This window comes from Trichosurus vulpecula, chromosome 3, assembly GCF_011100635.1.
Source record: "Trichosurus vulpecula isolate mTriVul1 chromosome 3, mTriVul1.pri, whole genome shotgun sequence".
NCBI classification, from domain to species: domain Eukaryota; kingdom Metazoa; phylum Chordata; class Mammalia; order Diprotodontia; family Phalangeridae; genus Trichosurus; species Trichosurus vulpecula.
In genome coordinates this window covers 378,016,753-378,278,355 of record NC_050575.1, presented here as the reverse complement: position 1 = coordinate 378,278,355, position 261,603 = coordinate 378,016,753, and the positions used below count along the sequence as shown (strand labels likewise).

The 261,603-nt window shown below is 41.4% G+C and overlaps 4 protein-coding genes and 2 pseudogenes across 5 annotated transcripts; 1 reads left to right on the top strand and 5 right to left on the bottom strand.

Moving 5' to 3' along the window:
- Window positions 1–25,122: 25,122 nt before the first annotated feature.
- Window positions 25,123–62,997, bottom strand: LOC118840821 (pyrethroid hydrolase Ces2e-like). Of its 2 annotated transcripts, none has more exons than XM_036748171.1 (13): window positions 62,890–62,997; window positions 55,949–56,153; window positions 54,548–54,686; window positions 51,361–51,494; window positions 41,131–41,284; window positions 39,779–39,883; window positions 38,775–38,873; window positions 34,910–35,050; window positions 31,900–31,974; window positions 30,572–30,719; window positions 28,598–28,720; window positions 26,262–26,340; window positions 25,123–25,368 (listed from the first exon to the last, which is right to left on the bottom strand). In XM_036748171.1, the coding sequence occupies exons 1-13, from the start codon at window positions 62,957–62,959 to the stop codon at window positions 25,185–25,187; spliced, it is 1,656 nt and encodes a 551-aa protein (XP_036604066.1). In that variant the 5' UTR covers window positions 62,960–62,997; the 3' UTR covers window positions 25,123–25,184. The 2 variants fall into 2 exon arrangements, with proteins under 2 accessions (XP_036604066.1, XP_036604067.1); XM_036748172.1 differs by having other exon boundaries at window positions 28,631–28,720.
- Window positions 62,998–80,683: 17,686 nt separating this feature from the next.
- On the bottom strand, window positions 80,684–137,047 carry LOC118840818 (cocaine esterase-like). Its single transcript, XM_036748169.1, has 13 exons — window positions 136,940–137,047; window positions 134,401–134,605; window positions 132,278–132,416; window positions 128,415–128,548; window positions 120,217–120,370; window positions 118,978–119,082; window positions 117,995–118,093; window positions 111,390–111,530; window positions 102,477–102,542; window positions 101,038–101,185; window positions 90,427–90,549; window positions 81,838–81,916; window positions 80,684–80,976 (listed from the first exon to the last, which is right to left on the bottom strand). The coding sequence occupies exons 1-13, from the start codon at window positions 137,007–137,009 to the stop codon at window positions 80,712–80,714; spliced, it is 1,728 nt and encodes a 575-aa protein (XP_036604064.1). The 5' UTR covers window positions 137,010–137,047; the 3' UTR covers window positions 80,684–80,711.
- A 1,471-nt stretch (window positions 137,048–138,518) lies between these two features.
- LOC118842642 lies at window positions 138,519–139,728 on the bottom strand (annotated as a pseudogene).
- A 19,456-nt stretch (window positions 139,729–159,184) lies between these two features.
- LOC118840820 (cocaine esterase-like) lies at window positions 159,185–185,534 on the bottom strand. The gene is made up of 13 exons (XM_036748170.1): window positions 185,453–185,534; window positions 181,201–181,405; window positions 180,891–181,029; window positions 176,157–176,290; window positions 171,551–171,704; window positions 170,322–170,426; window positions 169,294–169,395; window positions 167,879–168,019; window positions 165,362–165,436; window positions 164,265–164,412; window positions 162,771–162,893; window positions 160,334–160,412; window positions 159,185–159,498 (listed from the first exon to the last, which is right to left on the bottom strand). The coding sequence occupies exons 1-13, from the start codon at window positions 185,520–185,522 to the stop codon at window positions 159,315–159,317; spliced, it is 1,659 nt and encodes a 552-aa protein (XP_036604065.1). The 5' UTR covers window positions 185,523–185,534; the 3' UTR covers window positions 159,185–159,314.
- A 31,736-nt stretch (window positions 185,535–217,270) lies between these two features.
- LOC118840816 lies at window positions 217,271–260,954 on the bottom strand (annotated as a pseudogene).
- On the top strand, window positions 243,117–243,583 carry LOC118840817 (60S ribosomal protein L39). Its single transcript, XM_036748167.1, has one exon. It carries the CDS (start codon window positions 243,157–243,159, stop codon window positions 243,310–243,312), a length of 156 nt encoding a protein of 51 aa, XP_036604062.1. The 5' UTR covers window positions 243,117–243,156; the 3' UTR covers window positions 243,313–243,583.
- Window positions 260,955–261,603: the final 649 nt, after the last annotated feature.

The following is a 261,603-nucleotide window of genomic DNA, read 5'->3' as shown; positions in this document are numbered from 1 at the left end:
TGCAAAAACTGGAGCCTCTCAGCTAATCAAACTTTATGTCTATTACAATCTGCTCCTTCACTTCATGTTTGCCACACAGGTCATTTGCATAACTGCAGCTAGATTGTACAGTGGATAGAGCAATCAGCCTGGAGTCAACAAGACCTGAGTTCAAATCTGGCCTTAGACACCTACAAGCTGTGTGATCCTTTTCCTCCTCACCTTCCAGTTTGTCTTTTGCATCTGTGGGATGAGAGGTTTGGAAACTGCTGCTACCACCAATGCTCAGTCCCCTGAGGCCTGCTCTGACTCTGCTGGGGCTGGGGCTAGGGCTGTGCCAGCACAGGCAGTGGTGGACTGTGCTCTTCTCTCAGACTGGTGCCACAGACCTTTTCTGTCGATGTTCCAGGCTTTCTTTGCCTGGGCATTTGTCTCCCTCTGTCTTTTTGTGGATTCTGCTCTTCTACAATTTCATTACAGTCATTTTTACAGGTATTTGGAGGGTTGGGGGAAGAACTCAGGTGAGTCCTTGGCTTTACTTTACCATCTTGGCCCCATCTGTTGCAATGCTATCTTATTTGATCCTCACAACAACCCTGGCAGGGAGTTACTTGTATAACCCATGTTACAGATGAGAAAACTGAGGCGCCCTGTGGTTAAGTGACTTGCCCATAGTCACACAGCTAGTGAGTGTTTGAAGCAGGATTTGAATAGTGCTAAACTCTGGGAATACAAATACCAGTAGAAAGTCATCCCATGTCCTCTGGGAGCTTACTTTCTGATGGAGGGAAACAACATATAAAGGATGGAGGGAGAAGGAATCTGGGGAGAGAAGAAGGTACCATTCAGAAAGAACTGGGAGAGTAAGGTGTGTGGGATAGGGAGGAATGAAGACATGGTTGGCTAGGGCCTGCTTCTTCAAATGGAGGTTTGAAGGGTTCCCATCAGGCAGAACCCAGCACCTCACTAGGCCACCCATTCTGCTTTTGAACAATTCTGATCCTTAGCATATCTTTTCTGGCAGCAAGTTTCATTTTGCTTCTTTGCAGCTTCCCCACAATGTTGCTGGTCCTGCCCTTTGGGAACCAAATAGACAATTCTTAATGGGTATGAGGCAAGATATCCATTTTGATCATTCTGCACTAGACCAGGCATGAGCAATTCTCAGGTATGTTGTAGAGGGTGGTTCTTGTCCAGGTAGAAGTGGGTCTAGATGGCTTCTCAGGTCTCTATCCTGAGACTGTCATTAAGCCAGTCTCCTATGGAGAACGTGGAGCTGCCAATGAGGCAGTAAAGTAAAGTAAAAAGACACTTTGGCTCCAAGAACCTTACCCAGGGAAGTGGGAAGTGGGAATCTGTTTCAATGACTCTATTAGGGGCTAACTCCCTTCAAGGTAGATTGTGGTTAGAACTACAAGTGGAAAGAAAAGGGAAAAGAAGAGGGCCTTCTAGCCTCAGCTTTCACATCTGTAAAATCACGGGGCTGGAAAGAAGGAAAACACCATTTTAAAGCACCTACTATGTGCTAAGCACCAAGTTAGCACTTTACAAATATCTCATTTGATCCTCACAGCAACCCTGGATGAGACCTGGCTGAAAAAAGTGTAAAACTGACTTGCCACTATGAATTTCGATACGCACACCCTCCACCCCCCTCATGTTTTATGGGTTTAATAAGTGAAAGAATGCTCCAAATAACATATAACAAGAGAAATACAAATGAAAACAACCCTGAAGTTTCACTCACAACCAGAAAAGTGACAGAGATGACAAAATATGAGAATGTTGAAGTAGTTGTATAAAGACAGACACATTAATGCATTGCTGATGGAGCTGTGAATTGGGTCAATAATTCTGTGAAATGATTTGAAATTAATAGTAATATTAGCTAATAATACTAAGCATTCATTTAATGAGTTAAGATTCACAAAGTGCTTTACAAATATTATCTGTCTCATTTGATCCTCACAAGAAGTCTGGCTGGTAGGTGCTGTTATTACATCCATTTACAAATGAGGAAATTGAGGCAAAAAGAAGTTAATTCACTTGCCTATGGTCACACAGTTAATAAGTGTCTGGAGGGTGGATTTGAATTCTCTACTTCCTGACTCCAGGTCCAGCATTCTATCCATTGCACTACTTAATTGCTTAATTATGCAAAACCAAGGGGCTTAAAGGTCAAATCTGTACTAGGAGGCTGAAGGAAGGGAGTCAGGAAGTAGCTCTAGGACTGTGGTTGGATTGTAGAGTGGTTAGAGACTGAGCTGATTGTCTGCAGTTAGAGTGACTAACCATGGGCAAAGAGAGAAAGAACAGAACTGGGTAGAGATTGTGCATTCAGTATGGGAGGATTTAATAAATAATGGTGGCTAGCATTTGTATAGTTCTTTAAGGTGTGTAAGGAACTTTACAAATATGATCTCATTTGAACCTTGCAACAATGCTGGGAGGTATAAAGTATTATTATTATTATTATTAATCCCATTATTCAGATGAGGAAAGACAGAGGTTGCATGCCTTCCCAGGGTCACACCACCACTGGCTGAGGAGTTCATGTCTTCCAGCACTTTATCTGCTGTGCCACCAGCTTCCTTTTATTTTTTTTTATTATTTTTTAAAATTAATTTATTTAACATATTTTGTTTTCAGCATTGATTTTCACAAGAGTTTCAATTACAAATTTTCTCCCCATTTCTACCCTCCCACCCACTTAAGTTGGCATGTATTCTGATTGCCCCGTTCCCCAGTCAGCCCACCCTTCTGTGACCCCACTCCCTCCCATCCCCTTTTCCCTTACTTTCTTGTAGGGCAAGATGGATGTTTATGCCCTATTGCCTGTATATCTTATTTCCTAGTTGCATGCAAAAACTTTTTTTGAGCATCTTCTTTTAAAACTTTGAGTTCCAAATTCTCTCCCCTCTTCCCTCCCCACCCACCCTCCCTAAGAAGGCAAGCAATTCAACATAGGCCACATGCGTATCATTATGCAAAACCCTTCCACAATACACATGTTGTGAAAGACTAACTATATTTTTGCTCCTTCCTATCCTATCCACCTTTATCCAATTTCCTCCCTTGACCCTGTCCCTTTGCAAAAGTGTTTGCATTTGATTACCTCCTCCCCCATCTGCCCCCTTTCTATCATCCCCCCTTTTTATCTCATTCCTCCTTCTTTCCTGTGGGATAAGATACCCAATTGGGTGTGTATGGTATTCCCTCCTCAGGTCATATCTGATGAGAGTAAGATTCACTCATTCTCCCTCACCTGCCCCCTCTTCCCTTCCAACAGAACTGCTTTTTCTTGCCACTTTTATGTGAGATAAATTACCCCATTCCATCTTTCCCTTTCTCATTCTCTCAATATATTCCTCTCTCATCCCTTAATTTGATTTTATTTTTTTAGATATCATCCCTTCATATTCAACTCACCCTGTGCCCTCTGTGTGTATGTATATATCTATATGTATATATACATATATATGTATATATGTATGTATACATATATATACATACATACATACATATTATATATATATATATATTCCCTTCAGCTACCTTAATACTGAGGTCTCATGAATTATATACATCATCTTTGCATGTATGAATGTGAACAAAATAGTTCAAATTTAGTAAGTCCCTTGTGATTTCTCTTTCTTGTTTACCTTTTCATGCTTCTCTTGATTCTTGTGTTTGAAAGTCAAATTTTCTATTCAGCTCTGGTCTTTTCACTGAGAAAGCTTGAAAGTCCTCTATTTTATTGAAAATCTGTATTTTGCCTTGGAGCATGATACTCAGTTTTGCTGGGTAGGTGATTCTAGGTTTTAATCCTAGCTCCATTGACCTTCGGAATATCGCATTCCAAGCCCTTTGATCCTTTAATGTAGAAGCTGCTAGATCTTGTGTTATTCTGACTGTGTGTCCACAATACTCAAATTGTTTCTTTCTGGCTGCTTGTAGTATGTTCTCCTTCATCTGGGAGCTCTGGAATGTGGTGACAATATTCCTAGGAGTTTTCTTTTTGGGATCATTCTGAGGAGGTGATCGGTGGATTCTTTCAATTTCTATTTTACCCTGTGGCTATAGAATATCAGGGCAGTTCTCCCTGATAATTTCTTGAAAGATGATATCTAGGCTCTTTTTTTGATCATGGCTTTCAGGTAGTCCGATAATTTTTAAATTTTCTCTCTTGTATCTGTTTTCCAGGTCAGTGGTTTTTCCAATGAGATATTTCACATTGTCTTCAATTTTTTCATTCCTTAGGCTCTGCTTTATAATATCTTGATTTCTCATAAAGTCATTAGCTTCCACTTGCTCCAATCTAATTTTTTTTAATTTAATTTAAATTTATTTATTTAACATATTTGGTTTTCAGCATTGATTTTCACAACAGTTTGATTTACAAATTTTCTCCCCATTTCTACACTCCCCCCCACTCCAAGATGGCTTCTTTCTAGTTGCCCTGTTCCCCAGTCAGTCCTCCCCTCTATCACCCCCCTCCCCTCTCATCCTCTTTTCCCTTCCTTTCTTGTAGGGCAAGATATACTTCTACGCCCCATTGCCTCTGTATCTTATTTTTTAGTTGCATGCAATAACTTTTTTTTTGAACATCTGATTTTAAAACTTTGAGTTCCAAATTCTCTCCCCTCTTCCCTTCCCACGCACCCTCCCTAAGAAGTTGAGCAATTCAACCTAGGCCACACATGTATCATTATGTATAACCCTTCCACAAAACTCATGTTGTGAAAGGCTAACTACATTTTGCTCCTTTTCAACCCATCCCGCTTTATTGAATTTTCTCCCTTGACCCTGTCCCCTTTCCAAAGTGTTTGTTTTGATTACCTCCACCCCCATCTGCCCTCCCCTCCATCATCCCTGCCCCCTTTTATTTTTTTTTATCTTCCTCCCTCTTCTTTCCTGTGGGGTAAGATACCCAACTGAGTATGTATGGTATTCCCCCTCAGGCCAAATCTGATGAGAGCAAGGTTCACTCATTCCCCCCTCACCTGCCCTCTCCCCTCCTCCCACAGAACTGCTTCCTCTTGCCACCTTTATGCGAGATAATCCACCCCATTCTATCTCTCCCTATCTCCCTCTCTCAGTATGTTGCTCTCTCATCCCTTAATTTCATTTTATTTCTTTTAGATATCTTCCCTTCATCTTCAACTCACCCTGTGTCTGCTCTCTCTCTTTTACATATATATATATATATATATATATATATATATATATATACACACACATATATATATAAAAACACACACACACACATATATATATATACACATACATACACATACATACATATACACATAGATATATACATACATACACATTCACTTTTATATATATATATATATATATATACATAAACATATACATATATATGCATATTCCCTTCAACTACCCTAATACTGAGGTCTCATGAATCATAAACAAAACAGTTCAACTTTAGTAAGTCCCTTGCAATTTCCGTTTCTTGATTACCTTTTCATGCTTCTCTTGATTCTTGTGTTTGAAAGTCAAATTTTCTATTCAGTTCTGGTCTTTTCACTGAGAAAGCTTGAAAGTCCTCTACTTTATTGAAAATCCATATTTTGCCTTGGAACATGATACTTAGTTTTGCTGGGTAGGTGATTCTAGGTTTTAATCCTAGCTCCATTGACCTCTGGAATATTACATTCCAAGCCCTTCGATCTCTTAATGTAGAAGCTGCCAGATCTTGGGTTATTCTGATTGGGTTTCCACAATACTCAAATTGTTTCTTTCTGGCTGCTTGCAATATTTTCTCCTTGATCTGGGAGCTCTGGAATTGGGTGACAATATTCCTAGGAGATTTCTTTTTGGGATCTATTTGAGGAGGCGATTGATGGATTCTTTCAATTATTATTTTGCCCTGTGGCTCTAGAATATCAGGGCAGTTCTCCTTGATAATTTCTTGAAAGATGGTATCTAGGCTCTTTTTTTGATCATGGCTTTCAGGTAGTCCAATAATTTTTAAATTATCTCTCCTGGATCTATTTTCCAGGTCATTGGTTTTTCCAAGGAGATATTTCACATTGTCTTCCATTTTTTCATTCCTTTGGTTCTGTTTTATAATATCCTGATTTCTCATAAAGTCACTAGCTTCCACTTGCTCCAATCTAATTTTTAAAGTAGTATTTTCTTCAGTGGTCTTTTGGACCTCCTTTTCCATTTGGCTAATTCTGCCTTTCAAGGCATTCTTCTCCTCATTGTCTTTTTGGAGCTCTTTTGCCATTTGAGTTAGTGTGTTTTTTAAGGTGTTGTTTTCTTCAGTGTATTTTTCAGTATTTTTTTGGGTCTCCTTTAGCAAGTCATTGACTTGTTTTTCATGGTTTCTCGCATCCTTCTCATTTCTCTTCCCAATTTTTCCTCTACTTCTCTAACTTGCTTTTCCAAATCCTTTTTGAGTTCTTCTATGGCCTGGGGCCAGTTCATGTTTTTCTTGGAGGCTTTGGTTGTCGGCTCTATGACTTTGTTGTCTTCTTTAGGCTGTATGTTTTGGTCTTCTTTGTCACCAAAGAAAGAATCCAAAGTCTGAGACTGAATCTGGGAGCGTTTTCGCTGCCTGGCCACATTCCCAACCAACTAACTTGACCCTTGAGTTTTTCAGTGGGGTATGACTGCTTTTAGACTAACGAGTTCTATGTTCCACGTTTGGGGGGAGGTGCCAGCTCTGTCAGACCCACACTGCTCCTTCCCCAAGAACCCCCAACCCGAACTGGGCTTAGATCTTCGGCAGGCTGTGCACCCCTGCTCTGATCCGCCACTTAATTCCTCCCATCAGGTGGGTCTGGAGCCGGAAGTAACAACAGCTGTAGCTGCCCCACCTCCGCTGCCCCCGGGGCTGGAAGCGGAACCTCGAACTCCTTCCACTCCCGCAGCTTTTCCCACTAACCTTCTCCGCAGTCTTTGGTGTTTGTGGGTCGAGGGTTCTGGTTACTGCCACAGCTCACATATTCAGGGTGCTAGGGGCCCCATCCTCCCGACTCCAAGTTTGGTTGTTCCACGCCGCTCAGGCTGGGCTCCGTTCCCAGCTCCCAGCTCCCAGCTCCCAGCTCTGTGTGGAATAGACCTCACCCAGAGACCATCCAGGCTGTTCTGGGCTGGAGCCATGCTTCCCTCTGCTGTTCTGTGGGTTTGGCTGTTCTAGAATTGGTTCAGAGCCATTTTTTATAGGTTTTTGGAAGGACTCGGGTACGTAGCTCACTCTAGTCCCTGCTTACCAGCCGCCATCTTGGCTCCGCCCCCCTCCAATCTAATTTTTAAGGTAGTATCTTCTTCAGTGGTGTTTTGGACCTCCTTTTCCATTTGGCTAATTCTGCCTTTCAAGGCATTCTTCTCCTCATTGGCTTTTTGGAGCTTTTTTGCCATTTGAGATAGCCTATTTTTAAAGGTTTTGTTTTCTTCAGTATTTTTTTTGGGTCTCCTTCAGCATTGACTTGTTTTTCATGGTTTTCATGCATCATTCTCATTTATCTTCCCAATTTGTCCTCTATGTCTCTAACTTGCTTTTCCAAATGCTTTTTGAGCTCTTCCACAGCCTGAGACCAGTTCATGTTTTTCTTGGAGGCTTTTGATGTAGGTTCTCTGACTTTGTTGACTTCTTCTGTCTGTATGTTTTGGTCTTCTTTGTCACCAAAGAAAGATTCCAAAGTCTGAGTCTGAATCTGAGTCCGTTTTTGCTGCCTGGCCATGTTCCCAGCCACCTACTTGACCCTTGAGTTTTTCGTGGGGGTATGACTGCTTGCATAATAGAGAATAATTTGTTCCAAGATTGAGGGGCTGCACTGCTGTTTTCAGAGCTATTTCTACATAGCAAGCTCTGCCACATCAGTGCTCCTCCTCCCCCAAGAACCACCAACACGGACTTGACTCAGATCTTAAGCAGGCTCTGCATTCCCGCTCTGATCCACCACTTAATTCCTCCCACCAGGTGGGCCTGGGGCCAGAATCAATTGCAGCTGTAGTTCTGTAGCTGCACCACCTCTGCTGCCAGCTGGGGCAGTAGCTGAACCTCGAACTCCTTTCACTCTATCCCCACAGCTTTTCCCACTAACCTTCTCTGTTGTCTTTGGTGTTTGTGGGTTGAGAAGTCTGGTAACTGCTGCAGCTCACTGGTTCAGGGTACTAGGGCCTGTTCTGCCCGGCTCTCTGTCTGGTTGGTCCATGGGCAGTCCATGCTTGGCTCTGCCCGACTCTGCCCCAAGCTCCATGGGATAGACCTTACCCAGCGACCATCCAGGCTGTCCTGGATTGGAGCCCTGTTTCCCTCTGCTATTTCGTGGGTTCTGCAGTTCTAGAATTTGTTCAGAGCCATTTTTATCAATGTTTGGAGGGTCCTGGGGGATAGCCCTAGGCAAGTCACTGCTCTCCAGCCTCCATCGTGGCTCCACCCCCTCAATACAATTTTCTTAAAGGGAGGTAACTTGTGCAATACTTTTGCACTGATGGAAAAGATAACTTCCTTCAAAGTTTGTTACCATTGTGAAGATAATATTTTTATAGTGTGTTTTCTGTAGAACCCAAGGGTTTTATGGTGAGAGATAGGAGATTTTTGGATAGGATTCAGATGCAGTGAGAGGTGTTGAAAAGAGGAGTCCAGAGCTAAGTAGTATGAAAGATATAGAAAATTCGGTCTGAAAAGATGTTTGGGACTTGAACAGTAAGAAGAAAAGTGGTTCCGGAAAACAGTACAGCAAAGCAGTAAGAGAAATTAGTGTGGAGTAGGGGTCTAGGTTTAGATGAATAAATGTGACACGCACTCCAAGAAGGTTGGTTATAAAAGATGGAAGAGTCTTTTTAGGTGTTAGAGAAAACACTGGACAAGGAGGTTATAGAGGGATGGACACAGTCTATGTATATAGCCCAATTGTTGGAGAGAAGAAAGTTCATAGTTTTTGATGTTTGGAAAGCTCCCGGGGGAATTCTTATTTGGTGAAGAGATGGTGAAAATTATGCAAGATCTAGTTGTTTGACATATGGTATTGGGGTACCAACAATGAGGAAATTGACTCTTAGAACCTTTTTTGGGTAGAAGAAGAGGAATAGTATCATTCTCTAACATTCATTTTTTCTGTATTTGGGTCACAAAATAGGAGAAATAGTATAGACTTGTATACGAATAATAAGGGCATAAAGGTTCTATGGTAATTAAAATTGTGTCAATATCGATTTTGTAGGAGAGTGGACACAAGAAAGAAGATGAGAAGATGATGCTCTGCTAAAGATGGCTTGAATGAATATCCAGACCAGAAAACTGTATCAGATGATGTTCTGCCACCCAGACTGCTGTATGAGATGAGACTTCTAAATGGTCAATTCATTGATTTACCCTTTTCTTTTGGGTCTCTGTATCTCTAATTACTAAGGGGACTGCCCCTTTTGATTTGTCAATGCATTGATCAACCTCTCCCCTTTCCTCCTTCTTATATTTGTTCAGCATATTCTATACTCACTTAAAGGGGAGATGGATGAAGGGAAGAATTCATATGGGAAAGGGAGTGAGGAACATTAATTAAATTTAAGAAAGATGTGGAAACAAAAATTTGAATAAAAAAGAGGAGGGATTGGGAAGAATGATTAAAACTTTTGTTTCCACAGAAATTATGTATTATATGAATTACAAAACCTAGGGAATCCATATTTACCAGACAGTCTTTTGACTTGCAGCAAATGGAGGAAAATAAATGGATTGTAGCAGACACCATAAACATAGATTAGTACTAGATTATCTTCTAGCAAAAGAAGAGGGAAATTGAGAGATAAAATGGAAAAATGATTCCATAAATTCAGAATAACACTCAGCAGAATGGGAGACATAATGAAGGAATTATTTCTCACACAGAAGATAACAGGCAAAGCAAGTATCCAACTGGTTTGTATCTTGTTTTGAGTTTGGAACTTGGCTTAGTAAAGGTTAAGTATTGCTTAGAATGCTCATGTGCAATAAGCTTATGAATATTAACTTCTCCTCTGGAAGGGCTAAAGGTTCATTTTAATGGTCATACAATGTATGTAGCAGGAGGGGTAAACATGTTAAGAGGAACTATGTACTAGGTGTATCAGAAAGTTATACCCCCTGTGTTACCGAGTCAATGGGGAGACAGGGGAGGGACTTTGCTGTGGGTATAGGTATTTAGGCTTGTTTTTTTTTTCTATAGGTGTGTGACTGTTTTAATGAGACACCTGCCACTGCAGTCATGGATAATAATTTTTTTTAATCTTCACCCGTCCCGAGCCTAAAAAAGTTATTTCTCACACTATCATCCAGGGTAATTGTGAGGAACAAATGAGATAATATGTATTATGTAGTCTGCAAACCCTGAAGTACTCAAGAAATGCTAGCTATTGTTATTGATCTCAACATCACCCATGTTCAACCTCCATGACTTAGAACTCTGAAATTCACTTTTCTAGAACACAATTTCTTATCCTGCCATCACCGCTCCCCCTACTCCACCTCATTTCTCTTAAAACTCTTCCTCTGGTGACCTCCATTTATGCCACCATCACCCTGTTTTCCTAGTTCATCACTTTGGTTTGGCTTCCTTTTTCTCATTTCTCAAACTTGATCTGACTGATGACTGGTACAACTTTAACTGCCCTCTGCCTGTGAATCCTTTGTTTTATCAGCTAAAGAGCTTTCTCTGGCCATCCTGCCATTGTATGGGAAGCTATGGTCAGTCCATTGGTTATCTCTGATATATATATATATATATATATATATATATATATATATATATATATATATATATGTGTGTGTGTGTGTGTGTGTGTGTGTGTGTGTGTATGTGTATGTATATATATATATATACATGTGTGCATGTATATATAATATTTTCCCCAATTACATGTTAAAGCAATTTTTAAGCATTTCTTTAAAGTTTTAAATTCCATAGTCTATCTCTCCTTCCCCTCCCCCTTCCAAGAAATGGTAAGTAATCTGATATAGGTTATATATGTGCAATCATGTTTCCATGTTAGTCATTTATCCCTGTTTCTTGCAGCATGACCAGCCCACCTCCTTTTTCCAGTCATATGTTTCTTTGGATTAAATAAAAATATTAATATATGAATCTCCATGTCAGGCAAAAGTCTGACAGAAACAATTTTATTTTCTTTCAGATTTATCTAAAAGTCAAGTATTTTGAGAAAGAGAGAGAGGGGGCGAGGGGGGGAGGGGAAGGTAGAAGAGGAGAGGAGAATAGAAGAGAAAAGAAGAGAAAAGGAAGGGGGGAGGGGAGAGGAGAGAGAGTTACAGAGAGAAAGATAGAGAAAGAAGGGAAGAGAAGAGAAAAGAAAAGAAGAGGAAGGAAGGGGAAGGGCAAGTGAGTCAGAGGGGAAAATGGACATTGAGAGAGAGAGGAGAGAGAAAGAGAGAGAGTTGGTAAGCAAAATGGGCTCTTAGCACTCAGTTCAACCAAGTGCCCTTGAAGAGTTTGGCTTTTGTTTCCTTTGATTAATTCAGTGTATTTCATTGAGTCTTACTTCATGCTAAGCCCCAGGCCCAAACCCCTATTAGGTGCTAAGCCTATGTGGGTGTGAAGCTCCCAGGGTACTAAGGGGAGGTGCTAACTCAAGAACCAATCATAGGAGCCTAAGTTCTGGTCATTCAGATGATGTTTGATGACATCTGAAATGGTAGAAGAAGAGAAGACAGAGTCATTTGCGCAGGGCTCTCACTCTTGGTGGCATGCGGAGACTCCGGGCAGCTGTAGCTAAGAAGCCCTCCAGCTTGTAAACCCGGATGTTGGGACTTTGTTAAACTCTGGTAACTATGTATTGGGATTAGAATCAGACAAGGTTTGTCTGTAGATGTTTGTACTTTGTTTGTATTTTGCTCTGTTGTTCAAGGTGCTGTCTTTTTCCCCTGAACTAAGTGAGTGATATTTGTATGCTGGATTAAAATAAGCTTGATAACCCCTTAACGTTGTTTTCCTTAGTAAAGCAAATCAAAAGAACCTGGGCTTTGGCAGCATCCTTGTTGTTGGGCTTGTGTTGGTCTTTCACTCCCACAACAGCTGCTAGCCGGATTGTTGAAACAGGTAATGAGCCAAGGGGATGTACAGAACAGGGACTGATACCAGTTCTCAGAGTTTTCCAGCTCCATCTGTCTATTAGCAATATTTTGACGTACCAACCTCAGGCTTTCCCGAACCACCCCAGAGTTGTTAGCATAGAAGCAACAAGCCTCTCTGAGGGCTGCGCATAGGCCACCCTCCTTGAGAAAAAGAAGGTCAAGGCCTCCACAGTTCTGGAGGACCACCTCTGCCAAAGAGTCCACTTGTTTCTCTAGGACTGAGATGGACTGCTCCATGTGGGAGAGGTCAACGTTTGCCTGTGCACTTAAGGCCTTACAGTTGAGATCCCCTTTGACTAGGGCTGCCATCCCAGTGGCAGCAGAGCCCACAAGCCCCAGGCCCACTAAGATGAGGATAAGGAGTGGTACTGTTTGCCTTTGACGATAACTCGGTTGCCCTTTGGGGGAAAAATGGCACCAGCCTTCCTCACCCAGGAGGAGGGAGACTCAGGGAATTATGGCCACCAAGATGCACAAGGGGCCCTCCAGGGGTTGTTGGGTGCCTGAGGAACACAGTAGCAGAGACACACTGGGTAAGGCCGTTGTGACACACCCTCCAGGCTCCTGGAGCGACCGGGAAGTAGTCTGAGCTGGAGGCCTGAATCTCCTGAGTTTGTTTGCAAATGGAGCCATACTGAGAACTAGATAAAGTGGTGCTAGATGATGTGAGGCAAAGGCCTGTTCCCTGCACATCCCCAAGGATGAGCCGTGGTTGGTCCCACTCACAGTTCTCTGTATTGGAGGTAGGGGTGACAGAGGAATTTAGTGCCACCCCTATATAGTAAGAAGGTTGGGGCTTAACACAGATCCAACAATTTTTGCCCAGCATGTGGTTAGAACTGTTAAGTGTTTTATGAACAGCCGACAAAAGGGCAAGCAAGGGGACCTGATAGGTGTGGTTCCTGAGTAATAGGTATTGGGGCAGGGATGGCTAAGTTCCCTAATGAGGCAGGGATGGCCAGGTCCCCTGTTGGACCAATGGGATGGGGACCTGCTAAAGGCATCCTGGTCACAGTCAGGGTCACCATCTCTCCCACATACGCAGGACTGTCCATTCCCTGTAGTGATTAACCAAGTAGAGCTTAGCTTGGGGGGCATGGGGATTGCGAGGGACCATGCAATGGGTTAATAGGAAAATCAAGAAGAGGGTCAGCACAGTCTTAGCCTTTGAGGGTCCTCAAGGGGCTCTGCCTTCCATTGTGTGGATGCAGCTGCCTTCACACGGCTGTGGTAGAGCCAGACAGGAATGGAGTCAACCTTGATCACAGATGCCATGGTCATTATAACAGTATAAGGGCCCTTCCACCTAGGCTTGAGACCAGAGGTTGTATGTTTCCGGATTAGGACAGAGTCCCCAGGCTGGAAGCGGTGGAAGTGGTCAGAAGTTGGAATAGGTGGGGCTTCCCGGATAGATTTATGAAACTGAGACTGGGTATGTTGCAGACCCTGTAGGAACTTAATGAGGGAAGTGTTAATAGGAGGGGGCCACCCAAAAAGAATTTCAAAAGGAGTCAAACCAAGTTTATTAGGGGTGCATTGGCTGCAGAGCAAGGCCAGAGTGGGCAGAGTGACCCAGGTCTCCTGGGTTTCCAGGATAAGTTTAGACAGAAACTCTTTAAGGGTGCAGTTTGCTCTTTCAACCTGACTCGAGCTCTGGCACCTGTAGGCACAATGCAATTTCCATCCTGCCCCTAAAGCTCTGGCCACACCCTGAGAAACTTTGGCAACAAAGCTAGGGCCATTATTTGAGCCAATGCTAAGGAGAAGGCTGAAACAAGGGATCAATTCATTCAAGAGTTTCTTTGCAACCACTGGGGCTGCCTCTTTCTTAGAAGGAAAGGCTTCCACCCAACCCGAGAAGTTATCAACAAAGACCAAGAGACATTTGAAACCCACTGCTGGTGGTTTGACTTCAGTAAAATCTACTTCCCAGTGTTCCCCAGGTTGTGTTCCTTGCAGCCTTACCCCCAGTGGGAGCTGTCTTTGCCTGTTTTGCATTCACTTGGGCGCAGGATGCGCATCTGGTGACTGTACTGGTAAGAATGTTATCTAGGTAGGGGATGTAATACCTGTCCCTGAGTAGCTACCCAAGATTTTGCGAGCCCAGGTGAATGATCTGATGGAGTCTTCCCACCCAATCCCTCCCCAAGGCCTCAGGCACAAAAATCCAGCCATCTCCCAAAACCCACCACCCAAACTCCTTCTTCCCCCCTTTTTTGGCCGTAAAGGAATCATCTGAGGGTGAATAGGAGGGAGGAGGCATGCCAGAGGGGAGGGGGTCTGAAACAAAAAGAAGTGGGGCAGCGTCAGAGAAGGATGCTGCCCAGGCCGCGGCATTGGCTACCTGGTTGCCAACTGCCTCAGGGGAGTTTCACATGACTATACAAGAGTACCAATTTACCCAATTATTTGACTAAAAATTTTTTCCATTTTCCTCCATAAAACCTTCTAGGTCTTTGGGTATCACAACTTGACAATAATAGCATTTTCTGACAAATATCTTTCCTTTTTAAAGCTTTCTACCAGGACTCACAATCAAATTTTAATTTTTAAATTTTTAAAAGAATGTCCTAAGAGCCAATTATTAAAAATTAGTCCTACTGACTTTAAAAGCCAGGTTGAGAGGTCAGCTAGTTTCTGACCCCACTGTTCTTTCTCTTTCAGTAAAACTTACACTTCCAGGCTTTCCCAACTTATTGTACAAATAGGGATCCCAGTACTGCTGCTACAAAACCTGGAAGTTTATAATTCCTTAAATTAAACTTCTTTAGAAGACATGGTCACATAAAATAACTCAACAGTTTCCTGATACCTTCATTATTTTAACAGTACAATTGTCAATCTAACAACACTTAGAGAAATTGCCTAGTAACACAGATGAACTTAACAGTTGTTCACCAAACAATATAACAAAATTTTTAGAAATACAACAATACCATAAACAGATGTCATGTGTTTAAACCTTTTAAACCATAATTAATTAATTACCAGTCTGGCTGGATGTGTTTCCACCTTCATCTTATCACCATTGACATAAACTTCAAATCTGAGAAAATTCACATATGAAGCAATTATATTTAACTTAGCCATTTATTTTTGCCAATCAATATGCCAAATACTTTTACAATTATGTGATTCCCATATTGGTTTTACAAACAATTTTGAATCACCTGTTATAACCAGGTCAGTTTTAAGTGACATACTGGACCAATATTCATATTAAATTTAATAGAACCCACTCACAAGTCTAGTCCAAAGGGTGGGTGGACATAATAATCCCTTCCATCTCTCTATAATTTCATCTATTGGGTTTTTAACTCAGGCTATCAGGCTTTTTACTCTAAGCTGCTTGCGCAAGATTTTTTTACAATTTAAATTTATTTATTTAACATATTTGGTTTTCAGCATTGATTTTCACAACAGGTTGAATTACAAATTTTCTCCCCATTTCTACCCTCCCTCCCACTCCAAGATGGCTTATATTCTGGTTGCCCTGTTCCCCAGCCAGCCCTCCCCTCTATCACCCCCCTCCCCTCTCATCCCCTTTTCCCTTCCTTTCTTGTAGGGCAAGACAAATTTCTACGCCCCATTGCCTGTGTATCTTATTTTTTAGTTGCATGCAAAAACATTTTTTGTTTTTGAACATGTGATTTTAAAACTTTGAGCTCCAAATTCTCTCCCCTCTTCCCTTCCCACCCACCCTCCCTAAGAAGTCTAGCAATTCAACCTAGGCCACACATGTATCATTATGTATAACCCTTCCACAATACTCATGTTGTGAAAGGCTAACTACATTTGGCTCCTTCCCAACTCATCCCACTTTATTGAATTTTCTCCCTTGACCCTGTCCCCTTTCCAAAGTGTTTGTTTTGATTACCTCCACCCCCATCTGCCCTCCCCTCCATCATCCCTGCCCCCTTTTATTTTTTTTATCTTCCTCCCTCTTCTTTCCTGTGGGGTAAGATACCCAACTGAGTATGTATGGTATTCCCCCTCAGGCCGAATCTGATGAGAGCAAGGTTCACTCATTCCCCCCTCACCTGCCCTCTCCCCTCCTCCCACAGAACTGTTTCCTCTTGCCACCTTTATGCGAGATAATCCACCCCATTCTATCTCTCCCTATCTCCCTCTCTCAGTATGTTGCTCTCTCATCCCTTAATTTCATTTTATTTCTTTTAGATATCTTCCCTTCATCTTCAACTCACCCTGTGTCTGCTCTCTCACTTTTACATATATATATATATATATATACACATATATATATATATATATACACATATATATAAACACATTTATATACATATACACATACATACACATACATACATATACACATAGATATATACATACATACACATTCACTTATATATATACATTAACATATATATATATATGCATATTCCCTTCAACTACCCTAATACTGAGGTCTCATGAATCATACACATCATCTTTCCATGTAAACAAAACAGTTCAACTTTAGTAAGTCCCTTGCAATTTCTGTTTCTTGATTACCTTTTCATGCTTCCCTTGATTCTTGTGTTTCAAAGTCAAATTTTCTATTCAGTTCTGGTCTTTTCACTGAGAAAGCTTGAAAGTCCTCTATTTTATTGAAAATCCATATTTTGCCTTGGAACATGATACTCAGTTTTGCTGGGTAGGTGATTCTAGGTTTTAATCCTAGCTCCATTGACCTCCGGAATATCGCATTCCAAGCCCTTCGATCTCTTAATGTAGAAGCTGCCAGATCTTGGGTTATTCTGATTGGGTTTCCACAATACTCAAATTGTTTCTTTCTGGCTGCTTGCAATATTTTCTCCTTGATCTGGGAGCTCTGGAATTTGGCAACAATATTCCTAGGAGATTTCTTTTTGGGATCTATTTGAGGAGGCGATCGATGGATTCTTTCAATTTCTATTTTGCCCTGTGGCTCTTGAATATCAGGGCAGTTCTCCTTGATAATTTCCTGAAAGATGGTATCTAGGCTCTTTTTTTGATCATGGCTTTCAGGTAGTCCAATAATTTTTAAATTATCTCTCCTGGATCTATTTTCCAGGTCATTGGTTTTTCCAAGGAGATATTTCACATTGTCTTCCATTTTTTTCATTCCTTTGGTTCTGTTTTCTAATATCCTGATTTCTCATAAAGTCACTAGCTTCCACTTGCTCCAATTTAATTTTTAAAGTAGTATTTTCTTCAGTGGTCTTTTGGACCTCCTTTTCCATTTGGCTAATTCTGCCTTTCAAGGCATTCTTCTCCTCATTGGCTTTTTGGAGCTCTTTTGACATTTGAGTTAGTCTGTTTTTAAAGGTGTTGTTTTCTTCAGTGTAGTTTTCAGTATTTTTTGGGTCTCCTTTAGCAAGTCATTGACTTGTTTTTCATGGTTTTCTCGCATCCTTCTCATTTCTCTTCTCAATTTTTCCTCTACTTCTCTAACTTGCTTTTCCAAATCCTTTTTGAGTTCTTCTATGGCCTGGGGCCAGTTCATGTTTTTCTTGGAGGCTTTGGTTGTAGACTCTATGTAAAGTTTGCACTTTACAAATATCTCCGTTGGTCTTCACAGCAACCCTGGGTATGATCTGGCTGAAAACCAATGGAAAACCTACTTTCCATTTTGAATTTAGATAAAGGCACCCTCCACCTTCCCTTGCCCAGTGCCTTATGGGTTACAGCAATGAAAGGATGCTCCAAATAATGTATAATAAGAGAAATACAAACCAAAACAACCCTGAGGTTTCACTCACAACCAGAAAACTGACAGATGACAAAACATGAGAATTTTCCATGTTGAAGTAGTTGTATAGAGATACATTAATGCATTGTTGATAGAGCTGTGAATTGGGCCAATAATTCTGGGAAATTATTTCAAATTAATAGTAATATTAGCTAATAATAACTAGTATTTGTTTAATGATTCAACATTTATGAAGTGCTTCACAAATACTATCTCATTTGATCCTTACAGGTCTGGGAGATAGATGATCTTATGTCCATTTGATATATAAGGAAACTGAGGTAAACAAAAGTTAAGCCACTTTCCTCAGGACACACAGCTAATAAGTATCTGGAGACTGGATTTGAATTCTGTACTTCCTGACTCCAGGTCCAGCTTTCTATCCATTGCACTACCTAGTTGCTTAATTATGCAAACAAAGGGACTTAAACATCCACACCTTCTGAACCAAAGGCCAAAACTGTACTAGGAGGCTGAAGGTTAGCAGGGAATTAGAAAGTAGCTCTAGGACTGTGGTTGGATTGTAGAGTGGTTAGAACCTGTCTGGGTATAGACTGAGCTGTTTATCCATAGTTAGAGTGACTGATGTTGGGTGAAGAGAGAAAAAACAGAACTGGGGAGGAGATTGTGCATTCAGTATGAGAAGATGGAATAAATAATGATGATGGCTGGCATTTATATGGTACTTTAAGGTGTGCAAGGCACTTTACAAATATGATCTCATTTGAGCCACACAACAACGCTAGGAGGTATAAGGTATTATTATTAATCCCATTTTGAAGATGAGCAAAGTAAGACAGTGTGTCAGTGTCAGTAAGCCAATAATAATAATGTAGATGGTAATTGTCAAAATGCCTATGTAGTTCTGTATTTCAGAGTGTATGAGACTCTCCACATAGAAGGTAGAAGAAGTAAACCATTTATTCAGATGCCAGAGAACTGTAACTCACAAGCCATTTATCCGGTCTATCAGAGTGGTAAAACATTCAGTATAAAATATAACAACATGGAGCCTCACCATCCCAAAACCTCTCCAACGCCCTGCTGGGGTCTTCCCCAAAAACAAACTCACAGTACAGCTAAGCAGCCTGTTCAGTTCTATCACGAGGGTCACCATTAGCAGCCATTAACAGCCATAACTTCTCTCCTTCTCTCTCTGTCTCTCTCTCTGTCTCTCTCTCTGTCTCTCTCTCTCTCTCTCTCTCTCTCTCTCTCTCTCTCTCTCAGCATTTCCTGTGGCATAATTTCCTTTTCCTGTCAGGAAGCTCCTCCCACCACATGTAATGTAGGCTTCTTGTGATGTAAGCAGTTCACATGGCCTATTGGTGGGAAAGATCTACAAATCTAAATTACTACTACAGACAGACACAGGTCACATGCCTTCCCAGGGTCACACAGCTACTGGCTGAGGACCAGATATGAGTTCAGGTCTTCCTGACTCCAAGCCCAGAACTTTACCCACTGCTCCCCCAGCTGCCTTTTAATGAGTGTGTAAGAGAGAGTGTGGAAGAAACGGTTCTAGTTGTCTGCAGCAGCGTGGAGAACAGATTGATTCCACCCAATTACAAAACCCTCCATGATCCTGCTGCCCTATGGAACTTTCCAGCCCAGCTGCTTGTTAGAATTTCCTATTATATGACTCTCTGTCTCCTGCCTGGGAGATTTTCACAGTTGTTTCTCCATGCTGGTAGGGCGTTCGCTTCTCACCCTTCTTGGCAGAGACTTTAATTTTTTAAAAAAAAGTACAACTCAGGTTCTACCTTGTACCTGGGACCATATCTGCTCCCCAACCTGTTTATGCTCTGTCTCTGCCTCTACTTCTTTATCTGTCTGTTTGTCTGTTTGAATATGTCTCTATCTCTCTTTCTGATTGCTTCTGTTTCAGTCAATCTTACTTTGCATATATTTTGTATTAACTTTCATATATACTGTATCCTCCCAATCCCTAGAGAACAGGGCATCTTTCATTCTTTTCCTTCATTCCTTTCTGTCTTCCTTCTTTTTATCCTTTCTTGTTTCTCCTTCTTTCTTTCTTTCTTTCTTTCTTTCTTTCTTTCTTTCTTTCTTTCTCCCTTCCTTCTTCCTTCCTTCCTTCCTTCCTTCCTTCCTTCCTTCCTTCCTCCCTCCCTCCCTTCCTTCTTTCCTTCGTTCCTTTCCCTCTTCTTTCTTTCCTTGCTTGCATACTTCCTTCCTTGCTTCTTTAATTCTCTTCGTCTTCTCTATCTTCCTTCTTTCCTCTCTTCCTTCCTCTTCTTATTTCTTTTTTCTTGCTTCCTTCATCTGTACTCTCTTTTTCTTCTTCCTTCCTTCTTTCCTTTCTTTCTTTTTCTTTCTCTTTCTTTCTCTCTTTTTTCTTCCTTTCTATCTCTTTCTTTATTCTTTCTGTCCCTTTCCCCTCTTTCTTTATTCCTCTCTCTTTTTTCTTTTCTTGTTTCCCCCTTCTATCCTTTTCCTCTCCTTTCCTCCTTTCTTCTTTCTTCTCTCTCTCTCTCTCTCTCTCTCTCTCTCTCTCTCTCTCTCTCTCTCTCATTGTATCCCCAGCTCCTAGCTCAATGCCCTACATGCAGTGGATATCTAATAAATATTTGGTGCAGTGAATTAATTGCATTAAATTAAATGTATGAGGGAAAATGACAAAATCCCTGGCTGGGATTTGAGGACTTGGTATTGAACAGGTCAAAGAAGAGGGAGGCAACTTCCCTGAATGTGGAAAAGTTGGCCCGAACCATCTAGCCCCATCTAATAGCATCTGTTATAGTGAGCTCAGCTGGTATTGTATTTATTCTCTTCACACACATATTTAATTTCTCCACTAGGATACAAACTTCAGGAAAGTCAGAATTGCTTCATTCTTTATATTTGCATCTTATCTCCTGGCACAGTATTTAGCACATAGTGGGTATTTAATAAATGTTTTTTTATTTGTTGATTATCTATAATGGCAGCGATACTGGCATACCCAGCATGGCTGCTAATGCAGGTTCTTTTATCTGCTTTACTAAGGAAAGCTACTTGAAAGGGGTCAATGATCTTCTTTAATTACATGGAAAAAATACAAAGAGAAATAAGGGTACCAGACAGGGCTCTACTGCATGAATCAGAGCTTTACATTCACCACTGAATTGAGAGAGCCTTTACTTCTGAGGAGTTGGGGAGCTCTGAACATATGGCCCCTCAGAGTATCAACCAAGGAATCACAACATCTTTCTCATGAGCAAGCCCCCAAAGCAAAAGCTCACCTCTCACAAGTTCTCTTTCAGATAATAGGCTCAGAGCCAGAAGGCATTACAACTTGACTCAGTGCCTAATGCAAGCCTTTCTACAAGCAAGCTTCCCTTAATAGGCTCCACATGAGGTGTATTGATGGGCATGGAAGATCTTACAACCCCCCATTAACATTACAGTACCTGACTCCTCCCCTTCCCCCATTAGAACGTAAGCTCCTTGAGGGAAAATGCACCTCACCTAAATTTCGTGTGCCTTCCACCATCCATTATAATCTTCTGCACGTAGTTGACATGATACACCTTTGGAACATTGTGCCATACCACTGAGAAGGAACAGTCAGTCCCATAGAAAGTCTTGAAGTCAAGGTAGACCTGGATTTATAACCCTGCTCTATCATATACTAGGCGGGGGGACATCTCCAGTCATCCTGTTCTATATCTTGACACTGGACCCAGATGGCTTTGGAGGAGAGAGTGACGCTGGTGACTTTGCAAAGTTCTCTCTCACTTAAATCCAACATACTTGCAAGTCATGGCATCACCTTCCTTATTTCATGGTCCTCTTTGAGGAATGAAGGAAAAATAGCAACAGGACAGGATTCTTGTTTAGGTGTAGATTAGACTCATGGTCTCTGTGGACCCTTCCAATTCTGCATTTCTATGACCTTGCCACTCTTGGGAGCCGCCAACATCATGTCTTAAGCAAACAAATGACATGACTCTCAGAACCTTCCCTGGGTTGTTTGCTTTCCATTGATATCAGGTCACGAATTGGCCCCAGGGCAGTGAGAGCCTGTTTCAATAGCTATTCCAGGAGGTGGAACTGGATGCTCTTAAATGAATGCAGTTTAACCAGCTTCCTACAAGCTGGGATGCAGCTAGAACTACATCTGGATGGAAAGAGAAAAGGGGTCCTTCCAGGAAACTTCAAGTTCTATGGTACAGTAGGTGAATGAGCACTGGACGTAGAATGAAGAAGACCTGAGTTCAAATCCTGACTCAGACACTTGGTTGGTTGGTTAGTTGCTGTCTTTGTTCTCAGAAAGGACCAAAATGACATTACTACGTTGGAGTCAAGGTACAGTGTGTCTGTCTGTGGTTGAGCAGACCAACATGAGCTCAGAAGGCTCTACCACAGGTCAGGCACAAGTAGTCTATGTTAACATTTGAAGTGGAGATGTCTCTAAATCTGTGTATTTCACATTTCTTTTGAACTACTGCAATTCTGCTTCACTCATAGAGCATAGGATCTTCTTTGATGTGTCATGCCATGATGGGAAGTCCTTTGTCAGTGTCTATCTGGTCATGCAATCAATTCCAAAGTTCTTAAGAGAGAACATTAGAGTGTCCTTCTATCATTTTTTCTGACCCCCATGTCAGCACTTACGTTGCATGAGAACTCCAAAAAATAGTCTTAGGCAGACAAACATTTGGCATTTGAACTATGTAGCCAGCTAGCTGTATGACTCTGGAAATGTCACTTAATCTCTCTCTACCTCAGTTTCTTCATCTCTAAAATGGGGATAAGAATAGCACCTCCCTCACAGGGTTAGTATGATGATCAAATGAGATAATAGAAGTAAAGCACCTAGTACAGTAGTTGGCACTTAGTAGGCACAATGCAAATGTTAGTTATTATTATGATTAACCACAGTTAATAAACGTCCATCAAAACAGGATACAAAACATAGAGGCTTCTTCACAGGTAAGCATTGTTATTCTATTTTCCCAGCTAACTACAATAGTCTTCTAATGATGATGTTGCTTAAGTGAGAAAAGAGGCTTGTTTCAGATGATGTATTCAAGAGTGAAGGACTTGGAGCTTAAAGACCTGAGTTGGAACCTCAGAACAACCTCTACTCAGCTGTATGACTTAGGGGGAAGCACACTTTCTGGGCCTTTGAGTCCTTCTGGTACAATGAGTGGGGTGGACCAGACATGCATTTTTAAGCAATCAAGTTAAGTGACTTGCCTAGGGTCACACAGCTAGTCAGTGTCTGAGGTTGGATTTGAACTCAGGTCCTCCTGACTCTATGGCTGGTGCCTATCCACTGTACCACCTAGCTGCCCCTGAATCAGCTATTCTTTAAGCTCTTGCCCAGCTTAGATACTCTCCAGTGCTCACAATAACTCCAGGAGGTCAGTGGTGCATTTACATTATTCCCACTGAGTTCATAAGGAAAAAGACATGCCAACAGACAAAGGAACTTGCCTGAAACCATATAGCTGATGGGTGACAAGTCAAGTATTTATGAAGGACACACCATGCACCAGGCATTCAAGCACTGAGGATGCAAAGAGAGGTAAAAACCTGTCCTTGTGGAGCTTATAATCTAATGAAGGGAGACAAGATACCGATGGATAAACAACATACATACAAGGCAAATTAAGGATGATAAATAGCAAGAAGGCACCAGCATTGAGGGGCCCTTAGCAAAGGGGATATTTTAGCTGAGACGTGAAGGAAGCCAGGAGGTACAGATGAGGAGGGAGAGGGTTCCAGTTGTGGGGGCGGCCAGAGAAAATGCCCAGATTCTAGAGATGGAGTTCCTTGTTCCAGGAACTCCAAGGAGGCCAGTGTCACCAGATCAAAGAGAGATGGAATGGAGAAAAAGGTGGGGATGGTCCAAATTCTGAAGGTCTTTAAAAGCCAGACAAAGGGTTTAATATTTGATCCTAGAAGTAAAGGAAATCACTAGAGTTTATTACATAAGGGGTGAAATGGTCAGATATGAGTGGAGGATGGGCTAGAGTGGGAAGAAACTGAGACAAGGGAAACCAGGCCACAGGCTATTTTAAAGGTCCTGATGTGAGGTGACCCAGCCCCCAAGCTACCCTTACACTCTATGTCACCTCTATCCTGTCTTAATTGTCTGAACCTTATATCAACTATACCAACTTCATAATCAGAAACTTCTTAGTGACAAAAATGTTTTAAAAACTCAGTATTGATTTTTCTTAATGAAGAGAAAGCTTTATTACCATATATCCTTGTATCCCAAGGATGTGCTAGAGCCAACTTATACTACAGCTGGTTGTTAAATTTTCAGCAGGAGCATTCACACCTCACAATTGACATCCATTACAAATTAGGGTTTGCACCATTATTGTGTTGATTTCTAAACTTAAGAAAGTGATGGGGAAACTGTGAAAGATATACAGTAAGTTAAAAGTATGTCTTGTGGGTTGTTCAGAGAGCTCATTGTTAAACATTCACCAGCATACTCCTGCATCTATCATGTTAGTAACGTGTATTGTTATCATGAAATATCTTCTTCGCATAACCAATCAGAATAGAGGAAGCATTTCCTTTGATTTTGCAATTTTTTCCATATAAAAGAAACCCTATAGAAGAACCATAGTGAGTTCAGGCTCAGAGATACTAATTGTCTCTGTGCTGATCCTTTGCAAGTAAAGAATCACTTGACTTGCTGGATTTTTGTGAAGTTTTGTTTTTGGGACCCTCAGTTTACTACATGGTCTCCTCAGAGGAATGTTGTCTGGAAAATGCTTGCTAACTGAAGAAGCAGGATACAGACATCTGGCATTTTCCCCAGTCCCTGGCAGCAGCTCAGTGTACTAAGAAAAGCATTAGATTAAGAGTCAGAGGATCTGGCCGCTTAGTGTCTGCATCACCTTGGACAAGTCCTTCCTCTTCTCTGGGCCTCGGTGTTCATTCCTGATCAATGGTTTTTAATATCCCTTCCAGCTCTAAATTAATCATTAAACCAATCCACAAGCATTAATTTTTTCCCCTAATAAATGACCTAGAGATACAATGACAGAAAATCAAGCTACCTCTGCTACAACCCTATGAAGTGGCCTAGGGATTTTTTCCTCTAGATGCAGGGTGGACTGGCTGCTATCATCAGATTCCCACTGTCTCAGAATTGGAAGGTTCCTTTCAAATGAAATGGTGTTGGTAAAAGTGTTTCCTCAGCACGGTGGCCAGTACACGGTAGACACTATATTAAGGGATTTTTCCTTCTGGATATCATTTAAATGCTACTCCCATAGCAGTAATGAGTGAGAATTGAAGTATTACACTCAAAACTGCACTATATTTTAGCTGAGACCAAGGAACCACTCAAAGCAAATGATTATTTATTGGTCTGTAACAACTTCAAAAAACAGTTGTACTTAGAGATCACAACTCCACCCGGGCTTTTACAGTCTGTGATTCCTTCATCTTCTGAGGCACAGTCTTGGTCCAGAACTCAAACTTATCCCTCTTCAGGCTCTTTCCCACAGACAACTCCAAATTCAGCTGCAGGTACTCTTCCTTCTGGTCATAGACTGGCCAGTGAGTAAGGTCTGGGACATTTGGGTCCCTGGCAGGAAAAACCAAACATTTAGAACCTGAAAAGGGCCACGGCATTGACAAGTTTAGCAAACCACCCTCATCTCAGCCTGAGAGTCAAGGATGGGTCCCAAGGTAGGGGTCAGCTGACAGTGGTAGCACCCATAGGGAGACTTGTTCACCCATTCTTAAGAAATTTGGTCTTCATCTTTCCTGTTGCACCTTTCTCATGCAACCGACATGGAAGGTCCAAAGACTGAAAGGATTCACATAGGGAATAAGCAACCAAATCAGTATTTGAACTCATAACACTGGTCTCCATTTCATTGGTGCAGCTTTACAGTGCTGTGGATAAAGTCAGGCCTCAAGTCAGGAAGATCTGAGTTCAAATCCAGCCTCAGACAATTACTAGCTCTGTGATCCTGGGCAAATCACTTAACCATGTTTGCTTTTGTTTCCTCATCTGTAGAATGAGCTGGAGAAGGAAATGGCAAATGATTCTGGCATCTCTGCCAAGAAAACTCCAGATGAGGTCACAAAGAATCAAACACAACAACACAGGACTTCAAAGCCAAGGCTCTTGCCACTACCACCTGTCCTAATGCTTCCCATGGGGAAGAGAAGTCACTGACACTCGAGGGTGGTGGTGAGGGCCAAGAGAGTTCCTGATTTTTCTTGTTTTCCTTTCAAGATGCCCATGTGTAGGGTAAGTCTGCCAGAACAATGCCTCTCCCAACCCTGGCCATGAACTTGGGGAAGGGCTACAATGTCTACCAGACCTTGCATCTAGGTTGTAATAACTTATTTTTTACTGAACAAGTTTCAATCAGAGAACTTCTATGTAAGTGAGAAACCTTTATGTGCCTAGGAATAAGCACTACCCCACAGGGAAAACATTGGGAACTGAAGGGGCAGCTTTCTCACCCGTGACGGGCAAAGTTTGCCCAGTAGCTCATTATCCTGTGGCTCAAGAGTTTTTCCTCTTCTGTTGCTTCTCCTAAAACTAGGAACAGAAAAAGGAAGACTTGGTTAAGGTCAAAATGCAGACCCAAAGGCCTCCTTTCCTCTATTCACCAGCCCACACCACCCAGTCAGTCCTGTTCTGGCCACTGACCTTATCTTCCTCCAATAGGTTCCTTCCTTTTGCTCCCCTCTCAGAGCACCTCCTGGGGTTTCTGTTGGCCTACGCTGTCTGAATCCCTAACCGAATCTCTCCCTAAAAAACAAAGTGGTAGAACTGGACTGAAAATCAGGAAGACCTGAGTTCTAATTTAGCCTCAGACACTGATTAGATGAGTGAAACTGGGCAAGTCACTGAACCTCTGTCTGCCTTTGTTTCTTTGTTTGAAAAATGGGGATAATAACAGCGCCTGCACCCCAGAGTTGTTGGGAGGGTTAAAAAAGGGAGATCATATTTAGAGATTGCTTTACAAAACTAATAAAAATGTTACATAAATGCTAGATATCATTATTATATTATATTTATATTATTATATTCTCAATATAATAATACATGACACAATAATAAAGTAAAATAACGAAATTACATGTATCATATCATCATATAATAGCATATTTTATTATATGTAATTATAATAATGACATGATTGTTATAAATGTCATTTATAAGAATAATTATTATTATTCTAAGCTACAACAGCCTATCACAAGCTCTGGTAGCTGTAAAGCCTTTGCCTATGGTCCCTGCCCCAGAGAGCGCCTGCCATTCAAGCCCCCTGCCTGGGGCAGTGCAGACAGGCTCAGCAGCAGCAGCTGGCCCATAAGGTCATGAATTCACTGGCCATGGCAAGTCATGACACAGATAAATGGATAAACTGGCCTTCCAGTTCTGCCAGGACAGGAGCAAGGTGATAAAAATAGGGAGAGAAGACTTCCAAAAACCCAGATTTTGGACCGTCTATAAACATTAACTCAAATGAATGTCCAATGTGAGACTTTTGTCCAACAATTAACAAATGGATGCACTGGTGGAGAAAATCAAGAAAAACTGGAGACAAAGGAGGGAGGGAGAAAGGAAGTGGCGGGGGGGGGGGCAGAGGAAGGAAGTAAGGAAGGAAAGAAGGGAGGGAAGAAAGGGAGGAGGGAAGGTTTCCAGCACATTGGACAGACACTCTCTTCAGGATTTATGGAAGCATAAGGACAAGAATCACCCAGGACAAGATAGTGTGACAGGTTAGGGTCTACATCAGAGGAGAGGTGTGGGCATGGCTGAGGTCACTGATCCACTGACATATGGAAATGTGTTTTTTGCATTTGTGCCTCATTTTCACTTCTGAGGAGTAAACGCCAGGAAGTCAGAGACTGTGTCTTAATTATCTTTGTGTCTTGCCCAGAGTAGAACAGAGGGCTCTGTGTGTTGGATGTGCTTCAACATGTAAACTGAATCGAACAGAGTAGCTGATTCAATCTCTTGATTCAGTTCACCTGAACAATCAAAGGGACATCCAAGGCTCATACCTTAATCTCCAATCAGTCAATCAGGCAACTATTAATTGCCTCCTCTATCCCCAGCACAGTGCCAAAGGTTGGAGATACAAACACAAAGAATAAAAAATGAAAACAAAAGCTCTTCTCAGGCAGTTGGGCCCCTCTTCAGTGCCCCCTAAGGGAACCTAGCAGGGCAGAAGGAACATTGGATTTGGGCTTAGACCTGCTAACTCTGTGATATTAGATAGGGCCATTCCTCTCTCTGAACTTCCGTTTCCTCTTCTATATAACAGACATGATCCCTCCCTTCCCCACATTGAGACCTCATAAGGTATTTATTTGGGAAGATCAAATAGCAGCTAGATGAGAAGTAGAATCAGTGCTGAACATGGAGCCAAGAAAACAGGAGTTCAGATCCTGACTCAGACCCTTAACTAGCTCTCTGACTCTTGAATAGCTGAGTCACCTTTCTCAGTCTCAGATTTTTCATCTGTAAAATGGGGATAGCACCAGCACCTACTTCACAGGGCTATTGTGAGGCTATCAAAAGAGAATGGCATACACAAAGCTCTTTGTAACCCTTCAAGCAGTATATAAATGCTGGCAACTTTTAACTATTGGTATTATCATTATTAAATGAGCTGATGCATGGGAAGGTGCTCTGTGGAAAGGTAAGGCATTATCATACCTTTTGATGTCAGAGAGAGTAAGGAAGATGATGGAGATGGCAGGCCGGAGACCCCAGGATTCTGCTCCCTCTGCCCCCCACCCCAAGCCACAGCTTCCCACTCCATCCCATCTGCACTGCTTACGAGCTCCTCCAAAGAGAAAACGCAGCTCATCACCGTGGTCTGCTTTCACAAAATCCGGTGTGACATCCTTAAGTATGCTTGGGTGGTGCTGAAATTCGTAAAAGTAAACTGGAGAGCTGGGACCTAGGCAAACATAAGAAATAGCCATGGTTATTGACACATTGTACACAGGGTAGGGCCACGTGTCAGGGGCCCCACCTTGATTCCCTCCTTTGGGGTGGGGGTGATGGTAGCTGGCCATTAACAGGCAAGCTCCTGAAGGGCAGTCTTTTAAGGATTACTCTCTGATTCATGTTGGAAAATGCTATCTACTTCCAGAGAAAGAACTATGCAGTCTGAATGCAGGTTGAAGCATACTATTTATTTTCTTTTTTTTTTGTTTCTTCTTTCCTGTGTTTTCTTTCCTTTGGTTCTAATTCTTCCTTATATTATGACTAATGTGGAAATAGGTTTAATATGATTGCATATATAGAGCCTGTATCAGATGAAATGACAGATTGGGGAGGAGAGAGTGGAGGGAGGGGGAGAAAATTTAGAAGTCAAATCTTGAAAACTAAAACTAACTAATAAATAATTAAAAACCCCATTACTGTCTGAGAATGATGCTGTGAGGCAGGACAAGTTTTGGGGCCTGAAGTAACAAGACCTAGGTTGGAATCCTGGCCCCGCTGCTGACTGACTACAAAACCTTAAGGGAATCCTTTTACTTTTCTGAGGCTGAGTTTTCAACTGTGAGGTGGAGATAATAATGTCCGGCCTATTTACCTTACAGGAAGGGGAGAGGAAGAAAATAAACATTTATTATTCAGTTGTTTGTCAGTCATATTTGACTCTGTGTGATTTCATTTAGGATTTTCTTGGAAAAGATACTGGAGTGGCCTGTCATTTCCTTCTCCAGCTCATTTTACATTTGAGGAAACTGAGGCAAAGAGTGAAGTGACTTGCCCAGGGTCACATAGCTAGTAAGTGTCTTAAAGCCAAATTTGAACTCATGAAGAAGAGTCTTCCTGATTCCAGGCCTAGCACTCTATCCATCATGGCACCCAGCTGCTCTGTGAATAAGCATTTATAGAGCACCTAATTTGTGCCAGGCATTTGCTAAGTGCTTTACAAATATTATCTCATTGTAGCCCTGCAACAACCCTGTGACAGAGGTGCCAATATTATTGCCATTTTATAGTTGAGGAAACTGAGACAAATAGAGGTTAAATGACTTCCTCAGGATCACACAGCTAGAAGGTGTCTGAGCCTAGATTTGAACTCAGGTCTTCATGACTCCAGGTCTGATGTTCTGTCCACTGGGATGATGTTGTTGTGAGGATCTAGAAGAATAATGGATGCAAAGTGTTTTATACCAATAAAAGACTCTAGCAGGGTTCTTTGATTTATTTTTAGTTGAGCACTTTCATCATTTGATTTCAATGTAATAGGTTTTATCTCATATGTATTTTTATACACTTAAAAACATTACTTTAGGGGTGGTTAGGTGGTGCAGTGAGTAGAGCACTGGCCCTGGAGTCAGGAGGACCTGGGTTCAAATCTGGCCTTGGACTTTTGACACATGTACTAGCTGTGTGACCTTGGTCAGGTCACTTAACCCCAGTTCCCCTGCCTTCCCCCATCCAAAAAAACCCATTACTCTGGAAGGAATCTGTGAATTTCCCTGAACTGTCAAAAGGGTCCATAATGCATACCCACAAAATAGTTAAGAGCTTCTGCTTACAGAAATGTGGGTTATTATTATTGTTATTATTATTATTATTATTAGTTGTTGTAAAGAATAGTCACTAAGGTCACCCCTTCTGGGGGTAGGCAAGGATAGGAGGGAAGAAGAAGGAAGGTAACCAAGGGGGTTTGACCAATCTGGAAGCAGGAGCCTCATTTTGCATAAGTGTGTGTGGGTAACATAGACACATTGTCCCAGAGATGAGACATCCTTACACTGATTCTGAAAAGGGTCCATTCCATACTCACTGTGTTGGTATTTGGCAACTTTGAGGGCCGGAATTACAAACATCATATCCCCCATCATTTCCTGGTATTGAGCTCGACATTCTCCAGGGTCCTCAGTATCTCTTAAATACTCTTCCATCATCAAACGCACAAGCTCAGGAGACGGACCCTATAGGAGACCCAGGAAGAGGCAGAGTCATAGAAAAATGAACTTACTTGGCAGTTGATTGTTTGGGGATATTTGTTGGTTGATTGTTAGGAATAAAGAAGGGAGATAGGTGGCACAGTGGACAAAGCTCTGGTCTTATAGTCAGGAGGACCGGTGTTCAAATCTGACCTCTGACATGTATTAGTTATGTGATGCTGGGCAAGTCACTGAATTTTGTTTGCCTCAGTTCCTCCTCTGAAAAATGAGCTGGAGAAGGAAATGGCAAACCACTCCAGTACCTTTGTTAAGAAAACCCCCCAAAGTAGTCACAAACAGTCAGACATGATTCATCAACTAAACAACCACAAGGACTAAGCCCATCCAAGTTTGCTTGCTATTCATAGGTCCTGGGTCTCATTAGATTCCTTTACCCCCTCCCCACCAGGGCCTGCTCTTTCTAGTCAAGAAGATACTAGACAACTAGTTGTTGGGCCTGGGGTAGAAGGGATGTGGTGCTCAAGGAAAGGATAGAGCTACATGAGATATCAAAGGTCCCTTCCACCACTGTGACCATGAAAGTAGAAATCAGAAGGTGGAAGAAACTTCATTGGTTCCCCTCAAGACTATTTCAATGGCATCCTGATTGGTTTCTGGGCCTCAGATCTCTCTCCACTTGAATATATACTCCACTCATTTTCCAAAGTGATTTTCCAAGCACAGATCTGACCATTTTACTCCCATGTCCCAACTAAGTCAATTTTAGTGGATGCCCATTGCCTCTAGGATTAAATATAAACTCTTCTGTTTGCTATTTAGAGCTTTGAACAACATGGCCCTTTCTAGTCTTCTTCTGCATTGTCACCTTCTCACACTCTGTGGTCAAGGTGCCAACCTTCTGGCTCCTCCAACTTCCCATTACATCTCTCATCTCCCATGCTTTTGTATTGGCAAGACTCGCTCAAATGGTCCCTTCTATAGAGCACCTTTTTTGGCTCCTCCCTCCTCCAGCTGCAGTGCCTTACCCCTCCCCCAAGATGTCCTTTGTGTATATTTTCCATCTGTCTCTGGATGTTCAGCATATCTCCCTCATAGAATATAAGATAATTGAGGGCAGGGACTCTTTCACTTTGTCCTTGTGCCTAACCCAGTGTCTGCTACATAGTGGGTACTTATAAAAAAGCTTGATTAACTGGTATCTCACCAAAGGTGCTGTTAGCAATATTGATTGGATACTTTCTTTATCCATTTTCTCCTTAAATGCAGGACCGTTCATTCCCTGTGTAGAGAAAAATGGTGCACTGTGAATGGTCTTTAGAACTTTATGAAATTTATGTATTTTTTAAACAAATCTATTCCAAGGAAGTAATTTTATCCTTTAAGGAAGAACTAGTAACACAGATTTTTTCAGCATTTATTGAATAATGCCCAATACACAGTGAACAATTCTCAAGATATTTTGCAAAATGGCCAGCAAAATGTTGGGTAATGTCCAGTAAATAATAAACCAAGTGCCCTTGAAGAGTTTGGCCTTTGTTTCCTTTGATTAATTCAGTGTCTTTGATAGAGTCTTACTAGGTGCTAAACCCCAGGCCCAAAATCCATTAGGTGCTAAGCCTATGTGGGTGTGAATTGGTAACTAAGGTGGGGCTCCAGGGAGGTGCTAACACCAGAGCCAATAGAAGGAGCCTATGTTCTGGTCCCTCAGATGACATTTGATGACATCCGAAACTGCATAAAAAGGGAAGACAGAGCTATTTGCTTAGGGCTCTCACTCTTGGTGGCATACTAAAATGGAGACTCTGGGCAGCTGTAGTCAAGAGCCCTCCAGCTTGCCTGGATGTTCGGACTTGGTTAAAGTCTGGTAACTATGAATTGAGATTTGAATCAGACAAGGTCTGTCTGTTCATGCTTGTAATTTGTTTGTATTTGCTATGAAGTTCAGGGTGCTGGTTTTTTCCCCCTGAACTAATTGAATGTTATTTGTATGCCGGATTAAAGTAAGATTGTTAACCCCTTAATGTTGCTTTCCTTAGTAAAGCTGGGTTTGCAGTGTTCTGTGAGACAGTTGTTGTTGGTTTTACACCCCCAAAGCAGCTGCTAGGTAGATTGTTAAAACAAATGCCCAGTACATAATAAACAGTGGCCATGTTTTCTTCATAATGACCAGTGGCCTTAGAAAATAATTGAGGCATATTATGATATATTCTTCTAGAAATGATGCAGGTAGAACTCTATTTTTCTGACTACTGTGAATAGACTGTGTGCATATGCTTAAGGAGGTAGCTGACAAATGGTTGTTGATATTGTGTCATAATTAAAATTAATATCGATCCAATGGCCTTTAGATATGATGACCTGAAGACCATAGGACAGAGGCCTGGTCTCACGTCAGGAGGCCCAGGTTCTATTCCTAGCTGTGACTGGAGTTAAATCATTTCCTTAATGGGAGCCTCAGTTCTCTACTTTACAAAACAGGGATAAACAGTAGTGTCATCATCATCACAGCATGTACTGTGGAAGCAGTTTTTTTGTAGACAATAAAATAGTCTGCTAATGTCAGCTGGTATTATTCACTATTAATTTAAAATAAAGAGACTGGGGGCAGTTAGGTGACAAAGTATATAGAGCCCAGGACTTGGAGTCAGGAGGACCTGAGTTCAAATCTGTCCACATACTTACTAGCTCTGTGACCCTGTTCAAATAACTGAACACTGATTGCCTTCAAATATTAAAAATTTTTAAAAGTTAAAAACAAAACCAAAAACAAAATAGACAGTCTTTTAGGGGATATTTTAACCATTGGGAAACAAAGCTGGCCTGGGATTCTGTTCCAAGACTTCTGAACAGATTTGCAAATGAAATGAGTCATCCATAGAGAAAATAACTAAAGACTGAATCATTTCTGATTCTTCCAGGGAAGCCTGTTCAGCGTAACTTTTCTGATTTTGGAAAAGGCAAGTTTACAGATGATACAAAATCAGGAGGGTGAGCTAACATATTAGATCATGGAGTCAATCCAAAATAAGGATTTGACAGGATAGAATAATGGACTGACCAGAGCCACTGTAATCGAATTTAATGGGGACAAGGTCTTACACTTGGAATTTCTTAAAATTGACTTCACAATCTCAACTTGAGGGAGGCATGGTTACATGACAATTTATTTGAAAAAGATCTAGGGATTTTGTTGAACCACAAGCCCATAAGGAGAAAAGATGGTAATATGACAACCTAAAAATGCAATGTGATATTGAGTATGTTGAGAGGCACAGCTTCCCAGATTAAGGACGTGATAGTCCCTTTGGACTCTGCCCCTGGGGAGGTTATAGTTTTCCCTTCCACTTCATGACTTTCCCCATCATGATTTCAAAATATTTCAGATAGGAGTAAGAAATTCAGTGGGATTTTTGCAGAGTTTTGTGAAAGCCACAGATGACAGTAGAAGAGCAGCATATGACATAGAAAAATTTTAGAAACTCAAAGATACATAAAATATATGTATAGTATTGCATAGTATCAACATATGTTATCTTTTAATTCCATAGTAATTCAGTCTTCTTCTCTGGTACAAAGGGTAAAAGTGGGGGGCAAAAAATTTTACACAGATTTTCAAGATCCTGGAGGTTGTCCATCCCTAATATGTCACTGTGTTGAAGGGATAACTGTATATCTGGAATCTTTTGTTCAGTTCTGGGTATCACATTTGGGGCAGAAAGTAGAGAAGCTGAGAAGGGACTCATGGTCTTGCCATACAGGGATTGGTTGAAGACACTTGCTTTGATGGTCAAAGAAAAAATTTGGGACAGGGGCAGACCTGATAGTTGTCTTTAATTGTTTGGTGGATGGTCACCTGGGAGTCATTTAACTGGTGCCATTTTCCCTAAAGACAGAGCTGGGAATAACAAGTAGAAGTGAAAAAGAAGAAAAATTCCACTTGATGTCATGATGCTCTGTCCAGCCATGAGAGTTGCTTAAAAGTGGAAGGAGCTGCCTCAGGGGGCAGTAGGTTTGCCCCCCCTGGAGATCTTCAAGCAGAGGCGGCATGTCCATTTGTCCAGTAAGTTATAAACGGGATTCTCCTCCAACTCTGGTTTGGACTCCATGGCCACCACAGACCCAACCAACTGGGAAAGTCTGTGATTCTTTAGAGAAGCATAAACTGTCAAGATAAGAAAGAAGCTGGCATAGAACAGAACATGGTAGAATCTTACCACAGGAATACTCCAGCCGTATTCATGGTTGTTGACACCAATGATGGAAGGGACATGGTGGAACTCTCCTGCAGCCAGCAACTCTTCAGGATGTTTGGGGAGGAATTTCCCATCAACTACACCAGAGATTATCTTGAGATGCTAAAGAAAGAAGCAAAAAAAGAAAAGGCAAGTCTGTTTCCACAATCTCCCTTCAAAGTATCACTTTTTCATCATTTCCACTATTATCATCCTGTTTCAGACACTTTCTATTACTTACCTGGACTCTTTTTTCCCTTTTTTTGGAGGCAATGAGAATTAAGTGACTTGCCCAGGGTCGTACAGCTAGTAAGTATCTGAGGCAGGATTTGAATTAAGGCTTTCTTGACTCCAGGGCTAATGCTGTATCCACTGTACCACCTAGCTATCCCGACTTATCAGGACTCTTGCGATAGTCTCCAAAATGGCCTTCCTGTATACCCTTCTAACACACACACACACATACACACACACACACACACACACACATGCGCACACACTCCTTCCTCATCTCAGAACTGCTTATGAAACTCCAGTGCATTAAAAAAGCTCCATTGCTTGTCATTACACAAAAAATAAAAAAAAAAAAAAACAAGAAACCCCCAACACTTCAGTCTGGCATTCAGAGCCTTCTGTTCTACCTTTCCAATCTTATCTCATACCATGTGGACTCTGTCCTCTGCTAATCACATTATGTTTCACCTATGATGGATTCCCAACTCTCCACTGAAAGTCAACCACTTTTTCCTACCTTTCTGCCTTTTCTCACTTCACTCCACATGACTAGATCGACCTGTTCCCCATTGCTTCCAGTTGAAATTCTTCACTTTATTCAACTTTAACTGCCAAGACTTCCATTCCCCTCTGAAATAGCAGCCAGAAGGACCCTTTCCTTCCTCTGAGTTTTCACTGCATGTGCTTGTGACTTCCCCTATGGACTTAGGTTCTGTTACCTATGTATGGCACAAAGCCCTCTCCCCTAGGAAGGGGAGTTCCATCATGGACCCGTCCCTTATCTAAACTTTGTGTCCCCTCTGGCTGGACACAGAAGCTGCTCTAGAAATGCTTCTGGAATAAACAGCAGGAGAGCACTGGCCTCAAAGGCAATAGATCAGGGTTATAGTTCTGGTTCAGCTTTAGGCAATTTACATCTCTCTGCATTCAATTTCCTCCCCTACAAAATGAGTGCATTGGACTAAATCATTGTCAAGATTTTTTTTCCCACATTGGAATTGGGCTTTAATGGGTGTGGAAGAATTCAACTGACGAAGGGGGCTGTGAGGGGCAGCAGGGAGTGGGAGGATGGAAGAATGGGTTGGAAACTGGGAGACTTGTTCTTGAATCCCAGGTCTTATGTTTATTGACTGTGATGTTGGAGAAGTGGATACGTTACCACCTCAAGCCTCCTCCGAGGTTTGTTGTTGTTCAGTTCTATCCAATTCATGACCCCATAGACCATTGCACCCCAATATTGTCCATCGGGTTTTCTTGGCAAAGATAATGGAGTGGTTTCCCATTGCCTTCTTCAGTAGATTAAGGCAAACAGAGGTTAAGTGACTTGCCCAGGATCACAGAGCTAATAGTGTCCCTGGCTAGATATGAAGTCAGGTTTTTCTGGCTCCATGCCCAGCCTCTATTCACTGAGACCTTCTCAGAGGTTTACCCATCTACAAAATGGGAATAATAATTCTTGTACTCCCTACCTCAGGGATTGTTATGAGAAATGTACTTCATAAATGAGCATGATAATGAGAAGGGTAGACTTTGTAGACATAAGACACAGCCTGAGCAAAGGCACAGAAGTAAGAGAATACAGGGAACATTTAGAAGATTGAGGACAGATGAGTTTGGCTGGAGTACAGAGTGCCTGCAGGGAAATAATAGGAAATAAGTCAGGAAAGTCCTGGAGGCCTCAAAGTGTTCAGTCTCTGAATTCTGGGCTTGGGTTTGCGTGAAAGTCAGGAATCCTTTCTTCTCCCATCCCCTTGGCATCTGCATGGCCAAAATGAAACTCAACACAGGTGCGTTGGCAAAAGATATTCCTAAGGCTGGAGATTTAGAGCTGGAAGGTACTTTAGAAGAACATCTGGTCCAGCCTCATCATTTTCCAGAAGAAGAAACTATTGCCAAATAGGGATAAAAACAGAATAGTTTTCAGAATGAAGGAAGCAAATTCAACATCGCTAATAGAGAGAGTAATTAGATGTAGGGGGAGCTGGTTAGCACAGTGGACAGAGCACAGGACCTGGAGTCAGAAAGACTCACCTTGCTAAGTTCAAATCTGGCCTCAGACACTTACTAGTTGTGAGATCCTGGGCAAGACCCTGTTTGCCTCAGTTTCTTAATGAGCTGGAGAAGGAAAAGGCAAACCACTCCAGTATCCTCACCAAGAAAACCCAAAAAGGGGTCACCAAGAATTGAAAATGACTGAACTATTAGATGCCATTAGATCTGGTTTAACCCTTCCTCTGGGTCTAACAGAGTATTAAATGGGTATGGGCAAAAAACCCCAATTCTCTGAGGAAGCAACGTGATGCCTGGAATAAAGATCTTGGTTCTGAAGGCCTGGGGTCAGTCATCCATCTTGATACTTGTGAACTGTGTGACATTTGGCAAAGTCACTTAAAACTTCTGGGATTCAGTTTCCTCCTTTTTAAAACATTCAGCTAATCAGCAAACTCCCCTAGGCTCTGGGGATCCAAACATAAAAGCAAATAGCTCCCTGCCCTCTAGTTTCTTCCATTCAATGGTTCTAATTTCTAAGCTGATAATTTGGGAATGACATCATAATTGTACCATCAACAGTACATGATTGTTGCAAAATTATTGAAATGACACAATATATAGATAAAATGTATTTTTTAATGAAAGGAATATTTAGATCAGAGCTATCAATCCCAGGGAATAGAGAGAGCCCTTGCACAACTGTCATTTTTTCTTCCAAAGATCCACAGGGTATTAGGTCTGGAAGGTGACAAAGAACAGAATATTTGATCTGGAAGGGACCACCACCACCACCATCATTGTCATCATCATCATCATAATGTTTATTTAGTGCTAACTCTGTGCCAGGTACTGTACTAATAATCACTTTGCCATTATTATTAGCTGATCCTCACAAGAACTCTGGGAGGTAGGTGTTAATAAATTATTATGCCAATTTTGTGAGTAAAGAAACTGAGGCAAACAGGTTAAATGACAACTATTGCCTGAGGCTAGATTTGAACTTAGGTCAGTTTTTCCAGCACTCTAACCACTGCCTTACCTAGCTGCATTCTCCATGCTTAACTGATAGAATGCCAGAGCATAGAATGTTACAGCAGGAAAAAATCTTGTAAGGAAGAATAACAGAAATGGAAGGAAACTTGGAACATATAACGTTGGAACCTGGAATGTTAGAATCAGATTACAATGGATTCTTCCATCTCTAAAGCTATGATTCTATAAACAGAGAATGTTTGAGTGGGAAAGGTTGCAAGACTAGAAAATGAAAAACTTAGAACCTGATATGTTTAGAACACAGAATGATGGAAGGACACTTAGGACAAACTGTGTCCAGAATGGAAGGGATGGAACCTTGCACAAAAATGTTTAAAGCACAGAATGTTTGGAGGCAGGAGAGATCCAAGGAAACAGAATACCAGAGCTAGAAGATTCCTTCAGACATAAAATATGGGAGGTGAACATATCCTTGAAGATCATCTAGTCTAAGATCTTCATGTTATTAAGGGGACATTCCCAAGATCTTCACCTCAATCCCATCTAATGAAGGCTGGGTGTCCAGCCCTCCCCAAGCTGTCTTGACAGCTCTTCTTGGTATTAGAACCTTGCTTCTCAGCCTACATACCTTGGTAATGGCCAGCATCTCATCCTCAGATTTGCTTCTAAGGCATTGAACCATAGAGACAGAATTGTGTCTCTCACAAGCAGACACATTGGCAATCACCTGCAAAGAGACACCCACAAAAAATTTATATTGTCATAGAGGAACCCCTAGCCTTTATCACAATAGAGGAATCCCTTCATACTCATCAGTAAGCTAGCAAAGGATATTTCTATAGGTGATGATGCAGTAATGGTAAAAAGGTGACCAAGGTGAAATCTATCTGACTGTCTAAGGGTCAGAGTCCCCCAACCATGAGCCTGCTCTGTACAGGGCTCAGTGCAAGCCAACAGGTGTGGGGATGGGCAGAGCTAGGTTACAAAGATACAGTCCCTGCTCCTAAAGAGTTTACCATTAACTTAGGTAGAAAAGACCTAAATATCCCTAAAGGACTTATGGTGGGGTCCAGAAGGTTGAAAAAACCCTGACAGTGGCTCAGCGAGCTCAGTTCTGGTCCCAGCTCAGTCACCAGCTTATTGTGTGGCCTTGGACCAGTCACAGAATGACAAACCCAGAGAGACAGAAGGGACCTCATGGATCATTCCGTCTCACCTATACCTGGGCCCCCTTGGGGAGTGCTTCCTGGTCTTCTGTGGGTGTTAGAAAATAGAATTTGGAGCCAGAAGGGACTTTACAAACCATCTAACAGAACCCACTTTTACAGAGGAAGAAACTAAGGCCCAAAGAAGGAAATTCCTGACCTACATTCACAGGCAGAGGAAGAAGCAGAGGCAGGAATGGAATCCTCCCTCTCTGTGCCTCAGTTTCTACCCCTGTAAAGCGAGGGAGTTGCAATAGGTGATCTCCATGGTAACTGTCAGGTTGAACATTCAATGGCATTCTAGTACACCTTCTTATAGCCCAGGTGAACCGGAATGTCAATGGGACACTGAGTCATGGGGTTGGGAGGGCAATAAGCCTAAGGAAAGATACCAGTGATTGCAAAGACCAAAGAAAAAGGAACTTACATTGGTAGCCATTTCTGAGCTGGAAGAAAAGAAGCCAGGGAGGGTAGCCACACCACTCTGCATGATTGCTCTGTGGAACAAGCCTTTGGACATGGGGGACAGGACCTGGGGGAGCAAAGCACAGCAGAGGGGAGGAGGTTGCAGTCATGAGGAGGCCCAGACACTACTGGCTTAGCAGAGACAGAGGAGACTGTGAGTCTGAAAGCCAGGACTGTTACTTAACATGCCATACTCCTAAGCTAACTATGTGGGAAAGTCTGAAACAAGGGCCTCTCTATGGGACCCTGGCAGTCAGGCCCTTTGGCGTAGCCAGGCCCATATGATAGACAGAAAAGAGGGTTAAGTAGCCTTGGCCATGATCCTGAATTCTCTGGGTTGTTCAGTAACAGGGTAGGATGTCATGCCTGTGCTCTGTAACCCAGTAATGCTGTTCCTATGCCCTGCCTCCTTATAAGGTCACATTGTTTATTGATTATTGTTTCTTTCTTGATTATGAGAAAGCCCAAGGTTGTTATTAAGATCAAGTGAGTTCAAATCCAATAGGTTTTCCCACTATAACATGGGAATCTACCACTTTCTCATTGGCTATTTTTTTCTTAGCATTTTTTTCCACTGAAGTCTTCTTCCCATGCCTTATCACAGCCTGGGGACTATGTCAGTGATGTGCAAACTCCTGGGGGAGGAGGGCTACCAAGGCAGAAGATCTTTGCCTCTAAGCCCCATGATGGATTTTATGTCTGTCATATGAGGGCCAGCCATGCTAAGCTCTTAGAGGCTCATTGGCAAAGACAGGAGAGAGCAGATTTGCAGCCACAGATGGTCACAAAGGCCACCTGGGAAGGTGCAGAGAGTCTCTGAGCAGCATTGGGAAGAGTTACATTTCAGTGGTGAAATCGAGGATGCATTGGGCTTTGAATTATTTCATCATTATCCTGTTTTTTTATTTTGCTCTTACTTGAATTTGTTAGTAAGCCCTTAAAAAGGATTCACTCATCTTCTATTTCTAACTCTATCATGAAGAGGAAGGAGGGCCTAGATGATTCATTGGGATTAGGGTAGGGGAGTGTAGTGACATCTTTAAATGAAAGGCAAGGGTCTTGGGGAGGGAGGGGAGAAAATCTGGAACTCAAAACTATGTAGAACCGTGTGTGGTAAACTAAAAATAAATAAAGAAATTAATAAAAAAATGAAAGGCAAGGGCAGGTGCAAGCCTTAGGGTAACAAGTCAGAAGTTCCAATGGTTCTGAGAGAGGGGGAAGGATAAGAGAAGAAGAAGAAAAACCCAGGTCTGTAGGACTACTTTTGGCTACAAGAAGATCACTTCAGTCTGGGGTCGTGTCTTTACCACTTACATGTGAGGAAACACTCATTCCCCCAGCAGACTCGCCAAAGATGGTCACACGGCCAGGATCTCCTCCAAAGTGGGCAATGTTCTTCTGGATCCACCTCAAGGCAGCCACCTGATCCAGGTAACCCCAGTTGCCAGGTGCATGCTCATCCCCAGTGCTGAAAGCCAGATATTAGACAAGGTTGGAGATTCTGAAATAGAGCACCAGGTTCACTAGATTATGAGATTTAAATACCATCTCATCCAGCTGGATAATGCAGTGGATGGAGTGCTGGACCTAGACCTGACATTACCAGTGTTCATCTACTATCTGTGTGACCATGGGTTAGTCACTCAGTCACAACTGCCTCAGTTACCTCATCTGGAGAATTGGGATAATAAGGGCATGTATCTCTCAGAGTTGTTGCAGGGATAAAATGAGACACTCTTTATAAAGTGCTTTGTAAACCTTAGAGGACCATGCAAATGCTAGTTGTTGCTCTTATTTTACAGATGTAAACTGGTGAGATAGATCTTGAATCCCCCCACCTGAAGGACTCCCAGTGCCGGCCTCTTTAGTGGCTCCCTGGGCCTTCCAGGGGGAGCCTCCATCATGCTGGTTCTTCCCTTCCAGCTTACTCCCTGATCTCTTCCACCTCCCCACCAGCTGCTTTGCCCCAATCTCCCTTCCCCCTCCTTTTTTAGCTCTCCTTTCTGTTTTGTCTTCCTCTATTAGAATGCCACGTCAAGTCTAGAAACATTTACTGAGAACCTACTATGTGCCAGGCACTGTACCAAGCTCTAAGCATACAGAGAAAGGTAAACATAGTTCCTGCCTTCAAGGAGTTTACAGTTTGATGGAGGAGACAGCATGCCCACAGCTGTGCCCAAACCAGATGTATACAGGATAGACTGGGGATGATCCTGGAGGGAAGGCCCTAGCAGTAATGGAGACAGCAAGAGGCTTCTTCCAGAAAGCAGGATTAGCACTGAGTCCTGAAGGAAGTCAGAATGAGGAGGAGTGAAAATGAACAGATTCGATCTTGGGAGCCAAGATGGTTGCATGAAAACAGCATCTTACTGGAGCTCTCTCACAAGTTCTGTCAGATACCTATAAAAAAGTGAATCTGAGAAGATTTGAGAGAGTTAGAAGCCACTAGTAGACTGAGTGGGGCAAATTTCTAAGCCAGGAGGGTCTGAAAGGTGGACAGGATGGACCTGTAGACTGTGAGAGCCCCCGGTACAGAGGTGCACCAGACAACCCAAAGCAGAAGCAGCTGCAGAAACCAGCCAGCGATCCAGGCTGGGAGAGAGATAGGTGCCTGAAACTGGTGGAGATCCCCAGGCCTCCCGGTACAGGACAGGAGTCTGTTGAAGTGACAGAAGGCATCAGTGCAGCAGTTGTAGCTGTGAGAGATCCACTCTCTGAGGCTTGCAGCCCAAAAGTTCGAAACCCACCTTCTAGAACTTCCCAGAGACATAATGTCCAGGTAAATGGCTCTCTTCCTTCCCTCCTTCCCTCCCTCCCTCCCTCCCTCACTGACCCAGAGAATTCCTCAGGGAAAAACACTGGAACAGAGGAGACAGAAGTGGGGCTTCAGTAGCCAAACAGTGGGAATCCTGAATCCCAGAAGGGGGGAGCCAGCAAGGGTCAACATCAGGAAACCAGAAGTGCCTTTGCCCAACCAGGGGAAGTGGCAGATACCAGCACAGACAACAGCTGAGACCACTGCTGCTGGAGAGCACCCCCAGGGGAAGAAGAGACTTCCAGCAGCCAGACAACCCCTCCCCCACACATCAGGAAACCAAGGCCATAATACACAAAGCCAGTAACTAGGCTCACAATTCCCAGAACAAGAAATCTTGGACAGAGATCCTTGAGCCCCAAAAGCAAAAACCCACCGTAAAGCCAGGAAAAAGCTAACCAGCATGAAGAACATGAAAAAACCAAGGACCATTGATTATTTTTATGGAGACAGGGAAGATCAAAATACCAATTCAGAAGAGGACAGCATTGACACTATACCCACACCTGATACTTCAAAAAGGAATGTGAACTGGTCTCAAACCCAAAAAGCTTTTCTGGAAGAGCTAAAGGAGGATTGTAAAAACCAAATTAGGGAGATAAAAGAACAAATGAAAAAAAAAACCCACGGATGAGATCAAATCTTTAAGAAGTAAAATTGGTGAATTGGCTAGGGAGATTCAGAATCTAAATAGAGAAAATGACACCCTGAAAGGTAAAATCATCCAACTGGAAAAGGAGACTCAAAATAAAATGAAGACAACAACTCATTAAAAATTAGAATTGAGCAAGTAGAAGCTAATGACTCTATGAGGCATCAAGAAATAGTCAAACAAAATGTAAAGAATGAAAAAATAGAAGAAAACATGAAATATCTGATTGGAAAAAGAACTGACCTGGAAAATAGATCCAGCAGAGACAATTTAAGAATTATTGGTCTACTGGAAAGCCATGGTGAAAAAAAGAGCCTGGACAGTATCTTCCAAGGAATTAGCAAAGACAACTGTCCAGAGGTCCTAGAACCAGAAGGGGAAATAATCATTGAAAGAATCCACGATAGCCCCCTGAAAGAGATCCCAAATTGAAAACTCCAAGAAATGTTGTAGCCAAATTTCAGAATTACAAAGTCAAGGAGAAAATACTGCAAGCAGTCAAAAAGAAGCAATTAAAAAATCATGGAACTATGGTCAGGATCACAGAGGATCTTTCAGCTTCTACATTAAATGGCAGGAGAAATTGGAGTATGATATTCTGAAGGGCAAAGGAGTTTGGACTACAACCAAGGATCAACTGCCCAGCAAAATTGAGCATAATTTTTTTCAGGCAAGAAGATGGATATTCAATGAAATAAGGGACCTTTCTGATGAAAAGGCCAGAACTCAATGGAAAATTTGATCTTCAAATACAAAACTCAAGAGAGACATAAAATGGTAAACAGGGGGAGAAACCCCCCAAACCCTTGGTAATCAACAAGGCAAATTGTTTACATCCTTATATAGGATTATATTGTTTTACATATACTATACACACACACACATGCACACATGCACACACACACACACACACATATATATATATATATGTTAATCTTGAGACTAGTATAGTTATTATGACAATTGAAAGAGATACACACAGACTGTGAGTGTCAGTTTAAAATAACTGATATAAGAATAAAAAACATAATAGATGTAAAGGGAGGGTTCTGGGAGAAGAGGTAAGGAGGTAGTAGAAAAGGGTAAATTACAACAAATGAAGAGGCGCAAAGACACATTATGGTAGAGGGAAAGACAGGAGGGAGAAATAGGGTAAAAATAGGGTAAAAATAAAGGTCTGGAATAGAATATATTGTGCTTCAGCTAAAGTAAAAAAAAAGCAGGAGTAGCAATCCTAATCTCAGAAAAAAAGCAAAAGCAAAGATCTAATTAAAAGAGATAAGGAAGAACACTATATCCTGCTAAAAGGCACCATAGACAATGAAGCAATATCATTATTTAACATATATGCAAATAGTGGTATAGCATGCAAATTCTTAGAGGAGAAGTTAAGGGAGTTACAGGAAACCATAGTAGTGGGGAAGCTCAACCTCCTCCTCTCTGAACTTGATAAATCTAACCTCAAAACAAATAGGAAAGAAGTTAAGGAGGTGAATAGAATTTTAGAAAAGGCAGATATGATAGACCTCTGGAGAAAAATGAATGGGGATAAAAAGGAATGTACTTTTCTCTCAGAGGTACATGGCACATACTCAAAAATTGATCATGTATTAGGGCATAAAAACCTCTCAATCCAGTACAGAAAGGCTGAAATAGTAAATGCATCCTTCCCAGATCATGATGCAATAAAAATTATTGGTAATAAAGTACAATGGAAAGATAAACTAAAAATTAATTGGAAACTAAATAATCTAATCCTAAAGAATGAGTGGGCAAAAGAACAAATCATAGAAACAATTAATAATTTCATTCAAGAGAATGACAATAATGAGACAACATACCAAAACTTATGGGATGCAGCAAAAGCAGTTCTTAGGGGAAGTTTTGTATCTATAAATGCTTACATGAATAAAATAAATAGGAGATCAATGAAATAGGCCTGCACCTGAAAAAGCTAGAAAAAGAACAAATTGAAAATCCCCAATTAGATACCGAACCAGAAATACTGAAAATCAAAGGAGAGATTAATAAAATTGAAATGAAGAAAACTATTGAACTAATAAATAAAACTAAGAGCTGGTTTTATGAAAAAACCAATAAAATTGATAATCAAAATGAATCAAAAATGAAAAGGGTGAATTCACCTCCAATGAAGAGAAAATTAAAACAATAATTAGGAATTATTTTGCCCAATTGTATGCCCATGAATTTGATAACCTCAGGGAAATGGATGAATATTTACAAAAATACGAATTGCCCAGGGTAGCAGAAGAGAAAGGAAATTACCTAAATAACCCCCTCTCAGAAAAAGACATTGAGCAAGCCATCAATGAACTCCCTAGGAAAAAGTTTTCAGGGCCAAATGGTTTTACATGTGAATTCTATCAAACATTTAAAGAACAATTAATTCCCATACTTTATAAACTATTTGGGAAAATAGGTGAAGAAGGAGTCCTACCAAATTATTTTTATGACACAAATATGGTACTAATACCTAAATCAGGAAGAATCAAAACAGAGAAAGAAAAATATAGACCAATTTCCCTAATGAATATTGATGCAAAAATTTTAAATAAAATATCAGCAAAAATACTGGAGCAACTTATCATGAGAATAATACACTATGACTGGGTAGGATCTAGTCAGATCTAGTTAAATGGAATAACATCAGTTGCTCATGGTTAGGCCAAGCTAATATAATAAAAATGACAATTTTACCTAAATTAACTTACTTATTCAGTGCCATACTAATTGAACTACAAAAAATTATTTTACAGAGCTGGAAAAATAATAACAAAATTTATCTGGAAGAACAAAATGTCCAGAATATCAAGGGAATTAATGAAAAGAAATGCTAGGGAAGGTGGCCTAGCCATACCAGATATCAAACTGTACTACAAAGCAGCAGTCCTGAAAACTATCTGGTACTGGCTAAGAAACAGAGTGGTAGATCAGTGGAATAGGTTAGGTACAGAAGATGCAGAAGTCACTAACTACAGCAAGTTACTCTTTGATAAACCCAAAGGATCCAGCTTGTGGGTTAAGAATTCCCTATTTCATAACAACTGCTAGGAAAATTGGAAAATAGTATGTCAGAAACTGGGCATAGACCCATATTTAATACCATATACCAGAATAAAATCAACATGGGTATATGATTTAGGAATGAAGGCTAATACTCTAAGCAATTTGGGAGAGCAGGGAATAGTTTACCTGTCAGATTTATGGGAAAAGGAAGAATTCATGACCCAACAAGAGATAGAGAGCATTAAAAATGTGAAATGGATAATTTTGATTATGTTAAATTGAAATGTTTTTGTACAAAAAAGCCAATTCAACAAAGATTAGGAAGGAAGCAGAAAATTGGGAGTAAATCTTTACAACTACTGTTGCTGATAAAGGCCTCATTTCTAAAATATACAGGGAACTGAGCCCAATTTATAGGAATACAAGTCATTCCCCAATTGAGAAATGGTCAAAGAATATGAACAGGCAGTTTTCAGAGGAAGAAATGTAAGATATCTATAGGTATATGAAAAAATGCTCTAAATCACTATTGATTAGAGAAATGCAAGTCAAAACAACTCTTAGGTACCACATCTCTCCTGTCGGATTGGCTAACATGACAAAACAGGAAAATGATAAATGCTGGAGGGGATGTGGGAAAACTGGAACATTAATACATTGTTGGTGAAGTTGTGAACAGATCCAGCCATTTTGGAGAGCAGTTTGGAACTATGCCCAAAGGGCTATAAAAATGTGCCTACCCTTTGACCCAGCAATACCACTCCTGGGGCTATATCCCAAAAAGATCACACAAATGGGAAAGGGACCTGTATGTACTAAAATATTTATAGCTGCTCTTTTTGACCTGGCAAATCAAGGGGATGCCCATCAATTCAGGAATGGCTGAACAAGTTATGGTATATGAATGTAATGGAATACTCTTGTGCTATAAGAAATGGGGAAGATATGGACTTCATAATAACTTGGAAAGACCTACATAATATGATGCTGAGTGAAGAGGAGCAGAACCAGGAGAACATTATACACAACCACAGACATATGGATTCTGTGATGACTAACTTTGATAGACTTGCCTCTCCTCAGCAACACAAGGTGCAAAGACAACTCCAAAGGACTCACGATGGAGAATGCCATCTACATCCAGAGAAAGAACTATGGAGTCTGAATGTAGATTGAGGTAAACTATTTGCTCTCTCTTTTTTTTCTCTTTTTTTTGGTTTTGTTTCTTCTCTCTCATGATTCATTGCATTGGTCATAAATCTTTGCAACTTGACTATTGTGCGAATAAGTTTAATGCAAAGGTTAATGTAGAATCTATATCGGACTGCATGCTGTCTTGAGGGGGAGGGGGATGGGAGGGAAGGGAAGAAAATTTGAAACTCAAGAACATGTAAAACTCTGTGTTGTAAACTACAAATAAAAAATCTAATTAAAAAAACCAAAATGAACAGATTCAATGGAGTATCTTATTCAAGGATCAGGAAGGAGGCAGAGAATATGGAGGAGCCTGAGCAGACTAGAGATAGGAGGAAGTCAGGCTCCTCTCCATGAACTCCGCCATCTAGCAACATCACCTTCCTTGCTGTCCTCACCCACAACTCTCTACATCTGAAGTCTGACTTTCACTGGAATTCCTTGAGATAACTTTAATCCCGCCTTCGTCAAGAGATCTCACTTTTCTTCCTCCCCTTTCCCCCCATACTCCCTTTGCTGCCAGGGCCTTCTAGAGCAAGGACCCCAGTTTAAGACTTTATAGAAAATTGGTCCTAGGGAAACTAGCAGAAGTGTGAGCTTTATTAAGAGAGAAACACAACACTATATGATAACCTGTCTTGACAGACAGAAATTCAGGGCACTCATGCAGCTGAATTGTACAATGGTAAGGTGGTGGTAGTATGCACTCGGAGTGGGGTATGAGCACCTCAGTCTTAACCCGTGAAGGGTGGTTTGTTTGGGATAATTAGCACTACATGTGAGAGAGGGGAGTCTTAATCAGACCCTGATGTGGTGGAGAAATTCCCCAGAATCCTTTATTGATGGGGGAATCATGTACTCCAAGAGTGGGTGCCAGCTCACAGCCACGCAGTCAACTGGGAGTCCATTCAGGAGCTGAGGTTGTTCTAAGGATCAGAATAAGTCAGGGCATGTGAAAGTACTGGCTGTCTTTTATTGGTTTAAAGTTTTACGGTCCTGAGGACCATTTATCCTGTGAATCCATGTTGGAGTCCTATCACATATAACAACAACATGACACAATGTATTTCAAAAATCACAATTGTCACACTTTCCTTCTGAGATTACTTCTCCTTTACATTGTCTATATTTCTTATCTGGTTATTTACATGCCATCTCTCATTAGAATTGAACTCCCTATGTGGAGAATTGACTTTCTTTTGTATCCCAAGCACTTAACACAGTAGTTGGCATATAATAAGTGCTTAGAAATGCTTGTTAACTGACTGACTGACTAAGGAGGTGATAGTCTGAACTGTACTGTTGGAAAATCACTGACAGCTGAGTGGGGGATGAACTGGAATAAGGAGAGAAGGGGCAGAGAGGTCAACCAAGGAGTCATTCATTGTTAGTTCAAGTGTAAGGTGGTGAGAGCTTGCACTAGAGTGGTGACAGTGTGAGAGGAGAGAAGTGGGTGTATATGGGAGGTATAACAAGGGTAGAATCAACAAGATTTGGAAAGAGATTGGATATAGGGGAAAAGAGAGTGAGTAGTGACCATGACCCCCAGATGATTAGCCCAGGTGACTGAGAGGATGGTGGTGCCTTTAACAAATAATCGGGATGTTATGCAGAGGAGAGGGCTTGGTAGGAAAGAGAAGTCATTTTGGAAATGTTGAGTTTATAATGTATTTAGGACACACATTTGAGATAGTTGAGATGGGATACTGTAGGTCTGGTCTGGAGACTGGAAGCCAGACTGGAGAGAGTGAAGAGAGTAAGAAAAAAGAATCAAGATATCTAGCAATAAAAGAGGGGAGAGATATATGAGATGATAGCTAGTGGGGATAGATGGATGGACAGATGGATGGATGGATGGTTGGATGGATGTTAGGTATTACGGAAGTAGTCGTGATGAGGAGAGATAGAAAGAGAGAGAGGGAGAAGGAGAGAGAGAGAAGGAGAGAGAAAGAGAGAGAGAGAGAGAGAGAGAGAGAGAGAGAGAGAGAGAGAGAGAGAGAGAGATTCAAGAATAATGAAAAGAGAATCACAGAAAAGGCAATCGTCTAGAGAAGACTGGATGCAATGGGATCATTTATGCCTGTAGAAAGCTTTGCCTCAGTGAAGAAAAGGTCTGCTTCATGCAAGTAAGCAGTAAAAGAGGAGATATAACAGAGGGCATCTGATCAATGTGAGATAAGGAGGAAGCAACATGAGGGAGCTCAGTGAATGGCCCCATTTTTCCCCAGCAAAATATAAAGCAAGGTTCTGAGTTGAGATGGCGAGAGGAAGAGGAGCCATTAGAATTTGGGGGAGGGATGCAAAGGTTTAGCAAAGTCACTCTGATGAATGAGATAGTAACTTGATTAAAGAGGTGCAGAAAGACTGGCTTACCAGAGTGACGACTCACTTAAGATTATGTACCATTAATTTGAATGGACCCAGGCAACACAGTTTCATGATTTTCTCTGGCTTCATTCAGCAGTTTGCAAAGAAGAGCAAAAGGAGTGGATGATGGGTGTCATACAAGGCTGAGGTTTGGCAGGGAAAGATTTGTCATAGGAGAAGGAGTCAGTGCAGAGATGAAGTGGTTCACTAAAGGGTTAAGATGGAGAGGGGAAGATAGTATAACCAGGCAGGGGTGATGGCCTGGGAAAGAACTGAAGGGTAGGGGGATTCAAGGTCAAGGCAAGGATGAAGAACAGGGTTAGGGGTTACAAGGCAGAGAGACTAGTGGAATGATAAGAGATTATTACTAGATAGAGGAATTTCAGAATTAATGAACATAGAAATGGAACACTCATGAGTCAGGGTAAAATCAAGGGTGCTACTATCTCTGAATATATCTGAGGTGGTGTGTTGGAGTGGGTTATGAGCAATGAATAACCTGAGGAAGGAGTTAGAATGTTTAGGAGAATATCAAGAAGAATGTTGAAGTCCCTCAGTATGAAGTTGGGAGTTGGGAGAGAAAGACTGTAAAAAAGGCACTGAACTCATTGAGAAAGGAAGGAAAGTGTCCCAGAGGGTGGTAAATAACAGCTTCTAGAATCTTGATTGGGTGATAAACATGAATTGGACGAACCTCAAAGGAGGAAAAGTTGCTGAGTGATTGTGGTAGATGGAGAGTCTGGAAGTGGTAGTAGGAAACAAGAGTATTTTGGCTTCCGTGTGGTGGAGGCATGAATGAAAATGCGAATTGTGCTGCAAATGCAAACCAAGAAAGCTGAGTCATCAGAAAAAAGTCAGGGCTGGGTGAGTACAAGCAGAGAGAATGACTAACAATGGAAAGAAGAAAACACCTTTGTTACTTGTGGATCAAGCATTTCAGAGAGCACAATGAAAAAGGTAGGTGGTTTTAGAGTAAGACATTACAGAAAATTGGGACTTCTAAAACTAATGTCATCATGAGCTTTATCACAGTGCAGTACAGCAAGCTGGGGTTAAGTTAACACAGTAGGACCATCTTGTTTTCTATCCTCAGCACTTGGTACAGTACCTGGTGATTAATAAATGGTTTATCTACCTGCCTGTTTGTCTGCTAGTCTATTTATCCATCCATCATCTATCCATCCATCCATCTATCTATCTATCTATCTATCTATCTATCTATCTATCCAGAATCTGAGGCCAAGGGAGAAATGAATTTATTCCTTAAGAATCAGGGTCATAATTTTAAAGTGGGTCCTCAATCCACACATTTAGTGCTTTTTCCTACTATATCATGATTAGCTAGTGGGGAAGGCAAGAGAAGGCAAGAGATAATGTTGTCTAGTCATAAATTATGTGTGTCGTCTGTCGTCATTCAACCACCGAGAGATCTGGAAGCTGATTAAGGGAAAAGCACTTGTACTTACATTTTACTGGGGTCACATCTCACCTGAAGAACCCAAGGACACCCAGCCTGTACTGGATGGCAACCACTACCACATTCTGGGAGGCAGACAATAGGGAAACATCAATCATGGAAGCACCGCCAAAAACAAGAGCACCACCATGGATCCACACCATTACCTGTACAAGTTAGACATGGTTTTCCTTACAGCAACAAATCCCACCAAGCATGGCTCTGCTGCTCCCTTGCTCAATAGGAAAATACTGTATCCTCTTATCTTATGACCCAGGATAAAGTAGCTCTAAATGTGAGTGAATTAACTTGTCAAGAGTTGGCAAGATATGCATCAAAGGTACTCTCAGGTAATAGCCCTCTTGGCTTGACTAAGGCAGTTCAGATCTTCCTTGGAATCTTCCTGGCAGAAACAGCTCCCTGAGGTCCTCCTGCTGCCAAAGATATACATGGAACAAAAGAGCATCTCTTAAAGGATCCTAGTTCCCGCTAGAAGAGGGAAAGGAGGCAGGACTCCCTTCTAAAGGACACAGAACCAGACAATAGAGAAGCCACCCTGGGCAACAAACTCTTCATGTCACATCATGTTGTGAGTGTTTCAACTGTGGCCCAGGAAGCCTTTCTGTGTAACAGTAAGTGCTCTCTGAAATCCAAGATGAGCTGCTAGAAAAGATTACCAGCACTAGGTTAGACCTTCTATTGGTTCTTTTAAAAATTATTTTATTTTTAATTTATGGAATAAAACAATCAATTCTATAACATAGAGCAATAAAGACGATTGGACATCAAAGTGCAAGTCTACTATGTACAACTTGCTATTCCTGTTAAATACACAAGCAAGTTTGTGACCCAGTATGGGGTTTTCTTAGCAAGGCTGCTGGAGTGGTTTGCCATTTCCTTCTTCAGTGGATTAAGACAAACAGAGGTTCAGTGATTTGCCCAGGCTGACACAGCTAGTGAGTCCCTGAGGCCAGATCTGAAGTCAGGTCTTCCTGACTCCAGGCCCAGTGCTCTCTCCAGCTCTAAGTGTAAAATGCTGGTCTATCAACAGATCTTATAATCTCTGTTTTTAAAGTTGCAAAAGGAGACCTCCTGGTGCTATTCAATAAACACCGTGGTGTTTTGAAAGCATGGTTCCTTTTGTCAATGCATTTTCATGATGCGTGCCTAGGAAGTGCAGAGAGTTGAATGGGGCTTTTGCTCACATTGGAAGATTTTTTCCCTTCTATGGAATGTAGTAAGTGATTGGTTGGAATTCTGTGGGCATGTTTGGGCATCAGGAAGTAGACAGATTGCTGCTCCATGAGCAAATGCAATGGACCAAATCCCGGGCACTAAGAAAACCAGAGCATGGACAAGGGCACATTTTGCTATGAGTACCTGGGTGCATGGAGACAACAGGGAGTCCTTTATACAAGCAGACTTGCCTTGGACCTCCTTCCCTTCTGTGATTATCTTGGTGGGTATGACTGTGTACCCAGAATTCTGGCTCAGGCAGGTTAATTGGATCATAGGTTTTAGATCTGGAAGGGATTTTAGGGTCTGCCTAGTTCAACATCCCCACCTGACAGATGAGAAAACTGAGTCAAGTGACTTGCAGAATATCATACAGCTAATAAGTGGCAGAACTGGGCATTGCCCTTAGGAAATCTCACTCTAATCTTAGATTCTCTTACTTACACTCTGTGGTTTGACTGCTACTACAGGCACCTCCCCTCCCACTCCCCATACAAAACCTAAACCCTTTGGGTAGAAACATTGAAGAATAGCGTAATACCAGATTCTCTCTGGTATAGCAGTCTGAATCTAGTCTTACAGAGCTTTGCCTGAGCAAGCTCAGTTTCTTTTGAACAAAAGTTCTGTGTCCCATGGAACCAGGCAGCCTCACCTCTCCCCTAGCTCACTCCTTCCTTCCTGGTGCCCCTTAGCCTCCTGGCAGCAATGGAAATTCATTCCTTGTTTCCCTTTGCAGGGCCAGCATAGGTGGCATTTCCTCCAGTTTTCTCATCCTCCAAGCCCTAGAGTATTCTGAACTCCAAACTCCTTTTATGAAAATGAGAGAGATGACTTTCAGAGAAGTTTCCTAATTGCTGATGAACCACACCCTGCTAGACTGGTTTAATATTGCTTGTGCAGGCAGTAATTGCAAACAACATTGGTCCTCTCCTGATTGAGTGTCCCCAAATTGGGTAAAAGGATATGGAGGATTGAAATATCCCTCTCTGATAGGTTAAGGCTCTTTTGCTAATTAAGATTGAAGCCCTGCTTTTTGATAGGTTAGAATTCTCAAGCTATGAATAATTATGCTATTAAACGATTGTAGGCTGCAAATTTCCTATAGGACAAAACCCGGGTGGGATTGAAATGCTTTTTGCTGATTAGCTAATGCTAGAAGGAAGATTGTGAGCTCACTCTGCTAACCAATGGTAGAGTGAGACAGAGATCCAGGGGCTGGGTTAGGAGAAGGATAAAAGAAGCTTGCTAGCTTCTACAATTTGCACTCCCTGGCTGATCCGCTTGAGCTGCTCATGAGAAAGAATAATGACCTTTTCTGATCTCCGACTTAGACTCCAGGCTCCTGAATTTGACTCCAGCGATGGCTCATCCAATTTTGGAGCTGTAACACACAAAAACAACTCTGATAATCCTAAATTTAGGAACTTGCTCTGACTGTGGTATATTTATTCATTCAATACATTTATTGAACACCTACCATGTGCAAGGCTCTGTGATGGGTATTTTGAATAAGACTAGGTTTCTGCCCTCAAAGAACTTTCAGTCAACCAGAGGGCAAGGGTAGGATACAGATGCAAAAACTATAATACAAACTGATATAGTCTGTGCTGGGTGAGCTAGGTGGCACAGTGGGTAGAGTGCTGAGCCTGGAGTCAGAAGATTTATCTTGCTAAGTTGAAATTTGGCATCAGACACTTACAAGTGGTGTGACCCTGGGCAATTCACTTAATCCTGGTTGCCTCAGTTTTTTCATCTGTCAAATGATCTGGAAAAGGAAGTGACAAACCACTCTAGTATCTTTGACAAGAAAACCCCAAATGGGGTCATGAAGAGACAGACACAACTGAAAAATGACTGAACCACAACAACATAGAGGATGACTGTTCCCATGCTGGTGGGAAGAGGTGACCTCCAAGGTCCCACCTAGTTCCGATGCCCTGGAATTCTCATCCCCTGCTGTGGAAGTTACAGATGTCTGGCTTACCGGCAATCTGGCCCCCTCCTTTGTGTGGACAGGAACGTAGATATTGAGGTACAAACAGTCTTCAGAAATGCCAGTAATGGAGAGGTTTGCTTTTGCTGCCCTTATCATTTGTTCTAGGGCAGCAACATCCTGCAAACACCTGGAAAACACAAGGGATAGCCAATCTGAATGGAATCCTGTGGGGAAAATAGTAATAATAATAACTAAGTCCTTTGAGCTTTGCAAAGCACGTTACAAACATGACCTCATTTGACCCTCACAGTACCCTTGGGAAGCAAGTGCTGTTATTATCCCCATTTTACAGGTGAAGAAACTGAGGCAGCAGAGCTGCAGTGTCTTGCCACCATTTCACCACTTCTTATACAGTCTTTTTTCTTGTTGATTGTTTATTGAAATGTTTGGGTTTGTTGGTGATTTTTAGGTTGAAAACAAAGTCTTTTTTAAATTAAAAAATCCTGGAAACTAAATGGATATACCAACAGGTGAATAGCTGAACACATCACAGAGTGTGAACGTCATGGAATGTGGTTGCATTGTAAGAGGATGAATGTGAGGAATGAGACAACCTGCTGCAGTTCGATGAAGGTTGAGCCAGACCAGGACAGACCATACTAGAAGCATTTTACCAAGAGCAGCACTGGGGGCCACTTTGTCAGGGGCATTGTCTTTGTTAGAGGAGCATTAGCTTGGAGGGTAGGAGACAGGCTAGGGTATGGTATGGGGAATATGTGTGGTCTTCAAAGCGAAAGGCATAAAACTACTTAAAAATACAAAGGGAAGGGTCAGATTCAATGACCTCCAACTTTCTGAGCCTATGAGTCTGTGAATTCTGGCTTTATTATTTACTACCTTTTTGACCTTGGTTGAATCACTTAATCTCTGTAGTTGTTCAGTTGCATCTGACTCTTCATGACCTTTTATGGGTTTTTTTGGCAGAGATACTGGAACAGCGTGTCATTTCCTTCTCTAGCTCATTTTACACTTGAGAAAACTGAGGCAAACAGGGTGAAGTGACTTGCCCTGGGTCACACAGCTAGTAAGTGTCTGAGGCCAGATTTGTACTCAGGATTTTCTGACTCCAGGTCCAGTATTCTATCCTCTGAGCCACCTAGGTTCCTCTCATCTCTATTAGCATTTGTTTTCCTACCTGTAGCAATATGTATGCCAACTACCTCATAGTATTTCTCTGAAGTATTCTCTATAGTCCAAATAACACAAATTATTACCATTAATCAATCATTTGAGGCTTTACAGTGCAGGGGTAGATTCAGAACATTCATTCCTTCAACAAATACTTAACACATGTCTACTGTGTGCAGAGCACATGGAGTCAAAATTTAGGTAAGGCATGATGGTGTGCTTTGCTTGTCTGGTAAGAAAGGGATAGAAGAAGGTGCTTACATGGGTGGATGAGCAGTGGCATCTCTCACATTGCTCCATGAATCTGGTGGTTGTGGAGGAGAAAACCTTAGGGCCCCCACAGGGGGTTTGGCAAACGGGATTCCCAGGAAAGCACTGACAACTTTATCAGTCCCCTTGATACGGATTTGAGTCCCTTGGATCTGTCCAGACTCAGTGGTCCTGATGAGGTCATCTGCATGATGCCCTGTGAACAAAGGGGAGAGAAAACTTTAGGGACATAGGGTTGAACTGATGTTCAAATACCCCATCTACCTGTGCCCTCCCAATGTTTTTTCATTAGATCGGAATGTAATTATCCTATTTATGCCATGATTCTATTCATTTTCCTTAAAGGTTTCCAGCGATGGGGAACTTACTTCAGAGAAGGGATATTTTTACTTTTAGACAGCTCTGGCACTGACTCAGGAGCTGTCCAGCTTTGGGGATCCAAAATCTTAAGATCAAAGCAACTGCTCCCCAACAATCTGACCCCCAGCCCAGCTTAGGAAACCCCAGAGCTAAAAATCTGTGCCATATATTTTATCAACGTCATCCAACTAAACAAAGCCTTAACAAGCACCTACTATGGGCAATGCCCTCAGCTCTGAATTGAGGATAAAATGGCAGGAATTTACATCCTCCTAGAGAACAAGACCTGCTTTCCAATGACTAGGAATGTAATTGAGAACGCTAAAGGAGAGACCTTGGCAAAGAGCTAGGAAAAGATATTGGGAGGTTCAGGAAAAGTTCTGCATCAAGTAGCAGGGCCCAAGTTGAGTCTTTAATGAAGAGTCTTCAACAGAACTAGACTGGGGAAAGTGCTTACTGGGCATGGGAAGGACAGCAGACAAAGAAGTGAGACACAGGAGGCCAGGACAAGAAAGATGAAAAGTGGTTACATTGGGCTACAGTATGTGCCAGGAAGACTCATCTTCCTGTGTTCCAGTCCAGCCTCAGACACTTACTAGCTGTGTGACCCTAGGCAAGTCACTTCACAAATGTCCCCTCCGTTTCTCCCCAGTTTCTTCATCTGTCAAATGAGCTGGAGAAGGAAGTGGCAAACTAACTCCAGTTTCTTTCCAAAGAAAACTCCAAATGGAGTCACTAAGAATAAGACATGACTGAAAAATTATAGACCAACAACACAACAAATGTGAATAGAGTAGTAGGTGATAAGACTGGATGCACATAGTGCTGAATTTGGGTTCAGAGGACAGGGGGTCTAATCCCAGCTCTCCCATTTACTGCCTCTGTGAACTTGCTACAATTCCTTTCCCTTACCTAAGCCTTTTTCTCCTCTTTGATTAAATGGGAAAAGGGCATTGAATTCAATGGTCTTTAAGACCACAGACATGTGCATTCCGTGAGGGCCAACCCGGACATACCGCACTTCTCTCAGCAATCTAAAGGGGCAAGGACAACTCCAGGGGACTCATGATGGAGAATGCTATCTTCATTCAGAGAAAGAACTGCGAAGTTTGAATACAGACTGAGGCACACTACATGCTCGCCTTTTCTGCTTCTCTTTTGTTTTTGTTTTTGGGGTTTTTTTTTGTTTTTGTTTTTGTTTTTTTTTGGTTCTGTTTCTTCTTTCTCATGATTCATTCCATTGGTCAAAATCCTTCTCCACGACTTGACTAGAGCATAAATTAATTCAATGCGAAGTTATACATGACAGTTATATGAGACTTCATGCCGTCTTGGGGAGGGAGAGGGGAGGGAGGGGAGAAAAACTGGAACTCAAAACTATGTAGAACCGTGTGTGGTAAACTAAAAATAAATAAATTAAAAAAAAAGAGTTGGAAAAAAAAAAGATTTCTCCCAGTTGGGGGGCGGAGCCAAGATGGCAGCTGGTAAGCAGGGAATAGTGTGAGCTCCATACTGAGACCCTCCAAAAACTTATAAAAAATGGCTCTGAACCAATTCTAGAACGGCAGAACCCACAAAACAGCAGAGGGAAGCAGGGCTCCAGCCCAGGACAGCCTGGATGGTCTCTGGGTGAGGTCTATCCCACACGGAGCTTGGAGCTGGGAGCTGGGAGCTGGGAATGGAGTGGAGCAGAGCCCAGCCTGAGCGGCGTGGACCAACAAGACCAGAAGCTGGGAGGAGGGAGCCCTAGCGCCCTGATTCAGTGAGCTGCGGCAGTTACGAGACTTCTCAACCCACAAACACCAAAGACTGCGGAGAAGGTTAGTGGGAAAAGCTGCGGGAGTGGAAGAAGGTCACAGTTCGACTTCCAGCCCCAGGGGCAGCGGAGGTGGGGCAGCTACAGCTGTTGTTACCTCCGGCTCCAGGCCCACCTGGTGGGAGGAATTAAGTGGCGGATCAGAGCAGGGGTGCACAGACTGCCGAAGATCTAAGCCCAGTTCGGTTTGGGGGTTCTTGGGGAAGGAGCAGTGCTGGTGTGGCAGAGCTGGCACCTCCCCCCCAAATGTGGAACATAGAACTCTGTAATCTACAAGCAGTCATACCCCACTGAAAAACTCAAGGGTCAAGTTAATTGGCTGGGAATATGGCCAGGCAGCGAAAACACACCCAGATTCACTCTCAGACTTTGCATTCTTTCTTTGGTGACAAAGAAGACCAAAACATACAGCCTGAAGAAGACAACAAAGTCATAGAGATTACAACAAAAGCCTCCAAGAAAAACATGAACTGGCCCCAGGCCATAGAAGAAATCAAAAAGGATTTGGAAAAGCAAGTTAGAGAAGTAGAGGAAAAATTGGGAAGAGAAATGAGAAGGATGCAAGAAAACCATGAAAAACAAGTCAATGACTTGCTAAAGGAGACCCAAAAAAATACTGAAAAATACACTGAAGAAAACAACACCTTAGAAAACAGACTAACTCAAATGGCAAAAGAGCTCCAAAAAGACAATGAGGAGAAGAATGCCTTGAAAGGCAGAATTAGCCAAATGGAAAAGGAGGTCCAAAAGACCACTGAAGAAAATACTACTTTAAAAATTAAATTGGAGCAAGTGGAAGCTAGTGACTTTATGAGAAATCAGGATATTATAAAACAGAAACAAAGGAATGAAAAAATGGAAGACAATGTGAAATATCTCCTTGGAAAAACCAATGACCTGGAAAATAGATCCAGGAGAGATAATTTAAAAATGATTGGACTACCTGAAAGCCATGATCAAAAAAAGAGCCTAGATATCATCTTTCAAGAAATTATCAAGGAGAACTGCCTTGATATTCTAGAGCCACAGGGCAAAATAGAAATTGAAAGAATCCATTGATCACCTCCTCAAATAGATCCCAAAAAGAAATCTCCTAGGAATATTGTCGCCAAATTCCAGAGCTCCCAGATCAAGGAGAAAATACTGCAAGCAGCCAGAAAGAAACAATTTGAGTATTGTGGAAACCCAATCAGAATAACCCAAGATCTGGCAGCTTCTACATTAAGAGATCGAAGGGCTTGGAATGCGATATTCCGGAGGTCAATGGAGCTAGGATTAAAACCTAGAATCACCTACCCAGCAAAACTGAGTATCATGTTCCAAGGCAAAATATGGATTTTCAATAAAATAGAGGACTTTCAAGCTTTCTCAGTGAAAAGACCAGAGCTGAATAGAAAATTTGACTTTCAAACACAAGAATCAAGAGAAGTATGAAAAGGTAATCAAGAAACAGAAATTGCAAGGCACTTACTAAACTTGAACTGTTTTGTTTACATTCCTACATGGAAAGATGATGTGTATGATTCATGAGACCTCAGTATTAGGGTAGTTGAAGGGAATATGCATATATATGTGAATGTGTATGTATGTATGTATCTATGTGTATATGTATGCATGTGTATGTATGTATATATATATATATGTGTTTATATATATATGTATATATATAATATATATGTAAAAGAGAGAGAGCAGACACAGGGTGAGTTGAAGATGAAGGGAAGATATCTAAAAGAAATAAAATGAAATTAAGGGATGAGAGAGGAACATACTGAGAGAGGGAGATAGGGAGAGATAGAATGGGGTGGATTATCTCGCATAAAGGTGGCAAGAGGAAGCAGTTCTGTGCGAGGAGGGAAGAGGGCAGGTGAGGGGGGAATGAGTGAACCTTGCTCTCATAAGATTTGGCCTGAGGAGGGAATACCATACGTACTCAGTTGGGTATCTTACCCCACAGGAAAGAAGAGGGAGGAAGATAAAAAAAAAAATAAAAGGGGGGAGGATGATGGAGGGGAGGGCAGATGGGGGTGGAGGTAATCAAAACAAACACTTTGGAAAGGGGACAGGGTCAAGGGAGAAAATTCAATAAAGCGGGATAGGTTGGGAAGGAGCCAAATGTAGTTAGCTTTTCACAACATGAGTATTGTGGAAGGGTTATACATAATGATACACGCGTGGCCTAGGTTGAAGTGTTCGAGTTCTTAGGGAGGGTGGGTGGGAAGGGAAGAGGGGAGAGAATTTGGAACTCAAAGTTTTAAAAACAGATGTTCAAAAACAAAAAAAAAAGTTTTTGCATGGAACTAAAATATAAGATACACAGGCAATGGGGCGTAGAAATTTATCTTGCCCTACAAGAAAAGAAAGGAAAAGGGGATGAGAGGGGAGGGGGGTGATAGAGGGGAGGGCTGACTGGGGAACAGGGCAACCAGAATATATGCCATCTTGGAGTGGGGGGGAGGGTAGAAATGGGGAGAAAATTTGTAATTCAAACTGTTGTGAAAATCAATGCTGAAAACCAAATATGTTAAATAAATAAATTTAAATAAAAAAAACAAACAAACAAAGAAAAAAGATTTCTCCCAGCTTGCCATCCTTGAGTCCAAGAGCTAGAGAATGCTCAACGGTCAGGGCACATGGCCAAACTCTGCCTGGATCAGAAGTAGAAGAGACAGGTGTGCCTCTGAAAGATTAGCATTCCCTTTTGATCAAAAGGGATCAAAATACAAAGCAATATAAAATGCACAGGAGTGACTTTGACATAAATCAAATGGGCTTCCATTTCTTTTCTATAAAAATGGTGATTTGGGAGGATTAAAATAAAGGAATTAACCAAAACTCCATTTTCTGGGATAAGAACTCACTATTTGACAAAAAAACTGCTGGGAAAACTGGAAAATAGTATGGCAGAAACTAGCCATAGATCAACATCTCATGCCATGTACTAAGATAAGGTCAAAATGAATTCATGATTTAGACATAAAGAGTAATACCATAATAAAATTAGGAGAGCAAGGAATAATTTACCTGTCAGATCTATGGAGAAGGGAACAATTTATGACCAAACAAGAGCTAGAGAACATTATGAAATGCAAATTGGATCATTTGGATTACTTTAAATTGAAAAGGTTTTGGACAAACAAACCCAACACAGCTAAGGTTAGAAGGAAAGTAGAAGGAAGGGAAACAATTTTTAGAGCAAGTGCTTCAGATAAACTCATCTCTCAAATATATAGAAAACTGCAACAAATTTATATCAATATAAATTGTTCCCAATTGATAAAAGGTCAAAGGACATGAACAAGCTGTTTTCAGATAAATAAATGAAAGGTGTCTATAATCATAGAAAAATGCTCTAAATCACTATTAGACAAATTAAAACAACTCTGAGGTACCACCTCACACCTATCAGATCGGCTAATATGATAGAAAAGGAAAATGAGAAATGTTGGAGATATGGGATAACTGGGACACTAATGCACTATTGAGTTGTGAACTGATCCAACCATTCTGGAAATCAGTTTGTAATTTGGCCCAAAGGGCAATCAAACTGTTCATACCCTGCGATTCAGCAATACCACCACTAGGTCTGTATCTCAAGGAGATCATAAAAAAGGGAAAATGTCTGGTATGCACAAACATGTTTATAGCAGCTTTTTTGTGGTGGCAAAGAATTGGAAATTGTGGGTATGCCCATCAGTTGGGGAATGGCTGAACAAGTCATGGCATGTGAATGTAACGGAGTACAATTGTGCTATTGGAAATGAAGTACAGGTGAATTTCAGAAAAACATGGAAAGACTTACATGAAATTATGCTGAAGTGCTAAGTACTAATTATGCTAAGTGAACAACACCAGGAGAACATTGTGCACAGTAACAGCAACATTTTGCAATGATCAACGATAACTGACTCAGCTCTTCTCAGTGACACAATGATCCAAAGCAATTCCAAAAGTCTCATCCAGAGAAAGAACTATGGAGTCTGAAGGCAGATCAAAACATACAATTTTCACTCTGTGTGTGTGTTTGTGTGTGTGTTGTGTGTGTGTCTGTGTTTGTGTCTGTGTCCTTTGCCTTTTCTTCTGTTTCTTCTTTCCCAACATGGCTAATGTAGGTATATGTTTACATGATTGCACACATACAACTCATATCAAATTGCTTACCATCTTGAGAAGAAGAGATGGGAGAAAGGGGAGGGGGTGAGAAAACATTTGAAACTCAAAATCTTATAAAAATGAATGTTGAAAACTATCTTTATGTGTAATTGGAAAAAATAAAATACTATTTTCTGAAAGAAAGAAAGGAAGAAGGAAAGAAAGGAAGGAAGGAAGGAAGAAAGAAAGAAAGACAGAAAGAAAATAAATAAATAATCTGTGCCACATTTTCTCATGCAAACAGTGAGGTGCTGTTTCCAGTCTGTAAAATGATCCTCCTCCCATTCTCACTCTCATCTATGTCCTTGAGAATGACTCAACTTTTCCTCTCTCCTACCCCCACACCAGTGGCTAATAGAAGCATTTCTATACACAATAAAGGGAGAGGGCATCAATTTCTCGGGAGGAAACCAAGTTTCACCCCCTGCGATCAAACTAGTAATAATCTTTCACCCCCTCCTCACCCACCCAATCACTCAGTGAGGCCAACAAGAGAAAAATCAATGCACAAGCCCCATATTTCCAAGGGGAAAACCAAGGGACTCCTCCCATGTCCCCTGAGAAATCATCCCCTACTCTGGGTCAGCCTGGCAGAGCTGCTCACCTTGGGCTGGAATCAGGAGGCCCAGGACCCCCAAAGTCAGGACCTTGGGCAGCAGGGAAGTCTTCCACATCTTTCCCCCTGCGCAGCCTTCTGCTTATGCCTAATCAGATCCCAGGCACAGCCTTTAATACTAAAAGAACTGGATCAAAGGGTGTAGCCAGAATGGACTTTGTTTTCTTTGAATGACTCAGCTCGCCTCGTTGAGCTTCCCTGCACGCTGGGGCTTGCTCTTCCGGGGCAGGACCAGAGCTTCCTGTGTGATGAGTCGTGGCGCTGGCTGAGGGGAGGTGTGTTAACGTGGTCTATGCTGGGGGAGGGGCCAAGTCAAGAACCAATCGGCCCTGGTCGTTCAGGCGGCGCTTGATGATGTCAAAAACTCTATAAGAGGGGAGAGGACAGCTTGAAGATCCTCCTTTCCTTTTCCGGTTGGAGCCAGAGACACCTACAGCCGAAGCTGAGCTGCCGGTAGCAGAGCTGACTAGAGGCTAGTGGGTAATCTTCTTACCGTAGAGGGGAAGCATGTATACGATTTTGCCTTATACCATCTCGCTTCTCTGTGGCCTTCTGATTACCCTTGTAAGGCGGACTTATTGGGCCTGGAAGCTTTTGATGAAAATATCAAAATGGGGACGCTGGTTTGTGGGCTTGTTATTGTGGAGTGTAAATACATGCTTTAGTTCTCCTGCCTTCTGCCTAGAGAATTCCTTATATCCTGCGGTTCTGGACCTTTTAGGCACATATGAGGTTCTCTTTGAAATCATAAATTTTGCCTTCCTAATATAAAGGGCATTCCAGGGCAACTGGGACTAAGAGCGACTTAGAGGAGTTTTTCCTCAGAACTTGTCTTAGGCTTATTTGAAAAAATAAAAATTAGGTTGAATCCCTAAAGGCTAAAGATAGTTCTGAACATCCAGCCAGCCAGCAAGGATATGTTGGCAAATGTATAATAACAAGCTCTCTGGAAAACAAAAACAAACAAGTATATTGATAACAATTCTTAAATTTAAAAATCTATTACTAACATTTTTTCCAACACTTTCTCAGGTTTAGACAATCAACAAAATGATAAAATAAGCCCTGAATTGTAGGATTTTCTGATTTCTCAGGTGCAAATTGGACAATGGTTCACAAGAGCCAGTTTGAGCTGTCTCCACCACTTTAACTGAAGTGTCAAAGGTCAAAATTCAAATTACACAACCTAACCTCTCCCTCCTAGTTTCTGGAGACTTCTATGACCTTTCCCTCCTTGAAGTCCTTTGGTGGTTTTTAAGTTGTGTCTGACCCTCCATGACCCCATTTGGGGTTTTCATGGCAAAGATACTAGAGTACTTAGCCATTTCCATCTCCAGTTCATTTTAGAAATAAAGAAACTGATGCCAACAGGGTTAAGTGACTTGTCCAGGATCACACAGCTAGGAAGTATCTGAGGCCAGATTTGAACTCAGGAAGATGAGTTTTCCTGACTGCAGTCCTGGCACTCTATCTTCTGTGCCACTGAACTGGTTCCTGGAACATCTTAGAATCCTACATTCTTGCTCTCACAGAAGCCTAAATTCCCTCAGAATAAGCTGTCTCCCCAGGACTGTATGGGGTACTCTAAGCACCTTACTCCATATCATGCCTATTTTGAACTAAGAAGATTATTATTATTATTATAAAAATAATTATGATGATCTTGGCTAACATTTATGTAGCCCTTTGAAATTTGCAAAACACTTTTCATACATTAACTTATTAAATCCCCACATCAGTCCTGGGAGGTAGAGCAATTAATATATCCATTTTACGGTTGAGAATATCGAGGTAGGCAGAGGTGAAATGACTTGCCCAAGGTCACATAGCTAATTAATTATCTGAGGAGAGAGGAGAAGAGAGGAGAAGAGAAGAGAGGAGAGGAGAAGAGTTGCCCAACTGGAACTGACCAGCTAAGTCTAAGTGTTCTGCCAAAAGGAAGGAAGATTTTTATGTCTGAAAGTCTTATACTCAATTCGCTCTCTATCTTAGGGATTGGACAACAATAGGTCCCTGTCCAAGCACTACTTAATGGTTATTTTTGGGCCCTCCTGTCTCTGAGTGAATTTAAACAGTAATTGTTTATCTTTCAGCCAGCAATCCTGAAGGTCTTCTGCTCCCAGCTTGATTTTTTTCTTTTCTTTTTCTTTTTTTTATTAAAGGGGCCATCCCTTGACTCACTTCACTAAATATGTGTTGCCTCACTCAAAGTGAGAAGATGGAAAGATCTTAGTTTAAAAGGGTTAAGGTCTCCTACTGCATCCTTGGTGGCCTCCAGTTCTCCTGGTCAAAATCTGGCCACTGGACCCAGATGGCTCTGGAGGAGAGAGTGAGGCTGGTGGGCTTGCACAGCCTTCGATAGCTCAGATCAAAGTCAGTTGCAAGTCATGTCATCAGATATCATGGTCCTCTTCAAGAACATAGAACAAATCACACACAGAATCTCTCCAGGGAAATCATCCCGTCCAGGAGGGGGTGGGGGCAGAGCCAAGATGGCGGCTGGAAAACAAGGACTCACTTAAGCTCTGCCCCGAATTCCTCCAAACATCTGTAAAAATGACTCTGAACAAATTCTAGAGCTACAGAACCCATGAAATAAAAGAGGGAAGCAGGTCTCCAGCCTAGGACTACCTGGATGGTTTCTGGGAAAGGTCTATCACATCATACTAGGAATGGTGCACAGCTCGGTGTGGACCATACCAGGAATGAGCAGGCCCGGAAATAGATTGGGCAGAGCAGGCCTTAGGGCCATGAATCACTAATCTGTAGCAGTTACCAGACTTCTCAACTCACAAACACCAAAGACGACTTAGCAGGTCAGTGGGAAAACTGCTGGATCTGGGTGAGAGAAGTGTGTGATCCATCACCAGCCCTGGGGTGGCAGAGGTAGTGTGGCTGTAGCAGCAGGAAGCTCCTGTGACTGCTTCCAGAGTTTCAGCTGAGGCTGCTTCTGGCCCCAGGCACACCTGGTGGGAGGAATCAAGTAGCAGATCAGAGCAGGAGCACAGGGAGTGCTTTGCTGGTGCACAGGCGGGGTCATCTTGCTTTGCCCTGCTTGGATCTGGGTCAAAGTCCTGGTTGGCAGTTCTTGTAGGCGAAGGAGTGCTGGCATGGCCAAGCTTGCTGTGTATAAATAGCTCTGAAAACAGCAGTGCAAGACTCCTGAAGCTTGGGACAAAGCACATGCCACTCTGAAGACAGTCATACCCTGACAAAAAGCTCAAGGGTCAAGTAGTTGGCTGGGAACAAGAACAAACAGCATAAAAGGACTGAGACTATGGAATCTTTTTTGGTGACAAAGAAGATCAAAACATATAGCCAGAATAAGTCAACAAAGTCAAAGAGCTGGCATCAAAAGCCTCCAAGAAAAATATGAATTGGTCTCAGGACACAGAAGAGCTCAAAAAGGATTTGGAAAAGCAAGTTAGAAGAGCAGAGGAAAAATTGGGAAGAGAAATGAGAGTGATCCAAATCAACAACTTGCTAAAGAAGACCCAAAAATACTGAAGAAAGCACCTTAAAGTAGAGTAACCCAAATCTCAAAGAGATCCAAAATGCCAATGAGGAGAAGAATGCCTTGAAAGGCAGAATTAGCCAAATGGAAAAGGAGGTCCAAAAGACCACTGAAGAAAATACCACTTTAAAAAATTAGATTCAAGCAATTGGAAGGTAGTACTTATGAGAAATCAAGAAATTATAAAACAGAACCTAAAGAACGAAATATGCAAGACAATGTGAAATATCTCATTGGAAAAAACACTGACCTGGAGAACAGATCCAGGAAAGAAAATTTTAGAATTATTGGACTACCTGAAAGCCATGATCAAAAAAAGAGCCTAGACATCATCTTTCAAGAAATTATCAAGGAAAACTGCCCTGATATTCTAGAACCAGAGGGTAAGATAAAAATTGAAAGAATCCACCCATTGCCTCTTGAAAAAGATCCCCAAAATAAAATTCCTAGGAATATTGTAGTCAAATTCCAAAGTTCCCAGGTCAAGGAGAAAATATTGCAAGTAGCCAGAAAGAAATAATTTGAGTATTGTGTAAACCCAATCATTATAACACAAGATCTAGCAGCTTCTACATTAAGAGACAGAAGGGCTTGGAATATGATATTCTGGAGGTCAAAGGAGTGAGCATTAAAACCAAGAATCACCTACCCAGCAAAACTGAGTATAATACTCCAGGGCAAAATATGGATTTTCAATAAAATTGAGGACTTTCAAGCTTTCTCAATGAAAGGACAAGAGCTGAATACAAAATTTGACTTTCAATTACAAGAATTAAGAGAATTAAATCATGAAAAAGAAAAGAGAAATCATAAGGGACTTACTAAAGTTGAACTGTTTTGTTTACATTCCTACATGGAAAGATGATATTTGTAACTCATGAAACCTTTCTCAGTATTAGGGTAGTTGAAGGGAATATACGTCCTTGTGTGTGTGTGTGTGTGTGTATACATACATACATATATATACATACATATGTATATATACATACATATATATGTATATGGCACAGGGTGAGTTGAATATGAAGGGATGATATCCAAAAATAAATAAGTAAATACAATTAACGGGTGAGAGAGGAATATATCAGGAGAAAGAAAAAGGGAGAAATAGAATGGGGTAAATTATCTCCATAAAAGTGGCAAGAAAAAGCAGTTCCATTGGAAGGGAAGAGGGGGCAGGTGAAAGGCAATGAGTGAATCTTGTTCTCTTCAGATTTGACTTAAGGAGGGAATAACATACACATTCAATTGGGTATATTACCCCACAGGAAATAAGGGGGGAAGGCGATAACAAGAAGGGATAATAGGAAGGAGGAAAGATTGAGGGAGGAGGTAGTCAAAAGCAAACACTTTGAAAAGGAACAGGGTCAAGGGAGAAAATTGAAAAAAGGAGGATAGCATAGGTTGGAGAAAAATGTAGTTAGTCTTTTACAACGTGACCATTATGGAAGTATTTTGCATAATGATACATGTGTGGCCTATGTTGAATTGCCTGCCTTCTCAAGAAGGGTGTGTAGGAAGGGAAGAAGGGAGAGAATTTGGAACTCAAATTTCTAAAAACAAATGCTCAAAAAATTGTTTTACATACAACTGGGAAATAAGATATACAAGCAATGGGGTATAAAAATCTATCGTGCCCTACAAGAAAGTAAGGGGAAAGGTGATAAGGTGTGTGGGGGGAGTGGGTTGACAGAAGAGAGGGAAGACTGGGGAAAGGTGCAGTCAGAATATATGCCATCTTGGGGTGGGGGGGAAGGTAGAAATGGGGAGAAAATTTGTAACTCAAAATCTTGTGGAAATCAATATTGGAAACCAAAAATATTAAATAATAAAACAAAAAGAAGAGTCTAGTCAGCTCCGAAGGACTTATGATGGAAAGTGCTATTTCTGATTGAAGCATACTTTTTTTACTTTATTTTTCTTGAGTTTTTTTGTCTATGTTTTCTTTCACAACATGACGATTATGGAAATGTTTTGCATGACTACACATGTATAATCTTCTCAATGGGAGGGAGTAGAGAGGAAAAGAGAGAATTTGGAACTCAAGGTTTTAAAAATGAATGTTAAAAATTATTTTTGCATATAACTGAGGGAAAATAAAATACTAAGTAAATTTAATTTAAAAAAAATCACCCCATCCAGATGCCAGTGGTGGCTGTCTACTCTATTTTCTGGCACCTACATCGCTCTTCCTCTTTTCTCAAACAGACCAATACCTGACTCACAGACTTCCTCTCTATCCCAATCTTTGCTCTTATACTGGAAAGCTTTTACATAGATATTGCTGTTGCTACAAAAACTCAAACCTCTCAGCCAACCAAACTTTACAACTATGACAATCTGCACCTTCACTTTACCTCTGCCACACAGGTCATATCCATGACTGCAGCTATATTGCACAGTAGAGAGAACACTAGGCCTGGAGTCAAGAACACCCAAGTTCAAATCTGTCCTCAAACACCTACAATCTGTGTGATCCTGGGAAAGGCACTTAACCTCTGTCTGCCTCAGTTTCCTCATCTGTAAAGTGAGGATAATATTAGTGCCTACCTTAAGGGGGTATTGTGAGCAACAAATGAGATAATATGTGTTATGTACTTGGCAAACCCTAAAGCATTCTATAAATACTAGCTTTTATTGATCTCGACATCACCCATGTTTAACCTCCATGACTTAGAACTCTGAAATTCATCTTTCTAGAACATAGTTTCTTACCTCCTGATTACCACTCCCCCACTCTACCTCATTTCTCTTAAAACTTTTCTTCTGGTGACCTCTGTTCATGCCACATCACCCTGTTTTCCTAGTTCATCACCTTGGTCTGGCTTCCTTTTTCTCCTTTTCAGGCTTGGTCCCACTAGTGATTGGTACAATTTTAAGTCTCCTCTGCATGTGCATCCTTTGATTTCTTAGATGAGGCACTTCCTCTGGACTTGTTGCCATTGTATGAGAACTAATGGTCAGTCCATTGGTCATCTCTGCTTTATGTATATACACACAAATACACATATGTATATGTATGTATGTATATGTATATACATATACATTGTATATACACATACATTATATATAATATATATGTATAAGTACATATAATATTTTCTCCAATTACATGTTAAATCAATTTATAAACATTTATTTGAAGTTTTGAGTTCCAGATTCTTTCTCCCCTTCCCCTCTCCCCTGCCTGAAATGGTAAGCAATCTGATTTAGGTTATATATGCATAATCATGTAAAACATTTCTGTATTAGTCATTTACCCCTGGTTCTTGCAGCATGACCATTCCACTTCTGTTTTCCACATATATATATATACATTCCTTTAGTTTGAAGAAAAAATGGTAATATTTGACTCTCCATTTTAGGCTCAAGTCTTACAGAAGCAATTTAATTTTATTTAACATTTGTCTAAGAACCAAACCTTTTCTGAGAGAGAGAGAGAAAGAGAGAGAGAAAGAGAGAGAGAGAGAGAGAGAGAGAGAGAGAGAGAGGGAGGGGGGGAGGAGAGATGAGAAGAGAAGAAAAAAGAAAGGAGGGAAGGAGAGATGGAGTCACAGAGAGAAAGAGACACAGACAGAGAGAGAGGAGATGGAGAGAGAAAGAAAAGAAAAGAAGACAGAAGAGAAAAGAAAAAGAAGGGAGGGGAGAGGGAGTCACAGAAAGAGAGAGAGAGGAGAAAGACAGGGAGAGAGAAAGAAGCGAGGAGAAGAGCAAGGAAGGGGAGGGGAGGGAGAGTCAGAGAGAGGAAGAGACACAGAGAGAGGAAAGAGGGAGAGAGAGAGAGAGAGAGAGAGAGAGAGAGAGAGAGAGAGAGAGAGAACAGAGAGAGACACACAGAGACAGAGAGACAGAGACTGAAAGAGACAGAGAGGAGAGGAGAGGAAAGGAGAGGAGAGGAGAGGAGAAGAGAGGAGAGGAGAGGGAGATGGAGAAAGAGACAGAGATGCACACAGAGATTCAAAGGCAGAGGGGAGAGAAAGAGAGATGTCCAAGCATAGCTCTTCCATGTCCTCTAATGGGTCTCTCTATCCAAAATGACTTGAGGTAACATTTGTAGGAATCTTGAAAAATGAAAAGATCATAGGATGTAAAAATGCAGTTTGGAGCTTAACATTCCAAAACCCATAGTCCCTGGCCAGTTTCTTGAATGACTACTTCCCTCAAGAGTTCTCCTGGGGTAAACAAGGGGACCTCCTCTCTTTGGCTCCATTTCCTAATCCTTTCTCAATGGAGAAGTGTGAATTCTAGTCCCTATCACTTCATGGGATGGACAAAGAGGAGACTGCATCGTCTAATAACAAAAATAACAGGTGGTAATTATATAGCACCTTAAGATTTGTAAAGCAGTTTCTAGATGCTATCTTATTTGATCCTCACAACAACCCTGGGAGGTAAGTACTAGTATGATCCCCTGTTTCAGACAAGAAAGTGAGGCAGCCAGAGGTTAAGTGACTTGTCCAGGGTCACACAGCTAGTGAGTGTTTGAGGCAGAATTTGAACATACAGTGCTGAACTCTGGGAACACAAATATCCGCAGAAAGACAGCCCATGCTCTATGGGAGCTTATATTCTGATGAAGGGCAACGAAATAAAGGATGGGGGTGGGAAGAGAGGAAGGTGCCATTCAGAAAGTACTGGGAGAGTAAGGTGTGTGGTATGGAAGAATGAAGACATGGCTGGCTAGGGCCTGCTTCTTAAAACGGAGGTTTGACTGGCTCCCATCAGGCAGAACCCAGCACCTCACCAGGCTGCCCATTCTACATTTGAACAGTGCTAATCCTTAGAGCATCTTTCTTGGCATCAAGCCTAATTTTGCCTCTTTGCAACATCCCCCCAATCTTGCTGGCCCTGCCTTTTGGGAATCAGACAGCCCAAGTCTAATCCCCCCTTCTCATTATGATATCTCAAGTGTTAAAAGCAAGGGTTTTACCCTCATCGAACCACTGTGATTTAAATTCTTAAAGGATATAAGGCAAGATCTCCATGGTGCTCGTTCTACACTAGCCCCTACATGACTGCCTCTCAAGTATGTTGTAGAGGATTGTTCTTATCCAGGTAGAAGTGGGTCTAGATGGCTTCTCAGGTTTCTTTTGCTTCTGAGACTCTGTTGTTTGGCTAGTCTCCATCCATCTCCTAATGAGGACTTGGAGCTGCCAATGAGGCTCCAAGCAAATAGATATTATGGCTCCAAGGGTCACTCAGCTAAGAAGTATCTTGTGGCTGAATTTGAATTCAATACTTCCTGACTCCAGGTCCAGCATTCTAACCATTGCCCCACCTAGCAGCTTAATTATGCAAAAGAGTGACCTAAACCAAAGGTCAAAGCTGTACTAGGAGGCTGAAGGTTGGCAGGGAATCAGGAAGTAGCTCTAGGACTGAGTATCTGGGTATAGACTGAGCTGTTTGTTGATAGAGTGGCTGACCATGGATGAAGAGAGAAAGAACAGCACTGGGAGGAGATTGTGCATTCAGTATGAGAGGATTTAATGAATAATGATGGAATAATGATAGCTAGCACTTACATGGTGCTTTAAGATGTGCAAGGCACTTTACAAAATGATCTCATTTGAGCCTCACAACAATGCTGGGAAGTAGAAGTTTTTATTAAGGTATTATTATTTACTCCATTTTACAGATGAGTGAAGACAAAGTTCACATGCCTTCCCAGGGTCACACAGCTGCTGACTGAGGACCAGAAATGAGTTCAGGTCTTCCTGACTCCAAGCCTAGCACTTTATCCACTGCTCCCCCAGCTCCCTTTCAGTGAGTGTATGGGAGAGGGTGTGGAAAGAGCAGTTCTGGTTCTGGTTGTTTGTAGCCGCATGGAGAGCTCAGATTGATTCAGTCTGATCACCAAAGCCCTCCAGGATCCAGCTGCCCCGTGGCACTTTCCAGCCCAGCTGCCTGCTAGAATTTCCTGTTACAAGACTCTCAGTCTCCTGCTGAGAGATTTTGACAAGTGTTTATCCATGCTGCAGGGGCATCTCCTTCTCACCCTTCTTGTCAGAGATTTTACCACTTTTTTTAAAGTACAGCTCGGGTTCTACCTTGTTCCTGGGACCATCCCTGTTCCCCCTACCTGCTGATGCTCTGTCTCTCTGCCTCCATCTCTTTGTCTCTGTCTCTGTCTGTCTGTATCTCTCTTTCTGTATCTGTCTGTCTCTTACATTACATATGTTTTATATTTACTTTCATACTTACTGTGTTCTCCTAATTCCTAGAGGACAAGGAGTCTTTCCTCCCTTCCCTCCTCCTTCTCTCCCTCCCTCCTTCCCTTCCATCCTTCCTTCCTTCCTTCCATCCTTCCTTCCTTCCTTCCTTCCTTCCTTCCTTCCTTCCTTCCTTCCTTCCTTCCTTTATTCCTTCCTCTTTCCCTCCCTCTCTTTCTTTCTTTCTTTTATTCTTCTTTCCTTCTTTTTCTCTTTCTTTTCTTGTTTCTCTCTTCCTTCCTTGATTTCTCTTCCTGTTTCTTTTTCTTTTTTCTTCCTTCATCTTTCTTTTGCTTCTTCCTTCTTTGCTTTCTTTTTCTTTCTTATTTCTCTTTCTTTCTCCATTTTTTCTTCCTCTCTCTTTCTTTATTCTTCCTTCCTCTTTTCCTCTCTTTCTCACTTTATTCCTCCTTTTTCTCTTCTTGTTTCCACCTTTCTTCCTTTCTCCCTCCATCCTTCTCTTTTTTTCTTTCTTTCTCCCTCCCTCTTTCCCTCTCTTCTTTCTTTTTCTACTTCTCCTTTCTTTCTTTCCTTCCTTCCTTCCTTCCTTCTTTCTTTCTTTCTTTCTTTCTTTCTTTCTTTCTTTCTTTCTTTCTTTCTTTCTTTCCTTCTTTCCTTCTCATTGTATCCCCAGCTCCCATAGGGCTCAATGCCCTACATGCAGTCTATTGCTTAGCAAATATTTATTCCAGTAAATTGAATTGAATTCAATTGTATGGGGGCAGATGACAATTGCAGCTTCTTCATGGCTTGGATTTCAAGACTTAGTATTGAGCAGGTCAAAGGGAATGAAGGGAATTTCCCTGAAGGTCATTGAGTTCCAACATACGGGTGCCCAAAACCAGCATGGAAAAGTTGATCAAAACCATCTAGCCTCATCTAGTAGCACACATTATAGTGAGCTCTGCTGGTTGTGTATTTATTCCCTTCATATACTTATATAGATACTTATTAATGTCTCCATTAGGATGTAAACTCCTGGAAAGTCAGGGTTGTTTCATTCTTTGCATTGTATCCCAGCTCCTGGCCTAGCAGCTAGTACATGGCAGGTGCTTAATAAATGCTTGTTGTTTATTCAGTATCATAACCCTACCCACACACCTCCCCCCATTAGACTGTAAGCTTCTTTTTTTCAAATTATTTTATTTTTAATTTTTTTTATTTTTAGTTTTCAACACATGGTTCTACATATTTTTGGGTTCCAGATTTCTTCCCTCCCTCCCTCCCCAAGATGGCATGGAATCCCATATAACTTCCACGTATAAGTTTGCATTGAACTAATTTACACACTAGTCAAGTTGTGGAAAAGAATTATGACCAATGGAATGAATCATGAGAAAGATGAAATGGAACCAAAAAAAAAAAAACACAACCCAAAAACAAAAAGCAAGAAAAAAAGGGGGAGAAAAAGGGAAGCATGAAGTGTGCCCCAATCTGCATTTATACTTCACAGTTCTTTCTCTGGATGTAGATAGCATTCTCCATTGTGAGTCCTTTGGAGTTGTCTTTGTGCCTTGTGTTGCTGAGACAAGGAAAGTCTGTCAGGGTTAGTCCTCACAGAATCCATATATCTGTGGTTGTGTATAATGTTCTCCTGGCTCTGCTCTGCTCACTCAGCATTATGTCATGTAGGTTTTTCCAGGTTGTTATGAAGTCTGTATCATCCCCATTTCCTATAGCACAATAGTATTCCATTACCTTCATATACCACAGCTTGTTCAGCCATTCCCCAATTGATGGGCATCTCTTTGATTTCCAATTCTTAGCTACCACAAAAAGAGCCGCTATAAATATTTTTGTACATATGGGTCATTTTCCCACTTGTGTGATCTCTTTGGGATACAACCCTAGAAGTGGTATTGCTGGGTCAAAGGGTATGAACATTTCTATAGCCCTTTGGGCATAGTTCCAAATTGTTCTCCAAAATGGCTGGATCAGTTCACAGCTCCACCAGCAATGTAACAATGTTCCAATTTTCCCACATCTTCTCCAGCATTTATCATTTTCTTGTTTTGTTATTTTAGCCAATCTGACAGGAGAGAAATGGTATCTAAGAGTTGTTTTGATTTGCATTTCTCTAATCAGTAGTGATCCAGAGCATTTTATCATATGCCTATAGATAGCTTTAATTTCTTCCTCTGAAAACTGCCTGTTCATATCCTTTGACCATTTCTCAATTGGGGAATGACTTGTATTCCTATATATTTGGTTCAGTTCCTTGTATATTTTGGAAATGAGGCCTTTATCAGTGACATTAGTTGTAAAGATTTTCTCCCAATTTTCTGATTCCCTCCTAATTTTTGTTGTATTGACTTTTTTGTACAAAAACATTTCAATTTAACATAATCAAAATTATCCATTTGTGTTGGTAAGCAAAATGGGCTCCTTAGCATTTAGTTCAACCAAGTGCCTTTGAATAGTTTGGCTTTTGCTTCCTTTGAGTAATTCAATGTATTTCATTGAGCCTTACCAGGTTCTAAGCCCCAGGCCCAAACCCCTATTAAGTGTATAACCTATGTGGGTGTGGATTGGTGACTGGGGTGGGGCCCAAGGTGGGGCTGGTTAAGGGGAGGTGCTAACTCCAGAGCCATGCCCTCTTGAGTCTTACTAAGTGCTAAGCCCCACGCTCTAACCCTTATTAGGTGTTAACCTAACCTATGTGGATGTGGACCTCCCAGGGTCCTAAGGGGAGAGGCTAAATCAAGAGCCAATCATAGCAGCCTAAGTTCTGGTAATTCAGATGATGTTCGATGACATCTGAAACCCTATAAGAAGGGAGGACAGAGTCATTTGCGCAGGGTTCTCACTGGAGATGGTGTTGATGCGGAGACTTCGGGAAGCTGTAGCTAAGGGCCCTCCAGCTTATAACCAGGATGCTGAGACTTTGTTAAACTCTGGTAGCTATGTATTGGGATTTGAATCAGACAAGGTCTGTCTGTTGATGTTTGTACTTTGTATTTTGCTCTGATGTTCAGTGTGCTGGTCTTTTTCCATTGAACTAAGTGAATAATATTTGAATGCTGAATTAAAGTAAGCTTGTCAACCCCTTCATGTAGCTTTCCTTAGTTAAGCAGATCAAAAGAACCTGTGCTTTTGCAGCCTGCTGGTAGCATTCTTGTTGTTGGGGTTGTGTTGGTTTTTCACCCCCACAGCAGCTGCTAGCCTGATTGTTAAAACACCATTTTGCATTTTGTAATACTCTCTATCTCTTGTTGGGTCATGAATTCTTTTCTTTTCCATAAATCTGATAAATAAACTATTCCTTGCTCTCCCAAATTGCTTATAGTTTCAGCCTTTATTCCTAAATCATGGAACCATTTTGACTTTATTTTGGTATATGGTGTAAGATATTGGTCTATGCCCAGTTTCTGCCCTACCATTTTCCAATTTTCCCAGCAGTTTTTGTGAAATAGTGAATTCTTAGCCCAGAAGCTGGCCTCTTTGGGTTTATCAAAGAGTAGATTGCTATAGTCATTGACTTCTCCATCTTGTGTTCCTATCCTATTCCACTGATCCACACCTCTGTTTCTTAGCCAGTACCAGGTAGTTTTGGTGACTGCTGCTCTATAATACAGTTTAATATCTGGTATGGCTAGGCCACCTACTCTAGCATTTCTTTTCATTAATACCTCTTGTTCTTCCAGATGAATTTTGTTATTATTTTATCCAGCTCTGTAAAATAATTTTTTGGTAGTTCAATTGGTATGGCACTGAATAGATAGATTAATTTAGGTAAAATAGACTGTAATCTTCTTGATGGAAAATGCTTCTCAAACAAATTTTGTATGCCTCCCACCATTCATCATAATGCTCCACATGTAGTTGATAGAATAAATCTTTGGAATATTGTACCAAACCACTGAAATACACAGTGTTGTAGAAAGAGTATAGAAAGAGTCAAGGGAGACCACGGTTTATGAACCTTCTCTATCATATACTAGGAGGACCATTCTCTGGTCATCCTGATCTCTGTCTGGCCACTGGACTCAGATGACTCTGGAGGAGAAAGTGAGGCTGGTGACTTGCACAGTCCTCCCTCTCTTAAATCTCCTCCCTTCCCCTCCCCTCCCCTCCGCTCCTCTCCCTTCCTGGAGAAATGCATATATAAGAACACACACTTGTGCATGCACACATACACACATTCAAACACAGACACAGACACAGACACAAACATAGACACACAGACACAGACACAGACACACACACTCACTTGGTCACTGTTTGGGCCCTGAAGACTCAGAGTGAATGTAAATACCAACTGTTTCTCTTTTCTCCAGAAATCCTGTGAGTCTTCCTCTTCCAGGCTGACTTTTTTCCTGGGTAAAAAGGCAATTCTTTACCTAATTTCTTACCTAGCCATCATCAAACTGAGGCATGAGAAAGACCTTAGCTTAAAAAGGCCAAGGTCCCAACTACATCTGGGAGCATATCCAGTCATCCTGATCTATATCTTGCCACTGGATTCAGATGACTCTGGAGCAGAAAGTGAGGCTGGTGACTTTGCACAGCCCTCCCTCACTTAAATTCAATTCACTTGCAAGTCATGGAATCACCTTCCTGATGTCAGGGTCCTTTTTGAGAAAGAAGGACAAACAACAACAACAGAACAGGATTCTTATTTAGGTAGAGGATGGGCTAGTGGTCTCTGTGGTCCCTTCTAGTTCTTCAATTCTTTTACTTTGCCAGCCTTCACCCAATGGAGAATAGGAGCTGCCAATGTGAGGTCTTGAGAAAACAAATGACATGACTCTCCCAACCTTCTTGGGGTTGTTTGCTTTGCATTGACATCATGCAAAGAATTGGCCCCAGGGCAGTGAGAACCTGTTTCAATACCTGGGACTGGATGTCCTTAAATGGATTCAGCTCAATCAGCTTCCTCCAATGTGCAATGTATCTGAAAACCACCTCTGGATGGAAAGAGAAAAGGGACCCTTCCAAGAGACTTCAAATTCTATGGTATGGTGGGTGAATGAGCACTGGACTTGGAATCAGGAACACCTGAGTTCAAATTCTGACTCAGACACTTGGTTGGTTGGTTACTGTCTTTGTTCTCAAGGAGGACCTAAAATGACATTACTATGTTGGAGTAAAGTGTGTCTGTCTGTGGCTGAGAACACCAATATGAGCTCAAAAGCTCTACCGCAGGTCAGACACAAAGAGTCCATATGAACATCTGGAGTGGAGATGTGTCCAAATTTGAGCATTTCATGTCTCTTTTGAGCTAGTGTAATTCTGCATCACTTAGAGCACAGCATCTTCTTTGACATGGGCACACCATGCTGGGGGGTGTTTTTCCAACATCCGTCATGTCATGCAATCAATTCCAAAGTTCTTAAGAGAGATGATGAGAGTGTCCTTGTATCAGTTTTTCTAACCTCCATGTGAGCACCTTCCTTGCACGGATTCCTCGAAAAATAGTCTCTTAGGCAAACATACATTTGGCATTTGAACAATGTTGCCAGCTCTGGGCATGTCACTGAACCTCTGTCTACCTTAGTATGTGAAATCAGGATAAGAATAGTGCACCCCTCACAGTGTTAGTGTGATGATCAAATGAGATAATAGCATTAAAGCACATAGTATAATGGTTGGCACATAGTAGGCACTATATAAATGTTAACTATTATTCTTATTAACTATAGCTAATAAACATCCATCCAAACAGCATACAAAATTTAGAGCCTTCTTCACAGATAAGTTTGTTATTCTATTTTCCCAGATAACTACAATAGTCTTCTAATGACGATGTTGCTTAAGTGAGAAAAGAGGTAGGCATGATTCAGATGACATATTCAAGAATGAAGGTCTTGGAGCCTAAAGACCTGAGATGGAGCCTCAGAACAATCTCTTCTTAGCTGTGTGACTTAGGGTGAAGTACACTTTCTGGGCCCTTGAGTCCTTTCTAGGACAATGAGTGGGGTGGACTAGACATGTTTTTTAAGCATTCAAGTTAAATAACTTGCCCAGGGTCACACAGCTAGTAAGTGTCTGAGGTTGAATTTGAACTCAGGTCCTCCTGACTCTATGCCTGGTGCTTATCCACTGTGCCACCTAGCTACCCATGGATCAGATATTCTTTAAACTCTTGCCCAGGTTGGATACTCTCCAGTGCTCACAATAGGTCTAGGAGGTCAGTGGTACATTTATATTATTCCCACTGAGTTCATAAGGAAAAATACATGCCAGCAGACAAAGGGATTTGGCTGGCACCGTATAGCTGGTGGGTGACAAGTCAAGTATTTATGAAGGGCACACCATGCACCAGGCGCTCAAGCACTGGGGAGGCAAAGAGAGGTAAAAATTTGTCCTTGTGGAGCTCATAATCTAATGAAGGGAGATAAGATACCATTGGATAAACAAAATACATAGAAGGCAAATTGGGGATGTTCAATAGCAAGAAGGCACCAGCATTAAGGGGCCCATAGCAAAGGCTCCTTGCAAAAGGGAAGATTTTAGCTGAGATCTGAAGGAAGCCAGGAGGTGCAGATGAGGAGAGAGAGCTTTCCGGGCATGGGGGCAGCCAGAGAATATTCCCAGAGCCCAGAGATGAAGTGTCTTGTTCCAGGAACTCCAAGGAGGCCAGTATCACCAGATCAAAGAGCACAGGAGAGGGAATATAGTAGAGGAAATGAGGGGAAGGTTTTGAATTCTGAAGGTCTTTAAAAGCCAGACAAAGGGTTTAATATTCGATCCTAGAAGTAAAGGGAATCACTAGAGTTTATAGCATAAGGGGTGACATCATCAGATTTGAGTGGAGGATGGGCTGGAGTGTGGAAAAAAACTGGGAGAAGGAAAACTAGGCCACAGGTTATTTTAAAGGACCAGATGTGAGATGACCCAGAGACCTAGCTACCCCTATGCTCTATGTCACCTGTATCCTGCCTTAATTGTATGAACCCTATATGAAGTATGTCTCATGTTCTTAATCAGAAACTTCTTAGTGACAAAAACGTTTTAATAGCTTAACATTTGATTTTTCTTAATGAAAAGAATGCGCTAGTATCATATATCCCTATATCCCAGGGACATGCCAAAGCCAACTTGTACTAGAGCCGGTTGTTAAATTTTTAGTATGAGCATTTACACCTCAGAATTGACATCTTAACAAATTAGCATTTCGGTCATTGTTTTGTTGATTTCTAAACTTTAGAAAGTGATGGAGAAAATGTGAATAATATAACTTAAAAGTGGGTCTTGTGGGTTTTTCAGAAAGCCGATTGTTAAACATTGACCAGCACACTCCTGCGTGCATCCTGTTAGTAAAGTGTATTGTTACTATGAAATATCTTGTTAGCATAACGAATCCTAATAGAGGAAGCATTTCCTTTGATTTTGCTAATTTTTTTCCATATAAAAGGTACCCTGTAGAAGAACCACTGTGAGTTTAGGCTCAGAGATACTAATTGTCTCTATGCTGCTCCTTTGCAAGTAAAAAAAAAAACACTTGACTTGCTAGATTTTGTGAAGTTTTGTTTTTGGGACCTTCAGTGTATCACATGGTCTCCTCACAGAAATGTTGTCTGGAAAATGCTTGCTAATTGATAAAGAAGGACAGAGACAGCTGACATTTTCCCCAGTCCCTGGCAGCAGCTCAGTGTACTAAGAAGAGCCTTAGATTAGGAGTCAGATGATCTGGCTGCCTAGTGTCTGTGTCACCTTGGACAAATCTTTTCCCTTCTCTGGTGGTCAGTGTTTATTCTTGTTCATTGATTTCTAATATCCCTTCCAGCTCTGAATCAATCTTTCAGTCAATCATTAAGCATTAATTCTTTCCCTATAAGTGCCCTAGAGATACAACGACAAAATGAAACCATCTCCACTATAATTCTATGAAATGAACTAGGGATAATTTCCTTTAGAGACAAGGTACACTGGCTGCTCTCATCAGATTCACACTGTCTCAGAATCAGAAGGTCCCTTTCAAGTGAGAGGATATTTGTAGAAGTGTTTCCTTAGCACACTCAACAGCACATAGTAGGCACTGTATTAATGCTTTTTTCCCCTTCTGGATATCATTTACGTTCTTTTCCCATCTCAGCAATAAGTAAGAGTCAAAGTATTTCCCTCAAAACTGCATTATACTTCAGTTAAGAGCAAGGAACTAACAAATCAAAAGATTGGGTTTTATCGATCCAGAACAATTGTAGAAGTAGGTTATGCTTAGAGATCACAACTCCACCCGGGCCTTTTTCAGTCTGTGATTCCTTCATCCTCTGAGGCAAAGTCTTGGTCCAGAACTCAAACTTATCACTCTTCAGGCTCTTTCCCACAGACAACTCCAAATTCAGCTGCATGTACTCTTCCTTCTGGTCATAGACTGGCCAGTGAGTAAGATCTGCACCATTTGGGTCCCTGGGAGGAAAAACCAAACATTCAGAACCTGAAAAGGGCCTCTGCATTGATGCATTTAGCCAACTATCCTCAGCTCAGCCTGAGAGCCAAGGAAGGGGCCCCAAGGGAGGAGTCACCTGACAGTGGTAACAGCCATAGGCAATCTTACTCACCCATCCTGAGCACTTTGGTTTTCATTGTTCATGTGGTACCTGTCTAATGCACCCAAGGTGGAAGGTCCAAAGAGTGAAAAGTACTCACATGGCAAATAAGGAACCAAGTCATAATTCGATTTCATATAATTGGACTCCATTTCAATGGGGCAACTAGGGGGTGCAGTGGATAAAGCTGAGCCAGGAAGCAGGAAGACCTGAGTTCAAATCCAGCCTCAGACATTTACTACCTCTGTAACCCTGGGCACATCACTTAACCATATTTGCCTCTGTTTCCTCATCTATAGAATGAGCTGGAGAAGGAAATGGCAAACTATTCCAGCATCTTTGCCAAGAATCAAACATAACAACAATGAACCCCAAATACAAGGCTCTTGCCACTACCGCCTGTTCTAATGCTTCCCAAGGGGGAAGAGAAGTCACTGAGACTCCAGGATGGTGGTGCAGTTGCTGATCTTTCTTTTTTTCCCTTGAAGCTGCCCATGTGTTGGGTGAGTCTGCCAGAGCAATAACCCCTCCAACCATGGCCATGAACTTGTAGAAGGGCTACATTTGTTCACCAGACCTTGCCTGTAGCTCAATATAACATTTTTTTCCTGAACAAATTTCATTCAGGGAAATTCTATGAAGGCGAGAAACTTTTATGTGCCTAGGAACAGGCACTACATCACAGGGAAAACATTGGGAAACCAAGGGGCAGCTTTCTCACCCATGACGGGCAAAGTTTGCCCAGTAGCTCATTATCCTGTGGCTCAGGAGTTTTTCCTCTTCTGTTCCCTCTCCTAAAACTAGGAACAGAGAAACAAACATCTTTGTTAAGGTTAAAATGCAGACCTAAAGCCTCCTTTCCTCTAGTCCCCAGCCCCAACCACCCAGTCAATCCTCCTCTGGCCACTGACCTTATCTTCCTCCAATAGTTTCCTTCCTGTCACTCCCCTCCCAGAGGACCTCCTGAGGCTTCTGTTCACCAACTCTGTCTGCCTCTATAACTGTGTCTCTCCGCCCTGCCCCCTCCACAAAATGGGGGACACCTGGACTTGAAATCAGGAAGACCCGAGTTCTAATGTGTCTTCAGATGCTGACTAGAGGAGTGACTCTGGGTAAGTCACTTAACCTCTGTCTGCCTTCCTTTCTTTGATTGAAAAATGGGAATAATAATAACATCTGCACCTGAGGGTTGTTGCGAGGGTTAAAAAAAGGGACGATATTTATAGAGTGCTTTAGAAAACTTTCAAGGGTGTTACGTAAATGTTAGTTATCATTATTATAGTACATTTGTATTATTATGTAGTTATAATAATGTAATAAAATATCACATATAAAACTACATGTATTATAATTCTATAAAAGCATATTTTGTTATATGTAATCATAATAGTGGCATGATTATTTTTTATTTTTATTTTTTTATTTTTAGTTTACAACACATGGTTCTACATAATTTTGAGTTCCAGATTTTCTCCCCTCCTTCCCCAATCCCTCCCCAAGATGGCATGGAATCTCATATAACTACCATGTGTAACTTTGCATTGAATTAATTTATACACTAGTCAAGTTGTGGAGAAGAATTATGACCAATGGAATGAATCATGAGAAAGAAGAAACAGAACCAAAAAAGCCCCCGAAAAACAAAAACAAAAGAGAAGAAAAAAAGGCGAGCATGTAGTGTGCCTCAAGCTGCATTCAAACTTCACAGATCTTTCTCTGGATGTAGATAGCATTCTCCATCGTGAGTCCCTTGGAGCTCTCCTTGCACCTTGTGTTGCTGAGAAGGATGAAGGCTGTCAGGGTTGGTCCTCACGGAATCCATATATCTGTGGTTGTGTACAATGTTCTCCTGGCTCTGCTCCGCTCACTCAGCATTATGTCACGTAGGTTTTTCCAGGTTGTTAAGAAGTCCGTATCATCCCCATTTCTTATGGCACAATAGTATTCCTTTACCTTCATATACCACAGCTTGTTCAGCCATTCCCCAATTGATGGGCATCCCTTTGATTTCCAATTCCTGGCTACCACAAAAAGAGCTGCTATAAATATCTTTGTACATATGGGTCACTTTCCCTCTTGTGTGATTTCTTTGGGATACAACCCTAGAAGTGGTATTGCTGGGTCAAAGGTTATGAACATTCCTATGGTCCTTTGGGCATAGTTCCAAATTACTCTCCAAAATGGCTGGATCATCTCACAACTCCACCAGCAATGTAACAATGTTCCAATTTTCTCACATCCTCTCCAGCATTTATCATCCTCCTGCTTTGATATTTTAGCCAATCTTACAGGCGAGATGTAGTATCTAAGAGTTGTTTTGATTTGCATTTCTCTAATCAGTAGTGATCCAGAGCATTTTTTCATATGCCTATAGATAGCATTAATTTCTTCCTCTGAAAACTGCCTCTTCATATCCTTTGACCATTTCTGAATTGGGGAATGGCTTGTATTCCTATATATTTGGCTCAGTTACCTGTATATTTTAGAATTGAGACCTTTATCAGAGATACTAGTTGTAAAGATTTTCTCCCAATTTTCTGATTCCCTCCTAATTTTTGTTGCATTCGCTTTTTTTTTGTACATAAACATTTCAATTTAACATAATCAAAATTATCCATTTTGCATTTTGTAATGCTCTCTATTTCTTGTTGGGTCATGAATTCTTTTCTTTTCCATAAATCTGATAAGTAAAGTATTCCTTGCTCTCCCAAATTACTTATAGTATCAGCTTTTACTCTTAAATCATGAACCCATTTTGACTTTATTTTGGTATATGGTGTAAGATATTGGTCTATGCCCCTGTTTCCGCCCTACCATTTTCCAATTTTCCCAGCAGTTTTTGTGAAATAGTGGATTATTAGCCCAGAAGCTGGCCTCTCTGGATTTATCAAAGAGTAGATTGCTATAGTTGTTGACTTCTCTATCTTGTGTTCCTATCCTATTCCACTGATCCACACCTCTGTTTCTTAGCCACTACCAGGTAGTTTTGATGACTGCTGCTCTGTAGTACAGTTTAATATCTGGTATGGCTAGGCCACCTTCTCTAGCATTTCTTTTCATTAATACCCTAGATATTCTAGACCTCTTGTTTTTCCAGATGAATTCTGTCATTATTTTATCCAGCTCAGTAAAATAATTTTTTGGTAGTTCGATTGGTATGGCACTGAATAGGATAGATTAATTTAGGTAAAATTGTCATTTTTATTATATTAGCTTGGCCTAACCATGAGCAACTGATATTTTTCCATTTATTTAGATCTGACTTTATTCACGTGAAAACTGATTCATAGTTATGTTCCTATAGGCCCTGGGTTCGTCATGGCAAATAGACTCCCAAATATTTTATAGTGTCTACAGTAACTTTGAATGGAATTTCTCTTTGTATCTCTTGCTATTGGGCTTTGTCAGTAATGTAAAGGAATGCTGAGGATTTATGTAGGTTTATTTTATGTCCTGCAACTTTGCTAAAGTTGTTTATTATTTCAAATAGTTTTTTACTTGATTCACTAGGATTCTCTAAATAAATCATCATATCATCTGCAAAAAGAGATAATTTAGTTTCTTCTTTTCCTATTCTAATTCCTTCAATTTTTGTTCTTCTCTTATTGCTACAGCTAACGTTTTTAGTACCAAATTGATTAGTAGGGGTGATAATGGACATCCTTGTTTTACACCTGATCTTATTGGGAATGCATCTAGCTTATCCCCATTACAAATAATGCTTGTTGATGGTTTTAGGTAGATGCTATTTATAATTTTAAGGAAGGTTCCGTTTATTCCTATGCTTTCTAGTGTTTTTAATAGGAATGGGTGTTGTATTTTGTCAAAGGCTTTTTCTGCATCTATTGAGATGATCATATGGTTTCTGCTAGTTTTGTTATTCATATGGTCAATGATGCTAATAGTTTTCCTAATATTGAACCAGCCTTGCATTCCCGGAAGAAATGCTACCTGGTCATAGTGTATTATTCTCGTGATAAGTTGCTGCAATATTTTTGCTAATATTTTATTTAAACTTTTTGCATCAATATTCATTAGAGAAATTGGTCTATAATTTTCTTTCTCTGTTTTGACTCTCCCTGGTTTGGGTATTAGTACCATATTTGTGTCATAAAAAGAATTTGGTAGGACTCCTTCTTCACCTATTTTACCAAATAGTCTACAAAGTATTGGAATTAGTTGTTCTTTAAATGTTTGATAGAATTCACATGTAAAACCATCTGGCCCTGGAGATTTTTTCCTAGGGAGTTCATTGATGGCATGCTCAATTTATTTTTCTGAGATGGGGTTATTTAGAAATTTTACTTCCTTTTCTGTTAACCTGGTAAGTTTATGTTTTTGTAGATATTCATCCTATATCTTCAAGGTTGTCAAATTTATGGGCATACAATTGGGTAAAATAATTCCTAATTATTGCTTTTGATTTCCTCTTCATTAGAGGTGAACTCACCCTTTTTATTTTTGATACTGGTAATTTGATTTTCTTCTTTCTTTTTTTTTAGTCCAATTGGCCAAAGGTTTATCAATTTTATTGGTTTTTACATAAAACCAGCTCTTTGTTTTATTTATTAATTCAATAGTTTTCTTGGTTTCAATTTTATTAATCTCTCCTTTGATTTTCAGTATTTCTAATTTGGTATTTAACATGGGAGCTTTTCAATTTGCTCTTTTTCTAGCTTTTTCAGCTGTATGCCCAGATCATTGATATCCTTTTTCCCTATTTTATTCATGTAAGCATTTAGGGATATAAAACTTCCCCTAAGAACTGCTTTTGCTGCATCCCATAAGTTTTGGTATGTTGTTTCATTATTGTCATTCTCTTGAATGAAGTTATTAATTGTTTCTCTGATTTGTTCTTTGGCCCACTCATTCTTTAGAATTAGATTATTTAGTTTCCAATTAATTTTTAGATCATTTTTCCATGGTTCTTTGTTACAAATAATTCTTATTGCATCATGATCTGAAAAGTGTGCATGTGACTACTTCTGCCTTTCTGCACTGGATTGTGAGGTTTGTATAGCCTAGTACATGGTCAATTTTTGAGTATGTGCCATGTACCTTTGAGAAGAAGGTATATTCCTTTTTATTCCCATTCAGTTTTCTCCAGAGGTCTATCATACCTGCCTTTTCTACAATTCTGTTTACCTCCTTAACTTTATTCTTATTTATTTGGAGGATAGATTTATCAAGTTCAGAAAGGGGGAGGATGAGGTCTCCCAATATTATACTTTTGCTGTCTATTTCTTCCTGTAACTCCCTTAACCTCTCCTCTAAGAAATTGTATGCCTCACCACTTGGTGAATATATGTTAAGCAATGATATTGCTTCATTGTTTATGGTGCCTTTAAGCAGGATATAATGTCCTTCTTTATCTCTTTAATTAAACCTATCTTTATTTTTGCTTTGTCTGAGATTAGGATTGCTACACCTGCTTTTTTTACTTTAGCTGAGGCACAAAATATTTTACTCAAGCTTTTTACCTTTACCCTGTGTGTATCCGCCTATTTCAAATGTGTTTCTTGTAAACAGCATATTGTAAGATTATGGTTTTTAATCCATTCTGCTATTCTTTTCTGTTTTATGAGAGTGTTCATCCCATTCACGTTCACAGTTATGATTTCTATCTGTGTCTTTTTCTCCATCCTATTTCCCCATTTATGCTTTTATTTCTCCCTTTCCCCTTCTCCTCCTCAACAAAGTTTTGCTTTTGACTGCCACCTTCCTCAGTTTACCCTCCCTCTTTATTCCCCTCCCTTATATTACCATTTCCCCCTCTAACTTTCCCTCCTTCGACACCCCCTTCCTGTCCCCCCCCTTCTCCTCCTACTTCCTTGTAGACAAGTTGATTCTAAACGTATCAGGGTATGTTATTCCCTTCCTGAGCCAGATCCGATGACAGTAAAGCTCAAAACTATGCCTCTTCTCCCTCCCTTCTTCCCTCTACTATAATATGTTTTGTGCCACTTCTTTGGTGTAATTCACCTTTTCTACTACCTCCTTACCTGTTCTCTCATAGCCCTCCCTTTACATCTCTTACTTATATTTACTATCTTACTAGTAATCTATACAGCATAATTTCATGGTATCACAATCTATTGTTTCTCCTGTAATGTATTCATAATATTTATACCTATCTAAGACTGATATATATATATAATATAAACATACATAAGATGATATAATCCCCACATAAAGATTCAAACAACCTGCCCTTATGGTTATAGAGGTTTGTTGGATTTTCCCCCGTTACCTTTTTATGTCTCTCTTGAGTTTTGCATTTGGAGATCCAATTTTCCATTGAGTTCTGGCCTTGTCATCAGGAAGGTCTGGAATTCCCTTATTTTATTGAATGTCCATCTCCTTGCCTGAAAAATTATGCTTAATTTTGCTGGGTAGTTGATCCTTGGTTGTAGTCCCAGCTCCTTTGCCCTTCGGAATATCATATTCCAATTTCTCCTGTCTTTTAATGTGGAAGCTGAGAGATCCTGCATGATCCTGACTGTAATTCCACGATAAATTGTTTCTTTTTGGATGCTTGCAGTATTTTCTCCTCAACTTAATAGTTCTGAAATTTGACTATAATATTTCTTGGTGTTTTCAGTTTGGGATCTCTTTCAGGGGGTGATCGGTGAATTCTTTCAATGACTATTTTGCCCTCTGGTTCTGCACTCTGGGCAATTGTCTTTAATAATTTCTTTGAAAATACTGTCAAGGCTCTTTTTATCATCTTGGATTTCCGGTAGACCAATAACTCTTAATTTGTCTCTCCTGGATCTATTTTCCAGGTCAGTTGTTTTCCCAATCAAATATTTCACACTTTTTTTTCTATTTTTTTTCATTCTTTACATTTTGTTTTACTACTTCTTGGTGCCTTATAGATTCATTAGCTTCCACTTGCCCAAGTCTAATTTTTAATGAGTTAGTGTTTTCATTTTGCTTTTGAGTCTCCTTTTCTAATTGGTTGATTGCACTTCTCAGGGTTTCATTTTCTCTATTTAGATTCTGAATCTCCATGGCCATTTCGCCAATCTTATTCTTTAGGGACTTTTCCATTTTTTCCAGGTTTTCTTTTACCTCCCTGATTTTGTTTTTAAAATCCTCCTTTAGCTCTTGCAGCAATGCTTTTTTGGCTGGAGACCAGTTCACATTATCTTTTGAGGTATCCGATGTATCTACAGTGTCATTGCTGTTCTCCTCCATATTGGTATTTTGATCCTGCCTGTCTCCATAAAAAGAATCTATGGTCCTTGGGTTTTTTGTGTTCTTCTTCATGTTGGTTAGCCTTTTCCTGACTTTACAACAATTTTCTGCCTTTGGGGCATAGGGCTCTCTGTCCCAGCTTTCTTATTCTGGGGGTTGTGAGTCTAGAATTATAGCCTTCTGTTTCCTGAGGTGTGGAGGAGGGGGTCTGGCTCCCTAACTTCTCACTCCCTATGGGTGCTCTCAAGCACTGTAGCTTTTCAGCAATGGTCTCAGCTGTTTGTTGTTTGAGCTGATTTCTGGCACTTCCCCTGGGGGAGCAAGATTACGTCTGGGCTCCTGGTGTTGTCCCCTGCTGACTCTGCCCCTCTGGGACTAATGAACTTCTACTATTTGACCACTGAAGCCCCACTTCTTTCTCCTCTGTTCCAGCATTTTTCCCCCGAGGAATTCTCTAGGTGATGGGGGGAGAGATTAGAGCCATTTACCTTGTCATTATGTCTCCTGGAATCCGCGTTTCATTCCTTTGGGCTGCAAGCCTCAGGAGTAGGTATTTCCCCAGCCGGTGGCATTGCTCTGCCTCTCCTTGCTTCCACAGACTGCTGTCCTGTGTTGGGAGGCCTGGGGATCTCCGCCAGTTTTGGGCACCCAGCTTTCTCCCACCTTGTCTCCCACATGGATTTCCCGGCCAGCCGCTTCCGCTTTGGTCTGGAGCAGCTCCCCACACTGAGTCCTCTCTGAGCCTACAGATTCGTGCCTTCAGCCTTTCAGACTCTCCCGGCTTGGAAATTTGCCCCACGCAGACTGCTCGTGGTTTCTGACTCTCTCAAATCTGCTCAAATTCACTTTTTTATAGGAATCTGACAGACCTTGTGAGAGAGCTCCAGTAAGACGCTGCCTTCATGTGGCCATCTTGGCTCTGCCCCCATAGTGGCATGATTTTATATATGTCATTTATAACAGTTATTAAGCTACAGCACCATAGCACAAGCTGTGGTAGCTCTAAAGGCTTCGCCTATGGCCCCAGCCCCAGACGGTGCCTGCCATTCATCCCCTGCCTGGGGCCATGCAGACAGGCTCAGGAGCAGCAGCTGGCCCATAAGGCAATGTTTCATTGGCCATGGCAAGTCATGAATGAGATAAAGGTATAAACTGGCTTTCCAGTTCTGCCAGAAAAGGAACAAGGAGGTGAAAACAGGGAAAGAAGACTTCCAAAAACATAGATTAGAGACTGTCTACAAACATTAACTTCAAAGACTGCTAAATGTGAGACTTTTGTCCAACAATCAACAAATGGATGCACTGGTAAAGAAAATGAATCAGAACAACTGGAGAAAAGAGAGGGAGGAAGGGAGGGAGGGAGGAAGAGAAGGAAAGGAAGGGAGAGATGGAGGGAGCAAAGGTAGAAAGAGATGGAGGGAGGGAAGGCTTCCAGCACCATTGGACAGATCATCTCTGCAGGATTTATGGAAGCACAAGGACAAGAATCACCCAGGACAAGATAGTGTGACAGGTTAGGGTCTACATCACAGGAGAGGTGTAGGCATTGCTGAGGTCAGAGTCCCAGTGACATATGGAAATTTTTTTTGCATTCATGTCCTCATCTTCCCTTCTGGGTTGTAAACTCCAAGAAGTCAGAGACTGTGTCTTACGATATGTTGTGTCTTCCCCAGAGTAGAACAGAGGGCTCTGCATGTTGGATGTGCTTCATTATGTAAACTGAATTGAAAAGAACAGCTGATTCGATCATCCTGAGTCAGTTCACCTGAACAATAAAAGGGACTTCCAAGGCTGATGCCTTAATCTCCAATCACTCAGTCTCCTCTATCGCTGGCACTCTGGTAAAGGTTGGAGATACAAAGTACAAAGAATAAAAAAGAAAAACAAAAGCTTTTCTCAGGTATCTGGTCCCCTATTCAATGCTCCCTAAGGGAACCTGGTAGGAGAGAAGCAACACTGGGTTTAGGGTTAGACCTGCTAACTCTGTGATATTAGATAAGGCCATTCCTCTCTCTGAACTTCAGTTTCCTCTCCTTACAAAAGACACAATCACTCCCTTCCCCTCACCACCACCCACAGCTTCCAACTCCATCCAATCTCTCTTGCTTACAAGGTGCTCCAAAGACAAAATACAGATCATCACCATGATCAGCCTTCACAACATCAGGAGTGAGGTCCTTAAGTGGGCTTGGTCGATGCTGAAATTCATAAAAGTAGACTGGAGAGCTGAGACCTAGGCAAACATAAGAAATGCCCACGGTTATTGACACATTGAACACAGGGCAGGGCCACATGCCAGGGGCCCCTGCCCTGATCCACTCATTTTGGGTGGGGGGTGATGGTAGGTGGCCATTAACGTTGAAGCTCCCAGAGGGCAGCCCCTTGACAAATACTGTCCCAGGTGAGGAGCTGCTCCAGACCAAAGCGGAAGCGGCCTGCCGGGAAACCCACGTGGGAGACAGCCTGGGAGAAAGCTGGGCACCCGAAACCGGCTGAGATCCCCAGGCCTCCCAACACAGGACGGCAGTCTACGGAAGCAACGAGAGGCAGCGCAACGCCACCGGCCATGAAAAATCAACTTCTGAGGCTAATAGCACAAAGTTATGAAATGCTTCTTGAACTTCTGGGAGACATAATGGCCAGGTAAACAGCTCTAATCCCTCCCCTCCCCACCCAGAGAATTTCTCGGGAAAAAAAAGAAGGTTGGAACAGAGGAGATAGAAGTGGGGCTTCAGTGGCCAAATAGTAGAAGTTCATTAGTCCCACAGCGGCAGAGCCGGCAGGGGTCAACACCAGGAGACCAGACGTAATTTTGCTCCCCTAGGGGAAGTACTCAGACTAGCTCAAACAATAAAGAGCTGAAACCATTGCTGAACAGCAACAGTGCTGGAGAGCACCCCTAGGGAAAGAGACATCAGGGAGCCAGACCCCTCCCCCACACCTCAGGAAACTGAAGGCTATAATTTACAAAGACAACAACTAGACTCATAATCCCCAGTATAAGAAAGCTGGGACAGAGAGCCCTGAGCCCCAAAGACAGAAATTGTTGTAAAGCCAGGAAAAGGCTAACCAACATGAAGAAGACCACAAAAAACCCGAGGACCATAGATTCTTTTTATGGAGACAGGCAGGATCAAAATACCAATTTGGAAGAGGGACAGCAATGACACTATAGATACATCTGATATATCAAAAGGTAATGTGAACTCGTCTGCAGCCCAAAAAGCATTGCTGGAAGAGCTAAAGGAGGACTTTAAAAACCAAATTAGGGAGGTAAAAGAAAAAACAGAAAAAATAGGAAAAAAAACACTGATGAAATCAAGTCCCTAAAGAACAAGATTGGTGAAATGGCCACGGAGATTCAGAATCTAAATAGAAAAAATGACACCCTGAGAGGTACAATCAACCAATTGGAAAAGGAGACTCAAAAGCAAAATGAAAACACTAACTCATTAAAAATTAGACTTGGGCAAGTGGAAGCTAATGAATGTATAAGGCACCAAGAAGTAGTAAACAAAATGTAAAGAATGAAAAAAATAGAAAAAAAGTGTGAAATATTTGATTGGGAAAACAACTGACCTGGAAAATAGATCCAGGAGAGACAATTAAGAGTTATTGGTCTACCGGAAATCCAAGATGATAAAAAGAGCCTTGACAGTATTTTCAAAGAAATTATTAAAGACAATTGCCCAGAGGGCAGAACCACAGGGCATAATAGTCATTGAAAGAATTCACCGATCACCCCCTGAAAGAGATCCCAAACTGAAAACACCAAGAAATATTATAGTCAAATTTCAGAACTACTAAGTCAAGAAGAAAATACTGCAAGCAGCCAAAAAGAAACAATTTATCGTGGAATTACAGTCAGGATCAGTGCAGGATCTCTCAGCTTCCACATTAAAAGACAGGAGAAATTGGAATATGATATTCCGAAGGGCAAAGGAGCTGGGACTACAACCAAGGATCAACTACCCAGCAAAATTAAGCATAATTTTTCAGGCAAGGAGATGGACATTCAATAAAATAAGGGAATTCCAGACCTTCCTGATGACAAGGCCAGAACTCAATGGAAAATTGGATCTCCAAATGCAAAACTCAAGAGAGACATAAAAAGGTAAACAGGGGTAAAACCCCCCACAAATCTTATTAACCAATAAGGGCAGGTTGTTTGAATCTTTATGTGGGATTATATCATCTTATGTATGTTTTATATATATACATATATATGTCAGTCTTGATAATGCTACAGCTATTATGACAATTGAAAGGGATACACATAGATTGTGACTGCCTGTATAAAATAAATGATATAAAAATAAAAAAAAAACATAAGTAAGTGATGTAAAGGGAGGGCTATGAGAGAAGAGGTAAGGAGGTAGTAGAAAAGGGTAAATTACACCAAATGAAGAGGCACAAAATTATATTATGGTAGAGGGAAAGAAGGGAGGGAGAAGAGCAGTATTTGAGCTTTACTGTCATCTGATCTGGTTCAAGAAGGGAATAACATACCCTGATAAGTATAGAAATCTAACTTGTCCTACGGGAAGTAGGAGGGGAAGGGGGGAAAAGGGAGGGGGTGGTCAGAAGGGAGGGGAGAAGTAGCAAGTGGGAAATGGTAAGATAAGGGAAGGGAATAAAGAGGGAGGGTAAACTGAGGAAGGTGGCAGTCAAAAGCAAAACTTTGTTGAGGAGGGGAAGGGGAAAGGGAGAAATAAAAGCATAAATGGGGAAATAGGATGGAGAAAAAGACACATATAGAAATCATAACTGTGAACGTGAATAGAATGAGCTCTCTAACAAAATGGAAGCAGGTAGCAGAAATGGATTAAAAACTATAATCCTACAATATGCTGTTTACACAAAACACATTTGAAACAGTGGGATACACACTGGGTAAAGATAAAAGGCTGCAGTAAAATATATTGCGCCTCAGCTAAAGTAAAAAAAGCAGGTGTAGCAATCCTAATCTCAGACAAAGCAAAAGTAAAGATAGATTTAATTAAAAGAGATAAGGAAGGACATTACATCCTACTAAAAGGCACCATATATGGTGCCTGGAAAGCAGGGACTTGCATGAGCTCCTCACCACGTCCCTCCAAAAACCTATAAAAATGGCTCTGAACAAATTCTAGAACTGCAGAACCCAATATGGAAAAGGGAGATCAATGATCTGGGCATACAGCTGAAAAAGCTAGAAAAAGAGCAAATTGAAAACCCTCAGTTAAATACCAAATAAGAAATACTGAAAATCAAAGGAGAGATTAATAAAATTGAAACCAAGAAAACTATTGAATTAATAAATAAAACAAAGAGCTGGTTTTATGAAAAAACCAATAAAATTGAATAAAATTTGGCCAATTTGACTAAAAAAAAGAAAGAAGAAAATCAAATTACCAGTATCAAAAATAAAAAGGGTGAGTTCACCTCTAATGAAGAGGAAATCAAAACAATAATTTTGAATTCTTTTACCCAATTGTATGCCCATAAATTTGACAACCTTGGAGATATAGATGAATATCTACAAAAACATAAACTTCCCAGGTTAACAGAAAAGGAAGTAAAATTTCTAAATAACCCCATCTCAGAAAAAGAAATTGAGCAAGCCATCAATGAACTCCCTAGGAAAAATCTCCAGGGCCAGATGGTTTTACATGTGAATTCTATCAAACATTTAAAGAACAACAAATTCCTATACTTTGTAGACTATTTGGTAAAATAGGTGAAGAAGGAGTCCTACCAAATTCTTTTTATGACACAAATATGGTACTAATACCCAAACCAGGGAGAGTCAAAACAGAGAAAGAAAATTATAGACCAATTTCTCTAATGAATATTGATGCAAAAATTTTAAATAAAATATTAGCAAAAGGGGGGCGAAGCCAAGATGGCGGCTGGTAAGCAGGGTCTAGCGTGAGCTCCGTACCGAGTCCCTCCAAAAACCTATAAAAAATGGCTTTGAACCAATTCTAGAACGGCAGAACCCACAAAACAGCACAGGGAAGCAGGGTCCAGCCCAGCACAACCTGGATGGTCTCTGGGTGAGGTCTATCCCACACGGAGCTGGGAGCTGGGAGCTGGAAATGGAGTGGAGTCGAGCCCAGCCTGAGCAGCGTGGACCAACCAGACCAGCAACTGGGCAGAGCATGCCCTAGCACCCTGAATCAGTGAGCTGAGGCAGTTACCAGACTTCTCAACCCACAAACACCAAAGACTGCTGAGAAGGTTAGTGGGAAAAGTGGCGGGAGTGGAAGGAGTTTGAGGTTTGGCTTCCAGCCCCGGGGGCAGTGGAGGTGGGGCAGCCAAGGCTGTTGTTGCTTCTGGCCCCAAGCCCACCTGGTGGCAGGAATTAAGTGGCGGATCAGAGCAGGAGTGCACAGCCTGCCGAAGATCTAAGCCAGGTCCGGGTTGGGGGTTCTTGGGGAAGGAGCAGTGCTGGTGTGGCAGAGCTGGCACATCCCCCCCAAACGTGGAACATAGAACTCTCTAGTCTACAAGCAGTCATACCCCACTGAAAAACTTAAAGGTCAAGTTAGTTGGCTGGGAATATGGCCAGGCAGTGAAAAATCACTGAGATTCAGTCTCAGACTTTGAATTTTTCTTTGCTGACAAAGAAGACCAAAATACATAGCCTAAAGAAGTCAATAAAGTGAAAGACCCTACACCAAAAGCCTCCAAGAAAAATATGAACTGGTCCCAGGCCATGGAAGATCTCAAAAAGGATTTGGAAAAGCAAGTTAGAGAAGTAGAGGAAAAATTGGGAAGAGAAATGAGAAGGATGCGAGAAAACCATGAAAAACAAATCAACGATTGGCTAAAGGAGACCCCCAAAAATACTGAAAAATACACTGAAGTAAAACAACACCTTAAAAAACAGACTAACTCAAATGGCAAAAGAGCTCCAAAAGGCCAATGAGGAGAAGAATGCCTTGAAAGGCAGAATTAGCCAAATGGAAAAGGAGGTCCAAAAGACCACTGAAGAAAATAGTACCTTAAAAATTAGATTAGAGCAAGTGGAGCTAGTGACTTTATGAGAAATCAAGATATTATAAAACAGAACCAAAGAATGAAAAATGGAAGACAATGTGAAATATCTCATTGGAAAAACCACTGACCTGGAAAATAGATCCAGGAGAGATAATTTAAAAATTATTGGACAACCTGAAAGTCATGATCAAAAAAAGAGCCTAGATATCATCTTTCAAGAAACTATCAAGGAGAACTGCCCTGATATTCTAGAGCCACAGGGCAAAATAGAAATTGAAAGAATCCATCGATCGCCTCCTCAAATAGATCCCAAAAAGTAATCTCCTAGGAATATTGTCGCCAAATCCCAGAGCTCCAGATCAAGGAGAAAACTACTGCAAGCAGCCAGAAAGAAACAATTTGAGTATTGTGGAAACCCAATCAGAATAATCCAAGATCTGGCAGCCTCTACATTAAGAGATCGAAGGGCTTGGAGTACGATATTCTGGAGGTCAATGGAGCTAGGATTAAAACCTAGAATCACCTACCCAGCAAAACTGAGTATCATGTTCCAAGGCAAAATATGGATTTTCAATAAAATAGAGGACTTTCAAGCTTTCTCAGTGAAAAGACCAGAACTGAATAGAAAATTTGACTTTCAAACACAAGAATCAAGAGAAGCATGGAAAGCTAATCAAGAAAAAGAATAGAAAAAGAAATTGCAAGGGACTTACTACAGTTGAACTCTTTTGTTTACATTCCTTCATGGAAAGATGATGTGTATGATTCATGGGACCTCAGTATTAGGGTAGCTGAAGGGAATATGCATACATACATACATACATACATAATACATATATATATATAAGTGAATGTGTATGTATGTATATATCTATGTGTATATATATATATATATATATAGAGAGAGAGAGAGAGAGAGAAAGAGAGAGGACACAGGGTGAGTTGAAGATGAAGGGAAGATATCTAAAAGAAATAAAATCAAATTAAGGGATGAGAAAAGAACATACTGAGAGAGGGAGATAAGGAGACATAGAATGGGGTGGATTATCTCGCATAAAAGTGGCAAGAGGAAGCAGTTCTGTGAGAGGAGGGGAGAGGGCGGGTGAGGGGGGAATGAGTGAACATTGCTCTCATCAGATTTGGCCTAAGGAGGGAATACCATACATACCCAATTGGGAATCTTACCCCACAGGAAAGAAGAGGGAAGAAGATAAAAAAAAATGGGGGGGATGATGGAGGGGAGGGCTGATGAGGGCGGAGGTAGTCAAAAACAAACACTTTTGAAAGGGGACAGGGTCAAGGGCGAAAATTCAATAAAGGGGGATGGGTTGGGAAGGAGCAAAATATAGTTAGTCTTTCACAACATGAGTATTGTGGAAGGGTTATACATAATGATACACATGTGGCCTATGTTGAATTGCTTGACTTCTTAGGGATGGTGGGTGGGAAGGGAAGAGGGGAGAGAATTTGGAACTCAAAGTTTTAGAAACAGATGTTCAAAAACAAACAAAAATATTTTTGCATGCAAGTAGAAAATAAGATACACAGGCAATGGGGCGTAGTAATTTATCCTGCCCTACAAGAAAGGAAGGGAAAAGGGGATGGGAGAGGAGTGGGGTGACAGAGGGGAGGGCTGACTGGGGAACAGGACAACCAGAATATATGCCATCTTGGAGTGGGGGGGAGGGTAGAAATGGGGAGAAATTTGTAATTCAAACTCTTGTGAAAATCAATGCTGAAAACTAAATATGTTAAATAAATTAAAAAAATGAGAGAATTATAGAAGGAAGCATAAAAAATTAAGAAGGAAATGAATTTAAAAAAATATTAGCAAAAAGATTTCAGCAACTTATCACCAGTATAATGCACTATGACCAGGTAGGATTTATTCCAGGAATGCAAGACTGGTTCAATATTAGGAAAACTATTTGCATAATTGACCATATCAACAACAAAACTAGCAGAAACCACGTGATCATCTCAATACATGCAGAAAAAGCCTTTGACAAAATACAACTATTAAAACACTAGAAAGCATAGGAATAAATGGAGCCTTCCTTAAAATTATAAGTAGCATCTACCGAAAACCATCAACAAGCATTATTTGCAATGGGGATAAGCGAGATGAATTCCCAATAAGATCAGGGGCGAAACAAGGATGTCCATTATCACCCCTACTAATCAATTTGGTACTAGAAACGTTAGCTGTAGCAATAAGAGAAGAAAAAGTAAATTGAAGGAATTAGAATAGGAAAAGAAGCAGAAGCTAAATTATCACTTTTTGCAGATGATATGATGATTTACTTAGAGAATCCTAGAGAATCAAGTAAAAAAACTACTTGAAATAATACACAACTTTAGCAAAGTTGCAGGATATAAAATAAACCCACAGAAATCCTCAGCATTCCTATACATTACTAACAAAGCCCAACAGCAAGAGATAGAAAGAGAAATTCCATTCAAAGTTACTGTAGACACTATAAAATATTTGGGAGTCTATCTGCCAAGACAAACCCAGGACCTATATGAATATAATTATGAAACACTTTTCACACAAATAAAGTCAGATCTAAATAAATGGAAAAATATCAGTTGCTCATGGTTAGGCCAGGCTAATATAATAAAAATGACAATTTTACCTAAATTAATCTATCTATTCAGTGCCATACCAATTGAACTACTATAAATTATTTTACAGAACTGGATAAAACAATAACTAAATTCATCTGGAAGAACAAGAGGTCTAGAACATCTAAGGTATTGATGAAAAGAAATGCTAGAGAAGGTGGCCTAGCCATACCAGATATTAAACTGTAGTATAGAGCAGCATTCATCAAAACTACCTGGCACTGGCTAAGAAACAGAGTTGTGGATCAGTGGAATAGAATAGGAACACAAGATAGAGAAGTCAACATCTATAGCAATATCCTCTTTGATAAACCCAAAGAGGCCAGCTTCTGGGCTAATAATTGACTATTTCACAAAACTGTTGGGAAAATTGGAAAATGGTAGGGCAGAAATGGGCATAGACCAATATCTTACACCATATACCAAAATAAAGTCAAAATCGGTTCATGATTAAGAATAAAGGCTGAAACTATAAGTGCAATTGGAGATGCAAGGAATAGTTTATTTATCAGATTTATGGAAAAGAATTCATGACCCAAGAAGAGATAGAGAGCATTACAAAATGCAAAATGGATAATTTTGATTACGTTAAATTGAAATGTTTTTGTACGAAAAATCCAATGCAACAAAAATTAGGAGGGAAGCTAGAAAATTGGGAGAAAATCTTTACAACTAGTGTCTCTGATAAAGGCCTCATTTCTAAAATATACAGGGAACTGAGCCAAATATACAGGAATACAAGTCATTCCCCAATTGAGAAATGGTCAAGGGATATGAACAGGCAGTTTTCAGAGGAAGAAATTAAAGATAACTATAGGCATATGAAAGAATGCTCGAAATAACTACTGATTAGAGAAATGCAAATCAAAACAACTCGTAGATACCACATCTCTCCTGTCAGATTGGCTAAAATAACAAAACAGGAAAATGATAAATGCTGCAGAGAATGTGGGAAAATTGGAACATTGTTGCATTGCCGGTGGAGTTGTGAACTGATCCAGCCATTTTGGAGAGTAATTTTGAACTATGCCCAAAGGGCTATCAAAATGTTCATACCCTTTGACCCAGCAATACCACTTCTAGGGTTGTATCCCAAAGAAATCACACAAGCGGGAAAAGGACCCATATGTACAAAAATATTTATAGCGGCTCTTTTTGTGGTAGCTAAGAATTGGAAATCAAAGAGATGCCCATCAATTGGGGAATGGCTGAACAAGCTGTGGTATATGAAGGTAATTGAATACTATTGTGCCATAAGAAATGGGGATGATACGGACTTCATAACAACCAGGAAAAACCTACATGACATAATGCTGAGTGAGCAGAGCAGAGCCAGGAGAATATTGTACACAACCACAGATATATGGATTCTGTGAGGACTGACCCTGACAGACTTTGCTTGTCTCAGCAACACAAGGCACAAAGACAACTCCAATGGACTCATGATGGAGAATCCTATCTACATCCAGAGAAAGAACTATGAAGTATGAATGGAGATTGAGGCACACTTTATGCTAGCCTTTCCCCCCCACCTTTTTTTTTCTTTTTCTCTCTTTTGTCTTGTTTTTGGGTTGTTTTTTTTTTTTGGTCTTGTTTCTTCTTTCACATGATTCATTTCCTTGATTCCTGTTCTTCTCCATAACTTGACTAGTGTGTAAATTAATTCAATGCGAAGTTATATGTGGAAGCTATACGGGATTCCATGCCATCTTGGGGAGGGAGGAAAATCTAGAACTCAAAATTATGTAGAACCGAGTGTTTTAAACTAAAAATAAAAAAAATGCTATAAAAAACTAAAAAAAACAAAACACCAAAAAAACAAATACTGTCCCAGAGCCATTCTGTGAGGCAGGACAGGTGCTGGGGTCTGGTGTAACAGGACCTGGGTTGGAATCCTGGTCCTGCTGCTGACTGACTACAAGATCTTGGGGGAATCCTTTTATTTCTCTGAGACTGATTTTTCAACTGTAAGTTGGAGGTAATAATCTCTGGCCTGTCTCCCCCAGAGGGAAGGGAAGGGAAGGGAATGAGCATGCATTGTTCAGTTGTTTGTCAGTTCTATTCAACTCTGCATGATCTCATTTGCTTTTCTTGGCAAAGATACTAGAGAGGTTTGCCGTTTCCCTTTCTGGCTCATTTTACAGATGAGGAAACTGAGGCAAAGAGAGTGAAGTGACTTTCCCAAGGTCACAAAGCTATTAGGTATCTGAGGCCAGCTTTGAACTCAGGAAGAAGAGTCTTCCTGACTCCAGGCCCAGCACTCTATCCACTTTGCCACCTAACTGGCCAGTGAACAAGCATTAATACAGCCCTTACTTTCTGCCAGATGCTGTGCTAAGTGCTTTACAGATATTGTCTCATTGGAGCCTCACACCAAACCTCTGACAGAGGTGCTTTTATTATTCCCATTTTATAGTTGAGGAAACTGAGACAAACAGAGATTAATTGACTTGCTCAGGATCACTCAGCTAGAAGGTGTCTGAGTCTGGATTTGAACTCAGGTTTTCCTGACTCCAGGTCCATGCCATGTCCACTGAGATAAGGTTGTTGTCAGGATCCAGAGGGGTAATGGATGTAAAGTTGTTTGTACCAACAAAACCCTCTAGCAGGGGTTCTTGAATTTATTTTTAGTTGAGCCCTTTGATAACTCAATTTCAATGTAATTGGTTTTCTGTTGTACATATTTTATTTTATACATTTTAAAACATTATTCTGGAAGAAATCTTTAACTTTCCCTAGAATGCCAAAGGGGTCTGTAATTTATACCCACAAAATCTGAGAGCATCTGCTTATAGAAATGTGGATTATTATGACATATTATTATTGTTATTATTATTATTATTATTATTAGTGGTAGTAGTAGTAGTAGTAGTAGTAGTAGTAGTAGTAGTAGAGAATGGTCACTGAGTTCACCCTGCTGGGGTTAGGTGGGAGTAGGAGGGAAGAAGGAGGAAAGTGAAGAGGGGGGTTTAACCAATCTGGAGGCTACAATGTCAAAGCCAGAAGCAGGAGCCTCCTTCTGCACCAGGGTGTGGATGACATACCCACATTGCCCCTTGAGACAAGACATTCTTGTATTGATTCTGAAAAGGGTCCATGCCATACTCACCATGTTGATATTTGGCCACTTTGAGGGCTGGAATAACAAACATCATATCCCCCATCATGTCCTGGAATTGAGCTTGACATTCTCCAGGGTCCTCAGTATCTTTTAAATACTCTTCAATCATCAAATGCCCAAGCTCAGGAGGAATACCCTATAGGAAACACAGGAAGAGAGAGAGTAACAGAAAAATGAATTTCCCTGGCAGTGGATTGTTTGAGGATGTGTGTTGTTTGATTGTAAGGAATGAGCAAGGGAACTAGGTGGCACAGTGAATAAAGTACTGGCCCTAGAGTCAGGAGGACCTGGGTTCAAATCTGACATCTGACATATCTTAGCTTTGTGACCCTGGGCAAGTCACTGAACCTTATTTGCCTCAATTCCTCATCTGTAAAATGAACTGGAGAAGAAGGTAAATCATTCCAGGAACTTTGCCAAGAAAACCCTACCCCAAAGTGGTCACAAGCAGTCAGACATGACTCATCAATTAACCACCACAAGGAATAAGCCCACACAAGTTTTCCTGCTATTCGCAGTTCCTGGGTCTCATTAGTTCTCTTTACTATCTCCTCACTAGGGCCTGCTCTTTCTGGGTTAAATTCCTCAAGAAGATACTAGACAACTAATTGCTGGGACTGGGGTAAAAAAGATGTGGGGCTCAAGGAAAGGACAGTGCTACATGGGGTCTCCAGGATCCCTTCCCCCTCTGTGACTATAAAAGAAAAAAGTCAGAAGTTGGACGGCCCTTCATTGGCTCTCTCCTAGACTATTTCAATGGCCTCCTTATTGGTCCCTGGGCCTGAGATCTCCCACCACTCCAATCTATCCTCCACTCATCTTCCAAAGTGATTTTCCAAGCATAGATCTGACCGTTTTACTCCGCTCCCCAACTAAATAATTCTACTGGATGCCCATTACCCCTTAGGATTAAATATAAACTCTTTTGTTTGGTATTTAGAGCTTTTAACAACATAGGACCATTAATTCTATAATGTATACATTATGCACATATGTACATAATATGTGATGTATATATAATAAATATACATAATATATTACTCATTTATGTATACCATAATGCATGCATTATTACCCTCCTCACGCTCTGTGGTCCAGTTACACCAACCGCCTGGCTCCTCCCACTTCCCATTCCATCCCTCATCTCCATGCCTTTGCATTGGTAAGACTCAGCTCAGACAGTATCTTCTACAGAACAGCTTTCTTGTTTCCTCCCTCCTCCAGCTACTAGTCCTTTATACCTCCCCCAAAATTTACTTCCTGTGTGTTTTCCATCTATCTATTGATGTGGAGGTCATTTTCCTCATAGAATATGAGATCGTTGAGGGCAGGGACTCTTTCACTTTGTCCCTGTGCTTAGTCCAGTGCCTGTTACACAGTAGGTCCTTATAAAATTAAAAAAAAAGTTTTATTAACTGGTATCTCACCAAAACTGGACTTAGAAGTGATGATTGGATGCTTTCTTTATCCATAAATCTAGGAATGTCCAATACCTGTGCAGAGAAAAATGGTGCATTGTGAATGGTCTTTGGAACTTCATGAAATTTATTTATTTTTTAAATAAATCTAATCCAAGGAAGTCATTTTACCCTTTAAGGGGGAACTAGTGCCATATATTTGTTTAACAATTATTAAATAATGCCCAATAAACGATGAACAATTCTCAAGATATTTTGGAAAATGGCCATCAAAATGGTGGGTAACTCCTGGTATAATATAAACAGTGGTCATGGTTTCTTCATAATGACCAGTGGCATTGGACAATAACTGATGCTTACTACATGCTAGAAATGATGCAGGTAGAATTCTATTTTTCTGACCAGTGTAAAGAGACCAACTTTATGTCCACATACTTAAGGAGACAGCTGACAAATGGTTGTTAATACCATGTCATATTTAGGTGGGTGGAGCCAAGATGGCGGCTGGAAAGCAGGGACCAGCCTGAGCTCCCTGCCGATTCCCTCCAAAAACCTATAAAAAATGGCTCTGAACCAATTCTAGAACGGCAGAAGGAACAGAACAGCAGAGGGAAGCAGGGCTCCAGCCCAGGACAGCCTGGATGGTCTCTGGGTGAGGTCTATCCCGCACGGAGCTGGGAGCTGGGAATGGAGTGGAGCAGAGCCCAGCCTGAGCGACTTGGACCATCCAGACCAGAAGCCGGGCGGAGGGGGCCGTAGCATCCTGATTCAGTGAGCTAAGGCAGTTACCAGACTTCTCAACCCACAAACACCAAAGACTATTGAGAAGGTTAGTGGGAAAAGCTGCAGGAGTGGAAGGAGTTCGTGGTTCGGCTTCCAGCACCGGGGGCAGCGGAGGTGGGGCAGCTAGGCTGCTGCTGCTTCCGGCTCCAGGCCCACCTGGTGGGAGGAATTAAGTGGCGGATCGGAGCAGGGGTGCACAGCCTGCCGAAGATCTGAGCCCAGTTCGGGTTGGGGGTCCTTGGGGAAGGAGCAGTGCTGGTGCGGCAGAGCTGGCACCTCCCCCCCAAACGTGGAACATAGAACTCTGTAGTCTACAAGCAGTCATACCCCACTGAAAAACTCAAAGGTCAAGTTAGTTGGCTGGGATTATGGCCAGGCAGCGAAAACGCACCGAGATTCAGTCTCAGACTCTGCATTCTTTCTTTGCTGACAAAGAAGACCAAAACATACAGACAGAAGAAATTAATAAAGTCAAAGAGCCTACAACAGAAACCTCCAAGAAAAACATGAACTGGTCCCAGGCCATGGAAGAGCTCAAAAAGGATTTGGAAAAGCAAGTTAGAGAAGTTGAGGAAAAATTGGGAAGACAAATGAGAAGGATGCGAGAAAACCATGAAAAACAAATCAATGACTTGCTAAAGGAGACCCCAAAAAAATACTGAAAAATACACTGAAGAAAACAACACTTTAAAAAACAGATTAACTCAAATGGCAAAAGAGCTCCAAAAAGCCAATGAGGAGAAGAATGCCTTGAAAGGCAGAATTAGCCAAATGGAAAAGGAGGTCCAAAAGACCACTGAAGAAAATACTACTTTAAAAATGAGATTGGAGCAAGTGGAAGCTAGTGACTTTATGAGAAATCAGGATATTAGAAAACAGAACCAAAGGAATGAAAAAATGGAAGACAATGTGAAATATCTCCTTGGAAAAACCACTGACCTGGAAAATAGATCCAGGAGAGAGAATTTAAAAACTATTGGACTACCTGAAAGCCATGATCAAAAAAAGAGCCTAGATATCATCTTTCAAGAAATTATGAAGGAGAACTGCCCTGATATTCTAGAGCCACGGGGCAAAATAGAAATTGAAAGAATCCATCGATCGCCTCCTCAAATAGATCCCAAAAAGAAATCTCCTAGGAATATTGTCACCAAATTCCAGAGCTCCCAGATCAAGGAGAAAAATACTGCAAGCAGCCAGAAAAAAACAATTTGAGTATTGTGGAAACCCAATCAGAATAACCCAGGATCTGGCAGCTTCTACAGTTAAGAGATCGAAGGGCTTGGAATGCGATATTCCGGAGGTCAATGGAGCTAGGATTAAAACTTCGAATCACCTACCCAGCAAAACTGAGTATCATGCTCCAAGGCAAAATATGGATTTTCAATAAAATAGAGGACTTTCAAGCTTTCTCAGTGAAAAGACCAGAACTGAATAGAAAATTTGACTTTCAAACATAAGAATCAAGAGAAGCATGAAAAGGTAATCAAGAAACAGAAATTGCAAGGGACTTACTAAAGTTGAACTGTTTTGTTTACATTCCTACATGGAAAGAGGACATGGATGATTCATGAGACCTCAGTATTAGGGTAGCTGAAGGGAATATGCATATATATATATATATATATATATGTTTATGTATATATATAAGTGAATGTGTATGTATGTATATATCTATGTGTATATATATGTGTGACACAGGGTGAGTTGAAGATGAAGGGAAGATATCTAAAAGAAATAAAATGAAATTAAGGGATGAGAGAGGAACATACTGAGAGAGGGAGATAGGGAGAGATAGAATGGGGTGGATTATCTCACATAAAGGTGGCAAGAGGAAGCAGTTCTGTGGGAGGAGGGGAGAGGGCAGGTGAGGGGGGAATGAGTGAACCTTGCTCTCATAAGATTTGGCCTGAGGAGGGAATACCATACATACTCAGTTGTGTATCTTACCCCACAGGAAAGAAGAGGGAGGAAGAAAAAAAAATAAAAGGGGGGGGAGGATGGAGGGGAGGGCAGATGGGGGTGAAGGTAATCAAAAACAAACACTTTGGAAAGGGGACAGGGTCAAGGGAGAAAATTCAATAAAGCGGGATGGGTTGGGAAGGAGAAAATGTAGTTAGTCTTTCACAACATGAGTATTATGGAAGGGTTATACATAATGATACACATGTGGCCTAGGTTGAATTGCTCGACTTCTTAGGGAGGGTGGGTGGGAAGGGAAGAGGGGAGAGAATTTGGAACTGAAAGTTTTAAAATCAGATGTTCAAAAACAAACAAAAAAAAGTTTTTGCATGCAATTAAAAAATAAGATACACAGGCAATGGGGCGTAGAAATTTATCTTGCCCTACAAGAAAGGAAGGGAAAAGGAGATGAGAGGGGAGGGGGGTGATAGAGGGGAGGGCTGACTGGGGAACAGGGCAACCAGAATATATGCCATCTTGGAGTGGGGCGGAGGGTAGAAATGGGGAGAAAATTTGTAATTCAAACTATTGTGAAAATCAATGCTGAAAACTAAATATGTCAAATAAATAAATTTAAATTACAAAAATATCATGTCATATTTAATATTAGTGTAGACCTAATGGCCTTTAGATATGATGACCTGAAGACCATAAGACAGAGAAGTGGTCTCACATCAGGAGGCCCAGATTCTAGTCCCAGCTGTGACTGGAGTTAAGTCATTTCCTTTCTGAGATCCTTAATTCTCTACTTTACAAAAAGGGCATAAAAGTCTTAATGGATCCTACCTCACAGTGGGTACACTGAAAGAAGCTTTTTGTAAATTATAAAGTACTATATCAATGTCAGCTGGTATTATTCAAAGTTAATTTAAAATAAAGACACTTGAGGCAGCTAGGTGACACAAGTAGATTTAACACAGGACATGGAATGAGGAGGACATGAGTCCAAATTCAGGCTCAGAATGTGTTGGTAAGAAAAATGGGCTCTTAGCACTTGGTTGAACTAAGTGCTCTTGAATACTCTGGCTTTTGTTCTCTTTGAGTGATTCATTGAGCCTTACTAGGCACTAAGCCCCAGGCCCAAACCCCTATTAGGTGTAAAACCTTAGTGGGTGTGGATTGGCAACTAAGGTGGGGCCCAAGGTGGGTCTAACTCCAGGGAGGGCCTAGTTTACATGTCTGGGAGAGCAGAGGCTTTTAGACCATGTGGGTTTAAGTCCGCCTCTCTGTGACGATTCTAGGTCATGTGGGTGAGTCGCATGTGTGACTCACCCCTGATGCTGGAAAAGACATAAAAACCAGGGGTTGGCTGTCTGTTCTTTGGAGCTCCTCTTTAAAGCAGTGGTGGTTCATGACTCTGGGCCAGTCCTTGTTCTGAGCTCCTGGGATGAACCTAGATGTTGGTAACTATGAATCTGTATTTGGTTTGTCTGTTGATGTTTGTAATTTGTTTGTATTTTGCTCTGAAGTTCAGGGTGCTGGCTTTTTTCCCTGAACTAAGGGAATGCTGTCTGTATGTTGGATTAAAGTAAACTTGTCAACCCCTTTAACCTTGCTTTCCTTATTAAAGCAGATCAAAAGAACCTGTGCTTTCCCAGCATGCTGGCAGCTTTCTGGGTGCTGGCTGTGGGTGGATCTTACACCCCCACAGAAGCTGCTATCCGGATTGTTGAAACAGACAATTACTAGCTACGTGACCCTGGCAAGTCACTTAACTCCAATTGCTTCCAAAAATTAAAAAAAATCACAAAATTAAAAACAACAACATCAAAATAAAGAGACTTCTGAAGGATATTTTAATCAAAAGGAAACAAGACCTAGCTTGGGCTTCTCTTTCTGTACTTCTGAGCATGAAAATGTGCATGAAATGAGTCATCCAGAGAGAAAAGAACCAAAAGTCCAATCACTTCTGAATCTTCCAGGGAAGCCTGTTCAGGGAAACTTTTCTGATTTTAGAAAATGCAAATTTTCAGATGCTACAAAGTCAGGAGGGCCAGCTAACATACTGGATCATGGAGTCAGGATACAAAAAAAGCTCTTGACAGGCTAGAATATTGTACTGACCAGAGCCATTAGGATCAAACTTGATGGGGACAAAGTCTTACACTTGGAATTTTTAAAAATTGACTTTGCAATCTCAAGATGAGGGAGGCATGGTTAGAGAGCAATTTATTTTTAAAAGATCTAGGGACTGTAGTGAACCACAAGCCCATAAGGAGGCAACAGGGTACTATGGCAACCTAAAAAGCCACATGATGTTGAGGAGTGTTAAGAGAGGTACAGCTTCCCAGAATAAGGAACAGGGCGGGGGGGGGGGGGCGCCTCTCCGCAGAGCCAAGATAGCGGCTGGAAAGCAGGGAATTGTGTGAGCTCCCCCCACCGTAGGCCCTCCAAAAAGTTATAAAAATGGCTCTGAACAAATTCTAGAGCTGCAGAACCCATGGAATAGCAGAGGAAAGCAGGCCTCCAGCCCAGGACAGCCTGAGTGGTCACTGGATAAGGTCTATCCCACAGAGCTGGGAGCAGAGTGGAGCAGAGCCCAGTGTGAGCCGTGCCTGGACCAACCAGACCAGGAGCCAGGCAGAACAGTCCCTAGCATAGTGAATCAGTGAGCTAAGGCAGTTACCAGACTTCTCAACCCACAAACACCAAAGACAACAGAGAAAGTTAGTGGGAAAAGCTGCAGGGACAGAGTGAAAGGAGGTCCCGGTTTGGACAGAGCCCCAGGGGAAGTGGAGGTGGTGCAGCTCTGAGGACAGAACTACAGCTGCAGTTGCTTCTGGCCCCAGGCCCACCTGGTGGGAGGAATTAAGTGGCAGATCAGAGCGGGAGTGCAGAGCTTGCTTAAAATCTGAATCTGGTCCAGGTTGGTGGTTTTTGAGGGAGGAGGAGCACTGGTGTGGCAGAGTTTGTTGTGTAGAAATAGCTCTGAAAACAACAGTGCATCCCCTCAAGCTTGGGACAAAGGACTCTCTACTCTGCAAGTAGTCATACCCCAACAAAAAACTCAAGGGTCAAATAGTTGGCTGGGAACCTGGCCAGGCAGCGAAAATGGACTCAGATTCAGTCTCAAACTTTGGAATCTTTCTTTGGTGACAAAGAAGACCAAAACATACAACCAGAAGAAATTAACAAAGTCAAAGAGCCTACATCAAAAGCCTCTGAGAAAAACATCAACTGGTCTCGGGCCATGGAAGAGCTCAAAAAGGATTTGGAAAAAGCAAGTTAGAGAAGTAGAGGAAAAATTGGGAATAGAAATGAGAAGGATGCGAGAAAACCATGAAAAAAAGTCAATGACTGGCTAAGGAGACCCCAAAAATACTGAAAAAAATAACACCTTAAAAATAGACTAAATCAAAAGGCAAAAGAGCTCCAAAAAGCCAATGAGGAGAAGAATGCCTTGAAAGGCAGAATTAGCCAAATGGAAAAGGAGGTCCAAAAGACCACTGAAGAAAATACCACCTTAAAAATTAGACTGGATTAAGTGGAAGCCACTGACTTTATGGGAAATTGAGATATTATAAAACAGCACCAAAGGAATGAAAAAAATGGAAGACAATGTGAAATATCTCCTTGGAAAAACCACTGACCTGGAAAATAGATCCAGGAGAGAAAATTTAAAAATTATTGGGCTACCTGAAAGCCATGATCAAAAAAAGAGCTTAGATATCATCTTTCAAGAAATTATCAAGGAGAAGTGCCCTGATATTCTAGAGCCAGAGGGTAAAATAGAAATTGAAACAATCCACCTATCACCTCCTGAAAAAAATCCCAAAAAGAAAACTCCTAGGAATATTGTCACCAAATTCCAGAGCTCCCCGATCAAGGAGAAAATACTGCAAACAGCCAGAAAGAAACAATTTGAGTATTGTGGAAACATAATCAGAATAACACAAGATCCAGCAACTCCTACATTAAGGGATCAAAGGGCTTGGAATATGATATCCCAGAGGTCAGTGGTGCTAGGATTAAAACCAAGAAACACCTACCTAGCAAAACTGAGTATCATTCTCCAAGGCAAAATATAGATTTTCAATAACATAGAGTACTTTCAAGCTTTCTCAGTGAAAAGACCAGAGCTGAAAAGAAAATTTGACTGTCAAACACAAGAATCAAGAGACGCATGGAAAGGTAAACAAGAAAGAGAAATCATAAAGGACTTACTAAAGTGGAACTGTTTTGTTTACATTCCTACATGGAAAGGTAATGTGTATAATTCATGAGACCTTAGTATTAGGGTAGCTGAAGGGAATACACACACACACACACACACACACACACACACACCACACGCACACACACACATATTTACATATACATAGATACATACACACATATATACATACACACACACACACACACACACACACACACACATATATATATATATATATATATATATATATATATATATATATATAGACAGAGGGCACAGGGGGAGTTGAATATGAAGGGATGATATCTAAAAATAAAATCAAATTAAGGGATGAGAGAGGAATATATTGAGAGAGGGAGAGAGCGAGAGATACAATGGGGTAAATTATCTCACATAAAAGTGGCAAGAAAAAGCAGTTTCGTTGGCGGGGAAGAGGGGGCAGGTGAGGGGGGATGAGTGAATCTTGCTGTCATCAAATTTGACCTGTGGAGGGAATAACATACACACTCAATGGGATATTGTACCCCACAGGAAAGAAAGAGGAAGGGGATAAGAAAGGGGGGAGATGATAGAAGGGAGGGCAGATAGGGGGAGGAGGTAATCAAATGCAAACACTTTTGAAAAGGGACAAGGTCAAGGGAGAAAATTGGATAAAGGGGGATAGGATAGGAAGGAGCAAAATATAGTTAGTCTTTCACAACATGAGTATTGTGGATGGGTTTTGCATAATGATACACATGTGGCCTATGTTGAATTGCTTACCTTCTTAGGGACAGTGACTGAGGAGGGAAGGGGGGAGAGAATTTGGAACTCAAAGTTTTAAAAGCAGATGCTCAAAAAAAAGTTTTTGGATGCAACTAGGAAGTAAGATATACAGGCAATGGGGCATAAAAATCTATCTTGTCCTACAAGGAAGTAAGGGAAAAAGGGATGGGGGGAGTGGGGTGACAGAAGGGATGGTTGACTAGGGAATGGGGCAATCAGAATATATGCCATGTTGGAGTGGGGGGAGGGTAGAAATGGGGAGAGAATTTGTAATTCAAACTCTTGTGAAAATTAATGCTGAAAACTAAAAATATTAAACAAATAAATAATAAAAAAAAATAAGGACATGAGAGTCCCTTTTTTCTCTGCCCCTGGGGAGAATATAATTATCCCTTCCACATCCTAACTTCCCTCATTATGGTTTTGATATATTGCGGGTAGGTGTATGAAATTAAATGGGATTTTGGGGGAGTTTTGTGGAAGCCACAGATGCCAGGAGAAGGCCTAGTAGATGACAGAAAAAGTTTAGAAACTAAAAAAATATGTAAAGTATATAGTATTATATAATATAAAATATGTTATCCTTTAATACCATAATAATTCAGCCTTCTCTGGTACAAAAGGTAGGCCAAAAAATTTTACATGGATTTTCCAGATCCTGGGTGGGGGGCTGCACCCCTAATCCTGTGATGTGAAAGGGATAGCTGTGTATCTGGAATCTTTTGCTCAGTTCTGAGCATTACATTTGAGGCTGAAAATAGAGAAGCTCAGAAGGGGGTCATGGTCTTGCCATATAGGGATGGGTTGACTGAACTTGATTTGCCGGTCAAAGAAAAAACTTAGGGCAGGGGTGGGCATTATAGTTATCTTTAACTGCCTGTTGGATGGTAACCCGGAAGAGGCATTTAACTGGCATCAGTTGCCCTAAAGGCAGAGCTGGGAACAACAGGTAGAAGTTGAAAAAGAAGTAAATTTCCACTTGATGTCATGATGCCCTGTCCAACCATGAGAGCTGCCTAAAAATCGAAGGAACTGCCTCAAGAGGCAGTAGGTTTGCATTCCTTGGAGGTCTTCAAGCAGAGACTTGGATGTCCATTTGTCTAGTAAGTTTAGAAGGGATTCTCATTCAACTTTGGCTTAGATTCCTTGGCTACCATGGTCCTGACCAACTTGGAAAGTCTGTGATTCTTTCGAGCATCATAAACTGTTGAGATCAGAAAGAATCTGGCACAGAATAGAATATGCTAGAATCTTACCACAGGAATAATCCATTCAAATTCCTGGTTGGTGACACCAATGATGAAAGGGACACGGTTGAATTCTCCTGCAGCCAGCAACTCTTCAGGATGTTTGGGGAGGAATTGCCCATCAACTACACCAAAGATTATCTTGAAATGCTAAAGACAGAAACAGAAAAAAAGGTTAGTCTATCTCCATAATCTCTCTTCCATATGTGACTTTTTCAACGTTCTATTTTAGACACATTTTATCACTTACCTGGACTCCTTTTTTCTTTTTTGGAGGTAATGAGAGTTAAGTGACTCGCCCAAGGTCACAAAGCTAGTAAGTGTCTGAGGAGGGATTTGAACTCAGGTCCTCCTGACCCTAGGGCATTGCTCTCTCCACTGCATCACATAGCTGTCCCCACATACTTGGACTTTGCAACAGTCTCTAAACTGGCCTTCCTGTCTCTTTCTCTAATTTATCACACACACAAACACACACACACACACACAAACATACACACACACCTTCCTAATCTCATATTTGCTCATGACACTCCACTGCATTAAAAAAATTCACATGGCTCCCCATTACCCAAAGAGACACCTCCAACCCTTCAGTGTGGCATTCAGAGCCCTCTCTTCCACCTTTCCTGCCTTATCTCATACTGTGAGGACTTAAAGTCAATCACATTTACTCCACAAAACTAGAATGACCTTTCTCTGACTGCCACCTGGTAAAATTATTCACTTCCTTCAAGACCCAATTTAACTGGTATGTGTTTCACAAAGCCTTCTCTGATATGGCAGGCAGAAGGACCCTTTCCTTCCTCAGAGTTCTCATTGCACATGCTTGTGAACCCCCCACCCCCTGCAGCCCCTGCCATGCTTCACCTTCCCCTTAGGTTCATAGGGACTTAGATTTTGTTACCTGTGTATGGCACAAAAGCCTCTCCCTTAAAAAGGCTAGGTTCATTATGGACCTGTCTCTTATCCAAACCTTGTGTCCCCCGAGGCTGAAAACAGAAGCCGTTCCAGAAATGCCCTGGCCTCAAAGGCAATATATATTCTAGTCCTGGCTCATCCACAAATGGGCTATGTAACTTTATGCAGAATAAATCTCTGAGTTTTAATTTCCTCCCCTACAAAATGGGGGCATTGGACTAAAATATTTTGAAGATCTTTTCCCATAAAGCTTCCTAAACGGGGACATTGGAATAGGGCTTTCACAGATGGGGAATTTGATAGACAAAGAGGGGCTATGAGAGGCAGCAGGGTGGAGGAGGAAGGAAGACTGGATTTAAAACTAGGAGACACCTGGGCTTGAATCCCAGGTCTGATGTTTATTGACTATAATACTGGAGCAGTGGATAAGTCAACATCTCTAAACTCCTAAGAGGTTTGTTGTTGTTGTTCAGTTGTGTCTGACTCTTCATTTTTAAAAATTATTTTATTTTATTATTTATTTAATATTTTAGTTTTCAACATTGATTTCCACAAGATTTTGGGCTACGAATTTTCTCCCCATTTCTGCCCTCCCCCCATTCCAAGATTGCATATATTCTGATCGCCCCATTCCTCAGTCGGCCCTCCATTCTGACACCCCACTCCTCCCCCATCTGTTTTCCCCTTACTTTCTCATAGCAGAGGATAGATTTCTATGCTCCATTACTTATATATCTTATTTCTCAGATGCATGTAAAAACAACTTTTTCTTTTGAATATATGATTTTAAAACTTTGAGTTCCAAATTCTCTCCCCTCTTCCCTCCCCACCCACCCTCCTTAAGAAGGCAAGCAATTGAACATAGGCCACACATATATCATTGTGTAAAACACTTCCATAATACTCATGTTGTGAAAGACTAACTGTATTTCCCTCCATCCCATCCTGTCCCCCTTTATTCTATCATCTTCCTTGACCTTGTTCCTTTTCAAAAATGTTTGCTTTTGATTACCTCCTCACCCTATCTACCCTCCCTTCTATAATCCCCTCTTTTTTATCCCTTTCCCACTAATTTCTTGTGGGGTAATATACCCATTTCAGTGTGTATGTTATTCCCTCCTCAAGTCAAATCCGATGAGAGCAAGATTCACTCATCCCCCCTCACCTGCCCCCTCTTCATTCCAACAGAACTGCTTTTTCTTGACACTTTTATGTGAGATAATTTGCCCCATCTATCTCTCCCTTTCTCCTTCTCTCAATATATTCCTCTCTCATCCTTTAATTTGATTTTAGTTTTTTAGTTATCATCCCTTCATATTCAACTCACCACGTGCCTTCTGTCTACATACATGTATATTCCCTTCAACTACCCCAATAATGAGAAAGGTGTCATGAATTGCACACAGCATCTTTCCATGTAGGAATGTAAACAAAACAGTTCCACTTCAGTAAGCCACTTATGATTTCTCTTTCTTGTTTACCTTTCCATGCGTCTCTTGATTCTTGTCTTTGAAAGTCAAATTTTCTTTTCAGCTCTGGTCTTTTCACTGAGAAAGCTTGAAAGTATTCTATTTTATTGAAAATCCATATTTTGCCTTGGAGCATGATACTCAGTTTTGCTGGGTAGGTGATTCGAGGTTTTAATCTTAACTCCTTTGACCTCTGGAATATCATATTCCAAGCCCTTCAATCCTTTAATGTAGAAGCTGCTAGATATTGTATTATCCTGATTGTATTTCCACAATACTGGAATTGTTTCTTTCTGGCTGCTTCCAGTATTTTCCCCTTGACCTGGGAATTCTGGAATTTGGTGACAATATTCATAAGAGTTTTCTTTTTGGGATCTTTTTCAAGAGGTGATCGGTGGATTCTTTCAATTTCTATTTTACCCTCTGGCTCTAGAATATCAGAGCAGTTCCCCTTGATAATTTCTTGAAAGGTGTTATCTAGGCTCTTTTTTGATCATGGCTTTCAAGTAGTCCAATAACTTTTAAATTTTCTCTTCTGGATCTATTTTCCTGGTCAGTGGTTTTTCCAATGAGATATTTCACATTGTCTTCCATTTTTTTCATTCCTTTGGTGCTATTTTATAATATCTCGATTTCTCATAAAGTCAGTGGCTTCCACTTAATCCAGTCTAATTTTTAAGGTGGTATTTTCTTCAGTGGTCTTTTGGGCCTCCTTTTCCATTTGGCTAATTCTGCCTTTCAAGGCATTCTTTTCCCCATTGGCTTTTTGGAGCTCTTTTGCCATTTGGGTTAGTCTATTTTTAAGGTATTATTTTCTTCAGTATCTTTTGGGGTTTCCTTTAGCAAGTCACCAACTTGTTTTTCATGGTTTTCTTGTTTCTCTTCCCAGTTTTTCCTCTATTTCTCTTACTTGCTTTTCCAAATCCTTTTTGAGTTCTTCCATGGCCTGGGACCAATTCGTATTTTTCTTAGAGGCTTTTGGTTTATGCTCTTTGACTTTGTTGACCTTTTCTGGCTGTATATTTTCATCTTCTTTGTCACCAAAAAAGATTGTAGAGTCTGAGTTTGAGTCTGTGTCTTTTTTTTTCACTGCCTGGCCATGTTCTCAGCCAAGTACTTGACCCTTAAGTTTTTGTCAGGGTATGACTGCTTGTAGAGTAGAGAGTGCTTTGTCCCAAGCTTTAGAGGCTGCGCTGCTGTTTTCAGAGCTACTTCTTTTCCACTGTCACTGCAAGCTCTGCCACAGCAGTGCTCCTCCTCCCCGAAGCACCGCCAACCAGGATTGTGACCCAGATTCAAGCAGGGCAAGGCAGGCCCTGCGCTCCTGCTCTGTTCCACATCTTGATTCCTCCCACTGTGTGAGCCAGGGACTCTGGAAGCAGCTGACGCTGGAGCTCCACTGCCACACCACCTCCGCCACCCCCAAGGCTGGGGCCGGATCTCTTTCTAACCCGATCTAGCAGTTTTCCCCACTAACCTGCTCAGTGGCCTTTAAAGCATTTGTGGGTTGAGAAATCTGGTAACTTTCACAGTAAGATGATTCATGGCCCTACGTCCTGCTCCAGGACAACTTCTGGTCTTGTCTGTCTTGGCACAGCCCATGCTGGGCTGAGCTCTGCTCCCAGCTTGGTGTGATAGACCTTTCCCAGCGACCATCCAGGCTCTTCTGGGCTGGAGACCTGCTTCCCTCTGCTGTTTCGTGGGTTCTGCAGCTGTAGAATTTGTTCAGAGCCATTTTTACAGGTGCTTGGAGGGATTTGGGGGAGAGCTTAAGCAAGTCCCTGCTTTCCAGCTGCCATCTTGGCTCTGCCCCTCTCGTCTGACTCCTCTTGAAAACGTGGACAATACTATCCATGGGGTTTTCTTGGCAAAGATACTGGAGGGGTTCACCATTTCTTTCTCTAGTAGATTAAGGCAAATAGAGGTTAAGTGACTTGCCCAGGGTCACACAGTTAGTAGGTTCCTGAGGCTGGATTTGAAGTCAGGTCTTCCTGACTCCAGTAGTGGTTCTTTATTTACTGAGACCTCCTGAGAGGCTGACCCATCCATAAAATGGGAATGATGATTCTTGCACTCCCTACCTCATAGATTGTTATGAGACAGGCACTTTATAAACTAGTATGATAATAAGAAGGGATGACTTCACAGATAAAAGACACACCTGAACAAAGGCATGAGGGTAAGAGAGTATAGGGAATAAATGAGTTTGGCTGGAGCACAGAGCACATGCAGGTAAGTAATAGCAGATAAGGCAAGAAAGTCCTGGAGGCCCCAAAGTGTTCAGTCTCTGAATTCTGGGCTTGGATTTGAGTGAAAGTCAGGAATTCTTTCTTCTCCCATCTCCTTGGCATCTGCACAGCCAAAGTGAAACTCGACCTCACAGGTGCTTTGGCAAAGGATATTCTTAAGATTGTAGAGTTAGAGCTGGAAGGTACTTTAGAAGAACATCTGATCCAACCCTCTCATTTTCCAGATGATGAAACTGTTGTCAAATCAGGATGAAAAACACAATAGTTTTCAAATGAAATGAGGAAAATCAATATGGCATAATGGAGAGAGTAATTAGGTGTAGGGCAGCTGGGTGGCCCGGTGGGCAGTGTACTGGGCCTGGAGTCAGAAAGACTCAATTTCCTAAGTTCAAATCTGGCCTCAGACACTTACTAGCTGGGATACCCTGGGCAAGTCATTTAACCTTGTTTGCCTCATATTCTTGATGAGTTGGAGAAGAAAATGGCAAAGCACTCCAGTATCTTTGCCAAGAAATCTCCAAATGCAGTCATAAAGAGCCAGACATTACCGAAAAACATTTGAATAATTAGATGCATTTAGAGTTTATTTTAACTTTTAATCTGGCTCTAACACTTACTACTAAGTAAGTACAGGCAAAGAACTGCATTTCTTTGAGAATGTACTGTGATGGGGTTAATAAAGATCTTGCTCCTAAGGCCTGGGCTCAAGGATCCATCTTGATAATTGTGAGCTCTGTGAAGTTTGGCAAAGTCACCTAAACCTTCTGGGACTCCTTTCTAAAATATTCTGTCAGTACATCAATCCACACAGTGTCCTAGGCTCTGGGGATACAAATATAAAAGCAAATAACTCCCTGACCTCTCGCTGCTTCCACTCAATGGTTCCGATTCCCAAGTCTGTAATTCAGGAATGTCATCATACTTGTACTACCAATGGTACATGATTGTTGTGAAATTATTGAAATGAGATAAAATACATAAAATGTAGTTTTTGTGAAAGGAATATTTAGATGACAGCTATCAATCCCAGGGGATAGAAGGAGTCTTCTCACAACTGTGATTTTTCCTTCCAAAGATCAATGGGGTTTTCGATCTGAAAGGTGACAGGAAATGGAATATGGGAACTAGAAGGGACCACCAGAGACACTACCACCACCACCATCATCATCACATTTATTTAGTGCTTCTTATGTGCCAGGGACTGTAAGCACTTTACAATTATTATCTCAGTTGATCCTCACAACAACCCTAGAGTGGAGGTATTATTATCCTCACTTTATGGATAAGGAAACTGAGGCAAACAGGTTAAATGACAGCTAGAGGTTAGATTTGACCTTAGGCAAGTTTTCCCAGTACTCTAAACATTGTACAACTTAGCTGTATCCTCCAGACTTTAGCTTATACAATGTTAGAGCATAGAACATTGCAGTTGGGGAAAACATCTTGTAAAGTAGAATATCAAGAGTGGAAGGAATCTTGGACCAAACAATATTGGAACTCAGAAATTTAGAATCAGATTACAATGGATCCTTCCAGCTCTAATGCTATGATTCTATGAATAGAGAATATTTGAGTGGGAAGGGTTGTAATACTGGAGAATGAAAAGGCTTCATACCTTAGAACCTGAAATGTTTAGAACACAGAATGATGGAAGGATTCTTAGGACATAGTATGTCCAGAGTAGAAGGGATGGAACCTTAGCACACAAAAACATTGAGAGCACAGAATGTTGAAGGTAGAAGAGATCCTGGAAAGCAGAACATCAAAGCCAGAAGAGAACTTCAGACAGAGAATATTGGAGGTGGAAATATCATTGAAGATCATCTAGTGAGTATAGGGAAACTGAGGCTAAGAGAGTGGCATCGTCAAGATATTCACCTCAATCCCACCTAATGAAGGCTGGGTGTCCAGCCCTCCCCAAGCTGTCTTAGCAGCTCTTCTTGGGACTAAAACCCTTGCTTCTCAGCTTAAGTACCTTGCTAATGGCCAGGATCTCGTCCTCAGATTTGTTCCTGAGGCATTGAACCATGGAGGCAGAATCGTTTCTATCACAAGAAGACAGATTGGCAATGACCTGCAAAGAGGCACCCACAAAGAGTTAATATTTTCATAGAGGAACCCTTGGCCTGTATCATTATAGAGGAATCCTTTCATATACATCAGTAAGCTACAAAAGGATCATTTCTATAGGTCATGATGCAGTAATGTTGAAAAGAAGACCAAGCTGGAATCTGTCTGACTGTCTAAGGGGCAGAGTCCCCCAACCATGAGCCTGCTCTGTACAGGGCTTAGTGCCAGCCAGTTTGGATGGGGATGGGCAGGGGCAGGTCACAAAGACATAGTCCCTGCTACAAAGCATTTACCATTTCCTCAGGGAGAAAGGCCCTAATTATCCCTAAGGAACACAGTATGGGGTCTGATATGTTGAAAGAGCCATTTCATTAGCTCAGAGAGCTCAGTTCTGGTCCCAGCTCAGTCGCCAACTCTGTCACAGAGTGACAGATCCGGAGAGATAGAAGGGACCTCAGATCATTCCATCTTACTTGTACCTGGGCCCCCTTGGGAAACTCTTCCTGCTGTTCTGTGGGTGTCAGGAAATAGAATTTGGAGCTAGAAGGGACTTTACAACAAGCTAATAGAACCAGCATTTACAGAGGAAGAAATTGAGGCCCCAGAAATGAAATGCCTTACCTGCAATCATAGGCAGAGGAATAAGTAGAGCCAGGAACTAAACCCTCCCTCTCTGTGCCTCAGTTTACTCCACTATAAAATGAAGGGGGTGGACTAGGTGATCTCTATGGTAACTGTCAGCTTGAACATTCAATGGCATTACAGTGTACATTCTTATAGCCCTGGGGAGCTGGAAGGTCGATGGGACACTGGGTCATGGGGTTATGAGGCTTAGAAGCCTGAGGAAGGATAAGAGTGATTACAAAGACCAAAGAACAAGGAACTTACATTCATGATTGTTTCTGAGCTGGAAGAAATCAAGCCAGGGAGGATGGCCACACCGCTCTGCATGATTGCTCTGTGGAACAAGCCTTTGGACATGGGGGATAGAACCTGGGGGAGCAAAGCACAGCAGAGGGGAGGATGAAGCAGTCATGAAAAGGCCCAGACCCTCCTGGCTTGGCAGAGACAGAGGAAACTGTGAGTCTGAAAGCCAGGACTGTTACTTACACTGCCATACCCCTAAGCTAATTGTATAGGACAGTCCCAAACAGCAGCTTCTCTATGGGACCCTGGACCTTGGGCCCTTTTGTACAGCCTGCCATATAAGACAGTTAGAAAGAAAAGATGGCTGAGGAGCCCTGGCCATGGGCCTGAGCTCCCTGGATGGTTCAGTAACTGTGTATGATAACATGCCTGTGCCCTTTAACGCAGCAATGATGTTACTATGCCCTTCCTCCTTATAGGGTCACATTGTTTATTGATTATTGTTTGTTTATTGATTATGAGAAAGCCCTAGGTTATTGTTAGGATCAAATGACTTCAAATACAAGAGTTTTCCCATCATATCTTAGGAATTTGCCACTTATTAATATTATTATTAGCATTATCCTTCCATTGAAGTCTTCTTTTCATGTCTTATTACAGCCTGGAGGCTATGTCAGTAATATGCAAACTCCTGGGGGAGGCAGGTTACCAAGCCAGAAGAACTTTGCCTCTAAGGTCCCTGATGGATTTTATGTCTGTCACTTGAGGGTCAGCCATGCTAAGTTCTCAGAGGCCCATAGGTAAAGACGGAAGAGAGCAGATCTACAGCTGCACCTGGTCAAAAAGGACGACTGGGAAGGCACAGACAGGGTCTGAGCAGCATCGGTAAGAGGAGCACCTCATTGGTGAAGTTGGGGATCCATTGGGCCTTGAGTTATTTCATCATTGCCCGGTACGTTTCTTTTGATCTTACTCAAAAGTGGTTAGTCAGCCTTTAAAAAGGGATAACTCATCTTTTATCTCTAGTAAAGTAAAAGGAAGAATGGCCTAGCTGATTAATTGGGACTAGGGCAGGGGAGTGTAATGGGATCTCCAAAAGAATGTCAATGGCAGGTACCAACCATAGAGAAAGAAGTCATCAGCCCCAGTGACTTTGAGAGGGGAGAAGATGAGAGAAGAGGAAGAAAAACTCCGGTCCATGAAACTACTTTTGGCTACAAGAGGCCTCTTTCAGGCTGGGGTCATGTCATTACAACCTACATGTGAGGAAACACTAGTTCCCCCAGCAGACTCTCCAAAGATGGTCACAAGGCCAGGATCTCCTCCAAAGTGGGCAATGTTCCTCTGGATCCACCTCAGGGCAGCCACCTGATCCAGGTACCCCCAGTTGCCAGGTGCATGCTCATCACCAGTGCTGAAATCCAGATATTAGACAAGGTTGGAGAATTCTGAAAAGACTACCAGGTTCATATGATTATGACATTTAAATACCATCTAATCCAGTTGCATGATGCAATGGGTAGAGTGCTAGAACTAGACCTGGCTAGACCACTGTTCATCTACTAACTATGTGACCATGGGTTAGTCACTTAGACATCTACCTCAGTTACTTCATCTCTAAAATGGGGATAAAAATGGCATGCATCTCTCAGAGTTATTATAGATATAAAATGAGACAGTCTTTATAAAGCACTCTGTAAACTTTAAAGGAACATACAAATACTAGATGTTGTTCTTATTTTACAGATGTAAATTGGTAAGACAAATCTTGAATTCTCTCATATGAAGGACTCCCAGTGCATGCCTCTTTAGTGGCTCACTGCACCTTGGATGGCCTCATTTTTTTCAGCAAAATACAAAGCAGGGTTCTGAGTTGATTTGATGAGGAGAGCAGGAGCTGGGAGAATTTTGAGGAATGATGCAAAGGTTTAGAAAAGCTACTTTGGTGAGTGAGATAGTGAATTGATTGCAGAGGTGCAGAAAGATTGCCTTGCCACAGTGAGGACCCGGTTAAGTTTATGGAACATTAATATGAATAGATCCAGTTAACACACTTTCATGATTTTCTCTAGCTTCATTTAGCAGTTTGCAAAGAAGAGCAAAAGGAGTGGATGATGGGAGTCATCCAAGGCTGAGGTTTGGCAGGGAAAGATTTGTCATAGTAGACAGGGTTGGTGTAGAGATGAAGTGGTTTACTAAGGGGTTGTGATGGGGAAGGGAAGATAGTATAACCAGGAAGATAGCACAATGGCCTGGGAAAGAGCTGAGGAGTGGGTGTGTTGGTAAGGAAAATGGGCTCCTTAGCACTTAGTTCAACCAAGTGCCCTTGAAGAGTTTGGCTTTTGTTCCCTTTGAGTAATTCAGTGTATTTCATTGAGCCTTACTAGGTGCTAAGCCCCAGGCGCAAACCCCTATTAGGTGTAAAACCTTAGTGGGTGTGGATTGGCAACTAAGGTGGGGCTAACTCCAGGGAGGGCCTAGTTTACATGTCTGGGAGAGCAGAGGCTTTTAGACCACATGGGTTTAAGTCGTCTCTTTGTGACGATTCTAGGTCGTGTGGGTGAGTCGCATGTGTGACTCACCCCTGACCTGAAAAAGATATAAAACCAGGGGTTGGACTTTTCTTTGGAACTCTCACCCACAGCCGTGGTGGTGCACGTGACTCTGGGCCAGCCCTTGTTCTGAGCTCCCAGGATGAACCTAGATGTTGGTAACTATGAATCTGTATTTGGTCTGTCTGTTGATGTTTGTAATTTGTTTGTAATTTGCTCTGAAGTTCAGAGTGCTGGCTTTTCCCCCTGAACTAAGTGAATGATATTTGCTGAATTAAAGTAGGCTTGTCAACCCCTTTAACCTTGCTTTTCTTATTAAAGCAGATCAAAAGAACCTGTGCTTTTGCAGCGTGTTGGCAGCTTTCTGGGTGCTGGTTGTAGGTGGATCTTACACCCCCACAGAAGCTGCTAGCCGGATTGTTGAAACACTGGGGGGATTGAAGGTCAGTTGAGGCTGAAGAACAGGGTGAGGGGTTACAAGACAGAGAATCTAGTGGAATGATAAGAGATTATAACTAGATAGAGGAATTTCAGAGTTAATGAACATAGAAGTGGAACACTCCTAAGGGAGGGTGAAATCAGGGTGTTACCATCTCTGTTTATAGCTGAGGTTATGAGAAATGAATACACTGAGGAACTGGGGAGTGAGAATGTTTAAGGGAATATCCAGATGAATGTTGAAGTCCCTCTGTATGAAGGTAGGAGTTGGGAGAGAGAGAAAGACTGTAAAGAAGGCACTGGGGAGCAGAGCCAAGATGGTGCTTTGAAAGGAACTAACTACTAGAGCTCTCTCATAAATTCTGTCATATATGTCTACAAAAGTGAATGTGAGCAGATCTGAGAGAGATAGAAGCCACTAGTAGACTGAGAGGGGTAGGAGTGCTGGGCAGGCAGGATTGCATCAGACTAAACCAACCAGGAAGAACAGAGGAATCCAGCCAGCCCACCAGTCTGGGAGGTCGCTGGGTGAGAGAAACCCTGGAGCAGGAACAGGCCCAGGGTGGAAGTTCTGGCTATGGCCACAATCCAGCCCCAGGCCTCTCAACCCATGATGGGAGTCTGTCAGAGTGGAGTGCAGAGTCTGAGGCTGCAGGAGCAGCTAGCCCAGAGGCCTCCAACCCAGAGTCTAAAGGTTTGTAACTCACCTTCTTGAATTCTGGGAGCCATGATGGCCGGGTAAATGGCTTTAATCCCTCCCTTGAATAAACCCAGGGAATAATACCTCAGGAGAAACAGAGAAGCCATAAGAGAGCTTCAGTAGCAAGAAAAATGGGAGAGAGGGCCCTTCCTGTGGTGGTGGAAGGAGTCCAGTGCAGGAGGAGAGGTGTCCCAGCAGCCCTCACCTCAGCAGAACAACGAGAGTAACTAAGCCCCAGGGGAGTGGAGCTAACAAACATCAATGCCAGGACCCCAGATATGGCTTTGCACTGCCAGGGGAAGTGGCAGACGTCAGTACAGACAAGAACTGAGACCATCCATTCTGTAGAACAGTCCTGGGGAAGAAGAGACACCCAGCAGCCAGACTACCTCTCCCCCACACCTCAGGAAACCACAAGCCATAGCACATATAGCTAGATCCCAACACAAGAAACTTGGGACAGAGCCCCCAGAGGCCCAGAAGGAGAGATCCACTTTAGAAACCAGGCCAAAAAAAAACACCATGGAAAAGAACAGTAAGAAGCTTTCAAAGACCATTGATTCCTATTATGGAGACAGGGAAGATCAAAATACCAATTCAGAAGACGACCCACATCTGAAACCTCAAAAGGGAAAGTGAACTGCTCTCCAGACCAAAAAGCATTTCTAGAAGAACTCAAGGAGGAGATTAAAAACCAAATTAGGGAGGTAAAAGAAAAAATGGAAAAAAAATCCCAGAGGAATCAAATCTTTAAAAAGTAAAATCGGTGAATTAGTTAAGGAGAATCAGAATACAAATAGAGAAACTGTCTCATTGAAAAGTAAAATTAACCAAATGGAAATGGAGATAGAGAAGATAAAGGAAGAAAACAAAACACTAAAAATTAGAATTGGTGGGGCAGCTAGGTGGCACAGTGAGTAGAGCACCAGCCCTGGAGTCAGGCAGACCTGAGTTCAAATGTGGCCTCAGACACTTGACACATGTACTAGCTGTGTGACCTTGGGCGAGTCACTTAACCTCAATTTCCTGGTCAAAGAAAGCAAAAACAAACTAGAATTGGGCAAGTAGAAGATAATGACTCTATGAGACATCAAGAATCAATCAAACAAAATCTAAAGAATGAAAAATAGAAGAAAATGTGAAATATCTGATTGGAAAAACAACTGACATGGAAAATAGATCCAGGAGAAACAATCTACAAATTATTGGTCTACCTGAAAGCTATGATGAAAAAAAGAGCCTGGACAGTGTCTTCAATGAAATCCTTAAGGAAAATTGCCTGGAGGTCCTAGAAACAGAGGGTAAAATTGTCATCAAAAGAATCCACCAATCACCCCCTGAAAGGGACACCAAATTGAAAACTCCAAGAAATATTATAGCCAAATTCCAGAACTACTAGGTCAAGGAGAAAATACTGCAAGCAGCTAGAAGGAAACAATTCAAATATCATGGAACTACAGTCAGGATCACACAGGATCTTTCATCTTCTACATTAAAAGAAAGGGGGAACTGGAATATGATATTCCTAAAGGCAAAGGAGCTTGGACTACAACCAAGGAACAACTAGCCAGCAAAACTGAGCATAATTTTCCAGGCAAGGAGATGGACATTCAATGAAATAAGGGAATTCCAGACCTTCCTGATGAAAAGGCCAGAGTTCAATCGAAAATTTGATCTCCAAATACAAAACTCAAGAGAGACATTAAAAGGTAAATGGGGGAAAACCCTAATTAATCAATAAGGGTAATTAGTTACATCCTTATATAGGATTACTTTGTTTTATATATATTTTATATGTGTATATATATGTCAATCTTGAGAATAGTATAGTTATTATGACAATTGAAAGGGATATTCATAGACTGGGTCAGTATAAAATAACTGATATAATGATGAAAAAATAATTAAGAGATATAAAAGGATGGTTCTGAGAGAAGAGGTAAGGAGATAGTAGAAAAAGATAAATAACATCCCATGAAGAGGCACAAAAACATATTACAGTAGAAGGAAAGAAAGGAGGGAGAAGAGCAGTATTTGAGCATTATTCTCATCAAATTTGGTTGAAGAAGGGAATAACATACCCTGATAAGTATAGAAATCAAACTTGTCCTACAGGAAGTAGGAGGGAAAAGGGGAAAGGGGAAAGAAAAGGGAGGGGGTGATTAGAAGGGAGGGAAGAAGTAGTAAGGGGAAAAAGGTAAGATAAGGGAGGGGAATCAAGAGGGAGGGTAAACTGAGGAAGGAGATGGTCAAAAGCAAAACTCTGTTGAGGAGTGGAAGGGAAAAGGGAAAAATAAAAGCATGAACAGAGGGGAAATAGGATGGAGAAAAAGACACAGATAGTAATCATAACTGTGAATGTGAATGGGATGAACTCTCCCATAAAACAGAACTGGATATCTGAAAGGATTAAAAACCATAATCCTACAATATGCTGTTTACAAGAAACAAATTTGAAACAGGGGGTACACACAGGGCAAAGGCAAAAAGGAGTAGTATAATATATTGTGTTTCAGCTAAAGTAAAAAAAGGAGGGGTAGCAATCCAAATCTCAGACAATGCAAAAGCAAAGATAGATTTCATTAAAAGAGATAAGGAAGGACACTACATCCTGCTAAAAGGCACCATAAACAATGAAGCAATATCATTATTTAACATATAGGTACCAAGTAGTATAGCAGGCAAATTCTTAGGGGAGAGGGTAAGGGAGTTACAGGAAGAAATAGACAGCAAAACTATAATAATGGGGGACCTCAACCTCCCCCTGTCTGAACTTGATAAATCTAACCTCAAAATAAATAAGAAAGAAGTTAAGGAGGTGAATAGACTTTTAGAAAAGGCAGATAAGATAGACCTCTGGAGAAAACTTAATGGGGATAAAAAGGAATATACTTTCTTCTCAGCAGCACATGGCACATACTCAAAAAATTGGCCATGTACTAGGGCATAAAAACCTCACAATCCAGTGCAGCAAGGCAGAAGTAGTCAAAACATCCTTTTCAGATCATGATGCAATAAAAATTATTTGTAATAAAGAACCATGCAAAAATAAGATAAAAATTAATTGGAAACTAAATAATTTGATTCTAACGAACTAGTGGGCCAAAAAACAAATCAGAGAAACAATTAATAACTTCATTCAAGAAAATGACAATAATGAGAAAACATACCAAAACTTATGGGATGCAGCAAAAGCAGTTCTTAGGGGAAGTTTTATATCTCTAAATGCTTACATGAATAAAATAGAGAAAAAGGTGATCAACGAATTGGACATGCGCATGAGAAAGCTAGAAAAAAAAAACAAATTGGAAATCCCCAATTAAATACCAAATTAGAAATACTGAAAATCAAAGGAGAGATTAATAAAACTGAAATAAAAAAACTATAAATTAATAAATAAAACCAAGAGCTGGTTTTATGAAAAAAAAACAACCATAAAATTGATAAACCCTTGATCCATTTGATTTAAAAAAGAAAGAAGAAAATCAAATTACCAGTTTCAAAAATGAAAAGGGTGAATTCACCTCCAATGAAGAGAAAATTAAAACAATAATTAGGCATTATTTTGCCCAATTTTATGCCCATAAATTTGACAACATTGGGGATATGGATGAATATTTACAAAAATATAAATTTCCCAGGGCAACAGAAGAGGAAGTAAATGCCTAAGTAACCCCATCTCAGAAAAAGAAATTGACCAAACCATCAATGAACTCCCTAGGAAAAAATTTCCAGGGCCATATGGTTTTACATGTGAATTCTATTAAACATTTAAAGAACAATTAATTCCTATACTTTATAGACTATTTGGGAAAATAGGTGAAGGAGTCCTACCAAATTCTTTCTATGACACAAATATGGTACTAATACCTAAACCAGGAAGAGTCAAAACATAGAAAGAAAATTATAGACCAATTTCCCTAATGAATATTGATGCAAAAATTTTAAATAAAACATTAGCAAAAAGATTGCAGCAACTTATCATGAGAATAATACACTATGACCAGGTAGGATTTATTCCAGGAATGCAAGTTTGGTTCAATATTAGGAAAACTATCAGTGTAATTGATCATATCAATAACAAAACTAGCAGAAACCATGTGATCATCTCAATAGATGCAGAAAAAGCCTTTGACAAAATACAACACCCATTCCTATTAAAACACTACAGAGCATAGGAATAAACAGAGCCTTCCTTAAAATTAGAAATAGCATCTACCTAAAACCATCAACAAGCATTATTTGTAATGGGGATAAGCTAGATTCATTCCCAATAAGATCAGGAGTGAAACAAGGTTGTCCATTATCACTCCTATTATGCAACTTGTACTAGAAATGTTAGCCGTAGCAATAAGAAAAGAAAAAGAAATTGAAGGAATTAGAATAGGTGAAGAAAAAAAACTAAATTATCACTTTTTTGCAGATGATACGATGATTTACTTAGAGAATCCTAGAGAATCAAGTAAAAAATCTACTTGAAATAATAAACAACTTTAGCGAAGTTGCAGGATATAAAATAAACCCACATAAATCCTCTGCATTCCTATACATCACTAACAAAGCCCAACAGCAAGAGATAGAAAGAAATTCCTGTACTTACTGTAAACAGTATAAAATATTTGGGAGTCTATCTGCCAAGACAAACTCAGGGCCTATATGAACATAATTATGAAACACTTTTCACTCAAATAAAGTCAAATCTAAATAAATGTAAAAATATCAGTTGCTCATGGTTAGGCCAAGCTAATATAATCAAAATGACAATTTTATCTAAATTAATTTATTTATTCAGCACCATACCCATCAAACAACCAAATATTATTTTACAGAGCTGGATAAAATAATAACAAAATTCATCTGGAAGAAGAAGAGGTCTAGAATATGTAGGAAATTAATGAAAAGAAATGCTAGGGAAGGTGGTCTAGCCACAGCAAATATTAAACTGCACTATAACAGTAGTCATCAAAACTACCTGGTACTGGCTAAGAAACAGTCATGGATGAGTGGAATAGGATAGGTACACAAGACACAGTAGTCAATGAAAATAAATAATGCTGCAAATGGTGACCAGGGAAGCTGTCATCAGAAAAAAGTCAGGGTATGGCTAGTACAAGTAGAGAGAAGGGATAAGAAAGGAAATGGTTAAAGTTGAAAACAGGTTTGTTACCTATGCAGCTGGCATTCCAGAGAACACAGTGAAAGCACTAAGTCACCTTAGAGTAAGATATTGCAGAAAATTGATAATAAAGCTCATGATATTAGCTTTCCAAAGCAGTACAGCAAGCCAGATTTAGGTTAACAGAGTAGGATCATCTTATTTTCTTGCTTTGTAACCCCAGAGCTTAGTACAGTGCTTGGTGCATAATAAATGCTTTGGCTACCTGCCTGTCTCCTAGTCATCCATCTATCCATCTGTCCATCCATCCATCCATACACCCACTGATCCATCCATCCTTCCATCCATTTCCATCGCCCTACCTCCCTTTCTCTCTCTCTCCCCCCGCCATCTCTCTCCTCTGAGGCCAAGGGAAAAGTGAATTCATTGGTCCTAAGAAGAAGGGCCATAATTTCAAATTGGATCTTCTGCCCACAAATATAGGACTTTTTCTATTATGTCATGGTTAGCTTGTAGGTAAGGCAAGGGAGGGCAAGAGATATACATCATCTAATCAGGAATTTATGTTTATTATTATCCTATCGCTCAGAAATCTGGGAGCTCATAAGGGAAAAGACATTTATACTCACATTTTACTGGGGTAAAATCTCACCTGAAGAACCCAAGGATGCCAAGCCTGTACTGGATGTTGACCACTACCATATTCTGGGAGGCAGACAGTATTGAACTGTCATACATGGAAGCACCCTCAAAAACGAGACCACCACCATGGATCCACACCATCACCTGCGGGAATAAGACATCATTTCACTTCCAGGAACAAATCCCACCAAGCATGGCTCTGCTGCTCCCTTGCTCAACAGGAAAATACTGTATCTTGTTTTCTTGTGACCCAAGATAAACTAGCTTTTAATATGAATGAAGTCACTTCTCAGGATACTGTATATCAGGAGTCTACAGGATATGTATCAGAGGTACTCTCAGGTAAGAGACCACTTGACTTGACTCAGAGGGAGTTCAGATCAGGGAAAGGGGTCAGAAATCCCTTCTAAGGGACACAGACCCAACCAGACAATAGAGAATGTACCCTGGGTAATAAACTCTCTGGGTCACATCATCTTTTGGGTGTTTCAATTGTGGCCCAGAGAACCTTTCCATGTAACAGTTAACTGCTCACTCAAAGCCAAGATAAACTGTTAGAATAGATTACCAGCACTAGGCTATGCCTACCATTGGTTATTTTTAAAATTTTCATTTTTAATTTATTGAATAAAGCAAGCATTTCTATCACATAGTATAATAAAAAGATGATTACACATGAAACTGCAAATCTACTATGTACAACTAGCTATTCTTTTTAAATATGCAACCAAGTAATCAAAGTAAATTCTTTCTCTTTTTCTTTTGGTTCTTATATCATTTTATAGGGAGAAGTTTCAACTGATTAAAATCCATCTTTGAAAGACTTTACCCCATCTCCTGCCCATAAGCCTGTGCTTAATCCTTCCCATTTGCATTGGGAGATGGGGTGAGACAGGGAGGGATGTCATTCCAGTCTTATATCACTCACACCAAACAGGATACCCCAACTTCAGCATAGGAGACCACAGTTATTTTCAGCCAAGACTAAACTGTGGGGGAGACACACCATTAGGAAACCAGAATCAGTAAGAGGAAAAAATCAAAGTTTGTCCTTAAAAGCATAATGTTGTTGTGCTATGTCCAACATTTTGTGACCCCTTAGGGGATTTCTTGGGAAAGATCCTGGGGTGGTTTGCCATTCCCTTCTCCGGTGGATTAAGGCAAACAGAGGTGAAGTGATTTGCCCCAGCTGAGAGTTAGTGACTACCTGAGGTCAGATCTGAACTGAAGTCTTCTTGACTGCAGGCCAGTGCTCTAACCACTGAGCAAAATGGCTCAGTGGATAGAGCCTAATTTTAAGTGTTAAATTCTGGGCAAGGAATAGTTTTGGTAATCTCCACGTCTAAAATTTCAAGAGAAAGACCTTTTCTTACTGTTCAGATAACATCATTGTGTTTTGAAAGTATAGTTCTTTTTGTCAATACGTTGTGATGCTACATGCCTGGGAGGTACAGAGAGCTGAAGGGGCTTTTGCTCCCATGGTAAGATTCTTTGCCTTCTATGGGATATAGCAAATGATTGGTTGGAATTTGTGGCAGACATGTTTGTGCATTGGGGAGTAGACAAATTGCTGCCGTGTGAGGACATGAAGTGGACCAAATCCTGGGCACTGAGAAAGCCAGAACATGGACTACCTATGATGAAGGCATATTTTGTTGTGAGTACCTGGGTGCAGGGAGAAAAGAGGGAGCCCTTCACACATGCAGACTTGCCTTGGACCTCATTCCCTTGTGGGATCATCTTAGTGGGTATGACTGTGTACCCAGAATTCTATCTCAGGCAAGATCATTGAATCATAGGTTTTAGAGCTGAAAGGGGTTTTAGAGACTGCCTAGTGCAACACCCCCATCTGACAGATGAAGAAACTGAGGCCCAGAGGAGTCAAGTGACTTGCAGAAGGTTATACAGTTAATAAGGGGAAGAGCTGGGCTTTGACCTCGGGAAATCCTACTCCAAACCCTATGCTCTCTTTCCTACACTCTGTAGTTTCATTGCTACTCTAGGCATCTCCCCCCCCCATTCAAAACATAAACTGTTAGGGTACAAACAATGAAGAAAACTGTAAGATTGGATTCTTTCTAGTATGGCTGGTCTGAACCCAAGCCTGCTGAGCTTTGGCTGAACAAGCTCAGTTTTTCTTGGACAAAAGTTCTGTGTCCCATGGAACCAGGGACCCTCACATCTATGCCAGCTCACTCCTTCCTTTCAGGTGCTCTTTAGTCTGCTGGAAGCAATGGAAATTCAGGCCAGCATAGGTGGCATTTCCTCCAGTTTTCTCATCCTCCAAGTCCTAGAGTATTCCAAACTTCAAACTCCTTTTATGAAAACAACTCTGATAATCCTATATTCAGGAACTTGCTCTGACTTTGTGATACGTTCATTCATTCAATACATTTACTGAGCACCTACTATTTGTAAGGCTCTGTGATGGGTAGTTTGAATAATACTAGGTCCCTGCCCTCAAAGTACTTTCAGTCAACCAGAGGGCAAGGATAGGGTATAGATCTAAAAACTATGATATAGACTGATACAGTCTGTACTGGGGCAACTGGGTGGCACAGTGAGGAGAGTTCTGTGCCTGGAGTCAAGGAAACACATCTTTCTGGTTCAAATCCAGCTTCAGACATTTATGACCTGTGTGACCCTGGGCAAGTCACTTCATCCTGGTTGCCTCAGTTTCCTAGCTTGTAACATGAGATTGAGAAGAAATGGCAAAGCACTCCAGTATCTTTGCCAAGAAAACCCTAAATGGGGTCATGAAGAGATGGACACAACTGAGAAACAGCTAAACAACAACATAATCTGCATTAAGTACCATAAGGGAGATCCAAAATAAATGGTAAGGTAGCTCAGAGGATAGAGAAAACACACCTCTCTTTGTATCCTCAGCACTAGGGAGAAGGGCTCCAGGTTTGTAGAAATGGCTGTTAAGTTTAACGTTGGTTTCTTGAGGTTCAGACAAGGTTCATGGGCAGATGACATTTGAGCAGTTAGGTTCACTATCATTTATTTTAAGAAAGGAAGCCTGGTGTAGATGATAGAGGGCTAGCCTTGGAGTGAGAAGGACTGGGTTCAAGTCGTGCCTTGGACACATAGGAGATATGTGACAATACATCTCATTTCGCCAGAAAAGCCAAGACTATAAGTTACAGAAGAGGTAGCCGTCATCATCAACTGAGAGAGTTTCCACACAATGAAGTTCCCTATAGCAAGGATGTGATAGCTGTGGACAGGATCAAGAAGTGTTTGGAAGATCACACTTTATCAATGCTTTGTTCTGTTTGTTTAGCAATAGTCACCTGTAGCAGAAATTGATATCATTCCAGATTATGGAACCACCTCCCTGAATTATTTCAGTCATTTTCAGTCATGTCCATCTCTCCATGACCCCATTTGGGGTTTTCTTGGCAGAGATACTGGAGCGGTTTGCTACTTCCTTCTCCAGCTAATTTTACAGAAGAGGAAACTGAAGCAAACAGGGTAAAGTGACTTGCCCAAAGTCACACTGCTAGTAAGTGTCTTAGGCCAGAGTTGAACTCAGGAAAATGTGTCTTCCTGACTCCAGGCCTGGGACTCTATCCATTGAGCCAACTAGATGTCTTGAAGTAATAAAGGAAGCAGATTCCAGCCTCATAGAAGCAAACATTTGCTAACAATGTGAGTTATTGCCCAAGAGTAGAGTGGCTTGCCTTGAGAAGTAGTGAGCTCCCTGACCAGGACAACTTCAGGGAAGGCTAGATGACTTGTCAGAGATATTTAGAGAGAATGACTGCTCCCATGCTGATGGGAAGAGGTGACCTCCAAGGTCCCACCCAGTTCTGGTGCTCCAGGATTCTCATCCTCTGCTGTGGATGGTACAGAGCTCTGGCTTACCGGCAATCTGGCCCCCTCTTTTGCATGGACAGGAACATAGATATTGAGGTACAAACAGTCTTCAGAATTAGCAGTAGTGGGGATATTCATTTTCAGGGCTGTAGCCATTTTTTCTAGGTGAGGGATATCCTGCAAACACCTGGAAAACAAGAGATGACCAATCTTAATTGAATCCTGTGGTGCTAACCATAATAATGAGTGCTTTGAGGTTTGCAAAGTACTTTGTAAACATTATTTCATTTGACCCTCACTAGACCCTTGAGAGGCAGGTGCTATTATTATCCCTATCGTACAGATGAGGAAACTGAAGCAGGCAGAACTTCAGGGATTTGCCAACATTTCACCACTTCCTATAGAGTCTTTTTTCTTGTTCCTTGTTTATTGAAATGTTTGGGTTTGTTGGTGATTGTTAAGTTGGAGACAATGTATTTTTTTAAAATAAAAAAATCCTGGAAACCAAATAGATATTACCAACAGGTGGAATAGCTGAACACATCAGTGTGTTCACATGGAATGTGATTGCTCTGTAAGAGGATGGATGTGAGGAAGTCAAAAAACCTGATGCTGATCGCTGAAAGTCAAGCCAGACCAGGATAGACCATGACTGTGAGCATTTTAGTAAGAGCAGCACTGCCGGCCACTGTCAGAGGGATTGTCTTGGTTACAGAGGAGCATTAGATTGGAGGGTAGGAGGCAGGCTGGGACATGGAATGAGGAATAAGTGTGGTCTCCAAAGCAAAAGGCATCAAACTACTTAAAAAAAGCAATGACCTCCAGCTTTCTGAGCCTCAGTCTGTAAGTTCTGGGTTTGTTATTTATTAGCTAGGTGACCTTGGGTGAATCACCTAATCTCTTCAGTTGTTTATTTGCCTCTGACCCTGCCTGACCCTTTATGGAGTTTTTTTTTTACTTATGCATTCAAATACTTAATAAAAACCCACTATGTGTAAGGCATTTTCCTACACAGGGGATACAAATACAAAAACCAAACATATCCTATCTTTTTTAGGAGGAGCAATTATGTTCACTTATTTATTTTCAGTTTTCAATAATCATATCCACAAGATTTTGAGTTCCTAATTTTCTTCTCATCTCTCCCCTTCCCCCACCCCAAAGCAGTGTGCATTTTGATTACCCCTTCCCCCAATCTGCCCTACTTTCTATCATCCCCCCTCCCCTTCTTTTACCTCCTTCCCTTCTATTTTCCTGTAGGGCAAGATAGATTTCAATACCCCATTGCCTGTGTATCTTACTTCCCAATTGCATGTAAAAACAATTTTAACATTTGTTTTTAAAACTTTGAGTTCCAAATTCTCTCCCTACTTCTCTCCCTACCCACCATCATTGAGAAGGCAAACAATTCAATATAGATTGTGCTCGTGTAGTTGTGCAAAATACTTCCATAATAGTCATAGTGTAAAAAACTAACTATATTTTGATCCCTTCTATCTTGCCAGGCATTTATTCCATTTTCTCTTTTGACCCGGTCCCTTTTTCAGAAATATTTGCTTCTGAGTACCCCCTCTCCCAATCTGCCCTTCCTTCTATCATTTGCCCCCCCCATCTTTCCCTCCCCACTTTCCTATTGGGTAAGATACCCAGTTGAGTGTGTTATTCCCTCCTTAAGCCAAATTGTGGGGTTTTCTTGGCAGAGACACTGGAGTGGTTTGCCATTTCCTTCTCCAGCCCATTTTACAGATGAGGAAACTGAGGCAAACAAGATGAAGTGACTTGCCTAGCATCAAATAGTTAGTAAGTGTCTGAGGTCAGATTTGAACTCAAGACTTTCTGACCCCAGGCCCAGTATTCTGTCCTCTGAGCCACCTAGCTGCTTCTAATCTCTCTTAGTGTTTGTTTTCCTATCTGTACAAATATGTGTACCAATTACCTCACAGTATTCTTCTGAAGTCAATTATTCTGTAAAGTCCAAATAAATGTGAACTATTATCATCAAGCAATCATTTGAGGCCTCACAGCCCAGGTAGAGATTTGGAACATTCATTTCCTCAACAAATACTTAACAAATGTCTACCATGTATGGAGCACACTGAGACAAAATTTGGGTAAGGCATGATGGTTCACTTTGCTCATCTGGTAAGAAAAAGATAGAGGAAGGTGCTTACATGGGTGGATGGGCAATGGCATCTCTCACATTGCTCCATGAATCTGGTGGTTGCGGAGGAGAAAACCTCAGGGCCCCCACAGGAGGTTTAGCAAACGGGATTCCCAGGAAAACATTGACACTTTTGTCAATCCCCTTGATATGGATTTGAGTCCCTTGGATCTGTCCAGACTCAGTGGTCCTGATGAGGTCATCTGCATGATGTCCTGTGAACAAAAGCGAGAGAAATCCTTAGGAACAGAGGGTGGAACTGATGTTCAAGTAATGCAACTACACCCCATTCCCCACCATTTTTTACTGAGATGGGAATGCAATTTTCCTCCTATTTCTGCCATGATTCTTTTCATTTCCCTTAAAGGTCTCCAGAGATGGGGAACTTACTTCAGAGAAGGGTCATTTGCACTTTTAGACAGCTCTGGCACTGACTCAGGAGCTGTCCAGTTTTGGGGATCCAGAGTCTCAAGATCAAAGCAACTGCTCCCCAACAATCTGACCCCCAGCCTAGCTTAGGAAACCTCAGAGCTAAAAATCAATGCCATATAGTTTATCAGTGTGATCTGACTGAACAAAGACTTAATGAGCATTTACTATGGACAATGCCCTCAGTTCTGAATTGAGGATAAAATGGCAGGAATTTACATTCTCCTAGAGAACAATGGCCTGTGCACCAATAGCCAGGAGTATTAGGGAGAGTTCTTTGCAAAGAGCTAGGAAAAGAAAAGAGGAGGGTCAGGAAAAGCTCTGCAACAACTGGCAGTGCCCAAGCTGTGTCTTTAATGAAGAGATTTCAACAGAACTAGACTGGGGAAAGTGCTTTCTGTGCATGGGAAAGACAGTAGACAAAGAAGGGAGACACAGGAAGCCGGGACAAGAGAGACAGATAGAAAGTGGTTACATTGGGCTACAGTATGTATCAGTAAGACTCATCTTCCTGAGTTCAAATCCAGGTTCAGATACTGACTAGCAGTGTGACCCTCAGAAAGTCGCTTCACCTGTTTGCCCTCAGTTTCCTCTTCCATAAAATGAGTTGTAGAAGGAATTGGCAAACAGACTCCATAATCTTTGCCAAGAAAGACCCAAATGGAGTCACTAAGAGTCTGAGGTGATGGAAAAAACTGAACAGCAGCAAAACAAATGTGAATAGAGTAGTAGTATCTGATGGGCTTCAGCTTCTCCTCTTTAATAACAGTAGTTTAAAAGGATGAAATTAAAGAAAACACCCATAAGACCTCAGTATTTGACAAAAACTGCTGGGAAAACTGGAAAACAGTATAGCAGAAACTAGGCATCGACCAACATGTTACATCTTATACCAAGATTAGGTCAAAATGGGAACATGATTTAGACATAAAGGGTGATACCATAAACCAATTAGGAGAGCAAGGAAGAATTTACCTGTCACAGCTATAGAGAAGGAAAGAATTTATGACCAAACAAGAGTTAGAGAACTTATGAAATGCAAAATGAATCATTTGGATTATGTTAAATTAAAAAGGTTTTGCACAAAGAAAACAAATACCTTAAGATTAGAAATAAAGCCGAATGATGGGAAAATTTTTGTTTCAGCAAGTGTTTCTGATAAAGGCTTCATTTCTCAAATATAATGAGAACTGAATCAATTTCATCAGATACAATACATTTCTCAATAGTTAAATGGTCAAAGAATATGAACAGGCTATTTACAAATGAAGAAACTAAAGCTCTCTATAGTCATATGAAAAGAAGTTCTAAATCACTGTTGATCAAGGAAATGCAAATAAAAACAACTGTGAAGTAGCACCTTACAGCCATCAGATTATCTAATATGACAAAAAATGAAATTGAAAATTGGGACACTAATGCACTGTTTGCTGAGTTAACTGATATAATCATTCTGGAGAGCAATTTGGAACTCTGCCCAAAGCGCAATCAAACTGTGCATACTCTGTGATCCAGCAATACCACTACTACATCTGTATCCCAAAGAGATCATAAAAAAGGAGAAGGACCCCCATGTCCAAAATGTAAGAAAGAAAGAAAGAAAGAAAGAAAGGAAGGAAGAAAGAAAGAAAGAAAGAAAGAAAGAAAGAAAGAAAGAAAGAAAGAAAAAAAGAAAGAGGAAGGAAGGAAGAAAGGAAGGAAGAAAGGGAGAGAAAGAAAAGGAAAATAAAGCCATGCCACATTTTCTCATGCAAACGCTGAAGTCCTATTTCCAGTCTGTTAAACGATCCTCCCCCTTTTCCTCACTCTTATCTAGGTCCTTGAAAATGACTCAGCTTTTCCCTGCACCCCACAACCCACCAGCAGCTGATAGAAGAGTTTCTGTATGTAACATACATATAGATGGCATCAAATTTTCACCAGCAAACCTAGTTTCACCCCTTGAAATAAAACTAGCAATAATCCTTCACCCTCAGCTCATCCACCCAATCAGTCAGTGAGGGCAACAAGAGAAAAAACAATGCACAAATTCCACATCTCCAATGGGAAAATCAAAGGACTCCTCCCATGTGCCCCCAGAAATCATCCCTACTCTGGGTCAGCCTGAATGAGCTGCTCACCTGGGGCTTGAATCAGAAGGCCCAGGGCCCCCAAAGTCAGGACCTTGGGCAGCAGGGAAGTCTTCCACATGGTTCCCTCTGCACAGCCTTCTGGTTCTGCCTAATCAGATTCCTGGCCTGGCCTTTAATACAAAACGACCTGGATCAAAGGGCACTCCAGGGTAACTGGAACTAAGGGTTCACAAGATCCGGCTTGAGCTGCTCCTATCACTTCAATTGAAATATCAAGGGTCAAAATTCAAATTACACAACCTAACCAACTCTCCCTTCTATTTTCTGGAGATTTCTATGATTTCCCCCCCTTGAAGCTCTTCAGTCGTTTTTCAGTTGTGTCTGACCCTCCATGACCCCTTGTGGGATTTTCCTGGCAAAGATAATGGAGACCTTTGACATTTCCTTCTCCAGCTCATTTTACAAGTGAGGAGACTCGAGCCAAGCTGGTTAAGTGACTTGCCCAGGATCACACAGCTAGGAAGTGTCTGAGGCTGGACTTGAGCTCAGGAAGATGAGTCTTCCTGACTGTAGGCCTGGCACTCTATCCTCTGTGTCACCCAGCTGCCCCCTTGTACCTCTAAGTGTCCTAAATTTTTGCTCTCACAGAAGCTTGAATTTCCTCAGAATATGCTATCTCCCCATTACTGTATGGGTACTCTAAGCACTTTGTTCCATATCATGCTTCTGTTGAACTAAGATTATTATTATTATAAAAATAATTATGGTGATGTTGGCTAATGTTTATATAACCCTTTAAGTTTTTGGGGGGCACTGAAATCCATTTATTTTTGTCATTGTGTAAAGTAACTAGAAAAGTAAGTAAAAATAGATTTTATTTTAAAGCCATTCAATTTTACCTACTTTATTATTGTGTTGGTAAGCAAAAAATGGGCTCCTTAGCACTTAGTTCAACAAGTGCCCTGGAATAGTTTCCCTTTGAGTAATTCATTGAGTCTTACTAGGTGCTAAGCCCCAGGCCCAAACCCTTATTAGGTGTAAAACCTTAGTGGGTGTGTATTGGCAACTAAGGTGGGGTCCAAGGTGGGGCTAACTCCAGGGAGGGCCTAGTTTACATGTCTGGGAGAGCAGAGGCTTTTAGACCACATGGGTTTAAGTCACCTCTTTGTGCTGATTCTAGGTCATGTGGGTGAGTCGCATGTGTGACTCACCCCTGACACTGAAAAAGATATAAAAACCAGGGGTTGGCTGTCTGTTCCTTGGAGCTCCTCCTTATAGCAGTGGTGGCACGTGACTCTGGGCCAGCCCTTGTTCTGAGCTCCCGGGCTGAACCTAGGTGTTGGTAATTATGAATCTGTATTGCGTCTGTCTGTTGATATTTGTAATTTGTTTGTATTTTGCTCTGAAGTTCAGGGTGCTGGCTTTTTCCCCTGAACTAAGTGAATGCTGTCTGCATCCTGGGTTTAATAAACTTGTCAACCCCTTCACCTTGCTTTCCTTAGTTAAGCAGATCAAAAGAACCTGTGCTGTTGGCAGCTTTCTGGGTGCTGGCTGTGGGTGGATCTTACACCCCCACAGAAGCTGGTAGCTGGATTGTTGAAACAAATGAGTAGTGAATGACCTCAACTTATTGAGAATCTATTCCAGGGCTTTGACCTCTACTGAGGAATTCCTTTCTCAGGTTTTTGGGGGTTTGGATCCTTGGCTTCTTGGATTTGCCAGTGGCTGGAGTCTTTTTCAATTTTATGGTATCTTTGGAAATCTGCTCTGGAGTCTCCAGAGCCTTGGATGCCTTTCTTTTTTACCCGTAGTTTCAGTTTGTGTTTCAGCACTGAGGCTGTCTTCTGTAGACTCCCTTATTAGGTCTGCTTTCTGAAGCTCTGGGCACTTTTGAGGAGATGTTGCTTGAATTGGAACAAACTGTAGAATCTCATCATCAGAGTCAGGCTCTGCTTTGCCCTCCTTTTCTGCCTCTAGTTCATGACCATCCAAAGCACACTCACTTTCAGGCTTCACTGCAGTCTGAGCAGGCTTGGTGGCCACTTTTTTGCCTTGCTTTTGCTTCTTGCTTTTCTGAGAACCCAAATGGAAGACAAATGAAGAAAAGACTGGAAGGCAAAGAGATTTTTCTGTTTTCAGGTGTAGAATTTTGACACTCTCCCACTTCTCAGGCAACTTTTCTGAAAGTACATCTACAGCAGCAATGATATTTTCCACTAGGTGATGCACAGTCATTCCTGTGTGACCCACACCTGTTGTATCGCAACAACCATGGTTAGTGACAGTTAGTGAAGCTCCCTGGACAATTCTGTTGATGTGTTCTGATAAATTCTTAGTGGTGAGGTCTACTGATAAAGATACCTTATTTCTATGATAGAAGTGCTTTCCTATCTGTGAGGGTAAAATTTGTCTAATTCATCAGCAAGGAAAAGGTCAAAATTGCTCAAAAGGCACTGCTTAGCTTCATAAGGTTTATATTCATGTTGTAATTTTGTGTAAGGGATGACTTCAGTAATGTTTGTAATCCTGTTCTTTTTCAGAAGCTGTTTATAGAAATTTTCTGTCTGTTCTGAAGTTAAAGTTGGTTCATCTTTAGCAAATAAACAAACTTCTATTGTATCAGGTCTAATACCATGAGGCAAAGGCATTTCGATTTCTTTTCCATTTGGGAGAATTTTCCATAACGTCACCATTAAAAACACATTCTTGTTCTCATTCAAGAGCATTTTATTGGCATTTTGTTGGTTTTTTCTATATGCCAACAAAGCTTCTGCAGTCTTTTTAATCTGCTCGTGGGACACGAGTTGAGGGTCCTTCTCCTTAGCTAGAACACCCATTTTTCTTGGCTGTACATGTGTGAAAGCACAGGCCAGAGAACACTTTATTTCATATCATGCTTCTGTTGAACTAAGATAATTATTATCATAAAAATAATTATGATGATGTTGGATAACACTTACATACCCTTTAAGTTTTGCAAAGCACTTTGCATACATTATCTACAACCCTAGGGGACTGAGTAATTATTTCCCCCATTTTACAGTTGGGAAAACTGAGGTAGGCAGAAGTTAAATGACTTGCACAAGGTTGATAGCTAGTTAATTGTCTGAGGCAGGATTGGAATGCAGCTCCTACTGTCTCCAAGTCCAATACTTTGACTGCTCCCTGTGCTGCTTCCAGGAAGTCCCTCTTCCGCCAGCACTGACCTACCTTTCCTTTAAAGTTCACTTGCTCCAGGAAATCACCCCATCCAGATGCCAGTGGTGGCTGTCTACTCTGTCTGTTGCCACCTACATCACCCTTCCTCTTTCCTCAAGCAGACCAATCCCCAGCTCACAGACTTCCTCTCTATCCCAGCCCCTGTCCTCATACTAGAAGACTGTTCCTACAAAAACTGGAGCCTCCCAGCTAATCAAACTTTACATCTATTACAATCTGCACCTTCACTTCACTTCTGCCACACAGGTCATATCCATGACTGCAGCTAGATTGCACAGTGGATAGAGCAATCAGCCTGGAGTCAAGAAGACCCAAGTTCAAATCTGGCCTCAGAAATTTACAAGCTGTGTGATCCTGGGCAAGGCACTTAACCTCTGTCTGCCTCAGTTTCTTCATCTGTAAAATGAGAATAATATTAGTGCCTTCTGTGAGGAATGATTAAAACTTTTGTTTCCACAGAAATTATGTAATATATGAATTATGAAACCTAGGGGATCCATACTTACCAGACAGTCTTTCGACTTGCAGCAAATGCAGGAAAATAAATGGATTGTAGAAGACACTATCAACATAGATTTGTAGTAGACTATCTTCTGTCAGAAGAAGAGGGAAATTGAGAGGTATAATGGAGAAATGTTTCCATAACTTCAGAATAACACTCAGCAGATTGGGAGACATAATGAAGGACTTATGTCTCACATAGAAGATAACAGGCAAAGCAAGGTTTGTATCTTGTTTTGAGGTTGGAAGGTGGCTTAGTAAATGTTAAGTCTTGCTTAGAATGCTCATGTGTACTAAGCTTGTGAATATTAACTTCTCCTCTGAGAGGGCTAAAGGTTCATTTTAATGGTCATACAATGTATGAAGTGGCAGGGGGAAACATGTTAGGGGAACTATTACTAGATGTATCAGAAAGTTATACTCTGTTACCCAGCCAATGGGGAGACAGGGGAGGGACTTTGCTGTGGGTATAGGTATTTAGGCTTGGTTTTCCTTCTATAGGTATGTGTCTATTTTTATGAGACACCCGTCACTGCAGTCGTGCAAAATAAATTTTTTTATATCTCCACCCCTCCCGAGCCTGAAAAAATATTTATCACACTATCATCCAGGGTTATCATGAGAAACAAATGAGATAATATGTGTTATGTAGTTTGCAAACCTTAAAGTACTTGAGAAATACTAGCTATTATTATTGATCTCAACATCACCCATTTCAACCTCCATGACCAACAACTCCGAAATTCTCCTTTCTAGAACACAATCTCTTGTCCTGCCATCACTCCTCCCCCTACTCCACCTCATTTCTCTTAAAACTCTTCTTCTGGTGACCTCCATTTATGACACCATCACCCTGTTTTCCTAGTTCATCAGCTTGGTTTGGCTTCCTTTTTCTCCTTTCTCAATCTTGATCCGACTAGTGGCTGGTACAACTTTCACTGTCCTCTGACAGGCAAGCTAATGAATGGCAGCCCCTTAAGAAATATTGTCCCAGAGCAATGCTGTGAGGCAGGACAAGTGCTGGGTCTGGTGTAACAGGACCTGGGATGGAATCCTGGCACTGCTGCTGACTGACTACAAGAACTTGGGGGAATCCTTTTACTTCTCTGAGGCTGATTTTTTAAGCTATAAGGTGGATATAATAATCTCTGTCCTGTCTACCCCAAGGGAAGGGGAGGGTAAAGATAAACATTTATTATTCAGTTGTTTTGGGGTTGTATCTGAATCTGTGTGATTTCATTTGGGGTTTTCTTGGCAAAGATACTGAAGTGGTTTGCCATCTTTCTCTGGATCATTGTACAGATGAGGAAACTGAGGCAAAGAGGGTGAAACGACTTGCCCAGGGGCACACAGCCAGTAGGTATCTGAGGCCAGAATTGCACTCAGGAAGATTAGTCTTCCTGACTCCAGGCACTGCACTCTATGCACTGTGTCACATCGCTGCCCAGTGAACAAGCATTTATATACCACCGACTTTGTGCCAGACATTGTGCTAAGTGCTTAACTAATATTATCTCATTGGAGCCTCACAACAACCGAGAGCTGCTATTGTCTTTTCCATTTTATACTTGAGGAAACTGAGGAAAATAGAGTTTAACTGACTTCATTGGGATCACACAGGTGCAAGGTATCTGAGTCTGGATTTGAGCTCAGGACTTCCTGACTCTAGTTCTTATGTTCTATCCACTGGGATGAAATTGTTGTGAGGATCTAGGGGGTTAATGGACATAAAGTGTTTCAGAACAATAAAACCCCTGAGCAGGGGTTCTTGGATTTATTTTCAGTTGAGCACTTAGATAACTCAATTTCAATGTAATTGCTTTTCTCTCCTATGTATTTTATTTTATACATTTAAAAATATTATTCTGGAAGGAATCTATAACTTTCCTTGGACCAAAGAGGTCCATGATACATACCCACAAAAAAATTAAGAGCATCTGCTTATAGAAATGTGGGTTATTATGAATTCTTATTATTATTATTTGTACAGAATGTTCACTGAGTTCACCGCAGCTGGTGCTCAGTGTGGGCAGGAGGGAAGAAGGAGGAAAGTGAAGAAGGGGTTTAACCAATCTGGAGGCTACAATAGCAAAGCCAGAGGCAGGATCCTCCTTCTGCATGAGTGTGTGGGTAATACAGACAGCTTGCCCCAGAGACCAGACGTTCTTACACCCGATTTCTGAAAAGGGTTCACACCATACTCACTGTGTTGATATTTGGCCAGCTTGAGGGAGTAAATAACAAAAGCCATATCCCCCATCATTTCCTAGAATTGCGTTTGATATTCTCCAGGGTCCTCAGTATCTCTTAAATACTCTTCCATCATCAAATGCCCAAGCTCAGGAGCAATACCCTACAAGAAACCCGGAAAGAGAGAGAGTATCAGAAAAATGAACTTCCCTGGTAGTCCATTATTTGGACATATTTATTGATTGTAAGGAATAAGCAAGGGAGCTGGGTGGGACAGTGGACAAGTTACTGGCTGTAGAGTTAAGAGGTCCAGTGTTCAAATCTGACCTCTCACATGTGTTAGTCATGTGACCCTGGGCAAGGCCTTAACCTTGTTTGACTCATTTTCCTTGTCTATAAAATGAGCTGGAGAAGGAAATGGCAAGGCAATCCTCTATCTTTGCCAAGAAAATCACCAAAAGGGGACACGAAGAGTCAGACATGACTGTTCAACTAAACAGCAACAAGGAATAAGCCCACCGAAGTTTACCTGCTATTCACATGTCCTAGTTCTCATTAGATCTCTTTATTACCTTCCCACAAGGGCCTGCACTTTCTGGGTTAAATTCTTCAAGGAGATATTAGACAACCAGCTGTTGGGCCTGGGATAGAAGAGATGTAGGGCTCAAGGAAAGGACAGACCTACATGGGGTCTCCACCCTTCCACCTCTGTGACCATGAAATAAGAAAGTCAGAAGGTGGAAGGACCTTCATTGGTTCACTCCTAGACTATTTCAATGGCCTCCTGATTGTAACCTGGGCCTCAGATCTCTCCCTACTCCAAGCAATCCTCCACTCATCTTCGAAAGTGATTTTCCAAGCAAAGGTGTGACCACTTTACTCCCCTCCCCAACTAAGTAAATTCTAGTGGATGTCCATGACCTCCAGGATTAAATATAAACACTTTTGTTTGGCATTTAGAGCTTTTAACAACATGGCGCCATCCACACTTCTATATTGTTACCTCCTCCCACTCTGGGGTCCAGGTGCCAACCTCCTGGCTCCTCACACATCCCATTCTAGCTCTCATCTCAGCACCTTTGAATTGTCAAGAATCAGCTCAGATAGTCCCTTCTATAGAACACCTTTCCTGGTTCCTCCCTGCTCCAGCTGCTAGGGCCTTACCCCTCTCCCAAGATCTGCTTTTTGTACATTTTCTGTCTGTCTCTGGATGTGCAGCTCATGTCCCTCATAGAAGGTAAGTTCCTCCAGAGCAGGGATTATTTCTCTTTGTCCTTGAGCCTAGCCCAGTGCCTGGTATGTAGGCTTGATTAACTGGTATCTCACTAAAAATGGACTTTGCATTGCTGAACGGATACTTTCTTTATCCATGTTTTCCTTAAATCCAAGAATGCCCATTCCCTGCATAGAGACAAATGGTGCACTGTGAATGGTATTTAAAACTTTACAATATTTATACATTTTTTAAACAAATCTAATGCAATGAAGTCATTTTGCCCATTAAGGGAGAACTAGTGCAATAAATTTGTTTAGAACTTACTGAAAAATGCCCAATACACTCCGAACGAAGCTCAAGATATTTTGCAAAATTGGGCACCTAGGTGGTGCAGTGAGAAGCGCATCAGCCCTGGAGTCAGGAGGACCTGAGTTCAAATCTGGTCTCAGACACTTGACACATTTACTAGGTGTATGACCTTGGGCAAATCTCTTAACCCCAGTAGCCCTGCCTCTGCCCCTACAAAAAAAGTAGATATTTTACAAAATGGCCCGCAAAATGGTGGGTAAAGTCCAGGATAATGTAAACAGTTGCCTTGGTTGTTTCATAATGACCAGTGGCCTTAGACAATGACTGATGCTTTCTATAATACCTTATGCTAGGAATGATGCAGGTAGAAATCTATTGTTCTGACTACTGTGAATAGACTGACTTTACATACGCATGCTTAAGGAAGCAGCTGACAAATGCTTGGTAATATAATATCATGTCATATTTAAAATTGATATCAACCCCATGGCCTTAAGGTACGATGACCTGAAGTCATAGGACACAGGCATGGTGTCATAGCAGGAGCCCCTGGGTATAGTCCCACCTGTGACTGGAGTTAAATGATTTCCTTTCTAGGAGCCTCAGTTCTGTACTTGACAAAATGGGGAGAAATTTGTTAGTGTAATGAACTTCACAGCAAGTACTATGAAAAAAGTTTTTGTGAACAATAAAATACTATTTTAATGTCAGCTGGTATTATTCACTGTTCATTTAATATAAAGAGACTTGGGGCAGCTAGATGACATAGTGGATAGAGCCCAGGACCTGGAGCCAGGAGGACCTGGCACTTACTAGTTGTGTGACCCTGGGCAAGTTACTTAACACCAATTGCCATGAAACATAAAAAAATCAAAACAAAATAAAGAGACTTGTAGAGGACATTTTAACCAAAAGGGAACAGGACTTAGCTTGGGCTTGTCTTCTATACTTCCAAGCAGATTTGCCCATGAAGTGAGTCACCAATAAAGAAAATACCTAAAGGTTGAATCACTTTTTATTCTTCCAGGGATGCCTGCTCAGGGTAATTTTTCTGATTTTAGAAAAAGCAAACTGACAGATGATACAAAAGCAGGAGAGCCAGTTAACATACCAGATTATGAGTCAGGAGTCAAAAAAAAAAAAGGACTTGACAGGCTATAATTTTGGACCAACCACAGCCACTAGGATGAAACATAATGGAGACAAAGTCCTATACTTGGAATTTTTTAAAAATTGACTTTGCAATCTCAAGGTGAGGGAGGCATGGTTCAACAACAATTTATTTGTGAAAGATCAATGGATTGTGTTGAACCACGAGTCCATGAGGATTCACCAGAGGAATATGGCAACCTAAAAAGCAACATGATGTTGAGCAGCATTAAGAGATGCACAAATTCCCAGAAAAATGAGGTAAGTGACCCTTTGTGCTCTTCCCTGGGGTGGCTACAGTTATCCCTTCCAAAGCCCAATTTCCTCATTGTGCTTTGGATATATTGCCGGTAGGCATAAAAAATTAAATGGGAATTTTGGGTCAGTATTGTGGAAGGCTCAGATGATAGGCAAAGGCCAACAGATGACACAGAAAAAGTTTAGAAACTCATAAATGCATAAAATATACATATAGAATTATATCAAGGTCTTTCATCTTATAATATCATAATAATTTAGTCTTCTTCTCTGGTACAAAGGGAGGTGGGTTGGGGGGCCAAAAGTTTTTTACATGGATATTCCAGTTGGCAGGGGCACTGGATCACCAATCACTGCAATGTGGAAGGGATAAGTGTATATCTGGAGTCTTTTGTTCAGTTCTGGGCATCACATTAGAGACATAAAACAGAGAAGCTGAACATTGATTCATTGTCTTGCCATAAAGGGATGGGTTGAAGGAACTTGCTTTGCTGGTGAAAGAAAAAACTTAGGGCAGAGGCATACATGATAGTTGTCTTTAACTTTCTGGTGAATGGTCACCAGGAAGAGGCATTTAACTGGTACCATTTGTCCTAATGGTAGAGCTGGGAAGAAGAGGTAGAACTTGAAAAAGAAGTAAATTTCAATATGAAGTCATGATGCCATGTACAACCATGAGAACTGCCTAAAAGTGGAAGGAATGCTAGAGAAGGTGGCCTAGCCATACCAGATATTAAACTGTACTATAGAGCAGCAGTCATCAAAACTACCTGGTACTGGCTAAGAAACAGAGTTGTGGATCAGTGGAATAGGATAGGTACACAAGATGGACAAATCAATGACTATAGCAATCTACTCTTTGATAAACCCAAAGAGGCCAGCTTCTGGGCTAAGAATTCACTATTTCACAAAAAATGATGGGAGAATTGGAAAATGGTAGGGCAGAAACTGGGCATAGACCAATATCTTATACCATATACCAAAATAAAGTCAAAATGGGTCCATGATTTAGGAATAAAGGTTGAAAGTATAAGCAATTTGGGAGAGCAAGGAATAGTTTACCTATCAGATTTATGGAAAAGAAAAGAATTCATGACACAACAAGAGATAGAGAGCATTACAAAACGCAAAATGGATAATTTTGATTATGTTAAATTAAAATGATTTGTACAAAAAAAGCCAGTGCAACAAAGATTAGGAGGGAGGCAGAAAATTGGAAGAAAATCTTTACAACTAGTGTCACTGATAAAGGCCTCATTTCCAAAATATACAGGGAACTGAACCAAATATAGGAATACAAGTCATTCCCAAATTGAGAAGTGGTCAAAGGATATGAGCAGACAGTTTTCAGAGGAAGAAATTAAAGATATCTATAGGCATATGAAAAAATGCTCGAAATCACTACTGATTAGAGAAATGCAAATCAAAACAACTCTTAGATACCATCTCTCTCCTGTCACATTGGCTAAAATAACAAAACAGGAAAATGATAAATGCTGGAGAGAATGTGGGAAAATTGGAACATTGTTACATTGCTGGTAGAGTTGTGAACTGATCCAGCAATTTGTAGAGCAATTTGGAACTATGCCTAAAGGGCTATAAACATGTTCACACCCTTTGACCCAGCAATGCCACTCCTAGGGTTATATCCCAAAGCCATCACACAAGTGGGAAAAGGACCCATATGTACAAAAATATTTATAGCAGCTCTTTTTGTGGTGGCTAAGAACTGGAAATCAAAGGGATGCCCATCAATTGGGGAATGGCTGAACAAGGTGTGGTATATGAAGGTAATGGAATACTGTTGTGCTATAAAAAATGGTGATGATATGGACTTCATAACAACCTGGAAAAACCTACATGACATAATGCTGAGTGAGCAGAGCAGAGCCAGGAGAACATTATACACAACCACAGATACATGGATTCTGTGAGGACCAACCGTGACAGACTTTGCTCTTCTCAGCAACACAATATGCAGAGATAGCTCCAAGTGAGTCACGATGGAGAGTGCTATCTACATCCAGAGAAAGAACTATGAAGTATGAATGTAGATCGAGGCACACTTCATGCTTGTCTTTTTCTCCCCTCTTTTTTTCCTCACTTTTGTATTTGTTGTTGGGTTGTGGTTTTTTTTGGGGGGGGCGGTTCTGTTCCTTCTTTCTCATGATTCATTCCATTGGTCATAATTCTTCTCCACAACTTGACTAGTGTGTAAATTAATTCAATGCGAAGATATATATGGAAGTTATATGGGATTCCATGCCATCTTGGGGAGGGAGGCGGGGAGGGAGGGAAGAAAATCTGGAACTCAAAATTATGTAGAACCGTGTGTTGCAAACTAAAAAGAAAAAGAAAAAAAATGGCATGTATCTCTCAGAGTTGTTGCAAGGATGAAATGAGACACTATTTGTAATGGACTTTGTAAACCTTAAAGGACCATACAAATGCTAGATTTTGTTCTCCTTCTTTTACAGATATAAACTGGTGAGGCAAATCTTGAATTCCCCCACCTGAAGGACTCCCAGTGAAGGTCTCTTTAGTGGCTCACTGTGCTTTCCAGCAAGAACCTTCCCTTCCAGATTCCCCCCTCTGCCCATCCCCCCATCTCTTCCACCTCCCCACCAGCTGCCTTGCCTCCACTCTCCCTTCTCCCTCTTTTTTCTTTTAGCTCTCCTTTCTAATAGAGAGAGCTCTCTTTTCGTCCTCTACTTTTAAAATGTCAAGTCAAGTCTACAAATATTTGCTGAGTACCTACTATGTGCCAGGCACTATACCGAGCTCTTGGCATACAAGGAAAGGTAAACATAGTCCCTGCCCTCAAGGAGATTACCTTTTGATGGGGGAGACAGCATGCAAACAGATTTGTCCAAATCAGATATATACAAGATAGATTGGGTATGACCCCAGAGGGAAGGCCCTGGCAGAAAAGGGGACAGGAAGAGGCTTCTTACAGAAAGTTTTATTAGCACCGAGTCCTGAAGGAAGCCGGAAGGAGAAGGACAGAATACGACCTGATTGTTGGAGTATCTTATTCAAGGATCAGGAAGAGGCAAAGAATTTGGAGGAGCCTGAGCAGACTAGAAGTTGAAGGAGACCAGGCTCCTCTCCATGCACTCTGCAAACCAGTAACATCATCCTCCTTGCTATCCTCACGCACAAGTCTCTACCTCCGAAGTCAAACTTTCACTGGGTATCACCATGATGGGAATTCCTTGAAGGAATCTGAGACAGCTCTAATCTCACCTTCTCGAAGAGATCTTTTCTTTCCTCCTCCCCCTCCCCCACATACCCCCCACTGCCAGGGCCTTCTAGAGCAAGGAACCCAGTTTGAGGCTTTATAGAAAATTGGTCCCAGGGAAGATAGCAGAAGCGTGAGCTTGATTATCATGTGGGGCACTAAGCAGGCAAAAATGAAAGCAACACACACACACACACACACATGCGTGTGCACACATGTGTGCCTACATGCAACACACACATACCATAGGTACTGTATGACAACCTGCATTGACAGACAGAGATTCAGGGCACTTATGCAGGAGAATCATACATTGGAAAGATCTTGGTGGGAGTATGCATTCACAGTTGTGTCTGAGCAGATAAGTCTCATCCTGGAAGGGACGGTTCTTTGGGACAGACAATCAGCACCACATGGGAAAAACAGCATTCTTAATCAAACCCCATTGTGATGTGGACTCAGGGACTCCAAGAGCAGGTACCAGCACACAGCCATGTAGTCAGCTGGGAGTTCATTCAGGACCCTCTTTACTTCTGTTTCCTCATGTATAGAATGGGCTAGAGAAGGAATTGGCAAACTATTCTGGTATCTCTGCCAAGAAAACTCCAAATGGGGACACAAGGAATCAAACACAATAATATTAGACCCAACCAATCCAAGGCTCTTGCCACTACCACTTGTCCTAATGTTTCCCAAGAAGGAAGAAAAGTCCTTGAGCTTCAAGGATGGGGGTGTGGGCCAAGAGAGTCACTGATCTTTCTGGTTTTCCTTTCAAGATGCCCGTGTGTAGGGTGAGACTGCCAGAGCAATGAGTCCCCCAACCCTGGCCATGAACTTGGGGAAGGGCTACAATGTCCACCAGACCTTGCCTCTGGGTTGAAATAACTTTTTCTAAACAATTTTCAACTGGGGAATTCTATGTAATTGGGAAACCCTTATGTTCCAAGGAACAGGCCCTACCTCACAGGGAAAGCATTGGGCATCTTTCTCGCCCATGACGAGCAAAGTTTTGCCAGTAGCTCATTATCCTGTAGCTCAGGAGTTTTTCATCTTCTGTTCTCTCTCCTAAAACTAGGAACAGGAAAAGAAACATCTTGGTTGAGGTCAAAAGGCAAACCCAAAGGCCTCTTTTGTCCAGTCCCCAGCCCCAACAATCCAGTTAATCCTGCTCTGGCCACTGACCTTATCTTACTCAAAGGCTTCCCTCATGTCACTCCCCTTCTAGAGGACCCTACTCTGTCTGACTCCATAACTGAATCTCTCCCTAAGAAACAAAGTGTAGCATCTGGCCTTGAAATCAAGAAGACCCAACTTCAAATCCAGTCTCACTGATTAGATGAGTGAAACTAGACAAGTCAGTCAATCTCTGTCTGCCTTTGTTTCTTTGCTTGAAAAAATGGGAACTTTGTTTGAAAAATACCACCTGTGCCTCAGGGTTGTTGGGAGGGTAAGAAAAAGAGAGGTAATATGTACAGAACACTTTATAAAATTGTAAAAATGTTAGATAAATGCTACTTACTATTATTATATTTATATTATTATATACTTATAATATGTAGTGTTATAATAAAGTATATTATATTATAATTTTATAATTACATGTTTTACTACATGTAATTATAATAATGGTATGATTGTTATAAATATTATTTATGATAATTATTATTGTCATTATTCAAATGACAACAGCACAGCATAAGCTCTGGTAACTGTAAAGGCTTTCTTTTCATTTGTCTTTTTTTCCTTTCTTTTTCTTTTTTTAGATGTATTTAATTCATTTAATACTTTTAGTTTTCAGCATTCATTTTCACAAGAGGTTGAATTACAAATTTTCTCCCCATTTCTACCCTCCCCCCTATTCCAAGATGGCATATATTCTGGTTGCCCCATTCCCCAGTCAGCACTCCCTTCTGTCACCCCACTCCCACCCCATCCCATTTTCCCTTACTTTCTTGTAGGGCAAGATAAATTGCTATGCCCCATGGCCTGTATATCTTATTTCCTAGTTGCATGCAAAAACTTCTGTTTCTTGAACATCTATTTTTAAAAATTTGAGTTCCAAATTCTCTTCCCTCTTCCCTCCCCACCCACCCTCCCTAAGAAGGTAATCAATTCAACATAGGCCACATGCGTATCATTATGTAAAACCCTCCCACAATACTCATCTTGTGAAAGACTGACTATACTTTGCTCCTTCCTATCCCATCCCACTTAATTCAATTTTCAAAAGTGTTTCCTTTTGATTACCTCCTCCCGCTATCTTCCCTCCTTTCTATCGTCCTGCCTTTTTTGTCTTCTTTCTCCTTCTTTCCTGTGGGGAAGGATACCCAATTGAATGTGTATGGTATTCCCTCCTCAGGTCAAATCCGATGAGAGCAAGATTCACTCATTCCCCCTCACCTGCCCCTACAGAACTGATTTTTCTTGCCACTTTTATGCAAGATAATTTACCCCATTCTGCCTTTCCTTTTCTCCCTCTCTCAATATATTCCTCTCTCATCCCTTAATTTAATTTTAATTTTTTAGATATCATCCATTCATATTTAACTCACCCTGTGCACTCTGTCTATATATACATACACACACACATATATATATACATATATATAGCATACATATATATGTATGTATATATGTATATTCCCTTCAGCTACCATAATACTAAGGTCACATGAATTATACACATCATCTTTCCATGTAGGAATGTAAATGAAACAGTTTAACTTTAGCAAGTCTCTTATGATTTCTCTTTCTTGTTTACCTTTTCATGCTTCTTTTGATTCTTTGTTTGAAAGTCAAGTTTTCTATTCAGCTCTGGTCTTTTCACTGAGAAAGCTTGAAAGTCCTCTAATTTATTGAAAATCCATATTTTGCCTTGGAGCATGATGCTCAGTTTTGCTGGATAGGTGATTCTTGGTTGTAATCCTAGCTCCATTGACCTCCAGAATATCATGTCATATTGCAAGCCCTTTTATCCCTTAATTGAAGAAGCTGCTAGATCATCTGTTATCCTGCTTGTGTTTCTCCAATACTCAAATTGTTTCTTGTTGGCTGCTTGCAGTATTTTCTCCTTGATCAGGGAGCTCTGGAATTTGGTGACAATATTTCTAGGAATTTTCTTCTTGGGATGTTTTTCAGGAGGCCATTGGTGGATTCTTTCAATTTCTATTTTGCCCTATGGCTCTAGAATATCAGAGCAGTTCTCCTTGATAATTTCTTGAAAGATGATATCTAGCCTCTTTTTGGATCATGGCTTTCAGGTAGTCCAATAATTTTTAAATTATCTCTCCTGGATCTATTTTCCAGGTCAGTGGTTTTTCCAATGAGATATTTCACATTGTCTTCCATTTTTTCATTCCTTTGGTTCTGTTTTATAATATCTTGATTTCTCATAAAGTTACTAGCTTACACTTGCTCCAATCTATTTTTTTAATTTTTTAAATTTAATTCCAAACTAATTTTTAAGGTAGTATTTTCTTCAGTGGTCTTTTGTACCTCTTTTTTCATTTGCCTAATTCTACCTTTCAAGGCATTCTTCTCCTCATTGGCTTTTTGGAGCTCTTTTGCCATTTAAGTTAGGCTATTTTTTTTATTTTATTTTTTAAATTTATTTAACATATTTAGTTTTCAGCATTGATTTTCACAAGAGTTTGAATTACAAATTTTCTCCCCACTTCTACCCGCCCCCCCACTCCAAGATGGCATATATTCTGGTTGCCCTGTTCCCCAGTCAGCGCTTCCCTCTGTCACCCAACTCCCCTCCCATCCCCTTTTCCCTTCCTTTCTTTTAGGGCAAGATAAATTTTTATGCCCCATTGCCTGCGTATCTTATTTTCTTGTTGCATGCAAAAACATTTTTGTTTGTTTTTGAACATCTGTTTTTAAAATTTTGAGTTCCACATTCTCTCCCCTCTTCCCTTCCCACCCACCCTCCCTAAGAAGTCAAGCAATTCAACAAAGGCCACATGTGTATCATTATGTATAACCCTTCCACAATACTCATGTTGTGAAAGACTAACTATATTTTGCTACTTCCTAACCCATCCCCCTTTATTGAATTTTCTCCCTTGACCCTGTCCCCTTTCGAAAGTGTTTGTTTTTGACTACCTCCACCCCCATCTGCCCTCCCCTCCATCATCCCCCCCCCATTTTTTTATCTTCTTCCCTCTTCTTTCCTGTGGGGTAAGATTCCCAATTGGGTATGTATGGTATTCCCTCCTTAGGCCAAATCTGATGAGAGCAATGTTCACTCATTCCCCCCTCATCCTCCCTCTCCCCTCCTCCCACAGAATTGCTTCCTCTTGCCACCTTTATGGGAGATAATCCATCCCATTATATCTCTTCTTATCTCCCTCTCTCAGTATGTTCCTCTCTCATCCCTTAATTTGATTTTATTTCTTTTAGATATCTTCCCTTCATCTTCAACTCACCCTGTGTCTGCTCTCTCCCTCTCTCCCTCTCTCTCTCTCTCTCTCTCTCTCTCTCTCTCTCTCTATATATATATATATATATATATATATATATATATATATATATATATGTATATATGTAATATACATACACACATAGATATATACATACATACACATTCACCCATATATATACATAAACATATATGTATGCATATTCCCTTCAGCTACCCTAATACTGAGGTCTCATGAATCACACACATCATCTTTCCATGTAGGAATGTGAACAAAACAGTTCACCTTTAGTAAGTCCCTTGCAATTCCTTTTTCTTGTTCTTTTTCTTGATTACCTTTTCATGCTTCTCTTGATTCTTGTGTTTGAAAGTCAAATTTTCTATTCAGTTCTGGTCTTTTCACTAAGAAAGCTTGGAAGTCCTCTATTTTATTGAAAATCCATATTTTGCCTTGGAGCATGATACTCAGTTTTGCTGGGTAGGTGATTCTAGGTTTTAATCCTAGCTCCATTGACCTCCGGAATATCGTATTCCAAGCCCTTCAATCTCTTAATGTCAAGGCTGCCAGATCTTGGGTTATTCTGATTATGGTTCCACAATACTCAAATTGTTTCTTTCTGGCTGCTTGCAGTGTTTTCTCCTTGATCTGGGAGCTCTGGAATTTGGCAACAATATTCCTGGGAGATTTCTTTTTGGGATCTACTTGAGGAGGTGATCGATGGATTCTTTCAATTTCTATTTTGCCCTGTGGCTCTAGAATATCAGGGCAGTTCTCCTTGATAATTTCTTGAAAGATGATATCTAGGCTCTTTTTTTGATCATGGCTTTCAGGTAGTCCAATAATTTTTAAATTATCTCTCCTGGATCTATTTTCCAGGTCAGTGGTTTTTCCAACGAGATATTTCACATTATCTTCCATTTTTTCATTCCTTTGGTTCTGTTTTATAATATCTTGATTTCTCATAAAATCACTAGCTTCCACTTGCTCCAATCTAATTTTTAAATTTGTATTTTCTTCAGTGGTCATTTGGACCTCCTTTTCCGTTTGGCTAATTCTGCCTTTCAAGGCATTCTTCTCCTCATTGGCTTTTTGGAGCTCTTTGGCCATTTGAGTTAGTCTGGTTTTTAAGGTGTTGTTTTCTTCAGTGTATTTTTCGGTATTTTTTTGGGTCTCCTTTAGCAAGTCATTGACTTGTTTTTCATGGTTTTCTCGTATCCTTCTCATTTCTCTTCCCAATTTTTCCTCTACTTCTCTAACTTGCTTTTCCATATCCTTTTTGAGCTCTTCCATGGCCTGGGACCAGTTCATGTTTTTCTTGGAGGCTGTTGGTGTAGGCTCTTGGACTTTATTGACTTCTTTAGGCTGTATGTTTTGGTCTTCTTTGTCAGCAAAGAAAGAATGCAAAGTCTGAGACTGAATCTCAGTGCGTTTTCGCTGCCTGGCCATATTCCCAGCCAGCTAACTTGACCTTTGAGTTTTTCAGCGGGGTATGACTGCTTGTAGACTAGAGAGTTCTATGTTCCACGTTTGGAGGGGAGGTGCCAGCTCTGCCACACCAGCACTGCTCCTTACCCAACCCCCAACCCAGACTGGGCTTAGATCTTCAGCAGGCCGTGCACTCCTGCTCTGATCCGCCACTTAATTCCTCCCACCAGGTGGGCCTGGAGCCGGAAGTAACAACAGCTGTAGCTGCCCCACCTCCGCTGCCCCCGGGGCTGGAAGCCGAACCGCAAACTCTTTCTACTACCGCAGCTTTTCCCACTAACCTTCTCTGCAGTCTTTGGTGTCTGTGGGTTACGGAGTCTGGTAACTGCCGCAGCTCACTGATTCAGGGCACTAGGGCCCCCTCCGCCCGGCTTCTGGTCTGGATGGTCCACGCCGCCCACGCTGGACTCTGCTCCACTCTGTTCCCAGCTCCCAGCTCCCAGCTCTGTGTGGGATAGACCTCACCCAGAGACCATCCAGGCTGTCCTGGGCTGGAGCCCTGCTTCCCTCTGCTGTTTTGTGGGTTCTGCCGTTCTAGAATTGGTTCAGAGCCATTTTTTATAGGTTTTTTGGAGGGACTCGGTATGGAGCTCATACTAGTTTCTGCTTACCAGCCGCCATCTTGGCTCCACCCCCCGAGTTAGGCTATTTTTTAAGATGTTGTTTTCTTCAGTAATTTTTGGGTCTCCTTTAGCAAGTCTTTTAGCATGTTTTTCATGGTTTTCTCACATCACTCTCATTTCTCTTCCCAATTTTTCTTCAACTTCTCCAACTTGTTTTTCTAAATAATATTTGAGCTCTTCCATGGCCTGAGACCAGTCCATGTTTTTCTTGGAGGCATTTGATGTAGGCTCTTTGACTTTGATGACTTCTTCTCTCTGCATGTTTTGGTCTTCTTTGTCACCAAAGAGAGATTCCCAAGTCTGAGTCTGAAGCTGAGTCTGTTTTAGCTGCCTGGCCATGTTCCCAGCCAACTACTTGACCCTTGAGTTGTTCATCGGGGTATGACTGCTTGTAGAGTATAGAGTAGTTTGTCCCAAGCTGGAGGTGCTGCGCTGTTGTTTTCAGGGCTATTTCTACACAGCGAGCTCTGCCACACCAGGGCTCCTCCTCTCGCAAGAACCAGACTGAGATCTAAGCTGGCTCTGAACTCTGCTCAAATCTGCCACTTAATTCCTCCCAACAGGTGGGCCTAGGGCCAGAAGCAACTGCAGCTATAGCTCTGTAAGCAGCCTCAGAGTTGTATCACCTCTGCTGCCCCCAGGGTGGTGGCCAAACATCAAACTCCTTTCTCTCTGTCCCAGTAGCTTTTCCCACTAACCTTCTCTGTTGTCTTTGGTATTTGTGGGTTGAGAAGTCTGGTAATTAAAGGCTTTGTATATGACCTGTGCCCCAGACATTGCCGGCCATTCAAGACTTCTACCTGGGGCAGTGCAGACACGCTGAGCAGCAGCAACTGGCCCATGAGGTCATGATTTCAATGGCCAAGGTTTCCTACTGCATCTGGGGACATACACGGTCATCCTGAACTAAGTCTTGCCACTGGACCCAGATGGCTCTGGATGAGAGAATGAGGTTGGTGACTTTGTGCAGTCCTCTCTCATTTAAATCCAATCTAATCATTAAGTCATGGCATAGCCTTCTTGATATCAAGGTCCTTTTTGAGGATGAAGGCCACCAACAGGAACAGAAGAGGATTGTTGCTTAGGTATAGGTTGGAATAACAGTCTCAGTGGTCCCTTCCAATTTTACAATTCTATCACCCTGTCAGTGTTCACCCAATTTGGAGTAGTAGCTGCCAATGTGACATCCCAAGCAAACAAAGGACATGACTCCCACAACCTTGCCTGTGTTGTTTGCATTCCAATGATTTTTGTTCCCAAATGGCATAATTTTTAGACTCTTCTCTGAGTGAGGAAGCACTCATACTAGGTGAAAGGATATCACAGAACTGCAGAATTTTAGTTGTAGAAATTGGATCTGTTAACCAAAAGTAACAACTCCACAAGACATAGGTAGGCACTTGTTTTTATTATTGGTTTTGGTTTTTTTTTTTTTTGCAGGGGCAAGGCAGGGCAATTGTCATTCATTAACTCATTTCTTACCTACCTTTAATAACCAAATGTGTGTTGGCTCAGGCAAACTGAGACCTAGGAAAGACCTTAGCTTAAAAAGTCCAAGGTCCCCTATGGAATGTGGGGCCAACTACAGTCATCCTGATCTATATCTTGCCAAAGGGCCTAGAGGGCTCCAGAGGAGAAACTAAGGTTCGTGGTTCTGCACAGCCCTCCCTAATTTAAATCCAATTCACTGACAAGTCATGGCATCACCTTTCTGATATCAAGGTCCTCTTCAAGAACAAAGGACAAGTAACCTATTAGTAGTACCAGCTACCCCATGTTGCACCCAACTGGCCAGTTGAAGTTTAGTAACACAGCTCCTTCTTTCCCCCTTTGCCCCTTCTATCACCTTTCCTCCCCTCTTCTCCCATTTCTTTCCCTTCCTTTCTTCCTTCCTCTCCCCCTGTCCACACATCGTGTAATACCCCTACATGCAGCTGTTCTGCCAAAAAGGATATACATTTTGCTTGCTTTACCCTCACAAACTGTCTTGGGATGTATAGGCTAAATTTCCTTCCCAGGAACCACACCTTAAACCCAAATCACTCTGGCTCTCATTGATTGACCCACAATAGGTTCTAGCCCAAGGTCCACCTGCTCGTTGTTTGGGCCCTGATTGCTCAAAGTGAATGTCAATAGCAACTCTTTCTGTTTTGGCCAGAAACACTGAGGGTCTTCACATCCCAGACTGATTTTTTTAATTAGGTAAAAGAAGCCATTCTTTTACTCATTTCTTACCTAGCCTTAATCCTACAATGGGCATTGCCTCATTGAAACTGAGACCTGGGAAAGAGCATACCTGAAAAAGGCCAAGGTTTCCCACTACATCTGGGGACATATCCAGTCATCCGGAAATAAATCTTGGGCTTGGACTCAAATGGCTCTGGATGAGAAAATGAGGCTGGTGGCTTTGCACAGTCCTCTCTTATTTAAATCCAATCCAATTATAAGTCATGGCATCACCTTCTTGATGTCAAGGTCCTCTTTGAAGATGAAAGACAAAGAAGAGCAATAGAAGAGGGTTCTTGCTTAGGTATAGGTTGAACTAACAATCTTCATGGTCCTTTCCAATCTTAAAATTCTCTCACCGTGTCAGTGTTCAACCAATGGAGAGTAGTACATGCCAATGTGACATCCCACCCAAACAAAGGACATGGCTCTCAGAACCTTGCCTGGGTTGTTTGCTTTCTAATGACATCATACCAAGAATTGGCCTCATGCAATGGAAGTCCATTTCAATAGCTGTTCCAGGAGGTGAGATTGGATGCTCTTAAATGAATCCAACTCAACCAGCTTCCTCTAAGCTGGAATACAGCTAGAATTACATCTAGATGAAAAGAGAAAAGGAATTCTTTCAAAAGGCTTCAAGTTCTACAGTATGGTGAATGAATGGAGTGCTAGACTTGCAATCAGGAAGACATGAGTCCAAATCCTGAACAGACGCTTAGTAGGTTGGTTATGGTTCTACATTCTCAAAGAGGACCAAAGTGACATTACTGTGTTCAAGTCAAGGTACAGTATATCTGACTGTGACTGAGCAAACCAGTATCAGTTCAGAAGGCTGTACCACAGGTCAGACATAAATAGTCCATAGGATATTTTGAGGTGGGGAAGTCTTAATTTGTGCATTTCAAGCTTCCTTTGAGCTACTGCAACTCTACTTCATTCACAGAGCACAGCTTCTTCTTTGATGTGGGCACACTATGCTGGTTGGTCCTTTGCCAGTGTCTCCCATGTCATGCAATAAATTCCAAAGTTCTTAAGAGAAAACTTGAGAGTGTCTTTAGTTTCTGTATGACCTTGGTAAAGGCATTTTCCTTCTCTGGGTCTTGGTGTTCATTCTTGTTGAATGATTGATAATTTCCCTTTTGACTCTAAATCAATCATTCAATCAATCATCAAGTATTTATTCTGTCACTAACAAGTGCCCCAGAGATACAAAGGCAGCAAATGAAGCCATCTCCACTAAAATTCTATGAAATGAAGTAGGGAGTTTTCCTCCAGAGACTTGGTGGGCTGAGTGGTCTCATCAGATTCCCACTGTCTCAGAACTGGAAGGTTGCATTCAAATGAGATGATATTTTTAAAAGGGTTTCATTAGCCCAGGGGCTGTCATATGGTGGGGACCATATCAATTCTTTTTTTCCTTCTGGGTATCATTTACATTCTTTTCCCATAGCAGTAATGAGTAAGAGACAAAGTATTTTATTCAAAACTGCAATATATTTCAGCTGAGACCTAGGAACTACTCAAAGCAAATGATTGGGTGTTATTGGTCTGCAACAATTTCAAAAACTATTATGCTTAGAGATCACAACTCCTCCTGCACTTTTTCAGGCTGTGGTTTCTTCATCTTCTGAGGCACAGTCTTGGTCCAGAACTCCCACTTATCCCTTTTCAGGCTCTTGCCCACAGACAACTGCAAATTCAGCTGCATGTACTCTTCCTTCTGGTCATAGACTGGCCAGTGAACAAGGTCTGCTCCATTTGGGTCCCTGGAAGGAAAAACCAAACATTTAGATGAGAAAGGAGGCCCTTCTTGGCAAGTTTAGCAAGCCATCATCAGCCTGAAGTTAGGGATTAGGTAACAGTGCTAGGACACATAGGGAGACTTGTTCACCCATCATTAAGCAGTTGGGTCTTCATCTTTCATGTTGAGCCTTCCTAATGCACCACAGGTGGAAGGTCCAAAGGGTAAAAAGTCTCACATAGGGAATAAGTAGCCAAGTCAGGCACCGAACTCATATTGTTGGACTCCTTTTCAATGGGGCAGCTAGGTGGAGCACTGGATAGAGCCAGACCTGGAGTCAGAAAGACCTAAGTTCATATCCAGCCTCAGATACTTATTTGCTGTGTGACCCTGAGCAAATGACTTAACCCTCTTTGCCTCTGTTTCCTCATCTATAGAATGGGCTCGAGAAGGAAAGGGCAAACTATTCCAGTATCTCTGCCAAGAAAATTCCAAATGGGGACACAAAGAATGAAACACAACAATATTGCACTCCAAGTCCAACGCTCTCACCACTACCACCTGTCCTAATTCTTTCCAAGGCGGAAGAAAAGTCCTTGAGTTTCAAGGGTGGTTGTATCGGCCAACAGAGTCACTGATCTTTCTTGTTTTCCTTTTAAGATGCCAATGTGTAGGGTGAATCTGCCAGAGCAATGACTCCCCCAGCCCTGGCCATGAAATTGGGGAAGGGCTATAATGTCCGCTAGACCTTGCATCTGGGTTGATGTAACTTTTTTCTGAACATTTTTCAATCAGGGAATTTCTATGTAAGTGGGAAACCTTTATGTGCCTAGGGGGAAAGCATTGGGCATCTTTCTCACCCATGACGTGCAAAGTTTGCCCAGTAGCTCATTATCCTGTGGCTTAGGAGTTTTTCGTCTTCTGTTACTTCTTCTAAAACTAGGAACAGAAAAAGAAACATCCTGGTTAAGATCAAAATGCAGACCCAAAGGCCCTCTTTTGTCCAGTCCCCTGCCCCAACCATACAGTCAATTCGCCTCTGGCCACTGACCTTGTCTTTCTCCAATAGTTTCCCTCATATCACTCTCCTCCCAGAGGAGCCTACTCTGTCTGACTCCATAACTGAGTCTCTCCACAAAAAATAAAGCCATGCATCTGGCCTTGAAATCAAGAAGACCCAAGTTTGAATCCAGCCCCACTGACTAGATGAGGGAAACTTAGAAATCAGTTAACCTCTGTCTGCCTTTGTTTCTTTGTTTGAAAAACAGCACCTGTGCCTCAGGGTTGTTGGGAGGGTAAGAAAAAGAGACATAATCTGTACAGAACACTTAATAAAATTGTTAACAGATTAGAGAAATACTTCTTACTATTATTATATTTATACTCTTATATACTTATTATAATATATAATGTTATAGTAAAGTATATTATATTATATTATATTATATTATATTATATTATATTATATTATATTATATTATATTATTGTATTATATCATATTGCATTATAATTTTACAAATGCATGTTTTACTATATGTAATTATAATAATGGTCTGATTGTTATAAATATTACTTATAATAATTATTATTGTCATTATTCAAAGCTAGAGCAGCATAGCACAAGCTGTGGTAGCTGTAAAGGCTTTGCCTATCACCCCTGCCCCAGACAGTGCCTGCTATTCAAGATCTCTATCTGCGGCAGTGCAGACTGGCTCAGCAGCAGCAGCTGGCCCATGAGCTTATGATTTTAATGGCCATGGAACGCCATGACACAGATAAAGGTATAAATTGTCTTTCCAGTTCTGCCAGGACAGCAGCAGAGAGATGAAAATAAGAAGACTAAAAAAAAACACACAGATTTGGGGCCATCCTCAAACATTAACTCCAAAGATTGCTAAATGTGAGACTTTTGTCCACCAATCAACAAATAGATGCACTGGTAGAGAAAATGAATCAAGAATTACTGGAGAAAAGGGAGGGAGGAAGGGAAGGAGGAAGTGAGGGAGGAGAGGGGAACAGAATGCAGGGGAGTGGTGGAGGGGAAGGGAAAAAAAGGGAGGAAAGCAGAGGGGAAGGGAGGGAAGGGGAGAAGGAAAGTTCCAACACATTGGCCAGATCCTCTGTGCAGGATTTATGGAAGCACAAGGACAATAATCACCCAGGAAAAGGCAGTGTGACAGATGAGGGTCTACATCAGAGGAGAGGTGTGGGCATTGCTGAGGTCACTGGGCCACTGACATATGGAAATGTGATTTTCCCATTCCTGTCTCATCTTCTCTTCTAGGGAGTAAATGCCAGGAAATAAGAGACTGTGTCTTATTTATGTTTTTGTCTTCCACAGAGTAGAGTGCTCTGTGTTTTGGATGTGCTTCATCATGTAAGCAGAATTGAACAGAATAGCTGATTTGATCTCCTGATTCAGTTCAACTGAACAATCAAGGGAACTTCCAATGCTGACAGCTTAATCCCAAATCATTCAGTCAACCAGGAAAGTATTAAGGGCCTCCTCTATCGCCAGCACTGTGCAAAGAATTCGAGATACAAATACAAAGACTAAAAAAGAAAAACCAAAGCTCTTCTCAGGCAGCTGGGCCCCAATTCAGGGACTCCTCAGGAAACCTGGTAGGGCAGAAGGAATACTGGGTTTGTGCTTAGACCCGCTAGCTCTGTGATATTAGATAAGGCCATTCCTCTCTCTGAACTTCAGTTTCCTCTTCTATACAACAGATGCTATCCCACCCTTCTCCCACTGCTACCCTTACAAGGTGAGATGTCACGATCCTCTTCAAGAATGAAGGACAAACACAACAACCCTCACAAGGTTATTTGGGAAGATCAAATGGCAGCTACATGATAGGTGCACTGAGCAATGAACATGGAAGGAAGGAAGCACGAGTTCAGATCCTGCTCAGACCCTTAACTAGCTCTGGGACTTTTAGCTAGCCAAGTCACCTTTCTCAGTCTCAGTTTCTTCATCTGTAAAATGGGGATAGCACCAGCACCTCCTTCACAGGGCTGTTTTGAGGCTATCAAATGAGAATGGCGTATACAAAGTTCTTTGTGAGCCTTCAGCAGTATAGAAATGCTAGCTGCTTTTAGCTATTGTTACTATGATTATTAAATGGGCTGATGCATGGGAAGGTCCGTTGAGGAAAGGTAAGGCATTATTGTTCCTGTGATGTCAGAGAGAGTAAGGTAGATGATAGAGATGGCAGGCTAGAGCCCCTGGGATTCTGCCTCCTCGGCCCCCCACCCCAAGCCACAGCGTCCCACTCCATCCCATCTCCATTGCTTACAAGGCACTCCGAAGACAAAAGGCACCTCATCGCCATGGTCTGCTTTCACAAAATCTGGCCTCAGGCCCTTAAATAGACTTGATTGGTGTTGGAATTCATAAAAGTATACTGGAGAGCTGGCACCTAGGCAAACATAAAAAAATGCCTACAATTACTGATGCATCGAACACATTGTGGAGCCACATGTCAGGGGCCCCTGGCCTGATGCCCTCCATGGGGTGGGGGTGATAGTAGGTGGCCATTAACAGGCAAGCTACTTAAGGGCTGCCCCTTAACAAATACTGTACCAGATTAATGCTGTGAGGTAGGACAAGTGCTGGGTGTGGTGTAACAGGACCTGGGTTGGAATCCTAGCACTGCTGCTGACTGACTACAAGACCTTGGGGAAATCCTTTCTTCTCTGAGGCTGATTTTTCAACTTACGGTGGATATAATAATCTCTGTCCTGTCTACCCCAAGGAAAGGGGAGGGTAAGAATAAGCATTTATTATTCAGTAGTTTTGGGTTGTATCTGAATCTGTGTGATTTCATTTCGGGTTTTCTTGGCAAAGATACTGAAGTGGTTTGCCATCTTTCTCTGGATCATTGTACAGATGATGAAACTGAGGTAAAGAGGGTGAAATGGCTTGCCCAGGGTCACACAGCCTGTGAGTATCTGAGGCCAGATTTGAACTCAGGAAGATTAGTCTTCCTGACGCCAGGTCCTGCACTCTGTGCACTGTGTCACCTCGCTGCCCAGTGAACAAGCATTTACACACTACCTGCTTTGTAGCACACACTGTCTTAAGTGATTTAAAAATATTATCTCATTGGAGCCTCACAACAGCTGAGAGCTGCTATAATCTTTTCCATTTTATAGTTGAGGAAACTGAGGAAAACAGACTTTAACTGACTTCATTGGGATCACACAGGTGAAAGTTGTCTGAGTCTGAATTTGAACTCAGATCCTCCTGACTCTAGTTCTTATGTTCCATGCACTGGGATGAGATTGTTATGAGGATCTAGGGGGATAAAAGATGTAAAGTGTTTTAGAACAATAAACCCTACAGAAGGGCTTCTTGAATTTTTTTTTTAGTTGAGCACTTAGAGAGCTCAATTTCAGTGTAATTGCTTTTCTGTCCTATGTATTTTATTTTATACATTTAAAAATATTACTCTGGAAGGAATCTATAACTTTCCTTCGACCAAAGAGGTCCATGATGCATATCCACAAAAAAATTAAGAGCATCTGCTTATAGAAATGTGGGTTATTATGAATTCTTACTATTAGTATTTGTAGAGAATGGTCATTGGGTTCACCCCAGCTGGGGTTAAGTGTGGGTGGGAGGGAAGAAGAAGGAAGGTGAAGAAGAGGTTTAACCAGTCTGCAGGCTACAATAACAAAGCCAGAAGCAGGAGCCTCCTTCTGCATGAGAGTGTGGGTAACATACACACATTGCCCCAGAGACCACACATTCTTACACTGATTCTGAAAAGGGTCCATGCCATACTCACTGTGTTGATATTTGGCTAGCTTAAGAGAAGGAATAACCATGAACATATCCCCCATCATGTCCAGGAATTGAGCTTGATATTCTCCAGGGTCCTTAGTATCTCTTAAACACTCTTCCATCATCAAATGCCTAAGCTCAGGAGAAATACCCTATAGGAAACTCAGGAAGAGAGAGAGTAACAGAAATATGAACTTCCCAGATAGTCGATTGTTTGGAGATGTTTTTCTATTGTAATGAATAAGCAAGGGAGCTCTGTGGGACAGTGGACAAGGCACTGGCCCTATAGTCAGGAGGTCCAGGTTTCAAATTTGACCTCTTACATGTGTTAGCTGGGCAAGGCATTAACCTTGTTTGGTTCATTTTCCTTATCTGTAAAATGAGCTGGAGAAGGAAATAGCAAGGCACTCCCATATCTTTGACAAGAAAATCACCGAAAGGTGACTTGAAGAGTCTGATATGACTCTTAGACTAAACAGTAACAAGGAATAAGCCAATCCAAGCTTGCCTGCTATTTACATGTCCTGGTAGAAGGACATCCATTGGTCCACTCCTAGTCTATTTCAATGGCCTCCTGTTTGTAACTTGGGCCTCAGATCTCTTCCCACTCCACGCAATCCTCCACTCATCTTTCAAAGTGATTTCCCAAGCACAGATCTGACCACTTTACTCACCTCCCCCAACTAAGTAAATTCTAGTGGATGTCCATGACCTCCAGAATTAAATATAAACTCTTCTGCTTGGCATTACAGGGCCCATCCACTCTTCTATACTGTTACCTCCTCCCACTCTGAGGTTCAGGGGCCAACTTCCTGGCTCCTCACACATCCCATTCTAGCTCTCATCTCAGCACCTTTGAATTGTCAAGACTCTGCTCAGACAGTCCCTTCCATAGAACGTCTTTCCTGGTTCCTCCTCCTCCAGCTGCTAGGGCCTTACCCCTCCCCCAAGATTTGCTTTGTGTATATTTTCCATCTGTCTCTGGATGTGCAGCTCATCTCCCACATAGAACATAAGTTCCTCCAGAGCAGGGAATATTTCTTTTTGTCCTTGAGCCTAGCCCAGTGCCTGGAATGTAGGCTTGATTAACTGGTATCTCACCAAAAGTGGATTTTGCATTGCTGATTGGACACTTGCTTTATCCATGTTTTCCTTAAATCCAAGAATGCCCATTCCCTGCATAGAGACAAATGGTACACTGTGAATGGTCTTTAGAACTTTACAAAATTTATGCATTTTTAAACAAATCTAACCCAAGGAAGTCATTTTGCCCATTAAGGGGGAACTAATGCAATAAATTTGTTTAGAACTTACTGAAAAATTTCCAATACACTCTGAACAATGCTCAATATATTTTGCAAAATCAGGCGCCTAGGTGGTGCAGTGAGTAGCGCATCGGCCCTGGAGTCACGAGGACCTGAGATCAAATCTGGCCTCAGACACTTGACACATTTACTAGCTGTGTGACCTTGGGCAAGTCCCTTAACCCCAATTGCCCTGCCTTGCCCCCTCCTAAAAGAAGTAGATATTTTGCAAATTGGCCAGCAAAATGGTGGGTAAAGTCCAGGATAATGTAAACAATGGTCCTGTGTGTTTCATAATGACCAGTGGCCTTAGACAATAACCGATGTTTTCCATAATACCTTGTGCTAGACTACTATGAATTCCTTATGCTCTGACTACTGTGAATAGATGGACTTTACATGCATATGCTTAAGGAAGCAGCTGACAAATCGTTGGTAATATCATGCCATATTTAAAATTAATATCGCCCGAATGGCCTTGAGATATGATGACCTGCAGTCCGTAGGACAGAGGCCTGGTATCATATCTGGAGGCCCAGGGTATAGTCCCAGCTATCACTGGAATTAAATGATTTCCTTTCTGAGAGCCTCAGTTCTCTACTTGACAAAATGGGGAGAAATATGTTAGTGTAACGAACATCATAGCAAGTACTATGAAAAAAAGTTTTTGTGAACAATACAATACTATTTTAATGTCAGCTGGTATTACTCACTGTTTATTTAAAATAAAGAGACATGGGGCAGCTAGATGACATAGTAGATAGAGCCTGGGACCTGGAGCTAGGAGGACCTGAGTTCAAATCTGGCCTCTGGCACTTACTAACTGTGTGACCCTGGGCTAGTCACTTAACACGAATTGCCATGAAACATAAAAGAATAAAACAAAGTAAAGCGACTTGTAGAGGACATTTTAACAAAAAGGAACTGGACTTAGCTTGGGCTTGTCTTCTAGACTTCCAAGCAGATTTCCCCATGAAGTGAGTCAGCAATAAAGAAAATACATAAAGGTTGAATCACTTTTTATTCTTCCATGGATGGCTGCTCAGGGTAATTTTTCTGATTTTAGAAAAAGCAAACTGACAGATGATACAAAGGCAGGAGAGCCAGCTAACATACCAGGTTATGGAGTCAGGATTCAAAAAAAAAAAAGGACTTGACAGGCTAGAATTTTGGACCAACTACAGCCACTAGGATCAAACTTAATGGGGAAACAGTCATAAACATGGAATTTTTTAAAATTGACTTTGCAATTCCAACATGAGGGAGGCATGGTTCGACAGCAATTTGTTTATGAAAGATCTAGGGATTGTGGTGACCCACAAGCCCATGAGGATTCACCAGAGGAATATGACAACCTGATGGTGAGCACCATTAAGAGAGGCACAGCTTCCCAGAATAAGGAGTTGAGAGTCCCTTTGTGCTCTGCCCTGGGGAGGCTACAGTTATCCCTTCCACACCCCAATTTCCTTATTGTGGTTTTGATATATTGCCGGTAGGCATAAGGAATTAAATGGGAATTTTGAGGCAGTTTTGTGGAAGCCTCAGATGACAGGCAAATGGCAGCACATGAAACAGAACAAGTTTAGAAACTCAGAAATGTGTAAAATATATCTATAGTATTTTATAATAACAAGGTATTTCATGTTATAATATCATAATAATTTAGCCTTCTTCTCTGGTACAAAGGGCGGTGGGGAGGCAAAATAATTTTACATGGATTTTCCAGATGGCAGGGTCACTGGACCACCAATCACTGCAATGTGGAAGGGATAACTGTATATGTGGAGTCTTTTGTTCAGTTCTGGGCATCACATTAGAGGCACAAAATAGAGAAGCTGAAGAGGGTGGTCATGGACTTGCCATACAGGGATGGGTTGAAGGAACTTGCTTTGCTGGTCAAAGAAAATAACTTAGGGCAGGGGCATACATGATAGTTGTTTTTAACTGTCTGGTGGATGGTCACCTGGAAGAGGCATTTAACTGGTACCATTTGCCCTAAGGGTAAGGAGTAGAAGTTGAAAAAGAAGTAAATTTCCATTTGATGTCAAGATGCCCTGTTCAACCATGAGAACTGCCTAAAAGTGGAAGGAGCTGCCTCAGGAGGATAGGTTTTTCCCTACTTAGAGGTCTTCAAGCAGAGTCTGCATGTCCATTTGTCCAGTAAATTATAGAAGGGATTCTCCTTTAACTCTGGCTTAGACTCCATGGCAACCACAGTTCTGACCAACTCAGAAAGTCGGTAATTATTCAGAGAAGCATAAATTGTCCAGGTCAGAAAAAAGCGGGCACAGAACAGAAAATCCTAGAATCTTACAAAAGGAATCGTCCAGCCAAATTCATGGTTGTTGATACCGATGATAGAAGGGATATGGTGGAATTCTCCTGCAGCCAGCAACTCTTCAGGATGGTTGGTGAGGAATTGTCCATCAACTACAGGAGATGTTATCATGAATTTCTAAAGAAAATTACGAAAAAAAGAAACAAAAAGGCAAGTCTATCTCCACAATTTCTCTTCCATGTATAACTTCCTGATCATTCTAATTGTTGCCATCCTCTTTTGACACCTTTTTATCAATTTCCTGGACTCTCTTTAATTCGGAGGCAATGAGGGTTAAGTGCCTAGCTCAGGGTCACATATCAAGTAAGTGTCTGAGGCCTTACTTGAACTCAGTTGCTCCTGACTCCAGGGCTGATTCTCTAATCCACTCTACCACCTAGCTCTACCGACTTCTCTGGACTCTTGCAATGGTCTCAAAACTGACCTTCCTGTATCCTGCTCTCATTTATCATGCACAGACACACACATAAACAGACACACACACACACACACACACACACACGCACACGCACACACACACGCACACGCACATGCACACACACACACACACACACACACACACACACACCCAAACACTCACCTCTTCCCTATCTCAGATCTGCTCAGAACACTCCAATGCACTAAAACAAGTCCCATGGCTCACCATTACCCAAAGAAAAATCTCCAACCCTTTAGTCTGGCATTCAGAGCTCTCTCTTCTACCTTTCCAGTCTTATCTCATGCTATGCAAACTCTGACCTGTGCCGCAAAAGTCATGTTTCACCAACAATGGATTTCTTACTCTCCACTGAAAGTCAACCATCTTTCTGCCTTGGCTCACTTGCACCATATAATGTCATAACTGGAAAACAAATCTTGTAAAGTAGAATATCAGCAGTGGAAGAAAATTCTGAAAGGGTAATGTTAGAACCTAGAATGGAAGAATCAGATTAGAATGGATCCTTCTAGCTCTGAAGCTGTGGTTCTATAGACAAAGAAAGTCTCAGTGGGAAGAGACTTAAAGAGAATGAGACTAGAGAATGAAAAAACTTATTACCTTAGAACGTGAAATATTTAGAACATAGAATGTTGGAAGGATTCTTAGGACATACTATGTCCAGAGTGGAAGTGATGTAACCTCTGCAAAAAAAATGTTTGGGAGCACAGAAAGTAGGAGATAGAAGGGGTTCTAGAAAGCAGAATATCTGAACTAGAAGAGACCTTCAGACAGGAATGTTAGAGGTGGAAATATACTTGAAGATCATTTAGTTAGTAGAGAAAACTGAGACTAAGAGAGTGACATTCCCAAGATCTACACTTCAATCCCATCTAATGAAGGTTGGGTGTCCAGCCCTTCCCAAATGGTCTTGGCAGTTCTTGGTGCTAGAACGCTTGCTTTTCAGCCTACATACCTTGGTAATGGCCAGCATCTCATCCTCAGATTTGCTCCTAAGGCACTGAACCATGGAGGCAGAACTGTGACTCTCACAAGCAGACAGATTGGCAATGACCTCCTGAGAAGCACCCACAAAGAGTTAATATTCTCATAGAGGAACCCCTGGCCTATATCACAATAGAGGGATCCTTTCATACTCATCAGTAAGCTAGCAAAGGATGATTTCTATCGGTGATGATGCAGTAATTGCGAAAAAGAGACCAAGCTGGAATCTGTCTGATCCTCAAAGGGAGTGAGTCCCCCAACACGACCCTGCTCTGTACAAGGCACAATGCCAGCCAGTGGGGATGGGGATGGGCAAGGGAAGGTTATAAAGACACAGTTCCTACTCCCAAAGTGTTTACCATTAACTGAGGGAGAAAATATCCCTAAAGGACACACAATGAGTTCTGGTACTATGAAAGAGACCTGAAATTGGCTCAGAGAGCTCAGTTCTGGTCCCAGATCAGTCAGCCACTCATTGTGTGATCTTGGACCAGTCACAGAATGACAGAAGAAGAGAGGTAGAAGGGGATGCACAGATCATTTGATCTCACCTGTACCTGGGGCCCCTTGAGGAATATTTCCTGCTCTTTTGGGTGTGCCAGGAAATTCAATTTGGAGCTAGAAGGGACATTACAAACCATCTAATCAAACCCATTTTTACAGAGGAAGAAACTGAGTCCTCAACTTGGGAAATGACTTACCTAAAATCACAGGCAGAATAAGAAGTTGAGCCATAAACTGATCCCAGGGCAAGGGATTGACTACATAACCACTCCCTCCCCCTCTATGGCTAAGTTTTTTCCTCTGTAAAATGAGGGGGTTAGACTAGATGATCTCTACGGTAACTTTCAGCTTGAACATTCAATGGCATTCCAATGAACCTTCTTACAGCCCACATGAGTGGGAAGATCAAAGGGACACCAGGCTGTGGGGTTGGGAGGGTAAGAATCCTAAGGAACGATGAGAATGAATGCAAAGACCAAAGAACAAGGAACTTACATTTGGAACCACTTCAGACCTGGAAGACATCAAGCCAAGGTTGATGGCCACACCGCTCTGCATGATGGCTCTGTGGAACAAGCCTTTGGACATGGGGGACAGAACCTAGGGGAACAAAGCAGAGCAGAAGGGAGGGGGAAGCAGTCAAGGGGAGCCCAAGACACTCCTGGCTTAGCACAGACAGAGGAAACTGTGGGTGTGAGAGCCAGAACTGTTACCCTGCCACACCCCTAAGCTAACCATATAGGACAGCCCCAAACATCAGCCTCTCTATGGGACAATGGCCTTTGGGCCCTTTGGCAGAGCCAAGGGGATGAGATGGTAACCAGGAAAGAGGGCTAAGGAGCCTTAGCCATGGTCCTGAACTCTCTGGGTGGTTCAGCAACAGGGTATGATAAGGTGCCTATGCTCTGTAACCCAGCAATGCTTTTCATATGCCCTGCCTTCTTATAAGGTCATATTGTTTACTGATTATTTGTTTCTGATTAAAAGAAAGCCCAGGGTTGTTATTAGGATCAAATGACTTCAAATCCAACAGTTTTCCCCACTATATCTTGGGGATTTCCCACTTTCCTCTCAGCATTTTTTTTTAGCATTAGCCTTCCACTGAAGTCTTCCTCCCATGCCTTATCACAACCAGGAGGCTATGTGAATGGTGTGCAAACTCCTGGGGAAGGAGGACTACCAAGCCAGAAGATGTTTGCCTCTAAGCCTCCTGACAGGTATTATATCTATCATATGAGGATCAGCCATGCTAAGTTGTCAGAGGCTCATTGGAAAAGACTGGAGAGAGCAGATCTACATCCATAGCTGGACACGAAGGCCACCTGGGAAGCCACAGACAGGCTCTGAGCAGCATTGGGAAGAGGCACACATCAGTGGCAAAACTGGGGATCCATTGAGTCTTGAATTATTTCATTATTATCCTGTTTTTTATTTTCCTCTTACTCAAAGTTGTTAGTCAGCCTTTGAAAAGTAATAATTCATCTTCTATCTCCAGAAGAGTAAAATGAAGAAGGCCTAGATGATTAGTTGACACCGTGGTGGGGGAGTGTGGTGAGATCTCCAAATGAAAGGCAAGGGCAGGTGACAGCCTTAGAGAAAGAAGTCAGCAGCCCCAAATTTTCTGAGACACAGGGGGATAAGAGAAGACAATAAAACTCAGATCTGAGGGACTAGTTTTGGCTACAAAGGCCCCTTCGGGCTGGGGTCATATCTTTACCACCTACATGTAAGGAAACACTCATTCCCCCAGCAGACTCGCCAAAGATGGTCACACGGCCAGGATCTCCTCCAAAGTGGGGAATGTTCTTCTGGATCCACCTCAGGGCAGCCACCTGATCCAGGTAACCCCAGTTGCCAGGTGCATGCTCATCACCAGTGCTGAAAGCCAAATATTAGACAAGGTTGGAGAATTCTGAAATAGAACACCAGGTTCATTGGATTACGTGATTCAAAGACCATTCCATTTAGCTGGATAATGTAGTTGATAGAATGCTGGACCTAGACCTGGCTAGACCTGTGTTCATCTACTAGTTGTGGGACCATGGGTCATTCACTTAGACCTCTGCCTCAGTAACCTTATCTACAAAATTGGGATAATAATGGCCTGTATCTCTCACAGCTGTTGCAAGGATGAAATAAGACACTATTTTTAATGCACTTTGTAAACCTAAAAGGACCATACAAATGCTAGTTGTTGTTCTTCTTCTTTTACAGATATACACTGGTGAGACAAATCTTGAACTCCCCCATCTGAAGGACTCCCAATGCAGGCCTCACTGTGCTTTCCAGTGAGAACCTTCCCTTCCATGTTACCCCCTGATCTCTTCCACCCCCCACCAGCTGCCTTGCCCACACTCTCCCTCCTCCCTGCTTTTCTCTTTTAGATCTCCTTTCTAATACACAGAGCGTTCTTTTTGTTTTTCTCTATTAGAATGTCAAGTCAAGAAATATTTGCTGAGCGCCTACTATGTGCCAGGCACTATACCAAGCTCTGGGCATAGAAGGAGAGGTAAACATAGTCACTGCCCTTGAGGAGATTACACTTTAATGGGGGAGACAGCATGTAAACAGATTTGCCCATATCAGATCTATACAGGATAGATTGGGGATGATCCCACAGGGAAGGCCCTGGCAGTAAGGGAGAAAGGAAGAGGCTTGCAGAAGGTGGTATTAGCATCAAACCCTGAAGGAAGCCAGAAAGAGGAGGAGAAAAAAATGAAGAGATTCAATGGAGTATCTTGTTCAAGGATCAGGAAGAGGCAGAGATTTTGGAGGAGCCTGAGCAGACAAGAAGTTGAAGGAGACCAGGCTCCTCTCCATGAATTCTGCAATCCAGCAACATCATCCTCCTTGCTGTCCTAACACACAGCCCTCTACCTCCCAAGTCCAACTTTCACTGGCTATCTCCATGATGGGAATTTCTTGAAAGAATCTGAGACAGCCCTAATCCCACCTCCTTCAAGAGATCTCACCTTTCCTCCTCCCCCTCCCCCACATACCTCCCACTGCCAGGGCCTTCTAGAGCAAGGACCCCAGCTTGAGGATTTATAGGAAATTGGTCCTGGGAAAGCTTAGAGAAGTGTGAGCTTTATTATCATGTGGAACACTAAGCAGGCAAAAATAAAAGCAACACACACACACACTCGTGCATTTGTGCGCGGGCATGCATGCAACACACACATACCATATGTACTGTATGACAGCCTGCATTGACATACAGAGAGTCAGGGCATTCATGCAGGACAATCATACCTTGGTAAGGTCTTAGTGGGAATATGCACTCACAGTGGGGTCTGAGTAGGTCAGTCTTATCCTGGAAGGGAAGGTTCTTTGGGACAGACAATCAACACCACATGTGAGAAACAGCATTCTTAATCAGACCCCACTGTGGTGTGGAACTTCCCCAGGATCCTTTACTGATGCAGGAGTCATGGACTCCAAGAGTGGGTACCAGCACACAGCCATGTAGTCAGCTAGGAATCCATTTAGGACCTGAGGTTACTCATATGTTCATGGTAACTCAGGGTATTCACACACTGTCTGTTTTATCTTAAATGCTTTATGGCCCTTAGGACCATTTCCCCTGTGACTCCATGTTGGAGTCCTATCACTTGTAACAGCAACATGACACAGTACATTTCAAAATCACAATTGTTACACCTTCCCTCTGAGAGTATTTCTCCTTTGCATTGTAGATATTTCATATCTATAAGGCTATTTATATCTTGTCTCCCATTAGAATTGAACTCCCTGAAGGTAAGAATTGACTTTCTTGTGTGTCCCAAGCACTTAGCATAGGGATTGGCATATAGTAAGTGTTAAAAATGCTGGCTAAGTGACTGATTGACTGAAAAGGAGACATGGTCTGACCAGTGGTGCACAAAGATCACTGACAGCTGAGTGGAGAATGAACTGGAAGAGGGAGAGAAGAGGCAAGGAGGTCAATCAAGCTGGTGTTATTAGTCCAACTGGGAGGTGGGGAGAACTTGCACTAGAGTGGTGGTGGTGTCAGAGGACAGAAGTAGGTGTGTATGAGAGATGTATCAAGGTTAGAAGAAATCAGATTTGGCAAGAGATTGGATATAAGGTAAAAGAGAGTGAGCAGTGGACCATGACCCCTAGATCACAAGCCCAGGGGCCTAGGAGGATGACAGTGCTTTTAACAGATAATAAGGATGTTATGAAGAATAGAGGTCTTTTTGGAAAGACAAATTGTTTTGGAAATGTTAAGTTTATAATGTATTTGGGACATCCATTTCGAGATAGTTGAGATAGGATACTGTAAGTCTCTGGTCTGGAAATTGGAAGGAGGTTGGAGAGAGTGAAGATAGTAAGAGAAAATATTCAAGCTGTCTAGCCATAAAATGGAGGAGATGAATGGGATGATACCTAGTGGGGATGGATGCAAGGATGAATGTATCCAGAAAGGGCTTCAATGACAGAGAAGAGATAGGAAGAGAGATTAAATACTGAAAGTGAGAATGATAGAAAGTGCAATCGTCTAGAGAAGACTGGATACAATGGCGTCTTCTGTGCCCATAGCAAACTTTGCTTATTGAAGAAAAGGTCCAGCTCTTCATGTAAGACATTAGGAGGAGATAGTAATAGAAGACATCTGATCAATGTGCAATATGGAAGATGGAATATGAGAGAGATCAGTGAATAGCCTCCTTTTTTCCCAGCAAAATAGAAAGCAAGTTACTAAATTGAGTTTGTGAGGGGAAAAGAAGCAATGAAAAATTTAAGGAGGGGTGGAAAGGTTTAGGAAAGCAACTGTTGTGAGTGAAAATTGATTATGGTGGTGCAAAAAGATTGCCTTGCCACAGTGAGGACACAGTTAAGATTGTGTAACCTTAATCTGAATCGACCCAGGCAACACAGTTTCATGATTTTCTCTAGCTTCATCCCACAGTTTACTAAGAAAAGCAAAAGAAGTGGATTATGGGAGTCATCCAAGGCTGAAGTTTGGCAGAGAAAGGTTTGTCATGGGATAAGGGGTCAGTGTAGAGATGAAGTAGTTCACTAAAGGGTTAAGATGGGGAAAGAGAGTATAACCAGGAAGGGGTGATGGCCGCGGAAAGAGCTGAGGGGTGGTGTGATTGCAGGTCAAGGTGAAGATGAAGAACAGGGTTAGGAGTTACAAGTCAGAGATTCTAGTGGAATGATAAGAGATTCTCACAAGATAGAAGAATTTCAGAGTTAATGAACATAGAAGTGGAACACTCATGAGTCATGTTAAAATCAAGGGTGTTACAATCTAGCTTATATATAACTTAGGTGGGGTGGAGGTGAAAAACGAATATATGAAGAACTGAGGAGACGCAATGTTTAAGGGAATATTAAGGTAAATGTTGAAGTCCCTCAGTATGAAGGTGGGAATTAGGTGAGAAAGACTGTAAAGAATACACTGAAGTCATTGAGAAAGGAAAGAGAGTGTCTTAGAGGATGGTAAATAACAGACACTAGAATCTTGATTTGGTGATAAATATGGATTGAATGAACCCAGAGAAGGAGAAGTTGCTGAGTGATGGTGGTAGAGGGAGAATCTGAAAATGGTAGTGGGAAACAATAAGTATGTTGGTTTCCCTGTGATGGAGGCATGAGTAAAAATGCAAACAGCACTGGAAGGGGTGACCAGGAAAGCTGTCATCAGAAAAAAGTCAGGGTTTGGTGACTACAAGTAGATAAAAGGAGTAAGAAAGGAAAGGGATAAAGATAGAAATAGGTTTGTAGCTTATGGAGCAGGCATTCCAGAGAGCACAGTGAATGAGGTAGGAAGCTTTACAGTAAGACATTACAGAAAATTAGTACTTGGAAAGCTAATGGAATTATGAGCTTTATTACTATGCAGTACAGTAAGACCAGATTATGTTAATAAAATAGGACTGTCTCGTTTTCTTGTTTTGTAACCTTAGCACTTAATACAGTGCCTGATGCTAAATAAATGTTTTATCTACTTGCCTATCTATCTGCTCATCTTCCCTTCCAACCATCCATCTATTCATCCATCCATCCATCCATCCATCCATCCATCCATCCATCCGTCCATCCATCTATAATCTGGGGCCAAGGTAGAATTGAATTTGTTGGTCGTAAGAAGCAGGGCCATAAAACGAAATCTGGACACAAATCTAGTGCTTTTTCTTCTATCACGATTAGCTTGTGGGGAAGGCAAGGGAGGGTGAAAGACTAATCAGGATGAATCAGGATTGTAACAAGATTCCATTCAGAATACTTGGTTGTGTTTTTCATGTTTCAACTACTCAGAGATCGGAGAATTCGTCAGGGAAAAAATACTTGTGCTTGCATTTCACAGGGGTAAAATCTCACCTGAGGAACCCAAGGATGCTCAGTCTGTACTGGATGGTGACTACTATAACATTCTGGGAGGCAGACAATATTGAACCATCGTGCATGGGAGCAGAGCCAATAATGAGACCACCACCATGGATCCACACCATTACCTGCAGGAATCAGACATGATTTTCCTAACAGAACAAATCCCACCGAGCATGGCTCTTCTGCTCCCTTGATCTACAGGAATATACTGTATCCTGTTATCTTGTGACCGAGGATAAAGTAGCTCTAAATGTGAGTGAATTCACTTATCATGACACTGTATATCATGTGTCAACTGAACATGCATCAGAGCTACTCTCAGGTAAGAGTCCACTTGACTTGATTCAGATCCAGTTCAGATCTTCCTTGGAATCTTCCTGATAGAATCAGTTCCCTGAGGTCAACCTACTGCCAAGGATACACATGGAGCAAAAAAGCCTCTCCTAAAGGATCCTTGTTCCCCCCAGAACAAGGAAAGGAGGCAGGAGTCCCTTCTAAGGGATACGGACTCAACCAGACAATAGAAAATGCACCCTTGGCAATAAGCTCTTCATGTCACATCATCTTCTGACTCTTTCAACTGTGGCCCAGGGAACCTTTTTATGTAACAATAGCTGCTCTCTCAAATCCAAGATAAGCTGCTTGAATAGATTACCTGTATTAGGCTATGCCTTCCATTGGTTCTTTTCTTTAAAAAAATTATTATTTTATTTTCAATTTATGGAATAAAACAAGCATTTCTATGATATAGTATAATAAAAAAGATGATTGCACATGAAAATACAAATCTACTATATACATTTTGCTGTTCTTTTTAAATATACAACCAAGTTATCAAAGTAAATTCTTTCTTTCTTTTCTTATAGGTTACTCATTTTATAGGATGAAATTTCAACTGATTATACCCCCCACTTCAATGATTCTTTCTCCTTTAACCCATCTCCTGCCCGTAAGTCTGTGTTTCCTCTCTCTCATTATATTTGCATTGTGGAGATGGGGGGAGGGCAGGAAAGGGATGTCATTTCAATCACTGACACCAAACAGGATTCCTCAACTCCAGGACAGGAGACAACAATATTTTTCGGCCAAGGCTAAGCTGTGGGGGAAACATACACTTAGGAAACCAGAACCAGTAAGAGGAAAACACCAAATTGTCTCCTTAAAAGCATAAGCTGTGTCCAACCATTTGTAACCCCATATGAGGTTTTCTTTGCCAAGATGCTGGGGTGATTTGCCTTTTCCTTCTAAAGGTGACTTAAGGCAAACAGAGGTTAACTGATTTGCCTAGGATGACAGAGCTTGTGAGTGCCTGAGGCCAGATCTGAATCAGGTTTTCCTGACACCAGGCCCAGTGCTCTCTCCAAATTGGCTCAGTGGATACTCTAAGTGTTAAATGCTGGTATAGGAACAAATCTTATAATCAATATATTTAAAATTACAAGACCTCCTGTTACAGTTCAGATAATACCATAGTGTTGTAAGGGATAATTGAACTTTTGTTTCCACAGTAATCATGTAATATATGATCTATGAAGCCAAAGGATTCATACTTGTCAGAAAGTCTTTCACTTATTAGTTACTTCAGGAGACAAAATGAAAACATGGTATAGGGATGTAGCTCAGAGGTGAAGAGCAGACATTCATTCCCTTTGTTCTCTGAGAAGGCCTTCTTCCCCTGTCAACATTCTTCTGTTAATGACTACCAAGGACTATGTGCCTTTGGCCACAATCATTATCCTGAAAATTGGGATTTTTCTTATCTTAACAGTATGGGAAATAGAGATATCCTGGGTTCAACTCCTATCAACTGAGAAAATTCCTTTCTCATGCTATGGAGATCATAAGATCTGAGTAAGGCAGGCATCCTGAGTTGAGATTAAAAGTATTTATGGCTTGTCATTCCTTTACTAAAGAAAGTACAAAGAAAATGAATTTGAGGGTGGTGCTGAAATTTGGGGAAGGTGAAATGTAATCCAGGACAAAGAAACATCCTAGGGGGAGGGGTTAGATGTTTTTCCATAGGCTGTGAATACTGAAGTACCCAACCAATGGGGAACAGGGGAGAGAAATGCAAATTGAGACAAGGGAGAAAACCTATGTATTTGTCTTAAACAAGTGTGCTCCTCTTAGGGGTCACCTATTCACAAGAAAGTAAATAAAGTATCTTCCTGACTTCACCAGTTCATCTATCTACTTCTTGTTAAGATGTGCATGTTTCTTACAGTGTTTTGAATGTAGGGTTCCTTTTGTCAATGCATTGGTATGCTGCATGCCTGGGAAGTGCAGAGAGCTGAAGGGGCTTTTGTTCACATGAGTAGATTCTTTCCCTTCTATGGAATGCAGCAAGTGATTGGTTGGAATTCTGTTGGCATATTTGGACATCAGGAAGTAGACAGATTGCTGCTATCTGAGCACATGAAATGGACCAAATCCTGGGCACTGAGAAAGCCAGTGCACAGACTGGCTATCATGAGTGCATATTTTGCTGTGAGTAACTGGGTGCATGGAGACAACAGGGAGCCTTGGACCTCCTTTCCTTGTGGGATCATCTTGGTGGGTATGACTGTACTTGGGAATTCTGTCTCAGGCAAGATCATTGGATCTAGATTTTAGAGCTGAAAGGGATTTTAGAGACTGCCTAGTGCAGTACCCCCATCCGACAGATAAGGAAACTGAGACCCAGAGAAGTTAAATGACTTGCAGAAGGTCATACAATCAGTAAGAGGAAGAGCTGGGCTTTGACCTCAGGAATTCTCTAAGTCCTATGCTCTCTTCACTATACTCTGTGGTTTGGTTGCTAGTACAGGCATCTTCCCTCCCACCTTCCATTCAAAGCATGAATCCTAGGAGTACAAACAATAAATAAAACTGTAAGAACAGATTCTTTCTGGTATAGAAGGTCTTAAGCCAGGCTTCCTGAGCTTCGCCTGAGGAAGTTCAGTTTCTCTTGGACAAAAGTTCTCTGCCCCATGGAACCAGGCAATCTGACACCTATGCCAGATCACTCCTTCCTTCCAGGTTGCTAGTCTCCTGGGAACAACGGAAACTCATTCTTTGTTTCCCTTTGCAGGGCTAGCATAGGTGGCATTTTCTCCAGTTTTCTCATCCTCCAAGCCCTAGAGTTTTCCAAACTCCAAACTTCTTTTAAGAAAACAGCTGAGATAATCTTATATTTAGGAACTTGCTCTGACTTTATAGTATATTCATTCACTCAATACATTAATTGAGCACCTACTCCATGCTCCGTACTCTGAGCAAATCTCTGTGATGCTTATTCTGAATACGACCAGGTACCTTCCCATTAAGTACTTTCAGTCAGACAGAGGGCAAGGATAGGATATGGATGCGAAAACTAGAATACAGACTGATATAGTTTGTATTGGCGAAGCTAGGTGGCAATGAAGATAGAGCACTGGACTTGGGGTCAGGAAGACTCAGCTATCTGATTTCGAATATGGCATTAGACACTTACAAACTGTGTGACCCTGGGCAAGTCACTTGAATCTGGTTACCTCAGTTTACTCAGGAGCCTCAGAAGAAAGTGGCAAAGTACTCAGGTATCTTTGCCAAGTACACCCTAAATGGAGTCATGAAGAATTGGACACAGCTGAACAATAACAAAACAATCTGGATTAAATACCACAATGGATATCATAACTGTCATAACAGAGATCCAAAATAAATGGTAAGGTAGCTCAGAGCAGAGAGGAAGCGCACTTCTCTTTGTACGCTCTTCACTAATGAAAAGGGCTCCAGGCTTATAGAAATGGTGGTTGAGTTGAACATTGGTTTCTTGAGTTTCAGAGAAAGCATCATGGCCAGACGACATTTTAGCAGTTTGGTTCACTATCATTTATTTTCAGAAAGGAAGCCTGGTATAAATGATAGAGTGCTATCCTTGGAGTGAGAAGGACTGTGTTCAATTCCTGTTTCAGACATATATGAGATATGTGACCATAAAGAAGTTCCTTAGCATCTCAGTATGCCAGACAAGGCAAGACTCTAAGTTACAAAAGAGATGCCTGTCCTCATCAACAGAGAGTTTCTGTACAGTGAAGTTCTCTACAGCAATTAGATGAAAGGTCTGGAGAGGATCAGGAAGTGTTTGCAAGTTCACATTTAATCAATGCTTTGCTCTGTTCCATAAGCAATAATGTAGGACAAATTGATATGATTCCAGATCATTGAACCAACTCCTTGAAGGTATTTTAGTCATTTTCAGTCATGTCCATCTCTCCATGACCCCATTTGGGCTTTTCTTGGAAGAGATATTGGAATGGTTTGCTATTTCCTTTTTCAGTTTATTTTACAGATGAGGAAACTGAGGCAAACAGAGTGAAGTGACTTGCCCAGGGTCACATACCTAGTAAACAACTGAGCCAGATTTGAACTCAGGAAAATGAGTATTCCTGACTCCAGGCCTGGTACTCTATTCACTATGCCAAATAGATGCCTTGAAGTATAAGGAGGCAGATTTCAGCCTCAGAGGAGGAAACATGTACTAACAGTATGAGTTGCTGGCCAAGAGTAGAGTGGATTGCCTAGAGAAGTAGTGAGCTCCCTGAGCTGGACAACTTCAGGGAAGGCTAGATGACTTGTCAAAGGTATTTAGAGAGGGTGAGTGTTTCCATGCTAGTGGGAAGAGGTGACCTCCAAGGTCCCACCCAGTTCTGATGCCCTGGGATTCTCATCCCCTGCTGTGGAAGATATAGAGCTCTGGCTTACCGGCAACCTGGCCCCCTCCTTTGTGTGGACAGGAACATAGATATTGAGGTACAAACAGTCTTCAGAACTGGCAGTAATGGGGATGTTCATTTTCATGCTCCTTGCCATTTTTTCTAGGAGAGTGACATCCTGCAAGCACCTGGAAAATACAAAAAATGACCAATCTGAATTGAATTTGTCTGTGCATGCGTGTGTGTATGTGTGTGTGTGTGTGTGTGTGTGTATGCAGAGCACACAGAGAAAATTTTGTGTAACACTTGATGATGCCCTGTGTACATCTGATAAGAAAGGGATAGAGGAAGGTGCTTACGAGGGTGGATGAGCAGTGGCATCTCTCACATTGCTCCATGAATCAGGTGGTTGTGGAGGAGAAAACCTCAGGGCCCCTACAGGGGATTTGGCAAAGGGGATTCCCAGGAAAACATTGACAACTTTGTCAATCTCCTTGATACTGATTTGAGTCCCTTCGATCTGTCCAGACTCAGTGGTCCTGATGAGATCATCAGCATGATGCCCTGTGAACAAAGGGAAGAGAAATCTTTAGGGGTAGAGGGTTGAACTGATGTTCAAATATTGCACCTGCCCACTCCCCCCCCACACACAATATTTTTCATTAGATGGGAATGCAAGCTTCCTCCTATTTCTGCCATGATTCTTTTCATTTCCTTAAAGATCTCCAGTGACTGGGAACTTACTCCAGAGAAGGAACATTTGCGCGTTTAGATGTCTCTGGCACTGTTTCAGGAGCTGTCCAACTTCGGGGATCCAGAGTCACAAGATCAAACCAACTGTTCCCCAATGATCTCATCCCCAGCCCAGCTTAGGAAATCACAGAATTAAAAATCAGTGCCATATAGTTTACCAGTATGACCCAACTGAAAAAAGACTTAATAAGCACCTACTATGGGCAATTCCCTCAGCTCTGAATTGAAAATGAAGTGGCATGAATTTACATTCTCCTAGAGAACAATGACCTGTCAACCAATAAGTAGGAATACTAGGGAGAGGTAAAAAAACAGAACTCCTGGGAAAGACCTAGGAAAAGATATGAGGAGGGTCAGGAAAAGTTCTGCAACACTTTTCAGTGCCCAAGCTGGGTCCTTAATGAAGAGTCTTCAAACAAACCAGAATGGGGGAAATACTATCTGGGCATGGGAAAGACAGCAGAGAAAGAAGGAAGACTTAAGATGGTGGGAGAAGAAAGGCAGATAGAAAGTAGTTTCATTGGGCTAGAGTATGTGTCAGGAAGACTTATCTTTCTGAGTCAAATCCACTCTTAGTGACTAGCTGTGTTACTCTGGGCAATTGACTTCATCTGTTTGCCCTCAAATTCCTCACCTGTAAAATGAGCTGTAGAGGAACTGTCAAGCCAACTCCAGTATCTTTGCCAAGAAAAACCCAAATGGGGTCACCAAGAGTCAGGTACAATGAAACACAACCAAACAACAGCACAACAAATGTGAATAGAGTAGTAGGTGAATGATAAATCATTAGAGAAGATACTCCATATTACAATGTAAGCCCAGCATGTATGTATCAAGCTCCATGCCCCCTTTTCCAAACCTTTGGACTCTCCTGCTTGGAGACTGACAGGCCTGAACAAAGAACAGGAAAGTCTTAAGACAAAGGATAAGAAATAACTCCTCTCCCACTGGAGAAACTTCAACCTGGCCAGTTCTTAGGAATGAGGCAGGGGCAGGGTGGCTCCCCTCTCTAGTGGGAAAAAATTTCTTTGTTCAGCACCCTATAAAAATCACCACATGGGACAGGCACATTGGAACCTCACCCACAGAAAAGACGCATTGCCTGGGACTACGTTCAGAAACACAAACCAAGGTAGCTGTAAAAAAGGGGTTCTCCAGCTTAGGAAAAGCCTTGGGAGCAGATGCTGAATGTGAAGTGTATGTTGTATGTTGTGTGTGTGTCCTTTGTTGTTGGTGGTGCATTTGTAGAAAAGAGAGGGATTCCCCAGCTTGGAGAAACTTTGGGCGGCCGTGTTCCTCTGAACAGGTGTTGCCTCTGTGTGTCTGTGGCTCTGTCTTTGTTGTTGCATTAACTGGGTAGTAGGAATTGTTAAATAATGTGGTTGCAGGGTTAATAGATTATTTCCCCTGTCTTTCAATAAAAACTTTGTTCTCTTGGGAATGTGCCTTATGGCCAGCACGAAGCTGAATCCAAACTTAATGTAGTTTAATTGAGCAAAACCCATATGAGCTCACTGAGAGTCAGATACAATGAAAAACAACAACACGACAAAAGTGAATAGAGTAGTAGGTGATAAGGTTGGATGTGCAGAGTACTGGATTTGGGCTCAGGGGACAGGGATTCACATCGCAGCTCTCCTGTTTACTGCCTGTGGGAACTTGTTACAGTTCCTTTCCCTTCTCTAAGCCTCTTTCTCCTCTTTGATAAAATGGGCAAAGGGCATTGGATTCAATGGTCCTTAAGTTTCCTCCCAGTTCCCCATCCTAGAATTCAAGAGTTAGAGACAGCTGAACTATCAGGACATATGACCAAACTCTGCCTCGATCAGAGGTAGAAGGGACAGGTTTGCTTCTGAAAGATTAGCATTCTGCTTTTCTTCCCCAAAGGAGATCAAAGTATAGCCTAATGTAAAATTCTTGGGAGTGATTTTAGCATATATCAGCAGGGCTTCAGTGTCTCCTATACATAAATAGAGTTTTGGGAAAATGAAAATAAAGAAACAACCCAAAGCCTCCAGCTTCTGAGATCTCATTATGTGACAAAAACTGCTGGGAAAACTGGAAAACAGTATAGCACAAACTAAGCATAGGCCAACATCTTATATGGTGTGCCAAGATAAGATAAAAATAGGAACATGACTTAGACATAAAGGGTGATACCATAAGCAAATTAGGGGATCAAGGAAGAGTTTACACATCAGATCTATGGAGAAGGGAAGAATTTATGATCAAACAAGACCTAGAGAGCATTATAAAATGCAAAATGGATCATTCAGATTACTGTAAATTAAACAGGTTTTGCACAAACAACACCAACACAACAAAATTTAGAAAAAAAGGAAAAAAATGGGAAACAATTTTTACAGCAAGTGTTTCTGATAAAGGCCTCATTTCTCTAATATGTAGAGAACTGAATCAAATGTATCAGAATACAAGTCATTCCCCAAATGATAAATGGTCAAAGGGTATGACCAGCCAGTTTCCAGATGAAGAAATTAAAGCAAGCTATAGCCATACAAAAATCTCTAAACAACTACTGATTAGACAAATGCAAATGAAAACAACTGAGGTACCACCTAAAGCCTATCAAATTGGCTAATATGACAAAAAATGAAAATGATAAATACTGGAGATGTAGGAAAATTGGAACCCAAATGCACTGTTGGTGGAGTTCTGTATTGATTGATCCAACCATTCTGGAGAAACATTTCGAACTCTGCCTAAGGGGTAGTCAAACAGTGCATATTCTGTGATCCAGCAATAGCAATATTAGGTTTGTATCTGAAAGAGATCATTAAAAAGGTAAAAGGACCCACATGTCCAAAAATGTTCATAGCAGCTCTTCTTGCAGTGGGCAAGAATTGGAAATTGAGGGGATGCCTCTCAATTGGGGAATGGCTGAACAAGTTGCGGTATATGAATGTATTGGAACACTTTTGTTCTATAAGAAATGGTGAGTGTGTGGGATTTCAGAAAACCTGGAAAGACTTACATGAACTGATTCTGAGTGAAGTGAGCAGAACCAATAGAACATTGTACACAGTAAGAACAGTATAGTGAGATGATCAATTATGAATGACTCAGCTCTTCTCAGCAATACAATGATCCAAGACAATTCGAAAAGACTCATGATGGAAAATTCTATCCCCATCCAGAGAAAGTACTACGGTGTGTGAATGTAGATCAGAACATACCATTTTCACTTTGAGTGTGTGTATGGCTTTTCCTTTTTGTTCTGTTCCTTCTTTCACAATATGACTGATGTAGAAATATTTTTACATTATTTCAAATATATAAACTATATCAGATTGCTTGCCATCTTACAGAGGTGGATGGCAGGAAGGAGAGGAGAAAAAAATCTGAAACTCAAAATCTCATAAAAAATGAATGTGGAAAACTATCTTTATATGAAATTGGAAAAATAAAACACTATTTAACAAAAAAGAAAGTAAGAGAAATTAAAGAAATAAGCCATGCCACATTTTGTCATGCAAACACAGAGGTTCTATTTCCAGTCTGTAAAAATATTCTCCCCCCATCCCTCAGTCTTATCTACCTCCTTTAAAATGATTCAGCTTTCATTTTCTCCTCTCCCCACCAGCAACTGATAGAAGAGTTGCTGCATATAACACATGGAGAGGACATCAATTTCTCTGCAGCAAACAGAGTTTCATCCCCTGAAATCGAACTAGCAATAATCTTTTACTCCCAGCCCACCCACCAATCAGTCAGTCAGGGAAATAAGAGAAAAAAAGCAATGCACAAGTCCCATGTCTCCAATGGAAAAACCAAAGGACTCCTCCCTTGTCCCCGCAGAAATCATCCCCTACTCTAGGTCAACCTGGCAGAGCTGCTCACCTGGGGCTTGAATCAGGAGGCCAAGGATTCCCAAAGTCAGGACCTGGGGCAGCAGGGAAATCTTCCACATCTTTCCTTCTGCACAGCCTACTAGTTATGTGTAATCAAATCCCAGGCCTGGCCTTTAGTACAAAAAGGACGGGATCAAAGGGCACTCTAGGGGAACTGGGGCTGTTAACCAAAAGTAATAACTCCACAAGACATAGGTAGGCACTTGTTTGTTTGTTTGTTTTGTAGGGTGCAAGGCAGGGCAATTGTCATTCATTAACTCATTTCTTACCTATCCTTAATAACCAAATGGGCATTGGCCCAGTCAAACTGAGACCTACGAAAGACCTTAGCTTAAAAAGTCCAAGGTCCCCTATGGCATGTGGGGCCGTTTACTGTCATCCAGATCTATATCTTGCCACAGGCCCCAGATGGCTCTGGAGGAGAAAGTGAGGTTAGTGATTCTGCACAGCCCTCCCTAATTTAAGTCCAATTCACTTACAAGTCATAGCATCACCTTTCTGATATCAAGGTCCTCTTCAAGACCAAAGGACAAACAACCTATTAGTAGAACCAGCTACCCCACATTGTACCCAACTGGCCAGTTCAAGTTTGGCAACACAGCTCCTTCTTTCCCCCTTTACCTTCTTCCATCCCCTTTCCTCCCCTCTTCTCCCATTCCCTTCCCTTCCTTTCTTCATTCCTCTCCCTCTGTCCACATATGGTGTAATACCCTTATGTACAGCTGCTCTGCAAAAAGGAATATACATTTTGATTGCTTTAGCCTCACAAACTGTCTTGGGATTTATAAGCTAGATTTCTTTACTAAGGATCAGACCTTAAACCCAATTCACTCTGGCTTTCATTGATTGGCCCACAATAGGTTCTATCCCAAGGTCCACCTGATAATTGTTTGGGCCCTGATTGCCCAAAGTGAATGTCAATAGCAACTCTTTCTGTTTTGACCAGAAACCCTGAGAGTCTTCCCCGCCCAGACTGATTTTTTTAATTAGGTAAAACAAGTCATTCTTTTCCTCATTTCTTACCTAGCCTTAATCAGAAATGGGCATTGTCTCAGTAAAACTGAGACCTGGGAAAGACCATAGCTTAAAAACGCCAAGATTTCCCACTGCATCTGGGAACATATCCAGTCATCCTGTGTGTGGGGTAAATAAAATGTGAAGACTTCATAGTGAAGATATGTATAAATATATATCTATACCTATACTAAGAAATTTTTAAAAATCAAGAAATAGGGAAGTGAAAAAAAATTTTGAGGCCATGAGAATCTGATGGCTCAGCCTCTGGGAAAGTTTACCCTGAAACTTTTTGTTCTTTCTTCTGGTTCTGGTTCAAAGATTTGCTTAGTAAGAACAGGGTCATAATGACCTGTTTTTCTCTACTGTAAAGAATGGAGAGGGTCTCCCCCTCCCCTTATCCTATTCTCTTTCTTTAGATTTATAGATGTCACCTCAGTTGTAATCATTAACTAAGGGAATGGGAATTGGAGTTTCTGCACCTCAATTTGCCGGTTCTTTGTCTAGCTTTCATGCTCAGATTGTAAGCCCACCTCCCAGCCAATGGCAGGAAGGGTCAGAGGTGGGCAGAAATTCTCTTGTGTTAGGTATAATTATGGGTGCCTAGCCCCTTGCCAGATTCGTTCTAGTGGGGGATGCCCAATTCTTGAGAATTGAATAAAATTTATTTCTGTTCCCATCGTGAGATGGCTCCTTATTAACTTTTTATTGGTGAAGGTCTTTCATCCCTCACAGTTTTGAGGGCTCGTCCTGGTGACTGCTCATTTTGTAAGCAAGACTCCTGACTGGCTCCAAGACTGGTGCACACTCAGAGATTTCTCCAATACTCTCCAGAACTGTTCGGGTATTTTCGGTTTGGCTGGGCAAAGTCCCGAAGAAGAAGAGACTCAGGGGAACAGAAACCAAAGAGCTCTGATTCTAAAATTAAAATCCCCCAAGGGAAACTCTGGCAGGTGGAGAGAGAAATCAGTCAACCATGTTATATGCATATAACCCAGCAGGGGAGGGTTAGAGCTGGCAGGCCCAAGGGTCTTAATTAGATTAGGTGCCACCAAATGACACCCCCCTCCCCCCCATGACTGGGAGAAGCTGGGTGACCAACTTCTGTGGTTTTGAGAGTCACTGACTCAGAGGCTCCGGCAATGGGCATCATCTAAATTGAAATGGGAAAAAAATTAATCAAAGTCTATTATTTTGGAGCGAGGATTTCCAGGCATACCAGTAGATAGTTGTTACAGGCTGAGTTAGAGCTGAGCCCCGTCCTCCTCGGACCTCCAGGCCCAGGGGCCTGCTGAGATAGACTCAGGGCCTTGGGATGGGGGTGGAGCCAGGAGGAGGGATCTCGCCTTTGTTGCCTCCCTAGCGATTCCAGGTCGGACCTGCCTTACCACGTGGAACTTCCGGCTCTCTGGCAGAGCATGTGGAACTTCCGGCTGCCTGACCACGTGGAGTTTCCGGTCTTTGCCTGGACTGCCTGCCCGCAGGGAGCTTCGGGTAGCTCAGGAAGAGAAGGGGAGGAGAGTAGGCGGAGTCAGGGCAGTCCTAGGACCCAGGTGTATTAGCTTTACCTGTCTTTCACCCACGTAACCAAAGAGTGTACCTACGTCACTAAAGGTATAAATGTGCTGCTTGCTGAAATAATAAACGGAGTCATTCACCATCTTGTTCAGCTCCTGCCTCATACATTGTCTGTGAGATCAGGTCCTTTGCTTAGGCAGAGGCCTGGGGCTTGGGGGGAACCTCGAGCATAGTTACGAGGCTTTGGAAGCTTGTGACAGATAGTCTTTTAGGGAAAAAGTTTTTAGATTTCTGTGTCTACCTGTCTATGTTGTGTGTGTGTGTGTGTGTGTGTGTGTGTCTGTGTGTCTGTGTCTGTGTGTGTGTCTGTGTCTGTGTCTGTGTCTCTTTGTGAATGAGTGTAGCCTGTCAGAAGCAGCAGCAGCAGCAGGAACCGTGGCAGCAGAGTGGTCAGTAAATTCCCCCTTGCCCCTCCCTATCCCACTAGCATTCCTAAGGAAACAGGTTGGGTATGTGTCTGTTGTTTGGTTAAAGTTTACCATTGTAAGGAGAAATACCCACAAATTAAAGTCTACTTGGGGGGGGGAGATTGACTTATGTTGAAAATGGGGAAAGAAAAGGGTATGTGATGTTTATTATAACCTCCGCTCAAGAGGCAGAGTTATCTGAGTAGGAGGAAGACTTAAAGGTGCATGGGAAAAAGTTCTTTTTGAACTTTTTTTTTGCACCAAAAAGCCTCAAGATAAGAAATGGTTATAGCTCCTATAAAAAAAGGAAGAAAGAAGAGGGGGAAACTTTTCCCTCAGGCTAGACAAGTATTTTAACCCTTTTTCTGCCTATCTAAAAGAGAAAAAGGTCTTGTGTAATAGGACCCAACCCAGAAAAGAATTGAACTAACTGTGAAAAGTGAAGATGTGTCATTCCTAATTTAATGCTTAAGATAAATTAGAGTTCATTTTACTGTTTGTCACTCAAGTTTATGGGAAAAGGCAAGGAAAGACTATGATAAAAAAAAAATCTGGAGCAGGCAGCTTAGAGTAAAAGGCTGGATAGCCTGAGTGAAGAACCCAATAGATGAATTTATAGAGAGATGGAAGGGGTTATGTCCACCTACCCTTTGGACTATATCTGTTAGTGGGTTCTATTAAATTTAATATGAATATCAGTCCAGTATGTCACTTTAAACTGACCTGGTTATAACAGGCGATTCAAAATTGTAAAATTTTTGCAAGAAAATGAAGACATGAATGGGCAACTGAAAAATTAAGGAAATATATGAAATTGTGGATAATAATTTTTTTAAGGGGCAGGGGTATTAGAATTGTGTGGCCCTAAGAAAATTAATTCACTGTTCAGTGAGGGGATGAGGGTGGAATTCACTCCTAGAAATAATATGGGAATCACATAATTATAAAAGTATTTGGCATACTGGTTGGCAAAAACAAACGCTTAAGTTAAATATAATTGCTTTATATGTGGATTTTCTCACATGTGAAGTTTATGTCAATGGTGATAAGATGAAGGTGGAAGCACCTTCAGCCAGATTGGTAATTAATTAATTATGGTTTTAAAAGGTTTAAATACATGACATCTGTTTATGGTATTGTTGTATTTCTAAAATTTTTGTTATACTGTTTGATAAATAACTGAACTGTATCATCTGTGTTGTTAAAGAGGCAATTTCTCTAAGTGTTTTTAGGTTGACAATTGTACTGTTAAAATAATGAAAGGATCAGGAAACTGTTAAGTTATTTTATTTGACAATGTCTTTTAAAGAAGTTTAATTTAAGAAATTATAAACTTCCTGGTTTTATAGCAGCAGTTACTAGGATCCCTATTTGTACAATAAGTTTGGAAAGCCTGGAAGTTTTACTGAAAGAGAGAGAACAGTGGGGTCAGAAACCAGCTGACCTCCGAACCTGGCTTTTAAAGTCAGTAGGACTAATTTTTAGTAATTGGCTTTTAGGACATTCTTCTTAAAAATTAAAATTTGATTGTGAGGTACTGGAAAAGTTTTAAAAGGAAAGGTATTTGTCAGAATATGCTATTATTGTGAAGTTGTGATACCCAAGGACCTAGAAGGTTTTATGGGGGGGGATGGAAAATTGGATAAATGCAAATATGTGAAATCTTGTTGTTTTTAATCAAATGACTTGTTATATTGGTACTCTTGTATAGCCAGATGAAAGATAATATGGTTTCTAAAGTAGTAATGGGAATAATTTGGGAAAAAGGGAAAACAGGTTTTATGAGATAATACTGTTTACAAATGTAAGGTTGAATCATTACCCCAAAGACTAAGGCTGGGATTTAAATTTATATTGTATTTATGTGAGATAGGGTTTTAGATGTTTTAAAGTGATAGAAAAGCAATTAGTATTAATACAAATAGTGTAATTAATTACTGGAACTAAATCAGAGACATATTCAGTTTAGGAAAAAGAATTTCAAAGTAAGTCTCTTTAAGAGAGAGAAGTTGTAGAATATTTTTGTAATGATGGGAAAAGTTAAAATGCGGTTTTGAATTCATTCCGTCATCTAAAACATAAAGACGAAGTTATATGGTTCAATTCTTTCAGATCAGGGATAATTAAAGAATAGAAAAATAGAGGAGAAACTGATGCAAATGTGTTAGAGCAATAACTTACGATCTTAACGGGAAGATTTTATGAACAAGGGAGGAAATGCATGCAAGCTATTTAGAGCTAGCTTTAAGGATGTTCCTTAAGCTATGTGAGATCATAATCATATTCTAAACCGATTATTGGAACTTGCTATTCAGACTTAATGGGACTGTTAACTAATTGTTTTTTCTGAGTCTAACTCCAGGTGTGAGTATCAAGGATGGCTGACTCAGGATGCCAGCAGCCCTGTGGAAGGGCAGGCATGAGCTAGAGGTATGATTTCTTGGTAAAGTTGAGAGGGCAACTGCTCAGCATGTACTGAGGTGGGACCCTCTTGACTTGATCCCATTAACTGAAACCTGGCAGACTAGGCCTGGCTCAATGCAGCTTGCAGTTTGACACAACCTCTGCCTGGAGTTGATAGGAAGCTGGGGAGAATATGGTCCCCTTACTCTAAGTCCCTACTCTCTTGGTGGCAAATTTCTATAATCAGAAGGTTTTGTAAGTACACTAACAAATCTATTAAAATAATTCATTATGGAACATCTTAGGTTACCATAGGCCTGGGACTAGTGTTCTTGTGTGTGGTCCTATATAAGTGAGACTAGTTTATATTTTTGGTAGTAGTATGGAAACAATTATTAGGTCAAAGACTTGTGAGAATATTATTTTTTTTATTTGGTTAATATCAAGCTTGTCTAAGGTTTTGTTACAAATAATAATATTAAAAGAACAATGGTTTGTGGCTTATTTTGCAATGCCATCAAAGAAACATCACAGGACTAAAAGGTTGAAATTTGTATGTACTGTTAAAAAATGGTTACTTAATGTGTTTATGTATGTACTGGAGTCTTATCCTCCTGGTGAGTAAATTAATAGTGAGTCAATGTAAAGCATGAGAATTTGGGTTCTGATGTGAATTTCTTAAATATGGCAATTGGCCAAGGTTTCAATTTTGAATTTGTAAAAATGATCAGGGTATAATTATTAGAAATGGTAGCTTAATGCTGAGTGAGCGGAGCAGAGCCAGGAGAACGTTCTGCACAGCCACAGATATATGGATTCCATGAGGACCAACCCTGACATACTGCGCTTTTCTCAGCAACCTAAGGGGCAAGGACAACTCCAGGGGACTCATGATGGAGAATGCTATCTTCATCCAGAGAAAGAACTGCGAAGTTTGAATATAGATCGAGGTGCACTAAATGCTCGCCTTTTTTGCTTCTTTTTTGTTTTTGTTTTTGGGTTTTTTTTTTGGTTCTGTTTCTTCTTTCTCATGATTTATTCCATTGGTCAAAATTCTTCTCCACGACTTGACTAGTGCATAAATTAATTCAATGCGAAGTTATATATGACAGTTATATGAGATTCCATGCCGTCTTGGGGAGGGAGGGGGGAGGGAGGGGAGAAAAACTGGAACTCAAAACTATGTAGAACCGTGTGTGGTAAACTAAAAATAAATAAAGAAATTCAAAAAAAAAGAAATGGTAGCTTAAAATTGTGCTAAGGTAACTTTTGTAGGACAATGAACAGAAAGCTGGTTCCTACAAGAAGAAGCTGTGGAAGTGGCTGAAACAACCAAGGACCAAAAGACTTCAATGGTGCTCCTTGCCAGACAGCTGTATGGAAGAGACTTTTGAAATTTAAAGGGACAATTATATTATAGTTTTCTTTTGCATCTCTGTATTTGTACTTATAAACTTATAAAACTTTGATTTGTCAATATGTTGGTCAATCCTTCTCATATTTATTAAAAAGGTAATGGGGATACCAGCCGTATGGGAAAGAAAATATGGTAGGAAGGTGTGATGAATGAACAAGGTAGGCGGGTGGATATTTCATATCAGAAATGGTGTGTGAAGTCTTCAAAATAGTGTCAAGAATTAGGGGAAATTGTGTGAGGTAAATAAAATGTGAAGATTTCACAGGGAAGATATGTATAAATATATATCTATATCTATACTAAGAAATGCTTAAAAATCAAGAAATAGGAAAGTGAAAAAAAAATTCTGAGGCCATGAGAGTCTGGTGGCTCAGCCTCTGGGAAAGTTTACCCTGAAACTTTTTGTTCTTTCTTCTGGTTCTGGTTTAAAGATTTGCTTAGTAAGAACAGGGTCACAATGACCTGTTTTTCTCTACTATAAAGAATGGAGAAGGTCTCCCCCTCCCCTTATCCTATTCTCTTTCTTTAGATTTATAGATGTCACCTCAGTTGTAATCATTCACTAAGAAAATGGGAATTGGAGTTTCTGCACCTCAATTTGCCGGTTCTTTGTCTAGCTTTCATACTCAGATTGCAAGCCCACCTCCCAGCCAATGGTGAGAAGGGTCAGAGGTGGGCAGGAATTCTGTTGTGTTAGGTATAATTATGAGTGCCTAGCCCCTTGTAAAGCACCTCCCTTGCTGGATTCGTTCTAGCGGGGGATACCCAGTTCTTGAGAATTGAATAAAATTTATTTCTGTTCCCATCCTGAGATGGCTCCTTATTAATTTTTCATTGGTGAGGGTCTTTCATCCCACACATCCTGAATTAAATCTTGCCACTGGACCCAGATGGCTCTGGATGAGAGAATAAGGCTGGTGACTTTGCACAGTCCTCTCTCATTTAAATCCAATCCAATTATAAGTCATGGCATCACCTTCTTGATGTCAAGGTCCTCTTTGAAGATGAAAGACAAAGAAGAGCAATAGAAGAGGGTTCTTGCTTAGGTATAGGTTGAACTAACAATCTTCACGGTCCTTTCCAATCTTAAAATTCTCTCACCGTGTCAGTGTTCAACCAATGGAGAGTAGTAGATGCCAATGTGACATCCCACCCAAACAAAGGACATGTCTCTCAGAACCTTGCCTGGGTTGTTTGCTTTCCAATGACATCATACCAAGAATTGGCCTTAGGGCAATGAGAGTCCATTTCAATAACTGTTCCAGGAGCTGAGCTTGGATGCTCTTAAATGAATCCAACTCAACCAGCTTCCTCTAAGCTGGAATACAGCTAGAATTACATCTTGATGAAAAGAGAAAAGGGATTCTTCTGAAAGACTTCAGGTTCTATGGTATAGTGAATGAATGGAATGCTGGACTTGGAATCAGGAAGACCCAAGTTCAAATCCTGAACAGACACTTAGTTGGTTGGTTGTGGTTCTACATTCTCAAAGAGTACCAAAATGACAATTCTGTGTTCAAGTCAAGGTGCAGTGTGTCTGTCTGTGACTGAGCAAACCAATATTAGCTCAGAAGGCTGTACCACAGGTCAGACACAAATAGTCCTTAGAATATTTTGAGGTGGAGATATGTCTAAATTTGTGCATTTCAAGCTTCTTTTGAGCTACTACAACTCTACGTAATTCATAGAGCACAGCCTCTTCTTTGATGTGGGCACACCGTGCTGGTCGGTCCTTTGCCATGTCATGCAATCAATTCCAAAGTTCTTAAGAGAGAACTTGAGAGTGTCTTCGGTTCCTGTGTGACCTTGGAAAAGGCATTTTCCTTCTCTGGATCTTGGTGTTCATTCTTGTTGAGTGATTGCTAATTTCCCTTTGGACTCTAAATCAATCATTCAATCAATCATCAAGTGCCTCAGAGATACAATGACAGCAAATGAAGCCATCTCCACTAAAATTCTATGAAATGAAGTTGGGATTTTTCCTCCAGAGACAGGGTGGACTGAGTGGTCTCTTCAAATTCCCACTGTCTCAGAACTGGAAGGTCTCATTCCAATGAGATGATATTTTTAAAAGTGTTTCATTAGCACAGTGGCTGGCATATGGTAGGGACCATATTGATTCTTTTTTTACTTCTGGATATCATTTACATTCTTCTCTCATAGCATTAATGAGTAAGAGACAAAGTATTTTATTCAAAACTGCAATATTTCAGCCGAAACCAAGGAATTACTCAAAGCAAATGATTCAGTGTTGGTCTGTAAGACTTGCAAAAACAGTTGGACTTAGAGATCACAACTCCACAGGGGCTTTTTCATGCTGTGATTCCTTCATCTTCTGAGGTAAGGTCTTGGTCCAGAACTCCTACTTATCCCTCTTCAGGCTCTTGTCCACAGACAACTGCAAATTCAGCTGCAGGTACTCTTCCTTCTGATCATAGACTGACCAGTGAATAAGGTCTGCACCATTTGGGTCCCTGGAAGGAAAAACCAAGCATTTAGACCAGAGGGGGGTCACTTCATTGCTAAGTTTAGTAAGCCATTATCAGCTTAGCCTGGGAACCAAGAACCAAGTCTGAAGGTAGGTGTCAGCTGACAGTGGTAGCATACATAGGGAGACTTGTTCACCCATCATTAAGCAGTTTGGTCATCATCTTTCATGTTGAGCCTTTCTAATGCACCAGAGGTGGAAGGTCCAAAGGATGAAAAGACTCACATAGCCAAGTCAGAAACTGAACTCATATCATTGGACTCCTTTTCAATGGGGCACCTAGGTGGAGCATTGGATAGAGCCAGACCTGGAGTCACAAAGACCTATGTTCATTTCCAGCCTCAGACATTTATTTGCTGTGTGACCCTGGGCAAATCACTTAACCCTCTTTGCTTCAGTTTCCTCATCTATAGAATGGGCTAGAGAAGGAAATGGCAACCTGTTCCAGTATCCCTGCCAAGAAAATTCCAAATGGGGCCACATGTAATCAAACACAACAATTTTGGACTCCAAATTCAAGGCTCTCATCACTACTATATTAGGAAGGCAGAATTTATGATTTCAAAGAGAATCTCATATGTGCCTAAAAGGTCCGGAACCGCAGGATATAAGGAATTCTCTAGGCAGAAGGCAGGAGAACTAAAGCATGTATTTACACTCCACAATAATAAGACCACAAACCAGGGGCCCCATTTTGATATTTTCATCAAAATCTTCCAGGCCCAATAAATCCGCCTTACAAGGGTAACCAGGAGGCCACTGAGAAGCGAGATGATATAAGGCAAAATCGTATACATGCTTCCCCTCTACAGTAAGAAGATTACCCACTAGCCTCCAGTCAGCTCTGCTACTGGCAGCTCAGCTTCAGCTGTAGGTGTCTCTGGCTCCAACCGGAAAAGGAAAGGAGGATCTTCAAGCTGTCCTCTCCCCTCTTATAGAGATTTTGACATCATCAAGCACCGCCTGAAGGACCAGGGCCGAGTGGTTCTTGACTTGGCCCTTCCCCCTAGCAGAGACCACGTTAACACACTTCCCCTCAGCCAGCCCCACGATTCATCACACAGGAAGCTCTGGTCCTGCCCCGGAAGAGCAAGCCCCAGCGTCCAGGGAAGCCCAACGAGGCAAGCTGAGCCATTCAAAGAAAACAAAGTCCATTCTGGCTACAACTACTACCTGTCCTAATGCTTTCCAAGGGGGAAAAAGTCCTTGAGTTTCAGGTGTGGTTGGGTCAGCCAACAGAGTCACTGATCTTTCTTGTTTTCCTTTCAAGATACTCATGTGCAGGGTGAGTCTGCCAGAGCGATGACTCCCCCAACCCTGGCCATGAACTTGGGGAAGGGCTACAATGTCCACCACACCTTGCCTCTGGGTTGAAATAACTTTTTCTAAACAAATTTCAATCAGGGAACTTCTATGTAAGTGGGAAACCTTTATGTGCCAAGGAACAGGCACTATCCCACAGAGAAAGCATTGGGAAATCAAGGGGCATCTTTCTCATGCATGACAAGCAAAGTTTGCCCAGTAGCTCATTATCCTGTGGCTCAGGAGTTTTTTGTCTTCTGTTGCCTCTCCTAAATGTAGGAACAGAAAAAGAAACATCTTGGTTAAGGTCAAAATGCAGACCCAAAGGCCTCTTTTGTCCAGTCCCCAGCCCCAACCATCCTGTCAGTCCTGCTCTGGCCACTGACCTTATCTTCCTTTGATAGTTTCCCTCATGTCACCCCCCTCCCAGAGGACCTCCCAAGGTTTCTGTTGGTCTACTCTGTCTGACTCCATAACTGAGTCTCTCCAAAAAACAAAATGGTGCATCTGGCCTAGAAATCAAGAAGACCCAAGTTCAAATTCAGCTTCACTGATTAGATGAGTGAAACTGGGCAAGTCAGTTATCCTCTGTCTGCCTTTGTTTCTTTGCTTGAAAAAATGGGAACTTTGAAAAAAAGCACCTTGCCTCAGGGTTGTTAAGAGGGTAACAAAAAGAGAGATAATATATTCAGAATACTTTATAAAATTGTCACAGCCAAGACAGCCCTGGTCTGACTATAAGCCCAGTATTCTTTTCCTTATTGGTATATTATGTTGGTTTGGCAATATCCCAAGGCTGTTTATTTTCTGAATGAAAATTCCTAGAGACGGGGAACTTTTTACCAGTAAGTGCAGAAGGGCAGCCTCCACACTAGTACCCACCCAGGGTTGGGACAACACCTATCCACAGTGGCAGCCACCTGCTCCTCATGACCCAAATAAAGCAGCACTGCAGCAGCAGATCCCAATGCTGCCTGGGCTTCCTACTACTCACACTGCTACCAGCAGCCTCCAGGCCCTGTGCCAGGTCCAGCGACAGCTCCCACGGGCCCCACCTGCCCAGGGGGAACCTCGACAGCCCCTACCTACTGGACAGTCAGACTACACTAAAGCCTGGGAAGAATATTACAAAAAAATAGACCAACAGCCTCAGCAGCCTGGTGCTCCCCCTCAACAGGATTACAGGAAAGCCTGGGAGGAGTACTACTAAGAAACAAGCACAAGTGGCCACTCACTGGTGGTGGAATTGGAGCACCCCTAGTCTCCCAACCTGACTATAGTGCTGCCTGGGCCGAATATTACAGACAGCAAGCCGCCTACTACCGACAGACCCCTGGTCCTGGAGGCCCCCAGCCATCACCCACACAGGGAGGACAGCAGCCAAGAGGGAATTGCCACCCACCTCCTCCTCCTTTTTCCCTCTAGCCCCCGGCTACCGCCCATCCTGCGTTAGTGGGTAACGCCGGAAATCCCTTCCCCTGCGGGGTGTGCCTTTGATGCCAGCATCGGAGTCCGTGTGGCCGGAGGTCTGCGGGAGTCCCCACAAGACGGGACAATGTGCGCTGGGCCCAGAGGTTAAACAGAAGAGGCCTCCCTCTGCCAGCCGGCTTGTTCCTGTGTAAAGCTGTCGTGGTGATGGTGGAGAGCACGAAAAAAAAAATATAAGATGGAACTTGTGAACTGGTGGGTGGTCCTGGGGGTGAGTGGGGGGGTGGGCAAATAGTTTGAATGTTGATTGCCATCCCAGACAACTAACTCACTCTCACTCACTCTCTGTCTCTTTTACTCTCAATCTGTAAATCTGGCCACTTGAGTTTTAAAAAGCCTTTTCCTCCCCTCCCCCAGGTTATGGATTTATTTTTTTTAATCAATGATCATTTCCCCCCAAGTCTGAGTGATTGTGTGTGTTGCAGGCACCCCCTCTCCTGGGTCAGCGCCATCTCTGGCGGAGAAGAGGGGACCGCCCCAGGGAGGGGCCAGGGTCTCCCTTTCTGCCCCTCCCTTGCTGCTGCTCCCCATCCCCAAACCGCCTTGACTCAGTCTCTTCTGCGAATTTTCTCTCTCGCCTTCTGTCACTCCTGTGCCCGCGCCTCAGATCCTGATCCTGGTCTTGTCTGTGGAAGTGGGCATGACGACCATTGTCACCTTCAAACCTACCTCACAGAGGTGTTCTGAGGATACCATGATCTTGAACAACGTTTGTTGCAAAGCTCCAGGAATTATCCTCCTCCGAATGAGGGTGCACCCTGAGAAGGCGAAGTCATCTCGCTCTCTCTCTTTCTGCCTGCTATGTGGTTGTTTCTCCTTCTTCTTGTTCAGAGCCAGGGAGTCTGATTTCAAATACATGCTTTGGAGCACTTGCCTAGGGAGTTGAATTCCACCCTCTGGCCTGCAAAAATTCACTCTGCATTTGCCTTGGAGTTGGGGGGAGTTCCCTGCCTTCTTCTCTTCTCTTCCCTTCCCCCCTCCAAAAAAAAACACTGCTCCTTAGGCTATTCTAATCCCGTCCTGGTGACCCTTCTAGTCTCATCTTCCCTTTCTCCCCTTCTCCTCGTGATGACCAATTCCTATCTCTTCCCTTTCCGCAGGCTCATCAAGTGAATGTGAACTTCCTCATCTGTGAAAATCTTTTTTTGTTTGTTTGTTTTTCTTTTGTTTTGTTTTTGTTTTGTTTTTGGCAAGACAGTGATGGCTGCCTTGGGGAGGAGGGAGTGGGATACAAGGGGAAAACAGACCCCACTGGGCGGATAGAGCACTTGCTGAGTGTTTTGCGATCTCTCGCTCTATTCTCGCTCGTTCTCACTCTCTTTCAGTGTCTCACATACTTTTTTCTCCCAAAACTCCTCATTTTGAGGCGGCCATAGAAGAACTAAATCTCTGCAAAAAGCAAACAACTGAACTTCACTTTCCTCTTCTATACAACAGACACAATCCCTCCCTTCCCTCACTGCTACCCTCACAAGGTGAGATGCTGTGGTCCTCTTCGGAAACGAAGGACTAACACAACTCTCGTGAAGGATTAGGGAAGATGAAATAGCAGCTAGATGATAGGTGCATTGAGTGCTGAATATGGGAGGAAGAAAGCATGAGTTCAGATTCTGCTCAGGCCCTTAACTAGCTCTGGGACTTTTAGCTAGCCAAGTCACTTTCTCAGCCTCAGTTTCTTCATCTAGAAAATGGGGATAGCACCAGTACCTACTTCACAGGGCTGTTTTGAGGCTATCAGATGAGTATGGTATCTACAAAGCTCTTTGTAACCTTTCAAGCAATATAGAAATGCTAACTACTTTTAGCTATTGTTGTTATCACTATGAAATGGGCTGATGCATGGAAAGGTGCTTTGGGGAAAGGTAAGGCATTATTGTTCCTTTGATGTCAGAGAGAGTGAGGTAGATGATAGAGATGGCAGGCCAGAGCCCCTGGGATTCTGCCTCCTCGGCCCCCCACCCCAAGCCACAGCGTCCCACTCCATCCGATCTCCATTGCTTAGGAGGCACTCCGAAGACAAAAGGCACCTCATCACTATGGTCTGATTTCACAACATCTGGCCTCAGGCCCTTAAATAGACTTGATTGGTGTTGGAATTTATAAATGTAGACCGGAGAGCTGGCACCTAGGCAAACACAAGAAACGCCAACAATTACTGATGCATCGAACACATGGCAGGGCCACATGGCAGGGGGCCCTGGCCTGATTCCCTCCATGGGGTAGGGGGCGATAGTGGATGGTCATTAACAGGCGAGCTACTGAAGGGCAGCCCCTTAACAAATACTTTCCCAGAGCAATGCTGTGAGGTAGGACAAGTGCTGGGTCTGGTGTAACAGGACCTGGGTTGGAATCCTGGCACTGGGAGAATCCTTTTACTTCTCTGAGGCTGATTTTTCAACTGGAAGGTGGCAATAATAATCTCTGTCCTGTCTACCACAAGGGAAGGGTAGGGTAAGAATAAAAATTTATTATTCAGTTGTTTTGGGTTGTATCTAAATCTGTGTGATTTCATTTGGGGTTTTCTTGGCAAAGATACTGAAGTGGTTTGCCATCTTTCTCTGGATCATTGTACAGATGAGGAAACTGAGGCAAAGAGGGGGAAATGACTTGCCCAGGGGCACACAGCCAGTAAGTATCTGAGGACAGATTTGAACTCAGGAAGATTAGTCTTCCTGACTCCAGGCCCTGCACTTTATGCACTGTGTCACATCGCTGCCCAGTGAACAAGCATTTATACACCACCTACTTTGTGCCAGACACAGTGCTAAGTGCTTAACTAGTATTATCTCATTGGAGCCTCACAAAAACTGAGAGCTGCTATTATCTTTTCCATTTTATAGTTGAGGAAACTGAGGAAAACAGTTTAACTGACTTCATTGGGATCACACTGGTGGAAGGTATCTGAGTCTGGATTTGAACTCAGGTCTTCCTGACTAGTTCTTATGTACTCAATTTCAATGTAATTCATTTTCTGTCCTATGTATTTTATTTTATACATTTAAAAATATTATTCTGGAAGGAATCTATAACTTTCCTTGGACCAAAGAGGTCCATGATACATACCCACAAAAAAATTAAGAACATCTGCTTATAGAAATATTATAGAATAGAAATATTACAAATTCTTCTTATTATTATTTTTACAGAATGTTCACTGAGTTCACCACAGCTGGGGCTCAGTGTGGGCAGGAGGGAAGAAGGGGGAAGGTGAAGAAGGGGTTTAACCAATCTGGAGGCTAGAATAGCAAAGCCAGAAGCAGGATCCTCCTTCTGCATGAGTGTGTGGGTAATACAGACACTTTGCCCCAGAGACCAGATGTTCTTACACCGATTTCTGAAAAGGATTCACACCATACTCACTGTGTTGATATTTGGCCAGCTTGAGGGAGTGAATAACAAAAACCATATCCCCCATCATGTTCTAGAATTGAGTTTGATATTCTCCAGGGTCCTCAGTATCTCTTAAATGCTCTCCCATCATCAAATGCCCAAGCTCAGGAGAAATACCCTATAGGAAACCCAGGAAGAGAGAGAGTAAAAGAAAAATGAACTTTCCTGGTAGTGGATTATTTGGACATGTTTATTGATTGTAAGGAATAAGCAAGGGAGCTAGGTGGGACAGTGGACAAGTCACTGGCTGTAGAGTTAGGAGGTCCAGTGTTCAAATTTGACCTCTCACATTTGTTAGTCATGTGACCCTGGGCAAGGCCTTAACCTTGTTTGGCTCATTTTCCTTATCTATAAAATGAGCTGGAGAAGGAAATGGCAAGGTGTTGGTAAGCAAAATGGGCTCTTAGCTACATGCCCTTGAAGAGTTTGGCTTTTGTTTCCTTTCAGTAATTCAGTGTATTTCATTGAGTCTTACTAGGTGCTAAGCCCCAGGCCCAAACCCCTATTAGGTGTAAAACCTATGTGGCTGTGAATTGGTAACTAAGGTGGGGCCCAAGGTGGGGCTAACTGAGGGGAGGTGCTAACTCCAAAGTCAATCATAGGTGCCTAAGTTCTGTCCATTCACATGACGTTTGATGATATCTGAAATGCTTTAAGAAGAGAAGACAGAGCCATTTGCGAAGGGCTCTCCCTCTTGGTGGAGTGGAGACTCTGGGCAGCTGTAGCTAAGAGCCCTCCAGCTTGTAACCGGATGCTGACACTTTGTTAAACTCTGATAACTATGTATTGGGATTTGAATCAGACAAGGACTGTCTGTCTGTGTTTGTAATTTGTTTGTATTTTGCTCTGAAATTCAAGGTGCTGGCTTTTTCCCCTGAACTAAGTGAATGGTATTTGTATGCTGAATTAAAGTAAGCTTGTCAACCCCTTCACCTTGCTTTCCTTAGTTAAGCAGATCAAAAGAACTTGTGCTGTTGGCAGCTTTCTGGGTGCTGGCTGTGGGTGGATCTTACACCCCACAGAAGCTGCTAGCCGGATTGTCGAAACAGAAAATCACCAAAAGGGGACATGAAGAGTCAGGCACGACCATTCAACTAAACAGCAACAGGGAATAAGCCCACCAAAGTTTGCCTGCTATTCACATGTCCTGGTTCTCATTAGATCTCTTTATTACCTCCCCACCAGGGCCTGCACTTTCTGGGTTAAATTCTTCAAAGAGATATTAGACAACTAGCTGTTGGGCCTGGGATAGAAGAGATGTAGGGCTCAAGGAAAGGACAGAGTTATATGGGGTCTCCAGGGTCCCTTCCCCCTCTGTGACCATGAAATAAGAAAGTGAGAAGGTGGAAGGACCTTCATTGGTTCACTCCTAGACTATTTCAAAGGCCTCCTGGTTGTAACCTGGGCCTCAGATCTCTCCCCCCTCCAAGCAATCCTCCACTCATCTTCCAAAGTGATTTTTCAAGCAAGGATCTGACCACTTTACTGCACTCCCCCAACTAAGTAAATTCTAGTGGATGTCCATGACCTCCAGGATTAAATATAAACTCTTTGATTTGGTATTTAGAGCTTTTAACAACATGGCCCCATCCACTCTTCTATACTGTTACCTCCTCCCACTCTGTGGTCCAGGGGCCAACCTCCTGGCTCCTCACACATCCCATTCCACTCTCAACTCGGTGCCTTTGAATTGGCAAGACTCAACTCAGACATTCCCTTCTTTTTTTTTTTTATTTAACATATTTAGTTTTCAGCATTGATTTTCACAAGAGTTTGAATTACAGTTTTTCTCACTATTTCTACCCTCCCCCCCACTCCAAGATGGCATATATTCTGGTTGCCCTGTTCCCCAGTCAGCCCTCCCTTCTGTCACCCCACTCCACTCCCATCCCCTTTTCCCTTCCTTTCTTGTAGGGCAAGATAAATTTCTACACACCATTGCCTGTGTATCTTCTTTTCTAGTTGCATGCAAAAACTTTTTTTCGGGGGGTCAAAGCCAAGATGGTGGCTGGAAAGCAGGGACTAGCATGAGCTCCCTGCCGAGTCCCTCCAAAAACCTATAAAAATGGCTCTGAACCAATTCTAGAACTGCAGAACCCACAAATTAGCAGAGGGAAGCAGGGCTCTAGCCCAGGACAGCCTGGATGGTCTCTGGGTAAGGTCTATCCTGCACAAATCTGGGAGTGGAGCAGACCGGTGAGGAGCAGAGCCCAGCGTGGGCGGCACACACCAACCAGACCAGGAGCCGGGTGGAGCATGCCCTAATGCCCTGAATCAGTGAGCTGCAGCAGTTACCAGACTTCTCAACCCACAAACACCAAAGATAACAGAGAAGGTTAGTGGGAAAAACTGGAGGAGTGGAAGGAATTAAGTGGTGGATCAGAGCAGGATCGAAGAGCCTGCTGAAGATCTAAGTCCAGTCTGGGTTGGGGGCTCTTGGGGAAGGAGGAGTGCTGGTGTGGCAGACCTGGTGCATCCCCCCAAGCTTGGAACATAGTTCTCTTAACTCTACAAGCAGTCATACCCTACTGAAAAACTCAAGGGTCAGGTTAGTTGGATAGGAATATGGCCAGGCAGTGAAAACGCACCCGGATTCAGTCTCAGACTTTGGAATCTTTCTTTGGTGACAAAGAAGACCAAAACATAAGCCCAGAAGAAGTCAACAAAGTCAAAGAGTCTGCAGCAGAAGCCTCCAAGAAAAACATGAACTGGTCTCAGGCCATGGAAGAGCTCAAAAAGGATTTGGAAAAGCAAGTTAGAGAAGTAGAGAAAAAATTGGGAAGAGAAATGAGAGTGATGTGAGAAAACCATGATAAACAAGTCAATGACTTGCTAAAGGAGACCCAAAAAAATACTGAAAAATGTACTGAAGGAAACAACACCTTAAAAAATAGACTAACTCAGACAGTCCCCTCTATAGACCACCTTTCCTGGTTCCTCCCTGCTCCAGCTGCTAGGGCCTTACCCCTCCCCCAAGATCTGTTTTGTGTACATTTTCCATCTGTTTCTGGATGTGCAGCTCATCTTCCTCTCATGAGAAATTCGAGGAGGGATGGAAAGGTTTAGAAAAGCAACTCTTGTGAGTGAAAATTGATGATGGAGGTGCAAAAAGATTGCCTTGCCACAGTGAGGACCCAGTTAAGATTGTGGAACCTTAATCTGAATTGACCCAGGCAACACAGTTTCATGATTTTCTCCAGCTTCATCCCACAGTTTGCTAAGAAAAGCAAAAGAAGTGGATTATTGTAGTCATCTAAGGCAGATGTTTGGCAGAAAAAGATTTGTCATGGGAAAAGGGGTCAGTGTAGAGATAAAGTAGTTCACTAAAGATGTTAAGATGGGGAAAGAAAGAGAGTAAAACCAGGCAGGGGTGATGGCCTGGGAAACAGCTGAGGGCTGGCGGGATTGCAGGTCAAGGTGAGGATGAACAACAGATTGAGGAGTTACAAGGCAGAGAGTCTAGTGGAATGATAAGAGATTCTCACAAGATAGAAGAATTTCAGAGTTAATGAACACTCATGAAATGTTCCACTTCAGAGTGGAACACTTATGAGTCAGGGTAAAATCAAGGGTGTTACAATCTCTGTACATAGCTGAGGTGGGGTGGAGGTGAAAAATGAATATATTGAAGAACTGAGGAGACACAATGTTTAAGGGAATATTAAGGTAAATGTTGAAGTCCCTCAGTATGAAGGTGGGAGTTGGGTGAGAAAGACTCTAAAGAATACATTGAACTCATTGAGAAAGGAATGACAGTGTCCTAGAGGATGGTAAATAACAGCTACTAGAATCTTGATTGGGTGATAAATATGGATTGAATGAACCCCAAAAAAGGAGCAGTTGCTGAGGAATGGTGGTAGAGGGAGAATTTGGAAGTCATAGTGGGAAACAAGGAATATTGTGTCACCTCTGTGATGGAGGCATGAGTGAAAATGCATATAGCGCTGGAAATGGTGTCCAGGAAAGCTGTCATCAGAAAAAAGTCAGGGTTTGGTGAGTACAAGTAGAGGTAGAAGGGGTAAGAAAGGAAAGGGTTAAAGATGAAAATAGATTTGTAACTTATGAAGCAGGCATTCCAGAGAGCACAGTGAAAGGGGTAGGTAGCTTTAGAGTAAGACATTACAGAAAATTGTTACTTGGAAAGCTAATGGAATTATGAGCTTTATTACTATGCAGTAAGACCAGGTTATGTTAATAAATAAGACTGTCTTTTTTTCTTGTTTTGTAACCCTGGGACTTAGTACAGTGCCTGATGCTTAATAAATGTTTTATCTACTTGCCTATCTCTCTGCTTATCTTTCCCTCCAACCATCCATCCATCCCTCCATCCATCCATCCATCCATCTATCTATAATCTGGGGCCAAGGGAAAATTGAATTTGTTGGACATAAAAAGCAAGGCCATAATATGAAATCTGGACACAAATCTAGTGCTTTTTCTTCTATCATGATTAGCTTGTGGGGAAGGCAAGGTAAGTCAAGAGATATGCCCTCTAATCAAGACTGTAACAAGATTCCATTCAGCATATTTGGTTGTGTTTTTCACGTTTCAACCACTCAAAGATCTGAGAATTCATCAGGGAAAAATACTTGCACTTACATTTCACTGGGGTAAAATCTGACATGAAGAACCCAAAGATGCCAAGCCTGTATGGGATGGTGACTACTACAATATTCTGGGAGGCAGACATTATCAAACCATGATGCATGGGAGCAGAGCCAGTAGTAAGACCACCACCATGGATCCACACTATCACCTGCAGGAATTAGACATGGTATGGAGATCATAAAATCTGAGTAAGGCAGGCATCCTGAGTTGAGATTAAAAGTATTCATGGCTTATCATTCCTTTACTAAAGAAAGTATAAAGAAAATGAGTTTGAGGGTGCTGCTGAAATTTGGGGAATGTGAAATGTAATCAGGAGCTGAGACCCACGGAGCGGGGAAGGGTTAGGTGTTTTTCCATAGGCTATGAATACTGAAGTACCCAGCCAAAGGGGAGCAGGGGAGAGAAATGCAAATTGAGACAAGGGAGAAAAGCTATGTATTTGTCTTAAACATGTGTGCTCCTCTTAGAGGTCACCTGTAGAAAAAATATATATCTTTTGTCATTTAAACTGATTTTTCTTCACATTCAAAATTGTATTATGATTTTGAAAAAGGTTTCATATGCTTCACCAGATTATCTATGGTTAACAGAATGTGCTAAAGAATTTTTAGCTGCTCCAACATTTATTGCAGCCCTGAAAAGATCTTAATAGTTCTAATTTTAACTCAAGTAAATTTTACTTCTGTGTTCACTCCTTAAATACTTTTTCGAAAGTGAGAAATTTGAATCCTCCAGTTGAGGTCAGTGGGAATCTGGAAAAGATCCAGTGGCACCTTGCCCCTTCTCCCCCACACTGGGAAACTCAAAGTGTCTCTTTTTCATATCTTTGCATTTACTGAATTTGCCTCAGTGCCAAATAGCATAATAAATTCTGACTTTATCTTAAGCGTCAAATTAGGAGTAACACATTTCACTTAAACCTAAGGGGAAAAGATTCTGCTTTTCTTTCTTGTCTCTCTTCACATTCCAAATTTGGCCAGAATTGGAATGAAGGGAGAAAGGAAGAGCATTTTCTTATTTCAACAACTTTAACAACAAACAACAAAGAGTCAGATAACGTACTCTCTTCACACAGAGACACATAACACAAAATAGATACAGACGGAAAAGAACAGGATGCACAAAAAGAATTTCTAGAAATCTGGCATTTTTCTTTTCCCTTTCTACTTTGGTAACTCCCAATTAGCTAGTCTATCCATTAGTGGGTTATTGTCATCCATCCCTGGGCTGTGGCTCACAAGATCTCGCCCCAACCCCAGTATCATGCTTAATTGTTCTTTGTACCATAGGAACTTTTCCTTCTGGAGTAAGACATATTTTTAAAGTGTTCCATATGGAAAAGGCAGACATTGGGAAGTGTTCTGGTCCATCCTTCCTTAATCTTTTACTCATTTGTTTTCTGATAATCTCCCATTTTTCCAAATCAATTGTACCTTCTTGTTTTTGCTCTTCTGTTATACAAAAACCTCTTTCTGTAACAACTTTTCTTAATACTTGCAGATACAAATTCCTATCCTTACATTGTATTTGTCCCACATCTAAATTTCTAAATCTCTAAATTTCTAAGTTTCTAAAATTTCTACAATCCCCCAGTAAGCCTAGTGGAGTAATCCTCTTACCTCTTATGTGAATATGCCCTGGAGCCTATTTTGGTAAGACGTTACTTCATCTCTCTCAAGTCTTTGAAATTGCCCCTGTTCCAGGTGCCAACTGTACCTGCAGTGGCATGAATATATGATGAAGTAATTGACACAAAAGACAAAGACATGGGGCTAGGTGAGTCGTATAGTTAAGCTATAGACTGATTTTAATGGAGTTACTGACAGTATTTTATACAGGTTAATTACTGAGTCATCCTGACTTCAAAGAAGAGTAAATATCTCCTTGTTCCTGGGAACGAGACACTATTTTTCCTCAAGGCTAACCAAATTGAAACGTTTATGTTCTCTCACATATAGATAACCAGACTGAAACATTTCTGTTATCTCCCATATAGAAAACCTGAAGGCGGGTTTTCTTTGCCAAAACTTCTTATCCTAAAACTGGCCTTGCCATGCATAAACCCATTCTAAATTGACCCTGCCTTGCAGAGGTCTAAGAGGCCTAAACAGGATATAGCTGGCTCCCCACAGTCACCCATTCACAAAAATGTAAATAAAATATCTTCCTGACTTCACCAGTTAATCCATCTACTTCTTGGTAAGATGTGCTTGTTTCTTACAGTGTTTTGAATGTATGGATCCTTTTGTTAGTGCATTGGAATGCTGCATGACTGGGAGGTGCAGAGATCTGAAGGGGCTTTTCTTCATATCAGAAGATTCTTTCCCATCTATGGAATTCAGCAAGTGATTGGTTGGAATTCTGTTGCCATGTGTGGACATCAGGCAGTAGACAAATTGCTGCTATCTGAGCACATGAAATGCACGAAATCCTGGGAATTAAGAAAGCCAGGGCATGGACTGGCTATCATGGGGGCATATTTTGCTGTGAGTAACTGGGTGCATGGAGACAACAGGGAGCCCTTCATACAAGGGGAATTGCCTTGGACCTCCTTCTCTTGTGGGATCATCTTGGTGGGTATGACTGTACTGGGGAATTCTGTCTCAGGCAAGATCATTGGATCATAGGTTTTGGAGCTGAAAGGGATTTTAGAGACTGCCTAGTGCAGCACCTCCTTCTGACAGATGAGGAAACTAAGACCCAGAGAAGTTAAATGACTTGCAGAAGGTCATACAATCAGTAAGAAGCAGAGCTGGGCTTTAACCTCAGGAATTCTCTAAGTCCTATGTTCTCTTCACTATTCTCTGCGGTTTGGTTGCTACTAGAGGCATCTTCCCTCCCACCTTCCATTCAAAGCATAAACCCTTGGGATACAAACAATAAAGAAAACTGAAAAAGCAGATTCTTTCTGGTATAGCAGGTCTTAATTCAGGCTTCCTGAGCTTTGCCTGAGCAAGTTCAGTTTCTCTTGGACAAAAGTTCTCTGCCCCATGGAACCAGGCAAGCTGACATCTAATCCATATCACTCCTTCCTTCCAGGTGGTCTTAGTCTCCTGGGAACAATGGAAACTCATTCTTTGTTTCTCTTTGTAGGGCCAGCATAGATGGCATTTTCTCCAGTTTTCTCATCCTCCAAGCCCTAGAGTATTGCTTTGATTTTGTTTTTTTTTATTTTTATTTTTAGTTTGCAACACACGGTTCTACATTATTTTGAGTTCCAGATTTTCTCCCCTTCTTCCCCCCTCCCCAAGAGAGCATGGAATCTCATATAACTACCACATATAACTTCACATTGAATTAATTCATACATTAGACAGGTTGTGGGGAAGAATTATGACCAATGGAATGAATCATGAGAAAGAAGAAACAGAACCAAAAAAAAAAAACAAAAAAAACCCCAAAAACAAAAACAAAAGAGAAGAAAAAAGAGGGAAAAAGGCGAGCATGAAGTGTACCTCAATCTGCATTCAAACTTCATAGTTCTTTCTCTGGATGTAGATAGCATTCTCCATCGTGAGTCCTTTGGGGTGGTCTTTGTACCTTGTGTTGCTGAGAAGAGCGAAGTCTGCCAGGGTTGGTCCTCACGGAATCCATATATCTGTAGTTGTGTACAGTGTTCTCCTGGCTCTGCTCCACTCACTCAGCATTATGTCATGTAGGTTTTTCCAGGTTGTTATGAAGTCCGTATCATCCCCATTTCTTATGGCACAATAGTATTCCATTACCTTCATATACCACAGCTTGTTCAGCCATTCCCCAATTGATGGGCATCCCTTTGATTTCCAATTCTTAGCTACCACAAAAAGAGCCGCTATAAATATTTTTGTAAATATGGGTCCTTTTCCCGCTTGTGTGATTTCTTTGGGATACAACTCTAGAAGTGGTATTGCTGGGTCAAGGGGTATGAACATTTTTATGGCCCTTTGGGCGTAGTTCCGAATTACTCTCCAAAATGGCTGGATCATCTCACAACTCCACCAGCAATGTAACAATGTTCCAATTTTCCCACATCCTCTCCAGCATTTATCATTTTCCTGTTTTATTATTTTAGCCAATCTGACAAGAGAGATGTGGTATCTAAGAGTTGTTTTGATTTGCATTTCTCTAATCAGTAGTGACCCAGAGCATTTTTTCATATGCCTATAGATAGTTTTAATTTCTTCCTCTGAAAACTGCCTGTTCATATCCTTTGGTATCTCCCATACCCCATCTCCCATCTCCTTTGACCATTTCTCAATTGGGGAATGGCTTGTATTCCTATATATTTGGCTCAGTTCCCTGTATATTTTAGAAATGAGGCCTTTATCAGAGATACTAGTTGTAAAGATTTTCTCCCAATTTTCTGCTTCCCTCCTAATTTTTGTTGCATTCGCTTTTTTTGTACAAAAACATTTCAATTTAACATAATCAAAATTATCCATTTTGCATTTTGTAATGCTCTCTATCTCTTGTTGGGTCATGAATTCTTTTCTTTTCCATAAATCTGATAAGCAAACTATTCCTTGCTCTCCCAAATTACTTACAGTGCCAGCCTTTACTCCTAAATCATGAACCCATTTTGACTTTATTTTGGTATATGGTGTAAGATATTGGTCTATGCCCAGTTTCTGCCCTACCATTTTCCAATTTTCCCAGCAGTTTTTTGTGAAATAGTGAATTCTTAGCCCAGAAGCTAGCCTCTTTGGGTTTATCAAAGAGTAGATTGCTATAGTTGTTGACTTCTCCATCTTGTATTCCTATCCTATTCCACTGATCCACAACTCTGTTTCTTAGCCAGTACCAGGTAGTTTTGATGACTGCTGCTCTGTAGTACAGTTTAATATCTGGTATGGCTAGGCTACCTTCTCTAGCATGTCTTTTCATTAATACCCTAGATATTCTAGACCTCTTGTTTTTCCAGATGAATTTTGTTATTATTTTGTCCAGCTCAGTAAAATAATTTTTTGGTAGTTCAATTGCTATGGCACTGAATAGATAGATTAATTTAGGTAAAATTGTCATTTTTATTATATTAGCTTGGCCTAACCATGAGCAATTGATATTTTTCCATTTATTTAGATCTGACTTTATTCGTGTGGAAAGTGTTTCATAGTTATGTTCTTATGGGCCCTGGGTTTGTCTTGGCAGACAGACTCCCAAATATTTTATAGTGTCTACAGTAACTTTGAATGGAATTTCTCTTTGTATCTCTTGCTGTTGGGCTTTGTCAGTAATGTATAAGAATGCTGAGGATTTATGTGGGTTTATTTTATATCCTGCAACTTTGCTAAAGTTGTTTATTATTTCAAGCAGTTTTTTATTTGATTCCCTAGGATTCTCTAAGGAAATCATCATATCATCTGCCAAAAAGTGATAATTTAGTTTCTTCTTTTCCTATTCTAATTCCTTCAATTTCTTTTTCTTCTCTTATTGCTACAGCTAACGTTTCTAGTACCAAATTGAATAGTAGGGGTGATAATGGACATCCTTGTTTCACCCCTGATCTTATTGGGAATGCATCTAGCTCATCCCCATTACAAATAATGCTTGTTGATGGTTTTAGGTAGATGCTATTTATAATTTTAAGGAAGGCTCCATTTATTCCTATGCTTTCTAGTGTTTTTAATAAGAATGGGTGTTGTATTTTGTCAAAGGCTTTTTCTGCATCTATTGAGATAATCATATGGTTTCTGCTAGTTTTGTTGTTGATATGGTCAATTATGCTAACAGTTTTCCTAATATTGAACCAGCCCTGCATTCCTGGAATAAATCCTACCTGGTAATGCCGTATTATTCTGGTGATAAGTTGCCGCAATCTTTTTGCTAATATTTTATTTAAAAATTTTGCATCAATATTCATTAGAGAAATTGGTCTATAATTTTATTTCTCTGTTTTGACTCTACCTGTTTTTGGCATTAGTACGATAAAGAATTTGTCATGAAAAGAATTTGGTAGGACTCCTTCTTCACCTATTTTCCCAAATAGTCTACAAAGTATTGGAATTAGTTGTTCTTTAAATGTTTGATAGAATTCACATGTAAAACCATCTGGTCCTGGAGATTTTTTCCTAGGGAGTTCATTGATGGCATGCTCAATTTCTTTTTCTTGAGATGGGGTTATTTAGAAATTTTTCTTCCTTTTCTGTCAACCTGGGCAGTTTATGTTTTTGTAGATATTCATCCATATCTCTAAGGTTGTCAAATTTATGGGCATGTAATTGGGCCAAACAATTCCTAATTATTGTTTGGATTTCCTCTTCATTAGACGTGACCTCACCCTTTTTCATTTTTGATACTGGTAATTTGATTTTCTTCTTTCTTTTTTTTAATCAAATTGACCAAAGTTTTATCAATTTTATTGTTTTTTCTATAAAACCAGCTCTTTGTTTTATTTATTAATTCAATAGTTTTCTTGGTTTCAATTTTATTAATGTCTCCTTTGATTTTTAGTATTTCTAATTTGGTATTTAATTGGGGATTTTCAATTTGTTCTTTTTCTAGCTTTTTCAGCTTTATGCCCAGATCTTTGATCTCCTTTCTCCCTATTTTATTCATGTAAGCGTTTAGGGATATAAAACTTTCCCTAAGAACTGTTTTTGCTGCATCCCATAAGTTTTGGCATGTTGTTTCATTATTGTCATTCTCTTGAATGAAGTTATTAATTGTTTCTCCGATTTGTTCTTTGGCCCACTCATTTCTTAGAATTAGATTATTTAGTTTCCAATTAATTTTTAGCTTATTTTTCCATGGTTCTTTGTTACAAATAATTCTTATTGAATGCATCACTATCTGAAAAGTGTGGTTTGACTACTTCTGCCTTTCTGCACTGGATTGTGAGGTTTTTATGCCCTAGTACATGGTCAATTTTTGAGTATGTGCCATGTACCTCTGAGAAGAAAGTATATTCCTTTTTATCCCCATTCAGTTTTCTCCAGAGGTCTATTATATCTGCCTTTTTTAAAATTCTGTTTACCTCCTTAACTTCTTTCTTATTTATTTTGAGATTAGATTTATCAAGTTCAGAGAGGGGGAGGTTGAGGTCTCCCAACATTATAGTTTTGCTCTCTATTTCTTCCTGTAAAGAAGCTTCCGCTTTGGTGCCTTCTGGAGCAGCTCTGCATGCCGAGCACTCTCTGAGCCTACAGATTCGTGCCTCTGGCCTTTCAGACTCTCCCAGCTTGGAAGCTTGCCCCACTCAGACTGCTCGCAGTTTCTAACTCTCTGAAATCTGCTGAAATTCACTTTTTATAGGAATCTGACAGACCTTGTGAGAGAGCTCCAGTAAGATGCTGTTTTCATGCAGCCATCTTGGCTCCACCCCCTAAGTTAGTATTTTCTTCAGTGGTCTTTTGGACCTCCTTTTCCATTTGGCTAATTCTGCCTTTCAAGGCATTCTTCTCCTCATTAGTTTTTTGGAGCTCTTTTGCCATTTGAGTTAGTCTGTTTTTTAAGTTGTTATTTTCTTCATTATTTTTTTGGGTCTCCTTTAGCCAGTCACTGACTTGTTTTTCATGGTTTTCTCACATCACTCTCATTTCTCTTCCCAATTTTTCCTCTACTTCTCTAAATTGCTTTTCCAAATCCTTTTTTAGCTCTTCCATGGCCTGAGACCAGTTCACGTTTTTCTTGGCGGCTTTTGAGATAGGCTCTTTGACTTTGTTGACTTCTTCTGGGCTTATGTTTTGGTCTTCTTTGTCACCAAAGAAAGATTCCAAAGTCTGAGTCTGAATCTGAGTCCATTTTTGCTGCCTGACAATTTTCCCAGCCAACGTACTTGACCTTTGAGTTTTTCATTGGGGGTATGAATGCTTGTAGAGTAGAAAGTACTTTTTCCCAAGCTTGAGGGGCTGCGCTGCTGTTTTCAGAGCTACACAGCACACTCTGCCACAGCAGCACTACTCCTCCCCCAAGAACCGCCCACCGGGGTGGGACTCAGATCTAAGCAGGCTCTGCACTCCTGCTGTGATCCACCACTTAATTCCTCCCACCAGGTGAGCCTGGGGCCAGAAGCAACTGTAGCTGTAGTTCTGTAGTTGCACCACCTCCGCTGCCTCTGGGGCAGTGGCCAAACTGCGAACTCCTTTCACTCTGTCCCAGAAGCTTTTCCCACTAACCTTCTCCATTGTCTTTGGTGTTTGTGGGTTGAGAAGTCTGGTAACTGCCAGAGCTCACTGATTCAGTCACTAGGACGTGTTCCACCCAGCTCCCTCTCTGGTTGGTCCTGCCACCACCCACGCTGGGCTCTGCTCCCCTCCGCTCCCAGCTCCGTGCTTGATAGACCTCACCCAGCAACTATCCAGGCTGTCCTGGGCTGGAGCCCTGCTTCCATCTGCTATTTCGTGGGTTCTGCTGTTCTAGAATTTTTCAGAGCCATTTTTTATAGGTGTTTGGAGGGACCTGGGAGGGAGCTCACTCAAGTTCCTGCTTTCCAGCTGCCATCTTGTCTCCATCCCCCTTTCTTTCTCCCTTCCTTCCTTCCTTCCTTCCTTCCTTCCTTCCTTCCTTCCTTCCTTCTTTCCTTTCTTTCTTTCCTCTTTCTTTCTTTCTTTTTCCTTCTTTCTTTGTTTTTTCTTTATTTCTTGTTTTCTTCCTTCCTTCCCTTCCTCCCTCCCTCCTTTCTTTCTATTTTTCTTTCTTTTTTTCTTCCTTCCTTCCTTCCTTCCCTCCCTCCTTTCTTCTTTTCTTTCTTTCTTTCTTTCTTTCTTTTTCTTTCTTTCTTTCTTTCTTTCTTTTTTCTTTCTCTCTTGTTTTCTTCCTTCCCTCCCTCCTTTCTTTCTTTCTTTCTTTCTTTCTTTCTTTCTTTCTTTCTTTCTTTCTTCCTTCCTTCCTTCCTTCCTTCCTTCCTTCCTTCCCTCCCTCCCTCCCTCTCTCCCTTCTTTCTTTCTTTCTTTCTTTCTTTCTTTCTTTCTTTCTTTCTTCCTTTCTTCCTTTCTTCCTTTCTCCTTTCTTCCTCTCTTCCTTTCTTCCTCTCTTTCTTTCTTATTGCATCCCCAGCTCCTAACAAAATACCCTACTTGCAGTGGATTGTTAATTAAATGCTTGTTGCAGGGGAACAGATGTCAACAATCTTCTTCCTTGCTGGGATTTGAGGAGTTGGTATTGAGCAGGTCAAAGAGGAGGAAGGCAACTTCCCTGAAGGTGTTTGCATTCCACTTTACAGGTGCCCAAAACTAGCATGAAAAATTTGGACAAAACTATCCAGCCCCATCTAATAGCATGCATTATACTAAGTTCCACTGCTCTTGTAGTTTTCTTCATATACTTATATAAACACTTATTAATTTTTCCATTAAGACATAAGCTCCTAGAAAGTTGGGATTATGTCATTCCTTGTATTTTTATCCAGGTTCCTGGCACAGTGTCTAGCACATAGTAGGTGCTTGTTTTTCTGTATCCTAACCCTCTCTACCCGTTAGATTGTAAGTTTCTTGTGGGAAAGTGGTTCTCACTTAAATTTTGTAAGCCTTCCACCATCTATCATAATCCTCTGCATGTAGTTGTCATGATACACATTTGGAATATTGTTCTATACCACTGAGAATCAACAGCTATGTTGTAGAAAGATGGCTGGTCTTGAAGTCAAGATGGACCTGGGTTTATAACCCTGCTCTATCACATATTGGGGGAGGGGCAGCATCTCCAGTCAATGTGATCAATTTATTCCTGGCCACTGGACGCAGCCCTTCCTCACTTACATCCAATTCGCTTGGAAGTCATGGCACCACCTTCTAGATGTCATAATCCCCTTTGTGAATGAAGGACAAACAATAACCTGTGAGTAGTGCAAGTTGCCCCACTGGGGACTCAACTGCTCAGTTCCAGTTGGGCAATACAGCTCTTCCTTCCTTCTTTCCCTTCCCTTCTCTTCCCTTCTTTTGTGTTTCCTTCCCTACTGAAGAGAGCACAACTCTGGCCACATTGTTCAAATGCCAAATGTACACTTGCCTAAAAGAAAATTTTTTGGAGAACTCACACAGAGAAAGAATTCATGCTGTGGTCAGAAAAAGCAATACAAGGACACTTTCAAGGTTTGTGTTAAGAACTTTGAAATTGATTGTATAACATGAGAGACACTGGCACAAGAGTGTGCAGCATGGTGTGCCTTCAGGAGAGAGGGTGCTGTGTTCTATGAGCAAAGCAAAATTGAAGTAACTCAAAAGAAATGCTAGATGCACAAATTTAGGGAATCCACCCTAAATGTTCATATGGACTATTTGTGCCTGACCTGTGGTAAAGCATTCCAAGGTTATACTGGTCTGGTCAGCCACAGATTGACACACTGTAATTTTTCTCGAGGATAGTGGTGTCATTTTTGTCTTCTTTGAGAATGTAGGACAATCACATATAAAGGCACATGTAAGCACACACATGCTCATGCACACATATACATACTTGAACACACACACAGAGACACGGACACAGACACACACACACATACTCATTTGGTCATTGTTTAGGCCGTGAAGGCTCAGAGTGAATGTAAATAGCAACTGTTTCTGTTTTGCCCAGAAACCTTTAGGGTCATCCTGTCCCAGACTGATTTTTTTTGAGACTTGGTTAAAGAGGCCATTCTTTACCTCATTTCTTACCTTGCTTTAGTCACTGATTGTGAAATTTTCAGCATGAGCATTTACACCTCAAAATTGTCATCGACTACAAATTAGTGTTTGGGTCATTATTTTATTGATTTCTAAACTTAAGAAATTGATGGAGATAATATGAATAATGTAATAATTAATTAATGTAATTTAAAAGTATGTCTTGTGAGTTTTTCAGAGAGCTGATTGTTAAACATTGATCAGTATACCCCTGTCTGTATCCTGTTAGTAAAATATATTGTTATTGTGAAATATCTTGTGAGTATAACCACTCAGATTTGAGGAAACATTTCCTTTGATTTTGCTATTTTTTCCTGTATAAAAGAAAGCCTGTAGAAGAACCACATTGTATTTCACCTCAGAGATTTTAATTGTCTCTATGCTGCTTCTTTATAAGTAAAGAATCACTTGACTTGCTGGATTATCTTGAAGTTTTCTTTTCAGGCCCCTCAATGTACCACATGTTCTCCTCACAGAAGTGTTGTCCAGAAAATGCTTGCTAATTGATAAAGACAGAGACAGCTGATATTTCCCAAGTCCCTGGCAGCAGCTCACTGTCCTAAGAGGAGCCTTAGATTTGGAATCAGAAGACCTGGATGCTTAGTGTCTGCATCACCTTGGACAAGTCCTTTCCCTTCCCTGGGCCTCAGTGTTCATTCTTGGGTCAATGATTTCTAATACCCCTTCCAGTTCTAAATCAATCATACAATCAGTCATGGATCAATCAAACAAAGCATTAATTCATTCCCTACCAAGTGCCCTAGAGATACAATGACAGAAAAAGAAGCCATCTCCATTAGAATTCTATGAAATGAACTAGGTTTTTTTTTCCTCTAGAGACAGGGTGGACTGGCTGCTCTCATCAGATCCCCACTGTCTCAGAATTGCAAGGTCCTTTTCAAATGAGATGATATTTCTGTTTCCTTAGCACTGTTGCCAGCACATAGTAGGCACGATATTAATGTTTTTTTTTCTTCTGGATTTCATTTACATTCTTCTCCCATAGCAGTAATGAGCAAGAGCCAAAGCATTTAAATCACGACTACAGTGTACTTTAGTTCAGACCAAGGACATACTCAAAGCAAATGATTGAGTATTGGTCTGCAAGACTTGCAGAAACAGTTGGGCTTAGAGATCACAATTCCACACGGGCTTTTTCATGCTGTGATTCCTTCATCTTCTGAGGCAAGGTCTTGGTCCAGAACTCCCACTTATCCCTCTTCAGGCTCTTTCCCACAGACAACTGCAAATCCAGCTGCAGGTACTCTTCCTTCTGGTTGTAGACTGGCCAGTGAATAAGGTCTCCACCGTTTGGGTCCCTGGGAGGAAAAACCAAACATTTAGATCAGAAAGGGGCCAGAGCACTGACAAGTCTAGCAAGCCATCATCAGTTCAGCCTGGGAACCAAGAACCAAGCCTGAAGGTAGGGGTCAGTTGACAGTGGTAGCATCCATAGAGAGACTTGTTCACTCATCCTTAAGCAGTGTGGTCTTCATCTTTCATGTTGCACCTTTCTATGCACCCAAGGTGGAAAGTTCAAAGAGTGAAAGAACTCACATAGGTAATAAGTAGCCAAATCAGGATTTAAACTCATAACATCAGACTCCACTTCATTAGGGCATCTAGGTGGTGCTGTGGATAAACCCAGATATGGAGTCATGAAGATCTGAGTTTATATCCAGCCTCAGACACTTACTAGCTGTGTGACCCTGGGCCAATAACTTAACTGTGTTTGATTCTGTTTCCTCATCTGTAGAATGAGCTGGAGAAGGAAATGGCAAACTACTCCAGTATCTCTGCCAAGAAAGTTCCAGATGTGGTCACAAAGAATCAAACACAACAACGCTGGACTCCAGATACAAGGTTTTTATTACTACCATCTGTCCTGATGGTTCCCAAGGGGAAGAGAAGTCACTGAGTCTGAAGGGTAGGGGTGAGGGCCAAGAAAGTGGCTAATGTTTTTGTTTTCCTTTCAAGATGCCCATATATAGGATGAGTCTGCCAGAGCATCAATCTCCCCAACCCTGGCCATGAACATGGGGAAGGGCTACTTTTGTTCATCTGACCTTGCATCTAGGTTGCATTAACTTTTTTTCCTGAACAAATTTCAGTCAGGGAACTGCTATGTAAGTGGGAAACCTTTATGTGCCAAGGAACAGGCATTACCCCACACGGAAAACATTTGGGAACCAAGGGCCAGCTTTCTCACCCATGACGGGCAAAGTTTGCCCAGTAGCTCATTATCCTGTGGCTCAGGAGTTTTTCCTCTTCTCTTCCCTCTCCTAAAACTAGGAACAGAAAAACAAACATCTCAGTTAAGGTCAAAATGCAGACTCAAAGGCCTTAATTCCTCTATTCCCCAGTCTCAACTATCCAGTCAGTCCTGCTCTGGCCACTGACCTTATCTTCCTCCAATAGCTTCCCTCATGTCACTCCCCTCCTAGAGGATCTCCTAGGGTTTCTGTTGGCCTACTCTGTCTGACTCCATAATCGAGTCTCTCCCCAGAAAACAAAGTGGAAATCAGGAACACATGAGTTCTAATCCAGCCTCAGACACTGATTAGATGAGTGACCCTGAGCAAATCACTTAAGCTCTCTCTGCCTTTGTTTCTTTGTTTGAAAAATGGAGAAAATAATACCTGTGCCCCAGGGTTGTTGGGAGGGTAAAAAAAGAGAGAGATAATATGTACAGAGTGTTTTACAAAACTTTCAAAAGTGTTACATAAATGCTAGATATCATTATTACATTATATTATTATAAATTTACTAAATTATACTTAAAGTATATTATATTATAATTTATTATATATAATTATAATGATGGCAAGATTTTTATAAATGTCATTTATAATCATTACTACTACTCTTCTAAGTTACAGCAGCATAGGACAAGCTCTGGTAGCTCTAAAGGCACTGGCTATGGCCCCTGCCCCAGACAGTTACTGCCATTCAAGCCCCGTGCCTGGGGCAGTGCAGACAGGCTCAGCAGCAGCAGCTGGGCCATAAGGTAATGATTTCAATGGCCATGGCACGTCATGACACAGATAAATGGATAGACAGGCCTTCCAGCTCTTCCATGACAGGAGCAGAGAGATGAAAATAGGGAGAGAAGACTTCCAAAAACACAGATTTTGGGCCATCTGCAAACATCAACTCCAAAGATTGTTAAATGTGAGACTTTTGTTCAACAATCAACAAATGGATGCACTGCTTGGGAAAATGAATCAAGAATAACTGGAGGAAAAGAAGGAAGGAAGGGAAGGAAGGGAAGAAGCAAAGAAGGGAGGGAAGGAGGGACAGAGGGAATGAGGGAGGGAGGGATAGAGGGAGGAAGGAAGGGAGGGAGGGAGGAAGAGAGAGAGGGAGGGTGGAAGAGAGGGAGGGACAGAAGGCTTCCAGCACATTGGACAGATCCTGTGTGCAGGATTCATGGAAGCACAAGGAAAAGAATCACCAAGGATGAGATGGTGTGACAGGTTAGGGTCTACATCAGAGGAGAGGATGAGGGCATTGCTGAGGTCACCAGGCCATTGTCATATGGAAATGTGTTTTTTGCTTTCCTGCTTCATGTTCCCTTCTGGGGAGTAAACTCCAGGAAGTCAGAGATTGTCCGTGTCTTATTTATGTTTGTGCCTTCCCCAGAGTAGAACAGAGGACTCTGGGTGTTGGATGTGCTTAATCATGTAAACTGACTTGAACAGATTCCTGATTCATCCTCCTGACGCAGTTCACCTAAACAATCAAGGGGACTTCCAAGTCTGCTACCTTAATCTCCATGCACTCAGTCAATCAGGTAACTATTAATTGCCTCCTCTATTCCCAGCATAGTGCCAAAGGTTGGAGATATAAATACAAAGCAAAAAAAAAAAGCTCTTCTCAGGCAGCTGGGCCTCTATTGAAGGCTTCTTGGGGGAACCTGGTAGAGGAGAAGGAACACTGCATTTGGGCTTAGACCTGCTAACCTTGTGATGTTGGATAAGGTCATACCTTTCTCTGAACTTCAGTTTCCTCCTCTATACAACTGACATAATCCCTCCCTTCCCCACATTTCGACCCTCACAAGGTATTTGGGAAGATCAAATAGCAGGTAGATGGTAGGTGGACTGAGTGCTGAACAAGAAAGAAAGAAAGCATCAGTTCAGATGCTGATTCAGACCCTTAACTAGCTCTGAGATTCTTGGCTAGCTGAGGCATCTTTCTTAGCATCAGTTTCTTCATCTATAAAATGGGGATAGCCCCAGCACCTACTTCACAAGACTGTTTTGAGACTATCAGATGAAAATAGCATATAGAAAGCTATTTGTAACCCTTCAAGCAGTATATAAATGCTAGCTACTTTTAACAATTGTCGTAATTATTAAATGAGCTGATGCATGTGAAGGTGCTTTGTGGAAAGGTGAAGCATTATTATTTGTTTGGATGTCAGAGAGAGTATGGTAGATGATGGAGATGGCAGGCCAGAGCCCCTGGGATTCTGCCCCCTCTGCCCACCACCCCAAGCCAAAGCTTCCCACTCCATCCCATCTCCATTGCTTACAAGGCACTCCAAAGATAAAATGCACCTCATCACTATGGTCTGCTTTCACAAAATCCGGCTTGAGGCCATTAAACATGCTTGGTCAGTGCTGCAATTCATAAAAGTAGACCGGAGAGCTGGGACCTAGGCAAACATAAGAAATGGCCACGGTTATTGACACATTGAACATAGGGCAGGGCCACGTGTCAGGGGCCCCTGGCCTGACTCCCTCTTTTCAGATGGGGGGCAATGGTAGCTAGACATTAACAGGCAAGCTCCTCAAGGGCAGCCCCTTAACAAATATTGTTCCAGATTGATGCTGTGAAGAAGGACAAGTGCTGAGTCTGGTGTAACAGGACCTGGGTTAGAATCCTGACCCTGCTGCTGACTGACCATAAGACCTTGGGGAAATCCTTTTACTTTTCTTAGACTGTTTTCAGTTATAAGGTAGAGATAATAATATCTAGCATTTCTATCAAATAAGAAGGGGAGGGGAAGAGAATAAGCATTTGTTATTCAGTTGTTTGTCAGTCATATTCAACTCTGCATGATCTCATTTGGGTTTTTCTTGGCAATGTACTAGAGTGCCTTACCATTTCATTCTCCAGCTCATTTTACAGATTAGGAAACTGAGGCAAAGAGGGTGAAGTACCTTTCCCAAGGTCACACAACTCATAATTGTTTGAGGCCAGATTTGAGCTCAGGAAGAGGAGTCTTTCTGACTTCAGGCCCAGCACTCCATCCACTGTGCCTCCTAACTGCCCTGTGAATAAGCATTTATACAGCACCTACTTTGTGCCACATACTATGCTAAGTGCTTCAAATACAATCTCGTTGGAGCCTCACACCAACCCTGTGACTGAGGTGATATTATCATTTCCATTTTATAGTTGAGGAAACTGAGGCAAACAGAGGTTAAATGACTTCCTCAGGATCACACAGGTGGAAGGGATCTGAGTCTGGATCTGATCTCAGGTCTTCCTGACTCCAGATCCAATGTTCTATCCATGGGGATGAGGTTGTTGTGAAGATCCCGGGGGACAATGGATGTAAGATATTTCATACCAATAAAACCGTCTAACTGGGGTTCTTTGATTTATTTTTAGTTTAGCACTTTGATAACTCAAATTCAATGAAATTGGTTTGCTATGCTAGCTATTTTATTTTACACATTTAAAAACATTGCTCTGGAAGGAATCTGTAGCTTTCCCTGGATGGCCAAAGCGGTCCATGATGTATACCCACAAAAATGTTGAGAATATCTGCTTATAGAAATGTGGGTTATTATTATTATTATTATTGTTATTGTTATTATTATTATTATTATTATTATTTGTAAAGAATGGTCACAGACTCCCCCACAAACCCCTGCTGCTATTCGGGGGGGTGGGTAGGAGGGAAGAAGGAGGAAGGTGAAGAGAGGGTTTAGCCAACCTGGGGGCTAATATAGTAAAGCTAGAAGCAGGAGCCTTCTTCTGCATGAGTGTGTGGGTAACATATGGACATTGCGCCAGAGAAGATATTCTTACACTGATTCTGAAAAGGGGTCATGCCATACTCACGGTGATGATATTTGGCCACTTTGAGGGAAGGAATAACAAACAATAAATCCCCCATCATTTCCTGGAATTGAGCTCGATATTCTCCAGGGTCCCCAGTATCTTTTAAATACTCTTCCATCATCAAATGTACAAGGTCTGGAGGAAATCCCTATAGGAGACCCAGGAAGAGAGAAAGAGTAACAGAAAAATGAACTTACCTGGTAGTGAATTGTTTGGTGATATTTGTTGGTTGATGCTAAGGAATAAGGAAGGGACCTACTTAGCACAGTGGATTAAGTGCTGGCCCTAGAGTCAGGAGAACCTGAGTTCAAATCTCACCTTTGACATGTATTAGGTATGTGACCCTGGGGAAGTCACTTTCCCTTGTTTGCCTTGGTTCCTCATCTGTAAAATGAGCTGGAGAAGAAAATGGCAAACCACTCTAGTAGTGTTGCCAAGAAAACCCCCCAGAGTGGTCATGAAGTATCAAACATTTCTCGTCAACTAACCAACCACAAAGAATAAACCCACCCAAGTTTGCCTACTATTAATAGGTCCTGGGTCTCACTAGATCCCTTCCCCATCTCCCCACCAAGGCCTGCTCTTTCTGGGTGAAATTCCTCAAGAAGATACTAGACAACTAGTTGTTGGGCCTGAGGTAGAAGGGATGTGGGGCTCAAAGAAAGGACAGAGCTACATGGGATCTCCAGGGTACCTTCCGCCTTGTGACTATGAAAGAAGAAAGTCAGAAGGTGTAAGGACCTTCACTGGTTCTCTCTCCGACTGTTTCAATGGCCTCCTGATTGGTCCCTGGGCCTGAAATCTCACTCCACTCCAAGTGATCCTCCATTCACCTTCCAACGTGATTTTCCAAGCACAGATTTGACCATTTTACTCCCCTCCCCAACTAAGTTTTGTTTTGTATTTAGAGCCTTTAACAACCTTGCCCAATTAGTCTTCTTCTATATCATTACTCTCCCCACACTCTGTGGTACAGGTGCCAACCTCCTGGCTCCTCCCACTTCCAATTCCATCTCTCATCTCCATGCCTCTGCATTGGACAGACTTAACTCAAACAGTCCCTTCTATAGAACATCTTTCCTGGTTCCTCCCTCCTCCAGCTGCTAGACCCTTACTCCTCCCCCAAGATTTGCTCTGTGTAGGGTTTCCATTTGTTTCTGGATGTGCAGGTTATCTGCCACATAGAATGTAAGATTCTCAAGGGCAGGTGCTATTTCACTTTGTCCTTGAGCCTAGCCCAGTGCCTGATACCCAGTAGGTGCTTATTAAAAAAGCTTGATTAACTAGTGTCTCACCAAAAATGAACTTTTCAATGTTGATTGGATATTGTTTTTATCCATGTTGTCCTTAAATCCAGGAATGTCCATTCCCTGTGTAGAGGAAAATGGCACACTGTGAATTGTCTCTAAAACTTTATGAAATTTATACATTTAAAACTCATCTAATCCTGGGAAGTCATTGTTCCTTTTAAGGAGGAGCCAGTGACATAGATTCGTTTAGGAATTACTGAATAATTCCCAACATACACTGAACAATACTCAAAATATTTTGCAAAACAGGCAGCAAAATGGTGGGTACAGCCCTGTACATAATAAACAGTGGTTGCTGTTTCTTCATAATGACCAGTGCCCTTAGACAATGACTGATGCTTCCTATAATACTTTGTGATAGAAAAGATGCAGGTAGAATTCTATTTTTCTGACCAGTGTAAATACACAAACTTTATGTTCATATGCTTAAGGAGGGAGCTGACAAATGATTGTTAATAACACATCATAGTAAAATTAGTATCGACTCAAAGGCCTTGAGATATAATGACCTGAAGTCCATAGGATTGTGGCCTGGTCTCACATCAGGATGCCCAGGTTCTAGTCCCAGCTCTGACTGGGGTTAAATCATTTCCTTAATGAGAACCTCAGTTCTCTACTTTACAAAGTGGAGATAAATATCTTAATGATCCCAAACTCACAAGGGGTATATTGAAAAAAGTTTTTGCAAATTACAAAGTGCTATGTTAATGTCAGCTGGTATTATTCACTGTTCATTTAAAATAAAGAGACTTGAGGGAGTGAGATGACATAGTGGACATAGCGAAGGACCTGAAGTCAGGAGGACCTGAATTCAAATCCAGCCTCAGACCCTGGACAAGTCATTTAACCCCAATTGTCTCCAAAAATTAAAAATTTTAAAAATAAAAAAACAAAATAAAGAGACATGTAGTAGATATTTTAACCAAAAGGGAACCAGACCCAGTTTGGGGATCTCTTCGTAAACATCTGAGCAGATTTGCACATGAAATGAGTGATCCATAAAGGAAATAACCAAAGGTTTAATCACTTCCAATTCTTTGAGGGAAGCCTGTTCTGGGTAACTGTTCTGATTTTAGAAAAGGCAAGTGTACAGATGACATAAAGTCAGGAGGTCCAGCTAACATTGGATCATAGAGTCAGTATCCAAAAAAAGATGTGAAAGGCTAGAATTTTGGATCGATCAGACTAGGATCAGATTTAATGGGGACAAAGTCTTACAATCTCAAAATGATGGCGGCATGGTTAGTTGACAATTTATTTGAAAAAGATCTGGAGATTATGTTGAACTACAAGTTCATAAGTAGGCAACAGGGTAATATGGCAACCTAAAAAGCCACATGATGTTGAGCAGCATTAAGAGAGGCACAGCTTCCCAGAATTAGGAGGTGAGAGTCGCTTTGTGCTCTGCCCTGGGAAGGCTACAGGTATCCTTTCCACATTGCAACTTTCCTCATTGTGGTTTTGATATATTCTGAGTAGGCATAAGAAACAAAGTGCAATTTTGGAAAATTTTGTGAAAGCCACAGATGACAGGTGAAAGCCAGCTGATGACATAGATAAAGTTAAGAAACTCAGGAATACATGAAATATATGTATAGAATTGTAATTTATTAACATATGTTACCCTTTAGTACCATAATAATTCAACCTTTTTCTCTGGTACCATGAGGAGGGGGCAAAAATTTATATTGATTTTTTAGATCACAGGGGGCACTGCACCCCCAAACCTGGCAATGTTGAAGGGATAACTATCTGGAATCTTTTGTTCAGTTCTGAGCCTCATATTTGAAGCAGAAAATAGAAAAGCTGAAAAGGTATTCTTGGTCTTGCCAAATAGAGATGGGTTGAAGGAACCTGCTTTGCTGGTCAAAGAGAAAACTTAGGGCAGGGCAGACATGATAGTTGTCTTTAACTGCCTGGTGGATGGTCACCTGGATGAGGAATTTAACTGGTGCCAATCACCTTAAGGGCAGAGCTGGGAATAACAGATACTAGTTGAAAAAGAAGTAAATTTCTACTTGGTGTCATAATGCCCTGTCCAACCATGAGAGCTGCCTAAAAATAGAAGGAACTGCCACAGGAGGGTAGGTTTTCCCTCCTTAGAGTTCTTCAAGCAGAGGCTGGATATCCATTTATCCAGTAAGTTATAGAAGGGATTCTCCTTCAACTCTGGCTTACACTCCATGGTGACCACAGTTCTGACCAACTCAGAAACTCTGTGATTCTTTAGGAAGCATAAACCATCAAGACCAGAAAGAAGCTGGCACAGAATAAGACATCCTAGAATCTTACCACAGGAATAACCCAGCCAAATTCATGGTTGTTCACACCAATGATGGAAGGGACATGGTAGAACTCTCCTGCAGCCAGCAACTCTTCAGGATGTTTGGGGAAGAACTGCCCATCTACTACACCAGAGATCATCTGGAAATGCTAGAGAAAGAAGCAGAAAAAAGGTAAGTCTATCTCCACAATTTCACTTCCAAGTATAACTTTCTCATCATCCTCATTGTTTCCATCTTATTTTAAACACTTTTTATCACTTACCTGGACTCTTTGTTTTTTTTTTCTTTTTCAGAGGCAATGAGGGTTAAGTGACTTGCCAAGGGTTACACAGCTAGGAAGTGTCTGAGGTCGGATTTGAACTCATGTCCTCCTGACTCTAGGGCAATGCTCCCTCCACTGCACCACCTAGCAGTACTCACTTATCTGGACTCTTGCAACAGTCTCCAAACTGGCCTCCCTGTCTCCCCCATAATTTATATCATACACACACACAGAGACACACACATACATGCACACACACACACACACATACCTTCCTCATGTCACATTTGCTCATGACACTCCATGAATCCCCATTGCCCAAAGAAACCCTCCATCACTTCAGTCTGGCATTCAGAGCCTTCTCTTCTACCATTCCAGACTTATATCATACTATGTGGACTCTGACCTGTACTGTGTACATTATGTTTCACCAACCATGGATTCTTGCCTCTCCACAGTCAAGCACATTTTCCTACCTTCTGCTTTGGTTCACTTCACTCCACATGGACAGTTTCCCCCCCACCCCTGCTATTTGTTGAAATTCTTCACTGCCTTCAAAAGCGAATTTAACTGCCATGTCTTCCACAAAGCCTTCTCTCTTATCACCAGAAGGAACCTTCTCTTCTTCAGAGTTCTCACTGCACATGCATGGGACACCCCTGTGGACTTAGGTTCTATTACCTATGTATGGCACAAAGCTCTCTCCCTTTAGGAGAGCTCATCACACACCCATCCCTTATCCGAACTTTGTGTCCCCCCAGGAGGGACACAGAAGCTGCTCCAGAAATGTTTCTGAAATGAACAGAAGGAGCATTCTGGCCTCAAAGTCAATAGGTCTGGATTCTAGTCCTAGCTCAGCTACTAATGGAGTTGGTAACTTGAGGCAAATTATATCTCTTTGGGTTTCAATGTCCTCCCTTACAAAATGAGCACATTGGATTAAATTACTGTCAAGAACATTTTCCTATAAAGTTTCTTAAAAGGGGACATTGGAATTGGGCTTTAACAGATGGGGAAGAATTCAACAGACAAAAGGGGGCTATGAGAGGCAGCAGGGTGGGGGAGGAAAGAAGACTGAATTAAAAACTGGGACACCTTGGCTTGAATCCCAGGTCTAATGTTTACTGACTGTGATGCTGGAGAAATAGATAAGTCACCACCTCTAGGCTGCTCAGAAGTTTGTTTTTGTTTTTCAGTTGTGTCTGACTCTTCATGACCCCATTGAGCATAGCAAGTTAATACTATCCATGGTGATTTCTTGGCAAAGATACTGGAGGGGTTCATCATTTCCTTTTCTAGTATATTAAGGCAAATAGAGGTTAGGTGACTTCCCCGGGCTTACACAGGTAGTAGGTGTCTGAGGCTGGATTGGAAGTCAGGTGTTCCTGACTCCAGGCATAGTTCCCTATTCACTGAGACTTCTTCAGAGGTTTGTTTACCCATCTACAAAGTGGGAATAATGATTCTTACACTCCCTACCTCATAGATTGTTATGAGAAAGGCACTTTGTAAACCAGTATGATAATAACAAGGGACAACTTTACAGACATAAGACACATCTGAAAAAGGCATGGAGGTAGGAGAATTTAGGCAACATTTAGAAGACTGAGGACAGATGAGTTTGGCTGGAGCACAGAGTGCATGCAGGAGGTAATAGCAGAAAAGGCAAGAAAGGTATGGAGGCCCCAAAGTTCTCAGTCTCTGAATTGTGGGCTTGGGTTTGAGTGAAAGTCAGGAATCCTTTCTTCTCCCATCTCCTTGACATCTGCATGGCCAAAATGAAGCTTGACCTCACGGGTGCTTTGGGAAGGGATGTTCATAAGATTGGAGATTTAGAGATGGAAGGTATTTTAGAAGAACATCTAGTCCAATGCTCTCATTTTCCAGATGAGGAAACCTTTGTCAGAACAGGATGAAAAACAGAATAATTTTCAAAATGAAGGAAAATGAACCTGGCTAATGGAGAGAGTAATTACATGTAGGGGCAGCTGGGTGGCACACTCGGCAAAGCATCGGGCTTGGAGTCAGAAAGACTCACCTTCCTGAGTTCAAATCTGGCCTCAGACACTTACTAGCCACGTGACCCTCGGCAAGTCATTTAACCCTATTTGTGTTAGTTTCTTAATGAGAGGTAGAAGCAAATGGCATTCCAATATCTTTGCCAAGCAATCTCCAAATGAGGTCATAACGAGTTGGACATGACTGAAAAATGACTGAACAAGTTGATGCAATTAGATCTGGTTTTAACTCTTCATCTGGCTCTAATTCTTACTACTAAGTGAGTACAGACCAAGAACTCCATTTCTTTGAGGAAGAACCGTGGTGCAGTGAATAAAGATTTGGGTCCTAAGGCCCGGGCTCTGGGATCCATCTTGATACTTGAAAGCTGTGTGAAGTTTGGCAAAGTCACTTAACCCTTCTGGGACTCAGTTTCCTCCTTTATAAAATATCCAGTGAGTACATCAATCCACAAAGTGTCCTAGGCTCTGAGGATGCAAATATAAAAGCCAATAGCTCCCTGACCTTTCACTGCTTCCACTCAATGGTTCTAATTCCCAAGTCTGTAATTCGGGAACAATATCATACTTGTACTACCAATGGTACACAATTGCTGCAAAATTATTGAAATGAGATAATATACATAAAATATATTTTTATGAAATGAGTATTTATATGAGAGTTATGAAGTCCAGAGGATAGAGAGAGCCTTTCAACAACTGTGATTCTTTCTTCCAAACATCCATAGGGTGTTAGATCTGGAAGGTGACGAAGAACAGAATATTGGAGCTAGAAGGGACCACCATCACTACCACCACCTTCATCTTCATCATCATCATGTCATCATCATCATCATCATCATCAACATCATCATCATTATCATCATCACCACCATAACATTTCTTTACTGCTTATTTTGTTCTACGCACTGTACTAATAAGCACTTTACAATTATTATCTCAGTTGTTCCTCACAACAACCCTGGGAGGCAGGTGTCATTATTATCCCTATTTTATTGACAATGAAACTGAGGCAAACTGGTTAAATGACAGCTGGTGTCTGAGGCTACATATGAACTCAGGTCAGCTTTCCCAGCACTCTATGCATTGTAGCACCTAGCTGCATCCTCCATACCTTGGCTCATAGAATGTTATAGCTGGGGGGAAATCTGGAAAGATAGAATACCAGTAGATGAAGGAATCTGGGAAAAAACAATGTTGGAGCCCAGAATGTTAGAATCAGATTAGAATGGATCCCTCCAGCTCTAAAGCTTCTATTCTATAAACAGAGAATGTGTGAGTGGGAAGAGTTCGATGACTAGAGAATGAAAAAGCTTAGGACCTTAAAACCTGAAATGTTTAGAACATAGAATTTTGGAAGGATTCTTAGGACATAGTATGTCCAGAGTAGAAGGGATGGAACCTTAGCAGACAAAATAAGTTGAGAGCACAGAATGTTGAAGGTAGAAGAGATCCTAGAAAGCAGAACATCAGTGAGAAGAGACCTTCAGACATAGAATATTGGAGGTGGAATATCCTTGAAGATCATCTATTTAGTAAGGGGAAACTGAGGTATAGAGAGGGACATTTCCCACATCTTCACCTCAATCCCACATAATGAAGGCTGAGTGTCCAGCCCTCCCCAAGCTGTCTTGGCAGCTCTTCTTGGGACTGGAACCCTTGCTTGTCAGCCTACATACCTTGGTGATGGCCAGCATCTCATCCTCAGACTTGCTCCTAAGGCACTGAACCATGGAGGCAGAATCATGTCTATCACAAGCAGACAGATTGGCAACGCGCTGCAAAGAGGCGCCCACAAAGAGTTAATATTCTCATAGAGGAACCCCTGGCCTGGATCACAACAGAGGGATCCTTTCATACTCATCAGTAAGCTAGCAAAGGATCATTTCTATAGGTGATGATGCAGTAATGGCAAAAAGGAGACCAAGCTGAAATCTGACTGTCTAAAGGGAGTGAGTCCCCCAACCTTAAGCCTGCTCTGTATAGGGCTCAGTGCCAGTCAGTGGGGATGGGGATGGGCAGGGGCAGGTTACAAAGACACAGTCCCTGCTCCCAAAGAGTTCACCATTTCCTCAGGGAGAAAAGACCTAAATATCCCTAAAGGACACAGGCTGGAGTCCAGAAGGTTGAAAGAGCCCTGACACTGGCTCAGACAGCTCAGTTCAGGGCCCAGCTCAGTTGCCAACTCATTGCATGACCTTGGACAAGTCACAGAATGACAGACACAGAGAGGCAGAAGGGACCTCACAGATCATTCCATTTCACCTGTACCTGGGCCCCCTCAGGGAATGCTTCCTGCTGTTCTGGGGGTATCGGGAAACAGAATTTGGAGCTAGAAGGGACTTTACAAACCATCTAATAGAACCAATTTTTATAGAGGAAGAAACTGAGGCACCAGGAAGGAAATGTCTGACCTACAATCACAGGCAGAGGAAGAAGCACAGGCAGCAACTGAATCCTCCCTCTCTGTGACTCAGTTTCCTCCACTGTAAAATTAGGAGTTTGGACTAGATGGTTTCTATGGTAACTGTCAGCTTGAACATTCAGTGACATTCCAGTGTACCTTCTTACAGCCCATGAGACCTGGAAGATCAATGGGAACCCAGGCCATGAGGTTGGGAGGCCAATAAGCCTAAGGAAGGATAACAGTGATTGCAAAGACCAAAGAACAAGGAACTTACATCCACAATCCCTTCTGGGCTGGAAGAAATCAAGCCAGGGAGGGTGGCCACACCGCTCTGCATGATTGCTCTGTGGAACAAGCCTTTAGACATGGGGGACAGAACCTAGGGGAGCAAAGCAGAGGAGAAAGGAGGAGGAAGCAGTCATGGAGAGGCCCAGACATTCCTTGTTGAGCAGAGACAGAGAAGACTGTGAGTCTGAAAGCCAGGAAACCCCTAAGATAACCATATAGGACATTCCCAAACAGTAGTCTCTCTATGGGACCCTGATATTTGGGACCTTTGGCACAGCCGGGCCTATAGGATAGATGGAGAGAAAAGAGGGTTAAGGAGCTTTGTCCATGGCCCTGGAATCTCCGGGGAGGGGGGTCAGGAACATGGTATGATATGATGCCTGTGCTCTGTAACCCAGCAATGCTGTTCCTATGCCCTGCCTCCTTACAAGGTCACATTGTTTACTAATTAAGAGAAAGACCAGAGTTGTTCTTAGGATCAAATAATTTTAAATCAAATAGTTTTTCACACTATATCATGGGAATTTTCCACTTTCCCAACAGCTATTATTTTTTAACATTATTCTTCCATTGAAGTCCCTCCTGGGCCTTATCACGGCCTGGAGGCTATGTCTGTGATGTGCCAGAAGATCTTTGCCTCTAAGCCCTCTAATGGATTTTATGTCTGTCATTTGAGGGTCAGCCTTGCTAAGCTCTCAGAGGGTCATGGATAAAGACTGGGGAGAGCAGATCTGCAGCACAACTGGTCACAAAGGCCTCATGGGAAAGTGTAGAGAGGCTCTGAGCAGCATTGGGAAGAGATGAACCCCAGTAGCGAAGTTGGGGATCCATTGGGCCATGAATTATTTCATAATTGCCCTGTACATTTCCTTTCCTCTATTTGAAGTTGTTAGTAAGCCTTTAAAAATGGATAGCTCATCTTTTATCTCCAGTGAAGTAGAGGAAGAAAGGCCTAGATGATTAGTTGGGCTTAGGGAAGGGGAGTATAGTGGGTTCTCCAAATGAAAGACAAGGACACATTCCAGCCCTAGAGAAAGAAGTCAGAGAAAGGAGAAAGGAGTCCCAATGGTTCTGAGGGGGGAGGATAAGAGAAGAGGAAGAAGAAGAAGAAAAACTTAAGCCCGTCTAGGGGTGGGGAACCTGGGGCCATGAGGCCACATTTGGCCCTCTAGGTCCTAAAATGTGGCCCTTTGACTGAACCCAAACTTAACATAAATCCTTAATTATAGGATTTGTTCTGTGAAGCTTGGATTCAAAGTACCACACATGAGAACCTAGAGGGCCATATGGAGCCTTGAGGACACAGGTTCCCCACCCATAGAGAAATTGGGTTTGGATACAAGAAGGCCCCTTCAAGCTGGGGTCATGTATTTACCACCTACATGTGAGGAAACACTTGCTCCCCCAGCAGACTGCCCAAAGATGGTCACATGACCGGGATCTCCTCCAAAGTTGACAATGTTCTTCTGGATCCACCTCAGGGCAGCCACCTGATCCAGGTAACCCCAGTTGCCAGGTGCATGCTCATCCCCAGTGCTGAAAGCCAGATATTAGACAAGGTTGGAGAATTCTGAAATAGAGTACCGCATTCATTGGATTATGATATTTAAAGACCATCTTATCCAGTTGAATAATGTAAGGGATAGAATGCTGGAACCAGACTTTGAAGGACCAGTGTTCATCTACCAGATGTGTGACCACAGGCTAGTCACTTAGACATCTGCCTCCATTACCTCATCTGGAAAATGGGGATAAAATGGCATATATCTGTCAGAGTTGTTGCAAGGATAAAATGAGCCACTATTTATAAAGCACTTTGTAAATCTTAAAGGACAACACAAATGCCAGTTGTTGTCCTTCTTCTATAGATGTGAATTGGTGAGACAGATCTTGAATTCCTCCACTTGAAGGACTCCCAGGGCAGGCCTCTTTAGTGGCTCCCTGGGTCTTCCAGGGGGAGCCTCCACCATTGTTCTTTCTTCCCTTCAAGCTTACTCCCTGATCTCTTCCACCTCCCCAACAGCTGCCTTACCCCTACTCTCCCTTCTTGTTCCCTTTTTAGCTCTCTTTTTTGTTTTGTCTTCTTCTATTAGAATGTCAGGTAAAGTCACAAAACATTTACTGAGCCCCTACTATGTGCCAGGCACTCTACTTAGCTCTGGGCATACAAGGAAAGGTAAACATAGTCCCTGTCCTCGTGAAGTTTACTGTTTAATGGAGGAGGAAGCATATAAACATCTGTGGGGATGATTCTGGAGGGAAGGCCTTGGCAATAAGGGAGACAGGGAGAGGTTTCTTGTAGAAGGTAGGATTGCCACTGAGTCCTGAAGCCAGCCAAAAGGAGGAGGAGTGAAAAGGAACAGACTCAATGGAGTATCTTATTTAAAGATCAGGAAGGAGGGAGAGAATGTGGAGGAGCCTGAGAAGACAAGAGACCTGGGAGGAGGCCAGCCTTCTCTCCAAGAACTCTGCAATCCAGAAACTTTGTACTCTTTGTTGTCCTTGAACACAACTCTCTGCCTCCCAAGTCCTACTTTCCCTGGAAAACTCCATAACTGGAATTTCTTGAAGGAATCTGAGACAGCTCTATTCTCACCTTCTTTACGAGTTCTCATTTTTCATCTTCCCCCTCCCCCCACACAACCTTCACTGCCAGGGCCTTCTAGAGCAACAAACCCACTTTGAGGCATTATAGAAAACTGGTCCTGGGGAAGCTTGGAAAAGCATGAGATGCCATGTGATGCAACAAGCAAGCAAAAATAAAAGCAACACACACACACACACAAACACAATATGACAACCTCCATTGACAGACAGAGATTCAGGGCACTAATGTGAGGTAGACATTTACAGTAGCAAGATCTTGGTGGGAGTACACACTCAGTATGGAGTCTGAGCAGGTCAGTCTTATCCCTTAAAGGAAGGTTTGGTTGGGACAATCAGCACCACATGTGAGAGAAGGCATTCTTAATCAGACCCAGGTATGGTGGGGAACTTCCCCAAGATCCTTTACTGATGCAGGACTCAGGGACTCCAAGAGCAGGTGCCGGCACACACCCATGCAGTCAGCTGGGAGTCCATTGAGGAGCTGAGGTTACTCATGGGATAAGAATAAATCAGGACATGTGAAAGTATTGTCTGTCTGCTATGGTTTAAATGTTTTATGGTCCTTAGGGTCACTTACCCTGTGACTCCATGTTGTAGTCCAATCACTTACAACAACAACATGACACGATGTATTTCAAAAATCACAAACGTCACAGCTTCCCTCTGAGCTTATTCTCTTTTACGTTGTATACATTTTTATCTATATGCCATGTATAACTTGTCTCTCATTAGAATGGAGCTCCCTGAGAGTAGAAATTGCCTTTCTCTTGTGTCCCAAGCACTCTCACAGTGATTGGCATATAATAAGTGCTTAAAAGATGTTTGTTAACTGGCTGATTGACTGAATAAGGGGGTGATGGTCTGACCAGTGCTGTAGGAAGATCACTGACAGCTGAGTGGAGGGTGAATTTTTGTAGGGAGAGAAGAGGCAAGGAAGCCAATCAAGCTGGTGTTACTAGTCCAAGTATAAGGTGGTGGGAGTTTGCACTACAGTGGTGGTAGTGTAAGAGGATAGAAGTGGGTGTATATGAGAAACGTAGCAAGGGTATAATCAATAAGACTTGCAACATATTGGATACAGGGGAAAAGAGAGTGAGTAGTGACCATGACCCCTAGATCACAAGCCCAGGTGACTAGGAGGATGATGGTGTCTTTAAGAAATAATGGGGACATTATGAAGAAGAGAGGGTTCAGTGGGAAAGAGAAAGAGTTCAGTTTTGAAAATGTTGAGTTTATAATGGGACATAGATTTTGAGATAGTTGGAAATGGGATACTGTAGGTCTGGTCTGGATATTGGAAGCTAGACTGAAGAGAATGAAGAGAGTAAGAGAAAAGAAAGAAGCTGTCTAGCCATAAAAGGGAGGAGATGTATGGGATGATAACTAGTGGGGATGGATAGATGGATGGATGGATGGATGGATGGATGGATGGATGGATGGATGGATGCATGGATGCATGGATGGATGGAGGGAGGGAGGGAGGAAGGGAAAGAGGGAAGTAGGGAGGGAGGGACTAGTAAGGATTTGTGAGATCAGAGGAGAGACATCGGCAAGTTTGTAGATAGTAGGGAAGCAGTTGGGAGTGGGGGTGAGATGGGGGGGAAGAGAGAGAAAGAGAGAAAGAGAGAGAGAGAGAGAGAGAGAGAGAGAGAGAGAGAGAGAGAGATTAAATAACAGTGAAAATGAGAATGATAGAAAAGGCAATCTTCTGGAAAAGACTGGAAGGAATGGGATCATTTGTGTGTGTAGAAAGCATACCCGTAGTGAAGAAAAGGTCCACTTCCTCACGTAAGACAGAGGGGAAGGAGAAGATAGCAATAGAAGGTGTCTGATCAATGTGATGTAAGGAGGAGGACATATGAGGGAGCTCAGTGGATGGCCTCATTTTTTCCATCAAAATATAAAGCAAGATTCTAAGTTGAGATGGTGAGGAGAGGAGGAGCCATGAGAAGTTGGAAGAGGGATGCGAAGGTTTAGAAAAGCCACTCTGGTGAGTGAGATAGTGAACTGATTATAGAGGTGTGGACAGATTGCCTTGCCACAGTAAGGACTATTAACTATCCAGTTAAGATTATGGAACATTAATTTTGATGGATCCAGACAACACAGCTTCATGATTTTCTGTAGTTTCATTCAGCTGTATGCACAGAAGAGCAAAAGGAGTGGATGATAGGAATAACCCAAGGCTGAGGTTTGGCAGGGAAAGATTTGTCATAGGATAAGTGGTCAGTGTAGAGATTAAGTGGTTCACTGATGGTTTAAGATGGGGAAGGGAAGAGAGTATAAAAGGGTGATGGCATGGGAAAGGTCAAAGTGAGGATGAAGAACAGGGTTTTGGGTTACAAGGCAGAGAGTCTAGTGGAATGATAAGAGATTGTTACTAGATAGAGGAATTTCAGAGTTAATGAACATAGAAGTGGAACACTCATGAGTCAGGGTAAAATCAAAGGTGGTATCATCTCTATATAGCTGAGGAGGAGTGAAGGAGTAGGCTATGAGAAACAAATGCACTGAAGAACTAGGAGAGAAAGAATGTTTAAGAGAATGTCAAAATGAATGTTGAAATCTCCCAGTATGAAGGCAGGAGTTGGGAGAGAGAGAAAGACTGCAAAGAGGGCACTGAACTCATTGAGAAAGGAAGGAGAGTATCCTAGAGGGTGGTAAATAATAGCTACTAGAATCTTGATTGGGTGTTGAATATGGATCGAATGATCCTCAAAGGAGAAGTTGCTGAGTGATGGTGATAGAGGGAAATTACTAAAGTGGTAGTGGGAAACAAGGGGTATGTTGGCTTCCTTGTGATGGAGGCTCGAGTTAAAATGCAAGTAGTGCAGAAAAGGTCACCAGGTAAGCTGTGTCATCAGAAAAAAGTCAGGGTTTAGTGAGTAAAAGTAGAGAGAAGGGGTAAGAAAGGAAAGGGGTAAAGATGAAAAGAGGTTTATTAATTATGGAGCAGGCATTCCAGAGAGCACTGTGAAAGGGGTATATAGCTTTAGATAAGACATTACAGAAAATCGGTACTTGGAAAGCTAACAGAGCCATGAGCTTTATTACTATGCAGTACAGCAGCCCAGAGTTAGGTTAACACAGTAGGACCATCTTATTTTCTTATCCTATAACCCCAGCACTTAGTACAGTGCCTGGTGCTTAATAAATGGTTTATCTACCTGCCTATCTTTCAGCTAGTCTATCTATCCACCCCTCCATCCATTTGTCTATCTATCTATTTATCCAACCATCCATCCATCCATCCATCCATCCATCCATCCATCCATCCATCTATCCTCTCTCTCCTCTCTCCGCTCTCTCTCTCTCCTCTCTCTCTCCTCTCTCTCCTCTCTCTCTCTCTCTCTCTCTCTCTCTTCCCCCCCTCTTTCTCTTTCTCTGTCTGTCTCTAATGTGAGGCCAAGAGAGAAGTGAATTTATTAGTCATGAGAAGCACGGCCATAATATGAAATTGGGTCCGCTGGTCACAAATCTAGTGATTTGTCTACTACATCATGATTAGCTTGTGGGGAAGGCAAGGGAAGGCAAGAGACATGTCATCTAGTCAGGAATTTATGTTTATCATCAATCAACCACTCAGAAATCTAGGAATTCATCAGGGAAAACATACTTGTACTCACATTTCACTGGGGTTAAATCCCACCTGAAGAACCCGGGGACACCCAGCCTGTACTGGATGGTGACCACTACCACATTCTGGGAGGCAGACAATATTGAACCATCATATATGGAAGCACTGCCAAATGCAAGAGCACCACCATGGATCCACACCATCACCTGCATAAATCAGACATAGTTTTCCTTAAAAGAACAAATGCCACCAAGCATGACTCTGCTGCTCCCTTGTGCAACATGAAAATACTGTATCCTGTTATCTTGTGACCAATGATAAAGTAGCTCTAAATATGAGAGAATTCACTTATCATGAGTGACAGGCTATGCATCAGAGTTCCTGTCACGTAAGAGCCAACTTGACTTGACTCCAAGACAGATCAGATCCTCCTTGGAATCTTCCTAGCAGAATCACCTCCTTGAGGTTCTCCTGTTGCCAAAGATAGACATGGAGCAAAGCAGTCTCTTCTAAAGATCCCTGTTCCCCTCCAGAACAGGGGAAAGGTGGCAGGAGTCCATTCTAAGGGACACAGACCCAACCAGACAATAGAGAATGCAAAGTGGGCAATAAGCTCTCTGGGTCACATCATCTTGTGGGTGTTTCAACTGTGGCCCAAAGAACTTTCTTTGTAACAGTAACTGCTCCCTGAAAGCCAAAGTAAACAGCTGGAATAGATTACCAGCACTAGGCTATGCCTTCCATTGGTTATTTTTTAATTATTTTATTTTTAATTTATGGAATAAAACAAGCATTTCTATAAGATAGTATAATAAAAAGATGATTTCACATGAAACTGCAAATCAACTATGTACAACTAGCTATTCCTTTTAAATATACAATCAAAGAAAATTCTTTCTTTTTTCTTATGGTTCTTATAGGTTATTCACTTTGTAGGGAGAAATTTCAACTGATTAAAACCAATCTTTAGAAGACTTTATACAATCTCCTGCCATAAACTGTCTTTATTCCTTCCCATTGTATTTGCATTGTGGAGATGGGGTGTGGCAGGGAGGGATGTCATTTTAGTCGTAATACCACCGACACAAAACAGGATTGCCCAACGTCAGCATAGGAGATCACAGTTATTTTCAGCCAAGGCTAAACTGTGGGGGGAACATTCCATCAGAAACCAGTAATAGTTAAAAATCAAACTGTCTTCATAAAAGCATAAGGCTGTTATTGTTGAGTTGTTTCCAACTCTTTGTGACCCTGTATGGAGGTTTCTTAGTAAAGCCACTGGAGTGGTTTGCCATTTGCTTCTCCAGCTCATTTTATAGATGAGAAAAATGAGGCAAATGGGTGAAGTGACTTGCCCAGGGTCACACAGCTAGTAAGGGCAGCTACTGAGGGCAGATTTGAACTCAGGAAAATGAGCCCTCCTGATACCAACCCTAGTAGTCTATCCATTGTGCCACCTAGATGCCTTGAAGGTATAAGGAGGCAGATTTCAGCCTCATAGGAGGAAACGTTTGCTAACAATGTGATTTATTATGCAAGAGTAGAGTCAATTGCCTTAAGAAGTAGTGAGCTCCCTGACCTGGACCACTTCAGGGAAGGCTAGATGACTAGTCAGAGATATTTAGAGAGGATGACTGTTTTCATGCTGGCAGGAAGAGCTAACCTCCAAGGTCCCACCCAGTTCTGATGCCCTAGGATTGTCATCCCTCTGTGAAAGACAAAGACATCTGGCTTACCGGCAATCCAGCCCCCTCCTTTGCATGGACAGGAACATAGATATTGAGATACAAACAGTCTTCAGAAACGGCAGTAGTAGGGGCGTTTACTTTCATGATCACTGCCATTCTTTCTAGTGCAGCGACATCGTGCAAACACCTGCAAAACGTAAGAGATGACCGATCTCAATAGAATCGTATGAGAATAATAATAATTATAATTGAGTGCTTTGAGGTTTGCAAAGCACTTTACAAACATGACCTCATTTGACCCTCACAATACCCTTGAGAGGTAGGTGCTATCATTACCACTACATTTTTTGGAGAGGGGAAGTGAGGCAATCAGGTTTAAGTGACTTGTTGAAGGTCACACAGCTAGTAAGTATCAAGTGTCTGAGGTCAGATTTGAACTCAGGGCCTCCTGACTCCAGGGCTGGTGATCTATTCACTGTGCCACCTCACTGTGCCATATTATCCTTATTTTACAAATGAGGAAACTGGGGCAGGCAGAGCTGCAGTGACTTGCCAATATTTCACCAAGTCCCATACAGTCTTTTTTCTTGTTCATCATTTATTGTAATGTTTGGGTTTGTTGGCAATTGTTTAGTTAGAAACAATGTATTTTTAAAATTTAAAAAACTTGGAAAATGGAGGCAGAGCCAAGATGACAGAGTGAAAACAGGAACATGCCTAAAATCTCTCAAATTCTTTCAGATACCTTTTGAGAAGTGAGTCTGAACAGTTTTGAGAGAGGTAGAATCCACTAGGAGACATAGTGTGGCAGATTTCCAAGGCAGGAGAGTCCAGAAAAAGAGGGATACATTGTGCTGGGCTAGGACAATGCTGGGTGTATGGAAATACCCCGGACCATAACAGAGCACCATACCGGAATGGGAACACTATACCAGCTTGCCAGCTGCAGTGGCGATCCCCAGGCCTCTCGACACAGGACAGGAGTCTGTTGGAGCTAGGTGAGGCAGAAACACAGAGCCTGCAGCAGCAGCAGCAGCAGCTTCTCCTGGAGCTATAAGCCCACACTCTAAAGGTTTGAAACTCACCTTCTTGAATTTCTAGGAGCCATAATGACCCAGTAAACTCTAAGAGGTCTAGTCCTTCCCTTAAATAACCTAGAAAATACTGACCTAGGAGAAACCCTAGAATAGAGGAGTCTGAGGTTGGGGATCAGTAATTTCTTATCTCAGGAAGCTAAGGAAACCCCCTTTTGTGGTGATGAAAGGAGACCAGTGCAAGAAGAGAGGCATTTCAGCAAGCCCCACCTTACCAGACCAATAGGAGTTCCTGAGCTCCAGGACGATGGAGCCAGCAAGTGCCATCCCCAGGACCCCAGGCATGCCTTTCCACAGCCAAGGGAATTGGCAGGCACCAGTGCAGACCTACAGCTGAGACCATCCATGCTATATAGCACAACCCAGGGGAAGAGGAGACTTCCAGCAACCAGACCACCCATCTCCCACACCTCACACTGTGATGCCCAGGGGAAACTCGGAAAGACTTCCCTGGGCCTTGATCCTTGGAACTCACCAGCCAACTTCAGCTCAGCAACAGAGGGACTTCAACAGTATATAGCTTCTAGCTGACAAAATCAGAGGCCAGAGTACACAAAGCCAGTAACCAGGCCCTTAGCTCTCAACACAAGAAGTTTGGGATAGAGCCCGCTGGGCCCCTGCGGCAGTGATACAATTAAAAAGTCAGGAAAAAAGCAAATACCATGAACAAGCAAGCTATAAAAGTAAAAAAAGCCATTGAATCATATTATGAGGAAAGAGAAGACTGAAAAATGAATTCAGACGAGGATAGCATTGACAATATACCCACATCTGAAAACTCAAAAGGGAATATGATCTGCTCTCAAGCTCAAAAAGCATCCTGGAAGAATTCAAAGAGGATTTTAAAAGCCAAATTAGAGAGATTAAATCTACACAATCTAACAACAGAAAATGAATCCTTGAAAAGTAAAATTGGCCAAATGGAAAGAGAGATGCAGAAGGTATCTGAAGAAAATAATTTGTTAAAAATTAGAATCTGGCAAGTAGAAGCTAATGACTCTGTGAGGCATCAAGTATCAGTCAAACAAAATCTAAAGAATGAAAAAATAAAAGAAAATATAAAATATCTCATTCAAAAAACAACTGACATGGAAAATAGATCCAGGAGAGATAATTTAAGAATTATTGGTCCACCTGAAAGCCATGATCTAAAAAAGAGCCTGGACAACATCTTTGATGAGATTATTAAGGAAAACTTCCCTGATATCTTGGAACCAGAGGGTAAAATAGTCATTGAAAGAATCCACCACTCACTCCCTGAAAGAGATCCCAAATTGAAAATGCCAAAGAATATTGTAGCCAAATTCCAGAATTATCAGGGCAAGGAGAAAATACTGCAAGCAGCCAGAAAGAAACAATTCCAATATCGTGGAACTACAGTCAGGATCATACAGGACCTTGCAGGTTCTACATTAAAAGATCAGAGGGATTGGAATATGATATTCCAAAAGGCAAAGGAGCTTGGACTACAACAAAGGATCAACTATACAGGAATACTGAGCATAATCTTTCAGGCAAGGAGATGGACATTCAATGAAATAAGAGAATTCCAGACCTTCCTGATGAAAAGGCCAGAGCTCAATGGAAAATTTGATCTTCCAATAGAAGACTCAAGAGTGGCATAAAAAGGTAAACAGGGGAAAATAAAAAAAGAAAAAAAAAACCCTTGTTATTGAACAAGGGTAAACTGTTTATATCCCTATATTGGAGGATGATATTTGCTAATTTTGAGAATGGTATAGTTAGTACGACATTTAAAAAGGATATACATAGACAGAGGGTGTGGGGATAAATTAACTGATGTGATGATAAAAAATTAATTAAGGGATGAAAAGGGATTGTAATGGGAGAAGAGGTAAGTAGGAGGTAGAAAATGATAAATTATATCACATGAAGAGCACAAAACCATATTATAGTAGAGGGAAAGAAGGGAGAGAGAAGAGCAGTGTCTGAGCTTTATTCTCATCAGATTTGGTTCAATGAGGAAATAACATACTCTGTAATGTATAAAAATCAAACTTGCCCTACAGGCAGTAAGAGCAGAAAGAGGAAAGAAAAGGAGGGGAAAGAAAAGAAAGGAAGATGGGGGAACCAAAAGAGAGGGAATATGGAGGGAGGCAGCGGTCAAACGCAAAACTCTTTTGAAGAGGTGAAGGGAGAAGGGAGAAATAAAAACATAAATAGGGTGGGGAATGGGATGGAAAAGAAGACACAGGTAGTAATCATAACTGTGAATGTGAATGAGATGAACATTCCCATAAAACAAAGGAAGATAGTAGAATGGATTAAAAACCAAAATTCTACAATATGTTGTTTCCAAGAATCATATCTGAAACAGGGGGATACAAACAGGATAAAGGTAAAAGGCTGGAGTAGAATATATTATGCTTCAGCTTTAGTAAAACAAAAGCAGAGATAGCAATCCTAATCTCAGACAAAACAAAAGAAAAGATAGATCTAATTAAAAGAGATAAGGAAAGAAACTATATCTTGCTAAAAGTCACCATAGACAATGAAGTACTATCATTACTTAACATGTATGCACCAAGTGGTATAGCATCCAAATTCTCAGAGGAGAAGTTAAGGGAGTTACAGGAAGAAATAGAGAGCAAAACTATACTTGTGGGGCACCTTAACCTCCCCATCTCTAAACTTGACAAATCTAACCTCAAAATAAACAAGAAAAAAGTTAAGGAGGTGAATATAATTTTAGGAAAGGTAGATATGATAAACCTCTGGAGAAAACTGAATGGGGATAGAAAGGAGTATATTTTTTTTCTCAGTGGTGCATGGCACATATCCAAAAATTGACCATACACTGGGGCATAAAAACCTCACAATCCAGTGCAGAAAGGCAGAAATAGTCAATACATCCTTTTCAGATCATGATGCAATAAAAATTATTTGTAACAAGGTACTATGAAAAGATTGAGTGAGAATTAATTGGAAACTAAATAGTCTAATCCTAAAGAATGAGTGGCTCAAAGAACAAATTATAGAAACAATCAATAACTTGATTCAAGAGAATGACAATAATACCAACATTTATGGGATGCAGCAAAAGCAGTTCTTGGGGGAAGCTTTATATTTCTAATGCTTACATGAATAAAATAGAGAAAAAAGAGATCAATGTATAAGGCATGTAACTTAAAAAGCTAGAAAAAGATCAAAGTGAAAGTCTCCAATTAAATACCAAATGAGAAATGCTGAAAAGCAAAGGAGATATTAATAAAATTGAAATCAAGAAAACTATTGAACTAATAAATAAAACTGAGTTGATTTTGTGAAAAAAAAAAACAATAACTCTATAAACCTTTGGTCAACATGATTAAAGATAAGAAAGAAGAAAACCAGCTTTTTTGCCCGTCCAGCCATCGTGGTGGAAGCTCGGCTGTCATCTCATCATCATGTCCTCTCATAAAACATTTAGAATCAAGAGGTTCCTGGCCAAGAAACAGAAGCAGAATCGTCCCATCCCTCAATGGATCCGAATGAAAACTGGTAATAAGATCAGGTACAACTCAAAAAGGAGACACTGGAGAAGGACCAAGCTGGGATTATAAAGAATGGCCAGCGCAACGAAAGACGAAACACCAGAACCATCTCCCCCACCCTTACCATGACATCCTTCCATCCATCAATCCATCCATTCATTCATTCATCCATCAATCACTCAGTCACCTCACTGCCCCCAATAAAAAGTAAATACCACTACTGCCCTCCCATTTTGGAAGCTGTCTGCCAAGATGCAGACATCAAAAAAACCCCAACCCTGACAAACTGTTAAATTTGTCTTGCCCTTGAATGTTTTCATGAATTGCACCTGCATCCATGCGTTTGGGTACCGTGTGTTTTGTGATATGGTTTAAATTACTGTTATTTGCATCTCTGTGTAGCATTTGTATGTTTGAGGTTATGCTTAAGAGGCAGAGATCATAATGAAACAAGTTCCTGTCAAGAAGAACCAAGCTCAAGCCCTGCCTTGACTAAGCCTTCACAATAACCTCTCTGTGTTTTGTTTTGTGTTCTAAGGAGTTATAAGAGAGCACCTACCTCACAGGGTTGTTGTGGGGATCTAAGATTTGCACGCCTTCAGTGTAAGCCTCCAGTGCTGCTAATCAGGAGCTGTCTCAGCCAGATTATGCGCAGCTGACTGTGCTCATTTATCAAACTCACAGTCAGAGAAGTAACCTGTTGACCCCCTGCTTATTTCATACAATAAGCCGTCTTTGTTCCTTGTTGGGAGGTGGTAATTAACTGTTGGCAACTTCAAAGTTGTCGGTTATTTGTGTGTATGGGAAAGCCCAACCTTTTGTTAGGAACTAGACCTGGTCCAGGTGAATGGCTTCACAATTTTCTGAAGATGCAATTCTGCTAATAAAGGGCTTCTACAAAAAAAAAAAAAAAAAGAAAACCAAATTACCAGTGTCAAAAAAGAAAAGGGTGAATTCACCTCCAATGAAGAGGAAATTAAAACAATAATTAGGAATGGTTTGGGTCAATTGTATGCCCATAAATTCGATAATCTTAGGGAAATAGATGAATATTTTAAAAATATAAATTGCCCAGATTGAGAGAAAAGAAAAAAAATACCTAAATAACCCCTCTCAGAAACAGAAATTGAGCAAGCCATTGATGAACTCCCTAGGAAAAAATATCCAGGGCCAGATGAATTTATATGTGAATTCTATCAAATATTTAAAGAACAATTAATTCCCATATTTATAGACTATTCAGGAAAATAGGTGAAGAAGGAGTCCTACCAAACTCTTTCTACTACACAAATATGGTACTAATACCTAAATCAGGAAGAGTCAAAACAGAGAAAAAAAATTATAGAACGATTTCGCTAATGAATATTGATGCAAAAATTTCAAACAAAATATTAGCAAGAAGATCGCTTATCAGGAGAATAATACACTATGACTAGGTAGGATTTATTCCAGGAATGCAAGGCCGGTTCAATATTAGGACAACTCTCAACACAACTGGTCATATCAATGACAAAACTGGCAGTAACCATATGGTTATCTCAATAGATGCAGAAAAAGGTTTGGATGAAATAAAACACACACTCCTATAAGAAACACTAGAAAGCATAGGAATAAATGGAGTCTTCTATAAAAGCATAAGCAACATCTACCTAAAACCATCATAAGGCAATATATGTAATGGGGATAAGCTAAATGCATTTCCAAGAAGATCAGGATGAAATAAGTATGTCCATTATCACCCATATTATCCAATTTAGTACTAGAAATATTAGGTTCACCAATAAGGGAAAAGAAAGAAATTGAAGGAATTAGAAAGGTAAAGAAGAAACTAAGTTATCACTCTTTGCAGATGATATGATGATTTACTTAGAGAATCCTAGAGAATCAAGTAAAAACAATCTACTGGAAATAATAAAAAAAATTTAGCAAAGTTGCTGGGTATAAAATAAATCCACACAAATCCTCACCATTCCCATACAGTACTAACAAAACCCAACAGCAAGAGATAGAAAGAGAAATTCCTGTACTTTCTGTAGACACTATAAAATATTTGGGAGTCTACCTGCCAAGACAAAGCCATGACCTATATGAACACAATTATGAAACACTTTTCACCCAAATAAAGTCAGACCTAGCCAAACTAATATAATGCAAGTGAAAATTTTACCTAAATTAATTTACTTATTCTGTGCCATACCAATCAAAGTACCAAAAATTTATTTTACAGACCTGGATAAAATAATAACAAAATTCATGTGGAAGAACAAAAGGTCCAGAATATCAAGGGAATTAATGAAAAAAAAATGCTAGGGAAGGTGGCCTAGCCATACCAGATATGAAACTGTATTATAAGGCAGCAGTCATGAAAACTACTTGGTATTGGCTAAGAAATAGAGTAGTGGATTAGTGGAATAGGTTAGGTACACAAGACACAGTAGTTAATGACTACAGCAATCTACTCTTTGCTAAACCCATAGAATCCAGCTTCTGGGTTAAGAATTTACTCTTGGGGGCAGAGCCAAGGTGGTGGCTGGAAAGTAGGGATTTGCTTAAACCCCCACCAGGTCCCTCCAAAAACCTATAAAAATGGCTCTGAAGAAATTCTAAAACTGCAGAACAAACAAATAGCAGAGGGAAGCAGGGATCCAGCCCAGGACAGCCTGGATGGTTGCTGGATGAGGTCTATTGCTCACTGAGCTGGGGGCAGAGGAGAGCAGAGCCCAGCATGGGCAGCGACAAGACCAACCAGACCAGGAGCCGGGCAGAATGGGCCCTAGCACCCTGAATCAAGGCGCTGTGGCGGTTACCAGACTTCTCAACCCACAAACACCAAAGACAACAGAGAAGGTTAGTGGGAAAAGCTGCAGGGGACAGAGTGGAAGGAGTTTGTGGTTTGGCCACCACCCCAGGGGCAGCAGGGGGTGGTGTAGCTACAGAACTACAGCTGCAGTTGCTTATGGCCCCAGGCCCACGTGGTGTGAGGAATTAAGTGGCGGATCAGAGCAGGAGTGCACAGCCTGTTTAAGATCCCAGTCAGGCCCTGGTTGGCAGTTCTTGGGGAAGGAAGAGTGCTAGTGTGGCAGAGCTGGCTGTATAGAAATAGCTCTGAAAATAACAGTGCATCCCCTCAAGCTTGGAACAAAGTACTCTTTACTCTACAAGCAGTCATAACCTGACAAAAAACTCAAGGGTCAAGTAAGTTGGCTGGGAACACAGATAGGCAGTGGAAACAGACTCCGATTCAAACTCAGACTTTGGAATCTTTCTTTGCTGACAAAGAAGACCAAAATATACAGCCTGAAGAAGTCAAAAAAGTCAAAGAGCCTACATCAAAAGCCTCCAAGAAAAACATGAACTGGTCTCAGGCCATGGAAGAGCTCAAAAGGGATTTGGAAAAGCAAGTTAAAGAAGTAGAGGAAAAATTGGGATGAGAAATGAGAAGGATGCAAGAAAACCATGAAAAACAAGTCAATGACTTGCTAAAGGAGACCCAAAAAAATACCGAAAAAAATATTGAAGAAAACAACACCTTAAAAATAGACTAACTCAAATGGCAAAAGAGCTCCAAAAACCCAATGAGGAGAAGAATCCCTTGAAAGGCAGAATTAGCCAAATGGAAAAGGAGGTCCAAAAGACCACTGAAGAAAACACTATCTTAAAAATTAGATTGGAGCAAGTGGAAGCTAGTGACATTATGAGAAATCAAGATATTATAAAACAGAACCAAAGGAATGAAAAAATGGAAGACAATGTGAAATATCTCATTGGAAAAGCCACTGACCTGGAAAATAGATCCAGCAGAGATCATTTTTAAATTATTGGACTACCTGAAAGGCATGATCAAAAAAGAGCCTAGACATCATCTTTCAAGAAATCATCAAGGAGAACTGCCCTGATATTCTAGAACCACAGGACAAAATAGAAATAGAAAGAATCCAGAGATTGCCTCTTCAGATAGATCCCAAAAAGAAAACTCCTAGGAACATTGTCGCCAAATTTCAAAGTTTCCAGATCAAGGAGAAAATGCTGCAAGAAGCCAGAAAGAAACAATTTAAGTATTGTGGAAAAACAATGAGGATAACACAGGATCTGACAACTTCTACATTAAGGGATCGAAGTGCTTGGAATATGATATTCTGGAGGTCAATGGAGCTAGGATTAAAACCAAGAATCACCTACCCAGAAAAACTGAATATCATGCTCCAAGGCAAAATGTGGATTTTCAATAAAATAGAGGACTTTCAATCTTTGTCAGTGAAAAGACCAGAGCTGAATAGAAAATTTGACTTTCAAACATAAGAATCAAGAGCAGCATGAGAAGGTAAACAAGAAAGAGAAATCATAAGGGACTTACTAAAGTTGAACTGTTTTGTTTACATTCCTACATGGAAAGGTGATGTGTATGATTCATGAGACCTCAGTATTAGAATAGCTGAAAGGAATATGCATATATATATATATATATATATATATATATATATATATATATATGTGTGTGTGTGTGTGTATGTGTATATATATATATATATACACACACATATGTGTGTATGTATGTATATACATAGGGGTGTGTGTGTGTGTGTGTGTATATATATATATATGCATATATAGACAGAGGGCACAGGGTGAGTTGAATATGAAGGGATGATATCTAAAAAATTAAAATCAGTTTAAGGGATAAGAAAGGAATATATTGAGAGAGAAAGGAAGGGAGAGATAGAATGGGATAAGTTATCTCACATAGAAGTGGCAAGAAAAAGTGGTTCTGTAGGAAGGGAAGAGGGGGCAGGTGAGGAGGAATGAGTAAATCTTGCTCTCATTGGATTTGACCTGAGGAGGGAATACCATACACACTCATTTGGGCATCTTACCCCACAGGAAAGAAAGAGGAAGCAGATAAAAAAGGGGGCACAATAGAAAGGAGGGCAGATAGCGGGAGGAGATAATCAAAAACACTTTCAAAAAGGGACAGGGTCAAGGGAGAAAACTGGATAAAGGGGAATAGGTTAGGAAGGAGCAAAACATAGTTAGTCTGTCACAACATGAGTATTGTGGAAGGGTTTTACATAATGATCCACATGTGGCCTATGTTGAATTGCTTGCCTTCTTAGGGAGGGTGGGTGGGGAGGGAAGAGGGGAGAGAAGTTGGAACTCAAAGTTTTAAAAACAGACATTCAAACACAAACAAAAAAAGGTTTTTTCATGCAACTAGGAAATAAGATACACAGGCAATGGGGCATAGAAATTTGTTTTGCCCTACAAGAGAAGAAGGGAAATGGGGATGGATGGGAGGGGAGCGGGGCGACAGAAGGGAAGGCTGACTGGGGAACATGGCAACCAGAATATACACCATCTTGGAGTGGGTGGGAGGGTAGAAATGGGGAGAAAATTCATAATTTAAACTCTTGTGAAAATCATTGCTGAAAACTTAATATATTAAATAAATTAAATTAAAAAAAGAAACAGAGGCATAACTCCTCCTTATGATCATTCTTTAAGTGTACCTACAGCAATACCTCATTTTATTAATTTTCTCATGGTAACTTAGAAAAACACACACATGTTTTATTGAAGTTTCACTTTTCAACTTAAAATTTTCTTCTATTATACCTTCACTTTCCCCTTCCATATACCTAGCCCATATGGCAAAAAAATATTTTTTTAAAAGAAAAAGAGAATAAAAAAGATAAAAATTCAGAAAGCCTGACCAATACATCAAAGAACTCTGAAAACATATACAGCATATCACACCTCTGGACCTACCACTTTTGCAAAGGAGTGACCTTGGGGGTATCTTCTCAAATTTCATCTTTGGAAGAGGGGCATGTTTTGTAATTGTAGTATAAAGAAAGAGAATTAGCATTTATATAAGCACCATTTTATTTTTACAAATTTTATTTGATCCTAACAAAAAGCATGGGAAGTAGATGCAATTATTATCTCCATTTTACAATTAAGGAAACTGAGGCAAACAGATTAAGTGACTTCCCCAAGGTCACATCAGTGTCTAAGGTTGGATTTGAACTCATTTTCCCGATGGAAGGCTAAGTGCTTTGTCCATCGTACTACTAGCTGTCTCTATTTTGATTGATTAAGGTAGCAGGTGCTTTCTGTTTATATTTCAGTTATTGTATCATTGACTCTGTTTAACTGCCCTTTGCATCCCTGTATTCAAGATGTGCATTTCTTAAAGCACAGTAATATTTATGTACCACAATTTATTTAGTCATTCCCTAGTTGAACGACATCCACTTTATTTATATTTCTTTGTAACCACAAAAAATATTGACATAAATATGATGATGTATATGGGGGCTTTCTGGCATAGACATTTAGTCATGTTACTTGCATAATTCCAAACCACTTTCCAAGATGATGGTACTGATTCACAGCTCTTCCAGAAATGTACTAATGTACCCATTTTTACATATTTTTCCTCTTACTCGCTGTTTTCATCTTTCCCAAGTGATTTTTTTTGTCTTGCACTTCTCTAATAAGAAGTATAATAATTTAGAGATTTGGAGCATTTTTTCATGTGGTGGATAAATTCTGAAATTCTTTAGAGAACTGTTTGTTGAAGTCTTTGGACAACTTATTTATTGAAGAATAGCTTTTGGCTATCTATCTATCTATCTATCTATCTATCTATCTATTTTAGGGTTATTTCCTATTGGCCTCTGACCATATTTTTCCATATCATTTCATGTGCCTCAAACTACTTTCCATGTGGAAGCTCTGATGTCACCTATACACATGCATATGTTTAATATATTTACATATTTGTGCACAATGCAACACAACAAGTGTGTATATGTAAATATACACATATTTGTGTTGATATGTTAAACTTAGCTAATCAATTTTCTCTTTACAGCATCTGTAATGGAAATAAATAATTTTTAAAAAAGAAAAAAAAGAATTCATTCTTTCACAAAAAATGCTAGGAGAACTGGAAAACAATAAGTAGAAATTGGGCACAGACCAATATCTTATACTGTATACCAAAATTAAGTCAAAATGTTACCATAATATAGTTATAAAGGCTAATACCATAAGCAATTTGGGAGAGCAAGGAATAGTTTAGTTGTCAGATTTATGGAGAAGGAAAGAATTAATGACCAAACAAGAAATAAAGAGCATTATGAAATGCCAAATGGATAATTTTGATTATGTCCTATTGAAAAGTTTTTGTATAAACAAAGCCAATGTAACAAAGATTAGGAGGGAAGCAGAAGATTAGGAAAGAATTTTTACAACCAATGTCTCTGATAAAGGCCTCATCTCTAAAATATACAGGGAACTGAGTGAATTTTATAGGAATACAAGTCATTCCTCAATTGAGAAATGGTCAAAGGACATGAACAGGCAGTTTTCAGAGGAAGAAATTAAAAATATCTATGTGGGGGCAGAGCCAACATGGCAGCTGGAAAGCAGATTTCCCCCAAATCCCTCCAAACACCTGTAGAAAACGGCTCTGAACAAATTCTAGAGCTGCGGAACCCATGAAATAAAAGAGGGAAGCAGTTATCCAGTGCAGGACGGCCTGGATGGTCACTGGGAAGGGTCTATCAGATGCTGCTGGGAGTGGAGTACAGCCCAGTGTGGGCTGCACCAGGACATATCAGACCAGGAGTCGACTGGAGCAGGCCTGAGTGCCATGAATCATTGAGCTGTGGCAGTTACCAGACTTCTCAACCCACAAACTCCAAAGACCACGGAGCAGGTTAGTAGGTCAACTGCTAGATCAGGTTAGAGAGCAGTCTGGCCACCAGCCCTGGGGGTGGTGGAGGTGGTGTGGTGTTGGAGCTCCAGCATCAGCTGCTTCTGGAGTTCCTGGTTCACATGTTTGGAGGAATCAAGCAGCAGACCAGAGCAGGAGTGCAGGGCTTGTTTTACCCTGCTTGGATCTGGGTTGCAATCCTGGTTGGCGGTTTTGGGGGATTTTCAAATGCAACAATCAGGAGAAGCATGAAAAGGTAAACAAGAAAGAGACATATTAAGGGACTTACTAAAGTTGAACTGTTTTGTTTACGTTCCTACATGGAAAAATGATGTGTTTAATTCATGAGATCTTTCACAGTATTAGGGTAGTTGAAGGGAATATACATATACATATACATACATACATACATATATATATATATATATATATATATATATATATATATACACACACACACACTATATATATATACAGAGGGCACAGGGTGAGTTGAATATGAAGGGGCGAGATCTAAAAAAAATAAAATTAAATTAAGGGGTGAGAGAGGAATATGTGTGTGTGTGTGTCTATATATATATATATATATATATAGAGAGAGAGAGAGAGAGAGAGAGAGAGAGAGAGAGAGAGAGAGAAAGGGAAAGATAAGATAGAATGGGGCAAATTATCTCACATAAAAGTGTCAAGAAAAAGCAGTTCTGTTGGAAGGCAAGAGGGAGCAGGTTAGGGGAAATGAGTGAATCTTGCTCTCATTGGATTTGACCTGAGGAGGGAATAATATACACACTCAATCGGGTATCTTACCCCACAGAAAAGTAGGGAGAAGAGGATAAAAAGGGGGGATGATAGAAGGGACGGCAGATAGGGGGAGGAGGTAATCAGAAGCAAACACTTTTGAAAAGGACAGGGTCAAAGGAGAAAATTAAATAAAGACAGACAAGATAGGATGGAGGGAAATATAGTTAGTCTTTCACAACATGACTGTTATGGAAGTGTTTTGCATAACGATACATGTGTGGCCTGTGTTGAGTTGTTTGCCTTCTCAAGGAGGGTGGGTGGGGAAGGAAGAGGGGAGAGAATATGGAACTCAATGTTTTAATATCAGATGCTCAAAAAAAAAGTTGTTTTCGCATGCAACTGGGAAATAAGATATATAGGCAATGGGGCATAGAAATCTATCCTGCCCTACAAGAAAGTAAGGGGAAAGTGGATGGGGAGGGAGTGGTGTGACAGAAGGGAGGGCTGCCTGGGGAATGGGACAATCAGAATATATGCCATCTTGGAGTAGGGGGGAGGGCAGAAATGTGGAGAAAATTTGTAACTCAAAATCTTGTGGAAATCAATGTTGAAAACTAAAATATTAAATAATAAAATAATTCTTAAGAGAAAAAAAAATAAAGATATCTATAGGCATTTGAAAAATGCTCTAAATCACTATTGATTAGAGAAACACAAATCAAAACAACTCTTAGGTACCACATCTCTCTTGTCAGATTGGCCAACATGACAAAACAGGAAAATGATAAACGCTGGAGAGGATGTGGGAAAATTGGAACATTGTTACATCATTGGTAGAGTTGTGAACTGATCCGGCCATTCTAGGGAACAATTTGGAACTATACTCAAAGGGCTATAAAGATGTGCATACCGGGGCAAAGCCAAGATGGTGGCAGGAAAACAGGGACCTGTTAAAGCTCTCCCCCAAATCCTTCCAAACACCTGTAAAAATGGCTCTGAACAAATTCTAGAGCTACAGAACCCACAAAATAACAGAGGGAAGCAGGTCTTTACCCCAGAGCACCTGGAAAGTCTCTGGGAAGGGTCTATCACACCGTACTGTGAGCACAGCGCAGTCCAGCTTTGGCCATGCCAGGAGAGACTGGGCCCAGAGGAGATGGGGGTGGGGGAGGAGATCAAGCATAGGGCCATGAATCACTGAGCTGTAGCAGTTACCAGACTTTTCAACCCATAAATGCCAAAGCCCAATGAGCAGATCAGTGGGAAAACTGTTGGATCTGGATGAGAGAAGAGCAGGGTTAGGCCCCAGCCCTGGAGGTGGCAAGGTGGCAGCAACAGGAAGCTCAGGTGGCTGCTTCCTGAGCTCCTGCAGTGGCTGCTTCCAGCCCCAGGCCCACATGGTGGAAGGAATCAAGTGGCAGATCAGAATGGGAATGCAGGGAGCACTTTGCTGGCAAAGAGGTAGGATTCTCTCTCTCTGCCCTGCTTGGATCTGAGTCACAGTCCTAGATTGTGGTTCTTGGGGTATGAGGTGTTCTGGTGTGGCAGAGCTTGAGGTGACTGTGGAGAGGGAGTACTACTGGTAGCTACATGGCAGAAATGAGTGCTTGCACTCACAGACCAGAGCACAGGCCTGGAGAGGAATATCATACCACCTCAGAATAGAAGTAGTTCTGAAAACTGTAGGGCAAGGCCCCTGAAGCTTGTGACAAAGCACTCTCCACTCTGTAAGCAGTCACATCCTGGCAAAAAGCTCAAGGGCCAAGTAGCTGGCTGGGAATATGAGCAAGCAATGTAAAAGGACTCAGACTCACACTATAGAATCTTACTTTGCTGACAAAGAAGATCCATACATACAGCCAGAAGAAGTCAACAAAGTCAAAGAGCCTACATTAAAAACCTCCCAGAAAAATACGAATTGGTCTCAGGTCATGGAAGAGCTCAAAAAGGATTTGGAAAGTCAAGTAAGAGGAGAGGAAAAATTGGGAAGAGAAATGAGAGTGATGCAAGAAAATCATGAAAAACAAGTCAACAACTTGCTAAAGGACACCCAAAAAAACTGAAGAAAATAACACCTTAAAAAATAGATTAACCAAATGACAAAAGTCCTCCAAAAAGGCAATGAGGAGAAGAATGCCTTAAAAGGCAGAATTAGGAACAGGAGATCCAAAAGACCACTGAAGAAAATACTACCTTAAAAATTAGAATGGAGCAAGTGGGAGGTAGTGATTTTATGAGAAATCAAGAAATTATAAAACAGAACCTAAAGAATGAAAAAATGGAAGACAATGTGGAATATCTCATTGGAAAAAAAAACACTGAGCTGGAGAATAGATCCAGGTGAAATAATTTAAAAATTACTGGACTACCTGAAAGCCATGATCAAAAAAAGAGCCTAGACAGCATCTTTCAAGAAATTATCAAGTAAAACTGCCCTGGTATTCTAGAGCCAGAGGGTATAATAAAAATTGAAAGAATCCACTGATTGCCTCTTGAAAAAGATCCCCAAAAGAAAATTCCTAGGAGTCTTGTAGCAAAATGCCAGAGTTCCCAGGTAATGGAGAAAATATTTCAAGCAGCTAGAAAGAACCAATTTGAGCATTGTGGAAATACAATCAGGATAACATAAGATATTGCAGCTTCTACATTAAGGGATCAAAGGGCTTGAAATATGATATTCTGGAGGTCAATAGAGCTAGGATTAAAACCAAGAATCACCTAGCCAGAAAAACTGAGTATAATACTTCAGGGTAAAATATGGATTTTCAATGAAATAGAGGAATTTCAAGCATTCTTAATGAAAAGACCAGAACTGAACAGAAAATTTGACTTTCAAATACAAGAATCAAGAGAAGTATGCAAAGGCAAACAGGAATGAGAAATCATAAGGGACTTACTAAAGTTGAACTGTTTTGTTTACATTCCTACATGGAAAGATGATAATTGTAACTCATGAGACCTTTCTCAGTATTAGGGTGGTTGAAGGGAATATACATATAACATTATATATATATATATATATATGTGTGTGTGTGTGTGTGTGTGTGTGTGTGTGTGTGTGTGTGTGTATAATAATTGTGTGTGTGTGTGCATGCATGTGTGTGTGTGGACAGAGGGCAAACGGTGAGTCGAGTATAAAAGGATGATATCTAAAAAATACAAAATTAAATTAAGGGCTGAGAGAGCAATATATTGGGAGAAGGAGAAAGGGAAAGATAGAATGGGGTCAATTATCTCACATAAAAGTGGCAAGAAAAAGCAATTCTATTGGAAAGGAAGAGAGGGCAGGTGAAAGGGAATAAGTGAATCTTGCTCTCACCAGATTTTATTTAAGGAGGGAGTGACATACACACTCAATTGGGTATCTTACCCTACAGAAAAGTAGGGGGGAAAGGGGATAAGAGAGAAGGTATGATAGAAGAGAGAGCAGACAGGGGGAGGAGGTAATCAAAAGCAAACACTTTTGAAAAGGGACCAGGTCAAGGGACAAAATTGAATAAAGGGGGACAGGATATGATGGAGGGAAATATAGGCAGTCTTTCACAACATGAGTATTATGGAAGTGTTTTGCATAATGACACATGTGTGGCCTGTGTTGAATTGCTTGCCTTCTCAAGGAGGGTGCATGGGGAGGGAAGAAGGGAGTAAATTTAGAACTTGATGGTCTAAAAACAAATGCTCAAAAAAGTTGTTTTTACATGTAACTGGGAAATAAGTTTTACAGGCAATGGGGTATAGAAATCTATCTTGCCCTACAAGAAAGTAAGGGGAAAAGGGATAAGGGGGAGGGGGAGTGGGGTGAGAGAATGGAGGGCAGACTTGGAAAAGGGGCAATCAGAATATATGCAATTTTTGGGTGAGGGGGAGGGTAGAAATGGGGAGAAAATTTGTAACTCAATCTTGTGGGAATCCATGTTGAAAACTAAAATATTAAATAATAAAAAAGAGAAAGTCGTTTAGAAAAAGATGTGCATACCTTTTGACCCAGTAATACCTCTACTAGGGCTATATCCCAAAGAGATCGTACAAGTGGGAAATGGACCCATATATACAAAAATACTAATAGCAGCTCTTTTTGTGATGGCAAAGAATTGGAAATCAAGGGGATGCCTATCAATTGGGGAATGGCTAAATAAGTTGTAGTATATGAATGAAATGGAATACTACTGTGCCATAAGAAATGGGGAGCAGATGGACTTCAAAATAACCTGGAAAGGCCTAAGTGATGCTGACTGAGGAGAGCAGAACCAGAAGAACATGATTACAGACACATGGTATCTGTAATTGACTTGGGCTATCTTTGATAGACTTGGCTCTTCTCAGCAATACAAAGTTCAAAGACAGCTCCAAAACACTCATGATGGAAAAAGTTACCCACATCCAAAGAAAGAATTATGGAGTCTCAATGCAGATTGAGGCAAACCATTTGCTCTCTCTTTTTTCCTTTTTTCCTCTCTTTTGGTCTTGTTTCTTCTTTCTCATGATTCATTTTATCGGTGATAATTGTTCTTTACAACTTGACTATTGTGTAAATAAGTTTAATGTGGAGGTACATGTAGAACCTATATTGGATTACATGCCATCGGGGGGGGGTGAGGGGAGAGAAGAGACAGGGGGAGAAATTTTGGAACTCAAAAACTTGTGGATCTGAGTGTTGTAAACTAAAAATAAAAAAAATAAATTTAAAAAAGAGAAAAAGGAAATAGGAAAAGGAAAAAAAAACTTGTAAAACAAATAGACATTACCAAAATGCAAATAGCTGAACACATCCTAGTGTATGAATGTCATGGAATGTGGTTGCTCCATAAGAAGATGAATGTGAGGAATCAGAAAACCAGCTGCAGACTGATGAATTTCTAACTAGACCAGAACAGACCAGAACTAGGAACATTTTATGAAGTGCAGACCTGGGCGCCACTGTGCCAGGGGAATTATCTTTGTTCCAGAGGAGCATTATGGTGGAGGGTAGGAGGTAGGCTGGTGTATGGAATGGGGAATAAGGGTGGTCTCCAAAGGAAAAGACATCAAACTGCTTAAAGAACAATACAAGGGGTCAGACTTAATGACCTCTAAAGTGTCCCCTTCCTATCTGAGCCTATCAGTCTCTGAGTTCTGGTTTGTTATTCATTAACTTTGTGACCTTGGGTGAGTCACTTAGTCTCTGTTGTCATTCAGTCCTGGCTGACCCGTCATGACTCCATATGAGGTTTTTTGTCAAAGTTACTGTAGTGCTTTGCCGTTTCCTTCTCTAGCTCATTTTACAGATGAAGAAACTGAGGGAAACAGGGTGAAGTGATTTACCCAGGGTCACACAGGTAGCAAATGTCTGAGATCAAATTTGAACTTAGGATTTTCTGACTCCAGGCACTGAATTCTATCCACTGAGTCACCTAGCTGCCTCTCATCTCTATTAGCATTTGTTTTCCTATCTGTAGAAATATGTGTCATAACTCCCTCACTGTATTTTTCTGAAGTTATTCTCTCAAGTCCAAATAAATGTGAACTATTATCATGAAGCAATTATTTGAGGCTTCACAGCCCAGGGAGCATTCATTCCTTCAATAAATATTTAAGAAACGTCTACTGTGTGCAGAGTACACAGAGAAAAAATGTAGGTAAGACACAATGGTGCGTTTTCTTTATCTGGTAAGAAAAGGAGAGGAAGATGCTTACGAGGGTGGATGAATAGTTGCATCTCTCACATTGCTCCATGAATCTGGTGGTTGCGGAGGAGAAAACCTCAGGGCCCCCACAGGGGGGTTTGCAAAGGGGATTCCCAGAAAAACGTTGACACGTTTGTCAATCCCCTTGATACTGATTTGAGTCCCTTGGATCTGTCCAGACTCAGTGGTCCTGATGAGGTCATCTACATGATGTCCTGGGAACAAAGAGGAGAGAAATACTCAGAGACAGATGACTGAACTGTTGTCCAAATACCTCCTCTAAAATCCTACCATTTTTTTCATTAGATGGAAATGTAAGCCTCCTCCTGTTTCTGCCATGATTCTTTAATTTTTCTTAAAAGTCTCCAGTGATTGGGAACTTATTTCACAAAAGAGCTCTTTTAGAAAGCTCTGGCACTGACTCAGGAGCTGTCCAGCTTTGGGGATCCAGAGTCTCAAGATCAAAGCAACTGTTCCCCAAAAATCCCACCCCCAGCCTAGCTTAGGAAACCACAAAGCAACAAATCAGTGCCATATAGTTTATCAGTATGATCCAATTGAACAAAGACTTAACAAGCACCTCAGCTTTGAATTGAGGATAAAGTGGCACAAATTTACACTCTCCTAGAGAACAATGACCTGCACACCAATAACTAGGATTACAAGGGAGAGGCATAAAGGAGAGTTCCTGGCAAAGAGCTAGGAAAATATATGAGGAGGGTCAGGAAAAGCTCTGCAACAAGTGGCAGAACCCACCCTGGGTCTTTAGTGTACAATCTTCAACAGAACTAGACTGGGGAAAGTGCTTTCTGGGCATGGGAAAGACAGCAAAGAAGGGAGATGGAAGATGGGAGTAGAAGAAAGGCATATGGAAAGTAGTTACATTGGGCTACAGTATGTGTCAGGAAGCCTCATCTTCTTGAGTTCAAATCCATCCTCAGATACTTACTAGCCATGTGACCCTGGGCAAGTCATTTCACCTGTTTGCTCTTACTTTCCTCATCTGTAAAATGAACTGGAGAAGGAAATGGCAAACCAACCCCAGTATCTTCACCAAGAAAATCCCAAATAGGGTCACCAAGAGTCAGACATGATTATAAAACAACTTAATAACAACACAACAAATGTGAATAGAGTAGTAGGTGATAAGATTGCATGCACAGAGTACAGGATTTGGGCTCAGAGGATAGGGGTTCAAATCACAGCCCTCTAATTTACTGCCTGTGTGAACTTGTTACAGTTCCTTTCCTTTCCCTAAGCCTGTTTCTCCTCTTTGATTAAATTGGAAAAGGGTATTGAATTCAATGTTCCTTAAGTTTCCTCCAAGCTCCCCAACCTGGAGTACAAGAGCTAGAAACTGCTCAACTGTCAGGGCACATGGCCACACCCTTCCTCAGTCAGAAGAACAAGGATCAGGCATACTTCTCAAAGATTTGCACTACTCTTTTATCAAAGGAGATCAAAGTGTAGCCCAATATAAAATATATGGCAGTGACTTCAATATATATCAGGTGGGCTTCAGTTTCTCTTCTATAAAAATAGTGGTTTGGGAGGATGAAAATAACAAAATTAAACCAAATTCTCTCTGGGATAAGAACTCACTATTTGACCAAAACTGCAGGGAAAACTGAAAAATGGTATGGCAGAAACTAGCCATAGACCAACATCTCACACCAAATACCAAGATAAGTTCAAAATGGGTACATGATTTAGACATAAAGGGGCATGCCATAAAAAAAATTAGGACAGCAAGGAATAGTTTACCTGTCAGATCTATGGAGAAGAGACCAAACAAGAGCTACAGAATATCACGAAATGCAAAATAGATCATTTGGATTACAATAAATTTAAATGGTTCCGCACAAACAAAACAAACACAATTTAGACCAAAAGGAGAAAAATGGGAAACAATTTTTACAGCAGTATTTCTGATAAAGGCCTCATTTCTCTAATACATATAGAACTAAGTCAAATGAATCAGAATACAAGTCCTTCCCCAACTGACAAATGGCCAAAGGGTATGAACAGTCAGTTTCCAAAGGAAGAAATTAAAACTACCTATAGCCATATGAAAATGCTCTAAATCACTAGTAATTAATTAGACAAATACAAATGAAAATAACTCTGAGGTACCACCTCATACCTATCAGATTGGTTAATATAACAGAAAAGAAAAATGATAAAAATTGGAGAATATATGGGAAAACTGGAACACTAATGAACTCTAGTGAAGTTGTAAATTATTACAACCATTCTGGAGAACTATTTGGAACTATGCCCAAAGGACAATCAACCCTTCTTACTTTGTGATCCAGGAATACTACAACTTGGTCTGTATCCCAAAAAAGATCATAAAAAGGGGAATGTATCCCCAAGGACAAAAATGTTTATAGCCACTCTTTTTGTGGTGGCAAAGAGTTGGAAATTCAGGGCATGTCCATCAATTGGTGAATGGCTAAACAAGTTGTGGTATATGAATGTAATCAAATATTAAGAAGTGATGAGCAGACAGATTTAAGAAAAATTGGGAAAGGCACATACTCGTGCCAAGGGAAGTGAACCAAAGAGAACATTGTACATGGTAACAGCAAAGTTGTACAATGATCTACTATGAATGACTCAGTTTTTCAAGCAATGTAATGATACAAGACAATCCCAAAAGACTCCTGATGGAAAAATTGCTATGCATATCCAGAGAAACAATTACGGAATAAGAATGCAGATCAGAACATACTATTTTCACTTTTTGGGTGGCTTTTCCCTTTTGCTCCTCCTCTTAATTCACAATATGACTAATCTGGGAATGTTTACATTATTGTAAATGTATAACCTATATCAGATTGCTTGCAATCTTGGGAGGAGGAGGAAGGGGAGAAGAAAAACTTGAAACTCAAAATCTTATAAAAATGAATGTTGAAAACTATCTTTACATTTAATTGGAAAAAATAAAATACTATAGACAGAAAGGAAGAAAGAAAGAAAGAAGGAAGGAAGGAAGGAAGGAAGGAAGCAAGGAAGGAAGGAAGGAAGGAAGAAAAGAAAGAAAGAGAGAAAGAAAGAAAGAAAAAGAAAAGAAAAGAAAAATGAAAGAAAGAAAGAAAGAAGGGACAGAGGGAGGAAGAACATAAAGAAATAAGCTGTGCCACATTTTCTCATCCAAATGAAGCAATCCTACTTCCAGTCTAAAAAGATGCTCCCATCAATCCTCACTCTTATCTATCTCCTTGAAAATGACTAACCTTTCCCTCTCTCCCCACCCTATCAGCAGCTGATAGAAGTTTTTATATATAACCTACACAGAGAGGGCATCACTTTCTCAGCAGCAAACCTAGTTTTGCCCCCTGAAATCAAACTAACAATGATCCTTCACCTCAGCCCACAAACCCAATCAGTCAGCGAGATCAAGAGAAAAAACAATTCGAAAGCCTCATATCTTCAGTGAGAAAATCAAAGGACTCCTCCCATGTCCCCCCAGAAATCATCCCCTACACTGGGTCAGCCTGGCTGAGCTGCTCACCTGGGGCTTGAATCAGGAGGCCCAGGACCCCCAAAGCCAGGATCTTGGGCAGCAGGGAAGTCTCCCACATCTTTCCCTCTGCACAGCCTCCTGCTTATGCCCAATTAGATACCAGGCCTGGCCTTTAATACAAAAAGAACTAGATCAAAGGGCACTCTAAGGAAACTGGGCTAAGAGTTCCTTAAAGGACTTCCTCCTCAGAAGTTGTCTTAGGTGTGTTTGAAAAAAAAAATTATTTTAAATTGAATCTCTAAAGGCTAAAGACAGATCTGAAAATCTATCTATCCAGTAGCAACATGCTGGTATGTGTATAATAACAAGCTCTCAGGGAAAAAAAAAACCAAATATATCCATGACACTCTTAAATATAATCTCTATTAGTAACATTGTTTCCAATACTTTCTTAAGTCTAGATAATCAACAAAACGATGAATCAAGCCCTGAATTGCAGGATTTTCTGATTTCAGAGGGGCTAATTTGATAATGGGTTCACAAGAGCCAGTTAGGGCTGCCCCCACCACTTCAGCTGAAGTGTCAAGGGTCAAAATTCAAATTACACAACCTAACCACCCTCCCTCCCAGTCTCTGGTAATTTCTATGACCTTTCCCCCTTGAAACTCTTCGGTTCCTTAGTTTTTCTTCCTGACCCCATTTGGGGTCTCCTTAGCAAAGATGCTGGAGTGGCTTGACATTTCTTTCTCCAGCTCACTTTACAAATG

Coding starts and splice junctions, on each gene's coding strand:
- LOC118840820 (XM_036748170.1), bottom strand. CDS start 185,522: ATGTGGAAGATTTCCCTGCTGCCCCAGGTCCTGACTTTGGGAATCCTT. Junction 168,020..169,293: donor AGATGCTGGCCATTACCAAG/GTATGTAGGCTG, acceptor AATTTTCTTTAG/AAATTCATGATAACATCTCC. Junction 162,894..164,264: donor GCTAGCCAAATATCAACACA/GTGAGTATGGCA, acceptor ATGTTTGCCTAG/GTGCCAGCTCTCCAGTATAC.
- LOC118840821 (XM_036748171.1), bottom strand. CDS start 62,959: ATGTGGAAGACTTCCCTGCTGCCCAAGGTCCTGACTTTGGGGGTCCTG. Junction 35,051..38,774: donor AGATGCTGGCCATTACCAAG/GTATGTAGGCTG, acceptor TTCTTTCTTTAG/CATCTCAAGATAATCTCTGG. Junction 30,720..31,899: donor TATTGCTAACAGCACCTTTG/GTGAGATACCAG, acceptor GGTCTCCTATAG/GGTCCGTCTCCTGAGCTTGT.
- LOC118840817 (XM_036748167.1), top strand. CDS start 243,157: ATGTCCTCTCATAAAACATTTAGAATCAAGAGGTTCCTGGCCAAGAAA.
- LOC118840818 (XM_036748169.1), bottom strand. CDS start 137,009: ATGTGGAAGACTTCCCTGCTGCCCAAGGTCCTGACTTTGGGGGCCCTG. Junction 118,094..118,977: donor GCTCAGAAACAATCATGAAT/GTAAGTTCCTTG, acceptor GCCTCTTTGCAG/GTCATTGCCAATCTGTCTTC. Junction 102,543..111,389: donor TTGAATGGATTATTCCTGTG/GTAAGATTCTAG, acceptor TTCTCTGCACAG/GTATTGGACATTCCTAGATT.